This window comes from Microplitis demolitor, chromosome 10 (genome assembly GCF_026212275.2).
Source record: "Microplitis demolitor isolate Queensland-Clemson2020A chromosome 10, iyMicDemo2.1a, whole genome shotgun sequence".
Lineage (NCBI taxonomy): Eukaryota > Metazoa > Arthropoda > Insecta > Hymenoptera > Braconidae > Microplitis > Microplitis demolitor.
The window spans coordinates 14,095,247-14,383,604 of NC_068554.1; the positions used below are offsets into that span (position 1 = coordinate 14,095,247).

Consider the following 288,358-nt stretch of genomic DNA (forward strand, 5'->3'; position numbering starts at 1 on the left):
CTAAACAGACACTTCTGTTCAGTCTAAACAGAAACTTCCGTTTATTCTAAACACACACTTCTGTTCATTCCGAACAGACACTTTTGTTTATTCTAAACAGGCACTTCTGTTAAGTCTAAACAGCCACTCCTTTTGAGTCCAAACAGTCACTGCTGTTTAGTCCAAATAGACACTTTTGTTTCGTTTAAACAGAAATCGCTGCTCATTCTAAACAGACACTTTTGTTTATTTAAAACAGACATTTCTGTTCAGTCTAAACAGACACTTCTGTTTAGTCCGAACAGTCACTCCTGTTTAGTCCAAACCGACACTTTTGTTTTGTTGAAAAGGAAATCGCTGTCCATTCTAAACAGACACTTCTGTTTATTCTAGACAGAAACTTCTATTTAGTCCAAATAGACACTTTTGTTTCGTTTAAACAGAAATCGCTGCTCATTCTAAACAGACACTTCTGTTCATTTAAAACAGACACTTCTGTTTATTCTAAACAGGCACTTCTGTTTACTCCAAACAGTCATTCCTGTTTAGTCCAAACAGTCACTCCTGTTTAGTCCCAACAGACACTTTTGTTTCATTTAAACGGAAATCGCTGTTCATTCTAAACAGACACTTCTGTTTAGTCTAAACAGACACTCCTTTTTAGTCCAAACAGTCACTCCTGTTTAGTTCAAATAGACACTTTTGTTTTGTTTAAACGGAAATCGCTGTTCATTCTAAACAGACACTTCCGTTTATTCTAAACAGTCACTTCTGTTTAGTCCAAACAGTCACTCCTGTTTAGTCCAAATAGACACTGTTGTTTCGTTTAAACAGAAATTGCTGCTCATTCTAAACAGACACTTCCGATTATTCTAAACAGACACTTCCGATCATACTAAACAGACACTTTCAGTTACTCCAAACAGAAGTTCCTGTTTAGTCTAAATATAGACTCTTGTTTAGTCCAAACAGTCACTCCTGTTTCGTCCAAGCAGACACTTTTGTTTCGTTTAAACGCAAATTGCTGCTCATTCTAAACAGACACTTCCGTTTATTCTAAACAGACAATTCTGTTTAGTATAAAGAGACACTTCTGTTTAGTCTATACAGACACTTCTGTTTCGTTTAAACAGAAATTGCTGCTCATTCTAAACAGACACTCCCTTTTATTCTAAACAGACACGTCTGTTTATTTAAAACAGACACTTCTGTTTAGTCTAAATAGACACTTCTGTTTAGTCTAAACAGACACTTCTGTTTAGTCCGAAGAGTCACTCCTGTTTACTCAAAACAGACACTTTTGTGTCGTTTAAACGGAAATCGCTGTTAATTCTAAACAGACACTTCTGTTTAGTCTAAACAGACACTTCTGTTTAGTCTGAACAGACACTCCTAGTTAGTCAAAACAGACACTTTTGTTTCGTTTAAAAGGAAATCGCTGTCTATTCTAAACAGACACTTCCGTTTATTCTAGACAGACACTTCTGTTTAGTCCAAATAGACACTTTTGTTTCGTTTAAACAGAAATCGCTGCTTATTCTAAACAGACACTTCTGTTCATTTGAAACAGACACTTCTGTTTATTCTAAACAGGCGCTTCTGTTTAGTCCAAGCAGTCACTCCTGTTTAGTCCAAACAGTCACTCCTGTCTAGTCCAAACAGACACTTTTGTTTCGTTTAAACGGAAATCGCTGTTCATTCTAAACAGACACTTCTGTTTAGTCTAATCAGACACTCCTTTTTAGTCCAAACAGTCACTACTGTTTAGTCCAAATAGACACTTTTGCTTTGTTTGAACGGTAATAGCTGTTTATTCTAAACAGACACTTCTGTTTAGTCTAAACAGACACTTCTGGTTACTTTAAACAGAAGTTCCTGTTTAGTCTAAATATAGACTCTTGTTTAGTCCAAACAGTCACTCCTGTTAAGTCCAAACGGTCACTCCTGTTTCGTCCAAACAGACACCTTTGTTTTGTTTAAACGAAAATCGCTACTCATTCTAAACAGACACTTCTGTTCATTCTAAACAGACACTTTTGTTTATTCTAAACAGGCACTTCTGTTTAGTCCAAACAGTCACTCCTGTTTAGTCCAAACAGACACTTTTGTTTCGTTTAAACGGAAATCGCTGTTCATTCTAAACAGACACTTCCGTTTATTCTAGACAGACACTTCTGTTTAGTCCAAATAGACACTTTTTTTTCGTTTACACAGAAATCGCTGCTCATTCTAAACAGACACTTCTGTTCATTTAAAACAGACACTTCTGTTTATTCTAAACAGGCACTTCTGTTTAGACCAAACAGTCACTCCTGTTTAGTCCAAACAGTCACTCCTGTCTAGTCTAAACAGACACTTTCGTTTCGTTTAAACGGAAATAGCTGTTCATTCTAAACAGACACTTCCGTTTATTCTAAACAGACACTTCTGTTTAGTCCAAACAGTCATTCCTGTTTAGTCCAAACAGTCACTCCTGTTTAGTCCCAACAGACACTTTTGTTTCGTTTAAACGGAAATCGCTGTTCATTCTAAACAGACACTTCCGTTTATTCTAAACAGTCACTTCTGTTTAGTCCAAATAGACACTGTTGTTTCGTTTAAACAGAAATTGCTGCTCATTCTAAACAGACACTTCCGATTATTCTAAACAGACACTTCCGATCATTCTAAACAGACACTTTCGGTTACTCCAAACAGAAGTTCCTGTTTAGTCTAAATATAGACTCTTGTTTAGTCCAAACAGTCACTCCTGTTTAGTCCAAACAGTCACTCCTGTTCATTCTAAACAGACACTTCTATTTAGTCTAACCAGACACTCCTGTTTAGTCCAAACAGACCCTTCTGTTTAGTCTAAACACTTCTGTTTGGTCCAAACAGACACTTCTGTTTACCCTAAACAGCCTGACTATTAGCGTCAACAGTGATACCAATTCAAACTCAATGTCTCACTTAGGTTTTTTTTTTGCTTACATAGAAAATAATTTTTTAAACGTCTGTTTATTTGCTTTTCATTCTTAAAATGTTTTGCTACATGTTTATTGTAGCATGTGAATAATTTCTAGCTTTATTCAATATTTGCGTATTATTTAAACTATTCTCTCACCTTTTTTTTATATTTTTTTCGTCTTGCATTGTGCCAGCAATAGAGAAACCTTCAGCCTGCCCGTTTAGCCTAACGGACAGATCAATTTTTTGTGTTTCAATTAATAAATAATTTTCTTTTATTTTTATTAGTAGCATCTCGACTTTGATTTAAAAAAAGTCGTAATCGGAAAATGTTTATCATTTGAGTTATGTCTCGCAGTATTACAGCAGTACGGAATCTGTCAGTCTATTCGTTTGAGAAAGCAGTCAGATTTACTATTAAGTTTAAATTAATACATAATTTTTTTTTATTTTTATCTCGTAATGTAGTTACTTTAAGATTTAAAGAGCTGTAGCAGAATAATGTTTATTGAGTCCTGCCTTGTAGTATGCTAGCAATAAGAAAACTGTCAGTCTAGTCGATGAAGGAAACGGGCAGATTAAATTTTTCTGATTATTCTATCCAGTAAAAATGACAAGATGATTAATTTTTGTTAATTAATATTTTTTTCTATCAAAGACAGTTACCCGGGAAAAAATGAATTTGCCTAATTATATATAATCATATATAAACACTTATATATAATTAGATCTGAAAATTGGCCAGATCTAATCATATATAATTATATAAAGTATTTGCCTAATCATATATATTTATATATAACCACTTATATATAATTAGACCTGAAAATTGGCCAGGTCTAATCATATATAATCATATAAAATCATATAAGGTTTATATAATTATATATGGCCAATGATTATTTAATGAGACCTAATCATTGGCCTTATTTAATCAGTTAAATATAATCATATGTATTCATGTATAATTGAATCAAATATTTGGAGTCAAATTTTGATGAAATCATACATTTTGGAAGTTATTGTTGTCTTATAATTACAGTTGACTTATAATCTAATACAAATTAGAATCAATAATTTTTCCACTATGTCTTATTTTTATTCAATATTCATCAAATTTTTAAGAAAAATGACAATCTCATTTTAATAGAGCAACACAAAATATTCATAGACTTATTAAAAAATTACACGTAAATTTATATAATGATGACTACAAATCAACTTATTACCAAACGATGAATTTGTCATTAGAATATTATCAAATTGTAAGTACTTATAAACATAAATTATTTATTTTTTAAATCAATTATCGAGATATTCATCATATCTATTAATATATTTCATATCTATCTATAAAATTTTTTAATTTTAGTGTTACTTATTTTTAAATTTTTTAAAGAATCGTACGCAAACTTACATAATAATTATTGCAATTGAATTTAGTCACCAAAGAATTTTTCATTTGAATATTATTAAACTTTAAGTATATATTATTTTATTTTTTTAATCTAATAAGGTATCTATACATCAGAGATTTATAAAATGACGAAAACAAATAGTCACACTGTACAGATAGATACTGGTGAATCTGCTATCAATGGATCAATTAGGTACATTTTTAAATTTCAAGAGAATTTATATTTCATCGTAAATCGGTTCACTGTTGAACATACCAAAGTCTTCTATCACATAAAAACCAAAAGTATTATTGAACACGTTATTCCTATAAAAGAAAATAATGATACAGTGCTGATCAAGTATTCTGATGTTAAAAAAATGACACAGCTTATAAGAGTCGAAAATTGTGTATGCGAAAAACCAAATACTTTGAAAACTGTGTGGTAAAAATGACATTAACAAAGTATACTTTATTAAAATACTAATAAATATATCATGTAAAATTTAGGAAATATTACACATAATTTATAATAAATGTATTACTTCGATAAATGTAAGCAAAATGTATTATTAATTTAGTATTGATTTATAAATAATAATAATGGCAAAATAAAATAAAATATAATTTGGCTCTTCATCTGTAATAATTAATAAAAAAATTTAGATACTTATATTTATGTTAAAATCACTAAAGAACATAAAATCAACAATTATTAATAAAATTATAATTTACATTTGATTAGATATAATTATGTACACAGCTTTACGTTTAATTATATATATGGTCCTATATAAATTAGATCTGATTAGACATAATCATATATAGATTTATATATAATCATGTATGGACCTAGATAACTCTGGTCTGATTAAATTTGATTATACATAGATTTATATATAATCATATATAGCTCTAGATAATTCAGGTCTAATCAGATCTAATTATATAAAGATTTATATATAATCATATGTAGCCCTAGATAACTCCGGTCTAATCAGAACTAATTATATATAGACTTATATATAATCATATATAGACCTATATAAGTCAGATCTAATCATATATAGACTTACATAAAATATACATATAATACATTAGTCCATATATGATTATATATATTTTGTATAAAAATTTATATATAATCATATATAATTATATATATTTAATATATAATTATATATAAATATATATGGTTAGGCAAATTCATTTTTTCCCGGGTATTATTTCAATTTATTTCTAAGACAAAAATTATGTTCGACTAAAAAAAATCGTCGTTTTATTGTTTCACTTTTTCACATTACTATCATGTTTTCTTCAGCAATTTACTGTGTTCTTTTTCATTAAAAAATTTCTTTACTCCTGTAAGTTTTATTATATTTATCAAGTTGTTCTGGTCCTGGTTCCTATTTTGTACGTCGCTGAGTTTTCATTCTGGAGTTTTTAGTTTCCGCTTTTGACATATTTTTATCATTGACAATTTTTTTCAACATCTGCATTGGACACATTGCTGGTCGGAAAGTCCAGGAAATCATCTTCATCTGTCGAGTAGTCTATCGAATTCGTATTATTTTTTAACTTCCCGCTAAGAAAATCGACGATTTTCAAAAATTTCGGGAAGTTATTGTTTTCACCCCGATTTTCGAAAATCGAGTTTTCATCAGATGTCGACGTTTTGAGGTCCTAGGAAGCTATTCTGACTATTTTCAAAATGATGTCCGAGTGTGTGTATGTGTGTGTGTGTGTGTGTGTGTGTGTGTGTGTGTGTGTGTGTGTGTGTGTGTGTGTGTGTGTGTGTGTGTGTGTGTGTGTGTGTGTGTGTGTGTGTGTGTGTGTGTGTACGTAAACTCTTTGTAACTTTTGAACTAATGAATCGATTTGGATGGTTGATGTGGCAATCGAAAGAGCTTGTTAGCCATCAACTTTTCAGAAAATTTCAGATTATTTGATCGAATAGACTCGAAAATATTTGCGAATTACGAAAAAAAAAAAAAATTTTTTTTTTTAGTTTTTTATTGATTTCTCAAAAACGACTTATACGATCGACTTCAAAATCTAATCAGCTCTAGAATTCAATAAAACGCGCCGATTGCCACGTCAACTATCAAAATCGATTGATTAGTTCAAAAGATATCGGCGTTGAAATGTTAAAAAAATAACATTTTATGTTATTTTTTCCGGATAAATCATAATATAACGTACTAAAATGTGCCTGATATCATACCAACTCATCTTTTTTATGGTTTCTTTTGATGATATAATGTCATCGAACTTGGTTTTTAGTTTAAATCATATTATCAACAAAAAAATCGTTAAAACGTAGTTTTTAATATTTTTATCGGATATTTCATATTTTATTGTTTCTTACATGAGTCAAAACTTATTTAAATCTTGATTTTAATCCCTGACATTGATTTCTCCCTCAGTACACTTATTTTACTGAAAATAATCAGGAACTAAATTTTAAAAACCGCTTCATTGATGATTTTCGATTCTTAAATTTTCAAACTTCAGCATAACAGGTAACTTGTTAGAGCTTGAAAAGATCATAAAAAAACATTTGCATGTGATAGCATTTTCGAGCTCGAAGAGCTCGAAAATATATCTACACTAATGTTTTCAAGCTCTTTGAGGTCGAAAACAGCGGGAAGTTTTGGGGCTGGCCCGCAGGGTCAACCGACGCCCAGATTTTTTTTTTTTCATATTGTTGACTTCCGGATGATCGGCTATCATCTCTTCTGCTTCTTGGGATTTACTATTTTCACCTGTTCTTGGATTTTGTTCATCCTCATCTACATCTGATGTCTCCGAATGTGAATCACCGTCATCCATCATTTTTAATTTTCGATAACAAGCCTCCATTATATCAATTTTTTTTTTTTTTATTTTCTGGGTTTCTCAGTATTTCTAGTTTTATTTTTTTCAACAATTTATCCGTAGCTTCTTCCTCCAAACTCACATTGTTTTTTTTATTATTTGTTCTCTCTCTAGCCATTTTCTCGACCTATTTTTCTTCTTTCCGAAGATCCTGAAAAGAAATGAATGAAGCACATTGCATCCCTGTTTAGAAAATCTCATAGAGCCATTAGATTCTCATAAATTCTTATAGAAATTTTATAAGAATGAATGTGTTCTATGAGAAATGAGTTTTATAGTTAAGTAAAGGGCCTTATACATACAGCTATTAGTATCTTTCGAATTTTTTAAGCATGGATACAAACGTTGACTATTCTTTAGCATGCAAGAGTACTTCTTAATAAGGATTTTTTTTAATGTTCACCAATGTCTATCCTAATTTTTCGTAAATCACAATGGGCGTGAATGTAGCAGACGTTAGACAAATTTAAAGTTATAAATCAATAGAGCAAATAATGTTATAAAATAATATCAGTAAAAACGCACTTGTTAATTTTAAAATTTTTTAAATGAGCATTTTTTTTTTAAATTTCATTTTATTAATTTTTTAGTCTATTTATTAATAATTGTAATAATTGTAAATTTGCCGATGGTCTGCTACATTCACACTCACAAATCACAAGTTTATTTGTTTTTTTTTTTTTTACTATTCATATTTTAAGATATAAAAATACATTTAGTTTAGACTTGCTGTTGACTAAGTTATCTTACTTAGTATCGATTTACGCCAACCAAGTCTAATTAAAGTCACGTTGTCTTGGATTTTACTTAGTTGACTTAAATTTCTAAGTTGAAAAAAATCCTATTGAAGCCAAAAGAATTTTAGCCGTAAAAATTATGTTAATTGAGTCAAAAGCAAGTCTAATAAATTAGAAATCTCAAAATCAAGTTACTCTTTTGATCCAAGATAGCTAAGTATTCAAGAAAGATAAATGAAAACACTAAATTTTCGTTTTATCGAAAGGGATAACTTTTATATCTTTTTTGAGTATTTGAGCATAGCGACCTTGGGCTGTAGCTTAGTTATAAAATTTTATTATTCATAAAAAAGCGTTCTATCGTTCGGAATGTTGAACAAGCAACTACGACGTTATTAAGGACCACTCTGTTATTAACATATAAAGATACAAACAAGAAATCACGGATGATTCATCAGGATTTACTGATCTGTAGGGTTGCAAATAGCGTATTTAATTCGTAATTGGCTGAATTATTGAGCAAAGCGATTAGGAATAACTTACATTTTTAATTGGTTGATGATTATGCGTGTGAACCCACGTTTTTATACAGAATTGACTTGTTTTCAGATCGATTCTTCCAACTAACTGTACTGGACACGGTTCTTGCGATCTGTAAACAACAAAAATCATCAAAATGTTTATTGATTGTTCTTACTAAGACAATTTTATTATAACTAAATATTTCACAAAATTATCGAATTAGTTTTACGATTGATTGGAAGTCTAAATATAATTTATTTCAGTAAAAATATTAATGTGCTGTGTCGTAAAAAGCATTCGAGAATTTCAAAGATAATATATTTAATTCATTACTCACTTATCAGTATTTTTTCCTACGACATGAGTGATACAATTCCAATAGCACTTATAATATTTGATGACTTCAAATGTTTCAGTAATCCTTCTCCTTTTACAGAAGGTCTCAATTGTTCGAGACTCATAAATTTTCAAACTATAATTTGTCGTAGCTTCATACTCATCTAAATCTTTAGCCAAGCTATCAGTGTTGTCATATTTTTTATTTATAAACCAATGAGCCATGGGTTCGGCTGGAAAGTAAAAATTTAAGATTTAGAATAATGTAACTTTATGTATTACAAGTATGCTAGCACTACAAATATAGTTGGTTTGTTTTAAGAGGAGCAAAACATATTTGGGTAGTCGGAAGAATTAAAAATCATGATTAAGAGGAAAGAATTAAAAAAAAAAGCCATCAATGACACAGAAGAATTTGAAAGGAATAAAACAATTATTTTTTGAATACTACTGAATGCAATTTAATTGTTTAAAATCCAAAATAATACTAAATGTTTTTTATATAGTGAGATCTATATTCAATTTACATTTATTACGAATTTTGAGACAACAAGTACTATAGGCACAAAGAAAAATATTTTAACATTAAAAAATATAACGGAATAAAAAAATGAAATTGATGAAAATGAACCACGAATAAATGATTTATTTATTGGAAAATATTAAAAACCTCATAGACATGATAACATTAATTTTTAACTTCCCGCTAAGAAAATCGACGATTTTCAAAAATTTCGGGAAGTTATTGTTTTCACCCCGATTTTCGAAAATCGAGTATTCATCAGATGTCGACGTTTTGAGGTCCTAGGAAGCTATTCTGACTATTTTCAGAATGATGTCCGTGTCCGTGTCCGTGTGTGTGTGTGTGTGTGTGTGTGTGTGTCCGTGTCCGTGTCCGTGTCCGTGTCCGTGTGTGTGTGTGTGTGTGTGTGTGTGTGTGTGTGTGTGTGTGTGTGTGTGTGTACGTAAACTCTTTGTAACTTTTGAACTAATGAATCGATTTGGATGGTTGATATGGCAATCGAAAGAGCTTGTTAGCCATCAACTTTTCTGAAAATTTCAGATTATTTGATAGAATAGACTCGAAAATATTTGCGAATTACGACAAAAAAAAAAATTTTTTTTTTCAGTTTTTTTATTGATTTCTCAAAAACGACTTATACGATCGACTTCAAAATCTAATCAGCTCTAGTACTCAATAAAACGCGTCGATTGCCACGTCAACTATCAAAATCGATTGATTAGTTCAAAAGATATTGGCGTTGAAAAGTTAAAAAAATAACATTTTATGTTATTTTTTCCGGATAAATCATAATATAACGTACTAAAATATGCCTGATATCATACCAACTCATCTGGAGTTGGTATGATATCCGAACAACCATATGGAGTCTTATCACCGAGATTGGAATGCTGTACTAAGAAAGCATCCTCATCCAAACCAATTCCTCGGTAAGCTCTGCTCAAAACATCGGATAAATTCTTAAAGCTCTATGTGTAAGCCCTATACATTAACTATGGAATTTCTCATAGAACTCATTAATTCTTATAAAATCGCTATGAGAATTTATGAGAATCTATTGCATTCTATGAAAGTTTCTAAATAGAAAGTAGAACTTTTAACGATAAAAATAATACTGGATGATATAAGTAACTAAACAGTAAACTTCATTCGTCTAGAAAATTTGAAGGACGTTCACGTAAAGGCCAAGTCAGTGAAAGCCTCGATTGAAAAAGGCATTGATGTCACCGGCGACTCAAAAAAAATCACAAGAGAGTCAAACAACGAGATTAATAATTTCTGGAGAGATGTGGAGATACAACTAAGTTCCACGCGAGGAATAATGATTGAAGATATTATTAAAAAGCTAAATGATTTCAATGTGATTCAATAGCTGAGAAACAGAGAAGCTCTCTGTGAAATTGAAGAAGAAGAAAGCTCGATAAGAGAAGCTTGGGAAAGTGACATAATCTCGGAGGAAAAAACGGAATGATGTACGCATAAGTAAAAAGTACAGTCACCGCGTTCCAAAAAAAAGCTCAAGCCAAAACATTTTCAAAAGAAAAAAAAATATCTACTTGTATATAACTTGTAAATATTATTTAGCAATTAAGAAATAACACTAATTAATAAAATAGAAATGATTACTAAAATTAAGAGGACAGATATGTGATTTTTGATTACTAGCAAATGAGTAAATAGTTAATAGTTAAATGGCAGGATACAGTACAAAAAAAAATGTATCCAGGCAGAAATTCATTTACACACATGACTCAATGACAGCATTTTTGAACTCAGTCACTCCATTACAATTTAAAAGAAAAAAAAATTAAATATTTACTGAATCCTAAAAAGTAATCTGCCCGTTTCCGTAAACGAACAGGCTGATGGTTTCTCTATTGCTGGCATAGTGCAAGACGAAAGGAAAACATGGCATTTTAACCTGACAGCTATGTGAGACTCGGAGTCAGTTCGGTACTGATAAAAAAAAAAATTATTAATTAATTAAAACATAAAAATTAATCTACCCGTATCTTCAAACGGGCGGGCTGGTAGTTTCTCTATACGCTGGCATACTGCCAGGATGTACTTAAGTTATAGACATGATTCTCTTATAGTTAGTAAGACTTAAAGTCATTACGGTACTAATTAAAAAAAATTTAATTAGTTATTAATTAAAACATAAAAATTAAGCTACCCGTTTCTTCAAACGGGCGGGCTGGTGGTTTTTCTATACGCTGGCATACTGCCAGGATGTACTTAAGTTATGGACATGATTCTCTTATAGTGAGTAAGACTCAAACTCATTACGGCACTAATTTAAAAAAATTTAATTAGTTATTAATTAAAACATATAAATTAAGCTACCCGTTTCTTCAAACGGGCGGTCTGGTGGATTCTCTAGGCGCTGGCATATACTGCAAGACAATACGCGGATATGTGATTTTTCTCTTACAGCTATGTACGACTGGACGTCACTACGCCGTTAAATAAAAAAAAAAAAGATAATAATTATTAATTAAAACTTAAAATTTAATCTACCCGTTTTCTTGAACGGGTGGACTGACAGTTTCCTGTCTGCTGCACATTGCAAAGTAGTACTGTTCTTATAGACTCGTAGTGTCAGCGCCCTTTTGAACTTAAGTGATTGCGTTACTAATTTAATGAAAAAAAAAAAATTATGTTAATAAAGTAATATTATTCAAACAGCCGATTTTTCAAATGGATGACTTGCAGTATATTTTCAATGCTGTCTTTCAACTAACCGCGAAATATTCTAACCACATCATAATGTTTACTTTTCTCAAAGTAAACCAAGTTCATCAGTTATTAAATAAAATAAAAAAATTCTTAATTATAATTAAAAAATTAACTTGTCCGTCTTTTTAAACGGGCAAACTATAGCAGTATGAACAACAAAATCATCCTTTGCCCATTTTTCATGAACGAGCCTTTTTTCTGGCGTTCCGTGATTTCGTCATCGTATTTGATTTTATGACTCAATAAGTCCTTTACTCGCTCTCTATCGGAATTTACACACACTATGTTTTCATCATTCTTCGTTATCAACATTTCTTTTTGCTGCTTTAGGCGCTCTGTTTTACCACTCTAGTTTTTTGGCGAAACTATCCCTACCCTCATTCGGCATTTTGGCGATTCGGAATAATGCGATGCACCCTTTTATCAACATTCAATATTGGCCATAAATTCACGACGGGTGGCGTTCAAATCGGTAAAATAAACTAAAGATAAATAAACATTTAGAAAATTAAATTTAAATAGATAAAAACGTAGATAATATAAACAATATATAAAAAAAACAAACAGTAAAAAAATAGGGACCGATACAACACCATTCAAAACATCTCTACTCAAATGGTACGCAGCCATCTTTATTCGTCGACATGTAAATTCAACACAACTTACCCTGATAACACAAGTTGATCGAGAAAAAGTTGGTCATTCATTAGTTTTCGACCAACTTGACGACAAGTTATCGACAACTTCAGCTTTTGCAACTTTTGGCTACAAGTTACCGCCAACTTTCTCAGAAAGTTGGCGCCAGTATGGAGCCGCAACTGGAATGCAAGTTTCTGAGGAAATTGAAAGTAAACTTACCGTCAACTTATGATCACCAACTTTTGCAAGCAACTTTTGCCACCAACTTTCTCAGAAAGTGATCGTCAACTTTTTGGATTTACAACTTTTGCCACCAACTTTCTCAGAAAATGTCCATCAACTATTGGAGGTACCAACTGTTGGCGATCAACTTGGTTCCAGTTGCGGCTGCAAGTTTCTCGTCAGTTTCTCGCCAACTTGGCTATCAGGGTTTATTCATCAGTACATACTTATGGCGACATCTATGTTGATAAAAATATGAATTCACCTCATGCTTATTCAGAATCACCTGAATTCACAATCATCTTTATTCCATTATTTTGTATGGACGAAATAAAAAATGAACGAAATATGAAAATAAAATAAAATCAATAGCGATAACTTTAAAATTAAAGAATTAAATATACTTATTAAATGAAATGCTATTGTAAATTATATTAAATAAAATTGAATAAATAAAATATAATTGATTCAACCGAAATAAAATTTCTTTAATTAATTTATTACGATAAATATTATTTTAATATGATCGAATAGATAATAAATAACTATAAACGATAATTATAAATTTATTTTATTCATAATATGATGGCAGTAATACAAAATTTTTCAGAACAAATAATCTGCACAGAATATAAAATAGTTTACCAATTCAAATGAGTAAAAATACGATTAATTGATTGATTAACTCTAGTCTCTAGCAATTATCAAAATTACACCAGTACATGAACATATATGTATTCGAGTAACTTTACTTTTATAATAAATTGTATCTTAACATTAGAAAATGCTGGAGATTATTGTTAAATCAATTAATTGATCCTAACATATTATATATATATATATATATATATATATATATACATCAATTTCAAAGTTATCGCTATTGATTTTATTTTATTATCATATTTTGTTCATTTTTTATTTCGTCCATACAAAATAATGGAATAAAGATGATTATGAATTCAGGTGATTCTGAATAAGCATGAGGTGAATTCATATTTTTATCAACATAGATGTCGCTAGAAGTACATAATGATGAATAAAGTTGTTGTTGAATTTACATGTCGACGAATAAAGATGTCTGCGTACCATTTGAGTAGAGATGTTTAGAATGGTGTGTTGTATCTGTTCCAAAAAATAATTAGGTAATAATTTAAATGGATAAAAAAAAATATTCGGTAATAAAAATAACAGAAAAATGAAAACTACTCTAAAAAAAAAATTAGCCAATTAAAACTGAGGATAAAAAAATAGCGCGCATTTTTAAAATCGGCTAACAAAAAATTGGTATAATTATAAATATTGATATATAAAAAAAACAATATAAAAAATACATAATAAAAAAAAACATATGGTTAACAAAGAAACGGATAATTTAATTTAAGAAAAAAAAAAATTTACTAATAAAAAAAAAGATAAACATACATAAATCTATTCAATTAAGCTAATAATTATAAAAAATTGCAAAAACAAAAATTTATAATTATATAAATTGATAAAAAAAAATTCAGTATAATTAAAAATATAGATGAAAAAAAAAAAAAAAAAATAATTAATTTCCTGAGTAAAAAAAATTGCGGATAAATATAAATAAGAATAAATATAATATAGATAAATAAATAAAAGTATAAATATATAATTGTAAAAAAAAAAACACCAATTTTTAAACATTTGGATGAATATAATTATCTATATTTAAATAAACAATTGCACAAAAGATTTGATTTCAAAATAAATATTTATAAAATTAATCTGCTGGGCTTGGAATCTGTGTCCTTCCGATAACAAGTATACTTGTTCCGATAATAAGCCCAGCAGATTAATTTTATGAATATTTATTTTGAAATCAAATCTTCTGTGCAATTGTTTATTTATCTATATGTTTAAATATAGATAATTATATTCATCCAAATGTTTAAAAATTGGTGTTTTTTTTTTTTACAATTATATATTTATTCTTTTATTTATTTATCTACATTATATTTATTCTTATTTATATTCATCCGCAATTTTTTTACTCAGGAAATTAATTTTTTTTTTTTTTTCATCTATATTTTTAATTATACTGAATTTTTTTTATCAATTTATATAATTATAAAGTTTTTTTTTTGCAATTTTTTATAATTATTAGCTTAATCGAATAGATTAATGTATATTTATCTTTTTTTTTATTTTTAATTTTTTTTTTTTCTTAAATTAAATTATCCGTTTCTTTGTTTACCATATGTTTTTTTTTTATTATGTATTTTTTATATTCTTTTTTTCATATATCAATATTTATAATTATACCAATTTTTTGTTAGCCGATTTTAAAAATGCGCGCTATTTTTTTTATCCTCAGTTTTAATTGGCTAATTTTTTTTTAGAGTAGTTTTCATTTTTCTGTTATTTTTATTACCGATATATTTTTTTATCCATTTAAATTATTACCTAAGTATTTTTTTACTGTTTGTTTTTTTTATATATTGTTTATATTATCTACTTTTTTATCTATTTAAATTTAATTTTCTAAATGTTTATTTATCTTTAGTTTATTTTACCGATTTGAACGCCACCCGTTGTGAATTCATATATATGGCCAATATTGTAGATGTCGGCGATTAAAGATGTCTGTATACATTATCGAAATTGACTGACGGTATAAAATCACCCGTCGACATCAAAAATTTCAGTAGGTAATAGAGAAAATATGAAAATTAGAACATTCCCTGATAGCTATCCTATACCCTGACAGCCAAGTTGGCGAGAAACTGACGAGAAACTTGCAGCCGCAACTGGACACCGAGTTGACCGCCAACAGTTGGTACCTCCAATAGTTGATAGACATTTTCTGAGAAAGTTGGTGGCAAAAGTTGGAAATCCAAAAAGTTGATGGTCACTTTCTGAGAAAGTTGGTGGAAAAAGTTGCTTGCAAAAGTTGGCAATCATAAGTTGGCGGTAAGTTTACTTTAAATTTCCTCAGAAACTTGCATTCCAGTTGCGGCTCCATACTGGCGCCAACTTTCTGAGAAAGTTGGCGGTAACTTGTAGCCAAGAGTTGCAAAAGCTGAAGTTGTCGATAACTTGTCGTCAAATTGGTCGGAAACTAATGAATGACCAACTTTTTCACGATCAACTCGTGTTACCAGGGGCTACTGCAGTATTTTAAAGGTAACTTAAAGGAAAGTGTTGGAGAGCAAGCAATTACCTTTAAGTTGACATCAAATTGTCTGCAACTTTCTATTCAATTTGACTACAAGGATTAACGTCAGACAATGACGTTAAGTTGATTGAAGGTTTCACTTCAAATTGACTGCAAGTTTTTCTGTCAAGTTACATTCAAGCTACTGCAGTAGTCTGAAGCCAACTTAAAGAAAAGTATTATCCAGCCAAGTCTACCAGAAACTTTCTCGTTAAATTAGCTGTAAATGTTTCACTGCAACACATGTAGAGCAATGTCTGGTTATCAGGGCTGTAAAAACTTAAGCAAAGATCCCTGATAGCCAGAATTTCTGATCAGAATGTTGTTATACATGAGTTGAGACCAACTTAACGACAAGTTGTCGACAACTTTCAGTTTGTGTAACTGTTGACTACAAGTTGCTCAGAAACTTGTAGTCAAGTTGTCAGCTACAGTTACATAAGCTGAAAGTTGTCGACAAGTTTCTCGGAAAGTTGCCGTCAACTTATGGAAATGCTAACTTTTGTGTTCAACTTGGCAACAGGTTGTGGCAGTAGGTTGTCGACAATATGCGGTCAACTTTGCTATTAGGGCTTTTGCTGTCAAACTGTCAACAAATTCGGGCAGCAAATTTTAGGCAATTTCAATGTCATATCTAAGTTAATTTCTCAAGCTAAAGTGGCTATTAGGGGTGTCATATAAAAAAATATACATCTATATGATTCCTCCATTAAAAAATTTAAATTACGCGCAAATATATAAATGCGCGCGCAATAAATTTTTAACTAGATCGCGCTTGTGTTGCACAACAGCCGCGACCTCGAAAACAAAATTGGCGCAAAATGCCGGCTTAATCTTACACAATTTACTCATACTCGTGTGTTTTATTATTTTATACTATTCTTACGTTAAAGAAAATTATTTAAATACACAAATTAAATTTAATTGAAATAAATACTCGATTATTATTAAATAATTAAAATGGAAATAGAAGAACGTAATATACTAACACTAAGTAATTATTTAAAACAGACACTTAGTCCTGACGTAAATATTCGTCGTCCAGGTATGAGTAACCTCTAAATATGATATTTTAATAATTGTTTATATTTAAACACAATTATATATTATAATTATAATTCAGTTAATAGCACTAATAAATACAATACAATTTTTCTTCTATATTTTTTTCATTGACTGCAAAATTAAATATACCTATAAATAATAGTGACAGAATTATAATATTAATAAATACAATAAAGTTTATTCTCAACAATTAGTTCTGAATAATAAAAGAAAAAGGACATCATCAATAATGAAAATTTTATTTTTTTAAGCTGAAAAATTTTTAGAATCAATAGAAACAAATCAAAATTATCCAGCTCTGCTGTTACATTTAATTGGTAAACAAGATTATGATTCAACAATACGAGTTGCTGGTGCTGTTGCATTTAAAAATTACATAAAACGTAATTGGAAAGTTGTAAGTATTGCATTTTATTTTTATAAACAAATGCTTTGTAGCACTCAAAAAGCTTATGGTGCTAAAAGTATGATGCTAAAATTGTATACAAAAATGTATGTTTTCAAGACAAAATGTTTGATTTAAATATTTTAGTTATTTAAATATTGCTAAGCAATTATTTTCTTTAATCAAGTAAAAAAATTACTTCATCCTAGGGTTGCGAATTCTTTAATGAGGTTATTTGCAATTAAAAATTAAATTTTTAATCCGTAATTGAAATATCGATTAAAAATACGAAAGTAATTTTTAATTCAACAACTTGAATTGAAAAATTAATTTTAATTCAGAAACGTGAGATTAAATATTAAAAAATTAATTTTAATCCAGATGTGGGATTCAACATTTAAAAATTGATATTTAGTCCGGCACGAGAGATTCAAAATTTAAAAATTCATTTAAATTTACACACGTGGGAATAAAAATCGAAAAACTAATTTTTAATCAGACAAGTGAAATTAAAAATTAAAAAATTAGTTTTTAAATTGACACGTGGGTTTAAAATTTTAAAAGTTAATTCTAGTTCAGAAACGTGGGATCAAAAATTAAACAATCACTTATTAATTAAAACACGTGGGATCAAAAATTGGAAATTACTTTTTAATTTAGATACGGTACGCAATCAGATAAGTATTCAAGACAAAAAATTTGACGGCACTTATAACAGGAAATAATACTGTTTTACTTGACCTTCAAGTTTAAATATTTTTTTAAACTTACTCTTGATCGTCATATATGATAGAATTTGCAATAAAAAGATCATTCATAGTTGAGACATTCAAGAATAAATTTTTTGAATAATTTTCAGTATAAACAGTAAATTAAAAATCAAATAAACACTAATCCGATGTTCAGAATGAAAAATTTTTTATTTAATTTTGGTTACGAAAATAGAAAATTAAAAAAACGGAATGTAATTTTTTAATCCCCTTCAGTTATAGCTAATTAAAATTTCTGATTTACTTTTCAATTATTAAATATGGAATTTGAGATTAGAAAGAAATTTTTTAATCAGATTTTCCGAATTTAAATTGATCATTTAATGTTGTATTTTAAAACGTAGATTTAAAAATGAAGACATTACATTTTAACGCTACTTTGCGAATTAAAAATTTGAAATTTAATTTTTAGTTCAAAAATGCAGGATTAAAAATTAAAAAATTATTTTTAATTCAAAGATATTGAATTAAAAATAAAAAAATCATTTTTAATTTGTTGTTTTTGGATTATGAAATATAAAAAAAAAAATTAATTGAAGCACTAATGCAATTATAAATTTAATGCGCTATTTGCAATCCTGACTTCATCCAAGTCTTTTTCTTATTTAATACTAAAAAAAAAATTGCTTTTGTCAAGAAAACCTACCAAAAACAGATTCTCTGTATAAAGTCGCGCCAAGTACACGTTTAAAATTTTTTAAAAGTAAAAAAAAAATTATTTTTCACAAAAAAAAAAAAGTCCAATCGAAAAAATACCAAGTACCTAGTATGATGCAAAATCATAACAAACATTTTCATAAAATTTCAAAAAAAAATTGTATAACAAAATTTCAATATACTTGGTGTGCTTACAAAAGAGTAAAAAAAAACATATTTGATTTTATTAGAAATTTATTTTGCTTGAGTACATGTAGTAACGCACACCAAGTACATTGAAATTTTGTTATACAATTTTTTTTTTAATTTTATGAAAATGTTTGTTATGATTTTGCATCATACTAGGTACTTGGTATTTTTTCGATTGGACTTTTTTTTTTTTGTGAAAAATAATTTTTTTTTTCTTTTAAAAAATTTTAAACGTGTACTTGGCGCGACTTTATACAGAGAATCTGTTTTTGGTAGGATTTATTTTTTTTTTTTTTGTAGCGTTATTATATTTTTCAATTTTTAGTATTATTCAACGTATAATTCATTGTTTATCAATAATAAAATATTAATTAGAGATCTATACATATTTTCAACGCAATTATTAAATAAAAATGTTAATTTAATTGATCTGTAAATAGCACTAAATTATATATATCTACACTGTAGATCCCTTATTAAAGAGGTAATTTTTAAATATAGACATTGCGGGTAGCTAGATAGAACATAAGAAAGTTAATCACGGATTTTATTTTGAAAATTTTTAAAATTATCTGATGCATCATTAATTGTTAGTCAATAATAATTACTTAATTAGAGATAATTATACGTATTTTTGACTCAATTACTACGTAAACATACTTCAACTGATCGACATTTATATCTGTACATATATATATATATATATATATATATATATATATATATATATATATATATATATAGCACTAAGTTGCCCGATTTTGGTACTGTTTAGCGGATATAACTTTATATACAACAGAACGAAATTCAAAATTTTGACAAGTTGTTACCAACATTCCTAGAAAGTTGACAATAATCGAGTGCCGCAACCTGACGCCTACTTTCTGAAAAAATTGAAGTCAATTTTCTGTCAACCCTGCCAACTAAGAGAATGCCAGCTGTTGGCACACATTTTCTCAGAAAATAGGCGACTAATTGCCGTCAACTTATGGAAATGCCAACAATCTTTGCGGCCAACTTGATAACAAGTTGCTGCAGTTGGTTGCCACTAGCTCGCTTTCAACTTGATTATCAGAAATCGCTTATGACTGAAGTTGTATATCTCAGCTCCACTTACTTAACTCCTGATTATGAACCAACTCAATGTAAACCGATCTGATTTATTCTGATTGCAATCGTTTTTTGGTCGTTTGTCGATCAATGTCGGTCTATCAAAGTTGTTTGTGAGTTAATTGCTTAATTATGAAAAAGTAAATAAAAATTAGCCTTTAATTTTTTCCATTTAACCCCTCTACTTCGATATTTTATTAATTTTTCCATTTAAATCACTAGGAAATCGTTTGTCGATGATTGCCGGTTAAAATAAAGAAAACAGTAATTTTTTTATAATAAAAATGTAATTAAGAAACTAGATTTGTCATTAGTAGTCTTCAATAAAAATAATATTTTTTTTCTTTTGTATAACGATAATAAATCTTCCGATTAAAAATAATTATATGTTTCCATTCGTTAAAAATCCGATTTTCAAATTTTGCTAATAAGGTATTGACAGGTAGCGCCACAATGTTAGATGTACGAAATAACCCTAAAAGCCACCTTAGCTTGAAATTGATAGTAATTTGATAATTAAAATTATCGAAGTTTGCTGTCCGCATTGGCTGACAATTTGATATCAAAACTTGGAAAAAAAATTAGCGGTTGATTTTTCCTTAATTCAGAGGAAAAATCAGAACTTCTGATCAGAATAGTTTTGTACCTCAACAAACATTTTTTTTTTTTAAGTAAATAATTTAATTCTATCTAAGATTCGAAGGTAGACCGATCAAGCGAGGCTTAGGAGCTACGCTTTAGCATCCTCAACTACGGCGGCTTATTGGAAATCGTGTTTTTTAATAAACTCTTGAATTATTCATCAATGTTTGTCATCTTAAATATAGATTTATACAACTCAATAATAAAATTGAAATATCTAATAGTTTATAGAAGCTCTCGAAAAAATCAATATATATTATATTTTTATCAATACCAATGAAAAATTTCATTTCTCATAAAAACAAATTTTTTTTCTCAGCGCAAGAATTTTTTTCCTATTTTTATTTATATTTTTCTTCAATTCTTGTTATTTTTATTCAACCAAATAATTGCTTAATTGAAGTTTTTAATTGTAATAAAAATGAGAATGTATTAACTAAATTAAAGAAAAGTTTGCCTTGAGTAATTGATGCTTCCAGAAATTTATTATTGAAGTGAAGCAATATTTTTCATAAAATAAGAATTATTATATTTTACGAAAAAATGACTTTTTTTTAACTTCCTGCTAAGAAAATCGACGATTTTCAAAAATTTCGGGAAGTTATTCTTTTCACCCCGATTTTCGAAAATCGAGTTTTCATCAGATGTCGACGTTTTGAGGTCCTAGGAAGCTATTCTGACTATTTTCAGAATGATGTCCGAGTGTGTGTATGTATGTGTGTGTGTGTGTGTGTATGTATGTATGTAAACTCTTTGTAACTTTTGAACTAATGAATCGATTTGGATGGTTGAGGTGGCAATCGAAAGAGCTTGTTGGCCATCAACTTTCCTGAAAATTTCAGATTATTTGATGGAATAGACTCGAAAATACAGTCGAGTCTCGTTATGAACCCGCATAAAGGGGTGTAGGGGAATATAATTCTAAGAATTTGTGTACCCCCACTCTGTCAGCGCAGGCGACAGTCGTGAGTTGAACTTCCCCTACTTTTTAAGCGTGTGAGTGTGTACGTGATTGTTTCCAGTATCTCGTTATGAGTCCGTTTGACTTGAGTGTTATGTTTCTTATATGTAAATAGGACTAATATGATAAATAAACTCTTAATTTCTTTTCATGAATATACGGACTCATATCGAGACTCTGAAATTAATTTTTTTTTCACGTTGTGGAGGGGGAAGGTCTTCCGTGGAAATCCTGGTTCACGGACTCATAACGAGCGGACTCATAACGAGACTCGACTGTATTTGCGAATTACGAAAAAAAAAAAAAAAAAAATTTTAGTTTTTTATTGATTTCTCGAAAACGTCTTATACGATCGACTTCAAAATCTAATCAGCTCTAAAACTCAATAAAACGCGTCGACTGCCACCTCAAACATTAAAATCGGATAATTCGTTCGAGAGTTATCGCGGGAGAAAGAAATGGTGAAAAACGGTTTTTTTTAAATATTTTCGAAACGACTGACGCGATCGATTTCAAATTTTAATCAGCTCTAGAACTCAAAAAATCGCGCCGATTGCCACGTCAACTATCAAAATCGATTGATTAGTTCAAAAGATATCGGCGTTGAAAAGTTAAAAAAATAACATTTTATGTTATTTTTTCCGGATAAATCATAATATAACGTACTAAAATGTGCCTATCATACCAACTCATCTTTTTTATGGTTTCTTTCGATCATATAATGTCATCGAACTTGGTTTTTAGTTTAAATCATATTATCAACAAAAAAATCGATAAAACGTAGTTTTTAATATTTTTATCGGATATTTCATATTTTATTGTTTCTTACATGAGTCAAAACTTATTTAAATCTTGATTTTGATCCCTGACATTGATTTCTGCCTCCATACACTTATTTTACTGAACATAATCAGGAACTAAATTTTAAAAACCGCTTCATTGATGATTTTCGATTCTTAAATTTTCAAACTTCAGCATAACAGGTAACTTGTTAGAGCTTGAAAAGATCGTAAAAAAACACTTGCATGTGATAGCATTTTCGAGCTCGAAGAGCTTGAAAATATATCTACACTAATGTTTTCGAGCTCTTTGAGGTCGAAAACAGCGGGAAGTTTTGGGGCTGGCCCGCAGGGTCAACCGACGCCCAGATTTTTTTTTAAGTATTTATGGAAACAAGAGAAACAATTATTTCAATTTACTTTTCTTATCTCTGTGTAGCTGAGATCCAATAGTTTTTGATTTTCTCTAAACGATAAACTAAAATAATATTGAAAGAAATTGCACTTACAATTTTTTTAATTTTCCACAAGTGCATATCCTTTTTTTTTTATTTTTTTTTTTTTTTGATTTCTCGAAAAAATAGTCCGCAAATTTTTTATTGTCTACTAGGCTCGCGTTCGTGTGAAAGTAGTAGACATCAAACAGTTTTAATAATTTTGTTAACGAATCACTTGTCATTAGAATAAAGTGTTGAAAATGTACACGGAAAAATTATTTTAAGTGATGAAGATTCTTTACTATTCATTTTTATTTATCTTTTTGCCAGTATTTCATTTTTGAATGAAAAGAAAACAAATTTTTTAATATTTGCTACTGTCATTATCATATAAAATTTATTATTTTCAATTATTTATTAAAAATTTTTTTAAATATGTCAGACTTAAAAATTAAAGAAGTATTTTAATCAATTTATTTAAAAAAAAAAAAAAAAAAAAAAAAAAAATGTTTATTAAATACAGTTTTCATGATACTAGCATCGAAACTTGAAGTTTCAGTATCTCTACAGCCAGTCGAAACAAGCTAATTTCAAGCTGATGCTGCAAACAACTGCTAGCAAATTCGTAATTCACAAACCCCTTCACAGCGGGCAGAAACAATTGTGTTTCTGCCCTGTGCTAGTTATATTTAATGTTCATTTGCAGCCTTATTACTCTCATTTGTTTACTTGTCACTTCAGTTTACTCATTTCATTTTTTAAGTGACAGTTTTAATTAACCAAATTAAATTACTAAAAAATGAGTGAAAATAATATTTTTGTATTATTTACTATTTAATAAGTGACTGTAAATCACATATTTCTCATTCTCTAACAGTTCTCCGCATCATTGGCTTGAAATTAACTTGTTTCTTACTGGCTGCTGACACTGAATCTTCAAGTTCCGATGCAGGTAATCATGAAAAATATAGAGCGTGACTCAGGATAAAGCACGATTTCAGATTGCGGGTGATGTCAGCCCTCGCCTGCGGCTCGGGCAGCCAACTTCACCCTTGTCTGGAATCGTCTTGTTTTATTGCTTGTCACACAATATACTATTAATAAATCAAATGTCGTAGAGATTCAGTGAAACTAGCCATGAAATTTATCTAACTTGTGATAACTTTGATTACAAAATTGTAATTTTAAAAACCGCGCTCTATAAGAAGAAGTAATAAAAAAAATCGGAAACGATAAAATTTCAAGATTTTATTTTATGATTTTTCTATAACGACTAATATAATAAATCATTATTTTAATCATTCGTAGAAAATAATTGGTTTATTAATTTCAAAATTATTTAATATTTGATGATTAAAAACATATATTCTTTAAAAATCTTATTCGATGAACAATAAATACCAATTTTGAAAAGAATTGAACGTTAAATAAAGTTTCATTGCTGAGTGTTCAAAAAATTAGTTTTTATAAAACAAGAAATAGAAACTACTGTAAAATTTTCACTTTTCTCGTAAAATATTTTGAATTAGTAAAATATTTAGCACTTAGCTATTTGTTTATTATTTTTATTAGTTTTATCGGTAAATTGTCTAGAAAATATTTAATATTTTTTGAACACTTATTTTACTTAAAAAAGACATTGATTATTTTTGCTATTGAAAATATCAATTGAATAACATAAATATATTTCCGAGTGTAGTTTTAATTTGCATTAAAATTTTTAATTGAAAACTAAAAAATAATAATTCAAAAAATGATCATACTAAACGATTTAAAAAAATAAATTTTCTCCGATTTAAAGAAATAACAACTCTCCCTGAAGTCAAATTTTGCTACTCAATTTTTGATTCCATGGTCGAATAAAATCTCTGCTTTAATTTGACGTCAAATCTATGCTCAATTTGATTGTTGATTTTGCTCAACTGACTGTGGATTGATCGAAGAAAAGCTCAAACTCTTTTGTTTTCGACCGTCATATCAATTTTTTTTGCTTACTTATCCTTACTAACCCTCCCAAATAGCTCAACTTGTTAGCAGGGTATCCATTTCGTCCGTAACTTAACGTAAACTTGCGGGTGAGACTTGACGTTGCTGAACTTAGTTGCGGAGAAATTATGATTATCTAGGGTGATAGTCAAGTTGGCATCAATATATTGCTGCAACTTGTTGCCAAGTTTAATGTAATTAGTTAGCGATGTCATAAGTCGACGCCACCTTGATGAAAACTTTCATAGTCAACTTGGCAACAAGTTGAGACAATAGATTGACGTCAATCTTACTGAGTTTTCTGCGGACTTAGTTCGGTCATACACGCTCATAGGGTTTTGACGTTAAACTGCGACAGGAGATTGACGTCAACTTTGCGATCAGAGTAAAAATTTTTTGTTTCAAATGTAAATTTTTATTACAGTCCCCTGATAATTTGACTTAATCATGAAAAAAATCGGACTTGGCAGTTCTATTCTCTTTAACGTCAAATTTCTATCAATTTAATATTTCCGAAATATTACCCTAATATCACAGTTTGCTTTAGTGAAAGGAGCAAAAGTTTACCCTACAAAAGTTTCCTTAAATTTTTTTCGTCAAATGTCCGTCAACTTCGGACTTTTCCGTTTTTTACGACAGTTTGTGTACAACTCGCTATTCAATTTTACGTAAATTTACTACCCGAATTAAAATGCTAATTCACTTCAGAAGTTGACCAGAAAAAAAGTTGTTGTCAAGTTTCAGGCAAATTTTATGTCAATTTATTGTTAATTTGACTTGGAAAATTGTACAGTATTTTTTTACCGTCGAATTGTAGACATTTTTATGTATAAATATGCTTACCTTCTGAAATCGTAAGAATGAACATTACAAACTTTTTTTTTTTCGTGAAAAGTTTCCTCCCCTGATAGTCAAGTTGGCCGCAACCTGTTTCCAAGTTGGCATTTCCATAAGTTGACGGCAACTTTTCGAGAAACTCGTCGACAATTTTCAGCCCATGTAACTGTTGCCGACAATTTAACTACAAGTTGTTCAGAAACTTGGTTACAGGTTGTGGTAGTAGATTGTCGCCAAGTTTCTGAGCAACTTTTAGTCAACAGTTACACAAGCTGAAAATTGTTGTCAAGTTGGTCGCAACTCACGTACACCAACATTCTGATCAGAAACTCTGTCTATCAGGGTCTAAACTGAAGAAAAATTAACCGCAAATTTTCTTTTGAACTTTTGCTGTCAAATTGTCAGTAAATTCGGGCAGCAAATTTCAGGCAATTTCAAGCTAACTGAATGATACAAGTTGACGTCAATTTGCTGTCGCGATCAGAAGGCAAATTAATGCTAAAAATTGCCATCAACTTCTTGTTCATGCACGTAAAATATTTGACGTCCGGTTACGGCAATAAATTTCCGTTAAATTAAGGTCATTTAGCTATCAGGGTTTGATATTTTCTGTAAATTTATTAAGATCTGAGGGTAAAATCACATTTCCTTTTTTTAACAAATAACCCTAATAGCCAAATTGGCAGCAATCTGGCGATAAACTACTGCTGTAACCTGTCGCCAAGTTGGCCGCAAAAATTGGCTGCCATAAGTTAATGGCAACTTTCTGAGAAAGTTGGTAGCAAAAGTTGGCAATTCCATAAGTTGACCGAAAGTTGCCTTCAATTTTTTTAGAAACCTTTCTTAAACTTGCGTCTGCTCGCTGACGCCAATTTTCACAGAAAGTTGGTGGTAACTTGTAGCCAATTGTTACAAAAGCTAAAAGTTGTCGTCAAGTTGGTAATAACTCATGTACACCAACTTTTTGATCAGTCTCGCCATCAGGGAATATTTGCTCTAATAACTAGTTAAGCTCAATTTTACGTACTATGAAAAGCAAGCTGGCAGTACGCTAGCGACAAGCTACTGCAGCAACTTGTCAGTTGTCACCGAGTTGGTGGTAAAAGTTAACATTACATTAGTTGACGGAAAATTGCATTCAATTTTCTCAGAAAGTTAGTGATAGGTTGCCGTCAATTTTTGCGGCCAACGGTGACAAATTGCTGTAGAAAGTAGTCGCGAACCTGCTGCCAACTTGGCTCTCAGGGTACATAAAATTAAACTCAACTGGTTATCAGGGTAACAACTTTCTAGTCAAGCAACAAACAGTAATTTTTAGGTAAAGTTGAAAAATCAAAAATAGTATCAAAATTCTAATGAATAATTTTATTTTTATTCTATATTAAAACATCATGGAAATTTAAGTTCTTAATAATTCTGTTGGATTTATCAACTCTTAAAATTTTTCATTTTATTAATTATTGCAGGAAGAAGACATGCCAGATCGTATCCATGCAGCAGATCGTGATGCGATTAAAAAATTAATTGTAAATTTAATGTTACATTCGCCTGATTCAATACAAAAGCAATTATCAGACGCAGTATCAATAATTGGACGCCATGATTTCCCAGACAAGTGGCCTGATTTAATTGATCAGATGGTGGAAAAATTTAATACTGGAGATTTTCATATTATCAATGGTGTACTTCATACTGCACATTCACTATTCAAACGTTATCGTTATGAATTTAAAAGTCAGAGTTTATGGACAGAAATTAAATTTGTTCTTGACAAATTTGCTAAGCCTCTCACTGATTTATTTGTCGTACGTATAAATTAACAATTTACTAGAATCTTATGGTCTGATTTACTAGTAGTTAATAAATTTAATAATCATAATCAATGAGTCGCGCGTTGATTCTTCTAAGAAAAATTTGACAGTAACATATCCGGTTCTAGCTGTACGAGATCTATGTAAAGGCCAGCTGGGAATTAAAACCTAGCAAGAGAGAAAAAAAAATATAACAGATTCATAGAATCAATTAAAAGTCTTTTTGAAAATCATAAGAATTTAGGTTCATTAGAATTAATAATTACCATTATCAAGGTGGCTGAAGTATATAAAAGAAATTCGAAATCAAGAAACTCCTTGTTCTAGGGTTGGAAATGAAGAGTTACTTTCGGGAACAAAACGGGATTATTTATTTATTAATAACAAACGCTAATCGGCTATTTGAAACTGGTTACAAAAAATATGCAGAATTAAATATAAGGAAAACTATAATTTGAAAGGAGAAACATTCAATTATAATTCAACTTAGACTTTTAGACTGAGGATCGGAAAAACTTGATTAATTGCTCAGAAATTTTTTTTAATATTGGATTGAAAAACTGATAGAAATCCACCAAAAAAATCGATGTCTGAATTGAACTCGTTGACTTGATTAGCTATTCTATTGTACGGTCCATTAATTACGTAGTTTTTATTAGATCTTAGCGTGTTAATTATCCGATTGTTCCTAAGACACGGTTATAAAGGGATTATAATTTTTTTTTTCTAATTAATCCTGAAATTTTTATTACAAATTTCTTTTTTTAATCTGAAAATTTTCGTTATGAATCAATTTTTGCAATAATCCTCTAATGATCATTATCGAGTAATTTTTTTTATAATGATCTCGATAATTGCATTACAAAGTTTTTTTTTCTAAATTCTGTTCCAAAATTTGGATCATTAATTTTTTTAACAATCAAAAAATCTGCATTAGGGATTTTTTTATCGTTATTACGAAATTTTATTTTATGAATTTATTTATATTTTTTATATAAATATATTTATTATTCATTTATGTACAAAATTTCTATTATGGATTTTTTTTTTTTTTATATTCTTAAAATTTAAATTACTAATTTTTTTTTTTTTAAGAATCCCCAACTTTACATTATGGATTACTTTTTTTTTTTTTTTTTTTTTTTAATTAATATTCTTGGGGAGGGGGGGGGAGCAAAGGTTAGCATTTTTGAAAAATCGGATTTTTTTTTTGGTTTTCTTATAGTAAAACATTTCAGGAATATTGTCCTAAAATTTCAAGTCAATCAGAGCAATCCTTGCGTTACTCTCCCCTAAGTTAAAAAAAAAAAAACAAATTTTTTTTTCACTTTTGTCTTTTAAAACTTCAAACGCATTTTCCTCGAAATTACTTTTTCAAAGTCCATGAGCACTGCTATTTCAAAACTAAATTACCGATTCATTTCAAACTTGTTACACACTTTCTACGTATAAAATACCTTTCCCAGCGTTAAGTTTTAGAATTTTTTTTATTTCAAGGGAGTTTTCCACCTACAAGTTGGCGCGAATTTTCGTAAAAAATAGCAGTTTTACTTTAAATGGCCACAAAAAATTAAAAAATGAGAAAAAAAATAATCAGAGAACGTTGGAAGGAGGATTTAATAATGCTTTGAATAACTTTCAATGGTTTCTTATTTCGGACAATTTCCAGCTAAGATACAGTGCTCACCGCAAATCGTCTATTCCAAAAGACGTTCTCGGAAAAGCTTTGTCACCGGCTTCATTGTGGACATTTTCGCATGAAAACATTAATTAATGTTGTTGAATTCCTACTTAATAATGTTTAAAGGGTTTCAATAAATTTGCTCAACCCATAAGGTAAATGTCCCAATACCGGAACAAGACCCAATCATTATATTATATTTCAACTCGTACGCGATGAAACTAAATAAAACTTTCTTTATTTGAAACCTTAATCTTTCAGTTAAAAAATAAGATATAAAATAGATTTTAGAAAATGTTTAAAATATGAAAAAAAAATGTTAATTAGAGCAATAGTCTCGGATTTATGACTTTTTCATGTCTCTTAATGGTTTTGCTAAGAAATCAGTCAATGGTCTTAAGCTTATAGAAAATGCATAGAATTACTTTTCAATAATTTTTTTTTTTTGTATATGCATCTTGAATGACATAAAACTCAAGAAAACATATTAATAATATGAAAAAAATAGTATTATTATATTAATTTTACTGTTCGTCTATTAGTACACCAAAATGAACCCGTGCCCAGTACCGGAACAACCAATCATATTAATGTTATCGATAGACATTAGCGGTGAGTTTTATTGACCGGCTAAATCAAGTACAATATTAATTATTACTGGAGCCCTAATATTTAATGCAGTATGTATAATTGTTATAAAAAATAGATTAAGTATAGATAAACTCTAATTTAAATCATAAAGAATAAATTTTTGTTTTTAGTTTTTTTTTTAATTATTTTTCTAGTATAACCTCAAATGATTTATTTTGTTTCTATTCTTTAGATCAAAACATTTATTTTCATTGAATATTCAATAATTTTTTAATTTTAAATACATTTTACATTATAGGTGTGATATAGCAGACATCAGACAAATTTGAAATTATTGATAAATCGAGTAAATAATTAATAATATAAAATAAAAAAAAATGCGAATTCAAAAAATCTTGAAATTAATAGTGCTTTTTTTGTAAATATTATTTTTTTAATTATTTATCTTATTTATTTATAATTTTAAAGTTCTCTGATGTCTGCTACATTCATACTCGTTTTACATTAATATTATTTAATAATTATTAATATTTTCACCATGAATAAATGCAAAAAATAACTTATTTTATTTACTGTTTCGGTATTAGGACAACCGAATTCCCGTATTGGGACAAGGCTATTTCAGCGTTCCGGTATTGGGTCTTTTGGGTGTCATAGAAAAAAAATTTTTTTTTTTTATATTAAATTTTAAACAAATGAACTTATTTGATTATTTTTAAATTGGTAAATGTCTATTCTATATGATGTAATAAATTATTTTGGTTTATAATTTATTTGAATATTTTTAAAATTATAAAAATCGGTCATATACCCTTCGTCGTTCCGGTATTGGGATATTTACCTTACGCCTCAAAAAAATTCGTAAAAAAAAAAATCATTTTTTTTCACGCTATAACCTTTATCCCCCCCCCCCCCCTCTCCCTTAATAAGTTAAATTACTCATTGAAGAAACAATTCATATTGCATTATTTTTTATTTACACAGACAAAAAAAATTTCTTGGCGCAAAAAATTTTTTGCATTATTAATTGAAAACAAAAAACTTTCTTAACGCAAAAAAACTTTTCTCGGAACAAGAAAAAATTTTTTGGGGGAAAAAAAATTTTTAAATAATAAAATTTTTGATTTCTATTCATAATGCAAAATTTTTCTTGCGCCAAGAATTTCTTTTTTTCTGTGTATGGATTTTTGTACTCTGACCATGTTTTCAATAAGAAGAATAAATTCACAAAAATTTACTTATTTTTTACGGGCACAATAAAAATACACTTTTAGAATTAATAATTATATTTTTTTTATTATTATTATTAATATAACTATTGTTATTATTATTTAGGCAACAATGAATTTAACAGAAGTCCATGCAAATAATAACGAAGCCCTTAGAGTGATTTATAATTCATTAACTATATTGTCAAAAGTATTTTATTCACTAAATTTTCAAGATTTACCAGAATTTTTCGAAGATAATATGGATACTTGGATGAGTAATTTCCATCGTTTATTAACGGTTAATGTACCAGCATTACAAACAGATGATGATGATGAACCTGGTGTTATTGAGCAATTAAAGTCACAAGTTTGTGATAATATTGTTTTGTACGCACAAAAATACGATGAAGAGTTTCAAAAATACGTGCCACAATTTTTGGATGCTATTTGGAAATTACTAAATACTACTGGGCAACAAGCAAAAAATGATACGGTAAATTATTTTATTTAGATTTTTTTATAATTTCTCAATAACTTATTTATTGGCAAGGAACGCGACAAAAACGACATCTAATGGTTACAAAAAATCATGCTCGATAATTGTAAGAGATATATAAAATCAGTGTAAAAAATAAAAATTCGTTATAAAATCAAAATATAAAAATTGATATCGGGGAGGGAGGGGCAAAATGGGGTACTTAAGGAAATACGAAGTTTTCGAAGACTCAAATACACTGAATCTTTTTTTTTTTTTTTTTTTTAATGACATTCAAAGTAAATAGGAAAAATTTTCAGTTATCGTTAAAAAAAAAATTGTTCATTTTTGCGGGCAAAATGAGGTACTCCCTAAAAAAGATAGAAAACAAAAATTTCTGGATTTTAAATGAATTTGAGTAAGTCAAACTTTTTTGCAAGTAATTGACATAAAAAAAAATTATATTTTACATGATTATTGACTGCAAAAGTAGAAAAACAAATTTTTAATAATTTCTATCATAAAACAAAAGTCATTAATATTTTTCAACTGACAATTGATTTTTGAAAAAGTTTAACAAAAAAAATTCAAAATAACGCTCAAGTATATTAACAAAAGTGATTTTGGAATGTTTAAAAACCATTTAAAATATAAAATTTTTTTTTTCCAAAATTTTGGGGATACCCCATTTTGCCTACCCAAGCTCGTTTTGCCCCCCTTCCCCTAATGATATAAATAAAAAAGTGCAATTGTATTTTTGTCACAGAAATATTATATTATATTTTTACCATATATGTTATTTTCATACGGGAAGTCACTTAAAAATTTGGAATTTTTTTAATATCTCTTCATTTTCGTGACTAGTGTGCTATTGAAAAAGTTTTTAATTTTAAACTGCCGCAATTAAATTTCCGGATACTTTTCAAAATTCCTTGGCATTTCCATGATATTTCCCGGTTGCAGAAAATTCCCTGGTAATTCCCGACATTCCTGGTTTTCCCTGTTTGTGGCCACCTTGAAAAAAAAAAAAAAAAGAAATCAAATACCGAAAATTTTATTTCTCTAATTTCTAATTAGTTTATATTATTTACAGGTAATATCTAATTCATTGCAATTTCTCGTAACTGTTGCCGATCGTGCTCATTACCGTACTCTATTTGAAGATCCTGAAACACTTCGCAATATTTGTACGAACTTAATAACTCCAAACATTGAATTCCGTGAATCAGACAATGAATTATTCGAAGACAATCCCGAAGAATATATTCGTCGTGATGTTGAAGGAAGTGACGTCGATACAAGACGTCGTGCTGCTTGTGATTTAGTTAAAGTACTTGCCAAATATTTTGGCGCTAAAGTTATGGACATTTTCGGCGTTTATGTTATGCAAAGATTAGAAGAGTATGCCATAAAACCAGTTGAAAATTGGCGTAAAAAAGATGCTGTCATATATTTGGTTACCAGTTCTGCGAGTAAAGGCCAAACACAAAAACATGGTGTCACTCAAAGTAATGAATTCGTGCCGATTCCACAGTTTGCAAGTCAGCATATTTTAACGGAACTAGCCAAACCTAATGGTAATAATTGTTTTTTTTTTTTTTTAATTTCTAATTGCTGATATTTTATTAGCTAATCACATTGAGAGAAAAAACTGTGAGTTTTCAAGAAAAAATATTCGATTGAGGTATTTTCGTTACCTAAATATTACCAAGCAATTATTTTCTTTAATCAAGCAAAATAATTACTTTATTTACTAGCTTGATACTCAGAAAAAAATTTGATTTTGTCAAGAAAATATTATTAGTCATGCGTTTTTAACTTCCCGCGAAGAAAATCGACGATTTTCAAAAAATTCGGAAAGTTATTGATTTCACCCCGACTTTAAAAAATCGGGTTTTCATCATATGTCGACGTTTAAAAGTGCTAGGAAGCTATTCTGAGATTTTCAGAGATGTGTGTGTGGATGGAAACCTCTCATACTTTTTTAATGAATGAACCGATTTAGATGGTTCTTGTGGCATTCGAAAGATTTCTTCTGAGCTTAGATTTCCAGGAAATTTCAGATTATTTAGTCAAGTAGACTCGGAGATATTTAAGAAATACGATTAAAAAAAAATTTTTTTTTTGTTTCGTTTTTTTTGGATATTTTGAAAACTGTCCAATCGATCAATTTCAAAATCTAATCAGCTTAGAACTCAATGGAAGCTTTCCTTCGATCGCATACATTGATTTTTGCCTTAGTATCCTTTTTTTATTTTTTTTTATTCAACATAAATGTTAATAAATATATAAAAACGCTCATTCATTAATTATTTTCGATTCTAAAATTTCAAACTTTAACATAACCTTTTTGAGCTTGAAAAGCTTATAAAAAAAAAGGAAACAAAGGTATTTTCGAGCTCGAAGAGCTCGAAAATGTATTTACACTAAAGTATTCGAGCTCAAGGTGCTCAAAAACAGTGGGAAGTTTTGGGGCTGGTCCGCAGGGCCAGCCGGTGTCCAGATTTTTTTTCCCATGTTGATCAAAATAGTTTTGTACCTTAACAAACATTTTTTTTATGAATAAATAATTGAGTCCTACCTAAGATTCGAAGGTAGACCGGTCAAGCAAGACTTTGGACCGACGCTTTAGCATCCTCAGCTACGGTGGCTTATCGGAAATTATCTTTTAAATAAACTCTTAAGTTATTTATTGAAGTTTGTTATCTTGAATATAAATTTACACAACTTAATAATGAAATTTAAATATTTAATAGTCCACGCTTTAAACCCTGACCCCCCTCCCCCACTCTTAATTCTTAAAATTTTTGATCAATTGTTGTATTTTCATCGTATTTAAGATATTTTAGAAAATATATATATACATTATAGACGACTAATAAAAAAAATTTGATCGTGTGTATTTTTTTTCAATCCCAAGATTATATAACTATCGAAATCAATGAGTATGCGAATTTATTACAAGATTTGTAAAAATAAACAAAAATAATCTGACAGTTAACTGGTAGGGCTCTAATAAACAATTAAATTGATAATGACAATCAAGCAGTCACGTCACTGTAGGTTGCTTTATTCTATTGAATTATTTAACTTTAAATGTAAGTCGCAGTTATAAGGACATCTGCAGTAATACTCACACTTACCCGAAATGAAATTAAACAAAAAGTAAAAAATTAAAAATTGATTATTGATTTCAGTTAATGAATTGCCAGTAATTAAAGCGAGTTCGATTAAATTTATAATGACATTCCGTTCAATTTTACCCCGTGAAATTGTTGTCAGCTGTCTTCCGGATATTATTAGACATCTAGGAGCATCAAGTATCGTTGTGCATACTTACGCAGCGTGTGCAATTGATAAAATATTGTCACTCAAAAATCCTGATCATTCCTCACTGTAAGTTTTATTATTATAATCATTACGATTGAATAAATAATCAGAATTAATTAATAAATACTATTTGTTACAGAGTTAAAGTTGAAGAAGTACTGCCATTAGCGTCAAATTTATTGAATGGATTATTTAATATTTTGTCGATGCCAAATTCAGATGAAAATGAATACGCGATGAAAGCAATAATGCGTAGCTTTGGTGTTTTGAAAGACAATATATTACCTTATCTTGGTGAATTACTACCAAAATTGACTGAAAAATTGACAATTGTTGCGGGTAATCCAAGTCGTCCTAATTTCAATCACTTTTTATTTGAAACTCTCAGTTTATCTATAAGGTAACAATTTTTGTTTATTTTGAATTTTCGGATGCTACATTTAAGTTATTAAATACAAACTTTGAGGAATAATGACCACTTTTGCGTGTGTTAGCGACTCATTTTTTTAAATAAGGTTTCACGATTATTTGTCACTTCTTCAATTTCTGTTTATATTTGTAGATTATATCTTTTAAATTATCAATACTACGTTACTAAATTTCCGAGTCGAAAAATTTCAGCTTTATTTCAAACTGAATAAACTCCTAGGCAACAGTTGAAAAAAATAAAAAGTGGCTATTTAAAATACATTATAAAATGGGCCTGAACTCAGACTGAAAGGTCGTCATATTTCACTTTTTAGGGCCATCAAGCTGAAATTAAGCTTGAAAATAAAATTAATTAGTCAGGCTCTTCAGCTTAAAAATAGTTTGAAATTAAAGTTTTTCAGGTTGATATTAGGTTCCCCGCGTAAAAAAATAATAAATTTGTTTCCCGGCCGAAATTTGGCTGACATTAAGATAGAGACGAGGATTTATACTATTATTATTATTATATTTGATTAAATAGAATAGAAATGATTGGAATCATTTAATATTTTTTTAATTGCCCGGGAAAAATCAATTATATACAGTCACATGGAAATCAGCAATATATGGCCGCGTATGACTGAATATGACCATATTTAAATAAATTTAATAAAACAGATTGTTTTATTCTTTTTTTAATTTATTGTTCAACCATTTTAGTGATGCAGAGATTATTATATATGCGAATAATTTAATTTCTAATCGCATTAGAAATTTTTAATTCAGAGAAAAAACGTTACACTTATCAACGACCGCACACGCATTAGTGAGATTCGAACCCGGGGCCCTACAAACGAAAGACCGACGCTTTAACGACTAGGCTGCGCTACCGACAGTGACTACTGAGTTTAGTTGTACCCTACACAAGATCGAAAGAATACATTCACTTTTACAGTCATATCAAGCTGTTCAGCTTGAATTCATGCTTAAAAAGTTATTAAGTAGCAGGTTGTTCAGATTAAGAATAAATTCAAAGTGCAAGCTAGTTTCAAGCTGAACAGCCTTACAGCTTGTTCAGCTTGAATTCAGTGTCTTTTTAATGCTATGGTAGGCTGTTCAGTTTCAAAATAGCCTGAAAATTTTACGTCAGTTTGAAGCTTAAGCTTGTTCAGGTTGAATCCAGCTTCAATTTGATTCCAGTAGCAGGCTGAACAGTTTAATTTAAGGATCAATTAAGAGCAGCCAATTTCAATTAAGGTTCAATTCAGCGCAGTCGGCTTCATTTAAGGTCCAGTTCAGCTTAGTCAGTTTGAAATAATGCTGAAACTTTTCGACTCGGGATAGTTTCGAGATATTAGCGGATAGAATTTTAACTATGAATACTATGGAAACCGGTGTAGAGACCTCTCTATTCTCCATGATTTGGACAGCCAGCCGGGGGTATTTTAGAAACTAAGAGACTTATTTTCTTGAACTGAGTTTTTACTGCTCTTGATTTAAGTTGGTCATACTGTTTGAACAAGAGTTTGAAGTTCTTTAAGCAAAAATATTTTTTTTCAGCTTAAGAAAATTACACTTGAGTCAAGAATTAAAATTTATCAATTGATGAAATATTTTTTTGAACCAAGAACATAAACTTTCAGAAAGAAAATGTTTTTTGACCAAAAAAAAATTTTTTCTTGATAATGATATTTTTAACTCGAGTAACCATAAACATTACAGAAATGAATAAATAAAATTTAATATTCATTTAATTACCTTTTATAATTATAGAATTGTTTGTAAGTCAAATATGGCTGCTATAGAGTCATTTGAAGCTGTATTATTTCCAATATTTCAAGGAATACTTACTCAAGATATTCAAGAATTTATTCCATATGTTTTTCAAATACTTGCATTGTTACTGGAATTAAGAGCAGGCTCTGAAGTTCCTGAAAGTTACATGTCATTATTTCCCTGTCTTTTGGCACCGTCTTTGTTTGATCGTCAAGGAAATATACATCCGTTGAATCGTTTACTGCAAGCTTACGTTAATTTAGGGGCACATCAAATAATTACGCAGGATAAAACCAGTGGATTGTTGGGAGTTTTCCAGAAATTAATTGCATCTAAAGCAAATGACAATGAGGGATTTTTGTTAATGCAAGCAATCATACAGCATTTTCCACCGTAAGTTGATCATTTTTAAATAAAAAACATGAAAGTTTTCTATTTTTCATTAAAAATTAATTTTAAAAAGTTCTCCATTTATATCATCAATAAAATTATTTTGAGTCGTATTAAAAAATTAATATTACCAGGAGATTTTGGCAGAAAAAATTTTCGGTATTTAATTTTATTATTTTGTAAAACGACTGATGCATTAATGGTATCTTATACATATTGTAGAAAAGAATAGTTCTGATTCCTATGCTATAATTGTAACCATTACTATATTAGATGGTAATGAAGATTTTTGTGAAAATCCTGAATGAGTTTGCTGGGAAAAATCTTTAGAATTGTGGCAAAAATATGAGTTATATGTCATTCGATGCGAAATCAAATTTTAAGCAAAATGTGTTTTTTTTTATTATTAACTCGCTTTTATGTATGTCTGTTCGGGTGAAATTTTGTAACTGATTTTAAAGTAACTTCTCAATGAGCTAGAGACTTGAAATTTAGAACAAAGCTTAAAATTAGATGACAATGCAAGAAAATGAAAAAAATTTTTTTTAAAATGAGAAGGAGAAACACTAAAAGAGGAAGAAAAAAATTAAAAAAACAAAAACAAATGAAAAAAAAATCGAATGAAAAATTCATGTTCATTTGTTTGTCTGTTCCGTACGAATTTTTTATAATTAATTTAAAACTAATTTCTGGATGAGTTATATTCTTGAATATAGCTCACAACTGGATGACAAATAAACAAACACCGTGTAATGAAAATACATGAAGAAAATGGAAAGAATGTGACGACTACGACCTCCAGCACCATGAATAGAATCATATATTCAACATTTTTAACTAAAAAGAATCTGGATTTGATTTGTTTTAATTTTTTGAAGTATAATTCTTATAAAAAATGAGTTTGATATATTAGTCGGAAGAAATAGCGATTTTCTATTTCAGATTTGATTAAGTGAAAAGGAACTGAAATAAACCTGAAATTTGTCGCATGTCTCCGTCATTATCGTATCCAGGCCTTTAAAATCGATTTCAAAATTTCACTCATACAATACTAAAAAGCAGAAAATAATTATCGAAATAAAAAAAATTTTTTCTCGCCTCCGGGCGGAAAGCGTCAACTTTCGTCCCGCAGTGCAAAACGAAGTTACTGCTTTCCGCCTCCGTCGACGAGAAAAATAGTATACACTCCTCGGGAAATAAATAAGAAAGCCTCAGATCACATGTTTGTTGACAACAATTACATGTGATCTGAGACATTTCTTACTTTACTTCCCTAGGTGTGTAATATACTATTAATATACCACGTTTTTGAAACGAACTAAAAAGTATAAAATAATATTTCTCAATCTCATAAAGATTTAAAACCACATACAAATTCCGAACTTCTTACAGATTGTCCTGAAAATTTATAATTGTGAATTTTTAATAGTTATGAAAATACTTGTAAGATTTAAAACTAAGAACGTGGGGCGCATGCAACAGAAAATTGATGCATTAACAGTTCAACTAACAATTTTAATGCATTGCAAATAATATGGACTAATATGCAAGCTTTTTCATTGACAGCTCTTCTCTACACTTCTTATAGTTATATATTGCATGCGCCCCACGTTTTTCGTTTTAAATCTTACAAGTATTTTCATAACTATTAAAAATTCACAATTATAAATTTTCAGGACAATCTGTAAGAAGTTCGGAATTTGTATGTGGTTTTAAATCTTTATGAGATTGAGAAATATTACATATTTTATACTTTTTAGTTCGTTTCAAAAACGTGGTATATTAAAAATTTTTTTGATTTCGATAACTATTTATTTTTTTTATTCATCACAATTTCGATTTCTTATTAACAAAAAACAAAAACACAATACAGAATCTTAGCTTTTTGTTAATACCGCAATAACTATAAGCGATATCAAAAATCTAAATAAAGATCCTTAAAGAGGAGGAAATTTCTGAAAAAAAGTCTCGGCTCCCGGAATTCTAGCTCCATAAACAATAATTTTTATTTAATGTTGAAAATGGGGTTCCGCGCGGCTGCTCTCTTGCTCTAACCTCGACGCGCCATGTGACAGCTGCCGCGCGGAACCCCATTTTCAACATTAAATAAAAATAACACTAAGCGCACCAAATACACTCAAGCATTAATAAATATAAATAATTATAGAAATAACTTTTTTAGTCAGCGCATTCCGTTTGTGCCAAATTCTAAGCTTGAATACTTATTTTTGTAAAGAGAAAATATTTTTTTTTTTTTTAAATTTACTAAATATTTGAATAACCAGTAGTATATTTTTTGCTGACTATCAAATATCTATAAAATTAATAAACTTTGTTATTTAATTATTAACTATCGAAATGGTTAGGAATATCTCATTGCAAATTACTTATTGTTCAAATATTTAGTATTTGTTTCGAACTTATTAGAAAATGTATGAATATTTAAAAAATTTAGATACTTTTGATAAATTTTTTATGATATCTGCGATTTTTCTAAAGTGATTAGTTATTTAATAAATAATAAAAATAATTTTTGTTATTTAATTTAAGTTTTCAAAAAATTATACTTCAAAAAATGTAGGGAAGAGTGGGGTCAATTGAACCAAAAATAGTTTAACATTCTTTTTTTTTTAGATGAATAAAAGAAAAATGATATCTTTTTCTATTATGAAATTATAATTTATTATGGAGGCTATCATTTTTTATAAGCGCATAACTTAACAAATGATGAAAATTTTTAATAACTCGGGAAAAAAAATTTAGATCTATTCAGATCAAATTAGATCTGATGTTTCAGATCTGAACAGATCTGCATTTTGACCAGATCTGTTTAGATCAAATTAGATCTACTCTGATCAGAATAGATCTGCTTAGATCTGAACAGATCAAGGTAAATAAAAAACACTCTTAGATCTGCTCAGATCAAATTTGATTTAATTCGCTTAAAAACAGATCTAAATAGATCTGTTTTTTTATCTCTATCCTAATAAAAATTGATATGTCTGATTAAAAATATATTAAATATATCACAATAATATAAAATGTATAGGATTGAAGCCATTAAAATTAAAAGTAAACGTTTCATATTCCATATGAGATCAGCTTCATCTTTTCCTTTAAATGATACAATTGAAATTTAACTTAATGAAGATTTATAATGAAAATCACTCTTCTCCAAACAATACAAATTAACATATAATTAAGAAGATACTACTTCAAACAAAATAAAATATTCAATAGTTATTAATCTCGACAGTAATATAAAATGAGTATAAGTAATGAAATATTATCATAAATTAGACTGATTTTTTGTTAAATAAAAATGATTATAATCAATTCGAAACACTTCGCATAAATATAAAGGATCACTTTTTTATAAACAATAATGAAAGTAATCTCATTTTAAGATACATAAATAATTTTTCCTTAAAGTATTTTATACTTATTTACCCAAGAAAGCCATGTAACGATGTATATGAAGTACCTATACGAATATCAGATAATATCGATAGTAGATTATTAGCATGTTTATATTTTCTATAATAAAATAATTACTAGCTGAATAAACAAGAAAATATATTTATTTTAATTACAATAGACTTTTTACAATTATCAACATTTTGGTAAATGTGTCCAAATTCAGCTAGTTAATCTTATAATTATAATATAATTTGAAGAAATATTTCTTTATGATTTGTGCAGATCTAATCTGATCAGAGCAGATCTGAACTTTTTTTCCCGAGAAAAAGTTATATCAGCTCAGATCTGGTTTGATCCGTACAGGTCCAATTAGATCTATTTACATTTACTTCATAAATTGATCGTTTAATCAATGTTGATCTGTTTTTATCTGACTAGATCTAGGTTGATTTAGGTTGATCTGACTTCATTAAATTTGAGCAAGGTAGATTTGGACTATTTTTCCCCAAAGAAAAATGTCATATCTGATCAGATCTAGTTTGATCTAAACAGATTAAATCAGATCTACTCTGATCTGGGTTCAGTATAAATTATGATCAAATTTGATCTGAGCTGATCTAATTTGATCAGAACAAATCTAAATTTTTTTTCCCGGGAAATACGAAATTGTATGACTGCATCAAATGGTTCAATCGCCCCCTTCGCGGGAACAGTTGAACCAAGAGTATTAGAATTATAAACTAATAACTTTAATGAATAATTTACTATTTATTACAGCTTAAAACTAAAATTACAACACTTCTAATAATAGTTATTATTTTATACAACATTTTATGTTATAACAATCACTTTTAAAATTTCTGTCAATAAAATTATTTTTTTTCTTGGTTAGTTTAACTTGTTTTCACACTCTGTCAAGATGCGCGCGCATGTCTGATGCTCACAGTGTAATTCGTGTGGTTCAACCGTCCCCAAGAGTACTGATTCAATTCATCCCATATGATTTTATTGAAATAATTAGTTTAAAAAAAAATATTCAAGAACTATTTTACTAGAATTAAAGTTAGAAATTTATGACTAATATAGATATATGAAGGTATTACAAAAAAAATTTTAAGATTACATTTGAAAATTAAAAAATTATTAAACAATTTTTCAAGATCTGAAAAAAAAGTTTGGATGCCTAAAAACACAAAAACTTGAATTTTTTTAAATTAAATCATCATATTGGTTCCAAATTTTGGTCAGACTGAGGTTTAGTGTATTGAAATATAATTCCAAGAGGACGACTCATTTTTATATTTTTTTCGATTTTTTAAGCTTATTGGTTCAATTGCCCCCTGGTCCATTTGACCCCACTCTCCCCTATCCATATTATTTTAGTAATAATCACAAATAAATACTTAAATCACTAGTGAAAATATAGTTTGCGCCGATTACTGTTTACTGATATATATTTTAATTTTCCTGCAGTGAAACACTTCAACCATACGTAAAACAAATATTTGTCTTACTATTTCAACGGTTGTCATCCAGCAAAACAACAAAATTCGTAAAAAATTTAATTGTTTTCTTTGCATACTATATAATCAAATATGGAGCAACAAATTTCATCCAAATAATTGACGACATTCAGCCTCAAATGTTTGGTATGGTCGTCGAACGTGTAATTATAGCCGACTTACAAAAAGTATCCGGTGATATCGAACGTAAAATAGCAGCAGTCGGTATTTCAAATATATTAACTGATTGTCCAGCAATGATTGAAAGTTCATATAATATTTTTTATCCAAAATTACTGGCAAGTTTGATTGAATTTTTTGAATTACCACAAGACAATACTGTAAATGGTGATGATTTTCTACCAGAAGTTGACGATAATCCTGGTTATCAAGCTGCTTACAGCCAATTAATTTGTGCTAAAAATCCTAAGAAAGATCCATTGGAAGGTAAACAATTTTTTTTTTTTATTTAGCAATAATTTAATTATTTTTTGGCTTTTTGTGACTTAAAATATTATTCTAAATAACTACTGACAGCGAGTATTATATTTGACTTCGGGTTTTGAAAACCCAAGCGTCAGCGACTGCTACTAACCAATCGAGAGAATTATACTCGATGTCACTAGTTGTCTTCCGACTGTACAAAAGAAATATTAACGATTCAATAAAATTATTTTGTTGCAGCAATTGTTGATGTACGATTACATTTAGTCCAAGGACTCAGTAAATTACAACCAGCACAATTGAGCAGTATATTACAACAACTTCCCCCAGCTAATGCAATGCATCTGAAAAATTATCTCCAATCTGCCGGCATCAATATTTAAATTTTTAATAATTAATTGAAATAAAAAAAAAACAAATTTAGTTATTTATTATTTCTAATTTGTTCATATAAATTATTTTCGTCATTTTTTATCACTCAAATCTCCATTTTTCATCTGATCAAAATCAAATTTATAAAATTTAGTTAATTGCCATAAATAATTTTTTTTTAACTTCAAAAGTTATAACAATATTAAATAAATAAATTACGGTTTTTACTCTCATAAAAAAATAATTGTTTATTTATTAACATAATTTCTAAGCTATGGTAAGTGCAGACATTATTGCGACTCAATATGTAGGTCTAATTCGAAAAGCATACACGGAGAAAACGAGTCTCGAAAATATTATAATATTTAATATATTTTAGTAGGAAATACTTATGCAAATCAATAAGTGCATTATTTTTACTAAATGCATCAAATTTGCATTATTTCTTACTAAATGTATAGCCAAAAACATAAAATGGTAATTAGTAATATATGTTTAATGAATAGCGTAGTATTAAGTATATTATACAGCAAGTAAAATTTACTAAACAGTTTTTAAGCCAAGTAACACATGCTTAAGCAAGATTCTGGTGCCAGTGTCTTTTTCTACGTATGGGTCTTGCGCAAGATCATGTAGCAAGAAATTGTCATCAAGACTTGTGCATGATTTGCTCAAAGCATTGTACACAATAATATTAAAGATATCTTACAAGGAAATATTCCCAGGTTCTCCTCCGATTTCGATATAAATGAGATGTTATTCTCCGTGAAAATCTGAGAGACACGTATTTTTTTTATTAGCGGAAAAATATTTAGAAGGTGAAATCACCCATCGAAGTTTAGGCTTCAAAGGGGTATTTTGCAAGTTTCACATACTTACAGTTTAAATAATCGAATGGAGCCAACGGCATCATTTTCGGGATGAAAAATGATGAAAAGTGCCATTGGTGTTATAATAAAAAAATAAATAGAACAAAAGTTATAAGGGTTGAAATTCACAAAACTTCTATTAAAAAAAAAATATCCAATGGATTTTAACGAAACCAATGGTGATCGAAAAAGGAAAAAAAATAGAGGATACGTTTTTTTGGATTTTCCGAAAAATCAAGTTTAGGGGGTGAACATCCCCTAAGTCCATCTACATTGACCACCAAAAAAACATCAATACTTTTATTAGCTTTGGGTTTAATTCGTCGAGGATTATTTTTTATACATTTTTAGCACCGAGGAAATAATAATTATATTATTTTTTTATAATTTATTTACCTTTCTACTTTGAATTTCAGACTTGATTGTTTGCATCAGGATATCGAGTATTGTAAATAATAACATATTTTAATTTTAAGGTATATTTTCTTGGCAGTGGTTCAAATAGCTTCTTACTGACACTTAAAAAAAGAAGCAGTTGATTATATTTTAAATATATATGAATCAATAACGTAAAAAACATATAAATAAACCCATCTTTTTGAAAATAGTTCAGTTGCGATGTACTTCGTTCTTCACGATTGAGTGTTAAAGTCTTGTAACTTTTTTAAGTAAATAATTTAAAACTATACGAAAACTTCTATTTTGTGCATTCAGAAAAATGAAAGTCAATCCTATAAATGTTATAAGACTACTCTTAACAACATTTCAGCCATGAACATTCCGGAATCGCCTGTAAATAATGAAGAAATACAATTAAGGAAAGTATCCAAAATATTCTACTCAATGATAGGAATAAATGATCCGGAGTCGAAATGATCGAAGAAAATTTTCTCCATTTTCAAGAACTATTCAAAGATTGGATAATGGAAGTGCCGAAAGACAAAAAGTTGGCAAATGCACTAGTGAATCGAGAAACACCTTCCTATGTAAGTATAGAGAGTATCAAACAACAATTTAAAAGAGTGCAATTCGTGAATATACATTAGAAAATTTTAAAGCGGCTGTAGATTCAGGTTTAATAGTACATGACTGCGATTTAAAAAGATGGGCCTTACAAGTTCAGAAAAAAATTGGTGCCGAAGATTTTCGTTTCAAAGCATCACCAAATTGGATCCTATCATTCAAACGAGCACATCGCATTGTATTGAGGAAAGTAAATAAGTTTATCACGTCCAAAACAATTGAAAATGGAAAATTATTAAAAGAGCAGGCTAAAAAATTTCTCAATAATGTAAAACAAAAAATTGAAATTTATAAATTACCAAATGTATACAATTCAGATCAAAGTGGTTTTCAGTTGAAAATGCATTCCTGGTGAACTTTAGCCGTTGAAAGAGAAAAGCAGGTATAATGTTGGGTACAATCTGTTACTTCTACGACACATAGTTACACAGTTCAACCAACTGTATCCGCTGATGGAAAGCTTTTATCCCCACTATTTTTAGTTTTTAAAGAACCAAGTGGTAAATTTGAATCAATAGTTGACATGACGATTCTTAGACCACAAAATATACACCTCGAAGCATCAAAATCCGGGAAATTAACGTCAGGTATAAATTATTTTTTACTTTTTTGGTTTCAACTTAAATAATTGTTAATTTTCAGATCATTTTAAAATTTGGTTAAAGAGGATATTTTTTCCAAATGTTGGTTCAAAATCTTTATTACTAATTAATTCATGGACTGGACATTGTCCTGAAGCTGTACAAAGCGTTAAACCAGCAAATAAAGCTGTTGAAATAATGATCATACTCACCCAGTGAACACATCAACGTAACAGGGATGTCACATTTATAGAATGAAAACTTTCGGTTACGTAAAATCGTAAGGCACAAGCACATCACATCTTCATAACATGTATATCACAATTTCACACTCATTTACATAATATTGTTACGTAATATAGTAAACGTAAATGTGATATTAATGTGACGTACATGTTACATTGGTGATATAACGGTGATGTTATTTGAATATCATATTTACATAACATAGAAGTCATGAAGAAATATAAATTTTACGTTGAGGTTATAGAACAGTGACCTCTAATTGACATCATTTTCTATTAAATTGTACAAAGCACTTTTATGCGCTATAAATTATAATTGCAATATTAAAAAAATTAAAATCATAACGAATAATTATAAGAGATATTAATATTTGATTTATTGGCTAAAAAACATACATACATTTTTCTATACGGAAGTATATTTCTTTTTAATAAATATTTGAAAATCTCCAAGTTCTTATTTTTGTTTATTTTTTTTAATACTGAAATATTTTGTTTTTATTCAAGTATCGTCCTACATGGGCCGATACGACAAAAATGTATCCGTTGAACTGGTTACCTCGAATGTGCATTCGATTGGGGCATAAAAGGTGGATCGCATGTATTCTTGGAGGAACAATTTGGGCGCTCACAAATATCTTAGCGGTGGATTCCTAAACTACCAAATATTTATTGTGCAGCGACTGCATGCACTCACGTCAGACACTTTATTAATTTTTTCCGCCTGCTTGTAAATAATTATTTAAAAACTATTTTTATCGTTATTTATTTGTATTTAATTTAATCAATAAGAATAATAACAATAAAAATAAAAAAAATTAAAGAAAATGTCCAATAATAAAATAAATATATTTGTAAGCAAATGAAAATACAGATGTAAATTTATATAAATTAATAAAAACGCTTACTCCATAAATTCGACATAAACCTCAACGCGTTTCAATGTTAAATATTAGTTTTTACATAAATAAAATGCAAAAATATTAATTATTACAAATACATACTTTTTATGCATAACTCTTTCTATCACAATGCCGTCGAAATACTTACATCATTTTAAAGTAAAATTTTTTACATAAATGTGATGAAATTTTTCGATGTAAAATAAATATAACTATTTTTTATGTAAGAGTGATGTAACAGTATGAACATATCCGAAACATTACATTGTGAGGTAAATATGACGATAAAATAGAATCACCAAGATTATGTCACTTGTAAGTCGATTTTGTTACATAATTTTGAGGTAATATCTAGAATGTAAAGCTAATGTTAGTATGCGATATAAATATAACGTCACATTAAGGTCACCAATGTGATATCACTCGGTCAGTAATATGCATGTAATCTTAATGTCACATTTATCTCACAAATTTGACGTACCATTTACATTACAATTTATATAATCAGAATGTAAAATTTACGTTGAGTTTGTAACGTTACATGTTCTCTAGATGTGATATCACTGTTACGTTGATGTGTTCACTGGGCAAAAGTACATCTAGAAAAATTCAACCGCTTGATGTTTTTGGATTCCAAGTATGAAAAAATTTTGTTCGACATATCACGGATCGTACAATTTTGATGAATTTTAACATACGTTTGCACTTACAAAATAACATTATATAATTGTAATCGCTCACTCATATCTAGTTATCATAGTCTCGATATACATTACCGACAGAAAGTTTGGAAGCACTTGTAATACGCTGAATATTTTTTCAGATGCTTCCAAACTTTCTCTCGGTAGTGTACAAACAACGAGAATTGTGCTCATAAAAACTAAACAAGCAAGAACACCAACATATAATCCATTATACATAGTCACATTCGCATCTCCACACCAAGATGTGTTAAGTGCATTGAACCACATTTGACTGAAGACTGCAAAAAGCCAAAAGATGAGGCTTCAGACTGCGTAAACTACTTTGGTAGTCATTCAGCAAACTACAGACAATGTAAAGTATATATTGAACATCTTAATAAACTGCAAAATATTCAAAAGCTAAGACACAAAAAACATACAATGAATAAAAAGACATTTAATATACGTGTCCATCATTTTCCAACACCAACTATGCAACAAAGTCAGCAGCTGTCCTTGAGTACAAGGGTGAACTTTGACCAAAGTTGACAGCAAGTAACTCCTACGTATGCCAACGCCAGCAGGATGACATCATCAACTACGCTGAGTCATGTGGAAATACCTCAAACTATTAATGGTAATCATCCTATCCCAAAATTTTAATACCCAAAACTTGGATAATATAACTAAATTTAATGAGCTAGTCAATAAAATAAATATTTTGAACTCTTCATGCAATACAAATCAATTATTAGTGTTAGTAAAAACATGTAAAGATACAACGTCACAAATTTTAGTACTTAATAATTATCTATCTAACAATGGCTAAGCTGAGGTCATTAAACATTAAAAGATAGAGGCGGAGGTGTAATAATCTTTATTTAGAATAAAATACCCCATATGCAAGTGTGTTTAAACACAACAGCATTAGAGACGATTGCAATTAAACTAAATAATAATATGCTTATAGTTTCTTGCTACAATCCACCACAGGGAGAACTAAATAAACGCGATCTTCAAAAAATAATGAACCTTAATAATCAAGTAATTATCGCGGGCAATTTAAACGCCAAACATAATTTCTGAAATTGCGTAGGCGCAAACAAAAATGGTAATATATTGTTTGAATAAATACAACAAAGACCTTACAGTCTTGAGTATCCAAATCAACATACACTTATCCCGACCCATGGTGATACATCATCAATAGTAGACTTAGCATGAATAAAAAACATCAAAAAATGTAATGAACCAGTATGCATTAATGACCTCAACTCAGACCACTCGCCTATGTTATTAAAAATAAATACTATAAAAATATATGTAAATAGAATAAAAATATTATATTATAAGAATATCAATCATCAATGATCTGTTATATTTTACTAAACATAGTAATGGATTGACAATATATATTTTTAGCTGTAAAAGTCTTCGTGCTCATTTCATAGATCTCACCCATTCAATTATGAAAAAAACGAATGTTTACTTTTAAATGAAACTTGGTTACCCAATGAAGAGTCGTATACCAAATTTTAATTGTATAATACAATATAATCGATCGAACTTTCGAGGTAGAAGAATTGACATTAATCAAAATATTCACGATACTACCAATATCATTACACCGAATATTGATATGACTGTAAGACAGGCGGAACTGGCAAGTTCAACCGTAACATCACTTGTTGAGTTTTGTACAGCTAAATGTAAAATGGAAGATGGCACCAAAATTGTTTTGACTGCAATTGACATCACTGCGCCCCGTGAAAAAAGAATCATATATGACCATATATGAATGCTCCATATATGACCATGTATGGAAATTGGCCAGACATGGCTATTAGGCTGTCCGTTATTTACCAAATGAGATTTTTTTTCTCGGCTATGATATAAATCATTTATTTGTGATCCAAAAATAATAAAAAAGAAATAAAAAAGTTTATTCTAATGCCGTTTAACCTTGCCTAAGTAATGACACATTCCCATTGTCATACAATGAGCATAATTTTATTACTCGCTCAAAAATTAGTGTACAGCAACGACTAATACCTATTTTTGTAGAAAATTTACCGCCCTTCAAGAAAGGTTTCTTAGACTTTCTTCGTAAATCCAACTATTTAAGTGATATCGAAGTTCAAAGTTGATGGATTTAAAAAATAATGCTTCCGATTAAAATTCTATTACTCTCCAGCAAACAGATATATACTTATTATCAACTGTATTGACTATCTCTTTCCAGTCCTTTCATTATTTTATTGTAATTAATTATTTGCATGCAATTAGAAACTATTTTTTAATGATGCCAATAAAGTATAACTTCTCACGCACGTCTACAAGTACACGCACCTATTTTTTTTTAATTTGAATCAACCCAAGTAACACGTACTTAAGCAAGTACTCTTGTATAAGATCCTTGTGCAAGGCCTATAGTTACTAGTGTCTTCTTGTACATATGCGCCTTGCGCCAGATTGTGTAGCAAGGAACTGACTTAAAAATTGTGCATAATTCGCTAATGGTATTGTTGGCAGGAGGATTGAAGATATTTCTAACATGGTGCACCCAAAAGTTTCTGACGCGTTACTTGCCCAAGAAACTTGCAGCAGATACTTGCGCATGGCTTGCTCAAGATCTGCTCAAAACGCGCGATACTCCCCATGCTATTCCTTCCCCCACTAATTTTAACTCAAGCAGATCTTGAGCAAGGTATGCGCAAGGTTGATCGAACATGCTTCTCCCGCCGATTTTTCCCTAGAATTGATTCATAACTTCACCAAAAAGTGGGGGGGGGGGCATCCTTCTTCAGTCCTACAAATATATAAAGGCCTAGTGCGAGCCACTATTGATTGGGGACTCATCTTTTACCAGGACACAACAAGGTCAAATCATAAAAATTAAAAGAATTCAATATTCCGCATTAAGAGGGCTACAGGCAATCCGATTACTACACCACTGAATGTTTTATTACACTTGGCTGTAAAGCCGGATCTAAACAGCAGGGCAACATGTTTGTCCAGGAAATACTTGGCAAGAACAGTGGCAAAAGCACAGAACCAACTGGAACCTACATTTAACTTAATGAGGACAGCGCGAGCAAAACTCGTCAGTAAAAATCAAGAGAAAAAGGGGGAAAGATACCTCACATCACTCTTCAAACTGTGGGAATCGGAAACCGACACTATGAATAGAATCAATAAATATGACAAACCAGCAATGACAATGGTCAGCCATAAAAGTAGGTTCAGAAAAACACAAGCAGACCTTGAGATCAGAAGAAAAGCTACAAAGCAACAGGACGTGAAAGGGAAGTGGAATCAACTGGTGGAACGGGCATACCCGAACTACAGTTCAATATACACGGATGGGTCAAAAACTAAAAACGAAGTAGCAGCAGTGGCAATCTGTCTGGAAAAAGAATTGGATGTGAGTGTGGCTATGAACAAGGAAGTTACAATATTCTCAGCTGAAATTCATGCCATCAAAATGGCGATCAGAATGACGGCCAGAGAAAAAATTAATAGCGTGTTGATATGTACAGATTCCCAATCCACCCAGAAGGGGCTGGAGAGACCAGGTAGCCCCAAAGATTCCATCGGCATGATGGAAATCAGGCAAAGCTTAATGGAAGCTAAAGACATGGGAATAAATATAGTCATGGTATGGACACCGGCACACAAGGAAATTGAAGGCAACGAGGAGGCAGAAAAACTGGCGAAGCAAACTGCTAATGAAGATAACCCACAACACAGATTAGAAGGCTTGGAAGCAGAGTACTACAATGAAAGATTCAAGGCAAATCTATACCAGGAGGCATACGAGGACATGATCAAATACCCCAAGGGAAAGGAGTATTTCAAGCATATTAAAAAGTTTAACAGTAAACCGTGGTTCCATGGACTTGGGTTCACTAGAGATCAAATAACAGTTTTAAACAAACTTAGGAGTGGACATAACCAGGTCAAAGTCCACCTGCATAGAATGCAGATTGTGGAGGATGCGAACTGTGAATGCGGGAAGCATCCCCAAACTCTAGAACACGTTATTTGGGAATGTGAACTGGTTGATAAGAATGACAGAATAAAGTTAATTAACAGGTTTAGTAATCTAAAATGTTCTTATAATGCAGATTGTGCGGTCCAATCACTGGTCTTCTCATCTTCACCAACAGTGACTTACCCTTTACATAATTTCATTAAAACCATCTCATTCAACATTTGAGCTATCCTAATTGTATTTAACACCTCGCATTTACTAACAAATTCATATCACATAATCACTTAGTAGACTATACATAGATCCACTCATACTTTATAAACAATCACACATACACGGGGAAAAATAAATAAATAAAATCAACAATAAAACAAGAACAACAACAAAAACATATTAAACTAGTATCAACAACAAAAACGAAGCAACAACAAAGAAAAAGAAACTCAACAAGAAAACAGGGGAAAAATCATAATAAAAAAAAAAAACGATCACAGCAGTAAGTAGCACGTGGCTCAATAAGGACGATAGCCAAAAAGGAGAAAAAAAATCACCAAAATTCTTGAGTAAGACTAACACAAGACTTGCAATTCAAATCTGCTCCAAATATCTGGGGCAAGACCCATAGGTGAATGGTGGGGCTAGCAACTATCGAACTTGAGAGCAGACTTGTGCAGGCCTTGAAAAAAACTGCTATATGGGAATTGTTGTTTAAATAATAAGTTTAGTCGATTAAAGTAAATGATAAAGTTTATTAGTAATTATATACAGTTGCACGCGCTTCTACGATACATAAGTTTATATATAGTTTCACACAATGTCTAGTTGTCAAGGGTACGTGGTAAGGAATGAATTGTGGGTCATACTTGTACATACATTATTTTTTGGGACTTGTTTAGTTCTACGCATGCGTATCTTAGATCACCGCAAGGTTTGTGTGTGTCTTCTCAACGACAACATTGGAGTATTTCCAACATCCCCCCTCAATGTTGGCGTGTGTTGTTTATAACAGCCCCAAATTCTCGCAGTGTTTCACATGTTTTATAGCAGGCAGTGCTTTTGTGAATATGTCTGCTACCATATCATCTGTTGATATTGACTCCACCTTGATGAGCCCTTCTCGCACCTTTTCACGTATGAAATGATACCGAATATCGATGTGCTTCGTCCTTGAATGGAATGCTGGGTTTTCTGCCAACATTTTTGCACTCCTGTTGTCGCAGAATATTTCCCCACTTATTGATTGATCCATGCCTAGTTCTTCCATGAACCTGTTGAGATGAATTGATTCCTTTGCAGCTTCTGTCAGTGCCATGTATTCTGCCTCGGCAGTTGACAGTGCGACCGTTTTTTGTTTCTTGGATTGCCAGCTGACTGCTGCTCCTCCTAATAGGAATGTGTATCCTGTGTATGATCGTCTGTCCTTGGTGTCATTTGCCCAGCTTGCATCTGCGTATCCGATTAGCTTTCCTAACGGTTTGCTGTACTTCAATGAATAGTCTGCAGTGCCTTTTAAGTATCTTAGGAGCCTTTTTGCTGCTCCCCAGTGATGATCATTTGGCTTGTCATTGAATTGTGCCAATACGCTGACTGTGTGTGCAATATCGGGTCTAGTACACACCGCCAGGTACATTAGCGATCCCACTAGTTTCTTATAAGGATACTTTTTCGGTGGTTGCCCTCCTGTGTCTTTTGTCCCTCCTAAATTTGTGTTTGGACTTGCTGGAGTACTTGTTGCATTACTGTCTTCCATTTTGAACTTTTTCAAAATTTCGGTGACGTATTTCTTTTGTCATAGTTTTATGCCTTCACGTTGATCAATTTCTAACCCCAGACAGTATCTAGCTTCACCGAGATCCTTTATCTCAATTTCCTTGTTGATTTCTTGTTTCACATGGTTAGTTAATGCTTCATTGCTTGATACAATTAACATGTCATCTACCCAGATTGTAATAATAATTTTTTCTTCTTCATGGTGCCCAGTAAATACACACGGGTCCGCCGCTGTTGGTCTTAGTCCTATTTTTCTTAAAGTTGTTTGTAGGTGTTGGTACCACCTCTCTCCGGACTGCTTTAAGCCATATAGCGCCTTTTTCAGCTTGCATACCTTGTTTTCTTGTTTTAAGGCTTCTTGCATCTTCACAGCGGCTGTATGAATTTTTGAGTCACGTCTTTCCGTACGCACTATGTCATCTACTGCTTCTTTCACGCCTTCCGGAACTTCCATGAATATTTCTTCTTTTAATTCGCTATTTAAATAGGCCGTTTTCACATCCCACTGCTGAACTTTGGCGTTCATCTCAGCAGCCATGGCCATCACTAGCCTGATGGATTCTAGCCTCGTTACCGGAGCGTATGTTTCGTTGTAGTCTGATCCTGGTCGCTGGCTGAAACCTCGTGCGACTATACGAGCCTTTCTTCGCTCTGTGCCGCGATGTAGAAATCCTCCGTGGTATTTGCACTTGCACGTTGCCGTCTCACATCCCTTTTCCTTTCGGGACAATTTTTCGCAAAATGGCCTGGTTTTCCGCACTTGTAACAATTTCCGTAAATTCCTCCGTTTTTTCGAGTTTTTGACCTTGCCGCAAATGCTTTTGTCTCAGTATCATGTGAGTCACCTTTTCTAGCTAGGCACTCATTAAGAATTTTAATTTTTAATTCTTCCGGCTTCGGCAGATTATCTCGGCTTTCGATGACGCATCGAAAGTTTTCAAAGCTCAACGGTAATCTGTGTAGCAGCATAGTTGATAAGAGGTCGTCGTTAATCTCTATGTCCATTTCTGCCAGTTTATCTACAACGTCAAAGAAATTGTCTAGGTACTGATGAATGTCCTCACCTTCCTTCAACTTGTGTATGAACAACGATTTCAGTAATGTTGCCTTCCTCGCCGGTCCTTTTGATGCGTATATTTCTTCTAATTTCAGCCATAATTCCCTTGCCGTCTTACATGTCTTTATGCTCTTTAGTTCCGATGGTGCTATGGCCAGTATCATGCTTGCACGTGCTAATTGATCTCCCTCAGTCCACTTCGCAATGGCTTCTTCGTTTCCGCTGACTTCTGCGGGTTTTATAGATGTTCCATCAGCAAATCGCCATAGCTTCTTTTGGATCAGTAATGCTTCTATTTGTATCTTCCAAGTGTCGTGGATTTCCTTTGATAGCGCCTGTATACTACTACTCGTGCCCGCCATTTTTGTGTTACGTTACTAACTCACGTTTCACTATTTGTTAACTCGCGGTTTTTCGCACGCACTTTTATCTTTACATTTGCACAAAGCTTTTAAACGCACCAGACGTGTTCTGGGCCCATAACCTGTTGTTTAAATAATAAGTTTAGTCGATTAAAGTAAATGATAAAGTTTATTAGTAATTATATACAGTTGCACGCGCTTCTACGATACATAAGTTTATATATAGTTTCACACAATGTCTAGTTGTCAAGGGTACGTGGTAAGGAATGAATTGTGGGTCATACTTGTACATACATTATTTTTTGGGACTTGTTTAGTTCTACGCATGCGTATCTTAGATCACCGCAAGGTTTGTGTGTGTCTTCTCAACGACAACATTGGAGTATTTCCAACAGGAATATTATACATACCGATTAAAAAAAGTTTTGAGATAAAGTTAATTAATCATTAATAATTCATTTTTGTTTAGATATTAAAATAATAATAATAATGAATAAATAAAACACGTTTTTGGTCATGAAAATGTTAATTATTGAAGATACATTGATGTAATTATTGAGTATATTTTTATTTCAAACGTATAAAAAAAATTGAAAAGTAAAAAAATTTTTTCATTCAAACTTCTAAATCTTCTTCAAGTATTTTGACTTGTCCAATCAATTCAGCAATACTGTCACCCCTGAAATAAAATTTTTTAATTATTTTAAATGTCACATAAATTGAAAATCGATTTTTTTTATTTAATAAAGATTTTTTTTTTAAAGATGATTTAAATCTAAACGGAGTGGTTTTTTTTTTAAACTCCGGAACTCCAAGTGGCGGAGTTAATTTAGATTGAAAGAAGATTTGGATTCACTCTCGATTTTTTACAGTGTTCTACTATCTAAGATACTACTTATTATAAATGGGTCATTCCACCAAATAAAGTTATTTTTACGGGGCGACCCGCATCGATTTGATTCAAACCATGTGGAGTCTTTCCAAATATTAAAAAAAAAATTCTCTGAAAATTTGAGCCTTTAATATGCAGCAGTTTCAAAGTTATGATTTTTTGAATTTTTTAAAAATTTTTGTTTTCAACTTTTTAATTACTTTTTTTGAAGGAAACAATTTTTAAAAAAAAATGAGCACATAATAGTTTTTCGTAGGAAAAATTCTCAGCTTTCCAACGAAAATATCCATTTTTTATTTTAAGTTACAGAAGACCCCTTAAAAGTCGTTTAAAATAGGAAAAACTATTTTTATGACTGTGCGGCGCTTGATACATCTAATTTGATATTTTTTTCTGAAAGCTGAGACCTTTTCCGATAAAATATGTAATTTTCACAATGTGCATATTTTTTGTTTGAACAAAATCAATAATCATTTAAATACAAGTCATTGATTTTATCGTTTTATCAAACTATATTGGTTCATTGTGTGGCAAAAGATGAAACAAAACGATATCAGACAAGAGTGAACTAGGCTGCCCAAGCCGTAGGCAAAAGCTGACAATAACTGCAATCTGAAGTCGTGTTTCATCTCGTGTTACACACTATTTTTTTTATGATTACCTGCATTAAAAATTAGTTTCAGTGGCAGCAGCCAGTTAGAATTAAGTTAATTAAAGAACGATGGTGTGGTCAACCATAAGTCTATGCGTAGCTTATGATTTGCAATTTATAATTAAATAAAAACCATAAATGCTCTTTACTATTTACACAAATTTTTATAAAACTTGTTGACAAAGTTAGAACTGTCATTGAGGGAGATAACATCAATAGCCTGAAATCATTTTTGAACTAAACCCAAGAATTAAAGTTCAAGTCACTAATTCCTAAACTTGAAGCTTTGATGCTGGTATCATGAAAAATAATTTTATAATTTTTGTTGTCAGAGCTTTACTGCATATACATACTAGAAAACATATCCTCACACCGCAAGATTTATGCATCCAGGCTATTCAAAATTTTACCGGCGTTGATTTCACTTTTATGACCAACTCTTATTGAAAGAAACGATTTAAAACGATTGGAAAAAAAATTTTTAATACTTTTTAATGCTTTTGAATACTTTGAATACTTTTTAATCACCCTTTTTAGGAGCATTTAACATTACAAATCGTTTTGAATCGTTTCTTTTAATCAAGGAATAATGACTTTTTATAGAAAATAAATGTTTTAGACGTACGATACTTAGAGTCAAATACGCTGAAAGAAACACAAGCAGTACACCTTTTCTTACCTATTGTTAATAGCCAAGGATATATTTGTATTAAAAATGTATCAAGATCCTCAAAAAACCTAAGAATTAAAGTTTTTTAATCATTGGGAGTTTATATTTCATTTAATTTTGTTCAAATAAAAAATATGCACATCGTGAAAATTACATATTTTGTCGGAAAAGGTCTCAGCTTTCAGAAAAAAATATCAAATTAGATGTATCAAGCGCCGCACAGTCATAAAAATCGTTTTTCCTATTTTAAACGAAATTTAAAGGGTCTTCTGTAACTTAAAATAAAAAATGGATATTCTCGTTGGAAAGTTGAGAATTTTTCCTACGAAAAACTATTATGTGATCATTTTTTTTTAAATTGTTTCCTTCAAAAAAAGTAATGAAAAAGTTGAAAATAAAAATTTTTAAAAAATTCAAAAAATCATAACTTTGAAACTGCTGCATATTAAAGGCTCAAATTTTTAGAGAATTTTTTTTTAAATACATGGAAAGACTCCACAAAGTTTGAATCAAATCGTCGAGGGTCGCCCCATAAAAATAACTTTATTTGGTAGAATCACCCAAGTATAAAAGACTACTTACATTTTACGTAAACTATTTTTAATAACTTCCTCCTGTTTTTCCCCCAAAATCAACTGAGTTTTTTTATTAACACCAACATTACTAATATCTTGATTACTTTTGTCAATAGACAAGTCATTTTTGATCAATTGATTATCAACTTTATTCTTCAATCGGTCAAATTTTCCTGTAAATTCATCGACTTTGCGATTCAACTCTTTCAATTCTAACGCTTCTGTACGTTCAGCAGCTGTTAACTCTTTGTGATTAATTTGCCTCAAAACTTCTCTTGATCTAGAAAAAAAAAATTATTACAATAATCAATTACAGTATTCAAAAATTATGATTTTTCGGTTTGTTTATTAAATAAAAATGAAAAATTACCGTCGAGTTAATTCTTCTTGATGTTCTTTTATGTCTTCATAACGTTCAGCTAAATGTTGAGCTTTATCGTGTAATTCGGCTTTTATTTGCATCAAATTATTTAATTCATTTAATTGATGAATTTTTAAGGCTTTTAAAGCTCGTACTTTTTTACCAATCTCATTGCGAACATGATCATGTTTTACAAAATAATTTCCACGTAACACATTTGTTACACAATCGAGAAACTGTTGATTATTAAAATTATTATTAGTCTGATACTAGCTGCAAACACCCGCTTTGCTGGGTTTTTGTTTTTGGTAGGGTACTTATTTATGTATTCAATTTTTTGGACTGTTCAAAAAATTTCGAAAACGATTTGATGAGTACTAAAATATTTGAATGTCGCATATTACTCAAAATTAATTCATATCGTCCAAGAATATTTTCCGATCGAGTTGTTCGAATCAAATTCGTGTAGTTAACAACTTTTAAAGATATTGTAGAATTCATCATAATATTTAAAAATTTTTAAAACAATTCAGAGCGTTCTAGACAGATAAAATAATTTTGAACTTATTTAAAACATTTATATAGATAACAGAATTTTACAGAATCTTATCAAATTTCTAGAACAATCCAAAACATTTTAAACAAATTAAAATCATTTATATGAGATTTAAACAACTACACAGAAAAAAAGTATTTCTTAGCGCAAGAAATATTTTGTATTATGTCTTGAAGACAAAAATTTTTCTTGGCTCAAGAATTTTTTTCTCGCCTAAAAAAATTTTTTCTTCTTCCAAGAAAATTTTTGTTTTCACTTTATAATACAAAAAATTTCTTGGGTCAAGTAAAAATTTTCTTAGAAAAAGAAAAAATTTTTTGCGCCAATATAATTTGGAGCTTTCCAAATGATTTTCGAAATTTTTGGAACAATCCAGGAACATTCTAATGGATTGGAATAATTTTTGAATGAATTTGAAAATTTAAATGTATTTTGGAACTTTCCAGATGTTGGCGAAAATCTTCTGCCGCAACCTTTAGACAACGTTCAAAGAAGGCAACTTTCCTTCAAATAATGTAATATCAATTTTTGTGGCCAACTTGGCGACAGGTTGCGGCAGTAGATTGTCGCCAAGTTGCTTGCCTACTTGGCTATAAGGGATTACTACCCTGATAGCCAGAGTTTGTGATCAGAAAGTTGGTGTACATGATTTGCGACCAACTTGACAACTTTTAGCTCGTGTAACTGTTGACTACAAGTTGACTACAAGTTGCTCAAAAACTTGGCGACAATCTACTGTCTCAACCTGTCACCAAGTTTCTGAGTAACTTGTAGTCAACAGTTACACGAGCTAAAAGTTGTCAACAAGTTTCTCCGAAAGTTACCGTCAACTTATGGAAATGCCAACTTTTGTGGCCAACTTGGCAACAGGTTGCGGCAGCAGGTTATCGACAAGTTGCGGCAAACTTGGCCATTAGAGCTACAACGCGAACAGAAATTGAACCGTTGGTAAGGTAAATCTTATTATGTAACTAACTAAATAATGGAGCAAGCTTACCCAGATAGCCAAGTTGGCAGCAGGCTGACGAAAATCTACTGCCGCAACCTGTCGCCAAGTTGACCGCAAAAATTGGCATTTCCTTAAGTTGATGACAACTTTCTGAGAAAGTTGGTGGCAAAAGTTGACATTCCATTAATTGACGGAAATTCGCCTTTAATTTTCTCAGAAAGGTGTTGACAAGTTACGACAAGTAGATTGTCGCCAACTTTCTGGGAAAATTGGTAACAACTTGTCCTCAAGTTGGTCGCAACTAATGTACACCAACTTTCTGTTCAGAAAGTCTAGCTATCAGAGTGTTATAATTGGATTTAATCAATTTCGTTATATCTTCAAATTTTTGTAATATTTTTAAATGTTAATAAGTAATTGATATTAAATTTGTCTAAAGAAAACTAAGTTAAAAATGTTGCAAATACATAAATTTTTAAACTTTATTTTCTACTACACGGAAAAAATAGAATATTAAAAATTAATAAATAATAGTAAAAAGTGGAATCTGTTGTCAATAATTAGTACTATTATGTGTTTTTTGTAGATTAACGTAACTAAATATTATTACTTTTAGGTATCATACGTGACTATTAGTGAAAGTCAATTAATTTATGGCTTAATCTATTAAAAAGTAATGATGGGTGAAATTAAGAATTGGTATCTTAGATACTGATTTTTCCAGTCGAAAATTGCAAAAGTTACTAACTTTTATTTTATAAATTCGATATCACTGATCAATTATTAACTTAAAATATCATTTATTCATTATTATAAATTAATTGACAATATACATAAATCGAATAAGTGGTCAAAAATAAAATGAAACATTAATATACTAGATACTGATTTTGTTGCTCATAAAAATACCGAAAATTTTAACTCTTATTCTATAAATTCTATTCCATTGACTTATAATTAATATAAAATGTTATTTAATCGTTAGTATAAATTAATTTATTATACATGTATATCGAATAAGTGGTAAATAATAAAATAAAAAATTCATATACTAGATCTTTATATATTAATATGTACGTTTACTAATTTTTCGGTTCCTCGTTTTTAAAATTTTTCTATGTTTATTTGAATAGTAATAACTGTAGATAGCAATTTATCGATTCTTTTTTATATTAATTTTATTATACGAAATTACAAATTTTGCTCTTGTATGTGTATCAAATTTTAATATAAATAATAGCCTTTTTGGAATATATTTAATGATCCTGGTTTGATATAAGTATCGATTATACGAATTTTAAATCAAAAATAAACTACAAACGATTCAAATTTTGAGCATAATTTTTTTCCGTGTAGATTAATTTTTTTTTCCAGTATCCATATAACTGTTTTAATTATCTGATGATTAGTTATATATAGAATAAAAATACATAATTTTTTGACTTAATTAAGTTTAAATAATTTAATCGATTCATTCTGATTAAACTCAATCGAGTCCTAATCGGATTTCAATCAAGTGAATCGGATTTCTCAATCAGAATATTCCCATAAAAGTATATAATTAACTTTAAATTTTAAAAAATGGTCAAATTTTCATTACAATAATCAATATATATGTCGTTAAATTTTATGTATTGTTATTATAAATTTTGTTGAATATTTGTATGGTTTCTAGAAAATAAAGGAGATTTTTGTTAAGATGTCAATTTATTTAGAAAATTCTGATCTCGATTTTCTTTATACAAATTTATGATTAGTTACTTATTAAAACTTGAAAATATTACAATAATCTTATTGGTTTGTAAAGTATAGGTAGTTATAGATGTAAGAAAATCATTTTTAAATTCAATTACAACAATAGAGCTTGCTCCATTACTTAGCTAGTTACCTAACAAGATTTACCTTACCGACGGCTGAATTTCTTTTCGCGTCTTTTAGTATAATGTGAATTGTCCGTTTATTGCAAAATTAAAAGTAGATACTTTTAAGGAGTTTGTCAGCCATACTATTTGTTCTTTTCATCCTTTTAACTGGATTTTTGTTCAAATATAACATTTTACTATTAAGGTAAGAGACTAGTAGTCGGGTACGAGGTCTTTTACCTTATAGTGAGAGTGTTATATCAAATAAAAATTTTTATTTCAATTTGTACTTTATTTTATTATTGTCTAAGATTGTTTTAAGATTAGCTTGCATTTGTTGCGTTGGCTACACTTTCGTTTGGATCTCCTATGGTCCCAATAGTTGGTTTCTTTAGGCCACTCTCATATACATATAAATTAGACTGGGCCAAAAAAATCGACTTTTTTTTTCTTTTGATAGCGTGAAAATATTATTCCTGATGACCAAAAAAAATTATTGTGCAAGTTTGAGCCCTTAATATCAATATTAAGAGGTGTATCGTTACGACTATTAGTTTTTTGACAGAAATTTTATTTTTTATCCAAAACTCGTAAATGGTCTACCTGAAAAATTTGAGCAATACATATTCTTAAGAAAATTGAATTCCCTACAAAAAATCACCCTTAGTAAATTGACGTAAAACGAGCCATTTCCTTACAACGGTGCTTTAAATATTGATTTGTTTTTTAAATTCTTTGTTTCTATTTTGGATTTTTGTAACTACTAGAAATATTAAAATTTTTTGTAGTCACGATACATATTTTGAAATGAAATTTAATGCTCTACAAAAAAGGTCTCTTAATATTTTTTGCTAAATTCACTCCTTCAAAAGTTATTCAAGGTTGAAGTTGAGTTAAAACGACTTAAATAACCTGAATAACTTTCGGAGGAGTCACTTTAGCAAAAAATGTTAAGAGACCTTTTTTGTAGAGCATTAAATTTCCTTCAAAAATATGTATCTTGACTATAACAAATTTTAATATTTCTAGTAGTTACAAAAATCCAAAATATAAACAAAGAATTTAAAAAACAAATCAATATTTAAAGCACGGTTACAAGGAAACGGCTCGGTGTACGTCAATTTACTTGGAGAGATTTTTTGTAGGGAACCCAATTTCCTTTAAGAATATATATTGCTCACATTTTTCAGATAGATAACTTACGAGTTTTGGGTAAAAAATGAAATTTCTGTCAAAAAACGAATAGTCGTAACGATACACCTCTTAATATCAATTTTAAGAGGCCCAACTTGCACAATAATTTTTTTTGGTCATCAGGAATAATATTTTCACAGTATCGAAAAAAAAAAAAAAAGTTGATTTTTTAGTCCAGTCTAATATAAATATTGAATTGCTTAATAAATAATTTACCTCAAAACATTCTTTTCCATTTAAAGTTGATGTCATGCCCAATTTAGTGATAGGCTGTGATGTCGAATTATGTTTCAAAAGATTTTTAATATAATTCTCAAAAGATTCTCGTGTTACCTAAAAGTAAAAGTAGTTTATCATTTTATATACATTTACATCTCAATAAATTTCTTATAAACGGAATATCGTTTTCAGGTTCAGTTAATCGGCTCTTTAATTTCAATACCCACATAACTACTTTTTCGAAACTTTAAATTTTGTCAAAAATTCAGAAATTGAAGTTCAGATAAAATTATTAATTTCCCGCTAAGAAAATTGTGAGTTCTCAAAAAAAAGGAAGTTATCGGTTTCGTTCCGATTTTCGGAAACCGAGTTTTCAACAGATCTTGACGTTTTGAGGTCCATAGGAATCTATTCTGACTATTTTCAAGAGGATCTCCAAGTGTATGTATGCGATCTATTAGTTCAAAAGATATTGGCGATGAAATATTTCAATAATAACAATTGTTATCATTTTTCCAGAATAACTCACTATATAGGTTATCAAATGTACCTAAAATTAAACCAAGTCTGCCATTTTACAGTCTCTTTTGGGTACTTCAGATTTTATTGTAATAATTTCGTTAGCTTAATTAATATTATCCAAAAATAAGAAAAATCAATGGTTTTTACACTTTTCTCGGATATTTTATATATTGAAGTTCTGATCTGATCCAAAACTCATCGAATTCTCTATTTAAATTGCATCCATAAGTTTTTGTATAAATTCATTGATTTCATTAAGCACACTAAAAAAAAAACTTTTTCCAAGTGTAAATACTTCATTTAAACTAATATTTACTCGGGACTATACAAACAAATAATATTCTTAATCATACTAAATATATACTTCAAGCGGGTAATATTTTCTTGATATAAGAATTCCTATACTTATTTTAAGAAAATATACTCGTTTGGAGTACATTTTTACTAAGATTAAACGATTATTTACTCGGTACGATACAAACATTTATGTAAGGTACCCGCGGGTAATAAGGCCTAAGTAACAGAAATGATATTTAAAATAACCACCTCTGCTGAAGGCTACTCTAGTAGAAGGATCTTACATAGAGATGTTACGACAAGTTTGTAGAGTTCCGATCATCTCTAATACCAATTTTATTAAGTGCAGTAGGACCTCGTTATAAGACTAGCTCGGGGTTGTAGGCGAGAAAATTTTTGGAATTGAGGTACCCCCACTATTGTGCTTAACAGCTTTTGCGCCCAAACCTCGCTATAAGACTATCTCTGTTTTACGTTTTATTTATGTATTTGTTTCAACTCTATTACACAGTTAATCTATTTCATGTATAATTATATATAAACCGAATTTTGTCATTTTTTTTTTGTTAATTAATTATGTGATACCACGAGATTTTAAGTATTCTTTATGAAAATAAATTATTTCATCTAAAGTCTTCATGTATTTACATTTTATCTCGATTTTAGTCGTACTGATCGTTAGTCTTATAACGAGGTTTCGGCGCAAAACTTTTATTGAGTTGTTGGTGGTGGAAGTCTTCCAAGCGAGTTATAACAAATTGAAGAGAAGAGTCTTATAACGTTTAATCTTATAACGAGGTCCAACTGTATAGTTAAACTATTCCAGTTTGTTTAACCCGTAGGCCTTATTACCCTACCGTAGTAAAATAAGGCCTATTCGTATGGTTTTTGTAAAAGTATAATTTTTTGTTTGTTTATGGTAAAAATTATCATTACTTCATTACATTTTATGTCTAATGTATTGAAATAAAAATTAATGATACATTTCGATAATTACATGCAATATTTTCGATTCTATTCAAAATCTCCCTTAGCTAGGCCTTATTATCCGCCAGTACCTTACTTGAAAAAAGTTTTTTTTTTCAGTACAAAATCGTGAACAAAGCTTTAAAAACTGCTTATGAAACTCGAAGAGCTCAAAAATACAAATATATTAAGATATATTGCCGAGCTCGTCCAGCTCGAATAAGTATTTTGACAAAAATGCTTTCGACCTGTTTAAGTTCGAAAACAGCGGGAAATTTCGGGGCTGACCTGCAGGGTCAACCAGCTTACAGATTTTTTGAATTGCAATAAAAGTATGTGAGTATTTAAAAAAAAAAAGAACTTGACTACCGGAATACGAAAACATAGTGAAATGCTCATACATACCGTGTTATTTGAATTAATAACCGGTTCATCACTATCGACAGCAGACGGATAGTCAAAATCTATGACAGAAAAATTAACGACGACTCCAGAATACAGTAGAGCGATAACAATAGGAGTTGGTTGTTCTAGCAATCCAAATCCTAATACTGGTGTTGCTTCATCAGCTCCTGTATGTTTCGTACGTGTGCAGATTAAATACTGCGATATTGATGGTTTAATTGACGACGGTAAGTATAAATCAATATTATCTGTAATGAATTAATAATAACAAATAAAATATGAAGAATAAATTTACAAAATTGATATATATTTTTAACTTCCCGCTAAGAAAATTGAAAATTTTCAAAGAAAAAGGGTTATTGGTTTCGGTCCGATTTTCGAGAACCGAATTTCTAACAGATCTTATTGTTTCGAAGGTCACACACACATACACACACACACACACACACACACACACACACACACACACACACACACACGCGCGCGCGCGCGGGAAAAGATACGTGAAGAGTTCCAAAATTCTTGTATTAAGGAAGGAGAGACAGGATAGGAAAGAGTTGAGAAGGATAAGGAAGGGACTTTCTCAACGAATAGTTTATAAATAAATTGAGAAAAATAATCGGATAGTTCGAACTGTGAATCGAACCCAGACTATGTCCGTTACGTACCGAGTGTTCTAATAGTTGCTATCTATTTATTTGTACAGGAGGAATCTATCCTGGATTCCTAGACAACTATATTCGACATCCATAAACGACATGTGAAAATCTAAGCTGGGTTTTCTCATAGATTTTATTAATAGGGAAACGATTAAAATTCAACTGTGAAAATTATTCACAGAAAGAAATAAAAATATACTTGCCTTCAGAGCAATTTAAATAATCCGTCAATTGCGATGCCACAGGCAATGTTATCATGTGTACTCCAGCATTATGTGTGCAAAAATAACGACCCTTATTACCACGATCACGATGTAAATTAATAAAACAATTGTATTTTTTATCATTATCACTAAAGAGTAGTCCCAACTGCATTTCGATTGTTTCGAAAACAAACAAACCATCATCGGGAGTATGAAGACTGTAATTAGATCCATACTCGGACCAAGTTTTTTTTCTATCAAATTGTTTTTGGGAATCGTCATTTTGCTGATTCAAAGTTGAGTCCTCAGTTGATGAAGTATTTTTATTAAGATTGTCAACATTAGCGATACTGGAATTATCACACAATAAAATTGCGTGATGAATAAGACCTGTAGACGTGGCGATAGCTACTAATGGTGGAGTTGTTGGTAGACAGACTATTGAGCATGAATCGACTCCGTAATTGTCGAATGACGCAGGATAAATTGATAATGAGCCTTGCACCAATGGTTTTTGATTTCTGTTAACAAATAATTAACATTAGTGTTGTGTTCCTGTGATATTTTATTATTGAATAATTAAGGATGTTTTGGAGAGACAATCGAAGACAAAAGTATATGAAATTTTAATTTAACGAATATCTTTATAAATACTGCATATAAGAAAATGAATTTATCGTCATAAATTGATAGTCAATGTCAATTTCCTGAAGTAACACAAAATTTTCAATCTTTACTTAATTTTTTGAAAAAATTCTTAATATTTGTAATTATTATTCGAAAACTTTTGGCAGTGAATATGCCTTGAATCTAACATTAAATAAAAAAAATACATAACTTTTTTTTATCTGAAATAAATTATGTAAATTGTTTAAAAATATTTCATAAAAAACTATAAAACAATTTTGAACCGTTTAGTAAAAAAATTTCAAATTTTTTGAGGAGCCTTGGGAAACTTCACAGAATAATCGGTAGTTTTTTTAATAGATACTGAATATTTTAATATGTCTTCCAAACATCCTTAATATACGTTTGAGGTAGTAGGGGAGAGGCTGCAGTTGTAACAAGGAGCAGTTGTAACACTCAATAAAAAACTATTAAAAAAACTAAAAATTATTATTATTATTTTTTTAACTTGTTCAAAATAGTAAATTATTGATTAAATCAAAGTTTCACTTATTAATCTTGTTCCGATATTAAAATATTGAGAATTGTTGAAAATACGCGTGAAAACTTTTTTTTGTACGCTTCACAATTTTTCTAATAACAAACTTTTTTTTTAATGTTATGATGTAAGACTTGTATTCATACTTTAAGGGACATACCAAGAGTATTGTATGATCGAATTTTATATCAATTTACTGATTTTTGTTATTATAATTAGATTTTTATTAACGATTCTGCGTGAGGGTCAATTGTAACACTCAGAGCTGTGTATGGGATCTGCGCAAACTGGATGCGCCAAAGAATAATCAGACCTGATCAGACATGAACAGGCATGAGTTTCCAGGCCTGATCAGGCATGAAAAATAGCCATGCCTGGTCAGGCCTGCTCAGACATGTTCAGGTCTGATCAGGTATGTTCATGTCTGTTCATGTCCATCCGGGAAAAAAATTATATATAAAAAATGGCCCTATATACTTATATATAATTATGTATAACTATATTATATTATATATAATTATTGCTATAAAAATAAAAAACAAGTAAAACATTCGGGCGTGTGGAGGATTTGAACCGTGGACCTTGCGCTCGAAAGTTTAACACGCTACCCACTGACCCAAGAGACTTAGTTGACAATTAAGTTTCGTATGAACTTTAAATAATAAAAATCTTATATGTGATAGATTCTTGGTCAACAAAATTTTATATCTATGAGCAGACATGAACAGCCATGAACATACATGAACAGGCATGATCAGGCCTGAGCGTATTTAACGCTTCAGACATGAACAGACATGAACAAGCATGAACAGGTATGATCAGGCCTTAGCGTATTTAACGCTTCAGACATGAACAGACATGACCAGGCATGAACATGTATGATCAGGCCTGAGCGTATTTAACGCTTCAGACATGAACAGGCATGGACAGGCATGAACAAGCATGAACAGGTATGATCAGGCCTTAGCGTATTTAACGCTTCAGACATGAACAGGTATGAACAGCCATGAACAGGCATGATCAAGCCTGAGTATATTTAATGCTTCAGACATGAACAGGCATGGACAGGTATGATCAGGTCTGATCATTTTTTCCTGGGACAAATTTACTCTAGGATAGTGTAGTTTTAATATTTATAAATGTTTAATAATTTATATTAAAGATACAAATATATGTGCTACTTTAAGTTTAAATACTTGACTTTAAGAGTTAATTAAGTATAATAGTATGTATTAAGACTGAATAATAAAAGCAATTTGGTGAAAAATATCTATTTCGTTCCGTGTTACAACTACCCCTGCACTGTGTTACAACTGCAGCCAACGCGCGCCGTCATCGTGGTCCCTGACTTTAGTTCCATAAACTGATTTTTTAACAAGTTAACATTGACTTTTTACTAATTAACTAAGTCAGTCACATAAAAGATACTACCAACTAACTTTCTGACAGCACCTCTCCCCTACTATCGATATCACATGCGTCAAATGTGTGCTTTGTGTAATTTTACTTTCGTAGTATTTATAGTTTTCAACATTTTCTTGATTTAAATAAACAAAAAAAATCATTGATTCAAGTAAAACTTTTGTTCTTACACCCTTATGGTTCCTGGATGCCATGAGGGATGTAACTATAAGACATTATGGCATCTGGGATACGATATGTTTCTTGAAAACGACAAAATTTTAAGAACTGAACAAAAGAAACACTTACGAGTTTGATAGGATGTTTCCGTAAATCAAAAATACATTTCCATCGCCACGTAATACTAATATTGGCCATTCAATGTCACTCCAATGTGGGGTTTCTTTTGTAAAATTTCCAAACTTTCCGTATTTATTATAATTATAAGACGGAATTGTCGGAGTTGAAAAATCAAAATCAACTGCGGTCTCACCAAGTGATTCAATATTGGGAAGTGTTTTTGATGGAGATAGCATTGGGGTCGGTCCAACCTTCCAATTTTTTATCAATTTTGGTTTATTACCCAAAGGACATTCAAACAATCTATAAATAAATATTTTTAGTTTTGTAAATAATTGATAAAGAAATGAATTATTTAATTACTGGAATGAGTTTTCTGAAGTGAGAATAAGTAGATGTGAGTCATTTGGTGATCCTGGATGCCAACGGACACGACGTACTTCTGATGATGATAGTTGTGATGTAAGACGATTCAGATTGTGATTACTGTAAATAAAAATAAGTTTATTAATTTTTTTTCGATCATTTGTTTTATATTCTTAAATATTTTCGGGAAATAATCTTTGAGACTGATAAAGAATATAGAAGTGGATACTTATTCGAAGTACAGTACAACCCGGTTATAAGTTACTGTTAGGGGCTGTAGGAGAAAAATTTCTTGGAAATGGCTTTTCCCTACTCTTATCATTTACCCGGTGATCACTTAGTTTTCTGTATATCTATGCGTCGTGTTCGTGTTTGTGTCCGCAGTCCTTTTATAAATTAGCTGGCGTTTGTCATTTATATATACGCACATACTTTATTAACTTATAAAAAGATTGCAGAAGCAAACTCTTCACCACAACCTAAAAACTGCGTTAGTGGAACTGGAGTGGAGGTAATATTCCGAGACGAGCGAAAACAAATTGAGAGGAAGTAACTTATAACCGAGTAACTTATAACAAGGTTGTACTGTATTGAAAATCAAATACGGACAATCAATCAAATAATTTTAGAAATTCTCCATTGCCAGACGTCCATCTGGAAATAGAATACTTTCCTAGGACCTTAAAACGTCAAGGTCTGATGAAAACTCGATTTTCGAAAATCAGACCGAAACCAATAATTTCTGTTTTTTTTTTAATTTTCAATTTTTATAGCGGGAAGTTTAAAAATTAAATTCAAGTAATTATTTATCTTGTCTCGATAAATACTTAAAATAAGTAATTTTTTTCCAAAATCGAATCGATACCTCTCATTTTAAGAAAACTATTGCTTCAATTTAGTAATAAATTTCTAGAAGCATAAATTACTTAAGGCAAGCAAAATTCTTCGATTTAGTTGATACGTTTTCTCAAATTGAGTACAATTAGAAACTTCATTTACCTTATAATACACTTATCTAAAAAATTAAAGGAACAAGAAAATTTTATAAAATTTTTAGCGACTTTTGGAAGTCTATATTTCCTGAAAAATTGAAGCTTGAAATCTCTAGTTTAAAGATCTACCAGCAAAATAACTTTTCGAGCCATGGTTTTTTCGGAATCATAAGAAATACGTCGAGATAAAATTTTCCTAACTTTTTTGGTTTTGTTTTTTAGGTCTACGGGGCCGGGAAAATTTTTTTCAAAAAAAACCAAATCATGGCTCGTTTAGGAAATGTATTCAGCTACAATTTACTATTTTTTTGTTTTTCTGTACGACAATTTGCTGCTGAGATAGCAGCCTTCAAATGCAAAAGGATCCTTTTCTCTTTGATTATCGATATCTCAGCAACTAATGGTCGCACAGTAATTTAAAAGGCAGTTCGAGAAACTTACCTTACAAGCACCATTTTCGATTTTTTTGAAAAAAAATTTTTTTTCATCCTTAATATCAATTTGAAAAACCCACAAAAAATGGCCATTTTCTGGTTTTTTAGTCAACTCATCGCTACTTTGTAAATATCGATAAAAAAAAATAATTTTGCCAGGTGATTTTACAGCTTAATGTACCCCCAAAAACCTGTGAAATTTTCGGATTGATCCATTGAACCGTTTGTCCGGGCCGATTGCTCAAAGTTTTATAAAACAATTGAAAGAACAAGTTTTGTTCCTTAATTTGTGTAGTCATTACCAAAATGAAAAAAATAATTTTTTTCGGGTTTTTGTCCATTTTTAAGTTACTTATTCGGTAAATGTAAGGTAAAGAGAAAAAAAAACAATTATTGTATTGATATATTTATATATATTTCCTTTTATATTCAAAAAATATAAAATTGTTATTTGACATGAAATATTTGGTAGCATATAATTTATATTATATATGGCACCATATGTTTTCTTTGTTATATTTCAGCATATATTTTATTCGGTGTATGTATATGTATATGGGTATATCATATATTCGCATCAAATTAACTAATGATGAAAATTTTATCTGCAATTTAAAGAGTATATTAAAATTTAGATCTATACTTTAATTCGAGTTGGTCATACGAATAAGAAACTTTTTTTTTTCATACACAATATAAATATATGTTATTATATATGATCAAAGTATATTTTTTGCATATGATAGAAATATATTTTTTGTATATGATTGACACATATATTTTATATATGCTAAACATATACGGACTCGTATATGATGAATATTATATTTTTTAATATAAAAAATAATATATCAGAAAATATAATTAAATTGGTCACATATATTTTCTGATGTTTATCATATATTTTTACATATATTTTGACCATATATGTTATTTTCATACGGGCGTAACTAAAATACTTAAATCAAGCATTATTTCTCGAAAACATACTTTTTTTTCTCTCAGTGTACTTGAATTTTATCAATTAATATTTTACGAAATTTTTGTTAAATTCTTTAATAGAAGTACAAGAAAAGTATAAAAAGTCAGACTGAGTATAACGCAATAACTATAATCCAGTATCTTCAAGTAAGGATTTAGGTTGGATAGTGTTCTATGCTCGCCAGCGATGCAGTAGTTATATTCAGCTCGACTGGTAAGTGGCATCATCATACCAAGTGAAGCTACTTCACGCCTCTGATATCATAATCCTAATAATCGCCATTATTGCCACCATTTGGTTAATCCCTATAAAATCTTCATACCGCGACTCTGCATTTATACTTTAAATGTGTTTATATATACTCATTCATATAAATATTATTTTTTTAAAGTTGAGCAATAAGAAATAAAAATAAAGATTTTTTGATTTCTTTAAATAACTCCAGATATAAAGAAGAAATTAAATTACAAAGTAATAATATGTTATTACGTCATTTAGACGGTTATAAAATTAGCGAACGGCATAACGTCTGAAGAGATCGGAGGCTTTTAAGCAAAAGTTCTAAGTTACCAAAACGTACTGGTGTGAATACTAATTATCTCATCAACAACACATGCGACACTTAAGTCATTATATCTAATCTATTCTTACAGGTCTCTGTAGGACTTACACACTTTTTCCTGTAATCGTTATTACCTAATTATCTTTAATTATTATTAGACGATAAAATTTCGCGTTACTAAACATTTTAGGCCTTAGAAAAAATGGTTATTATTCATTGATTAATAAATTATTGGGCCTGAAAAAATAGACCAGAAGCAATAAAAAGTTCATGCTAACGAACTTCTAGAATAAAGTTAATTGAAAACTAATTTCTCAATCATTTTTTTCCGTAAATAAACCGAAAATTTTTTTTTTCACAATAAAAATCTCTTAACTATAATTTCTTCTGTGTTCAAAAGATTTTTGAAGGCCGACAAATATGAGCTAAATACTAGAGATATTTGAGTCGAATCGGATAGAAATATTCAATACAAAATTTGAATCGAGTCATTAGAAATAAAAAAATCGGTCTGTCGGTTGACCCTGCGAGCCAGCCCCAAAACTTCCCGCATATTTCTAGCTCCTTGAGCTCGAAAAATTGTTTCAGATACATTTTCGAGCTCGAAAATACTTTTGTATCTTTTTGTTTTCGAAAAAAAAAAAACGTTTTTTACGATTTTTTCTCAAATGATATCTCCCGAACAAATAAACCGATTAAGACGGTTAAGGTAACAATCGACGCGTTTTATTGAGTTTTACAACTGATCAGATTTTGAAATTGATTTATTGAGTCGTTTTTGAAAAATTTCGAGAATACTAAAAATTTTTTTTTTTTTTAATTCTTTCGACAACGGTTTCTCTTGAACGAATCAACCGATTTTGATGTTTGAAGTGACATTCGACGCGGCTTATGAAGCTTCAGAGCTCAGTTGGTTTTGGAATCAATCCATCGAGCACATAAAAAGTTATCCAAAAAAAACATTTTTGAAAAAAATTGATTTTTGGAATATCTCTGAACGAGCCCTGCCGATCAAACTCAATTTTTTTCAGCTTTTAGATATTGACAAGCCGCGTCGAATGACACCTTGAAAATCAAAATCGGTTCATCCGTTCAAAAGTTACAGATATTTACATACATACATACGTACGTACGTACATACTTACATACACTCGGACATCATCGTGAAATTAGTCAGGAGAGCTTCCTAGAATCTCAAAACGTCAAGATCTCTTAGAAATTCGATTTTCGAAAATCGGACTAAAACCAATAACTTCCCGAATTTTTGAAAATTTGCAATTTTCTTGGCAGGAAGTTAAAAGAATCAAATTATTTTAAAGTTTTCGAATCATTTTAAAACTTTTGCATTATTCGATTAAAATTTAAAATTCATTTTAAAATTCGGACATTAAATTTTTATCTTACTTGTGATAAATTATAAAAAAATTGTTACAATAATTGGAAAAAAACACAGATTTTTTTAGCAATTTGAAAATCCACTAATAATTTGGTTTTTTAATATAATTTGGAGGTTGGCGAATAAGTCAAAAATTCACAAATAATTCGAAAATTCGTATATAATTAAAAATTCATCGACTATTTTGAGTAAATCGAAAATTCAAGATTAATTCAAAAACTTACAAAGGATTCAGTAACAAATAATTCAAACTCAACAAGAACTTCAAATTTTTTAAATAATTTGGATATTCATGAATACTTCAAAAACCAACGAATTTAAAAATTTACGAATTATACAGAAACATTAAACATGCTCGATGAAAAAAGATTTTATACAATTGTATAAAATTGAATTAAAAAAAATGGCCCGATCCAATTGTATACAATCGTACATAATTATATCTAACTGTATACAATTGTACATATTTTGTATATAATTTGTATATAATTGTTTATATTTTGTACATAATTTGTATATAATTCATATGTAATTTGTATATGATTCTATATAATTGTATACAAATATATACATTTGTATAAAATCACATACTGTAGATATAGAGATGATGCATATTTATATAAAAATTTTACATAATTATATATAATCGTATATATTTCTATATAAAAATGCAAAAAAATAATAAAATTATATACAAATGTATATATTTGTATACAATTATATACGATTCTATACAATTAGATATAATTATGTACGATTGTATATAATTGGATCGGGCCATTTTTTCTATGCAATTTTATACAATTGTATAAAATCTTTTTTCATCGGGCATATAGAACTATTCAAAAATTTGAATTATAAGCACTCTCCTACTAAGTACTAACTTTATATTTTTTCATTTAAAATATTATCTCAAAGCGATTTATTCACGAAATCAAAAATTTAAAAAAAAATTCTTAATACAATAATTTCTCGATCCTATTTTTCAATTATTCTTCTGAAAAAAAAAAAAAAAAAAACAAGAAAAATAAATAATAGATAATTGTCTGTAAAAATAAATTGAATTAAAATTAAATTAGAAGAAATTGAAAAAAACATTTTTTTTTTCCATTAATTTTTTTTTTAATTAATTTTTTTTAATCATAAATAGTTGACAGTATTTATATAATATAAAAGCGAGTAAGTGAGTAAGGAATTATTCATAACCTTAGGCCGGCTTGAGGTGGATTTGGAACTCTCTGGCCACACAGCCAGCTGAATTTAAGCATCAGAGTAACAAATATTATACGTTGAAGCAAGAAGACCAGGAGAAGATAGAAACTGGGAGAGAGGAAACAGTCGCATAATAAACACATAAACGGTAATCCTTAAAACAATAATTAGCTCAGAGAATTTCCATTCCCTCGTTCTTTCTCTTTCTCTTCCACTGTCTCTGCATACCTCACTCTTCTTTTCTTCTTGTCGTCATATCTAAGCGTGAGAGACACGATCTTGCTGACTACGTTGTTGCTTTTATTTGCAATTCGTTGTCGAATTAATACACTAAAATCCCACACGCAGGAAAATATACAAACTTCCCGACGACAATTGTCTATGAATTTCATTCAAATGTTTTTGTTTAATTTTAACTATTCTCTGGATTAAGTTACAAGCTAATAAATGGTATTATAAATTTTATTAGCTTTACTGTAGTTTTCAGATTAATCAGCAAAGTGTGGTAAAAAAATATTTATTTTATACTATGAATTTTTTTTTTTTACTTTCTCGCTATGGAAATTGTATACTACCAAAAAAAGGTAAGTTGATGGTTTCGGTCCGATTTTCAAAAATCGAGTTTCTCGGCAACTATTCTGACTAATTTCTGATGGGTGTCCGTGTATTCGATCGACTACCCGTCATAAGCCTCTTCCTCCCAACCGGCAGTTACTGAGTCCGAACAAATTCTTTCATTTGACCTCTCTTCTGAGTTTTGTACTAGACAATCCGTTGTAAGCTTCCCCTATCAAAATAATATATGTGGGATGCATGTAGACCCGTAGGAATCTATGTAGGAAAATATGGATTTATGTAAAAATCCATAGGACTTAGGAGTGCATAGATTTATACAAGAATCCATGTAGGAAACAATGGGTACCTGGATACCCATATAGAAACGACATAGAATCTTGGATGTTCAGATTTCTTTGTGGAAAATTTATATAGAAATTCATCTGAACTTCTATATAAGTAATTTCTATAATATCCGGAGTATCATGATTTTTATGTCTATCGTTCATTGATACGCGTATATGAGCAAAAGCGCTGACGGTGCTTTGTGATCGATCTATTATTTACGGCTCATTCACTCATACTAAATTATCTCTACTCTTTTGATGACACTAAAATCGATTAAATTGTATACTTATACGAAGACAATTTATTGAGAATAATCCGACCCAATATTAAGTTGATTAATTATTCCATTAATTGAATATAAATTATCTTAATCTCAGAGACACGAGTTGTCAATTGTCGTGTATGAAGAAATATAGGGGTAGAGGTACTTAAAAAAGTACAGAGTTTTCAGAAACTTAAATACGTTTAATCTTTTTTTTTTTAATGATATTCAAAGTAGATAGAAAAAATTTTCAGATGCCGTTAAAAAAACATTTTTTATTTTTTGTGAGCCGTTATGTCTAAATAATTTTTTTTTATTTTAATAATTATATTGGTTTTGGTCCGATGTTCGAAAATCGAGTTTTCAATAGATCTCGACGTTTTGAGATTCTAGGAATCTATTCTGACTATTTTCAAGAGGGTGTCCGAGTGTATGTATGTACGTACTACATACCTATATCTGTATGTATAAATATTCTATAACTTTTGAACAGATTAACCGATTTGAACAAATTTTGAAAAAATTTCAAAAAAGTGTTTTTTTCGAATAAAATCAAATATACTTAAAATTGGATTAAATCTAAAATTTTATAGTCCCTTTTGATCACTACAGATTTTATTGCAATCGATTCGTTAGTTTAAGTAATATTATCGAAAAAACATAAGGAAAATCACTGTTTGTTTCTTTTCTTCCCTGTTTAAAAAATCTCATCAAATCCAATAGATTCTGATGCATTCCTATAGAGATTCTATAAGAATAAATGAGTTATATGAGAAGTACTATAGTTAGGGGGGGAGTTAGGAGGAGGATTAGGAGGGGGGTAAAGGTTAAAGCGTGAAAAAAACGCTTTTTTACAAATTTTTTTGAGGCGTATAAATTGAGCAAATTTATTAAAACCTTTTGGACATTATTAAGTATGGATTCAACAATATTAAGTGATTTTTTCATGTCAAAATATCCACAAATAAGCCGGTGACGGAGCTTTTCCAAGAACGTCTTTTGAAATAGACGATTTACGGTGAGCACTGTATCTTAGCTGGAAATTATCCAAAATAAAAAACCATTGAAATTTAGTCAAAGCATTATTAAATCCTCCCCCCAACCTTCTTTGATTATTTTTTTTTCTCATTTTTTAATTTTTCGGGTCATTTAAAGTAAAAACTGCTATTTTTTACGAAAATTCGCGCCAATTTGTAGGTGAAAAACTCCCTTGATATAAAAAAAAATTCTAAAACTTAACGTTGGGGGGAGGCATTTTATAGGTAGCAAGTGTGTAATAAGTTTGAAATGAATCGGTAATTTAGTTTTGAAATAGCAGTGCTCACGGACTTTAAAAAAGTAGTTTCGAGGAAAATGCGTTTGAAGTTTTAAAAAACAAAAGTGAAAAAAAAATTTGTTTTTTTTTAACTTAGGGGAGAGTAACGCAAGGATTGCTCTGATTGACTTGAAATTTTAGGACAATATTCTTGAAATGATTTAGTATAAGAAAACCAAAAAAAAATCCGATTTTTCAAATATGCTAACCTTTACCCCCCCCCCCTTAAGTATTGGGCCTTCAACATACAGCTATAAGAATCTATCGGATTTTTTAAGCAGAGCGAATATTTGATATATTAATATATTAACGCTAATTAATATATTAACGCTCTGATCTGATTCATAACTCATTGAACTTCCTATTTACATCGCATTCATTGATTTTTGCCCGAATTCATTGATTATATTAAACTAAATCGTGAACAAAATTTAAAAAACTGCTTATTGAAGTTCGAAGAGCTCAAGAATACGAATATATTAAAAGATATTGCCTAGCTCATCGAGTTCAAATAGGTATTATCACGAAAGTGTTATCGAGCTCAAGGAGCTCGGAAACAGCGGAAAGTTTCAGAACTGATCTGCAGGGTCAGCCGGTTTTCAGAATTGCTCTATAATGTTTTATAAAATTTTGGGGGTTCCCTATTTCACCTCTCCCCTCTCGTCTTCTATATAGTAAATTTATTATACTTAAAATTTTTTGATAAAATTTAAAATGATATATTTTTTATGTACACAAATTGATATATTTTAACAGAATAAAAAAAGGATTTATTAAATAAAATTACAAAAAAAAAAAAAATTTTTTTATTAAATCCCATCTATCGCAGCATCAAAACAACAACGAAGACAAATAAATAACAGGACTGTGGGATCATAAAAATAACCACGACAAATTCGATAATGCACCGTATGCACTGCGTAAATGCCGGGTCTTGTAGTAGTGATGGTAGATGGTAGTGGACATACAATATACAAGGGGATGGAAAAAAATTTACGATAGACTCGCGTTGTCACGCGCGCACATAAAAAAAAATAAAACAAAAGAGAACAGAAAGCCATTACACAAAAAGAAAGTAAAGCAAAAATAGGATAAAAAAAGACAAGACACGCGCAAACACGATCAAACAGTATTTTATAATACTTGGTGTTGACTGCTACAGAGTCCACTACACCCTTCGAATATATTTCGCTCACATCCTCTTCATTCCACTCGTTAACTCTAACCCTCGATTTTTTATCTTTTTTATTTATTTATTTGTTTTTTATTTTTACCAACGGGAAACAAAAACTCTTCTCTTTACTCGTTTTTCTTGCATTTATTAAACTCACGGACTACGGACATTTGAGACCGCATTCGTGGCAGTGTTTAATGAACGATATGTCAGTATATTGTGTGTAACGCACACAATATATCGAGAGAGGATTTATTATTAGTAAAGTGAAAAAAATGAGCATGAAAATATAATAACAAGGACACGAAGAAAAATCACGTTGTCAATCTCCATTTGTGGATATGGAAAACTATTTTTTTTATTTATTCGTCGTTTATTTTTGTAAGATAAATAAAATTATTTGAGATCGATAGTGGCGCTTTTTAATTAATTTTTATAATTCATATATATATTAGGGTGGCCAAAAAAAACCGACTATTTTTTTTTTTCCAGTCTCTTATGAAATTTTGTTGGTTTACGATGTTTTAAGAAGCCTGTTCAAAAATCAGCTCGATAAAAAATTTTCAAGGGATCGCGCACGAATTTTAAAAATATCAGAAATGATTGAAATTCGGATTTTTTACTTTTAAATTTTTTCTTTCTCGTGGCAGCAATAGTTTATATTTATAAAATTACGTCTATGTTGAAAATTTCAGCCCAAAATTTATATATTTCAATGGCGCTCAAGAATTTTGAATATTAACAGATAATATGTGACTAATACTTTGAATTGGTTATCGTATTTTTTTATAACTCAATTATTGTCATTTCACGAAAATATAACTTTTGCATAACCAAAAATATACAGGGCAGTTTTAAACAATAAAATTTGGTAAGTTTTGAATAAGCGAAAAACCCTAAAAATTGAATTAAAAAATAAAAAAGTATATACATAACTTATTATTTCTATTTCTCGGGTTATATTCATTGTGATGCAAATAGATGGTGAAAACATCGAGAAGCTTGATTATTAATATTTAAGGGTCGCTCGTAAACGTTTAAAAGACAGCACTCAGAAACATTCCAAATTTTTGAGCGAGGTTTCAATATTTACATTTTGGGCTTAAATTTTCAACGTAGTCATGATTTCACAAATATAAACTATTGCTGCCACGAGAAAGAAAAAAATTTTAAATAAAAAATTCAAATTTCGATCATTTTTGATACACGGAATAATTTGAATACGAGTGATTACTGTCAAATTGACGTTAAATTTACATGAGATGCCGTGACATTCCTATGATTTACATATGACGTCAAATTAAGGTCATTTGTTCACTGGGGTGGCTCAAAGGGAGGGATATATATGTATGAGGAGGTTCCAAAAAATATTTATTTTCTTTTTAAGTTGTACAGAGCTATAAGCTCGTCACACTGCGAAAAAAAATTTACGCTGCAAGCGATGCCGTTGTTGGCTGGACACCGGGAGGCATTTGGATACGGTGAACTAAACAAACAGTTATCTGAGACTTGCCATCATCGGAATTACGGTTTCTCGTCAATGACCCATGTCGTTGTGAAAACTAAGCTGTCTTCTATTCAAACCTATTGATAATCATTCACCAAATTGTCAGTAGTTCATCCAACATTGCAAAGAGTTGAGTCAACTCGTCAATATTTGAATCAACGGAGTAATTTAATTATTTCAACGTTTTATGAATTTCAATGGGACAGAAAAAATTATCGAATTAAATAACTTGATTATTTTAGAAAATTACAAACACAAACTGAATGAATTGAAATTTGTTTAAGTTGATGGTCTTATGATTATTTCAATGATTATATTTTTATTTTGATAGAATTTATTAATGAAATCAAAATATTTATTACTTTGAGTTGAATAAATATATACTTTGTGTAAAAAAAATGTATACTTTGTGAAACTACTCATCGTTATTTACACGAGGTCTGAATTTCCGTTTTAAGAACTAAATTTTTGAGCGGTAAATTTAAATTTCTTTGAATTTGAAAAGCAGAATTCATTTCGAATAACAGATACGTTCAAAGAACCCATTGTAATCCTCCTTAATTAAAAAAAAAATTATTAATTATAAACGATTAAATTAACAGTAAAAAACAAATCAGTAAAATTAATTTTTCTCTTGCACAGTTTGCAAATTATTTTTCTTCTGTTAAAAAAAAAAAAATAAATAAATAAAAAGTAATGCCTGTAGAACGGAAGTCTTGTGACTGTGTTGCCCATAAAATCGGGATGTTGCACAAAATATATATAGTAATAATAATAATGATAATAATAACAATAATAATAATGATAATAATAATAACAACAGCGAGGTACGGCGGTTGTGTTGATATCCCCGGATGCTTCAGTCGTAATTCATGGGTTGTGCACGCGAGCTTCTTCGTACTCACACTTCATCCCTTTTGCTCTTTACTCTTACTCTTCTTACTCACAACTTCACCCTACACCTTTTGATACCCACACACTTACTCATCCAGGCTGTTTACTCGTTGAGAAGACTTGGGACAACTTGTGTGTCGGCACAACTAAAACCGTTAATTCTCAGCCGGTGAGGTACGATGAGAGCGCCAAAGATATTTCGACGACGCTGAGAGATTCCCTAAATTAACGCTATGTCTTGGACTCATATTATGTCGGACCTAAGCAATATCACAACCACTCATTACTACAACTATACACTATACGAATTAATGATACAAAATAACAAACATTGACGACAGAGCTTATGAAGAAAGTTTATTTACTTTCTTTTGGTCCCATGACCAACTTCACGTATAAATTGCGTTATTAATGAAGTAATTACATCTCGCTATCGATGTTCAAAAAAGCGTGTATATTTGAATTATTATCTCAGACCTTATCTGGATTGCCGATGTGATCATTGACTGATCGATTAGTAATTTTGTACGATTTGCATTTTTTTAACGAATATTCGGATTGAGCTTGAAAAAAGACTCAGAGAATTTTACGGTATTTTTCACGTGAAAAATTTATAATCGAAACAGTGTGGCCGAACGGTCTAACCCTTACGGAAAAATACTAACCCGGGTCACAATATCTAGCCTTATCGAACCCAAGTAAGCCTCAATCCAGCCTCACTGAATGAAAAAAGCATTTTGAGCCTCAAATGATGCTCAAAGATCCTCAATAAGCCTCGATGAGCTCAAATGAACCTAGTCTCGACTAGGTAATTTAAATTCAATTAGTATTATTTGAGGCACTTTGATCACTATTTGAGGCTCACTGAGGTTCTGTAAGCATTATTTGAGACTCATTGAGGCTTTTTGAACATCATTTGAGTGATAAAACGTGATAAAAAGAAAATCCGGAAAACAATTGACCCTGCGGGCTAGCCCCGAAACTTCTCACTGTTTTCAAGCTCACGGAGCTCGAAAACATCATTGTCGATACATGTTCGAGTTCTTTAACCTTAAAAAACGTTGCGTTTCGTATTAATCTCCGAGAAAAATATATTTTCATGAAATTTTCTAAAATCTTATGGAATTCTATAAATTTCAAATCATAAAAGTCAATAAAATTCTATGGATTATTACAGAATTTTATATAATTTCCTTAAACTTTTCAAAACTATGGAATTTTATGAAAAAATTTGTTCACGGGCAGTAAAGAAAGCGGTAATAAAATGTGCTTAATCCTGCGAACGTTTGACAGTATCAGAATATATTGTTATTAAATAATATATAATTGTAACATTGATTTAGAATAAAATATTATTGCAATAATTGATAAAAAGTAACTAATGATGAAAATGAAAATTGGTGAAAATATATTCAGATAGTCAATAATTACTTACTTTCTATTTATTATTGCTAGAACCGTTATTACAGACTATCCAATGAAGAAAAAAAAAAAAAAACTAATTTTATTTTTTCAAATATCATAATAAAAACTTGTTTTTTTGTAAATTGTGTCCAACAAAAAACCACTCTTTAAATTGTCACTCTCATTAATTTTAAAAAACGACAATAAAAAAAGCATAAAATGATTTAACTTAATGGTTTTACATGTGTAATACCAATATAACTTTGCGGCTAATCTCTCGCGACCACGCACACTTGACTCATGATACCTACACACTCTTTTTCACATCCCCCTTTTTATTATTTATTCCATCTATAAAAAAAATCTACATGCATTAAATAAAATGTATAAAACAGAAATTAAAATTAATAATGGATAAATATATATATATATATATATATATATATATATATATATATATATATATATATATTTGGCGACGATACTTTAGGTTTAGATTGCAATAATCACTGCCTAAGTCGCCAACTACCAAAGAGTGAAACGTTGTGAGTATTTGTGGGGTGAGAGGCGTTTTGTCTAAATATACGATAGGTGAGACTCCTCAGTTAGGTGTGTCGATCGTATACCCCACCTAAGACGCCGTGTTGGAAGTTACATGTTGCGCAAACACACACACTCGCACACACACATTCGCAAACACTCAAATGTACATACACATGCACTGACGCACACACACAGTCGCACACGCATTCTCACGCACTTGAATGCACACACACATTCGCACGCACTCTGACGCACACACACTCATACGCACAAGCACACGTATGTGTACACACGGGCACGTAAGCACGCTGATACCAAAAAAAACGGTAACAGCTACCGAAAAAAAAATCGGCCCAAGTGTGTGCGAACGTGTGTGGACGTCCGAGTGTGTGCGAATGTGTGTGAGTATGAGTGCGTGTGTTTGTGTGCGCGTGTGTCCGTGTGTGCAAGAGTGCGCGTGTGTGTTCCCCTATGTACGGGTGTGTGAGGCTGTATACGCGTGTGTGAGCGAGTACTTGTGTGTATGTGTGTGTGTGTGTGTGTGTGTGTGTGTGTAACTGATACCGAAAAAATCGTTAATAACTACCGAAATAATCGGTAATGGCTACCGAAAATAAATCGGTAACGGCTATCGAAAAAAAATCGGTAACTGCTACCGATTTTTTCGGTAGCGGTTACCGCAAATTAATCGGCAGCGGCTACCGAAAAATAATCGTTAGCAGCTACCGATCGCCAATCGGTAGCTGCTACCGCTTATTTTTTTCCGTGTATCTCTTAGACGTTTTCAAGCGACTTTGAATATTCATATTAAGGCTTCTCGATTCTTTCAGCATCAATTTGTATCGTAATTTGAGATGTGCAATTACCGGTATCTTCAATATCTTCAATTATCGGTATCTCTATATTTCATGTTTATCGCTCAGGGCAGTAGTTAGCGCGTCAGACTTCGAATCTAAATGAATCAGGATCGAGCACAGCCAACGCCGCGATTTTTTATCGAAGAAAAAAAAAATTCGGAAAATCCAAAAGTGTACGACTCATAATACTCATTTATTATGAAATAATAAAATAATGATAAAAAAATGGCGGGAAGCACGAATAAATTTAAAATATTTAAAATTTGTTTTTTTTTTTTAAATTATATTAGTAATTTTTTATAATTATAAAAAAATTTTCTCAAAACATCTTGATTAATAACAAAAAAAAATATATATGTAAATAAAAACAAATAAAAAAAAAGAATTGAATTGAAAAAATTCAGGCTTACCAGTTAGCAATAACACAAAAAAAAACAGTTGTACTAGGACGGTAATGTGCAAGCGCCCCTGGTGGAATAAATGTACGTATAATGTATAGATATATCACCATCCATGTTGATTTTACATAGATATATATATATATATATATATATATATATATATATATATATATATGTATAGTTATACAACCTTTTTATTCTTTTATTAATTGTAATTAAACGACACTGAGTAACCTAGCCATTTTCAACAGGGGATTTACAAATCTTTCAAAGAATTTAAAAAAAAAAATTTAAATCAATTACTGGATTTTTTCGCAAATTATTGTGTCAACGGGTTTTATACTTGACGGACAGGAAATTTTTAAACTATTTTGATGTTTTTTCGATTTTTATTGAACTAAATAAATTTTTGAAAAGTATGAAATTAATCTCTATTAAATTATCTTCAAAATGGTGTGCAACATATCTTAATTCCGTGAATCAACAAAGGTATAATAATTGAAATAGTTGCCGAAGTGAGGAGGCGAAAAAAATTTTTCGATCGTAAAGCACTCTCTGATGCTTCACATCATGAGTCGTGCAATAATGACCTATTTCAGAGACTATTAGAATACATGGGACATCTGAGTGTCATGATTTTTGTTTTTTTTTTTTTTAAATAAACCGAAAAATTAGAGAAAAAAATGTAACAATATTAAAGTAATTATTGTTATTATTAAATAAAGTTGTAGCTATAAATTATTTGTTTCATCATATACATTCTAGATTTTACGATGAATGTCCTACAATACTTAGTTGAAATAAAAATTGAAAATACTTTTCGGAAATTATTATTTTATTATTTGACAATAATAACTTACATGTGTTTTGATCACGAAATTAATTATTTTATTTTCAAGATAAGCTGAGTAATAATTTAATGAACTAGGAATAACAGATACGTGGCAGTGATATTAATTATAAATAGATAGTATATCGAATAACGATTATACTTACATGCTCCAAGCCTTAAAAAACAAGAACAAATAAGCTGATAATACATACAATAATAAATAACAAGGAAGAGAAATACGAATGTAAAGGTTCCAGCAATTACCCGCTAATATATTTTTTTTAGTATTAATCCTTCGACACACGTATCATTTTTCCGTCTTTCGTCACTCGTGTGGTGCGCGCTACGCCGCCGTGTTAACCCTTCGTCACTCTTTCCATAAGCGCGACGCCGCCTTTTTTGCATTTTAATATTTTTCTTATAATTTTGACAATGAATAAATTTGAAAAAATTAGAATACCTTAATTAAACATATTAGAAAATTTTCATCAAATTTAAATGCAAAAAAACAAATATTTAAGTTGAATAAAAAAATTCTTTAATGGCAAAGAAATTGAAAAGCGGCACTACGCCGCCCGGTACGAGTGCGTAACCGGTTAATAACCATATTGCCAAGTTGTACTTAGTTATGTTCTTACATAATATATAGTTATAGAAATAAACATATGTAATTGTTGCTGTGAGTTGCTAGCATCGTCAGTAAGCAAGTTTATTCTTTATAAATAATTATTGTAACGTTCTCTTCTATTTTACGCGTCCCACGGTGGAGTGTGGTTGGCGCTCAATAGCCGTTATGGCTCTCCGTTGATTGAAAGACTGAAAATAAAAATAATAAAACAAAATGTCCCACCTGGAGATATCCTGAATCTCCCTGGACCCGCAGCTCTGCTCAGGCTGGGTTAGACAATCCTAGTTGGGCGCCAATTCGTGTGCCCACGAACAAAATCAACTCAAAATGAATACAACGGAGAAAAATGAAAATGAAAATAAAAATAACTGACAAGGTAACAGTTTCAGATTTAGAAAAAGGAAAGCAAGAAAAAGATAGCAGAATTGTAAATAAATAAAATTTAAATAACTACCGGGTTGATGACCACTTGTTTCAAATATATTTTAAATTATAAATTAAGTAATGGTATCGCATAACCAAATAAACAATATCAAAGATAAAATAATAATAGTTCACTTACAACAATAACACGGTATGCGTATACAAATTAAGAAAATGATAATACTGAATACACAATAAATATATTATCCACAAAATCGTTTATCGCATGCAAATAATACTATCACTCGCCCGTGATATTCAAAAACTACAACTATAATCTTAAAATAATCTTCAAATATTTTAAGTAAATATTTCGTACCATTAGACCACTGGTGAATGCTATACACTACTCACAAAATAATAATCGCAAAATAATAATATAATAATAATACTTAGAATTAGTAATATTTACGTAAAATAATATCTAGAAGCTCTTGTATCACTCACACGTGATAATAAAAACCATAATAATAACGCAGGAATATAATAAGGATAGCAGTGATAATTTACATTAATAATAAATGATAATGAAAAATAACCAAACATTTATCACAATCAATATTTGGTAAAATAATATTGAATATTTTCACTGATTGTATTCGTATTTACTGAGTATAATAGTCACGCATTCCATCATATGCTTATGACCAATTATTAATACTCAGAATTCACTATCTCTCTTACTCTTATGCTATAGACAAATGATCACCAACTCGGGAACCAAATTACACGTCAATGTATTAGCCAAAAAGTGCTTACAGTTTACGTATTATTCAACTCCCTTGGTTGCACACTAATACGGTATAGTATATTACACATCTAGGGAAGTAAAGTAAGAAATGTCTCAGATCACATGTAATTGTTGGCCGAGGCGGAGCTGAGGTCAACAAACATGTGGTCTGAGGCTTTCTTATTTACTTCCCGTGGTGTGTATACTATTTTTCTCATCGACGGAGGCGGAAAGCGGCAACTTCGTTTTGCACAGAGGGACGAAAGTTGATGCTTTCCGCCCGGATGCGAGAAAAATGTATTTTCCTTTATGCGGTTTACCAAAATACTCAAATAATGCCAATGGGTTTATATTATCTACTCAGAATACCAAATGGCGACAAATTTATAATTATTTAATGTAACAGAGCACACACGCTACTCTTACAGAGACTGTCCCACGTCTGACCATGGCAGCACGTGAATCTCATGCCGGCACCTAGGCCGACGCCATGTTGGCGTATATCTCACTTTGACCAAGGGAGATATATTACTGTCGCATGTTATTTCTTTACAGTACTACCAACGCACTACATAACCTTGACCGTGTAATTCATCAAGTTCCCGACGCTGAACGACCAGTTACCTCGTTCATAATTACCTATTAATATGATTTACCGATAAATCAACCAATGATTCATTCATAATCTAGTAAATTTATTTATAATAAATAAATTTACGAATGCCAACTGTTGCGTTGACGCGCATGCGCCAACCAATCAAAATCATCATAAGCACATAAATGAAATGCGCAACTATTTCTCCCAGCTCTATAAAATCCAAATATATGCTTAAATTAATCAGTGAAATCTCCTGATTCAAATAAAATTTATACCTAAGAAACCAATAAAGTATAACTGACGCAATAATTAAATAAAATCTTACATGTAAACAAACAATAATTATAATAACAATGTCGGATGAGACGTGTGAGCAGCGTGTGCTGCCCTCTGTTGCTCACCGATCTGATGCGAGACTGCCGCGATATCTAAATATCGTGACATTATCAATAAAAAAAAAATACTAATATGATTCATCATTAATAACAAAATATTTAATAATTTTTTTTTTGTTGTATAAATATAAATTTTTTTTATGTTAGAGTAGATCAATGAGTTAATAATTCTTTTGTAAAGACGAGTGCAATTTGTAGGTTAAATAAATACCAGGAACGTTGATTTCAATATAAAAGAGTACTTAGTTAATATAAAAGAGTACTTAGTACACGACGGCGTAGGACTCACTACACGAGTAACGAAGGATGGAAAAATAGTGCGAGTGACGAAGGGTTAAACTGAACACGATGTTGTCAAATCTATCCGATATTGATCATAAATAAAACAAATAGCTAATTTTGTTCAAAGATTCAAAATTAAAACAGATTATTATTTACTTAAAATTAATAAATAGTCTTTCATAGTGAAATCAACGTTCCTGCCCGGGAAGAAATCGTCATGTCTGAATTATTCTTGATCGTGCATAATTCATTCATGATCGTGCATGATTCAGGCATGGTCGTGCATGATCCATGTATGATTTAGACATGGTCGTGCATGATTCGTGCAATATTCATGCATGATCATGCATAATCAAGCTTAATCATTAATGATCATGCATGTTAAGTCATGTTTGATCACGCTTGAGTCATGTTAAGTCATACCCAATCATACATGACTATATACATGGTATAACGAGAAATTAATGATCATGCATTGGATTGCATGACTGAGTATGACTTTGCTGAGCATGCATGACCATGCCTGATTCATACAAAGTCATACTCAATCTTGTATGATCATGGATAAGAGTGTGTAATACATAGGGGAACCCATAGGAATCCATGTAGAAAAGTATGGATTTATGTAAGAATCCATCGAAATGAATATAAGAGTATATATACTTATACAAGAATTCGTGGAGGAAACCATGGATATCTGGATTCCCATATGGGAAATCTACATAGAAAACTGTGGGTTAGAGTGTTTCACAAAAGTCGACGTTTTTTTTTTTCTAGAAGAACATTAAAAAATCGACAGAGTATCCCTAGACAAAGACTATGTTAAAAGATGAGCTCTGAATATTAATATTTGAAGGTGGCACTTCTTGATTTTCTATTTCCCATTTAAATAACTTAGGAAAAAATTGTTTTCAACTTTGGAATGACTCATGATGCGAAGCATCAGAGTGTGCTTCATGATCGAAAATTTTACGTTAATTCTTTCATCAGTCACCCGGGGCCAGTTCAGAGGCCCCCTAGATCGAATTCTATTGAGACAAGAGTGGGGTAGTTCTAAGCCTCCAGGATTTTCTTTTAAAAGGGCCAGCAAACAGTTATTCGAAGACTTAGGCCCTGGCTACCACCCAGAGTGGACCAGTAGGATAGTGGACTGATGACACTTAGCGAGGTTCCTACCCTCCAACTAGAACTCATGTTAATTTACTTGAGCCGGCCTAACGAGAAGTCCAGTCGTATCTAATCATCTACTCCAGAAAACAGTTTTATTTAATTTATTGTATATACTTGAGTTTGGTCGTCCGATATTAATAGTCGCAGTGATTATTGTAAAATATTTATTTGAAGAACGTTTCAATTGACCACATTACGAGTCAAATTTCTATGAATGGTCATTTAGTAAAGTTATAATTAAAATTGAATTCTGCTGATAAAATTCGTGAGTATTACCACACCATTGCTGTTAATTTCCTGCGATTTTTTATCACCAAAGATTAGGCCTACACCGTTGCTGCCACGTTTGCTGCCTATGCTTATTGAGAGTCATCTTCCATCTACAACTGCGGGAATGGAGCATGTAGTAAGGTACAGCGTAAGTGGGATTCCGTCTACTCCAAATTAAAATCATACTGGGTCTCCTCCCGCGTAAAATTTGTTTAGTACTTAATTGCTATAAATCTACACTTAAAGTAGTTCTATTGGGGAAACTTTCATATTGTAAATGGGTATTTGGTTAAATGAAGATGATATTTCCTCATTGATAATGCAAAACAAAATCTTTTACTGAATAAATCACCAGGCATTCTTTTCCTTTTATAATTTATAAGCGTTGATTTCAAGGGAAGTGAAACGAGGCGAGCCCCCCCCCCCCCCAGCTCACAAAATAAATTAATAAAGTTAATTATAAGTAACCGTGGCCTGGACAAGAGCTAGTCAAGCCAGGCTCATCGGTTATACGACCTGTTCTGTTAGGAAATTGAATCACAAATATTGAAGTTACTTCGATATTTTTTGGTCGTTTGCTATCACACACGAAGCCAAAAAATATTTTTTGATAACGTCACTATAAGAACATTAAGGTATCTTTTTCAACAGCTGTATAGGACACACACGCCCACACACACAAACACATACAGACACTCGGACATCATTCTGAAAATAGTCAGAATAGCTTCCTAGGACCTCAAAACGTTGACATCTGACAAAAATTCGAATTTGAAAAATCGAGGTAAAAACAACAACTTTCTGAATTTTTTGAAAATCGTCGATTTTCAGGGCGGGGTGTTAAAAAAAATTATATACAATAATTTACTAAATACCATGCCCTCATGAGCTTTCAAGCGAATAAGAATTCCATTGAAAATCCAACAATACCAATGATAATATTATTAAACTTTGCATGTAACTAAAAGTTTGCAAATAGAAAAAAAAACTCAGTTACAAAAATTTCCATTGCAACGGTTTATAAGCTTTTATTGTAATTTTTGATATTTCATATTTATTTTGAGTTTTCGTTGTCACTTTGACGGACTCAGTGCGGCAATTAACCTTCGTTTTTCCACTCAAACCAATAATATGTCATCGTTTTCGTGGTTCCACATTCAATTTGAATAGGTTGAGCAACTTTGGTCCTAACTTTGATCTCACAATAATATCGTACTGGCCGGGCTTTATAATTACATGACTCATTATATTGTGCTTTAGGACAACTAGTCTGTCGGAATCCGGAGAATATTCTATACCGTCTCTCATTACGCGTGAATTTCAATTCTGTATTATAAATTTTATCAACCACAGATTCTCCGAAATGGTACTTGGTTGATAAATATTTTTTTATACCTTCTTTAGTAAAATATTGAACTTCTCAATTATCATTAGGAAGCTGAACAGTATATAAAACATCTTTTGACAATGCAGCGATAATTAGCACTTGTAATATTGTACACACACTGATAAAAAGAAACCTTTGAGTCAACTTGTTTTGAGTTGAGCCAAATATGCCACGACTTTAAATACGGCGAAACACACTACGACTTTGGCTGAAAAGCCACACGTATTTGGAGGGATTTATCTACTCAAATACATGGTGTACTTTTCTTTTTTCTTTTTACTTTTTTGGCAAAACTATCAGACCTATTATAAAATATTATGAGACCTTTTTTGTAAACAATTTCATCCCTAAAAGTTATTTCTGACAAAGTTTTTTCAAATTCCGCATTGTTTTCTGGGTATTTTTTTTTTTTTAATGTGAAACTCATAAAAAAATAGTCTTCTGATCGATTTTTAGAGGTTGACATTAAAATAAAAATAACTAGAAAACAATGCGTGTCTACGAAAAATGTCCTGTAATATTTGGTGATAAGTCTCATAGTTTCGACGAAAAAGTAAAAAGATCTCAAAATTTGATATAATATAATATAATTATAATATAAATCCAACTTCAATCTTAAATAACTTTTGAACAAATAGATTTATCAAAAAATGATATGAAAAGTTTTTTGTACAGCATTTAATTCTCTACAAAAGCATGCCTGCCAGTTATTCCTATGACGTATCGTTAGCTACTTATAAAATTCAGAAGACGCAAAAAAAATTTTTCCCATCCCATACAAAGTTTGGAAACCGGCCCTTGGATGGCCCATCGCCGGGCGAAGTATGATGATTAACGCCCGGTCATTGACAATTTTTAATGGCCCATGAACGGCTGAATATACAAATGATAACACCGGCCCATTAATGGCGCTCGACTATAGGCCGATTAATGGCAGCCGGCAATCAGCCAAGCATGTAAATGAATTTAATTAAAAAAAAAATATTTTTTTATTAACCTAATAGAATTTATGATCATTAACGTTTAAACTATTTAAGTAGGGTAAATGATGTGAAAATTCTGCTGAGCTCTGGGCGCGAACTGCCGTCCTTCTGATTACTAGGTCCGAACAATGGCTACTGGACGAAACTGCTAATTTTAAACTGACACTTCTGAATGATCTACATATTCATTCTACTACAACCGCTCGATTTTATAAAATATAAAGAGCAATTTAATTAATATTTTCAATTATTTAGAAAAAAAAAATAAGAAATTCGTACTATTTTATTATAATTACATAATTTTTAAAAATAAAACTTATTAAATTAAATTGATTATTTATCAAGAACCCAGTTGAAATATCTTGCTCTACGACCATTATTAAAAATGACATTTATTATAAAAATGTATGTATTATTTTTTTATTAAATTAATTTTTATAAATAAAGTTATAAAATTACGGTTGTTGGTTGCGAATAATAACGAACTAAAAAATATTTTAATTGTTAGTTGTCAATGTTATGTCCAAGTAATTTTTTTTTATTTTAATAATTATTTAAAATAATTATTACAGAGCTCTTCTTTTCAAAAGCGCGCGAAAACGCAGCGTCAGCTTCGTCCACCTTTTTATGCGACAAAAGAATAGTGGGAGGATGACTGCGATAAGTTTAACGAACAATTGATAAACTGTCGTCACTTTCCACCAATGACAATAATTAAATATTCCCCATCAGTCACCAAGTCAAAGTTTCTAAAAAGCCTGAGCACCTATAGCTCTGGGCTAGTCGGTTCTTCTAACTTACAGTCCGCGAAAATTCGAACGTCGAATTTTCGTGCACTCTTATGGCAGGATTCCGCCCCAGGCGTCGAAAAGTCAATAAGAGGATCTTTAATATTTTTCTATTTAAACCTTATTGCAGGAATCCGCTTCGGCGTTGAATAATCAATAAGGCATTCTAAATTGACATCTTTTAGCAGTCAATTATTGCAGGATTCCGCTTAGGCGTTGAAAAAGCAATAATCGACTTCTTTATCTATTAAAAATCCTCACAGATTAATAGAAACTTCCGGTCCGATTGAAATAGTGACGCATATCACGTGTATTTGCGATTCCATCTCGGTCTGAGTTACTTTGCGCATAAAATCACCTCTTGGGTGTGTAAAAAGGACGCATTAAATATAAAATAGAAATCTTATAAATTTCCGGGGATAATCAATAATCTTAACAATATCAATTGTTAAAAATTAGTGTAAAGGATTCAGTGTACAAGTGTATTGTAACTAAATCAGAAATAAAAAGCAGAAAAACCATAAGTTCAGCCTTCCGAGTTTCATTCGAGAGTAGCACATAAGTTTACATCCTACAACCCCAGCCGCGCCCATCCAACCAAATCCTACAGGAGGAAGCTGAGTGAGCTGCAACGTTCTGGAGGGATCTAACCTGCCGTGACTAGAAAGAAAGAAACATCGAAAGGTAGGTGAAAAATTTGAAATTCTATTCTTTCATAAGATAACTGGTTCAACACAATATCACCAGTCTCTTCGGAGACGTTTGGGTTCTTACTTCGAAGTAAAAGATCCACCATAAATAATAAATTATAGGAAGATACCTCTTCCCCGTATTCTTTAATGTTGTCCGCAACCTCCAAATCGCTCGTCTAAATTTTTCTATCGCTACCAAAGGGAGAAATCCCGGATAATCAATTTAAATTTAAGCGACGGACATAACATCAATAACTTTAATCGGAAAATTAAAATATATTATTGATTAAAAATTAGCTTAAATCCAAAAAAAAATAATTATTAATTAAAGAAAACTATAATAATAAGTTATTTGTATAATTAATAATTGATTAGTAGATTTTTGTATTTGACAAAGTCATGGACCACTGATTCACTAACAGTATCCCAACGTTGAGAAACGATAATCGGCCAGTTATAAGTAGCCATTCGTTGGCCAGCCATCGGCAGCGTCGTTTAAAATATTAAACGGCTGCTGGTAATTAACCATGCTTGGGCCATTACTAATTGCCAATGCTTGGCCAAGTGACGGCAGTCAGACATTGGCCGATCTACGGCATTTTTTCCATTAACGGCGACTTTGTATGGGATGTTATTCTTATGGAAAATAGAAAAGTGCAATGCGGAAACTCTTAATGTTAATATTAAGAGCTCTAATTTTCACAGGCGTCTTCTTTTAGCTAAATAAAACTTTTGAACCTATTTGTGAAAAAGTAAAAAAAAATTTGTTATTTTTTGAAACACCCTAGTCGTTATACACACATACGGGACTATACACGTGAAAATAATATTTTTTTCACTTTTCTGTACGTAAATATATATCTAGAAGCTAATAAAACAAAGCAAAAAAACAAAGCAAATTTTATGATCTGAAAGTTTTTTCATTTTTCCCTCTAGTAATTTTGCAAAATAAATATACCTTTCAAATGATCGGCGGATGCTATTATTTTTTATGGTAGTGGTATATGTTGTGCATACAATCCTAAAATTTTTGCCCTTAATGTTGGAGAATGGCGAAGTAATGAATTTTCCCTGATTAAAAACGCCAATTGAATCTAATTGAAACTCAATCAGAATTCTATCAGTTTCAATCGGAAACGAATTTTCAATCAGAAATGTTCGGGAGCGTTTGAGGCCTCCGATTAAATTTAAATCAGATTCAATCAGAAAATAATAATTTTAATTTTCGATTATTTTCTGATTGAATCTGATTATATCCGATTAAAATATCTCAATCAGTTTCAATCAGATTCAATCGGAAAATAATAATTTTTTAAAAATTATTTTCCGAATGAATCTGATTGAAACTGATAAAGAAAAATTCAATCAGTTTCAATCAGATTCAATCGGAAAATAATAATTTTTTAAAAATTACTGTCCGATTGACACCGATTCTAACTGATTGAGAAAAATTCAATCAGTTTCAATCAGATTCAATCGGAAAATAATAACTTATTTCTAGATTTTAACCCGATTGATCAATTTTTTATTTCTCCGTGTAGAATGTTCTAAATGATTTTAAACTGTCTTCCTGATGAGCTAGATATATATCTAAATTCCTTAGTAAAAATGAAACGAGGCACTGGCTAGCGTCTCACTAGCGTCGCTAGAATCAATGCTAACGGCAGATGACAAACGAGGCGGCCCTCGTTTATTTTTAATAGGGGTGTGCGTATTATTTATAAGATACGAGTAGTTTAATATTAGACAGTATAAAAATTGTAAGCTTAATATAGTATAAATCCTTTTCACTGTAGAATGTTCTATTGATTGTATCTAATAAACAGTGCACTTAAGCAATATCACCCTGTTTAGAAAATCTCATAGATTCTCATACATTCCCATAGAGATTTTATGAGAATGAATGAGTTCTATGAGAAGCGCTGTATGGTTAAGTATAGGGCCTTATGCATACAGCTATAAGAATCTCTCGGATTTTTTTAGCAGGGAAGTATAATAAACAATTCCGTAGAGGACGAAATTTTCTAAAAGATGAGTGCTATGCATCTTTTTCGTACGATGAGCCGTTTTTTTTTTCACTATTAACAAAATTATATGAAACAAGTGAAAAATAGAATTTCGGAGCAGATAGAATCGACATAGATCGAGTTAGTGCAATTTGTTTTATAGACTTTCAAATTCAACAAATTCTCTGCAAATTAAAACTGGTTTCAAAACGATAGCTTAAAATCCGGCCAAGTTATAGCAATTAAAAAAAAATGTTATTCAATTAACATACTTTTTAAATGGAAAAACTTGATACTCGAGAAAAAGTACTTTAAATTAAATTTAAGAGCTGAAATTTTCAGGGAATTTTTTTCTCAATATAAACAACAAAATTTTCTTGTGTCGGCTAGAAAAAAAAAATTTCGTTTCAAACGAAGCGGATTCAATTAGAAAATAATAATTCATTTATCGATTATTTTCTGATTAAATCCGATTAAATTCGACAGAAAATTTTCAATCAGTTTTAATCGGATTCAATCGGAAAATAACAATTCAGATAGTATTGATAATTATTCAAATTTGGGCAGATATGAATTTCATTTATCGTTAATTCAGCAATTTTTAAAATATCCGAGTATAGAATTTTATCTGTCTTCCTAATTTAATCAATTTTATAAAAAGTTAAAACAAGCATTTTTCAGGATTATATAAAAACTTTTTTTAAAAAACTGTATTGATTGAGTTTAAAACTATCACGAACATAAAAGGAAACATCAATAAAAAATTATATATATATTAAGTTGGTTAAAAAAAAAAAAATTTTTTTTTTTTGGTATCCAAAAATTGAAATGTGTACCTAAAAATAAAAATCTCGGTACCAATCCAAGCTCTTAATAATAATACTACGGTTTGCGTCAATCAATTTTTCTATTTTCTATTTAAATGTAACGGGGTAAAATTAAACTTATTCAAATAATTTAAATTTAAATTGTTCTGGAATTCCCCGCGGTTGGTTAGTTATCGAAAATCGATTAACCCCGTAATTTAGTTTATCGACTGGTCCCCGGAAAACGCCAATTTTGGAGACTCAGCCTCCCTCCTTACTTAGGAACTAATAAGAGTGGGAAAATTTACGAAAATAGCCGAAGGGTCTCGGACTTAGATATTAGTGAGTGCACGAGGTGAATTTAGACAGAGTCGGACGGACCGGCAAGGAGACCAGCTGAAACTGCACGTGAAATTAAAAAGTAACTACTTAAGCTCTGGAGAGGTTAGAGTGGAACCTTCCAGAAGCAATAATTATAATAATTTGACTGAATTTCTTGTATCCGGCAGGAAGCCGATACAAATTGAGATAAGAACTGATTTGTATTGAATTTTTCACAGATTTTCACAACAAATAATTAAATTTAAAAAGAGAGTTGGGAGATTGGAAGGAACGAGGAAATCGGCAGTGAAAAGACAGAGGGAAAGCAGGAACGCCACGAAAGAATAGTAAAGGTAAATAAATTGTCGGCAGTAGCCACAATTTATTAACAAATTAAATTTCGTAATTATTAAGAATTTGTTATTTGTGGGCAATCGCCATTTCTAAGCCATTCCGGGCGAAATAGAATTCTCGGCAGAAGCCAGAATTCTTTTGGTAATTAATTGCACGGTCCGTCGGACAAAATTCTCGGCAGAGAGGCCAGAATTTTGAATTATAAAGACTAAAAAAATTTCTCGGCGTGGAGCCAGAAATTAGAATAGTTTAAGTCAAAAATTTTTTATATAATTTCATCGGTAATAATTAATAAGCAAAATTTATATATATATATATATATATATATATATATATATATATATATATATATATATATATCTATAAGAATTAATAAGATTAAGAATATATTTCATAACCAAGTGCTGTGAAAAGTGATAAGGAAATATTGGGAAATTAATTAATTAAAAATTGAGTAGAACAAATTGATGTCAGTAAAATTAGTAAAAATTTGTAAATTGGTTAAAGAAAAATATAAAGTTAACGCGAAGAAAAGACACGAAATAGAGAGAGACAGACTGAGACGCGCGAATTAGTGAGAGATAGCGTCAGTTACTCGAGTCAGAAATTATATTACTGGAGAGATAAATTTTTACTGGAAAATATTATAAATTAATTAATTGATTGAATAAAAGAGGAAATAAAATTTAATTAAATTAAGAAAATTTAAAATATTAGTGAGAAAATTTTATATAAATTAAATTCTGTGTGTGTGTGAATTAAGTCCAGTGGACAGGAAATAGATTAATTAAACGTGTGTGTGTGTGATAGGAAATAATTCCAGGGGAATTTTATTAAATATTTTGGAAATAATTAGATCCAGGTATATCAGGGATAATCTAAAATAAATTGATTTTATTTGTAAATTAATATTTGAATTTGAATTTGATTCGACTGCGCTCTCGGCCCACGCATCTCCGTTGTCCCCACGCCGTCGATGATCGATAACCTGGGACTCTACTAATTTATCGATGCATTTCGCCGTGCGACAAATGGGTGCTTTACGAGGGCCCCGAGTCCCGCCATTTCTAGAAATTTAAATTTGGGGGATTTTGGATGGTACGAGCCTGACATGGGACTGAGAGTGGGGAGCTGCTGGCTTCGCGGTGCACCGAGAGGCACTCGAGCGTCATTTACTGCCCAGAGCTACTGAAGCCCAGTCGCTGCTGAAATGAGCTACCCTAGATAGAAGTAATTTTTAATCATTAACAAAGTCTGGTGAGTCTCACGACCCCATAAAATAAAAAAAAAAAATCCGAACTTCAAGGGAGCTACTGAGAAATTTAGTAAAAAAAATTATATACGGTGAGTTGAATAAACCCCGTACTCGGGTACACCTAAAAAAAGAAAAACCGGTGGGTCTAAGTTTGACCCCGGACGCCATTTTAAGGCTTTTGTTTAATTACGCTGAGTTTTGGCAACCGCGTAATTAATAAAATTATTTTATTTTATAATCGGCAGCCGTAACAAGAACGCAGAGAAAAGAAAAAAAAATACCAGCGTCAAGAACCAGAGCGGCGGACTTCCCACCACATGGCGTCTCTACATCCTCAGGCAACAACCTCGGTAAATTTATGAAGAATATTTTAAAAGAATAATTTTCTTAAAAACTTATAATTATTAATATTAAATTTGGAAAGATTATTGGTAAATTCATGAGCTAAAGTTTATCGGTATCGTGGCGTGGGTTCGAGAGCGTTTGGTCGCCATTTTTTATCAAGTGTCTGGGTTTGTCGTTATTAGGTAGCGTCGTAATCAAAATTTTTTCAGTTGAGTCTAGCGACCACGGATTAAATATTTGATAATTAACATTTAAATTTAGCAAACTCTAATTGGCATTTTTCTGGAGGTACTGAGTCCCAAAGACCGTTCTCTAGAAGGTGCCAGAAATTTAGTTAGAAAGTGACCGTGGTGCTGAGTCTCACCGACCGCATCACTGGGAACTTTATTAAGTAAAAGTTCGTTAAAATAAAATTTAACTATAATAAAATTTATGTTAAAAGACAACCCAGAACTTAAGGCGTTATTTGAGAACTTGAAGTTGCGGATAGACTGTGTGTGAATGTGAGTTAATTTATTTATTGCCTCGCCAGCAAAATTATTGTATATTAAGGAGAAAAATAATTGTTATTATGAATTAAGGAAATTTTATATTAAATTTAAAAACATTTTAAGATACGTAAATATTGTCGGGAAGTAAAAAATTTTATATTAACCAAAAGATATGTCCGTTGCCAAAGAAATATTGTAAATAAATTTTGAATATTTTATTAAAATCATATCTATTAAAATAATTATTCTCAATCGATTAATGACGCTAAGTCTCACCGACCGCTCATTAAGGGGTTGATAAGAACCTAACTCTGCAGCTGTGTGGTCCAGTCACGATAAGGAAATTTTCGAACTCGTCCTTGAGATTTTCGTTCCTCTCTGCTTTGTTTGCCTTGCACACGATACTGAGAGATCGTGCAACTTACTCTCAGTGGCGCCCTTAGAATTTTTAAATTCAAAAGGTGTCCAAATCGTGACCTCGTAAGCCTCATCGTCAAGACCACGGAAGACGAGAGGTACCCGGTTATACAGGGGATCTGGCAAGTTGCCTATTTTATTTTGTTAAAGTCAAGGGGACTAAATTTTATTTAAGATCCAGGGGATCAGGCCAGGGGCCAATTGAATATTTTGTTTAGTATAAAGTCCAGGGGACGAAATTTTAATTAAGATCCAGGGGATCAGGCCGGTGGCTAAATAATTTATATAAAGTCCAGGGGACTAAATTTTATTTATGATCCAGGGGATCTGGCCAGGGGCCGATTAATTAATTATTTTATAAGGTCCAGGGGACCAAGAAATTAATGTAATAAAGTCCGGTGGACTCAGGTGTAATAAATTAATTATAAGTGAAGTGAAACCCGGTGGGTATAATTTGTTGTGATAAATAAAATTGTGAATTATATTGATAAAATATTGTGTAATAAATTTAATTCTTCATCCTTTCTTACTCTCATAATATTCAACGACCCTGAAATTAATTTAATATAACATCTCCGGTTCTGGAAGGCCGAGTCTTATCTTTCAGTGGCGCCCTTATTAACAACAATTACTAAAGAGGCCAAGCTTGGCAAGGTTGAAAATTACCCTGTTACATAAATAACACGGGAAAAAAACTTTTTATTTTTTAGAATTTTCTAACTTACAAGCCAATCAACGAATTATTATGCACGATAAATATTTTTGTAGGATATTGAATGCTCTATAACAAAAGTCTCATCATTTTTTGATAAATCTAACTGTTCAAAAGTTATTTGAGCTTAAAGTCAAATTTATAGAAAATTTTGAGATCTTCTTACTTTTCCGGCGAAACTATCAGTTTTATCAGAAAATCTCATAGCAACTTTTTTGTAGGTAATTTCATTTCTCAAAAATTATTATAAACGAAGTTTTTCAAAATTTCGCTTTTTTTTTCTAGTTATTTTCATTTCAATGTCAAGCTCTTTAAAAAATAGTTTTCTGATTGATTTTTTATAAATTCTAAAATATATTTTTTGTATTTTAACTTATATTTTTCGAATAATTTTTTTTTCATGGAGGTGTTTAACGCAAGGATTTTCGTATGCTCTAACTAATAGAAAAAAAAGTTGCTTGAACCAAGAGAAAAATTTCGTAGGAGAAAAGATCTATGTAGAGAAGAGGAAATTCACGAGTCCTAGGCAATAGCAGTGGGAGAAGTTCGGTGCTCGCCACTAGATAGCGCCTACCACTTGTGAAGTGTCCCAGGTAAGAAACGTAGTTTAGACGTATTATATTCCAGACTTGGAAGCAATTCTGACACGAACACTCCTCTATTCTTTGACAGAGTGACAAGTGCCATTTTTGGTGGTAATATAGTATATCCTATATTACTTCATGACATGAAATCTAATTGTTAATATAAATTCAACGTAGATTTTGATATATTTGATTTTTTAATTTTTTACCATTTAATAATATATAAAATTATTTTTTCCCGGGAATCAGTAATTTTTGATTAATTTACAATCGAAACCTTCCGGAAATATCTAATTAAGTCCGATTGTAACTGATTGAAAGTCAATCAGAAATTTCCGATTGTCTTTTAATCAGTTTCAATCGGATTTAATCGGAAACTTTCGAATGATTCCGATTAAAACTAATCAAAAGTCAATCGGAAATTTCTGATTAAGTTTCAATCAGAATCATTCGGAAGTTTCCGATTGAATCCGATTGAAACTGATTAAATGTCAATCAGAAATTTCCGATTCAATCTGATAGGACGTTTTCAGTCAGTTTCAATCGGAGTTTTTAATCAGGGTTGTTCTAAAAAAGTTATTTTTGCTGAATTTTTACATATATGAACAGTTTTTAGAAAGCCATATATAAATTGATCGATAAAAATCATTAGAAATACTAAAGAACTCTTGAACAAACATGAAACAATCGGTTAGAAGTCTTAAAACATCCATATGTCATGTACAAATAAGTATTTCATCATGGTAATGAGTTACCTCATGTGGCCTGACTGAGGTGTGGCTGCGAAGGGTTAATCGTGATGATTAAACAAGTTATAAATTTTTAATATGTTTATGTAGAGATTAAATATAAAATTTTGAGGTTAGAGTCTTTTTTATTCAAAACATGCAGGCATGAATTAGGCAGGGTTAAACGGCATTGAATAAACTTTTTTATTATTTTTGGATCACAATGGATTTATATCATGGCCAATGTTACGTTCTGGCTCTGATTAAATTTAAATAAAATTTTTTTGGAAATTTTTTTTTGAAGTCTCGAATTATTTATTCGCCACGGTGGGCGAATAAACGGTTCGACACTTCTTAGAATTATAATTAAATAATAAATTAATAAATCGTTACTTTGTTGGCGATATTATTTTATTCATCACCAACAATGTAACGGAAATCTCTTGCGATAAGAGAGTCGCCGTGGCTCGCGGATAGTCTAAACAGATGACGACGCATGAGACCCGGGCCACGACGATTCTCTCATAGGAAACCTGAGATGCAACGTTAACACTTTTGATAATGTATAATACCAAGGAGGGACAGAATCAAGGCAGTCGATCACAAGATCTAGAAGAGCTAAGAACTCTACATAAAACTGCTGGCTTGATCCTGTCACTCGGACTTTAAGGCAAAAATATATATCCGTACTTTACCAAATACGCACTCCTTATTTTAAACTTTGGGCGCTGTCACCGGCAGCCTAATAATCTCATACCTCATATTGGGCGCTGATACCGGCAGCCTAAGCACTTCCCTTCCGCATCCCAAAAATTCATGCCGAGAAGCCGAAGGTCAGGCAAAAAGGCCCAGTTCCGCCGGATCATTCGAACGATCCACGAGGATCTCGGTCGTTCAGTTCACCAACGTTCCCGCCTAGAGATCGTTGCCGAGGAAGTCCTCCTCGATCCGGTAACGTTGGTCATTCCAAACCCGGTTAATAAGTTACCAAGTTCTGGTATCACGTCGAGTGAAGTTCGTGACCCGTCGGGTTCTGGTGGTATTATTCAGCAGCTGGAGTTAGTCGCCCTTAAGGAGGAACCGGGCCCTCCAGGCTCGTCTTGTCCAGAGGAAGCATCAAGGGAGAACACAGTCTTCTGGACTGGTATCAGTGAGGGTTGGCAGTTGATTCCAGTGGACGTTCCATCCGTCCGTCCGCCTAGTGGGAGCATCCCTTTCCACGACCCTCGTTACGGGTATTATTCTGAGGCCTATTTCAAGGCCACCGGCAAGGACGAGTACGCACCGGCGGAGGAGAAGAAACTACGTAAGAAAGGGATTATTTGGGCCGACTTATGGGGCCCATAATCTCCACCATGGTAAGTCATCAAAACATTTTCGCATAAAATAAAGAAAGGTCAACAGCTGACGCACCTGGGGTCTATTGACACCCTAACGACGTCAACCTGGTCAATTTAAAATTATTCTGTCTAATTAATAGATAAGCCAGAATGTAACACCAAGTAAAAAAATCGAATTTGGAAAATAACGAAAACCCTAGTACCGATGTATAAACACTCAGATACCTTTTTGAAAACAGCTAGAACATATTTTTACACGCTGAAAAAAAAGTGGTATTACTTGCCATCTTAACGAAGTAACTATTCCTATCCTTACATTTTAGTGGTTCTCATTAAATTATGTTAACTATTACTATCGAAGATGGTAAGCATTCGTATCTAGATAGTAACCATTCCTATCTGTGATGATAACCATTACTATCTTAGAAGGTAAAATTCAAAATTTTTCAGACATAAGAAATATTACGATCTAGATGGCAACTATTACTATCGGCAATAGTAATTATGGATATCCGAGAAAAGAATAGTTAACATAAACGCATGATAATGATTATCACATACATGATGGTAATCATTCCCCATCGCAAGATGGTAATAGTTAGCATTTTTTTTTCAGCGTGTAGGACCTTAAAATGTCGACTTTTGACGAAAACTTCCTGAGTTTTTCAAGAATTGTCGATTGTTATAACGGGAAGTTAAAATAATAATATACAATAATTAACAAAATATTATGCCCTCGAGCTTTTAGGCGAACAAGAATTTGATTAAAAATCCAACAAAACAAACCAAAATATCATCGAACTTTACATGTAGCAAAAACTTTGTAAACAGAAAAAAAAAACTCAGTTATTAAAATTTTCATCGCAACGATTTATAAAATTTTATTACTATCTTTTATATTACATATTGGATTGGTATTTATATTGACTTTTCGTTCTTGATTCCACGGATTCAGTTTGGTAATTTACCTTCATTTATCCACTCAAAATAATAATACGTATACACTTTCGTAGTTCCACATTTAACTTGAATAGGTTCAGCGGCTTTTGTCCAAGCATTGATCTCACAATAATATTTCCTTGGTCTATCCTTATGATCACATGACTCACTATATTGTCCTTTAGGACAATTAGTCATCCAATGTTCAGAGAATATTCTATACCGTCTCTCATCACGCGTGAGTTTTAATTCTGTATTATAAATTTTTTTAACCACAAATTCCTTAGAAAAGCGTTTGGTTGCTGTAAATTTTTTAAAACCTTCCTTTGCAAAATATTGAGCTTCTTGATTATCATTAGGAAGGCGAATAGTATATAAAATATCTTCTGATAATGCAGCGATAATTAACGCTTGTAATATTGAACACACGAACAATATGTTATATTTATTACACATATTGGACAAATATTATTTTTTTACTCTTGTGCTTCAGTAATTAAATGTAACTGAATTACCTCAAGTATAAACTGTACACAGATATTTGTAGCGATGACCATTACTTGAGAATGATTAGTAATATATGTCTAGCTTACTGATAAGAAAAATACATAAGTTACTTCGATTACATCAGTATTTTTAAAATCATGCTACTAATTAGTTTAAAACGTAAAAAAAACTCTACTGAGGACAAACCAAAACCGTTTGACGCAAGTACTCCATACACGGAAAAAAAGTAGTGCCAAATCTCTGAGATAGTACTGAGTACTTTCTAAAAATAAATAATTTCAGAAAGTACTGTATGCTATCTAGACTGTATCCACTACTCTCTGGATAGTACTAAGTACTATCCCAGACAGAAATCACCAATATCTCATATAGTACACTCTTAGAGAGTAGTCAGTCGCAATTGTAAAGTAACGAGTACTTTGCCGGAAAGTATAGGCGCGTCTCTAAGATATTACATGATACTATCTGCAGATAGCACCTGTGTCGATCTGTAAATGACAGTGGTTACTGCGCAAGACAGGACTCTATACTTTCTGAGATAGAAACCAGTACTTTCTCAAATAGTTTTCAGGAATATCCAAGACAATAAAAGTGAATTACGATTTTGAATTTTATTATTTCATCAAATTAAGCCGAATCAAAATTAATTAACTTTAATTCAAGAAATGAAGTTGTAATAGCTAATAATACCTATAAACAATTAAAAACTAATTGAGTCAAACAAATTTTTTTAACGTTCAATTTTATACAAAGGTATAAATAATAAAATAACTAAATGAATGAATTTTTTAACTTCCCGCTACACGGAAAAAAAGGAACTGCAATAAATAAATTTTGATGTCTAATAATTATAATATTTTTAGCGATTAATATTAATTCAAATAGAAATATCGTGATTTTAATATTTAATAAATAATAATTATAAATCGAATGCTGAAATGTACAATTCATTTAGATAAAATTATCATTCAAAACTATAAAAAAGATAAAGTAAACACTAAAAAAATTGAACTTCAAAGTTTAACAGCCAAAACTTAAATATCTATCGTTTGTAAAATAAGAAATTAAAGTTTCAAACAATAAAAATATAAAGGATACAAAAGAATAAATTTAGTTAAAACGTTATTTTGTAAAGTCCTCTAATTAAGAAACTTTACCAGGAGTTGTTTTTAAATTTTAATATTAGTCAACAGTCAAATTTAATGATTTAAACGGGAATAAATAAATTTTCACGGATATTTATCATTAAAGCAAATATTAAATATTCCTACTGAAATCAGTGAAGATTGACTGTATGAAAATGTATATTATACTTTGTCAATTTGTAAAAAGTATGTGTCAGCCTCAGCAAATTTTATTGTTTGATGCAGTAAAATCTCATGCACTACCTTCATGCATTTAAGTACAAAAATAACTTTCGATTCTCATAAGCATGCTGTGGCCGAGCGCTCTAAGTGCCAGGGACTGGACTCTGTTCGCGAAAAGTTGGCAGTTCGAGCCCGAGAGTCGGCTGAAATTTGTCTGATGATTTTTCATATAGAAATTCGAACAACTACATACTGTACCCGACTGAATCCAGTTATTCATAATACAAACAAGGATGCAATCAATTAGATGCACAACGATGAGAAAACAGATAATGGAAGAAGGTAGAAGGAGGAGGTGAAATCAAGAACCCGAATAGAACTTTGTACTACAAGAGCAAACGGTAAAAACCAGAAATAAATAATTCAAAATAAAAAAATATAAAATAGAAGAAAATATATATTTTTATTATTCGAAGCAATAAAAATTAGGGCTTAGAACAAAAATTACTACTACGGTAGCATAAGAAAAAGTAACGATCGACTATGAAATTATGTATATCGACTTGGAGATTTTTATTGTTTGAGACTTTAAAATTTATGGTTTAAGTTTTAATTTTTACTATCGTCAGTCTAAAACATATCATCCTGCCATAGAAACTATACAATTCAAAATAATAATTTTTACTATTTGAAATTTTAAAAACTATATCTTTACCCTATCTTTTTTTTTCGTTGAGCATAAGTATATTATAGCAGATCACTCATATATTTTAACCTTATACTTTGTAATAAACAACAAAATCGCACCCGGGCGCCATATTACTATTTGAAACAATAAAAAGTATTGATAATTCGGGTGAATTTTAACATTTTTTTTTCCGTGTAAGAAAATCGACGATTTTCAAAAAATTCGGGAAGTTATTGTTTTCACCCCGATTTGCGAAAATCGAAATTTCATCAGATGTCGACGTTTTGAGGTCCTAGGAAGCTATTCTAACTATTTTCAGAATGATGTCCGAGTGTGTGTATGTGTGTGTGTGTGTGTGTGTGTGTGTGTGTGTGTGTGTGTGTGTGTGTGTGTGTTATTTGGAAATATTTTATAAATGAAATATTTTTTTAACTATTTGTACAAGTTAGAATTATTTTACTCGGGTATAATTTATCAGGGAAAACCATCTCTAACTCCCGTAGAGCTCACACCGATACATTTCCATACACACTTTCGGGAAAGGGTTAAAGTATTTAGAGCCGCTCTCCGATTTACTGTGCGATCCAGGTATCCACAGTTTTCTATACGGATTTCCCATTTAGAAATCCGGATACCCATGATATAAATACTCATACACCTATATTAAGTCCTATGTATTTTTACATAAATCTATACCAGGGTGGCGAATTCTTTCATGAGAATATTTGCAATTAAACATTAAATTTTTGATCCGTAATTGGAATTATATCGATTAAAATTACGAAATTAATTTTTAATTCGACAACTTGAAATGAAAAATTAATTTTAATTCAGAAACGTGAGATTAAATATTAAAAAATTAATTTTAATCCAGAGACGTTGGATTCAAAATTGAAAAATTGATATTTAATTTGGCACGAGAGATTCAAAATTGAAAAATTAATTTAAATGTACACACGTGGGATTAAAAATCGAAAAACTAATTTTTAATCAGACAAGTGAAATTGAAAATTAAAAAATTACTTGTTAATTCAAATACGTGGGATCAAAAATTGGAAATTACTTTTTAATTTAGATACGGTACGCAATCAGATAAGTCATCAAGACAAAAAATTTAACGGCACTTATAACAGGAAATAATACTGTTTTACTTGACCTTCAAGTTTAAATATTTTTTTAAACTTACTCTTGATCGTCATATATGATAGAATTTGCAATAAAAAGATCATTCATAGTTGAGACATTTAGGATTTAAATTTTTTGAATAATTTTCAGTGTAAACAGAGAATTTAAAATTATAACAACACTAATCCGATGCTCGAAATTTAACATTTTTAACTTCCCGCTAAGAAAATCGACGATTTTCAAAAATTTCGGGAAGTTATTGTTTTCACCCCGATTTTCGAAAATCGAGTTTTCATCAGATGTCGACGTTTTGAGGTCCTAGGAAGCTATTCTGACTATTTTCAGAATGATGTCCGAGTGTGTGTGTGTGTGTGTGTGTGTGTGTGTGTGTGTGTGTGTGTGTGTGTGTGTGTGTGTGTGTGTGTGTGTGTGTGTGTGTGTGTGTGTGTGTGTAAACTTTTTGTAACTTTTTAACTAATAAATCGATTTGGATGGTTGAGGTGGCAATCGAAAGAGCTTGTTGGCCGTCAACTTTCCTGAAAATTTCAGATCATTTGATCGAATAGACTCGAAAATATTTGCGAATTACGAAAAAAAAAAAAATTTTTTTTTTAGTTTTTTATTGATTTCTCAGAAACGAATAATACGGTCGACTTCAAAATCTAATCAGCTCTAGTACTCAATAAAACGCGTCGATTGTCACCTCAAACATCAAAATCGGATAATTCGTTCGAGAGTTATCGCGGGAGAAAGAAATGGTGAAAAATGGTTTTTTCTAAATATTTTTGAAACGACCGACGCGATCGATTTCAAATTTTAATCAGCTTTAGAATTCAATAAAACGCGCCGATTGCCGCCTTAGACATTTCAATCGGTTGATTTGTTCGAGAGATATCGCAGGAGAAAGAAATGGTGGATAATGGTTTTTTCCAAATATTTTCGAAATGACTGACCCGATTAATTCCAAATTTTTTTTTTAGTATTTTGAAAGTATTTCAAAAACGACTTGATGAATCAATTCACAAATCTGATCAGTTATAGAACTCAATAAAACATGTCGATTGTCGCCTTGAACGTCTTAATCGGTTTATTCGTTCGAGAGATATCGTTTGAAAAAAAATCGTAAAAAACGTTTTCTTTCGAAAACAAAGGCATACAAAAGTATTTTCGAGCTCGAAGAGAAAATGTATCTACAAAAATTTTCTGAGCTCAAGGAGCTCGAAATAGGCGGGAAGTTTTGGGACTGGCCCGCAGGGTCAACCGACAGACTGATTTTTTATTTAATTTTTAATACGAAAATAGAAAATTAAAAAACGGAATTTAATTTTTTAATTCCCTTAAGCTATGGCTAATTAAAATTTTTGATTTACTTTTCAATTATTAAATATGGAATTTTAGATTAGAAATAAATTTTTTAATCTGGTTTTCCGAATTGAAATTGTTAATTTAATGTTTTATTTTAAAACGTAGATTTAAAAACTAAGCCATTACATTTTTACGCTACTTTACGAATTAAAAATTTGAAATTTAATTTTTTTATTAAAAAATGTAGGATTAAAAATTTAAAAATTATTTTGAATTTGAAGATATTGAATTAAAAATTTAAAAATCATCTTTAACTTGTTGTTTTTGGATTATGAAATATACAAAAAATTTAATTGAAGCACTAATACAATTATGAATTTAATGCGCTATTTGTAACCCTGATCTAGACTTTCCTACACGGATTCCTATAGGTTTCTATGAAATCCTATACGAATTATTTGGTAGGGATATTATTTTACTGCGAGAAAATAACACCACAATAAAATAATAACTAAGCTTCATTTTTATTTTAACGTGAGTGTTTGAGGTATGCACGTTTGAATTTTCGATCTTTCTTTTCTTTAAAATATCTTTTTTCTCTTAACGAAATTAATTAAATAAATTATTAATTTAAAAACAAAACATATCTTTTCACTTAATTCATCATTAAAGTCACGGCTAATCTGCAGTCTAGTATTATCATAATGAAGGTAATTTATATGTATAATAATTCCAGGAGAAAAGACATAATGTATTCAAAATAATGTAATATCCAAGATGGGGGTACACTAGGCCACTTTCTCGAGCAACTCGCGAGTTTACTTGGGACACCAAGACGAAGAAGCTAGTTTACTAACTGTCGTTTCTCTTTCCTGGCACGAACTTTAAACTTAACTCTGCGCTAAGTAAAAGGTCCGAGTGTAAAAACGTCATAAAATACAGGTGACGCGTGAATTTGTCTTTTTAACATAATAAATAATAAAAATTTATATTTGAATAATTTAAATAAATTAATTAATACTCACATGCATGAAATTGATTGCTTTCCACCTTGAAATAAATTATTTTTACCCCAACGACGAGGTAATTCGAGTATAACAATACCAAGGCTACCCCAGAGTACTAATTGAGTCGATGCTTCGTTAATTGATATGTTTGTTACTTCAAAAATTGGCGGGTCTGTGAGCTGCAGGGTCTGAAATAATTGGAGAAGTTTTTCTTTTTACTAAAAATAAAATACTTATCTTCATTACAGTTAAAAAAATTTTTATTACAACAAAAAATGTAATATATATGAGGATATTTGAGTAAATGTTTCTACACACTCACGATAAAATGAAAAGGCTATTGAATTTAAATAAACAAATCTAAAAACAACTATATATTTTTATCAACAAATCAATTATGAAAAAAAAAAAAAACATAAAAAAAAAAATATGAGCACGTAGAAAAGTGAAAAAGCCACAGATGGAATTTTTTAAATATTTTTGCACGACTCATGATGCATAGCATCAGAGAGTGCTTTACGATCGAAAAATTTTTTTCGCCTCCTCACTTCGGCAACCATTTCAATTATTATACCTTTGTTGATTCACGGAATTAAGATATGTTGCACACCATTTTGAAGATAATTTAATGGAGATTGATTCCATACTTTTCAAAAATTTATTTAGTTCAATAAAAATCGAAAAAACATCAAAATAGTTTAAAAAAATTTCCTGTCCGTCAAGTATAAAACCCGTTGACACAATAACTTGCGAAAAAATCCAGTAATTGATTTAAATTTTTTTTTTTAAATTCTTTGAAAGATTTGTAAATCCCCTGTTGAAAATGGCTAGGTTACTCAGTGTCGTTTAATTACAATTAATAAAAGAATAAAAAGGTTGTATAACTATACATATATATATATATATATATATATATATATATATATATATATATATATATATATATATATATATATATATATATATATATATCTATGTAAAATCAACATGGATGGTGATATATCTATACATTATACGTACATTTATTCCACCAGGGGCGCTTGCACATTACTGTCCTAGTACAACTGTTTTTTTTTGTGTTATTGCTAACTGGTAAGCCTGAATTTTTTCAATTCAATTCTTTTTTTTTATTTGTTTTTATTTACATATATTTTTTTTTTGTTATTTTGAGAAAATTTCAAGATATTTTGAGAAAATTTTTTTATAATTATAAAAAATTACTAATATAATTTAAAAAAAAAAAACAAATTTTAAATATTTTAAATTTATTCATGCTTCCCACAATTTTTTTTATTATTATTTCATAATTTCATAATGTATGAGCATTAAGATGCTTATTCATGATGACGCTTGACGCTGCTTTTTAGCGTCCAATTCGGTCATGTCATGAGAATTTAACATTTGCGCCACTCAGAGAAAATGTAGCGATAAAGCTAAATTTAGTTTAGCTTTTTTTGCCCCGTTATTAAGCGTTAAAGTCACTCAAACAATCGCATCGATAATAATCGATCTTTTCAAAACAACAATCTGTTACTTTATGAATTCATAGTTGTAGCGAGTCTCAAAATAAGTATTGAGAAATATCGGATAGGTTTTTGTTTTACGTTACCAGTTACAATATCGATTGTTACTTTGATTCTTTGACCCCTGATAGCCAAATTGACTGCAACCGTTGACTGCAAGTTGACGACAAGTTTCTCAAAAAGTTTTCGACAGATTGCAGTAGTAGATTATCGCCAAATTTCTGGAAGACTTGGAGACAATTTGCAGTCAACAGTTACAAAAGCTGAAAGTTGTCGACAACTTATCTTCAAGTTGGTCGAAACTCATGTACACTAACTTTCTGATCAGAAAATCCGGTTATCGGGGAAAATGCTTATAATGAGTCTTGAAGTAAATATCAATTATAAGGTACAAAGATAATACGTCAACTTTGTATGGATATGAAAGACTTGACAGCGATACATCGACTTTCGATACTCGTGTATTATTTGTCGCTTAAATTTGACGCTAAACGCTATAATTTATCGCTACATTTTTTCTGGGTGGCGTACATGTTAAATTCTCATCACGTGACCGAATTTGACGCTAAAAAGCAACATCAAGCGTCAGTATGAAAAAGCACCTTTATGAGTCGTGCACTTTTGGATTTTCCAATTTTTTTTTTTTTTTTAACTAGACGAATCATGAGGTTTGTAAACTTTATTTTTTTAAGTCTAATTGAAAATAAATCAAATCAATGTTACAAAAATAATAACTAACCAAGCAAAACTGATGACTAATGGCGCTTCTCGCGTGAATAGAAAAAAGACATTTTTTTAACACAATTCAACTGTCACTTCAACACTTTTTTTGTGTTGATTTCAAAGTAACACTTAATAAATGTTGATAATATCGATTTTTGTAATAGGTCACTTTTAGAGTACGTTGAATGGTAGATCGATTAAAAATTTTTAATTAACACAAAGAATTGTGTTGATTTGACACAAAATAATCAACACAAAAAATTTAACACGGACTGTTTTTAACACAGATACACAATATTTTTTACTGTGCGGCCCTCCTCTAAAAAATGATAAAAAAAAAGTTGTTTCTTTTTGGTTTTGTAAAATTGTTTTCAACGTTGAGAATGTATTTTTTTCTCTTGGCCACTTAGATGAGAGACCTAATACCCGATCAGGGAACTAGTATCCGGTCACTCATGTATTTGTATATCTATATTTATTGGATTTAACTAAATATATATATATATATATATATATATATATATATATATATATATATATATATATATATATATATATATATATATATATATATACAACTTTTTACTAAAGAAAAATTGATTGTAATGATTTTTTTCACAACTATCAGAATACAATTGAATTTGAATTCAAAATTGTCTCCAAAATAAAAGAAAAATCACCAGAATTTAGCAAAAATAAAATAGTCTAAAACACAAAAAAAAAAATGGTTCAAAAGTTAAAACTGATGATTATAACTGTCTTTATTGCAATGGACTTTATTTGGAAGCTAAGGAATCATGTATTCAACGTTCAAACTGTAAGAAATGGTCTCATGATTCCTGTGCAAGTGTAGATGAATATTATTCCGATGAGATTTGTGGATACTGTAAAAATTAATCGAATGGAAAGCTTTATCAGTTAAAAAAAAAAAATTATTATTTTCAAATATTTTTACGGGCCAAATTTGCTCCAAGCATAGAGATTCAGCCAAAAAATGAACGAGTATATTAAATTTTTTATAATTTGACGATATACGCAGAGAAATTTTTAGTAAAAATTACACGGCGAGAAAAATTTTGTTATTTTAGCAATTTAAAGTATGGTCAAACAGTTGATTGTGAAAATAACTATTCATTTGTTAATTATTGCAATACGTATAGTTAATTTAACACCATCCTTATTTATTTTAATGATCTGTAGTATCGTTGAATAAACTATTCAATATTTGTTCTTTGTCCTCCAATGAGAATTCATTTTTTTATTTGAGCCATATTTCGAAAAGTTGCCATCGAGATTCAGTTATTGTGACAAAATAGGTTATCGTTATATCATTATACGTATTCATATCGTTATATAAACGATACGATGGATCGTAACAGCGTTGATTAAGAATGTGGAACTTGCGCAGTTAGGCAAATTTCAAGCTAAACATCATAAAGCCTTTGTGAGCGTCGTGTCACATACTTCTTAATAGTAATTAATGAGCTTTTCTGTTATTGTAATTGAGATAATCTAATCAAAATGGATGTGTACCTATTGTATAATCATAATAGTTTTTATGGACTGATTTTAATAATTATTTTCCAATGTAAAAAAATTTTATTGCTTCCATATAATTTTTTTTGCTTTGTTATAATTATAAGATTTTTATCAAACGCAGATGGACATTTTTAGTTTTAAAAAATGTTTTATTATTTTTTTTTTAACCAGTAAAATTATTTGTTAGAAGTTATTATTTTTTTTAATTATTATAAATAACTGATTAATCAACAGAAGTCACTGAGCCTGAGTATTGAAACATATCATATTATGAAATAGTTTATGAGGCTGTATTCTTAACTTGAGATCTTTCAATTTACATTAATTTTTTTTTTATCCAAAACTATCTACAAGATTGTCTTATTAGCGTTTTTTCAGATACCTATAATGACAATATAGTATTGCCATTTTGACGTTACGCTGCGACGATACTTGGATCTTTAAAATGACTATACAGAATATCATAAAAAAAGTTGACTATAGATAGTATAGCTGTAGTAACAAAATGTTCAGTTGTTTTGACGAGATTTTTTTCGCCGTGTACCCAAAAAGTTTGATACTATGAGGACATGTGGTAAATATCTTAATTTTTCTCATGTACATTGTAAGATATACGACTCGATATCATGTAAATGAAGTGCAGCATCTACTAACAACATAGTTAAAATTTAGTTACTGGCTAGATGATCTTACAGTATCAAACTTTATGGGTAATTTTTATTCAAAAATTCTCTGTGTGTAAAAATATGAAAAAATGTTTTTTTTTTTTTTAATTTTGGACTGGTCTATTTTGCCTCAGGTATCATGCGTAGGGCTAAAAGTGCGCAAATATATCAAATTAATGGTAATTAGAAGGAAAACAAAAAAAAAATTTTATCAAATTTTTGGAGAGGGCTTTATTGCCCCACCCTCCCCAATGTTATTTTTCATGAATTTCATGTTATATGTATTTATTATAACGAAAATATGTAAATCATTATTAAGGTCACTTTCATCAGTTTTAAATTTCGAATTTTTTTTATATCTTCTAATTTTTGTGACTAGTGCAGTATGACCATTTCATATTTTTTTCATGATTATCATTCGAATTATTTTATCACGGCAAAGAAGCTGATCTGAATATCTATAATAACTTTTTTTTTATTGTTACAAAATTCACGTTATGAAAAGACATTGAAAATTACATAATATTTTTTTTTTCATCTTTAATTACAATTTAAAACTAACATTTTTGTTTCTGTAAAAAAATTTTAATATAAAAAAGAAAAAGTGCAGACGAATAATTAAAAAAAATTTTGATAAAAAAAAAAAGTATAATCATTCATGCGCCTTTTATAAATTTGAAAAATCCCGCGTTTTTGTTTTATTCAAATTTAAATAAGCCCGCCATTTTATGACGTCACAGAATCCAATACACTGCAGGAACAAAAGTCACCCAATAATTTAACATATTTGAGCTGAAACCCGAACGTTTACTAGACAGGCCGAAGATACCCGAATAACGTTTTCTCTGTAACTCGACGATATTTATCATTCCAGTCCCAACCTATGTTATTATTATTTTGTAGTATATGTTGAATACCGCACATGTCAAAGTTTTAAAATGAGTGTAGAAACAAAAAGTTGTTATTTCTACACAGATAATAATTTACATACACCTATTTTATTACCAAATAACAAATCGATAACTGTCGGTCGTAGTTGCGATACTAAAATAGTTGACACTAAATGTTCACGTGAACAAGGTTAGTATTTTTATGTTTACGTTACAAATAACTGGTAAAAACTAGAATAATATATATTTATAACCTTAAATTCAAAGCAAAATAAATAAACAGTATCATTAATTTATTTTTAATACTTTATAATAAATTATTACTAGAAAAATTATATATTTTTTTTTCTCATAAATAAAATGTGTTTTTCGTTTATTTAATTATTGTATTGTATATAAATATAGAGATTACGTTACTAAGCATTTGATATTCGGGTTTAGGCAAAAAAGTTACAGAAATTTTCGATAAAAATTTTTTTCTACTTCAATACTTTTGAAGACAGTGACAAAAAAAATTTCGATAGCAAATTTTATTTTTTTGTAAGACTACTGATGCATTAAATTATTATTTTAATTTCTTTTAAAAAAACAACTTATTTTTTTATTTATGAATTATTAAATATTTAATAATTTGAAATGTAGAAAATATGGATTTTATAAAAATTATTATTTGATGAAAACTAAGTTACAATTTTAAAAGAAATTGAAAGATAACTCAAATATGATTGCTGAGTATTAAAAGAATTCGATTTAAAAAAAAAAAAAAAACATAAAAATTATAAAATTTTCACTTTTCTCGTGAAATATTTCTAATTATAATAGTTTACAATTAGCTGTAATAAAATTTCTAATTATTTGGACATTTAGTAATAAGCAAAAATAATTTTTTTGAAAATATTAATATTTGGATAATTTTTGAAAATATATATATATATTAGGGTGGGTTGAAAAAAAACTTCTTTTTTTGTTTTTCTTAGCACGGGGGTGGAATTTGTACCTTATAAAAAAAAAAATTTTCAAGAACAAAAAAATTTTTTTACTTAACATTTGGAGGTAGCCCACTCGTTTTTAAAATAAGTAATTGATCAAACAGGGTAGTTCCAACGAAAAAAATTTTTTTTTGTCAAAAATCGTGGAAAACATCTAATAATTGTCGAATGTTATTTTTTTTTACTCCGCTTTCATTTTAATTTAAAAGAAAATGCTTTTTATTTTTGGATTTTTTATTTGAACTACAAAAATAATAGGAAAAAAATTTTCTAAACTTCTAACTCTCAATAAGCTTTCGGGGAGACACCCTGCGGATTCTAGAAAACCATTTTTATATTTTTTACTACCACCCGTTCTCATGTTATTGATAAGAGAGAAGATAATTAGTAACTTCGAAGTGTTTAATCGAAAATTTTATGAAAATTTGTAATAAAATTGAAGATTTTTGAATATTTTTTTATTTATAAGTAATCAACAACAACAAAATTAAGTTATGAACAATATTAACATTAATAAAAATTCAATAATATTAAATTGAAAGTACAAAACCCGACTTCTCTATAACTTGAGAATGGATGGTAGCAAAAAATATATAAATGATGTTCTAGAATCTGTAGGGTGTCTCCCCGAAAGCTAATTGAGAGTTAGAAGAGTAAAAAATTTTTTTTCTATTATTTTTGTAGTTTAAGTGGAAAATCCAAAAATAAAAAGCATTTTCTTTCGAATCAAAATGAAAGCAGAGTAAAAAAAAGAGCCATCCGGCCTTACCCGGAATGGAAAAATTAGATTTCTTATGTAAATACAATAAAGCGGCAATAGTGTAATTAATACTTATTTCGTAAGCTTAAACATGAATTTTAAGGAAAGGGGTTATGCCTTATCATTTAGAAGTTATTAGAAGATTAAGCTGCAAAAATAAGCTTTTTTTATTTTTTGTGAAATTTTCGATATCATCAAATTATTAGAAAAGATGTTTCAAAAAATCAAATATTACAGTGAAAATTAAAGCTAATCGTTCAAATTTTAAGATACTTTTTACAGAATTGAGTTACCATTTTCGGTTCAAAAGTTATTTTAGGATAAAGCCAGAAAATTAATTTTTATGAAAATAAAAAAAAATTTCAAGCACCCACAACTTCCAAACTAATCGACCGATTGGGCTCATCTTCGAACTTGTCTAAGGTAATCGTCCAATAAATAAGTGTAGAAAATTTCATTAAGATCCGTTAAGAATAGCGGGCGCTATCGTGATGACAAGGCGCGTTAGATATATATATATATATATATTTATATACATACATTTATAAACTTTTGAGTGGATGTTATTTTTTGACTCTACTAGGTAAAATAAGATATATGGTGGTAAAATTCTTTGATAATTCGATCATGAGACCCATTGCATGTAATAGGCCGATTTCTGAAGAAATCTACCTAAAAATCACATTCGACAATTGTTAGATGTTTTCCACGATTTTGGACAAAAAAAATTTTTTTCGGTGGAACTACCCCGTTTGATCAATTATTTCTTTTAAAAACAAGTGGGCCATCTCAAAATGTGAAGTAAAAAAAATTTTTTTTTCTCGAAAAATTTTTTTTTTTTATAAGGTACAAATTCTACTAAATAATAAAATATTTAGTAATAAAGAAAAATATAATTTTTTTAAATTCTAATGTTTGGAAAATATTTAAAAAACATTGTCAATTACTTAAAGATTCACAGTAAAAAATAATTATTTTAAAATATTATTTGTCTATTATTTTTATTATTTTCATCGACAAATTATCTGGGAAATATTTAATGATCCTGAAGTTGGAAGACAATTAAAAATTTTCGGATTTTTTTTTCAACAAATCAGTTAAAAAAAAAAAAACTAAAAATATGCACTTGTAAAAAATGAAAAAATACAATTGCGATTTTTAAAGCTATTTTTTTTTTTTTTTTTTATAATTTATCGTCTCTATGAAAAATTCAAAAATGATTAAACGTCGGCTGAGTATCATAATATTTAATATTTTTTTAACACGTTTATTAAAGATTTCAATTGAATAATAAATATATTTCTGAGTGCAGTTTTAATTTGTCTTTAAATTTTTAAATAAAAAATAAAATATACTGTTTAAAAAAAATTTATTTTGAATTAGATAAATATTTCCAATGTTTAAATATTAGTACATATAATCAAGAATTCTTCAAGTATTTGACTGGAATTCCTGAAAAAGTCAGGGAATTTCAGTTTCAAAAATCTGTGGTCACCATGTATTAGAATAAAATACATTTTTATGAAATTGATGCCTTGGTTATTTAAAGTTATGCAAAAAAAAAGTACATAAATAAATTAATTTATAATTGCATCGCGTTACAGTTGACATAAAAATGTATCGTAGCAAAAAATGCCGTAGCAAAAGCGTATAAAAAACTTTTTTTGTAGCCAAACGATGTACACAGAGAGAAAAATGTATGTTTTCAGATACAAATGCTTGATATCAGTACTTTAGTTCATTAAATAGTGCCAAGCAACTGTTTTCTTCTGTTTTTTTATCTCAGTGTATTTTTTATCTGCGAGTATTGAAATACAAATTTTCTATGATGAGTTTCGGGGAGTTGTATGAGCGTAAAAAAATGTTCAAAAAGAAAGAAAATTTGTATGAATTCATTTTCAAACTCTTAAATTGAGATCAAAATTATTTTTGAGCTAATTCACTCTCGTTAAATCATCCTCATGTTTTTTTGATTACACTAAAATAAAAAATCTGTTTATCAGTTGACCCTGCAGGTTAGCCTCAAAATTTCTCGCTCTTTTCGAGCTAGTTGAGTTATCTAAAAACACACATTTTTGAAAAATTTTTATTCATCCGTTTAAAAGTTACAGAATATTTACATAAACTTCCCTTTTTTTTTAAATTTTTAATTTTATCAGCGGAAAATTAAAATATAGATGAATCAGAAAACAAACTGTTAAAAAACCTAACTGTCGTGAATACTCAGAAAATGAAAAATAATTTTTGTTCAAGAATAATTAAAACTAAACACGTGAAAACATTTCCAAGTCGAAAAACTCGGTAAAATCAAATACAGTGTTTTTATTAATTAATTAAATTATTGGTGATGGGAATGATGGGCATAAAACAGTATATGTTCAAATAAATTAGATACAACATAAATAATTATTTAAATAAGATAAAATACCCAGTACTTGAACATCTCTGAAAATTGGACTAGTACTCGAAAAAATTTTTATAAGTTGAATTATTTAAAAATTTTAGCGTCAAATATAAGAAACCTTTGTATTGCAATATTCTTTGAAAATTTAGGATGTAATTGCAATAAATATTTTTTCATTTCATACCGAAATAATTATAATTTTATTGAATTTAACACTACCATATAATGAATGACCGATTGATGCTTCTTTTCTCATAAAAACGATTCAGAGTTATTGAATAAATAACTGGCAAAAAGTATGTTACATAGATTTTTTAGTAAAACAAATACTATCAGTACATAAAATAGACTGTTTTCAATACAATACATTTTTTACGAGGCAAAAAAATTATTTTTGAATATTAAATTTCATCATTCAACTATACCTCCTAGTTTTTTAAGTCGTACCCGATACTTGAACAACGATCACGTAAAATATTCAAGTATAGGTCCTATGTTTTTCGACATGCAGGAGTAGTTGAACAAGTTACTATAATTCCAGACAGCATTCAAGTCGAAATGACTGCTTTACGACGTCTTTTTGAAGGAGTCATCAAGAAGTCTTATGATAACTTCCGAAAGATGTCACTTTTAAGAACTCTTAATTAAGAGTTCTTGAAGAATCCATAAATAAGACGTCAGTTTTTTGATGTCTAAATGTATTATTTTTTAAACTTCTTTATGAAGTCAAAACTAAAAACTCCTTAAAGACGTCATGGTAAATTCATAATGAAGTCTTATTTACGAAGTCAGAAAAAAGAACTCTTTGAGAACTCTTTTTTTAAAGACGTCTTACTGAGCTCGCTAGGTGGCTCATTCGACATCTTGAGAACTTCTTAAAGACTTCTTTAAGATGTTGATGAGACGCCCAAATCATAAATAGTAACTCATTCAGAACTTATTAAGACGTCATTTTGCTATCAGGGATGTGATTTAATTGATTTTAAAAAATAAAAACAATCAATCGATTATTTTAATAACTTTTTTTATTCATAAATGTTATAAATAAAAGTTATTTGAAATGAAATGTTGCCTATTTTATGAATACAAACTATTTACAACAATCTAACTTAAGCATTCATGTAATAGGTACCATGAACATTTTAAATGACAGTCAAGTTAATGACATCTGATAATTTTAGTGTTCTATATTCAAGAAATCAAGTAAAATAGAAAAATAAACTGAGAAATTGCAAGTAAAAAATTTTGTCCACATTATTTAATAAATTTAATTGTTAATATTCATTGTGTTTGTCACAATAAATTATTAATTTTCTATTCATGGTTTAATGGATTTCACTTTGAAAACTGTTCAAGTACTGGGTACTGTACCTTAAGTACATAGCAAAATTGAAATTACCTCTAGATAATAGTCACTAAATTTTTATATTTTTTTTATATATAATAAATTTTTTAACTTCCCGTTAAGCAAATTGTAAATTTTCAAAATTTCGAGGTTATTGTTTTCACCCCAATTAAAAAAAAAAATAAAGTTTTCATCGAATGTCAACGTTTTGAAGTCCTAGGAAGCTATTCTGACTATCTTCAAAATGATGTCCGAGTGGCTGTATGTGTAAACCTTTCATAAATTTTAAACTAATTAACCGATTCGAATCGTTCTTGCGGCAATCAGAAGAGTTTGTTGGCCGTCAACTTTCATGAAAATTTCAGATCATTTGATCTAGTAGACCCGAAGATAATTGAGAATTACAAAAAAAAATTTTTTTTTTTTTTTTTTTTTTTTCAATTTTTTTTTAATTACTTAAAAACCACTCTGTCGATCAACTTTAAAATTTACTCAGCTCTAGAACACAATAAGACGTGCTGATCGCTATCTCGAAGATCACAACCGACTTATTTGTTCGAGAGATATCGTCGGAGAAAGAAATGTTAAAAAACGGTTTTTTTCGTAAACAATGGCATATAAATGGATTTTCGAGCTCGAAGAGCTCGCAAATGTATTCGCGACATAGTTTTTGAGCTCAAAGAGCTTTAAAATAGCGGGAAGTTTTAGGGTTGGCCCGCAGGGTCAACCGATAAAGATTTTTTTTTCTAATTTCTATATTAAGCGCCTAAGGCAGCTGTTCGGCACGCGCGTGGCTCGGGCGATCACCGAAGTTAAGTAGCATCGAGCATCATCACTACTTGGCTGGGTGACCGTTTAGCCATACGTCAGGTTCGAACGAAAGTCTTTGATCGCTAGGCGCGGTATGAAGATCCAGTGATCGGTAAAATGGGAATTTTATCGATCACTGGAGCTTCACCCAAACCGAACTGTACTGGCTAGGTTTTCTCTGTGGTTTCTCTAGCCACTGCACCTCCATTGTACAAGGGAGGTAGCAGGGCATCACCGCAATGATGCAGTACAGTATAAGCACAAGTCGGGCCACAGCCGCACAACGGAAGGCAGAGGAGAAGTAAAGCAGTTTGCGATATAAAGGCAAAAAGTGCAAAAGGTCGTAATTGCGGCTATACACTAGAAAACAATTAAAAATTAAAAAAAAAAATTCTAATTTCTATATTTATTTCATTTTAACAACGCACAGTGTTAAATTAAATCATTTTTTAACAACGCTCTTTTTACAGTGTAATAATACTATAATTTTTTTTGTCGTTATTTTTCATCCCATAAATCCTGAGATATTAAATTTTTAATTTTACCTCTAATGTTTTAAACAATTTTAAACTGTTATCTAAACGATAAATATAGCACTTGAAAATTAATAATCCGTGAGCAAAGTAATAAAAGAAGCATTTTAAATTATTAAAAAAATATTTTATCTCTAAAATTAATATTCGATTTTTTAAATATTTTTTCATAGTTTTTTGTTCTTGCTTGTTGAATAAGCTATTGCGACGTTGGACACTAGATAAAGAAATTCTTACATTCGGGTAAGGACTGTTATGAGAATAGATTAGGGAGCGTGGCAGTTGCTGATAACTATATGACGTTATTCAGCTTTATATATAACAGATATGAAGTAAAGACCTTCAAGTAAAAAAGTTTGGATTGATTTTGTTAAAATACTTTCCGTATTTTTTTTTTTTTTTTTTTTTTTTTTTCGGCAACGTGTTATTATAATTTCAAATATAGTTATAATTATGATTAAATTTTTTTATATTTGAGTGCCCGCGCTCGTATATTTAAATAAATTCTTGATTTAAATCGAAATGTAAAAACTCAATATTCTTAAACAATTAGTGAAGTCAATATTATATTTTTGTTTAGTTGGTAACATTCGCTGGCGCTCGGTTTGCAAGTTCTAAACTCGAGTATTTGATTCGATAGCACTAGTCATCTAAGATTCTATTTTTTTTATAAATAACACTATCAAAAAAATTTATAGTTTTAAATTAATTAACAGAATTAAGAAATAGAAATATTTTTTGTTTAAAGGATGACCCATCAACTTCTGTTATTAACAATATTTATTTTATCAATTGTAGTCCGTTTAACCGCAAACTACAATGACAAATACATAACCGTCGAACAATTAGGTAAAAAGTCATGCGGATTAAATGGCGTTAAAACCCAGAAAAATCATAAGTATGTAGCTAAACATGGCGATACATTAGAATTAATTTATGGTAATTATCCACATAAATTTGAGTTTATTCCACCACCATCTGACCTTGCCTCAATTGACACCCATCAGCCTACTGAAAATAATAATAAAAATGAAAAAAAAAATTCAATCCGTCAAAAACGTAGTTTTGATAGCGACAGTGACGATGATCTTACAATAAATACAAAAAAAATGAAGAATACTATTTCAAGTCATCAGGGTCAGAGCGCATCGAATGCCGATAAAAAGAATCAAGATACTGGCGAAAGTTCAAAACATACCGCTAAAAATTTAAATCAAACTCAAGTCACTGAAAACTCAAAATTCAAATGGAAATCAGTTAATGGCAGTTTGTTTATTATGACAAGTTCAAATTGTGAAGCTAAGTCAAAAATAGCGGCTTATGATTTGGATGGTACTTTAATTACAACAAAATCAGGATATGTTTTTCCGCAAAATGAAAGCGATTGGAAAATACTATACCCAAATATTTCAAGAAAATTAAAAGAGCTATTCGAGAATGATCATAAAATTGTTATATTTACCAATCAAAATGGTATTGAAAGTGGATACACCAATCTAACGGAATTTAAACGTAAAATTGAAGCGATTACAGAAAAATTGGATGTTCCATTCCAGGTGAGATTTGTACATTATTCATTTATTATAGTTATGTTAAAAATGATTTCTTTAATAATAATTCCTATATTAAATAGTGTGACTTTATGTTTTTAATATATTAAACAGTTTTCTGACAGAAATTGAGATTTTTTAGTTTGAACTAATGTCATCTGTGAATTTTTTTTGAACACGCGAAAAAAATGTTCCTTACTTTCAAAACAGAACCTTTTTTTTTAATTTAAAAACATAGAAAAGAGAAAAAAATTTAATTCTTAAAAAAAATCTCTTTCATTTGAAATTCTTACAGAAAATAAGTAAGATCTCAGAAATATTTTTAGAATTGGTGACTATTACACATAATATATAGATTCACCTATTTCGAGCTGCTCTTTTTGGAGGTTTTTTTTTATACCTAAGACTAATTTTTAAGACCATAAGACTTGAAAAAAAAATTTTTTTTTTTTAAACATCCTAATATATATATATATATATATATATATATATATATATATATATATTAGGGTGGACCAAAAAAAAGAACTAATATTTTTTTCTTTGGTTATCGTAAAAATATCGTTGAAGATGATGAAAAAAAAATTCTGGTGAAGTTTAAGCTCTTAATATTAATATTAAGAGGTGGCGCGTTGTGATTTTTGATTTCCCATTTGATTAACATGGAAAAAAATAATTTTTTAGTTTGGAATTTTTTACCTCGGCAATGGCTCATTGTACAAATAAGACCAGCATACGTTTTTGTAGGGATTTCAACGCTTTACAAAAAAACTCTCCTATCATTTTTCGATGAATCCATCTGTTCAAAAGTTATTGGAGCTCAGCAGAATACAAAAAAAAAAATTTATCAGAGATAATTTGTAGGAAATAAATCTGTTTACAAAAAAGATTCTATGATATTTTATGATAAGTCCGATAGTTTCTCCGAAAAAGTAAAAAGATCTCAAAATTTATTCTAACTTGATTACGAGCTCTAATAACTTTTGAACAGATGGATTTATCGAAAAATGATAGGAGAGTTTTTTTGTAAAGCGTTGAATTCCCTACAAAAACGTATGCTGGGCTTATTTGTACAATGAGCCATTGCCGAGGTAAAAAATTCCAAACTAAAAAATTATTTTTTTCCATGTTAATCAAATGGGAAATCCAAAATCACAACGCGCCACCTCTTAATATTAATATTAAAAGCTTAAAATTTACCAAAATTTTTTTTTTTCATCATCTTCAACGATATTTTCACGGTAACTATAGAAAAAAAATAAGTTTTTTTTTTGGCCCACCCTAATATATGTATATATATAATCAGATCCAACTATTTTTTTCCGGGTAAAATTACATGCAAATTAACTGCGAAGTGACAAATCAGACAGTCACGATTTTACGAAATTTACCTAATTATAAATCTTGTCACGCTTCTTTATAAAATCTTATGTCAGTTAACGCACTTGCCATCGTTTCGACAAACTTTTCTTTAGTTTTTATAAACATGCACCATGAGTCTTAGACTCATGTCACAACATCGAGACTCGGAAAATCGTCGCTTTACAGCCAAGTAACATAAATATTTATTACTGCGTCTGTATTTTTTATTGTTATTGAATAAAAGCCAGCTAAAATAATTAATTTTTTTTTTAAATTATCACTTTTAAAGGTTTTTGTAGCGGGTTTAAGAGATTTCAACCGAAAACCATTAATAGGAATGTGGCAACGTCTATCTGAGTACGAAAATGATGGTATCGAAATAAATAAAGACGCAAGTTTTTATGTCGGAGATGCTGCAGGTCGCCCAAAAAATTGGATGTTGAAAGCTAAAAAAGATCATTCATCTGCTGATCGTCTATTTGCCATAAATGTTGGGCTAAAATTTCTAACGCCTGAAGAACATTTTCTGGGTTATGGAAAAGCTAAATTTGATATGCCTAAATTTGATCCGAAACAATCTAAAAATCTAACGGTTTTTGAACCTTCAGACGCTCTCGAAACGGCAGCTGGACAAGAGGTACAAATCTTGGTTACTTTTCACGGATCCCTTTAAAATTAATTTCACGCGAACAATTCGTGTTTTTTATAGGTTATTATAATGGTAGGTGGGCCTGGAAGTGGAAAATCATTTGTGGTAGCTAATTATTTACAAAAATATGATCATATCAATCGAGATAAACTTGGAAGTTGGCAAAAATGCGTCACGATGATGGAAAAGTCATTAGATGAGGGAAAATCTGTCGTAATTGATAATACTAATCCAGATGTCGCTTCCAGAAAAAGATTTATCGACGTTGCAGTTAAAAAAAAGGTTACTGTAAGATGTTTCGTACTCACGACAACTCCTGAACATGCCAAACACAATAATAAGGTAAAATATTTTTTTTAAAATAATTCAAATATCAGATTATTTCAACAGCGCTGAAATTTTTCATGAAACCGCTATTACTTCTGAACTCTATAATCCTATAATAGCATCCACGCCGAGATAAACAGATTTTAAATGAGTAAGTTACTAAGGATAAGTTGATTCGAATAGACGTGTTCTTGCGCCGATAGTTATATCACTTGATTACCGTATATTTTATAGATCACTATGCAACACTGAAAAAAATGATCATCCAAGTATACACTTAAGAAAAATTAAGTCAGAATATACAGTTTAGAAAAGTAAAAATTTTCAAATTGAAAAAAAAAATCGGTCTGTCGGTTGACCCTGCGGGCCAGCCCCAAAACTTACCGCATATTTCGAGCTCCTTGAGCTCGAAAAATTGTTGTAGATACATTTTTGAGCTCTTAGAGCTCGAAAATACTTTTGTATCCTTTTGTTTTCGAAAAAAAAAACGTTTTTTACGATTTTTTCTCAAACGATATCTCCCGAACAAATAAACTGATTAAGACGGTTAAGGTGGCAATCGACGCGTTTTATTGAGTTCTAAAACTGATCAGATTTTGAAATTGATTTATTGAGTCGTTTTTGAAAAATTTCGAGAATACTAAAAAAAATTTTTTTTTTTAATTCTTTCGACAACGGTTTCTCTTGAACGAATCAATCGATTTTGATGTTTGAGGTGGAATTCGACGCGGCTTATGAAGCTTCAGAGCCCAGTTGGTTTTGGAATCAATTCATCGAGCACATAAAAAGTTATCAAAAAAAAACATTTTTGAAAAAAGTTTATTTTTGGAATATCTCTGAACGAGCGCTGCCGATCAAACTCAATTTTTTTCAGCTTTTAGATATTGACAAGCCGCGTCGAATGACACCTTGAAAATCGAAATCGGTTCATCCGTTCAAAAGTTACAGATATTTACATACATACGTACGTACATACATAAATACATACATACACTCGGACATTATCGTGAAATTAGTCAGGATAGCTTCCTAGAATCTCAATACGTCAAGATCTCTTAGAAATTTGATTTTCGAAAATCGGACTGAAACCAATAACTTCCCGAATTTTTGAAAATTTGCAATTTTCTTGGTGGGAAGTTTAAAAAAAGGAATTATTTTCCCGCGATTGGACTAGTTTTAAAAACTCATAATTATTGAAGTTTTTTTGTGAATGTTTTCAAAGAAATCCAAGTGGACAGACATTCAAAAAAAAATTTTTTTTACTTTAAACTCAAAATAAATAATAAAGGCGACAATTTAGATCTAAATCATATTTTTTTCTTGAGTAGTCAAAAATAAAAATTAAAAAAAAAGAAATAACGATTCGATTGGTGCACTTTTTGCGAAAATAGGGGCATTTAAAAAAAAGTTGGAAAATCCAAAAATGCACGTCTCGAACATTCATGTTCCAATAAAATATATAAATTATTAATTTTCATTTTTCATTACAAAATTTTTTAATAAATATCTAGCAAAAAATGGTTGTTTTTTTTTTAATTTAGTTAATTTTATGACAGTTGGCAATAAAAAAAATTATCTGATGGTAAAGTAGAACCTTGTGATATCAGCAAAATTCGATGATAAAAAAAAACATTCCCGATTAAATAAAAAAATGGCTGGAGTGTGTGTTTGTTTACGTGGTGCCGGTTTTAACAGAAATGATTTATTATAAAAAAAAACGAAAAGAACTACAGTAGTGATTTTCGAAAAGGACCTTCTTTGCATAATTCTAAAGACAGTGAAAAAAAAATAAAGTCATTTTATCAGACCGTTTACGAGATATCCGTGCCGCAGACTTTTTTTGGTCTACAAACTAACTGACGTCCACGATAGATATTTTTTATTGAACTTTTTTTTATTATAATAGGTATCGGACAACTTAATAAAAGTATCAGTCATATTAATTAGTACTTCCTCTTTGGATTCATGTGCTTTTTATAACGTGTAAGTGTGATATGAAAATAATATATACAGTTTAATGCGAAAAAATCGCTTGACCTTGACAAGTCCGTTATAAAGCACAACCTCTCTGCTTCGCGTTCGAGGCACGCAAAAAACCTTAATAAGGATAGGAGGTGTTTATATGAATCAACTGCTGTTTGTTCGATTGTAGCAATTTTAAATGGACGTGTGGGAATGTAGAGACATACAGAGAACGTCACATAACTTATCCAAACGAGTGCGAGGAACAGCGACTAAACTATAATTGGTCGAAAATCACATACTTTACCCCGGTAAAGTATAGCTCAAAAATCCAACTTCCGCAAGTGGTATTATAAAAAAATATAAAATACCATATATTTGTCTCATTTATTTTTTTGTCATGCAAGAAGACCATTTTCGATAAATTGTTCTCTTACAACCTTTGTCGGTTGCTTATAACCATGTTACTCTACATATTCAATAGATTATTTATTTCTGAGTATTCTAAATAGTCTATCGGTACTATATATAGTTGGGCTCGATTAAATGACAAAAAAAAAAAAAAAACCAAAAATGTTTTTTTTTTTTTTCAGTTTCGAGAACTGACTGATAAAAACCACACTACCATCAGCGACATCATTATCAATTCCTATTAGTAAGTATCAATCAATCAATGAATAAATAATTCTACTTGATTGTTTATAAACATTTTGTTCTCCACAGTAAGAATTACGTCCAGCCACAAAAGGATGAAGGGTATTCACAAATAGTTAAAGTTAATTTTGTACCGAAATTCAAATCCGAATCAGATCGTAAGCTCTACTCAATGTACTTACTTGACAAGTAGTCAAAAATTTGTATGAATTTAAATAAATAATATTTTTGAAAACTGTAAAATCCAACAAAATACATCTTGACCGTCCATTTTTTAAAATTATTAATTTTATTTTACAATATGATTTAATTGTTTTTTAAATGTGAATTTTTATTCAACTTTTAAATTGTTAATTTGATTCTTTTATTTCTTATTTTCAGTTTTATTTTTTTTTATTAAAGTTTTTTTTAAATATCCCGCCTTTTTGTCTTGGATGTCGCTCTTTTTTCAATCCTATTGTTATGCTAGTACTACTGCCAGTCGTTGATGGAGAGAAAAAAGGAAGAGAATAATAATAACCGTAAGATAAAAATGGCAGCATAATTTTTCGGGAATTACAAGTTTTTGAGTTTTTATTAATTACGATTAAATCAAAAAGAGCCAAATGGTGATTTATGAAAGGATTCTTGTAGTTACGAATTAACGCAATTGAAAAATCTCACCCTCGTTTGACTCTGTGGGCCAGCTCAAGGAGCTCGAAAATACTTTTGTATGTCATTGTTTTAGAAAAATGAACGTTTTCTACCATTTTTTTCTCCAACGATATCTCTCGAACGAAAGACCCGATTTTGATGGTTGGGGTAGCATTCGACGCGGCTTATAAAATTTTTGAGTTGATTAGATTTTGGAATCAATCCAACGAGCATTTACAAATTATCCAAGAAAATTATTTTTCAACAATTTTATTTTTTGAATATCTCCAAACGTACACTACCGATTAAGCTCAATTTTTAACAGTTTGTAGAAATTAACAAGCCGTGTTGAATGTCACCTTGGAGATTAAAATCGGTTCATCCGTTCAAAAGTTACAGAATGTTTACATGCATAAGTAAACTCGGACATCATCTTGAAAGTAGTCAGAATAACTCCTTAGAACGTCGATACATCAAGATCTGTTAGAAATTCGGTTTTCGAAAATCGGACCGAAACCATATGGTATCGCAATAACTTCGCTTTTTTTTTTGAAAATTTTTAATTTTCTTAGCGGGAAGTTGAAAATCTAAAAATCGGCTGACCCTGTAGGCCACTCCGTGAGCCTTTTTATTCAAGAGTTATCATGATCACAAGAAATTAGTTAATAAGTTGACATACGGCTGGATGGGTTATTTCAATGCCTTATTTAAGAACTAACTAACTAATTAGTTGACATCAGGGCTCTCTAAACTAAATTATTTATTTCAAAAGTAACATATGAAGGAATACTTTATGTTGTATTATACTTATTCCTTAATAAATTCTTTATATTATGTGTAACAATCGATACACATGAATTACTTTTAATCCCAAATAATTTAAAAATCTAACTCAATTAAATTATTTTTGAAATATTTTTGCTATTCAGAGCACATCCAATAAATTCCAGAAAAAGGAAGTGTTAGACTTGCTCTGAATCAATTGAAAGTATTCTGAAATGAACAATAATTATAATATCAAAATATAATAATATAACGCATGGAGAAAGAGAGAGTGAAATAGAAGTAAAACGAATGGATAGACAAATATCTGTCTTTCTTTCTCATAAGCGCATCTGCACCGCGATGGCCAGTTTACTAGGTGAAGTGCTCAACGGTAAACCTACATATAGAACTATTTTGATCTCTTTCTTAATACTCTTTACTTGAGCCTTAAGTAAATTTTAATATCTAAACTAAGTTAGCTTAAAAATTATCCCATAGATTTTAAATTTTATTACCCGAGCACTTAATTTAACATCATCTAACATCGATAAATATTACAGTTCCCACGAATTCTCCGTTGATATTATTTACCCGAAAAGTAGAGTAAAGAGATCCTGTCATTTAAATCAAAATTTTATTTCTTTCTGCTTCACTACTAATGGATTTAAAGAGTTCATATCCGCCCGCTAATGAATTCAACGGTTTCCCATGGACTCTGGTAGCCGATGATTTTCTGACTATATAATTTTCAGAGGCCCAAATTTGAGATAAATGTCACTTAAATTTACGATTTCCTGTTATTTTTTATCATCTCCATACTATTCTATAATACGGAGATCAGAGGTAAATTTTAAAATCTTTTCTTGAAAATTAAATTATTGCTCGTAAAAATATGTACTACTAATGGATTTAAGTAATTAATAGTAGGTCGCTAATGAATCAACCGCTTGTATCTCTGAGTCCCTTACAATTAGTAAATTTTCTAACATGATATAGATTTCCGAGAATGCAAATAAATGTCACTCAAAATTATGACCTAACCCCTTGATTCTCACGCTTTCAATATTCTTAGCCCCACTTTTCTCCCAAAATTTTCATATATAAACCCAGGAAAAATAATTAGAGTCAGTCATTACTTCAGCTACTAAAACCCTTGTCGGATCTATCCGCGAGTAAAGTTCCAAAATTCATTCTCATGATGCTCCACAGCCTAGGCAACCGGGGGTCTTAGATCGATAATCGGAATTTAATTTTAAATTAAACATCAAAAGGTTATTACCGTCGTAACCAAAACCTTTGTCGGATCTATCCACGAGTAAGACTCACTGAGTTGATTTCAAAATTCGTTATCGTGATGCTCCACGCCTAGGCAATCGGGGGTCCTAGATCGATAATCGCAACTCAATTCTTTTACTTAAAATATAAATTACGCGACTTAAATATTATTCTTAAAACCTTTCCTCGTGAGGTCTTATGCCTAGGCATCTGGAGTCCTAGGTTGGATACCTAGAGTAAAATCATGTGAGTTCGCAATAAAATTCACCAAACTCTTTCACGTGACGTCCACCGCCTAGGCAACCGGAGTCCTTGTTCGGGAATAGTTAATCCTGTTAATAAAAACCCTAAAAATCATCATAAATTCACCCGAAGGCAAAGCCGGCCTCTCGGTTCAGCGTGCAGTGCGTTCGTGTGAATAGATTCAACCTGTGAATCTCAGTAAAAAACTGTCATAAAACATTGTAAAATTCCTGTGTACACAAATTCAAATTGGTGAATCTGGAGTGAGTGTGTGTGCAGGTATATTAACCCACTGGGGTAAGTTCATTATTGTAATATTTTATAACATTTAACCTGTCAATATACTACACATGTTTTTGTATGCATCTGTCTCTTTATTTGCTGTCCTTTTTCTCCGGCATTCAAGTGCTGGTAATCTAAGTCATAGTAGCCTTAAAGTAAGACAGGGAAAGAACACGGTCTTCTCGAGGGCCCATATTCACCGACCCAACATCCCTCTCGCTCAGAAAATCTCTGACCTACCCTAACGCCACGCAGGTCATTGAACGGGACGGTCTATAGTACATCCGCTCAGTACGAATAGACACATAAGTTGTAGAACAACACGAAATTATGACATTATTAGCCACGTGATTAAAAATCCTTGGTTGGATGACAGAATAAAAATAATTTCACATTATTATTCATAAACTAATAATCGGTGCCTGATCCCTTATACGTTCTCACACTAACCACGTGACGTTCAATCGAACTCCCTGGCTGAGTTACCGAATAGGGAAAATCGGCATTATGATATTAAACAATAAATTAAATTACCCTTTCGCCCGTCGCCTTCACTCACTTCGATCGTGACATATGATATGTTTCACTCTATTTTAATATACTTTCAAAACATAGAGATGATTGACAGTGAGTGAGGTATCTGAAAAAAATCGAGTGCCAATAGAGCACACTCAGCGCTTCAGGTTGTAACAGTGCGCTTTGAATTTTCGACTCGAAAATCGGGCGCGAAAATTTAAGTCATCTGACAGCCATCTAACATGCTGATCATATACTATTTATACACTCTTTAGTTACTCGAGCCCTGTAAGGGGTCCGTAAGATCGAATTTGAATAAAATTATAAACGGCAGTTGAGTAGCTCCACGTCAGCAAAACTTTATCTATAAAAGGGCCAGCAAGCAACTGCTCGAGAGACTTAGGCCCTGGCTACCATCTGCAGTAGACCAGTAGGATAGTGATGACGCTTGGCGAGGTCCCTACTCGACCCCAGAGCTCAGTGCATATAACATGAGCTGACCTAAAGCTAGTCGAATATCTAGTTATTTAGTCCCAGTGATCAGTTTACTTTAATTGTGTATTTGATTTGAGTTTGGTCGTCCGGTATCGATGTAGTTGCAGTGACTATTATAAAATATTTAATCGAAGAACCTTTGTATCGGCCATACAAACCTATTTTGAGTTAAAAAGTTAAAATTTAATTTGAGTTGTGGCGATAACAAAAAAATAAGTGTAATAATAACAAAAAGAGAGTGTTGCCGCATCGTTGCTGGTCATGTCCTGGGGTTTCCTACCACCGAAGATAAGGTCTACGTTGTTGATGCCACGTTCTCCAATTTAAATATCTTGATCTTCTTCCACGTAAAACACAATATTAAACTTCAAATGCTATAATTATTCTAAATTAATTTGATAAAATAAAATTTGAGGAAAGTTTCATACTGTAATTGATTGGGTACTTGGTTAAATAAAAGTATTTCCTTTTGATGATGTGAAACCAAAATCTTTTACTTAATAAACCACCAGGCCCTTCTTTTCAAAATTGTTAGATTTAGCGAAAATTTCAGGAGAACGAGGCGAGCCCCCTAGCTCATAAAACAAATTAATCAAGTTAATTATAATTAACCGTGGCCAGCACAAGAGCCAGCCTAGCCAGGCCCATCGGTTATAAAATGTGCAAAACAATAAATCGAATCTAAATTTATTAAGCAATATAATATTATAATAAATATATATCTATGAGGGTATTCTGTATCCCATGACTTAACTTTGGCCGCTAAAGCAATAATAAAATGATATAGTGAGGCTAAAATATGCATTTAAATTATCGTACGGCGATAATAATTTGCATGCCGGCATTGCGGCACCTATACACTTTAATACTTACACTCTCTTACTTACTCTTATTTCATCCTTTATAACTACTATACGTAGGTACCGTCTATTACTACAACTAGTATATAGATATACAAGAAAATATAATTCTCAACCCACTTACTCTTATTCTACATTCCCACTTCGATGCTCTTCGTTCGCTTAGTTTAGTCTCGTTTAATTTAAATAATATTTCTCGGTTGTGCTGTGTATTATAGAGTAATGCTGGTGGCTGGTGGTACAGTATTGTAGTGGGAGGAGAACTGAGAGCGGATATATCAAGGAAAATCCAACAAATATACATAAAATTGCCATAACACTGAAAATTATTATTATTTAAATTATAGCAAAAATATTTTATATTTAAATATTTTATAAATCAAATACACTTATTTTGTGCATATTAATTTTTATAGAATAATTAATTGTTAAGTCACACTCGAAAGATTTAAATCTTTCTATGGAAAAAAGTTATTGGTCTAATTAATTGAATCAACAAATTTTTATACGTGTATCGAAAAAAAAAATTGCTAGTTTATTTGGGCTGTTCTAATGTGTGTTAGTGTTGGGGTCAATTTTAATATTTTAAAAAATCATTTCAATTGATCGAGATTCGAATGCTGATCTCCCGCGCGCGAATCCTGTCTTTAGTCTCTAGGTCCAATGTCTCTTTTGAAAGAATCTCTCTGAACTTGTAGCACAATGAGAAAAGAATGTATATTTTCAATAAAAAAATCTTGATTTAGTATGATCTACTAAACGATTGTAATTCGGGAATTAGTATACCATAACGGGTTCACTGCTAAGTTTTTAAGTAGGGGAGACAATCGGAGGCCGAAATATTATATTACTTTAATGTGACTGAAAAACATTCCAAATGATATTGGCTATGTACTTTTTCAGGTTCTGTGGTGGTTATGTTAAAAAGAGACCAACCCCTTCCTTTGCACCCCACATCTCGCGCCCGCGCAAGACCGGCAGCCAACGTGGTAACCACAGAAATGATTTATTACTGAAAGTTACCAGAGAGCTCGAAATCGTGATTATTGGTAAATTTTTGAGCTCTTCGATCTCAGATAATCGCTGGACCAAATAAATAAATAAATAAACAAATATATATATTACGCTGAAAAAAAAGTAATTTTTCTCCAAAGATATCTTTCGAACAAACTGACCGATTTACACGTGCTTTGTGGCAATTGAATCAGCTTGTTGAGGCTTAGATTTGATCAAACTAAGAAAGAAACCGGTCGAGCGATTTACGATTTATGCAACAAAAACTTGAAATAAAACCAAGTGTGTAGTCAAAATTAACACACTTCTCAAATAACATTGAAACGTCATAAGCAATTTATAAATATTTAATACACCGTGAAACTTGTTTTAAATGACTACAAAAGCTATAGTTTCGCTTATGGCTTTAAACATAGCACACATTTAATATGTGTTAAAATAATACACTTATAACACACTTGATTTTAGAGTGTACTCGACTAATTGACTTCAAAATCTAATCAGTTGTAAGTCTTGGTGAGCCGATTTCCTCTAAGTACGTTCGAATCGGTTGATTTTTTCAAGAGATATCGTCGTACAAAAAAAGTTTGCATACATATACGCATGGGCGGATGAATGAACAGACATGCATCTGAAAATGCTCTGAATAGATTCCTTAAATACCTCAAGACGCCGAGATCTAATGAAAACTTGAATTTTGAAAATCAGGCCGAAACCTATAATTTCTTTTTTTTTTTGAAAATTTTCACAACGAGAAGTTAAAAAACGATTTGTAACGTTCTATGAAATTCCACTTTTTTATTTATAGATAATTTCAAATTCTTAAATCCATCGTTAGCTTTCGGTTGGTTGTTGAAAGACTCCAGGTAGGGTCTGGTCGCAAATTATTAGTCTTGAAGGAAAGAAGTATCTTAGATGCTGAATTTCAGCGTTCAAGACAGAAGACCAGAGGGGTTCGCTATTACGCGCTCACCCCTGTTATAAATAAATTAACGATTATTGAAAATATCTATAATATTTAATTAAAATAAATCAGCAGTCAGGAGAAAAACCAGTCCTTGCTAGAACAGAGTACTTGACTTCTTTAGGTCTGGCCCTTGACTGATTTTTCTCTGTACGATTTTATAAAATATAATAGTAAAAATCGTTAACGTTGCATTTTAGGTTACCCCAGTGAGCGTCGCCCAGGATCATGTCTCACGCACCGTCATTGGTTTAAACTCTAGACCCACGATGGCATTCGCGGAAATTGCTTATTTGCTTTGGTTACTATGTTGACAAATTTAATTCCTCGACAGAACAAGCAAAGTCTTATTCATATGAAATAATATAATGATTTTACGAAAAAATTAATATAAGTACAATAGTAACGACATATAATCAATTTGGAAATTTCCATGTAATTAACGTGACCTATTTTTGTTTGCTTTATCAGTAAGCTAGGTGATGATAGCATTTATTGTCATCAAGTAACCGCAGCTGTTAATCTACAGTCAACGCCGGTTATAAGCAACCTCCTATCACGCTATTGGCTACGATTTTTAAGTTCTCCCACTCTTTTAGACGCTCAAATTTCATATTAACGCTCGTGATAAGCGTCACTTGTTTTTTAAAATAAATTTTCTAAAATAATGAATTTTATAAAAATATAGGTATTTCAAACATAATCGACTACCTGTCATAAGTTTACCCGTAATAAGCCAGCTACGAATTCCAAACAACTCCCCCCACTTAACCTCTCTACTAAGTTTCGCACCAGACAGTCCGTTATAAGTCATAATTATGATCATGAATTACATTTGAAGCTTCTGTCTGAACATTATAATTATTAGTGTAAAGAGATGTGTTTATTTTAGTACCATAAGCACTAGAAAAATCGGAATAGAGAAACGTAAATACAATGTTTAAAATTATATAGTATAAAACATGCTTATAACGGTAGTCAAGAGCAAAACTAAACGCACGGTAGTGGGGAGACTGAAATTCCAAGAAAAATTTCCCCTTCATCCCTTAAACTAGACTCATGACGGGTAATCGATTGTAAATATCATTTGCATATTATTTACTTCGATTTGTATAGAATTATCATTGATCACTGATTTTTTTATTGCAATTCCAACGATACTGATAACGAGCGACTCGAGATGAGTCAGATATCTAACGCACACATGTAGAACGTGCGCCGAGAATTGAGATGGAGGGGAGCCTAAATTTCCTAAGAATTTTTTCCCCCAGAACTACTAGCAGTCGGTTATAACAAACTTCGGCTGTAGATAGACAATCAATAATATTTCAGTTACATTGAATAACTCAAGCCCAAGAGTAAAAAAATAATCTTTTGTACAAAATGTCTAATAAATATGATATATTTCTCGTGTATGCAATATTACAAGTGTTAATTACCGCTGCATTATCAACAGATGTTTCGTATACTATTCGCCTTCCTAATGATAATCAAGAAGCTTACCATTTTTCTGAAGAAGGTATTAAAAAATATTTATCAAGGTTTCCACAAATGCGGATAGAATGGGTGGTTAAGAAAATTTACAACGCGGATTTGACAATTACGCATGATGAGAGACAATATGTGATTTATACTGAATATAGATGGACTTCTTGTCCTGAAGGACAATATAATAAGTCATGTGATTATTCTGAGAGGCAACATAGAATGTTTTGTGACCTCAATGTTCGAACAAAAGAAGTCGAACCTATTCAAGTTAAATGCCGTACACGGAAAACGTACGCGTATTATTGGTTCGAGTATACGAAAGAAGGTATATTACCATAACCTTACTAATGAAATTAAATATGTATTATTGAAAATTCAAATAAAATTTTATGAATTATTATAATGGACATTTCAATAACTCGGATTCTTTATTGATTTTTTCCTATGATTTACTTTCCCAGATAAAAAAATCTGGCCGTCGGTTGGCCCTGCGGGTCAGCCCCAAAACTTCCTGTTGTTTTCGAGCTCAAGGAGCTCGAGGAGCTCAAGGAACTTATAAATTAGTTTATATATTATTTATTCTTATGATAATATCGTAATTTAATAAATAACATAACTTTGAAAATTAAAATTTCACAATGGAGAAAAGACTTGATACTATTTTAGAACTCCGACTGTGGGCAGTTAAAATAAATATTGCGGTTTGTCACTTTACAGAGTTACTGAAGTAGTTCAATACGTTTGTCAAAAAACAAAATAATTCATCGAATTTTTACTTTGCAATCTGACATTATTAATTCATGAAATAAATTTATATAAATTTCTTCAAGTTATTTAGTTTTGATTTATTCAGTTTATTTATATTAATTTGAAGCACTAGTAAATTTATCATTATCAAGTTATTAGTTTAATTTTATCGTTCTAATCATCATTTTGAATATTCTAATGTATGACCTGAAGCTTTGAAATGGTTAATGATAATTAAAAAGTCGCCATTTTGGATTGAGACAATCTCTAGTGAAACTGGTCAGGCGCTATAGCTAGCACCTCGTTTTTTTTTCTACAAGAGTATAATATTTTTTTTTTTATTTTAGCGATCAATTCAGTGGATTCTCATATTTACATATTCATATATTCATACAGAGAATATTTACTAATTCTGCGTGGTACGGTTGTAACATTGACAAAAAGTATATATGCACTTGGAATTAGTGAAAAATCACTAATTTATGATTAAAGAGTATCACTTATAAGAATAAACAAAAAAGTTAATAAAATACATTGATATTTAAAATGCGTGAACTATTCGTAATGTTGATGACTCGTAAAAGAATAAAAACTGAAGTAGAAGTGGGAGAACAAAAGGGAGTGAAGAGGTAGGAGAAGAAGAGGATGGATGAGGGGGAGGGAGGTGAGAAATGAGAGTAACCAATAGTTTCTAGTGTCGCAGCAGAGGGTGTTATATCGGATAATTTAGTGGACAGTTTGATATACAAACAATCTTTAATGAAATTCTTGGTGTTCATTAATAAACGCATTATAGCCCACGTATACGACATTTAACTACTACCTTCGGTCGAGCCAACTATCCTCTACTAAATATTCAATTTAACCCTTTACAACCACCCCTCTCATTTCGCTTACTCCTTTTATCGTTTATTTTTATTATTTATTGATGTTCTTTAGTTTATGAAAATAAAAATAATGATAAGACAACAATAAATTTTAATTATTAGCTAAGGTAATTGAAAAAATTTGAAAAATCGGAAAATTTTCTTTTTCTTTCTATTTTCGAAAATCGAGTTTCCATCAGATGTCGATGTTTGGAGGTCTTAGAAAGTTATTTCGATTATTTTCAAAACAAGGTCCGAGCGTCCATATATGTCAAAATCAGTTGATTAGCTCAGAATATATCGACAGAGAAGTGTCTACATAACAACAATTATCCTAATTTTTCTAACTTTTTTTTATTTTTTCGATTCTTCGTAGACTACGACAAGACATAACACAACCAATACAAGGATGTATATTTTCGAGCTTGAAAATGTATCTAAAATACTGTTTTTGAGCTCCTTGAGCTCTTTGAGCTCGAACACAGCAAGAAGTTTTTGGGGCTGTCTTGCAGGGTAAACTATGTTCGAGATTTTTTTTCGAGTCTCATATGAAAATTTTTTGGTTTAACGTATTTTAAGAACCCTACACGGAAAAAAATATATAGGAATGGTTACTGTGCTACACAAGAATGATTGTAAAGTATGTAAAAATTAATCTTAGCAGATTGCTAGTTCTTGTTATAATAGGAATGAGTTGTCTTTACATACGACTGAGTATAATCCAAGCGAAAGATCCCCTGGACGAATGCGTTCTATTGTCGTTCAGCATAGTAACCATTACTTATACGATACGACATAAAAGAGTGGCAGTATCGATAATTTCTTACCCTACGATATAGGAACTTTTACCATAATCATAGTAGTAGGTTTCATAGTTATGGGAAGTATTCCCAGAAATTATGGGCGTATATCTCATAATTCCAATTAATTATTACTATAACGTTATGGGTTGACATTTCATAAGTGTAATAGGAACAGTTACCATAATTGTCTTTCAGTGGACATAGTTGAAAATTTTGTGTTCTTGTGTATAAAAATTCAATAGTTAAATATTCTGTCAATTATTCGTCACCATTAAGCCAACTTGTATTTTTGTTTGACACAAGTATAATGCGTTAAATGAACAAAAAAAATTGAATGGACCATTTGGGACATGTGATTTGTGTTAAATTTAACACAAATTTTTCAATCGTGTATGGGAACAACTCGACTTCATGTGGAATAACTTGCCTCCATGCCATAATAACTAGTCTTATATAAATTGACTATTTAGCTATTAAATAATTAATTACTTTCCAGAAATATTCAACATTTTCTTAAAACTGGAACTTTTAACTACGACCTCCCCTATTATATTGTTGCAGTAAAAAAATTCAAAAAAAAAAAAAATTCAATGATTTAATGACAATAAATACCAACTCTTAAAATTTTATTGTGCATTCCCGCGAGACAAAAAAAATTAAAAATAAGTACCCATGCATATTTTCATATATATACGTAGGTACGATGGATTATAGAGGGTCTTGAAAATGGCGTGAATGCCAAGTTCGAGTGAACAACTCTCATGTGCCACTTGTACGACCTTTATAATCCCTTATAGTGTAATTACTAAGTAAGACCACTAACCATTAACGCCATCATCAGCATCACTCGTTTGAATTTCGTTCGCTATTCGTCTTTTCACGTTTTATAATTTTTCTTTTATTGTTTCAAGGAATTAATTGTTATTAATTATATTTCATTCAAATTTCTTGCCGTTTAAACGTAATAAGTGACGGCTTTATATTCCATTGTATTAGAAGTGAAGACTTTAGTATAAAACCATGAAAAAATATGAAGTTTCAAAAAAAAATTTATTTAATTAAGTCAATATGTCATTGAAAGCATTTTTATTTTAACAATGTTGAAATGAATTTAATATTAGGATATTTGGATCAAACCCGCCCACAAGTAAAATTGATCTTACTGGTGAGTACCTTTTGTGTTGATTACCATCCATTATTTCCTTATCAAAGGCTTCTCGTAATACATCGGCACTAGTGTAAGAAACGCCACCGACTTTTCTCTTCGGTTGATGGAAACCAAAATCACAAGGACTGAAATTAGGGGAATATGATGACTGAATCTAACGTTCAATGTTATGTTGATGCAATCAGTCCTCGACGGATGAGTGTCAGTGAGGTCTCGTGTTTTCATTTAACAAACATAGCGTCATGAACACAACGAATGATAAGCAATCACTACATACTCTACATATTGACAGAATAATGTGACGCAATAACTTTCAGATGTTGCGCAATTGATTTTTGAAATCGGACAGGTTTGATCCAAATGACGGAATATTTATACTTAACATATTAATTAAACTTCTTATCGTTTTTGATTTAAATCGGATGTACAGTGCAATCTCGTTATAAGACTCCGCGTTATACTTTGTTGTGTCTATAGATAGACTGCGTCAATATTCTTAGGACGTTTATTTAAGATTTTCTTTCAAACGGCTCAGAAACTACAGATTGAAAATAATAATTCAATCGATATTATTAATTTAATAATATAATTAAATATAACGGGTACGTAACAACTCTATCTAAAAGTTCCTAACTGGGTGTCTTCTCAGGAGGGCAGGTCAAGAAACCATGCCCCCTCTTGACTAAAATGTGGTATGTCAACCAATACATGGAATTGGTACTATAGGCGAATCCTCTCCTAGCCGGCATAGGGAAACCCAAAAGCTTAGGATTCACTGGGTTCGAACTTGTAGTGGCTAATGGTTCGGCACCCACATGCAAAAGGATCTTTGATCTGATCAACAAACCGAGGGTAATGCCAATAATGAGCTTATGCTTTACATTTCGCTACAATAATATTTATGGTAGAAAAAACAGGATATTCGCAGCACGTGTGTGTTTGAAATAGGCGAGGAAACGGACTTCCGTGAAATGAAGGTGGACTTCGGTCCTGTTACATTAATTAATTCATCCAAAAGTTTCTATAGATCCAACTCAAATGGGTCAAAAGCTGCATAGAAACCATTACACTTCTATTGGTTCTTACGCGGTTTTTAACCCATTTAAGTGGATTTTATAGGATCTTTCGGATAGGGAGACTGTACAGAAAAAAACTGTACCCGAAGTGTAGAAAAAAAAGTTTTCGTCTACAACGGAACATCCGATTGAAAATGTTTTTGAGCGCGGAGACAGTGCGATTTCTTATAAATTTTTTATTTACCGAAGAAAATATATTTTTTCAATTTACCCATATTGTAATCAATACCTTATTTTAAAGTTTATCGGCTGTAAATTTTTTGTAGATTTGATCATTGAAGAATTCATTACTTAGACAAGAAAGAAAAAAAAATTAAATAAGAATACGGATAAAAAGAAAAATGATGATATAAAGGTATAAAACTAAAGAAGTTGACTTATTTATCTAGATAAATAATAGGAAATAAAAAGGTAGATGGATATATGGGTGAGTGTTGGTGATAACAAATGTCCGCCACTCGATCTAAATTGAGTTAGAGACTATCCTTATGTACCCCCTGCAAACCCTAACCCAACAGCTCTGGATCACTTCATTCCCTTCAAAGAGATCCTACGAGGATATTCCGAGACAACATCCATATTGCCAGGTTCTTGTTTTTTTTATTTTTTTTTATTTATTTCTTTTTTCTTTCGGGAGTTTACACACTGTCTAACGGACTATAGAGACTGGATAGATTTTTCTTTGGACTTAATCTAAGCCTCGAATAAAGCATTGAGTCCATCGTTTTCCTTTCGCGGGTGATGACTTTTTTTGCGACTGGGTGAAGAGGAAAAAAAACAACCAATGGAATTTTATATACGAGACGAGAAAGTTTTGTTAATGTTTTTTTTATTTTAATATTGTGAGGGTATTGATAAGTAGAGAATGATAAATAACAGACATAAATTTTTTTTCTCCTTAACTAGTAATCTAAGAGTCCAGTGCCCCCAGACGTTACTTAAGTAATAAATATTTTCTAAAGGACAAAACATGGGGCTTCGAGTAGTGTTTATGTGTGAACTGAATGCCAGCATACCTGTTAAGTTGTTTGAACGGCTGATTCTCAGATACCGGGTGAGAAAGGTGCTAAAAACAGGGCTAACTTCACTTTAATTCTAATGGTTCATTTTTATACGTGCTTCATAAAATATTACAACAAAATAATATTGAACATTGTTAGACACTTTCCGTCGTTCATAATATTCACCAGACACTCTAAAGCTCTTAACAAAATATCGCAACTTTACTTATATTCTAACGTCTAGTTTTTGTATATATTATTTAAGGGACTATTTTATACATATATTTGTTCAGCCAGACCAATTGTAAGGGCCAAAGATCCTCCAGACACCAAAAACGTTCAGCCGTGAGTATGAGCGCAACAATGCTATGCTCGTGCTTTGGAGCGAGTGAGATATCTATCCGAAGTGATTTCTCCCTTTTAAACTCTCAGTCCGTCAAAGTCTACTATGTATGTGTAATAAGGATTGCAATGACGCTAACAACGATGACCAGAATGATTGAGAGAGAAGCCTTAAAAAAATTAAATCCATTTTGCTATATGTGGGACATTCCACGCTAAATCGGATGGTTTCAAAAATTGTTGTTTTCGATTTTCTTGTTTTTTTGGTATTTTAGTACTCCTCAAAAGAGGATTTCTGGTAAATTTTAAGATATTCACGATCAATGGTTCAAATCATATTGAATTTCCAAAATAACCGCTCTTTTTATGGTTGTGTGATTATTACTTTTGTAATAGTGGTCGAAATTGAATAGTTTTTTTTTTTTTTTTTTTTTTTTTTTTTTTTTTTTTTCAGAATTTTCGTTTTTAGATGGCCTTTACAGAAAAAAATATTAACCAATTATTTGAAATATTTTTAACCGAGGCATTTGAATTTCTAATTTCTAATCGTGTTTTTAAAACTGTGTGTATTCTTCGATTTTCTTGAAAATTTTTTATCTTAAAAGTCTATCCATCCTGCAACTTTCAAGCCCGATCCGGTAGCAAGCCTTCCATAATTACTATTCTTTTTCGATTTTTGAAAATTGAAAAAAATTTTATAATGAATTTATATATATATATATATATATATATATATATATATATATATATATATATATATATATAAGACATTAACATGAATAGTCAACTAAATACAAATGAACTTAAATTAGCAGACTTAGAATGACTGTAAGAGGTTTTTTTCTACTTTAAGTAATTCTATGAGCAAAAAACGTGAAATTTCGTACAAGTAAGAGGTTGTACTGCGGACTTTAATGAATTGACTTGTACAAGAGACCGTCGTCGGGTTTAATAGAATAAGCTAATTGTGGGATATTGGCTAAGAGGTATAGAGTTGAGTACAAAAGAGGGTGTTAGACAAAATGGCGTACTCATAGTCTAGTAGTTACTACTAGTGTTAGTAGTACTTGGAGTAAGTTTTCGTGACTCGTGTCTTTAGTCACTCGTTTTATTCTGTATAAGAATAAAAATGAAGTCACCGAGTGCCGTTGGCTGTTGGGTCATTAGTACTGTTTGTAGACGACCAGAATCACAATGTCACTTCTTATACTATTATTCTATTTAACCTATTCTATTTATTCATTCATCTATAATAATTATTTTTATTTAATTACAATCAAGATATTTATCAATTCATTTATTTTATTTATTTCGTTTGACTCAGAGAATTTTGTGGCATTTTTTACGTAAAAATTTATGAAGAAATTATGACAGTAATGGCAACATGAGGACAATATGAAATTATATGATTAAGTGGGGCAAGCTGGTTGAACCTTAACTACCGATTGAGGGAAAGAGCCCCGGGTCGAAATATTTGGTCTGATTTTAGTCTAACTGCACTGCATTTGGACTAATTGGTCTGTATTTGAACTAGTTGAATGAAATATTAATTTTTTTTTTAAATTATTTTTTGAATTCAAATTTATTGCTTTCATATAACGCTTTTAATGAAGCAAAGAATTGAAAAAAAATTTTGCCACGTAATTTTTTTTTTTAAATTAAGATTACTCAGTGTCACACAATCTTTGAGTTTCTTAGAATAATTCATTTTTTAATGGCAAGGTTTTTCACCAATTATTCTTTAAATTAGGATTCTCTTTCATATTGAATGTAAACTTATAATGATAAATTTCTGTATTTATAAAAATATCTAACAGATGATGATAAGGAACTGAATGAGTTGGAGATAGAAGAAGTCAGAGGAAAATAGTTGATTTTTCTCAGAATGTATGTTCAAAGAAAGTCTGCGTTACTAGGATGCACTATCAGAAGAAAAGAAGGAGGATGAAGTTAAATTTTTGTCAAGTAATGTCTATATGTTAATTGAGGCTAGTTTATTTATTAAATAAATATTATTTTATATCAATGTGTAAAAAAATATCAAACTTTCATTAATTATGTTTTTATTATTTATCATTATAATTATAAAAAAAAAATTTTAATCTGTTTTTGATCGAATATAGATTAAAATCAGACTAAAAATAATAAACAGAAAAAGTCGGATTTTGATCTAGATTAGAATAAAAACTGACTAAAAATAATTGACAGAAAAAGTCTGATTTTGATCTAGATTAAAACAAAAAAAGACTAAAAATAATTGACAGAAAAAGTCTGATTTTGATCTAGATAAGAATAAAAACAGACTAAAAATTATTGAAAATAAGTCTGAAAATAGTCTAAATAAGGAATAGTAAGGGCAAAACTAGATTAAAATTCACATATTAATTAAATGTAAATAAAAAATAAAATTGAATAAAAATAACTTAAAATTTTTAGTTGATTAAAAACAGATCAAATTTTTCGACCCGGGAGGCTTATTGCGGGTAGGCTTATCACGGGTACTCAACTGTAATACAATTTATTAGAATATTGAATTTTCTCAGCATTACCTAAAATTTTTGGATAATTTTGACTACAAAATCATCTGTGTGAACCAAAATGTCTCTGAAATAATCAATACCAGAAACAAATACTACTCGACGTTACTGTTTTATTAAATCGCGCACTATATGTCATTTTGGATCAAAATTCATTATAAAATTAACAGTTTTATTTATCAAATATGAAAAAAAAAAGTTTAATAAATATAGTTACTAAATATTCAGATAAATAAATAAAATTCCACGTAAAAATATCTTCTTCTGAAGATGGATTTACCTTGATGTATCAGTATATAAAAGAGGGATTGACGCCTACGACACGAACTCTCATGGGATTACGCGGAAATGTCTCAGTAGTACGTGACGATCACTCGAAATAAATCGACTTCAGTTAATATTCCGCCGGCAAATGAACACAAAGCATCTAAAAAAAAGACTAAATAAATCTAAAGAAAAAAAGTATATACATAAACCCATAATATATGTCTCTCAAAAACTTATTCAAATCGACGTGGATAACAAAAAAAGTGCAGATTATGCTTACGTTGAATATTTCGTGTTCATTATTTCAAATCGTAACTTGAATAAATAAAGTTATTTTGAATTTTTAAACTTATGGCTACGAAAATTGAAAATTTTCGATGAATGGAAAGTTATTGCTTTCCGCCCGATTTTCCGAACTTGTGTTTTGAACAGATTTTTGCGATCGTATAGGATCATATATGCCTGTATGTAAATTATTTATTATCCCGTGTAAAAAATAATTTTTCCGTCGAATCTAAGGTACCCACGGGTAATAAGGCCTGAGTGACAAATTATATTTAAAATAACCGCCTCCGCTGAAGGCTACTCTAGTAGAAGGGTCTCACATAGAGATGTTACGACAAATTTATAGAGTTCCAATACCACGTTCTCTGTCTTCTATATTTCATCATCCGTCATATGCTGTCGTAGCGCAGAAGAAATTATAAAAAACAATCTAGTCTTCTGACTCTTAAAAAGAATATTGATAATTTCAAGTGCTGTTGAGCGAAACAATCTAGTCTTCTAATTCTTAAAAAGTATTGTTGCTAAATTTAAGTGATGATTCTTCTCTCATACCAATTTTATTAAGTATAGTTAAACTATTCCAGTTTGTTTAACCCGTAGGCCTTATTACCCTACCGTAGTAAAATAAGGCCTATTCGTATGATTTTTGTAAAAATATAATTTTTTGTTTGTTTATGGTAAAAATTATCGTTGCTTTATTACATTTTATGGCTAATCTATTGAAATAAAGATTAATGATACATTTCGATAATTGCAATATTTTCGATTCTAATCAAAATCTTCCTTAGATAGGCCTTATTACCCGCCGGTATCTCACATTGATTTCATTAAACATAAGTGTGAACAAAAATTTAAAAAACGCATATTTATTAATTACTTTCGATTTTTCAAATTTTCAAACTTTAAGATAAAACGTAACTTTTTCTAAGCTCTCAGAGCTCGAAAATATTAATGTACTTCAAGGAATTGTCAAACTTAAAAAGCTTGAAAACATTGACAACAATGTTTCGTTTCTCAAAAAATTTAAAAAACAGCTGGAAGTTTCGGGGCTGACACGCAGGGTCAACCGGTTTCCAGTTTTTTTTTTTTACGATGGTTTTGAATTCTATAATTTTATTTCAAGTTTTTTTTTGTTTTGAAGCCAATAATTAATGAGCTAATTACTCAAAGTTACAAATAAATTTCTTTTATCAAAGACATTTTTAATCTTCGATATTTCACAGGCTATTGAACTAGTGAAAGTAATGACCGAATCCTCTGTCGTAAAGAATTTTGAGCTATACATTTTTTCATTTCAACATTTTTGTCGTAAAGTTATTGAGCTAAAGTTATTGAGTTAATGACTAGAAAAATAAAAAAACGGAAGTTTTAAGTAAAAAGAGTTTGTTCAGCGAAATAAAAAATAATACAAGAAATAACCGGATCATCCAATATCGAGAACGAATCACCTGTTGCGTTTTAATAGGGTTGGGCAATAGGTTGTCAGGGTTTAGGGTCTGCTGGGTTGGCGAAGAGAGTTTAGTAAGGGATGAAACGATGAAACTGTAGACCATTTAGGAATTTCATGTTTCACAGTTGTACGTACCAACGGGTCATTTGATGTCTTTTAAGTGACTGTCATTCGGAAGTTTTAAACTAGAAACATATATTTTTAAAATTAATCAAAAGAAGAAAATCAATAATTGAAATCAATTAATGTAAGAAAAATTATCAAGTTTTTTCTGCTTTCTCTACTGCGGGAATTTGACAAATGATATATTGGCGAAAAAAATAAGATATATATGACGTAATAATATATTTTGAGACGTGATAGTAATCAAAATCATCGTATGCACTCACTGGGAAACAATATCAAGGAAAATATCACGATAGAAATAAATAACTATTATTACGATATAAGAAGCAGTAAAGTGATGATTGGGAGGGTGCTATCGATCTGACAATTATTAATGATAGCAATTTATTATTGAACATGTTATTGAAGGGTGAGTTGAAAGATAGTTATTAAAGTAGATAGAATCGAATTCAACAACATCGCATCATATGGGTTTCTCAATTATTGTTAAAACGTTCTTATTAAAAATTGTATATTAAGTGATAGTATTTCTTGTTTATGTTTAACTAATTTATGTAATAAAAAAATTCCCATTACAAGTCAAAAGTCCTAAACAATAAGAGAACGTCCATGAAAAGTTCCAAAATCATCACTTTTGAATCTTTCATGAACGCGATGAAAATTCATGTTCCAAAAATAGATTAACATTTTTTTTCGTACTCTAATACAAATTTCTTGTGAATTTGAATAACGTTCACGAAAAGTTCCAAATCCAAGATTTTTGGACTTTTTTGAAACAAGAGTAAACTACAGTAAAAATACGTTGAGAAATGTTTTTAAAAACATTCATTTTTTATTGAAAATTTGCTCACAAAAAAACTTAAATTAAATTAAGAAGTTCCATACGTCAAACTTTATTGGAATCTTTTCGGAACGAATTATTTTCACTCGGGAACTATTATATTCATTTACTATTATCTGACACGCTATTATGAAAATTTGCCCAAGTGTATTATCTTATTTTTTGAAATATTTTTCGGCCCGTTTTCCTTCATGTGTAATATTCAGTTACATTGACATAGCTTAAAATCAACTCAATAAATCAATTGGTTGAAGATAAAGCATCGAATCATAATTAAAATTGTTGATAACTAGCATAATAAAAAACTATTTACGGCATTAACGTTACTTATTTTTTTATTTTATCAGTAAGCTAGTTATTGACATCATTCGTTATCTTCAATTATCTATACTGTTGTTAACGTATATACTTTAACAGTTATAACTTAATTCCAATAATTATGACATATTATTCTCATTGACATTATAATAATGATTTCTTACTTTTATTCATCAACTCTACAATATAGTCATGAATATGTGATTTTAAAAATTGATTACAGATCTACAATTTACACATGATGAGAGACTGTAAAAAATGTATATTGAATGTAAAAGTAATAATTGTCTTTGAAAAAGAAGTGAGTGAATTCGAGCAAGTATATTTACTTACTTCAAAGTAATGTATTGTCTTTAGTTGTAAAATGAATATTCCTGGATCAAGAAATAAAACAACATTGGAATCAGTACAAGCCACTCTAAGTCTCATATAAGCTTTCCTGGTCTCATGTTGTTAATCTTGTGTTTAATTTCATAATATACTCTCACTTCAACCTCATGAGCCTCATCAATCGCTTTATAAAGATCTCAAGTCGAATTTTTCAGCCGCATTTGAACTTCTTAGACCTCATTCTTTTTATACTACAGTAGTATTATTGAAATAAATATAAGGTATATTAAACACATGGATTGACTAAGCGGTCTAAAATGCATTGCCAGTATTGTTCTCGATGATGGTCGGCGAACCAAGCCTACGTCTCGGCAAGAATTTCAAAGATAGGTTTTCAGGTACAATTTACTGGTAAAATAAGAGACCATGTACCTGATCAGGGAACTAGTATCCGATCACTTATCTATTTGTATATTTATATTTACTAAATTTTACTAAATATCAATATACAAATACATGGAATGATTGCCTACCAGTTCCCTGATCAGGTACATGGTCTTTTACCTTACATGCTGCGCAAAAATAAGTAAATGGGTTACAGACGCAAACCTAGTAGCATTCTTAAGAAAGTCTTACATAAATCTGTAGTTTCAGTCTTTAGTAAGTCTGCATTATCAATCTTAGACTAGTCTGAAGTAAGATACTTCCGTAAGAAAGGTTAAATAAACCTGTAGTAATACTTGCTCAAGATGCATTAGCTCAGACTTTTTGCAAAATCACTTAAGAAACTGGGACATAGCTACCCTCATCTTTACTTCGTAAGCCGTCTCTAAAGAATTAGTATAGTGAATTCAGGGGTGACCACTTAATGTTCGATATAATGTTATCGAGTGATACTTTATCAATTTGTAGTACTTTGAATTAAATGAGGGCCACTGGATTTGCTGTAGATACTACGTTTGAGATTGGAGTGACTAAGAGATAAATAAGCCCGATATCTTAGGAAATTCTGCAGCAACTTTGACGTAACATTGTTTTATTGTACGTATGTTGCTTGAGAATTGCAGTAGACTATTTCCACATATTTCCGTAGGCCTTTAAGAAGAATCTAAAGCAAGACTTGATGAAATCTTTGGCAAGTATACTTATCTAACAGAACTACATCGTCTTATTTAAATTTTCAGTAAAAAAAAACTTGCTGGACATTCGTCAAGTAACCAGCTTAGTACAATGCTACTAGGGATTGACTGAATAGAAAAAGAGAAAAAAACTCGGGAAGTTAGACAATAAACAACAGTTTATATCTAAATATACAGTTATAAAGAAAAGATCTATTACAGTCGAACATCCGTCGTAAGTTTGGTCTAGTGGACATAGGGGAAATATTTCTTGGAAATTCAGTCTCCCCATTACCGTGTGCTCAGTTTTGTTTTCAACTACTCGTGATGAGCTTGTTTTATTTTGTATGATTTTAAACGTTATATTTACGATTTGTTTCATTCTTGTAGTGTTAAAATAAATACGTATTTTTTATGCAGTTTGGACTTGGTAATTGCCGTTTGATGAGAAGAGACTTACTGAAGGCAAGCTTATGACGGAAAGTTAAGAACGTTAAATAAGATAATATTCAAGCTCATATGAACCTCTATAGTGAAGAAACGGAAACGAGCGCAGGTATTGAGGTTCAAAGAAGGATTTAGAATATTTTTGCGAGATACCTCATTGAGACTCAAATTTTTCAGCCTAAATTGGAAGTTGAAAAGAGGTTTAATTTTTCGAGTTGGGTTTGAATAAATCAATAGTAGAGTCAACAATAATATCATTTCTAGCCTAAAGGAATTGTATGCTTGTATTAATAGGAGTTACTTGTGCAACAAGTATATAGGCTAAATCGATCATTAGTCGTCAAGCATGGGTCGTAGGTACACACGGACGAGCGTCAATGATAATATAGTTATCTAAGAAATAGTCAAAGTAGCTTTTGATTAAATATAATAATTGAAGCGTTATTTCGAATCCAAAATCACTGATAGTTCACTTTATTTTTTCCAAATAATAAAAAAATGTATTCTTCAATGAATTCACATATTGAAAATTAGCCGAATGCTTACCCTTGTATTTGTCATGGTATCGTATTTTTCCATTTTACTGAATGACTCTATCATATTTTTAAACTTCAAAGATTATTCCTTGTTGTAAATAAATAAAAAAATTAAATCTACAACAAATATTATTTTCCTTAAAATTCTACAGTGTCTTGTTGATATAAAGAATATACACGTTCTTGTAGTTCATGTAACACAACCTACACATTTGTTGTTTTCTTGAAATAGGATTTAGTCTAATAATAAGATCCTCCTTGTTCTAAAGACGACCAGCCGCATATATATTTATGTATATATATAACCTTAAAGTAAATGTAGAAAGCACAGCAAGAGTAGTAAGATACGACATTCATGCTGTGGTTTTAACTCCTGGTTATATTCGTATAGTTATGAAACTACCGGATCTTTCTCTCGCCCTATAACTAACTCTCTTTCTCGTTCTCTTACTTACTTACCATTAACAACGTTGCTACTTCTACTCAGTATCTTTAGTAGTAAGTCGCGATTCTGGAGAATAAGGATAACAGGATAAGGCTATACTATGTCCACGACTAATGGTTTGCGTGATATTTTAAATTTATACGCCTCTAAATTTAACATTTTCTCGTTGTTATATTATTTTTTGAGTCGACTTTTGATAGTATTTTCATGATACCAGCATTGAAACTGAAAGTTTCAGTGTCTCTATACAGCTAGTCAAAACAAACCGATTTCAGAGCAATGCGACTCAACGGGCACAAACTGATCAGTTTCTGCACTAAGGAAAAAAACTCATTAGTTCTTGCCTGCACAATTAGTTCCTTACTTGATTTAACCCTTGTCATAATCGCATTTGTTTATTGTAGACCTCTTAATAATTTCTGACATTCTAATAACCAACGAAACTGACAGTGGTATTTCGAAAATTAAAAATACAATCGGAGTTCCAATAAAAAAACTAAAAAACGGTTGATCCAGCGAACAAGTCTCGAAACTTTTTTTTCCGTTTTTTTCGAGCTCAAGAAGCTCGAAAACAGTATTTTCGATACATGTTCAAGCTTTTTGAGCTCAACAATATTTTTAAAGACATTGTCGACTTCGACAAAAGTGACGTTCCGTATTAATTAGTTGATATATGAAACATCCGGTAAAAAATGTTAAAAACAGTGATTTTTCTAAATTTTGGCATTGTTTTCCATTCGTTGGTAATTTTTTAACTTAAATAAACGAATTGATAAAAATAAGTAATTTATTCTTAAGAAAATAAAAAAATTATTTCATATGAAGAACTATAATCTAATTTAGAGTATCGTATTTTGTGGTATCCATCCCTTAACTTACATTCCGTAACGATCCAAGAGGGTATAATGCACAGTAAGAGGGTCTTACCGAATTTAAGAGTATCTAGGGTGTATTAGTCGCGTTACCAACGACTTTGGTCAATTGTCAAGATCTTCAAGACGAAAAGTAAATTTACAACAATGTGTGTAACCTTCCAAATGTATATATCCATATGTACTACATCGTCATGACGTGACATAAAATTCTATTGTCTTACTGGTCCCTCTAGTACCTTAAATATATCATGGGGAAAATTTTGTACAGAATATGTGGTGGTCATAATGTCGGTAATCGGAGAACAAGTAAATAATACATGAGAAATAAATAGCGTTAAAATTTGTTTATATAGTTATTTTACATACTGAGAGATAAAAAATTCAAGTAATTACTTTTCTTATTTTATTTTTTTCTAAAATCAAATCGATAGTTCTTATTTTAAGAAAACTATTGCTTCACTTTGGTAATGAATTTCTAGAAGCATGGATTACTTAACACAAGCAAATATTTCTTCAATATCCGTTGATACGTTCTTAAATTAATGATAATTAATAACTTCAATAAAGTAATTATTTGATTAAAAAAAAAAGGAATTGAAGAAGCATATTAAGTAATTATTCTATTTAAGTAACTAAAATACTTAAGTCTAGTACTTTTTTCATAAAAATGTACAATTTTTTCTCTCAGTAGAGCTTATGGTCCAGCTTTCGGGAAATATTTCTATTTCTTAATTCATCGAGTGGATCAGTCTAGAAACCAATATCATATATATTAGACAGATAAAAAAAAACTTTTTTTTTTTTTTCATTTTTCAAAGACTTACTTCCTAAAATTTTGGCACGGCAAAAAAGAGGCCTGTTAAAATTTGAGCCCTTAATATCAATATTAAGCACTTCCTCATTGCAATTTTCCGTTTGAATAAAACCAAGAAAAAACCTTATTTAATTTTGGACTTTTATAACTCATCAATAAATAAGTATATCGAAAAGACCAATACAATATTGTATAGAAAATTGAATGCTCTATGAACGTGGTCTCTCAACAATTTTTTATGAATTTAATATTTCAACAGTTATTCGAGATCAAAGTTAATTTTATGGAATTTCTACTATTTTCCGACCTTTCCGAGACTGTTTTATTTCCAAGAAATAATCTCTAACGAATTTTCCAAAATTTTTAAACGCTTGTTAGTTAATTTATTTAAATTAAAATCAGCCATATTACCACTTGCGAAATTGATTGATTTTTAATGCAAAAGAGCAAAGAACTATAAAAAATTTCGGAAACTTTATGACAGATAATTCGAGGAAAATAAAATGATTTATAAAAAGGGCCTATAACATTTTATGCTGTCTGATAGTTCTCTTAGAAAAATCGAAAAATCGTAAGAATTTTATAGATTCAACTTTGTTCTCAGATAACTTTTGAAGTTCCGTCTTTTTTGTAGAGCAGTTGATTCTCTATAAAACAATTATTGACCTTTTCGGTATAGAGTTGTTGATGAGTTATCAAATTTCGAATGAAAACAAAAAAAAAATCTATTGTTATTTATATGGGAAATGAAAAATTGCATTTAGAAAGTAGTTAATGTTCATATTAAGAGCTCCGATTTTAACACGAGTTTTTTTTTTAATCCTACTGAAACTGTTGAAAGTGTGTCCTCGAAAAAGAACAAATTGTAAGCTACTCTTTCCGGAGTACCAAGCTTTTTGCTCGGAAGGCATCTTGAGGTCTGTAGCCTCTGACGTCAGGAGCTACCCCCAGCCTGTGACGAGGTTCTCCCCACTAGAGAAGGGCAAGGTGGACATTAAGGTGGACGAAGAAGAGGCATTCCGACGGAACCCTCCGAGAGGACCCAACGTGACGTCATCTTACTATTCTCACCGTTAGCCTTATTATATCACTTATACTAACTTTCCGTATTATACAATTAGTTGGCGGGTTCAACAATGTTTAATTGTTAAAAAAATATTTGGTTCTATCTACTAGCAAGTGAAATATGTTGAAGTGTCCTTCGTACAAAATACTTATTTATAGAAATTCATGAATCAACTTGTCTGATCATAATAGCGCACGTAAGATTGAACTAATTGAATTGATTTACATTTTGAGTTTTTTATATTTTGAATTCACTATTGAGACAACTAATATTTTTGTATCTCATTTTGGAGAATGAGGTTAAAAAAAAAAAAAAAAGAAAAAAAAAATATACAAGACTTAAATTAAAAAATAATTTATGAATCGGAAAATAATTATTAAAAAAATATGCTTACATAAAAAAAGAACGATCAAAATATAAATGCGTACATTAAATTGAGGTAGAAATAACCACATTCACGTGTAACCATGTACAAGAGGGTTTTCTAGGCGTCCAAGAGGGTGTGAGTGAGATAAGAGGGTGGTTTTTCCACATTCGTACGTTGGCCAGGAATGGAAAATACGACGAAGAACAACGACGAGTAGGTAGCCAAGCGAGGCTGTCCGCAATTAAAATAATTCCCTTTCTGAATGCAACCAAGTGGAAAGAAACTTACCAGTAGCTTCTATGTTTTACCTTTAACGGGGCGAGAGGTTGATGCAACCTCCAGCGATGTTCGAGGTGAATTTAAAGGGGTTGGGGCTGTTTCTGGAAGAGTTGGATAGAGAATTCTGGGGGTGTAAGGGGGAGTTTTCGGCTTGGGTTATACACCCAACAATTGGACAAGGGTTGCGCGTGGTAAACGTAGCTATTTTAATTGTGTCGTACTTGACCGGACACTTAAAATTACGTACACTCGAGATGAAATGGTTCACATGGGAATTTTTAAGTTATTGTTCTTTAACTGCTGTAAAGAATCAATAATAATTTAGAGAATTATTCGTAAATAGGTTTCATATGAAGAAGATGTGGTATCAAAATGGACCATCTAAGAATTTCATTAGCTCAGAATCAAACTGAATGTAATTTTTATCACGTTTGCTTCAAAAATACATTACTTTTGCTATGTATTGAACTGGTTTTAGAAAACAATAATTTGATTTTAGGCTAGACTACATCGAGAAAATTATAAAACATTATATAAAATGATTTTAAAACTGAAAATACCGATGAAAAAAAGTCTGAGGTGGCTGAATTTTGTTACATCTCAAGTTGAGGAGCATGAATCCTATCAATGAAGAAATTAATGCAATCGAAAGTTTAATCTCAATAATTTTTTTTTTTATTTATAAGTCATTTTTTAACTGTCGGAGTCATTCTCAACTATAAACTGTTGGGAGTGGTACGTTGAAACTTTTTGGTTTTTCGTTAAGTCGACAGTAGGATGAATCTCAGAGAACCGATTTTTCAGCTAATACTAGGAGTTGAACCCACGTCTGGCCAGTTACCAAGTTGGAGCTATAAGCCTACTTACCTCGCACCCATGGTGACTAGTTAATAAATTTTTCCGGACGTGGTAAAGAAACGTTCAAATCGATTGCTTAATTCAAGAAATATCGTTCAATAAAAATTATTTTTTTGTTGAATTTATTTTTTTTCTGATTCAATAAAAAAACCAAACATCTTTTGACCTCAAAAATAATAGAAAGTTTTAGGTTTAGCCTGTAAGCTTAACTATTTTGAAGCATTCTTTTTTTGTGTAGAAATAAGTGCATTATGACACTAAAGACACCGAAAATACTAAACAAACAAAAGACCACTATAGTAAGATTGTCTCAAGCAAGTTATTGACAAATGTCCTTCAGCAAGTTTTTATACCGAAGGTTTAAATAAAACTTGGAAATAATGTATTGCATAAGTATGCTTACCAAAGGTTTCATCAAATCTTGTTTAAGATTCTTCTTTAAGACTTACAGAAATCTGGAGAAACTGTTTGCAGCGATTCTTAAGAAATATACGTACTATATAACAATCTCAGATCAGAGTTACTGTGGAATTGCTCAAGAAATCAGGCTTATTTATCTCCGAGTCACTCCATATGTTTAATATTTCTTGCATTTGTTTCAATAATTCTTCTATAAAATAAAGAGAATGAGGTCCAAGAGGTTCCAATGAAGCTGCTTCTTGATTTGAGAATTTTGTAAACCGATGGATGAGGCTTATGTGGTTCGCGTAAGATTGCATTATGAGATCAAACACAAGATTAACAGCATGAGTTATAGATAAAATTGAACGGAATATAGTATAGTGCCGGATAGCTCAACTGGTAGAGCACTCGGCGCGATACCGACATGGTCTGGGTTCGATTCCCAGTTCGGGCTATCTATATTTTTCTCAATTTATCTATGAATTGTCTTATTGAGAAGGTTTGCATGTTTTAGGTTTCCACTATATTAAATTGGTGTTAATACCGTACGATGGACGGTGTGGCTCAATAAGTTATAGATAAAATTGAACGGAATATAGTATAGTGCCGGATAGCTCAACTGGTAGAGCACTCGGCGCGATACCGACATGGTCTGGGTTCGATTCCCAGTTCGGGCTATCTATATTTTTCTCAATTTATCTATGAATTGTCTTATTGAGAAGGTTTGCATGTTTTAGGTTTCCACTATATTAAATTGGTGTTAATACCGTACGATGGACGGTGTGGCTCAATAAGTTATAGATAAAATTGAACGGAATATAGTATAGTGCCGGATAGCTCAACTGGTAGAGCACTCGGCGCGATACCGACATGGTCTGGGTTCGATTCCCAGTTCGGGCTATCTATATTTTTCTCAATTTATCTATGAATTGTCTTATTGAGAAGGTTTGCATGTTTTAGGTTTCCACTATATTAAATTGGTGTTAATACCGTACGATGGACGGTGTGGCTCAATAAGTTATAGATAAAATTGAACGGAATATAGTATAGTGCCGGATAGCTCAACTGGTAGAGCACTCGGCGCGATACCGACATGGTCTGGGTTCGATTCCCAGTTCGGGCTATCTATATTTTTCTCAATTTATCTATAAATTGTCTTATTGACAAGGTTTGCATGTTTTAGGTTTCCACTATATTAAATTGGTGTTAATACCGTACGATGGACGGTGTGGCTCAATAAGTTATAGATAAAATTGAACGGAATATAGTATAGTGCCGGATAGCTCAACTGGTAGAGCACTCGGCGCGATACCGACATGGTCTGGGTTCGATTCCCAGTTCGGGCTATCTATGTTTTTCTCAATTTATCTATAAATTGTCTTATTGACAAGGTTTGCATGTTTTAGGTTTCCACTATATTAAATAACAACATGAGGCCAGGAAATTTTACATGAGACTTATTGTTAGAGCAGCTTATACTGGTTCGAATGTGGTTCTATTTTTCGACCCAGGAATATTTATTTTACAACTAAAAACAATATGTTACTTTGAAGTGAGTAAGTACACTGACTCGATCCCATTCACGTTTTTTTCAAAGACAATTATTGCTTTTACATTCAATATATGGGTCATTCCACCAAATAAAGTTATTTTTACGGGACGACCCTCATCGATTTGATTCAAACCATGTGGAGTCTTTCCAAATATTAAAAAAAAAATTTTCTGAAAATTTGAGCCTTTAATATACAGCAGTTTCAAAGTTATAATTTTTTGAATTTTTGAAAAATTTTTATTTTTAACTTTTTCATTACTATTTTTGAAGGAAACAATTTAAAAAAAAATGATCACATAATAGTTTTTCGTAGGAAAAATTCTCAGCTTTCCAACGAAAATATCCATTTTTTATTTTAAGTTACAGAAGACCCTTTAAATTTCGTTTAAAATAGGAAAAAAGATTTTTATGACTGTGCGGCGCTTGATACATCTAATTTGATATTTTTTTCTGAAAGCTGAGACCTTTTCCGACAAAATAAGTAATTTTCACGATGTGCATATTTTTTGTTTGAACAAAATCAATAATCATTTAAGTACAAGTCATTGATTTTATCGTTTTATCAAACTATATTGGTTCTTTGTGTGGCAAGAGATGAAACAAAACGATATCAGACAAGAGTGAAGTAGGCTGCCCAAGCCGTAGGCAAAAGCTGACAATAACTGCAATCTGAAGTCGTGTTTTATCTCGTGTTACACACTATTTTTTTCATGATTACCTGCATTAAAAATTAGTTTCAGTGGCAGCAGCCAGTTAGAATTAAGTTAATTAAAGATCGATGGTGTGTTCAACCATAAGTCTATGCGTAGCTTATGATTTGCAATTTATAATTAAATAAAAACCATAAATGCTTTATTATTTACACAAATTTTTATAAAACTTGTTGACAAAGTTAGAACTGTCATTGAGGGAGATAACATCAATAGCCTGAAACCATTTTTGAACTAAGCCCAAGAATTAAAGTTCAAATCACTAATTTCTAAACTTGAAGCTTTGATGCTGGTATCATGAAAAATAGTTTTATAATTTTTGTTGTCAGAGCTTTACTGCATATACATACTAGAAAACATATCCTCACACCGCAAGATTTATGCATCCAGGCTATTCAAAATTTTACCGGCGTTGATTTCACTTTTATAACCAACTCTTATTGAAAGAAACGATTTAAAACGATTGGAAAAAAAATTTTTAATACTTTTTAATGCTTTTGAAAACTTTGAATACTTTTTAATCACCCTTTTTATGAGCATTTAACATTACAAATCGTTTCGAATCGTTTCTTTTAATCATGGAATAATGACTTTTTATAGAAAATAAATGTTCTAGACGTACGATACTTAGAGTCAAATACGCTGAAAGAAACACAAGCAGTACACCTTTTCTTACCTATTGTTGATAGCCAAGGATATATTTGTATTAAAAATGTATCAAGATCCTCAAAAAACCTAAGAATTAAAGTTTTTTAATCATTGGGAGTTTATATTTAATTTAATTTTATTCAAACAAAAAATATGCACATCGTGAAAATTACTTATTTTGTCGGAAAAGGTCTCAGCTTTCAGAAAAAAATATCAAATTAGATGTATCAAGCGCCGCACAGTCATAAAAATCTTTTTTCCTATTTTAAACGAAATTTAAAGGGTCTTCTGTAACTTAAAATAAAAAATGGATATTTTCGTTGGAAAGCTGAGAATTTTTCCTACGAAAAACTATTATGTGATCATTTTTTTTTTAAATTGTTTCCTTCAAAAATAGTAATGAAAAAGTTGAAAATAAAAATTTTTCAAAAATTCGAAAAATTATAACTTTGAAACTGCTGCATATTAAAGGCTCAAATTTTCAGAGAATTTTCTTTTAAATACATGGAAAAACTCCACAAAGTTTAAATCAAATCGTCGAGGGTCGCCCCGTAAAAATAACTTTATTTGGTGGAATCACCCATATATTTTTTAATGTTTCTCATCACGTGTCAATTGTAGATCTGTAATAAATTTTTAAAATCACATGTTCATGACTATATTGTGGAGCTGATAAATATAATTTCGAAATAATCGTTATTGCACAACTCATTTGCGAAGCAATAAGATGTTTTCTGCTAACGCTTACTGGGGTCCAGCTCAACTAGAACAAAATCTGTTCTATTTGAAAGATAATTTATTAATGAACAAAACGAATACAATTTTTTCGGCACTTGTTTTAAAACTATGATTTAAAAAAAAATGTAAACAAAACCTGGTTGTCCGTCAGTATGTATCAATGCTAGTAATCACATAAACTCAAAAAATACAAAATCCACACTCTAAAACCAAGTGTGTTACAAGTATTTTATTTTGACACACATTAAATGTGTTCTATGTTTGAGGCCATAAACTTGATTGTGTTGATTTCGACTGCACACTTTGTTTTAGAATGCATTGATCTATTTTATTTCTAAATAAACTTCCTTAAGAATGCTACTGAAGTAAAGTATATGTACGCGAAAATACTAGAACATAAGTTTTTCATTAGTGTTTTCTTAGAGTATTCAATAGTATTTTTCCATATAGGTAGTGACCATTTTACCCATACAGATTTTCATACCAAAGCAAAAACCACTTTACAGAAAAAAAAAATATTTTAAAAGCCTACTATTTTATTTCCTTTGATCAATCCTCACAATAATATACCATAGTGTCACATAAAAGCCGCATAAGTACCACCAACAATAAAGCGTCATTAACTCATATTGAAATAAATAACTAAAGAGATTGAAAATACTTTTTTCCTTTACCTTTAACAATTTTATTCGACTTTATAAATCTCAAAAGTCTTAAAAAAAGAAGATACATTTATACATAACTTATATATTTATAACAGAGTTAGAGATGCGTATTACCTTTCAAATTGTCAACTGAAAGTCTCATCCCTTGTACGCGTAAAAAACAAAAAAAAACTGTAAGTGTCTTTTGCCATTTTGCTAAGAAAGAAAAGACGAAATATATTTTTTATTTTAGCAACCCTCGTAATAAAAGATAAAGGATATAAAATAAATAAAAGACTTGAAAGATAGTATAGTGAAGATATAAAGAGGCATTGAAATAAAATGCAAATGTTTTAACAACACTTATTTAAAATTAACTAAGTGTAAATACATTTTACATTCAAGCAATAGAACAAGATATACAGGAGAAAAGATATTTTTATTTATTTTTTTAAAAAACGTTTAGGGAATAACTTTTTTTTAATAGACATGTGATTTTTACAGTTTTTTGAGTATTTAAAATGATCTTTTTATCTTTCGTGTGTTACTTGTCGTTATTAATGGTTTTTAATTATTTTCCTTGTGAAAAAGAGTAATTTTTTAATGTTTAATGAGCATAAGATACCATGCCTCGCGACTCACGACTTTTCGTTAGTTATTAATTTTTTTTTAATTTTCAAAACAGCTATGCTTATGAAAAATTTTCATCAGATTTTTTTCATTCAGAATTTGATGCTCTGCAAAAAAAAATTCAAACACTTTTTCAGGAACGAAAATTTGAAAGCAAATTATAACAAAGTTGTCCGAGAAAAAATGATTATATTTGATTATATCTATTCATGTCTACAATTATAAAGAATCATATCCAATTATATATACTCTGATATGACACTTGAAACCAAAAAGATATGGTTATACATAATTATATATAATAGGGTATGACATATAACATCTCCTTGTGCAGGTGCGCACACATACTTGCAAAAAAAAAATTAATTCAAAAATTATCAAAAATACTTTACTGGATCTAAAAATATAAAAAAATATTGATAAAACGACATGAATCATATATGTGCACGCGGAGAAAAAAATATAGTAAAAATTACAATATCGTAGTAAAATTTACTAACAGACATGAATAAATACATTCTGTATTTTAAATATAACAAAACATTTAGTAAAACTTACTGGTTGGCAATTATTACATAAAAAGATAATTAAAAATTATTATTAAAAATTGTTAAAATTATTATAAAAACGGGATAGTAAAATTTACTAAATACAAATAAAAATTAATATGCGACATAGTTGATTTTCCATAACCATATAAGAAAATACTAAACGAGTTATAAAATATACTTATCTGTTTGTATTTTTTCATATAAGTCATACAAATATAATTATAGGTTATAAAATATAGTTTCATGCAAAAAAAAAAAAATAAATCAATATAGTATATTGTAAATTATACATTTGAAAATATAGAAATCATAATATTCGAATTAATATATAATATATTTTTATATGAAAAATGTATGAATTGATATAAAACAGCCCAAATACCTACATGGAGAAATACAAGATATTGCGTGTTTTTTTTTATATATTTTCATTTTATAAAAATATATTATGCCATAAATTTTTCCCATGTATTTTTTTTCAACTATTTTTGGAATTTTGGAATTTTTCAGCAATCTCTTGAAAATTTTTTATCGAGCTGATTTTTGGAGAGGGTTCTTAAATCATATGATATGTATACATAGAAAAAACATTTAACTCGAATCCAGAAAAATCCGGAAAATCAAAATTATCTTGGACCAAGTAAATAATTATTTTGATATTTTTATCTGAAATCAAAATTTTTTTTTTCAAATCGACATATTTTTATGCTTAAATTGAAAAATTTTTAATTGCTTAAAGTGTTTTTATTTCTTAGTACGAGAGATATTTTTTTACCGAAAGTTTTTCGTTAAAAGTGAATTGGATTTTTTAATCGAACAATTGAATTCAGAACATAGTAAAATAAAGAGTTATTTAAAAATTTAAGTTGTAGTAATACACATGTACCTATTATAGAATCTGGAGATTGCTTGTTAATTATATGTAATCATGTATAATTATGTAAAATTATACATAATCACCTGTGATTGATTCTCATATATAATTTTGTATAATTATATATAATTCTATATGAATCATATATAATTCTATATAAATAATGTATAATTATATTGAATTATATATAATTTTTTTTACCCGGGATGTTAAATAAAAAATTTTCATACGAGACTTGAAGAAAAATAAATAGTCGGTTTTTTGGGCCACCCGAGTGCCCACATTAATATAAAAGAAACTAATCAATGGAAAATTATAGAAATTTCTAAAAATAATTCAAAGTTCTCACAGTTGGAATTTTTTTTTAATTCTTATTGATAAGCCTTCCTTAAGATTCTCCATTGTTCTTCAATAGTGTACTTATGAATTACTAAAATTACTCAAATGTTACCAATAAAATCAATATAAATTATTGATTTCAATAAAAAATAAACAAAAATTAATTAAATTTATATTTTTAATCGATACTAATTATTTTTTGTGACTTAATTAAGGGGTGGATCCTAATCTGCAATTAAAATAGCGATGCAGTTGGGGTTGAGCATTCCAGAATACTTAAAAGCTTCCTGGTACCACCCACTATGTCTATCGCGCGTGTCCAACGGCGCGAACACAGAGTTTTACGATTTTACGTCACCAATGTGAATCCCAGGTCGAATGCACTTCTTGATTATGCGCATTCCGGATCTTTGATAATTTATTTTTTATCTAATTATCCTCGAATATTTTTTTCCGAAATCCGAAACTAAGCTTGGAAACGAAAAAAAAAAAAAAAAAAAAAAAAAAAACAAATGTTACAATTCGTAATTATTATATCAAAAGTAAAACTGATTGTTTCATCACAAATAAAGCGTATGAAGTAACAATTGAGAAAGAATAAGAAAAGTGTTATATCTTTAAATTAAAATTTTAACTATGAACTTGAATAAAGCATTTGAGATCTCATTTTGTTTTTTTTTTTTTTTTTTATTCTGTGCAGATAATATTTCCAATTTAATTGGGGAAGGAGAGAAAGAGACCATTCCTAGTCCTGTTCCTATCCTGAACCTGATCCCATTTCCATCGAAGGTCTACCTAACTGAGGAGGATGGTCACTTTTAAATTAAATTTATTTTGATTTCATTAATCAGGAAAATTAGAGTCACATACGTCAATTAACTTTTTAGCAAAATATTTGTTTTAAAATTATCAACTCAATTAAATCATAAATTTTTTTTTTCCATTATTTTTGCGTTAGCGTACAAGGTTATTTTTTTGGCTATGGTGTTTTTTTTCCCTGCACTGTAACACACAGGTGTATTGGCTAATGACGGAATCGAGCCAAATATTGAAAATAATTTAAATTTCAATTAAGTTCGACTTTTTGTACACAATTTTTATTGGGGCGATAATTTTATTGAGAAGGGGGTAGAATAACAAAGGGAAACTGATTTCAAAACATTTGAATATCTAGAAACAAATGCCTACTGCTTATTGAATAGAGACGACACTAGTGTCAGTCAAACAAATATTGACAACTAAACAGGGCATATATTGTACTTCGATGAAATATCTTTTTTTTCTTTTTCTATCACCACTATTATTGTGGCGTTATTATTTCTAATTTAACTATGTTGTTATTGTAATATAAGATATTAATTTATAAGTCGTTGAATATTGCATTATCTATATTAATTATGACACGAATGAAATACCTCCTCTTTGAAACGAATACTGTTTATTAAATTCAAATAATTTAAAATTTGCCGCTAAAAAATCTAATTTATAAAACGGAACTTCAGACGTCGTTAAAGTAACCACGAGTAGTTTTGACACGAGCGTACTTTTTTTACACTAAGTATTTTAACTCGAAGTTATAAAGATTTTGACTCGATTAAAAAATTCTATTGAAATAAAAACATAATTGTTAATTTAGTTATTTAACTCGATAATTTTTTCTTTCCGATTTAAATTCATACAACGTTGAAATGATTAAATCACTCTGTTGATTCTAATATTGACGAGTTGACCCAACTCTTAATAATGGATGAACCACTGACAATTCGGTGAATGATTATCGAAAGAGGTTAGAATCAAAGACAGCTTAGTTTTCACAATGACATAGGCGCCATGGATCATTGACAAAAAGTAATAATTCCAATAATGGTGATTCTTGTAGAGAACGGTTTTGTTTAGTTTGCTGTGTCCCAATTCCAACCAGCGTTCAACCAACGACGACATCGCTCCTAGTGCTAAATTTTTCTTTCAGTATACCGGAATAATTATTAAATACAATTTAATAAAACATTTAATTTCTAGAAAAAAAATTTTTATGTGAATTGAATAACATAGATGGAGTCTTAATGTAAACCTTAAATTTAATAGCTTCGACTTTAGATAGAAATTTCGTTTTTAATTGATGCATAGTTTGATAAAACAACTGAGTGGTTATCAAATGAAAGCTTATGATCAAAAGACTTGAGGCCACCCATAAATTAAGTAACCTCGAGGGGGAGGGGTGTAATTGGTTACGATCTATTACGGGATGGAAGAAGTTGGTCAAGTATAGTGTAATAGAATGCAAATCATTTTTGACATTCCGCATAAGTTATCTTTAACTTCCCGCTAAGAGAATTGACAATTTTCAAAGAAAGAAAATTATCGGTTTTAGGCCGATTTTCGAAAATCGATATTTTATCAGATATCGACGCTTTCAAATCCGAAGAAGCTATTCTGACTATTTTCAGAGTGATGTTTCTATAAGAAAGTATAAAAAATACGTTACGTAATTTATGGATAACGCTCTCTGAAAATATTTTTTATAAATAATTTTCATTAAATAAATTATTTTAAGAAATCTAAAGGCTTCTAACGGTCGATTCTTTTTTCCACAACTATTGACTAACAAATTGCTAACGATTATCATTATTTTTTCGTTCAAAAATATTTTGTTTTTCGCCAAATAAGTGAAATTCATTTGAGAGAACAAAAAAAAATAGTATTACAGCCAAAATGTCGCCGTAACTAAAAAATTAAAGTAACAAGTCACGATTTCCTAATTAAAGTGAGCTAAATACCGCTAGAATTTTTTAACATTACAATATTATGATATTTAGTATGCACACTTACCTTGCAAGCTTAAATAAAAGCTTTATCCTGTTTGTTTCTCATTTTATTGTCCAACTTTTAATATTTATTTATTTTAAAAAAATAGTTTATAAAATTTTTTATCACGTGATCAAGATGTATTTAAAAGTCTGACAGAAGTAAAAAATGAAAAAGAATAAAAAGCACTGAAATAAAATAAAAACGTGAGGATAAAAAAAAGACAGTATAATAAGAAAAGGGTAAAAATATTTAAGAGACGGTAATTTAACGAGACGTAAGGACTTTACTCTAAAACTGTAAGCTAACTGCTAATTTAAGGAGGTTAATTCCTTTGGAGACAAGTTGGCAGAGTTATGATGAAAATATTCATAGCATTATGCATTTATTACGCTTACCAAGAAAATACGGTAACTAATAAAAATTAAAAAGTATAATTTTTTTTATACTTAATATTTAACATTATTATTACTAATTTAAACACACACATTTTTTATTATTATCTTATTTCTTTAATTATTCAAAAAGTATGTGACGTAGGATAAAAAGTTTATTAAATGGTTTTTAGTAAATTTTACGCTCTACAATTTTATATCAGTACATTTTTATCGTAACTTTGATGGTTGATGAGATATTTTAGAAAGACTAGATAGAGTTCTGAGTTTACTTTTATAAAAAGTCAAATACACTTGACAAACTATAAAAACTTTGACAGTTTTTTTGTTATATTTGAGACAGGTTAAACAAGAGTAGACGAACAATTTGAAGGGTCTGCAAGATTCTTTTTTTGAATTAATAAAAATGTGTTGTTAAAAATATTTTCAAAATTTTTATTACTCAAGCGTTAGATTATCTTACAATTTTGGATTCAGCCATTTCCCAAAAACTGAAGGAGTGAAAGGGGGCTAAAAATGAAACAACAAACTTGCATTTTTTTTATTATTTTGAGTTACTGTTTTTGATTTCTCTAATTACTTGATAAACTGACAAGTGGGTGCCAAATTTTACTTGCTTTGAAAAATTGGAGTGCGTAAATCTCAAACAAGTAAGGTAAGGGGCCCAGTTTCTGACCTTTTAAGAGTGCCGGTTGAGGTTATAATATAATAGTTAATGTAAGATTTAACTTAATGAGAAAAAAAAATTTTTATCGACTCGTTTAGGATTTATCAAATAAAGTCATGGACGTAAGATAATTGTTCGAATTGAATTAATAATTTAAATTGACGTTTTAAAAATTGACTTTTAGGGACCCCGTTGTTGTCCGTCAGAATTCTTCAGGTCGCACTTTCTGACCCCCAAAGTACTTTTTTGATAAATCTAACTGTCCAAAAGTTATTTGAGCTTAAAGTCAAATTTATAGAAAATTCCGAGATCTTCTTACTTTCCTGGCGAAACTATCAGTTTTATCAGAAAATCTCATAGAAACTTTTTTGTAGGTAATTTCATTTTTCAAAAATTATTATAAACGAAGTTTTTCAAAATTTCGCTTTTTTTTTCTAGTTATTTTCATTTCAATGTCAAGCTCTTTAAAAAATAGTTTTCTGATTGATTTTTTATAAATTCTAAAATATATTTTTTGTATTTTAACTTATATTTTTTGAATAAATTTTTTTCATGGGGGTGTTTCACGCAATGATTTTCGTATGCTTCAACCAATAGAAAAAAAAGTTGCTTGAACCAAGAGAAAAATTTCTTAGGAGAAAAGATATATGTAAAGGAGAGGAAATTTACGAGTCCTAGGCAATAGCAGTGGGATTAGTTCAGTGCTCGCCACTAGATAGCGCCTACCACTTGTGAAGTGTCCCAGGTAAGAAACGTAGTTCAGACGTATTATATTCCAGACTTGGAAGCAATTCTGACACGAGCACTCCTCTATTCTTTGACAGAGTGACAAGTGCCATTTTTGGTGGTAATATAGTATATCCTATATTACTTCATGACATGAAATCTAATTGTTAATATAAATTCAACGTAGATTTTGATATATTTGATTTTTTAATTTTTTACCATTTAATAATATATAAAATTATTTTTCCCGGGAATCGGTAATTTTTGATTAATTTACAATTGAAACCTTCCGGAAATATCTGATTAAATCCGATTAAAACTGACTGAAAGTTAATCAGAAATTTCCGATTAAATTGAAAGGACGTTTTCAATCAGTTTCAATCGGAGTTTTTAATCAGGGTACTTTCAAGATCTAAGTATGATCTTTTATTTATAAAAATAAATATTAAATGTCAATTTATACCTGTATTATAAAAAAGAATGAAAAATAATTTAGGAAAACCATGTAAATATTGTTATTTTTACATTTTGTAAACATGTAATTAAATAGATAACCTCGTTCGTCGTAGGATAGAATTTGAGGCTCAACAACTTTATCACACCTTTAAAATTGAGCTTAGTCATCGACCCTCAATTTTGTCGCACCTTCCAACGTCAACTGTTTAGACTACACTGAAAAAATGGCTTCCTCAGCCATCTACGACTAAAACATTTTTTTTATTCAGTTAATAATTTCTATGTTTTTTAAATTGCCATTAATTAGGCTCAGAATAGCTAACTATAAATTAAGAAAAACTGGATTTTCTTATTAAAGTTATAGTTTTTTAAGTAAGTTAGAAAAAAGTTGAAAAGGTCAGAAACTGGGTCATGGTCAACAATAGGGTCTTTTACCTTAATCTATTACTTGAGGAGGAGATAGTTACATAACAACTAGTTCACAATTGAATGTGGCATAAGTGCAGAAAGACTTTCAATTGGGTTATAAGGCTGAGACGCGTCCTACTACTTCATGTCAAAGCCCGATTTTTAACTTCCCGCTAAGAAAATCGACGATTTTCAAAAATTTCGGGAAGTTAATGTTTTCACCCCGATTTTCGAAAATCGAGTTTTCATCAGATGTCGACGTTTTGAGGTCCTAGGAAGCTATTCTGACTATTTTCAGAATGATGTCCGAGTGTGTGTGTGTATATATATGTGTGTGTGTATGTGTGTGTGTGTGTATGTATGTAAACTCTTTGTAACTTTTGAACTAATGAATCGATTTGGATGGTTGAGGTGGCAATCAAAAGAGCTTGTTGGCCATCAACTTTCCTGAAAATTTCAAATTATTTGATCGAATAGACTCGAAAATATTTGCGAATTACGAAAAAAAAAAAATTTTTTTTTAGTTTTTTATTGATTTCTCAGAAGCGACTCATACGATCGACTTAGAAATCTAATCAGCTCTAGTACTCAATAGAACGCGTTGATTGCCACCTCAAACATCAAAATCGGATAATTCGTTCGAAAGTTATCGCGGGAGAAAGAAATGGTGAAAAACGGTTTTTTCTAAATATTTTCGAAACGACCGACGCGATAGATTTTAAATTTCAATCAGCTCTAGAATTTGATAAAACGCGCCGATTGCCACGTCAACTATCAAAATCGATTGATTAGTTCAAAAGATATCGGCGTTGAAAAGTTAAAGAAATAACATTTTATGTTATTTTTTCCGGATAAATCATAATATAACGTACTAAAATATGCCTGATATCATACCAACTCATCTTTTTATGGTTTCTTTTGATCATATAATGTCATCGAACTTGGTTTTTAGTTTAAATCATATTATCAACAAAAAAATCGATAAAACATAGTTTTTAATATTTTCATCGGATATTTCATATTTTATTGTTTCTTACATGAGTCAAAACTTATTTAAATCTTGATTTTGATCCCTGACATTGATTTCTGCCTCAATACATTTATTTTACTGAACATAATCAGGAACTAAATTTTAAAAACCGCTTCATTGATGATTTTCGATTCTTAAATTTTCAAACTTCAGCATAACAGGTAACTTGTTAGAGCTTGAAAAGATCGTAAAAAAACAATTGCATGTGATAGCATTTTCGAGCTCGAAGTGCTCGAAAATATATCTACACTAATGTTTTCGAGCTCTCTGAGGTCGAAAACAGCGGGAAGTTTTGGGGCTGGCCCGCAGGGTCAACCGACGCCCAGATTTTTTTTTGAGCTTACTGTCCGGAACTCGTTTATTTTCTGAGATGAAAGAAGCGTTAGGTCTACAGAGGTTGTGGTTAAACACCAAATGTCGATGCTGTGGTTTCTTTGAACTGACGGAGTCGTTTGAAGCGGGAGCTGGAAATGCAACACATGTATATTTGAAGAGGGCAAGGAAACGGCCCCCATAAAAAAACGTAAGCATCGAAAGTAACTGATCTCCTGTTATCTTAATTACATAAATCAATCATGAATGAAAGGTCCTTGAGTGGGCGCCATCTTTGTTTTGGCTTAAAAAATCAGAGTGCTAGAAAGCTCGAAAAGGGGTTTATCACTCGGGAACAAGACAAGTGGATAATGGCTAGTTTCCTATTTGAATCTGATAAAAATGGAGAGACTTTTAAGGGGGAATAAGACAGAGTCGCGTCTTGCCATTTTATTTCGTAGCAGCATTGTGGGGTCCGAGAAACTGGCACCAAAGGAAGGCTTTCCCAAGCCCACTTCGTCCAGACTATCTCTATTATTTGAGATGAAAAGAGTGTTAGGTCTACAGAGGTTCGAGTCGGAATGGTTCTGGTTAGACATCGCATGTCAATGGGATGGGTTCTATAAACTAATCTTCTGCTAACGTCTTCACGGAAAAATTGAAACCCGATTAGTTCTGGTGCGCTCACTAACCAGTCGTGTCTGTCACCGGACTCAGTCTGGTGCAGCACCCGAACGGCAGCACCGTAATCAGTTGGGTGCAGAACAATACTGATTCGTGTGTGCACATAAATCAGTATTGTTCTGCACACGACTGATTACGGCACTGCCGTTGTTGCCGTTCGGGTGGCGCACCAGACTGAGTACGGTGCTAGGCACGACTAGTTCGGGTGTAATACCGTAACTACTCATGTACTGCTCACGACTCATTCTGGTGCAACACCGTAACTACTCGTGTGATACTCGAACGGTTGCTGTTTATAACTTTCTAAGTGCTGTCAAAGAAAATGTCAACAAATTTCAAAAGCACAAAACCTCAATATTTTTAAATCTTTAAAATATTTCAAACATACTGTCTGGAAATAGCATTTAAATAGTAAGGTCAGTAACTAACAAATTTATAAATATATTTCATCATCGTTTGAGTGTGACAATATATTTTAAATATTGAGGTTTTGTGCTTTTGAAATTTGTTGACATTTTCTTTGACAGCACTTAGAAAGTTATAAACAGCAACCGTTCGAGTATAACACACGAGTAGTTACAGTGTTGCATGAAAATGATTCATGAGCAGCACATAAGTAGTTACAGTGTTGCACCCGAACCAGTCGTGTCTGGCACCGTACTCAGTCTGGTGCGCCACCCGAACGACAACAATGGCAGCACCATAATCAGTTGTGTGCAGAACAATATTGATTCATGTGCACAGACGAATCAGCATTGTTCTACATATGACTGATTAGCGTGCTGCCGTTCGGGTGTTGCACCAGACTGAGTCCGGTGACAGACACGATTGGTTAGTATGCGCACCAGAACTAGTCGTGATTTGCCCTTATTTTTTCTTGCATACGAACCAGTCGGGTTTCAATTTTTCCGTGTTTCCTGGATCACTTTATTATCTTTTTCGCAAAAGGGTGTTGTCTGGGACGAGATATGGGAATGTACACGTGTTCTAACCTGAAATAAGTGAGAAAACAGCCTCTGTATGTATTGAACCAGCCTCCAGTTAGCTTCGTTACATTAATAAACCACTAGATAAACTACTTGCGAATTTTTTTAGCAGACTAATTGAAATCTGCAGAAAGTTCCACAAGATTAACGTTTTGATAAGAAATGCACCCATTATCGAATTTATAAAAGGAATTTAGGTAATAAGTGAAAACTTGACAGACGATTGTGAAAGATATTCATTATCACTTGCACAGCAATATGGTGATTGTTTGATATACTGAATTTTACTAATCTAGCAATTACTGTATTTTCATCAAATACAGCCTTGGGAAAAAAATTCTTTAAAAATTTAATAGCTTTCGAATTTCAACAAGCTCTCGAAATTCTTCATCATCCTTTAACACTTAAGAATGCCTCCTTCTAAACTTTTTCTCCCACTCGTTTCAGTAATAAAAATTGTCAAGATCATTTAGTTACTTCTTAAACTTCTGGTTAATCACCGGTAAGACAACTAGAAAAATGAGCTGATGGGGATGAGTTAAATAGGGGAACGAGGAGAATAAGTAGGGATAAAAATACGTTTAAATGAGAGAAGAAGAAGATGAGAAAAAAAAAATTGTTAAGTGTGAAGGGAATGAAAGAAACGACAGTTGAATTTGAAGAAAAAGGTAGTGTCAAGTTGAATAAAAAAATGTATGAAATTAAAGATGAACCTTGAAAGTTTATAGGGGTGATTTTTTACACTCCCTGTCTCTATTATCAACCCTCTTGAGAGGTATATTAAATGTTAAATCACTTGGAAACGTTGGCTTAATTGTTCTGACTGTTATTAAGAGTACACACACCGTGTATTTTTATATTTACCTCTCAGCATTTTGTTCAATTTTTGTCAATAAGAAAATTCATTAGCCGATAAATAAATAAAAAAAATTGACACATAGATACTAGGGTGGTCCAAAACACCCAACTATTTTTTTTACCGTCACAAATCAACCCGATACAAAATTTTTAAGTGGTCACTCAAGAAACGTAAATTCTACTAACGATTGAAATTATCATTTTTAATTTCAAATTTTTTCTATTTTCGTAGCAGAAATACTGTCAATTTGTAAAATCAATGCTATGCTAGAGATTTTAGCTCAAAATATAGATTTTTAAACGTCACCGAAGAACTTTGAATATTATAATTCATAATGTGTAACTATTACTTTTAATTGATTATAGTATTTTTTCGCATAGCTGAAAGTATGCATAACCGAACTTTTGCATAACCGAAAGTATGCCAGATAATTTCTAATAATAAAATTAGGTAAGATTTGAATAATCCAAAAAATCCTTATTAAAAGAAACGATTTGAAAGAATTAAAAAAAAAATTTCTTTTAATACGGTTTAATGCTTTAGAATACTTTTGAAACACCTATTTTATGGGCATTTAACATTGCAAATCATGTCGAGTCGTTTCTTTTAATCAAAAAATATACAAATTGAATTAAAGAAGAAAAAGTATTTAAGTAATTCATTTTTACTATGTCTCGGGTTTTATTTTCATATATTTTGATAAAAACTGACGGTGACAAAATCAAAAAGCCTTAATATTAATATTCCAAGGGTGGCTCGAAAATGTCTAAAAGACAGTACTCGAAAACGTTCGAAATTATTGAGCGACGTTTGAATATCTAAGTTTTGGGCTGAAATTTTTAGCATGGTCATGATTTTACAGATATAAACTATTGCTGCCACGAAAAAGGAAAAATTAAAAAAAAATCGGTTTATCGGTTGACCCTGCAGGCCAGCCCCAAAACTTCCCGCTGTTTTCGACCTCAAAAAGCTCGAAAAAATCGTTGTAAATACATTTTCGAGCTCTTCGAGCTCGAAAATACTTTTTTACACCATTATTTTCGAAAAAAACTGTTTTTAGCTTTTTTTTCTCCCGCGATTACTCTCGAATTATCCGATTGAGATAGCTGAGGCGGCAATCGACGCGTTTTATTGAGTTTTAGAGCTGATTAGATTTTGAAGTCGATCGTACAAGTCGTTTCTGAGAAAACAATAAAAAACTAAAAAAAAAAAATTTTTTTTTTTGTAACTGGCCGATATCTTCGAATCTACTTGATTAAATGATCTGAAATTTTCAGGAAAGGTGATTAACCATCCAAATCGGTTTATTAGTTAAAAAGTTACAAAGAGTTTACATACATACACACACACACATACACACACATATATATACATACAGACACTCGAACATCATTCTGAAAATAGTCAGAATAGCTTTCTAGAGCCTCAAAACGTCGACATCTGATGAAATTTCGGTTTTTACAAATCGAGGTAAAAATAATAACTTCCCGAATTTTTCGAAAATCGTCGATTCTCTTAGCGGGAAGTTAAAAAAAAACAAAAAAAAAAAAGAACAAATTTCAATCACTATTGGAATTTTTTTAATTTTTGAGTGACCTCTTAAAAATTTAGTATCCAGCTGATTTTGGAAAAGGGTTCTTAAAAAATCTTAAACCTATAAATTTTCATAGAAAACATGTAAAAAAAATAGTCGATTTTTTTGGCAACCCTAGTCCCTATTTTAAAAAACTTTTTAATTTTCTGAATAGGTGGGAAAGTAAAAAATTATCACTGTGACAGATAGTGAACTGCTCATACAATTATCTGCTGGGAGTAACCGAATTCGAAAACTTCTATTGTTAAAAGATACATAATTTCTGATGAAGATAATAATAATAAAGTTTAAGATGCTGTGAGTATTATCATGGTAATTTGTTAGAAAGAAAGATTATAATTGTATGGTTGTTATGGTGGTGAGTTTATAAAGGGATAAGATAATAAACTAAGGGGTTGAAATCTTGGTACTAGTCTAAAGTCTCAAGTTAAAGGTATATAGTATTATACATAATCTACGTAGGTTTGTACAAGATCTTGTGTTTTGGACATTGTCCATTGTCTTAGGTATTATTTATGCATCTAAATATGTCAACATGGCGGATATACACTTGTTCACATAAGATTAAATTTATAAGCTATATACCACGAGGCTTTGGGTACTGACTATTGTTGAAATTCTTTAATTAAATACACGAAAAATAGAGCTTAATTTGTAGGTCATTTTTACTAGAAAATATCAGTTAAAATTATACTAAATCTAAAATGTGTACTAGAAAGGACATTGAAATTCAAGATTTTTAATATTTTGATAATTAAATTTATTATTTGTATTTAGTAATTTTTAAGAACAGAGAAAAAAAGAAAATATTAAGATGCGTTAGTAACTTCACAAACTATCGAGTAAATTTCATTATGTTTGGTATAATAAATTTTATTTTGGTGTTGGTGTACAGTTTTTTTTTATGAGCTTACGTTTAAAATAAAACTCGATTCAGGCTCGCTTCACCTTAATTTCGTTTAAAGATCGATTTGCCGAAGATTTTTTGATAAGATCTCAACTTTTTCGAGTCAAATTAAATTTTTTCCAACTTTTTTCATCTTAGTTTAAACTTATTCGTCTTTACTTCGTGCACTATAGTCATTCACCTTACTTTTGACTTGCTGAACCAAGTTGAAAAAATCGGTCTATCAGTTCACTGTGTGGGCCAGCCCCAAAACTTCTTGCTTTTTTCGCGCTTCCTGAGCTCAAAAACATTGCTGTGAATACATTTTCGAGCTCTTCATCACACGGAAAAAAATGAACTACATAGATTGAGAACGACAAGTAACATAAAGATAAAATGATCAATGAATACTATCATTCTAAATAGCCATTTTTTCGTTTATGATCGAAACATGAATAATTGTAAGATAAGTACAAAAATTTATTATCTATGCAAGAAAAATTACTATTTAAACTTTAAAAATCGTAACTGATACTTAGAAAATTGATGACACGTATTATAAAATTTATTATTTGGAATTTTAAAATTACTCATATTAATACCCGGGTTCCGAGTAATAATTTTAAACACTAATTTTTAAAGTTTATTTTTTTACGTCTATGTAATTAGTAATACATTATTGAAGTACAGTTGACTACCCGTCATTAGCCTTTTGAGTTTTGTACCAGATAGCCCCTTATAAACCTCTGTTAAAATTCTCAAATTTATAAACTAAGTAAGGTACCCGCGGGTAATAAGGCCTGTCGGGTAATAAGGCTTAAGTGACAGAAATAATATTTAAAATAACCGCCTCCGCTAAAGGCTACTCTAGTAGAAGGGTCTTACATAGAGATGTTACGACAAATTTATAGAGTCCCAATACCACGTTCTCTGTCTTGTATCATATCATATTATATTCATCATCCGTTATATGCTGTCGTAGCGTAGAAGATATTATAAAAAACAATCCAGTCTTCTGACTCTTAAAAAGAATACTGATAGCTTTAAGTGCTGTTGAGCAAAACAATCTAATCTTCTGATTCTTAAGAAGTATTGTTGCTAAATTTAAGTGATGATTCATCTCTAATACCAATTTTGTTAAGTATAATTAAATTATTCCAGTTTATTTAACCCGTAGGCCTTATTACCCTACTGTGGTGAAATAAGGCCTATTCGTACGGTTTTTGTAAAAGTATAATTTTTCGTTTGTTTTTGGTAAAAATTACTATTACTTGATTACATTTTATGGCTAATGTATTGAAATAAAGATTAATGATACATTTCGATAATTAAATGCAATATTTTCGATTCTATTCAAAATCTCCCTTGGCTAGGCCTTATTACCCGCCGGTACCTTATAGGGAAAAAGTAGACAAATTAATACAAATGTACTATCGATAGTTCACGGAGAATAATTTAATAAATATTGAGTTAAATAAAATTCATTGGATGGAAGTTCAATTATGCATTGTATTTGAAGTTTCTGTCACAATTGAAAAATTCAATTGAGCAATATGTTCACCAATAAAGTTATTATTATTATTATTATTATTATTATTATTATTATTATTATTATTATTATTATTATTATTATTATTATTATTATTATTATTATTATTATTATTATTATTATTATTATTATTATTATTATTATAACTGTAATTAGTACCATCACATAATCGTTTTTACATTATAATTATAATTAGTGTAAAAAGATAAGTATTTATTTTAGTAATCTTATTACTAAAAAAAATCGAAGTCGTTACGTATATAACAAAATTTAAATATAACGTTTAAGATGATACAAAATAAAACAGGCTGATTACGGGCAGTCGAGAACAAAACTAAACACACGGTAGTGGGAAGACTGAAATTTAAAAAAAAAATTCTCCTACACTGAGAAAAAAAAATACTTTTATTGAGAATATTTACTTGATATGAGAACATATATTCTTGATAATTTTCAAGAATATATAATTTTGTCTCAAGAATTCGTAGAATTGAAGGAAATAATTTTTATTTAATTCAAGTAAAGCTATTCTTTTGTTTACTCATAATATAATATCAAATTCATATATTAACAAAAATAAATTTGATGCTTTTTTCTCAAGAAATTGATAATTAATAATAATAAAATAAATATTTTCAACGGATTTCTTGAACCAAGAAATTATTGTTTGGAAAATAGTACTTTTTTTTCTCAGTGTACGTTCTCAAGACCAGACTTAAGACGGGTATTAGTATTTAACACTTATATATGGTAATTATTTATAAATTGTAAATTTTCAATATTCGTTATTTCTTTTAGCATACTTCTTAATGTAGTATTAGTCGTTTTTTTTTTTTTTTTTTTTTTTTTTTTTTTCAGAATTATTATTATCATTCATTAATATCGACGTTTACTAACCACGGCAATATAAAAAATAAATTGAATTTAATGCTCAAGAACTGATAACTAATTAGTAGCTTCATAAATTTTACGAGAACACGTGACGTTTAAGGAATTGTTCATTAAATTTATTTCATTATAAATGATGTATGTTATTGTTTCCAGTACTGGTATATGACGTAGAGATAAAAAAATCTGGGCGTCGGTTGACCCTGCGGGCCAGCCCCAAAACTTCCCGCTGTCTTCAAGCTCAAGGAGCTCGAAAACATGAGTGTTAATACACTTTCGAGCTCTTCGAGCTCGAAAATACCCTTGCTCCCCTGTTTTTATGAGCTTTTCGAGCTCAAAAGTGTTACGTTTTATATTAAAATTGGGAATTTTAGAATCGAAAATAATTTATGAATGAGCGTTTTTTAAATATTTATCCACGGTTATGCTCAATAAAGAAAAAAAGTATATTCAGGCAAAAATCAATATAAGTGATCACCGTAAGGATTTAAATAAGTTCTGACTCATATCAAAGCGTTAATACATGAAACATCCAAGAAATATATTGAAACCGGTGGTTTTTAAATTTTTTTGTTGACAATATTATTTAAACTGAAGAATGAGTTACATTGTACTACGTGGTGATCGAAAGAGACCATAAAGACAAAGAGTTGATATGATTTTGAATACATTTAAGTGCATTATATTATGATTTATTTGGGAAAAGTTACATATAATGTTTTTTTTTTTAACTTTTCGAAGCCGATATCTTTGGGAATAATGAACCGATTTTTATGTTCGAGGTGGAAATCAGCGCGTTTTATTGAATTTCAGAAATATTCGTAAAAAACAGTTTTTTAGCATTTTTCTCCGACGATATCTCTCGAAGGTATCAGTCGATTAAGATGGTTGAGACGGCAATCGACGCGTCTTATAAAGTTCTTGAGCTGATTAGATTTTGAAGTCGATTTTTCAACTCGTTTCTGAGAAATCGAAGAGCTCGAAAATATATTCACAGTGATATTTTCAAGGTCCTTGAGCTCGAAAATAGCGGGAAGTTTTGGGGCTGGCCTGCAGGGTCAACCGACGCCCGGATTTTTTTATTTGTTTATTTAACATTCTCAATTTTTTTACCAAAAAGTTAAAAAAATATCTATTACTTATAATATCTGTGTTCTAAAAAATTTCTGCTAACGAGAAATGTTTTTCTTGCTCTCCACAAGAGAATATTTTTTTCTAATTATAATAATAATAATAATTATGATTATTAATTAAACTTACCCTGTCTACTTTATATACTTATCCTTATTATGCAGAGTATTAAAAAAGACGCGGGCCAGCATAAGAAAAGTGTATATTCATACCAAAAAATAGTCAGGATGAAATAAAAAAAATACATATATACGTAGTCTAGGGCTAATTAAAATTAGAGAAAATATTATTTTAAATTAACTTACAAAAATATGATTATGTATATACGTACACACCGTTCTTTTTTCAAGGGTCTCACATCTTTTCTTTACTTCCAGCCCTTTTCTTTTCATAATGTAGTCTTACATTACTCATAAAGTGAAAAATGTAAACAGTAAATTAAATAAAAAAAAAATAATTTAATAATAATAACGGGATAAAAACTATGCTATGAAAAAAATAAAGGGGTGAAATGGCCAAAAGTATATGCAGATATTTATGTACTCGAGCTTTTAATTATACTCCAAGTCTGCGGATAAAAATAATACCGCGTGTCTAATTAACATCGTTGCAGTATTTTGAGTACGTTATTTTTTTTAATATTCCATTTTGCCTTTTCTTCTTTGAATATTTTTTTTCAAATTTCAGATTAATTTGAATGACGCTAGTAATCGAAATATTTTTGCGATAACTTTTTAGAAGAAGGTCTCCTTACGTTTTTCGAAAGTACAAATAGTAATTCAATCATCAGCCAACCAAGGTTACCTATTGATCGGCCAACCATTGACTGAATGACTGGCCAAATGTATCATTGGCGATTTCGATACAATATCCATGGGCTACTCATCAACCATTAATGGCCCAATACTGGTATTTTGATCATCGGCCAATGATTGCAAGCCATTTATAGCCCAGTCATCAGCATTGTTGTATGCCTGGCGGTTCCTACACGGGTTATTATGGCGCAGTATGTGTATTACTTAAGTTTGGGTGGTTGATAATCAATATATAGATAAATAAATAGATTACAGCAAGTAATGCGTGTTTGCAATGATCTCTGAACTTTTAGCTGGCATTGAAATTAAGCATATGTTATTCTTTGCGAATAAACTTGTGTTATTGATGCTTGAAAAAGACCTTATTTACCAAAAGTATCTTCAATCCATCGACACGTAGTCTAAGTTTGTTATAGACAACAGTCAGGGATTGGGGAAAAATTCTCAGAAAAATCCTATATGTTGGCTTCTTTTTAAACTTAGTTCTCGGCACACGTTCTATATGTGTGCGTTACGTAAGTAAATCGTCGCAAGTCACTCGTTATAAGCGGAGATTGAAATTACATTCAAAAGATCATTGATCAATGACATGTTCTGTACAGATCAAAGTTAATGACACGCAAATGTTATTGAATTGGAATTCAATATATTAACGAAGATTCATTATTGTGAATAATTTGTTTTAAACAAATAAGAGTGATGCTTATAACGAGCGTCAAGACATAAAATTTGAGCATCCAAAAAATTAAGGGAGCTTAAAAATAGTATCGAAAAGCGCGATAGGGGAAGTTGCTCATAACGGGATTGCTTAGAACGAACGGGTTGTATCTAATTGAAAAAAAAAAAAAAAAAAAAAAAATCCGGGCGTCGGTTGGCCCTGCGGGCCAGCCCCAAAACTTCCCACTGTTTTCGAGCTCAAAGAGCTCGAAAATCTTATTGCATGCGATTGTTTTTTGATGAGCTTTTCAAAATCTAACAAGTTACGTTTTATGCTAAAGTTTAAAAGTTCAAGAATCGAAAATCATTAATGAACAAGCGGTTTTTTAATTTAAATTTCCGATTATGTTCGATAAAATAAGTGTATTGAGGCAGAAATCAATGTCAGTGATCGAAATCAAGATTTAAATGAGTTTTGGCTTAGGTCAGAGCAATAATACATAAAATACCCGAGAAAATCATTAAAAACCGTGTTTTTGCGATTTTTTCGTTAATAATATGGTTTAAACTAAAGAACAAGTTTGATGGCATTATACGATGATCAAAAGAGACCATAAAGAGGAAAAGTTTGTATTGTTTCAGCCACATTTTAGTACAGTATATTTTGATTTATCTGGAAGAAATAACATAGAATGTTATTTTTTTTAACTTTTCAACGCTGATATCTTTTGAACTAATTAACCGATTTTGACGTTTGAGGTGGCAATAAGCGCGCTTTTTTGAATTCTAGAGTTGATTAGATTTAAAAGCGATCGATTCAGCCGTCTTTAAGATACTTGAAAAAAAACGTTTTTTACCATTTCTTTCTCCAACGATATCTCTAAAACGAATTATTCGATTGAGATGGCTAAGGGCGAAATCGACGCGTCTTATTTAGTCCGAGAGCTGATTAGATTTTGAAGTCGATCGTTAAACTCGTTCCTGAGAAATCGATAAAAAACTAAAAAAAAAAATTTTTTTTTCGTAATTCGCCAATATTTTCGAGTCTACTTGATCAAATGATCTGAAATTTTCAGGAAAGTTGATGGCCAACAATCTCTTTCGATTGCCCCCTTAACCATCCAAATCGGTTTATTAGTTAAAAAGATATAAAGAGTTTACATGCATACACACACACACACACACACACGCACGCACACACATATATACATACAGACACTCGGACATCATTCTGAAAATAGTCAGAATAGCTTCCTAGGACCTCAAAACGTCGACATCTGATGAAAACTCGATTTTCAAAAATCGGGGTAAAAACAATAACTTCCCGAAATTTTTGAAAATCATCGATTTTCTAAGCGGGAAGTTACAAAAAAAGTTTATTTGTTATTGAAAGTTTTCAATTGGCCGTACTGTTCGGGCTTATCAACTTGCTTCATTTTTTTCTACAAACCATAACTTAGTATTTTTTAACAAAAAAAATTTCGTTTGCCAAAAAAATACTGTCTTGTTGTGCCTCAGTGTTTTTTTTTTACCTTTCCTTATGACAACTAAAAATCGTGAAAGTATTATCTCAGTTAAAACAATTATAGTCTCTTGAGCTTTAAAAAAGTGATTTCTTCGCTAGGCATTTTGTAGTACAATACAACTCGTTATTAAATTCCACATCATAAAATTCGTCCCGTTAATTTGTTAAAAAATATCAAAAACGCTTCTCTCATCAATCATCTTGTTTACGTTTTGCACACATTCCTTTCATATATGAAAATTTTGTCAAGCACCCACATTAGTAATAAATTTATTCAAAACTTTATTTAATTACATAAAACAAATCTTTTTTTTACAAAAAAAAAACATCGATAGTCTTTAAGCGAGGTTCAGATGCAAAACTACCAAGTATGATAGTGCGAAAACCCAAATGACGAGCATTTTTCCCCTACTATCCCGAGTCGGTCTTATAACGAGGTTGGGCTGTAGTTGTTACATTGAATATGCGCGAAACACATAGCGTGTTTTATTTTGAGGCAAGGAACTAATTCTTTACTCAGGTAAAGGATCTCGTCGATGCGGTAAATAAATGAAGCATAAAATATTGTAAGGTGAATAATTAATAATAATTAATATTTACATTAAATTCTAGATTTTATGAAATAATTGGTATACACTGAATCAGTTAGATGGAAAAGTTGTTTTGACCGAATAGGTTCTGTGGATTGGAGAATCCGGCTAGTAGAGAAAAATATGTTGGATTCGGCGGGGCTTACGCGTTGATCTATTCGCGCCTAATTATGACGCCTTTGTTCTGATCGTTATAAATTTCAATTTCAGATGGGATTGACTTCCAACTTCAAATTCTGACATCTTACAATACAATGTCTAATTTTAACTGATTGTTACATTGTACTGTCTTCAAGCTTCTATTAATTTCAAGTTCAGACTCTCTTCTAGGCTCAAAATCTTGAGTTTATACAGATAGAAATTGAGGGGTAATACGTTCGAGTAGGAGGTCGTTATTCAACTTCTTTATGAAAAGAGTGAAGACGATAATAAAATTTTGCGTTTAAAGATTGTGCCCTTGACAAGCTTCTCTTAATTTGAACAGAAGAAATTTCGTCTTGCAGAAGTTGAATGGTAGTCAATAAGGAGGCAATAAGTTTGAGCGCATCCAGTATCATGCGGAAACAGACGAAAGGCATGAAATTTAATGGATTATTCAGTGTAGGGTAAAGGGAGAAGGGCAAAGGACGAAGGGTATAAGAAAATAATTGTATGTCCAGAATTAAAATGGTATATTCATGTATCATTTTTACTTGACCTCAAGGTTGAAGCCTGCTGGATTTATTTAACTGGGAATATACTTCTATGATTCCGTAAATGAATAATTCCCGTTTGGCGATACAGGGGAGCGGTGACTAGATGGGATCACATGTATCTGAGGCAGCGTGAGAAAAATAAAGTAATAAAAATAAACAAGGATTGAATAAAAAACGCGCATTAAGTGTATAACCAGTGGACGGACGTCCAAGTGATCGAGTAAGTTATTAATATTTAATGTCCCTTTAATAAATTTATAAATTGGCATGATGAACTTTAAGAGATGGATATTAATTTATGGATTTATTACTTGATCTCGATATGGAAATACCTTGCTCTTATTTACTCGGGGTGATCGTTAGGTGATTCAATAGATGAGTGGTTCATACTCGTATTCGGGTGCTAAAGAGACAGTTACTACGATAGAATGAAGTCAATGTATCCAGAATAGTAAAATGGTAAACATAAGAGAGATAAGATATTAAAAGACGTTTTTAGAAACTTTAAAAGATAGGATTAAGAACAAATAAAAATGCCACTGATAATAAAATAGGTAATTGTTAAGATTATGTGGTTATTAGAATAAATGAATTATGAGGTTTTTAATTAGGTTTTTAGAATGGATCGAGTTACTCGTGATTACCTGAGATGAAGATGCGGTGAAGCCCCAGGTAAGTGAATTTACGTAAGTAAATACCACCATGCAAAATTTAGAGTAGATAGGAATATATATATATATATATATATATATATATATATATATATATATATATATATATATATATATATATATATATATATATATATATTACTGAACGTAACGTAGGGCGGTCCAAAAAAATCGACGATTTTTTTTCGAGTCTCATATAAAAATTTGTTGGTTTAGTATGTTTTAACAACCCTCTCCACAAATCCTATAGACAAAGAATTTTTTAGGGCTCGCACACGAATTTCGAAAATTCCAATAAGGATTGAAATCCGGATTTTCATTTTCTAAATATTTATCTTTCTCGTGGCAGTGATATTTGTAGAATTGTGAATATGCTAAAAATTTCAGCCCGAAATTAAAAATATTAAATCGTCACTCAAGAATTTCGAATGTTTCCGAGTACTGCCTTTTGGACGTTTTTGAACAACCCTTGAATAATAATATTTTTCGGTAAATATTAATACCTCGATTTTTCCCCATCAATTGGTGTCATAATAAATAAAAATAGCCTACGAGGCATAGAAAAAGTTAGCAAGCTACATATTTTTTCTCATTTGTTTTAATTTTTAGGTTTTTTGGTTTTCAAATCTTATCCAATTTTATTGTTTAAGATTGTCTTATATATTTTGGGTTATGAAACGTTATATTTTAGTGAAATAATAAAATTAGTTTGATTAGTTACATATTATGAACTAATATTCAAAATTTTTGAGCAAAGTTTAAAAATCTGTATTTTGAGTTGAAATTTGCAGCATGATATCGATTTTACAGATAGAAAATATCGTTGCTACGAGAAAGAAAAAGTTAAATAAAAAATTCGAATTTCGGATATTTTTTTAATTTTCAAAATTTATACATTAGTTATTATTATTATTATTATTATTAATGTTGAAAAAAGATTATTCTACTTTTTAAATATTCACAAAGTCGGGTAACTTTAAATGATTTATTCTTCCCAATTTGTCGATTTTTTTTCTTTTTTTCTTTTTCTATAATTTTTTTGTTACAGACTATTTCTGGAGATACTTTATCGATTTTTTGTTCTTCAAAAAAACAAGAATAGTTCATTTTTTTTTTAACACTATTAAATATATTGCAATTGAGAAAAGTAAGTCCTCTTATTTACAGAGCGATAGAATTTTGTTGTCTATATATTACTTAATGATTTTTACAGCATATAAGTTGGAGGATGGTATTGTTCTCTTCTTTCGTTTAAATTTTGTTCATTAAAACTTTCGGAAGATGGCGTCACTAAATTTACTTTTTAGTCAATGCTTGTAAAACTAAATCGAGAGATGGCGCTATTTTGTCTGTTTTTGTAGAGCCTTCATAAGTATAAACTGAGAGATGGCGTTACTTTGTCTACTTTCAGTTGATCTTTATAAAGTGGACTATCCGTCGTAAGCCTACCCATAAGAAGCCTTTTCTACTCAATCAACAGTTACTAAAAAACTTCCACTTAATCACTATTTTGTTTCGTATTAGACAGTCCATTATGAGCCTCTGTTAAAATCGTCAAAATTATAAATTAAGAATAGAAAAAAATAAACAAATTATTGATTAAAATTTAATATCTTTGCTTCGCGGAGAATAATGGAATCAACATGAAGAGTAGTATAATTCATCGCTCATAATTATAATCATGTACTACATTTAAAACTTCTTTTACAACTGAAAAGTTTTATTGAGTATTATTTTCATCAATAAAATTATTATCATTACTGTAATTGACACCGTCAACATAATTTTGTGCATTATAATTATTATTAGCGTAAAAAAATAAATGTTTATTTCAGCACTATAAGCACCAAAAAAATTGGGATTGTGACGCATAGAACAGAATGTGAATATAATGTTTAAAATCATATAAAATAAAGCAGACTTATAACGGGTAGACGAGAACAAAACTAAACACGCGGTAGTGGGGAGACTGAAATTTCGAAAATTTCCCCTACGACCTCTCGACCAGGGACATAATTTGGAAAAATATTAGGTACTTTGAGTAGAATACTGAGCAAATCATATGAATCATTTATAAACAACTTCGATATAAAATTAAAAAAGTTTTTAATAAAAAATAATTCGGTTGCTAAAAAAAATTATTTGACATTATTTAATTACATTAAATAATTAAATTATTATAATAATATAATGTAATTAGTTAATTTTTAATTTATTTAAAATAAAAATGTGAGCTCAGTATCTATTTACTGTGCTAGTGCGAGAAAGAGAGAGTAAGTAGTATTCATTCCTTAGGGTGCGAAGGAGAGAGCACCTATAAGTGAATCCACGATAAAACTTTCTTGGCTTAAGACGTTAGTGATTTTGATTTGAGATTTTCCATGTAATTGGTCAGAGAAAGTAGTACTCAAACTAAGAGTTTCAATTTTTTAAACGAACTACCTTTATTTTTAGTTCAAGTTTGTACGGTTTATTGTTTCAAAACATCATAGTTCTTTAATTAAGTGTATAGTTTACTTTACCCAAGTATTTTTATTTCTTAGTTCAAGTAAGCACTATACTTAGATAAAGAAAAATTTTTACCATCACAAGAAAAGCAAATTTTGGAAACAAGTTAATTCTATTATTGGACCAAGTATAAAATGAGTATTGGCTTAAGGAAGTTGTTCCTAGTTTAAGATTTAAAATTGAGCCAAAATTTTTTTTTCTGCGCACTTTTTCTTTTTTAAGTTTAAAAGTTTTCGAAGTATCGAAAAAAAATTACGGTTAGAATTAATCAACTAATTAAACTGATAATTTGATATGTTAGTTCATATATATTTCATTATTAACAAATATTCTAGTATTTTATAAAAATTATTGACGCGAAAAGATTTAAGGAATCTGAAGAAAAGAGAAAATATAGACACGACCCTCAATAAAATTTACCGAGATAATACGCAATCATTGCGAAATGGAAATGAAAATCAGATGAATTCATAACGATGTCGTTTATTATTTTAATTTTACGGTAAAAGCATCTACCTTCATCATCAGCCAGCGTTATAAAATAACTCAACGTTCATAAGATTTCAAATTAGCTTTATATTAGTAAGAATAATTACAACATGCATTTTAGTAATTTAATAAGAAATAAAAAAAATTGCACTGAAAAAAAGGTTGACGGCTCAAGATAATTTTTGTCTTCATTTTTTTTATTCTTGGGCTGAGTAATTGCGTTTTTTTAATACGAGAACATTTTCTTTGACTAATAGTATAAAATATTGTATCAAAAATAATTAAATTCTAATTCAAGTTAAATAATCTCGCTTTAAGAATATTTATTTTAAATCAAGTGTATTTTGTTTCTAACCGAGTAAAATAAACTATGAAAACAAGATTCTTTTCTGTCTTAGTTGGTGAGTATAGTAAATTGTCACAATAGATACCAACATCTCAAACCAAGAACTTTTTTTGCGTACCAGAAGAATATTTACTCTCAGTTTAAGAAAACTACAATATCGACTCAAGATAACGGTCTATTGAACGATTTCAAGCGACCCTTGAATATTAATAATAAAGCTTTTCAATTTTTTCACCATCAATTTACATCACAATGATTAAAATATAACCCGAGAAATAGAAACAATAAGTTATTTACATACTTCTTTTATTTTTTAATTTAATTTTTAGGTTTTTTCGCTTATTCAAAACTTACAAAATTTTATTGTTTAAGACTGTTCTGTTTTTTTTTTTGGTTATGAAAAAGTTATATTTTAGTGAAATGACAATAATTGAGTTATAAAAAAGTACAAAAACCAATCTAAAGTATTAGTTACATAATATCAGCTAATATTCAAAATTCTTGAGCGCCGTTTAAATATTCAAGTTTCGGGCTGAAATTTTCCGCATATATATGATTTTACAAGTATAAACTATTGCTGCCGCGGGAAAAAAAAAATTAGTAGTAAAAAATCCGAATTTCAATCATTTTTGATATTTTAAAAATTCGTGAGTGACCTCTTAAAAATTCTTTATCGAGCTGATTTTTGGAGAGGCTTCTTAAAACATCGTAAGCCAACAAGTTTTCATATGAGACTCGAAAAAAAAAAATAGTCGGTTTTTTTGGGTTACCCTAATATATATCAACCTATATAATTATATCTGATTGTATAAAATTGTTTTTTCTTTCCTTTTCCATATGGATTTGAGATGATTCAGATTCTCATGGGTATCTAGAGCGGAAAGTACAACGGACCTAGGCTTGGCCCAAGTATATAGGAACTTGGGCCAAGCTTGTAAACCAGCCTCGGTAGAAGTCTAGAATGATTACACAGTACCAGTCCTGGTTGCTAGACCTGGCCCATGCTTCGTTGCCAGTCCTGGTCCAGGCTTCGTTGCCAGTTCTGGTCCAGGCTTCGTTGCCAAACTTGACCCATGTATCGAGGAAATAAATAAATTTAATTAAAAAAAAATTTTATTATTATTAACCTCGTAGAGTTCATGATCATTGACGTTTATACTATCTAAGGGAGGTAAATGATATAAAAAAAACGGTGAAATTTCTAATGGGCTCTGGGCGCAAATTGCCATCCTTCTGATTGCTGGGTCTGAACATTAGTTACTGAATGAACCTACTAATGTTGAACTGATACTTGAATGTGATCTACTTATTAAACCATAGGTATAGCAAACTTGGGTAATCCTACCTTGGTCTAAATCTGGGTTGCCATTGGACGGCCAAGGCTAGGGTACCTAGTCCTGGCCCAGATTCGGGTAAAGATTAGGATGGCCAGGAGTGAGTACCCAATCTCGAGCCAAGCATGGGCCAATATAAGTGAACCAAAGCTAGGTTCCCCAGTGCTGGACCAAGTAGGGCCCCGTCGTTCAACTCTGGCAGCTCCTGCATGGGGAATTACGTAGAAATTAGAGTAAGAATCTATGAAGGATTCCTATAGGAAACCATGAAGAAATCCATGAAAAAACGCCATACGGGAAACCACATGGCAATCTTAGCTAAATTCCCACGTCAATTATTTCGATTGAATAATAACATTAATATTCATAAATAAAGAAACACTATTTCATATAAAAAAAATTAATATAATAATTTATTACAATAGTCATTTTACAAAAAATAAATTAAATAACTAATAATTGATATTTTTACAGATTCCTGTTTAATAATTTAGTCTTAAATATTACATATCATGAATAATTTTTTGCATAACAATATTACTTTGGATAATAATTAGATTTTTATGAAACTACTGAACAAGAAAAATATTTGATTTTCGTACTATCTATTAGAATTTTTAAGTATTTCATTTTTCTGGGATAATCGATTGATCATGGAATAAAAATTTTGAAAACAGCTGATACAGCTTGTATTGGAAGTTAAATTTGATTATGTTATTAATATATCTTTTACTGCCTCCATTCAATAAAAATCAACATACTGTGCCTCATTAGCGAGGTCGGATACAAAACCTACAGCACTATCAACAACACTTGCTTGATGGTCCATAATATCCAATGGATCAACGATGGGTGAAAATTTTTCTTTCATGTCCTTGACAAATGATGAAAAACTAAATGGTGCAGCAAGTACCTGGACAATTACATTAGGTGATTTAAAAATACTGATAGTTAATTAAAATATTTGATAATTTATTGAGATTTTGTGATTAATGCACTCGAGTTACGTTACGAACTCGCCTAAAAGGCTGTAGGGAAATATAATTCTAAGAATTCCTATACCCCCACTTCTGCTCAGCAGTCGAATGCCATAACTCACACTTCCCCTATTTTACAAGCATGAAAGTGTGTACGTGATTATTTCCATAGTCATGGAGGGGGAATGTCCTCAATATAAATATGAGTCGTCGAACTCATAATGAGCGGACGGAATAAATTCCTAAAAATTTCGATAGTAATTAGGAAACAAATTTTATTAATTATATGGATATTTTATAGTTATCAAAAACAATATTCCTGGATATTACAATGTTAGGAAAATTGAAGAAAAAATTTTGGCTAAAAAAACAAGTTATGCTAGATTCGGAACAAACAAAATGCGCTGACTAAAAGTTATTTTTTCAAGTCGTTTAATTATGATAAATTTCTTTAATTAATATTTTTTATTTTTTAACTAAAAATTTAAACGCAAATTGAAACTACACTCAGAAATATATTTATATTGTTCAGTTAAATTCCTTAATAGCAAAAATAATCAATCTCTTGTTGAAATGAAATAAAAGTTTCAAAAAAATATTAAACATTTCGCAAATTGTCGATAAAAATAGTAAAAATAATAGACAAATAATGTTTCAAAATAATTAATTTTTTCTGTAAATGTTTGAGTAATTGACAATGTTTTTTAAATATTTTTCCAATATTCGAATTTTAAAAAATATTATTTTGCTAATTTCAAAATATCCAAATAATTAACAATTTTATTACAGCTAATTACTAAATGTTTGACTAATTAAAGATATTCTACGAGAAAAGTGTGAATTTTAGAATAACATTTCTGTATTGTCTTTTAAAATCTAATTATTTGAATGCTCAGTAATTGAACTTAATTTTACATTTTTTTTTTAATTGGTCTTTATTTTTCATTTAATAATAATTTTTATAGAATCTATTTTATATGTTTTTAATTATTTAATAATTGTCCATTTAAAAATTAAGAAACTCTATATTGTACTCTATATTCAGTAATTATTAATATAATTAATCGTGTATTTTAATAATAACTTACTTGTAAAATCAAACTTGCAAAAATAAAACACACGATGAAAATAGTCTTCATGCTTGTAAAAATACTTGATAAATTTTTAAAATAAATATTTGTTTAACTACTACACTGATTACTAGTTTGACCTTGCATTCACAAATGAACCTTCTAAACCAACGTATGCCCTTATCTATTTACTCTGTGACGTACTTAAATATCATACGTGATTTATATGTTATTAAGTTTAAAGTAATTTTAGTGTTTCTATAATTAATTATTAAGTATGTTAATTATACTATCTTTGACGAAAAGAAATTTATAATATTCCATAAAATTTTATATCGTAAATGAATTTATTATTTTAAAAATTTTATAGAAATTTATGAAATTTGATACAGGGATTGGAAAAAAAAATTCAGTATTTACGTATTTATTCATTTTTTTTTTTTTTTTTTTTTTTTTTAGCAAAACGACTGATATAGCAAATTATTATTTTAATTTTTTTTTAATTAACAATTTTTTTTTTCTTTTTGACTTCAATTATCAAGTATTGAATAATTTGAAATATAGAAAATATAGTCCATCTAAAGAGTATCAATTTTGTGAAGACTCATTTATATTATTTTGTTCGTATTAAAATTTTGCTCGTAATTTGATTTTCAAAAACAAAGATAAAGGGTAAAAAGTAAAGAATTACTTTAAATTTACCCTTTCTGTCATCTAATGGCTAACCTCGACGTCTTCTACGCTTTTCCCCATACCCTCGCCTACCCGAAGCGCGCTCGTTTTCAAGATAATACGAATGAAAGAACGTTTACACTCTTTTAGGTGCCCAAATGGAATAACTTCTTTAATTTGAAAATTTAGTGGATAAAAGCGGTTATCGTGGATGATAAAAAAGTTAAAGATATTTTAGGTTAAAAATCATCCGTTACGAAAAGGTCAGATGAAAGAAGAGTAAAGGGTGAATTCGAATTTATTCTAAGAAAGTCGACTAATGCTATAAACATTGATTGACACTAACGATATTTTTGTTATTCATTTAAATAATTATTACCGATTCTCTAGTAGAACTGAAATCGAGTTTCTGTCCAGATACTGGCTAGTTTGACTGAACTTAAACCAGAAACTGACCCGTATAATATCGAGATTCTGTCAAGTGACCGACCACTTTGACTAGAGAACCAATAAAACATAGCAGCTTTGAAAAACTGTTTCTTTTAAATTTTAGATTTTGAGGTTATCGGAATTATCAATTACCCAAAAAAATAAAAAGATCTGTTAAAACAATATTCAGTCAAATATAGATTATTTCAAAATAAAGTAATGTTTGCTCACGCTATTATCAATGAAATTTTTTCATCATATTTTATTATATGTATTTTTTTGTGTTATTTAAGTCTTTGGGAATTTCCAAAATGTTTTTAAATTTCTTTCTCCACAAACCTTTCTTAAATATTTGTACTTTTAAATAACAATTTGTCATAAGTTCAACAGTTGCTTTTATACATTTAAAATAAAATTCCAATAGCTATAAGTCGAAATACGGATAGTAACCAAAAAAACTTAAATAAACCGACAATTAATCACTTATTCTTAAGAGATCAGTCCTAAGTTTTTTCCAAAAATATTCATTTTTTGCGATTATCTCGCCAGCTGAACTAAATTACCTTATTACTCCTTCAGTTCCAAATACTTTCCCATTCTTTTCTCAAGCCCATGTGTTTCTTGTATTATTCTATCGTCTTACAGCGCTTCGAGAGTTCTATCCTTTTCTATTTTCTATTGGTCTTTTTCTTATTTTCTCTCGTTTGTTCTACCATTCTTCCTTCGCCTATTTGCCACTTTCTATCTGTTTTCCGCTTGCCAATCAGATGTTCAAATTTTCCGAAGATACCCCCAACTAATTTTTTTCCCACCCATCCTTGGAGACTCTGATGTCACGGCCAGGGACTTACTATCTGGTCATAAAGTATTGACCCTAAACTTAAAACATGAATACCTTGTATTTAAAAAAATCGCAATAGAACGTGAAACATATAGATGGATAGATTGAAATCTCTTCTACTCCTATCCGAAATTTCATAAGCCTAAAAAATTTTTTACCCGAGATATGAACAATTGAAGGTTGAAAAACGTGGTTTTTGAGGGGTATAAATTCAAGCACCAACTTTCATTGTTTATAACTTGATAAATAATTGTTCTGCTGCTACGCTGATTTTTTTTATGTAAAGTGGATCCTTTCCGAATAGAATTCGAGAAAAAATTTTTTTTTTTTTTTTATAAATTATTGCTATAATTTATAGTTTATGGTCACGGACTACTTTAAGATCTAATTAAGATACGAATTTGATTCAAATTTGTATCTACGCAGAAAGCAATATTGAGTATTTTATGTGTGATAACTGATGTCGATCGCGATTCTTCTGAACTATAAGCTTTTTTAGTTTTCACGCAGGTGTTTATGACCGCAGTTAACCCGTGGAGCTTACCATAATGATATATTGTCATCATTTTTGTTAAAAGCGTCCAAGCCATAAAAGTTTGGTTTCTATACCTGCGAGACTCAGAGCTTTTACATTTTTTTGTTTGTTTACCATACGCGTCTATACCAAAAATACAAATTTCATAAATTAAAGTTTCTAATAAATAACTTGTTTAAAAATTTCTAATTTTTATTTTTATGTGCTCTATAATATATTTTTTTAAGCTTTATCGATTTATAAAATTTTTCATGAACTCGGTGTTTTAATATATTATATATTTAATTAAATAAATTTTTTAGATTTATTATAATCACCTTAAATTTTACTTTTATCATAAAACCATTATCAATACAAATATATTTTTTAAATGTATTGAGAGCAAAATTTTAAATACAAAACTAACGTAAATTTTACTTATATTAAAAAAAGTTTTGTTTTACTTGTTGTTGTTTTGTGTTAGAACAAAAAATTTATTTTTTATATTAATTAATACATCTCAAAAGTTATTATTATAAAAGAAAGTTTTCTTAAAATTTCAATTCGATATCTCAAAAATTGAGCTGGCGCACGGGGGGCGGGTCCCCTTTCCTATTTAAAATATTACATTGAAAAAAATTTGTTTTTCCTATTTTGTAGAGAGCTATTTCAAAAAAGTTTTTTTCGATTTTTGAAATCAGCAATCTGTAGGAAATTAAATTCTCTCCAAAAAAGGTCACGTGCTATACGCTTGAAGTTGATAGAAAAAAAATTGTGGGAGATGAAACACAGAGAGAAAAAATCGAATTTTTTAGGATGAAAAAATTTTTGTTTATTTGTTAATTGGCAGGATTGTTCTTTTAATATTTCGCCATTAAAGTTTTTATAGAGAATTTCATTATCTATAAAAATGGTACTTTGAATCCTTTTTACTAGAGCTCATAGAAAGAAAGTTAGAGCTGAGCTCTAAAGTTGAGAAAAATTTAATTATTTAGAAAAAATTTTGTAGTCTGATATTATTTTGAAGAACTATAAACCTAAACAACTAAATACCAGAAGCATTAATTTTCAATTTCAATTACAATATAATTTTGTAGAATTAAAAAAGGAATGAAAAAAATTTTCCTTTTCCCATCCTCGAAAATTCGACTTTTTTCCCCGAAGTTCCGACCTTCATAACTTTTTTTTCTATTAATTTTCAGTGTGTGACACAAGAGATAGTCTTTATAGAGAATTTAATTTCCTACAAGACTGCTTAATTTAAAAATCGGAAATATGTTTTTTTTGACATAGTTACTTACAAAATAGAAAAAATAAATTTTTTTTAATGTATTTTAAATGAGAAAGGGGACCTTCCCGTGCGCCAGTTCATTTTTCGAGATATAGAGCTGAAATTTTAGGAGAATTTTTTTTTTTTATTAAAGTAACTTTTGAGATGTATTTAATTAAAATAAAAAATAAATTTTTTTTCTGACACAGTCTAAAGAACACATTATATTATCACACTAAAACTTTTTTATTCATAATGAGTACAGAAAAAATTTTTTTTTTTCTTACTCAATAAATCATTTTGAATTGTCGAAATCTATAATTTAATAAATGGGTAGAACATTTTAAAATATCCAAACTGCATTGTTCTATAAAAAATATAAAATAATTTTTAATCATATTATAACAATATTTTATTTCAAAAAATTCTCAAACTATTTGCTAAATTTTCTGACCATTAATTCCAATACTGAACAATACAACGAAATAGTTTCTCAGGTATATTTTAATGACTACGCCGATGGGCTATGTATCAGTTACAGAAGGTTTTTAAGCCTACGACCGTCATAAATACTTGCGTGAAAACTAAAAAAGTTTATAATTCAGAAGAATCGCGATCGACATCAGTTATCACTCACATAAAATACTCAATATTGCTTTCTGCGTAGATACAAATTTAAATCAAATTCGTATCTTAATTAGATCCTAAAGTAGTCCGTGACCATAAACTATAAATTATAGCAATAATTTATAAAAAAAAAAAATTTTTTTTTCGAATTCTATTCGGAAAGGATCCACTATATAAATGAAATTTTTTTTCATGTTCGAATATTTTACAATATTCCTGCCGGATATAATACACCAACAGTTAACAGGCAGAGCGATCAGGCAACGTCACATTCTCAAAAGCATTGCAGCGATTTCCTCATCACTTAACCAAAGTTGTTGGGTCGCGTTTGTTGACCAGTCTAGGGTTAATCTGTAGAAAACTACGCCAAGTATATAGCACGGAAAAATAATCTGGAAAACGGTAGACACCGCAGGCTAGCCTCAAAACTTCTCCCTATTTTCGAGCTGTAGCTACTCGAAAACATTATTGTCCATACACTTTTTTGCTCTTTGAGCTCGGCAAAAATTATGTTTTACCTTGCATTAAGACAATTAGAAAAAATCAAAAATAATTTAGAAAAACAAGTAACTCTTAAATTTTCATTTACGATTATTTTTAATGAAACGTATAGTTTCGAGAACAACTAAATGTAAGTATAAGTAATTTAAATGGAAAGTAAAAGAGTTTGGACTTGGATTATAACGTTGAAATATTAAATATCTAATGAAAATTAGCAAAACAGTAATTTCTTTAACGTATTGGTGATGAAATTTTGTAAATCAACAAATCGATTGCAACAAAGTACACTGTAAAAAAAATTGTTTGAATTTTCAAAACATTGCATATAACGCAATAAACACATACATTTGTGCTTGAAATTTCATTACTAATTTCAAATATAATTTAAATTACATGTTTTTGAATTTTCAAATCAACACTTTGGATTTTCAATTACTTCGCTTTGACTTTTGAAATACAATTTTTTCAATATTCAAATACTTTGTCTTTAATTTTCAAACACTTTCTTTTGAATTTTCAAATAGATGTATTTGAAAATCTGAACTGTTTATTTGAAAATTCAAAAGCGTGTATTTTAAATTCTATACGATCGATACAAAGAAATTTCAAACACAATTGTATGTGTTTATTGCGTTATATACAATGTTTTAAGAATTCAAACACTTATTTTAACAGTGTATGGTTACATGGAAATTAAAGACTATTAAGTATGTAAAGTAACAAAATGTTTATTGATAAAACTTCAAAATTCTGTAAACTGTCATCAATTCCTTATAAACAACAGTATAATTTTTTTTTTTTTTTATTAACTATTGTAATAATATAATATAATATAGCGGGTAGTTATATTTTTCTTTCTTAAACGTTTAAAAAAGTAGAAGTTAAATAAATATTTTAAAGTTAAATCACATTTTAATATTTAAATCACTATACAACTATATTATGTTTATTAGCATTGTGCAATATTACATTTAATACTGTATACTGTCAATGATGTTCAGTTTAGTCACAAGTTTTATTTACTTTATGTTATCGAGGAAATAAAAACTTAACAACAATAAAGTCTGATGTACACCGCTCACATTACTCAAATATATTATGTATTTAACTACTTAGTATTGATACACAATCCTTAATTACTGAACGCGCAGCACGTCACGCGCAGAAATTTCATATACAAGCATTTTAATTTTCGAATAAGTATTATGAAATTTCAAATGGAATTATTAAAATTCAATGTGTCTTAGAATTTTCAATACTTGCTTTGAAAATTTAAAAAAAAAGTATAAATTTTAAGTACGTTTATAAAAATTCATATTCTTTTTCTTAATTTTAAATACCAGTTTGATTATTAAATTACGTACATTAAATTTGAAGCTTTATTTATTGTAAATACAATTCAAATATCTACACTGTGAAAAATTTCCAACAAATTTTACTATGGGTGCATTGTAACACCGGACCATAAGAAAACGGGTACAAAATTTCCAAGTGTCTCATAGTAAACGGTATGCGCAGACAACACGATTGGGACCTATGCGCATACCTTTACTATGGGACACTTGTAAATTTTGTACCAGTTTTCTTATAGTCCGGGGTTACAATGCACCCATAGTAAAATTTAATGGGAATTTTTCACAGTGTAGTTATGAAAATTCAATTCCTTTTGTATTGTAATTTTCGAATTATTTTTTACAGTGTATGCGGTAATTACCAGAGACTGTGACAATCGAAAATTAAGAATAATTTAAGAAACATTTGGTCAATTACATTAAGCAACTGTTTCGTAAACAATATTTCTCGAACGGAAAACAAATTAAGATTACCTTTCGCACAGTCAAATTTTAATTTATGTTAAATAATCTTAATTTAAGAATATTTATTTAAAATCGAGTTTATTTTGTTTCTAACCATGTAAAAAGACTATCAAAACAAGATGCTTTACTGTCTCAGTTGGTGAGTACAGTAAATTGTCCCGATATAAGATACCGGCGGGTAATCAGGCCTAGCTAAAAGAGATTTTGAATAGGATCGAAAATATTGCATTTAATTGTCGAAATGTATCATTAATTTTTACTTCAATACAATAGCCATAAAATATAATGAGTAATGGTAATTTTTACCATGAACAAACAAGAAATTATACTTTCACAAAAACTATACGCATAGGCCTCATTCTACTACGGAAGAGTAATAAGGCCTACGGGGTAAACAAACTGGAATAGTTTAACTATACCTAACAAAATTGGTATAAGAAATGAATCATCACTTAAGTTTAGCAACAATACTTTTTAAGAATCAGAAGACTAGATTGTTTTGCTCAACAACACTTAAAACTATCAGTATTCTTTTTAAGAGTCAGAAGACCAGATTGTTTTTTAAGATTTCTTCTGCGCTATGACAGCATATGACGGATGACGAAATATAGAAGACAGGGAACGTGATATCGGGACTCAATAAACTTGTCGTAGCTTCTCTACACGGAAAGAAAATTATAGGAAGTATTCCTATGCATTATGGGAATGGTTCCCATAATGGTATTGGGATGGTTCCTATAATTTATAGGAATCGTTCCTATATATTATGGGAATGATTCTCATAATATCATAAGAAGTAATCCCTTAAATTATAGGAACCATTCCTATAATTATAGGAACCATTCCCATAATGGTATGGGTATCATTCCGATAATTATAGGAACTATTCCTATAATTATGGGTAACATTCCTATAATTATAGGAACTATTTTTATAATTATGGGTAACATTCCTATAATTATAGGAACTGCTCCCATAATTTATGGTCGTCATTCCTATACTGGTATAGGATGAAATTCCACAAAATTATAAGAACCATTCCCATCATTTTCTTTCTATGTATGCAAGACTCTTCTTCTATAGCTTTTAGCGGAGGCGGTTATTTTAAATATCATTTCTGTCACTTAGCCCTTATTACCTGCGGGTGCCTTATACCAACATCTCAAACCAAGTACTTTTTTGCGTGGCAGAAGAATAATTACTTTCTCATTTAATGGTTTATGAAAAATTTGAGAAAAATAAATGTTTTGCTCATGTCAGGATTCGAACCCAGACCGATTCAGGATCCTGTGAGAGCTTTACCAGTTATGCTATGAGATCATTCCTGAGCGTTCGTTTACTTTACCTATATCCATTTATACGGTACAATATAGAGTCTACCCTACCATCATTCAAGTATTGTACAGTTAGCTTTCCCAAGAAAATTTTTGCGTTGAGCCTGAATAATAATAATGAAATTAAAAAATTAAAAATAAAAAAGAAAAAAATTTTTTTTTGAACTAATTATTGATAAAATAACGAAAGGCAATATTTACTTGATTCAAATTACTGTTTTTTTTTTTTTTAATCAATGCAATACAGCAATTTGAAATAATTTGATTTTTCATTGAATCAATTGCACGGACAGTTTTAAAAAACCTATAAAAATATTACTTCCAACACTAAAATTCATTTGCTTTAATAAAATTTTAACTTAACCGAAAACTCATACTTTCAATCACCTTACAATTTACCATGAGTGAAATTTTTAACTTATTTGTATGAAATAAAAATCATTATTGCATCAACCGCAAAAATGACCAACTAATTTCTATTTTTTTTTAACTGAAAAAAGGTATTGAGTTATATCAAATACCATAGAGTTAGTTCAAACGACTCGGTACCTTCCCTCAAGAAACTTCCAGTTGGAGCAAAATATACTGTAAAACGTAGAGGGCGGTAGACTTAATCGCTTGACGCGCTTGGTTGTATCCAGACGCATGAAGTACTTGAGCCAAACAAATCTGGTTTGATGTCAGGAATTTTTTTGTACAGTGTATTGCAATCGATTTTTTGATTGACGAAATTTTTTCAACATATTGAAAAAAATTACTGTTTTCCGAATTTTCATCAGATATTTAATATTTCAACATTATGATCCAATTCAAAACTCTGTTTACTTTGCATTTAAATTAATTATATTTATTCGTTCCCGAAACTATGAGTTTCATAAAAAATTATCGTAAGTAAAAATTTAAAAGTTCTTCGTTTTTCGAAATTATTGTTGATTTTTTTGCCTTACTGCAAGGTAAGACATAATTTTTTCCCAACTCAAAGAGCAAAAAAGTGAAGACAACCGTAAGTTTTAAAGCTATCCTGAAGAGTCTACCGTTTTCCAGATTTTCTTTCCGTTTAATATTTATGGCGTATTTTTCTACAGATTAAATATATATTTTTCGCCGATAATTATACTGACTAAGTTATCCACAAGAATAATATGATTTAAGCTGACATTATGCAAAAGATCAATGTTTGTCAGGGTTCATCGCATGCAGATATTATGTTTTTTTTTAGTTATCTAGCATAATATTGAGACAACAATTAAGCAATAACAGCGTAATATTTCCCAATAAAGGCATTACAACAATCGCGATTTATCATAATTCATGGTTAGTTTTTCAAACTACCAACGTATAAGTACTCCAATCTGTATTTAAAACTAAGCCAATTTATCTTAAATTTGAAAGTTTTTATAAAAAAAAGTTAAACCATCAATAATTTGGTAAATATATAATTGATTTTCAAATCAGATGAATATTTTGGTCAATTTTTTATAATAATGTGCCACTTGCAATATATTTTTTGCCGAGACTTTGATAGTGTGGATCAAAAAAACTGATTAAAAACGATTGAAAATTTGCAGTGGGATTCAATTCAGTACTTTTGACTGAATCCAATTGAAAAATTTCGATCGGAAAATAATCTAAAATATAAATTAATATTTGACCAAGAATCGAAAAGATAAATTTTTGCGCACTTATCGAATAATTTTATAGTTTATAGTTATATGCGTCTAAAAGTATGTATTTTTGATTGTGTGAGTCTTGGTACTTAACATAAAATTTGACAAAATATTGAAAAGAAGATTTTTACGAATTCTTTGTATAATAATTTTTGAAAGACGGTTTATAACTCGATTTTGTAAAATATATTATCGCACTTATCACATACTTTTACTCATATACTAATCAAAATTTTTTTTTTTTTTTTTTTTTCATTCTATTGTTTTTATGTGATTATGAAAATATATGGACCAATATACTTTTCATAAAATCATAATTACACCTGACGGATTATTATCTAAATTTAAATATTACTTTAGAATTTCTTTCTATAATAAAATGAGAAATTTATGTTGACATCCTACAGCTTGACATTTTTTTTTTTTTTTTTTTAATAATTAATTTTTTATGTAGACTTGATAGATTAGCGTTTTCAAAAATTTAATCTATATATTATTTATATTTGTCAGAGACAAAAAACTAAAATGTCAAAAATAATTTTATTATTGGCAATATTCGCTTTATGTAGTTTCTATGCTTATGGAGCCAATGAATGTCGCGGCGTTTGGGTAAGTGATTATTATTAATTCTAAATAAACAGCTTTCTGAAAAAGTTAAGCAATGTGTTAGTGACAAGCGGTAATATTTATAAAATGTTTATGTTTATTTGTTTTTAGTGTCATCCTTCTGAAGGCTTTTCTTGCGAATGCCCGGGTTATGAATGTAATAACCGCTGGGGGAAAGGAATTTGCCTGACCCACGATGAAATACTAAAAGAGAAAGATTAATAAAAATCGATTGAATAATAACTAAAATTTTACTATGACTAAATGGCACTCTATGGATTTTGTAATATGACCTTATAATTGCGCTAATAAATATCATAATAATAGCAATAAATCGTTGGAATCATTATTTTTCAAATTAAGAAAAAAAAACCAAAAATTATTACTCTGGCGAATACACTCTCTAAACATGAATTAATGAAAATTTCATTAAGTGCGTTAGTAAAGCAGTGTTCACTTCATAATCAGTGTATTTCAACAACAAATTAGTGAATTTTCACTAATGAATTTAGATTTATTATTTTCGCTAGAAAATTAATGATTTTCACTAATGATCTAGCGACATTTTCATAATTTCCACAAGTGAAGCTGTTATACACTTCTTAATTTGTGAATTTCACTAATTCACTAGTAACTTTAACTAGCAAATAATTAAATATTTTATTAGATATAAATATAATTAATAATTATGGTGCTATTTTTAAAAATTTTAATAAAAAACTTTCAAAATAAAAGAAAATAGAAGTACAGGACAATAATATATTTATTTGAAGTGTACGTCAATCATAACATCACGGATTTTTTATTTCTTCATCAATTATTGTTTGGAATCATAACGAATATACTATTTAAACTCACGCGATCACATGCGTAGGTCAGCGCAGTGGAGAGCATCAAAGATTTTGAATCGGAAGAATGCAGGTTCGAGCCCAGCAGTCACCGAGATTTTTCCATCAATCAAAATCATGTATACTTCCTCTAAGTAATGATTCTAATACAATCTTCACATTTCGGATCTAAATACAAGTGTCTTATATTTATTTTCGCAATATATTTTTTTTCATCGATGAAATCAGTGGATTCCCATATTCACTTTTCAATTTAATGGATTCTCATATTCACTTATCTCTAAGTCTACTCCTTTAAGAGTTATTCGAGTTTAAAGTTCAGCATGTAATTAATTTAAAATTTTTTTCGTAATTTTTCTTAAATATTTCATAATTATTATTAAAAAAAAATTTGTCTTAAAATATTAAATTATTAAATTTAACGTCGTTGACAAAGTAGATCTTTATTGTTCTACTATGAGGAATAAATGACTTTTCAACTTAAAAAATCTGAAATTAATTCTCTCTTTAAAGTTTAAACATTTTTTCTTCTAGAGTTTCTTCTAAATATAGGGAAACCTAAAGAGTAAACCAAAAAAGTAAGTTGATAATGCGGCACATCTGTATTTGACCGGTAAACAAGTGCACTACATTTCCTACCAACACATAGTTGGTCGTTTTCCGAAAAATTATGTACATACAATTCGAATTTTTTTTAAACTTCAAAGAGAGAATTAATTTCAGATTTTTCAAGTTGAAAAGTCATTTATTCCTCATAGTAGAACAATAAAGATCTACATTGTCAACGACTTTGGACTTAATAATTTAATATTTTAAGACATTTTTTTTTTTTTTTTCAATAATAATTATGAAATATTTAAGAAAAATTAAGAAAAAAAGGTTACATAAATTGCATGTTGAGCTATAAACTCGAATAACTCTTAAAGGAGTAGATTTTGAGAAAAAAAACACGCTTGATTTGAGCTAGGAGGTGTTGTCAAATTCACGGCGAGATGGAAAAGCGCGCGCAGCGATTCACGTTTGAATCGCTACGTGACACTTCTTAAGAATCAGAAGACTAGATTGTTTTGCTCAACAGCACTTAAAACTATCAGTATCCTTTTTAAGAGTCAGAAGACTAGATTGTTTTTTATAATTTCTTCTGCGCTACGACATCATATGACAGATGATGAAATATAGAAGACCGGAAACGTGTTATCGGGAAACTCTAAATTTGTTGTAACATCTCTATGCAAAACCCTTCTACTAGAGAAGCCATTAGCGGAGGCGATTATTTCAAATATTATTTCTGGCCGCATCGATATTCTCATTTTATTTAGAAGTTTGTATAGATACGCGTTTCCGTCTCAAATATCCCGGTAACTTTTTTGTAGTTACGAGTTTATGAATAAAAAAAATGTTTTTTAACTCCCCGCTAAGAAAATTATTAATTTTCAAAAACTCGGGAAGTTATTGGTTTCACCCCGATTTTCGAAAATCGAGTTTTTATCAGATGTCGACGTTTTGAGGTCCTAGGAAACTATTCTGACTATTTTCAGAAGGATGTCCGTGTGTGTGTGTGTGTGTGTGTGTGTGTGTGTGTGTGTGTGTGTGTGTGTGTGTGTGTGTAAGCTCTTAATATCTTTTTAATGAACTGACCTCTAAGATACGGAAAAAAAACAAAAAAAAAAAATTTTTTTTTCAGTTTTTTTCAAAAATGGCTTTATCGATCAATTCCAAAATCTAATAAGCACAAGATATCAATAAAACGCGTCGATTGCCGCCTCAACCATCTCAATCGGTTTATTCGTTTGAGAGAAATCCATCGAGAAAGAAATGGTGTAATACGGTTTTCTTCGATTATCTTCGAAGCGACTCATTCGATCAATTCCAAAATTCGATCAGCTCTAGAACTCAATAAAACGCGTCGATTGCCGCTTTAAGCATCTCAATCGGTTAATTCATTCGTAAGATATCATGGGAGAAAGAAATGCTAAAAAACGGTTTTTTCCGAAAACAATGGCATACAATAGTATTTTCGAGCTCGAAGAGCTTGAAAATGTATTCGCAGCAATGTTTTCGGACTCAAAGAGCTCGAAAACAGCGGGAAGTTTTAGGGCTGGCCCGCAGGGTCAACCGATAGACAGATTTTTTCCCATAAGATCACTGAAAAAAATTTTTTTGCGCCAGATTCTCAATTAATTGTTATTTTATATGGAGGACGAGGGCAAAATGGGCCCCTGAAAATTTCGAATGCCTTCAAATATTTGGGGGCAAAATGGGCTCCTAAAATTTTGGATGCCTTGAAATATTTCGGGGCAAAGTAGGCCCCGTAAATTAAAAAAAATAGGTTTCAGATTGATTTTTAGAGCTTGACATTGAAATGCAAATAACTTGTGAACAATGCGGAATATTGAAAAACTTCATTTGTTAAAATTTTTAAGTAATAAAATTATCTACAAAAAGTTCCAGTGACATTTTTCGATGAGACTGATAGTGTCTTTCACCCCACCAATACCTTTTTCCACCTCTCCTCTTCTCATTATCACTCACAACGTTTCACTCTTTGGTAGTTGGCGACTTAGGCAGTGATTATTCCAACCTAAACCTAACGTAGCGTCGCCAAATATATATAGATACAATAAGGTGGGAACACTGAAGACAAGTGCTTTGTGGGAAGAGGAACGTATTGATGTCCTTCTTTTGCAAGAGCTATACGCAGCATCGAGTGACAAATGTTTTAAAATACCTGGTTTTGGCAGGGGTGTCCAAATTGCTGCCACAACTGAAGAAAGGCCGTTTGCCGCCATTTGCTTAAAAAATCCAAAATTCAAGATGATTCAAATTTCTCAGCTGAGCAATTTGCGTATACTTCCAGTGTCGTGACAAGATTGCAATTTACATCGCGCAACTAGAAAAAGTGGTTCAAGCAATAAGGGCAAAAAGGATTTTTTTCTAAATGGACGCAAATGCGAAGTCTATAAGATGGGGTACAGAAGCAAATGAGAAGAAAGAGAAATTGTAAAACTTTAGAGATGATTAAGGGTTGGAATTTTAAACTTCAAAAGGGAGGGCCCGACTTATTGTTCGATAGCAGGGGAATCATATACAAATGTCACACTTGTCACCTCAAATCTTGCACGGTAATTTTAAACTGGTTCATCAAACGCGAGTAGGAGCAAAGTACTGTCCACAATGTGATCGATATCAGCCTTGAAATTCCAAAAAATCGGGAGGGTCTCGATGGGGCTGACCCCATGCGATTCAACCTTGCGTTGGCCGATTGAGAGAAGTTCCATGAGAAACTACCGGAGCTCGCAAGAGTGAATCTTGAAGGCCTAGCGCTGGAAACGGTCAAGGACATAGAAAGGTATGTCGATACACTCACTAAAGCCATAATAAAGTCATGGGAGTTTGCTATCCCGCGGAAAAAGCCGCACATTGAATCGCACGCATAGCTTCATCAGCGTCATTTAAAATAAAAAAATTTACAGCATTTATATTCTGGCATCTTACGTAGTTTTAATTTTAAATTTCAAGTCTGTAGCTCTCTTGGCTAGAAAACGTAAAAATTTCCAGTTCTCAGGACCCAACAAAGCCATACTAAAGTCGATTGATTATAAGAAATTTGCAACATTTATTTTCTGGTATGTTATATTCATTTCAAATTACAAATCTGTGGGCGAAAATTTTTAATTCTCACGCCCCCATAAATTCCCATCATAATTGATTTAAAAAAAAAAATTAACACTATTTACTCTCTTAAACTGAATCAGTAAAAATCTTACTGATTTTTCCAGTAGTTACAAAATTTACTGAAAGATCAGTAGCTTTGAATCAATTTACTGACTAATCAGTGAATTTAACTTCACGGCAGTAAAGAGTGCCATTTATACTTGGGAGATTGTTCGTTAGACAGAGGTTGTTTGCAAGTTACAATCAAAGATTATTATTTATATTACACTATTATTACGGTAAGTTTAAAATATTTTAACAAACAAAAGTTAATTCATAATTTATATACTATAATGAAACTTATTTATTTGTATCAATTGAATATGAGTAAAATAATTCTGAAATGTTTTTGTGTATGCAGTTGATTTAAATTTTAGTTTATAAATAAATATCATTATTGTTTTCAGATAAATGTTTATAATCATTTTTAATGGAAAATTATTATAATTTAACAGGCAATAACTTGATGATATTGAAATAGAAGACTTATTAAATAAATTTGACTTTCACAACCCATTTGATGGATTGAAGAATTTAAATCAACAAATCGATGTATCAAAAGAATGCAGTGAATATGTAGAGCCTGAAGAAATACAACTTGGTCACAGAATGGAGAACGTATTTGATCGAAGAACTTGTATATGTTGATTTTATTTTCATCAACGGCTTAATACATGATCATGATATGAATTTTGCATTTTTTAATATGTATTAATCAATAAATGTTGACTTTTCGCCGCATTAAAAACTGAATCAGTAGTTATAAATAATTACATCTGTTACGATCACTATTTTATTCAGTAACAACTCGATCGGCTTCGCCTCGGCCAACAATTACATGAGATCTGAGACATTTCTTACTTTCCTACCCGAGGTGTAAAATATACTATTTTTCATCTTTAATATCAAAATCGGTTAATTCGTTCAAGAGAAACCGTTGACGAAAGAATTAACAAAAAAATTTTTTAGTATTCTCGAAATTTTTCAAAAATGATTCAACAAATCAATTTCAAAATCTGATCAGTTGTTAAACTCAATAAAATGCGTCGATTGCCACCTTAACCGTCTTAATCGGTTTATTTGTTCGGAAGATATTGTTTGAGAAAAAATCCTGAAAAAACGTTTTTTTCTCGAAAACAAAAGGATACAAAAGTATTTTCGAGCTCGAAAATGTATCTACAACAATTTTTCGAGCTCAAGGAGCTCGAAATATGCGGGAAGTTTTGGGGCTGGCCCGCAGGGTCAACCGACAGACCGATTTTTTTTTCTTACGTTTTACTCGCGTTTTTTTTTTTTTTGCTGATCGGTATCACAACATGAATAATCAGTTAATATTAGAGGAGAAGCAGAAACAAATATTTAGCAAAACTATAAAAACAGCATTGCTCTCTTCATGGGCCTACACCCGCAACTTATTGTGTATAAATAAATAAAATACATATTTTTTCGACATTAACAAAGATAATTCCTCGTGAAGATAGTGCAATAAAAATGATTCAAAGTTTCCCGCGTTATAGCAACGGATGCAAGTTCCGATGGTGTTGGGTAATAGCGGTAGTTGACGACAATAGAGTGTCTTTGTCTTCATACCCCCTTTCCGTTACTACTCTCTTTGAACATAAAATACTCTATTCCCCGTTACATAGTAGTCGTATCTATCTCTACTACTATTACTAGCCGAAGAGTATATTCTCCGACCCCTTGTGACACTTTTAAATCCCCGTACGTCCTCTCTAACACTCAACATCCACTGCGATCTCTCAAAACCCCTCCTCTTTCACCCCTTACCTTTGCCATGTCGCCGCTAATTCAACCCCCACAAAAGCGACGCCATTCTTCGCAGCCAACAAGATCGCGACACCTATCTTCCGGTTTTAAGAGAATGCCCAAGCAAACTTTTATTATTTATGACTGATATTTCACTTGAAGTATGAGCTTCAGTTATTTTATTACAATTAAAATGGCTTGCACTTGGAAAAAAAAAAAAAAATATTAGAAAGGAATATACTTTGATAAAATTTCTTCTTTTATGACGACAGGATGGCTTAATACATAAAATAATTTTTAAGAACCAAGTTAAGTATCTCATATTTATCGGGCAAAGTAGCTTTTGTAACATAAACTTCGCGTAAAAACTATTAAACATTTCATAATTAAATTTTCTGCATCGATCGATTACTTAGAGGTGAATTCAATCTACAGTTTTTTTCATTATTGCTGATATATGTTATATCATCAGATGTCTTTATTTTCTCATACTTTTAATTCACAACTTTTACTCAAATATGTATCAATTTTTTTCAACTTCCCACTATGAAAATTAAAAAATTTCGAAAAAAAGTGAGTTATGGGTTTCGGTCCAATTTTCGGAAATGAAGTTTTTATCAGATCTTTTGAGGTCCGAGGAAGCTATTCCGACCACTTTCAAATAGATGCGCCTGTGCGTGAGAATTAACCGATTTGAATGTATTTTATGGCAATCGCAAGGGTTCACTAGGACTGATAAGATTTTGAAGTCGATCGGTCAAGTAGTTTACGATTTATACAAAAAATTAAAATAAAAAAAAAAATGTTTTTTTTGGTTTCTGTTGCAGAACTCGAAATTCGTTCGACCGATTTGTTTCAAAGTTTAATCAAATATAAATCTCAAAAAGCTCTATCGATTTTCGAAAAGAACGTTTAAATCGGTTGATTCATTCCAGAGATATTGTCGAATAAAAATTTTTTTTTCAGTGGAATGTATTTTCTGTCGGCCTAAGAGTTTTTTAAGCTCAAAGCATATCTGATCGCTAGTCACATTGCTCTGAAATTGGCTTATTTAGACTGGCAAAACAAGTATTAAAACTCGAAGTTTTAATGCAGATGATATAATTTCTCCATTTTCTTTTTTCAAATAAGTTATCGTGTAATTTTGACGGAACAAGATTATTGGCTGAACAGTTTCCTCTAGTTTCCTTTACTCAAAAAATCTATTCGGCCATGGAGAAAACTAATAAATATCAAAGAATGATTTCCTTATCAACTTAAAACGCTCGACTAATTCCTGGTATATATAGATTCATTATTTTTTTTCCATACTTTACACACAACTTTTGTCCACGTTTCTCATCTCCCCGAAACCCTTGAATAAAGTCTACCTACCCCTTATGATCATTTGCTAGAGGGTCTGAATTTGCATTTTATTCGTGTGGTCCAGGCAGTTTTCGTTTCTCCATTTGGATTCGCCGAATGCAAGAACATTTATTTTAATTAAATTACTATGTAGTAGCGTCGAACAACCCATTTCCTATAAATTATTCCTTTACCACACTCTTTTACTTTCAACCAACCGACGGTATTAATGTAACCCGTTGACCTTTTCTGCTTTATATGTTTCTTCTTTATTTCATATGATTTTATTTTAATTATCCTATTTTTATTTTATTATCGCAATTATATTCATTTTTTTTTCTACAATAGCGTACTCATTCATTATTATTTTCATAATTGTACAGAATATATATTAGGATGCTCTGTTTGAAACGGACATTTTATTTTTTTTTCGTTCCCCATGGGAAATTTTGTTCTACACGCTTAAATAAAAATTCAGTACAATTTTGAGCTCTTAACATCAATTTTAAGAACTGATACAACGTCGTTGAAGTTTTTCCGGACTAAAAGCATACAAAGCTCGATTTTTTTTTCATTTTGTTAAACAACACTCTCAGCCCCAGATTAACGTATCTTATTGGTTCAAAGTTTTATTTAAAGAGAGCTGTATGCTCTTTAAAAAAGTCTGTATGGACTAGGGGTGTGCGAATACTCGAAACTTCGAATTATTCGAGACGAATCGAATCGAACAATTCGATTCGAAATTCTCCTCGAATATTCGAGATGTTCGAATAGTTCGAAAGGTCCGAATAGCTCGGAAGAACTCCCTAATAACATATAGAAAAAAACATTTTTTTTTATTTTCCTTCAAGTTATGACCGCTATAATGTTTTTATCATATTTTAGGCCAATATGTGGGATAAAATGGACCACTTAAAAAAATTGTAACGAAAAAATTAACTAAACAGAAAATTGAAAAAAAATTATTTCGTTGCAATTTTTTTTGAGTGGTCCATTTTACCCCACATATTAGTCTAAAATATGATAAAAACATTAGAGGTCATAACTTGACGGAAGATGAAAAAAAAAATTTTACCTAATTTTTGAAGGGGGCCCTCGTGCCCCAGGTTCCCTATTAGTTTTTTGATTTAATAAAGCCATAAATACTAAATTTCTTAGATGCAATAATATTATTGACCGAAGATTCGAAAAAATTTTGAACTATTCGAATCTTCTGAACTATTCGAATCTTTCGAACTATTCGAATCTTTCGAACTATTCGAATCTTTCGAATTATTCGAATCTTTCGAACTATTCGAATCTTTCGAACTATTCAAATCTTTCGAACTATTCGATATTCGACTCGAATATCGAATCGAATCTAACTATTCGACTCGATTCGATTCAAACAAGATTCAAAATTAGGGTATTTTTGATGTTAATTTGTAAACGGTTAGCTATCAGGAAAAAAAAAGTATAGAACATTGTTTGTGAGAAATTTATCTTTCTATAAAAAAGTTTAAATAAGTCGAATCTCTCAAATCAATTTTCAAAGAGATATATGAACTTTAAGTAATTAAACTTCCAAATTTTAGGGAAGTGTCAAAATTCAATACGACAAATTATTTTCAGTTATTAACTTATGGTAAGTACTGATTGATATATGTTTGTATAAAATCTAAATCACCCGTGATTATTCATCCAAATTATTTCGAAGTACCTACCGCAATTGCAATTCTTTTCAAAAAATAAATTATTATGAATATGTTCAAAAAAATTCGTTCGAATTTTTAACTTCTTCGGGATGTAACAAATGAATTCTGTTTGGAAAACATGATTAATATGAATATTATTTAATTATGAAACGTTGAATCTTGAGATTCAGCTAAATTTTGTAATCTAATTACTTAAAGTTTGTATATCTCTTTAAATATTGATTTTAGAAACTCGAATTATATTAACTTTTTTGTACAAGTCAATATTTCCTAAAAAAATTGTCATACTTTTTTTTCTGAATGTCAACTAGCAGATATAAATATTTCCGAAAATAAATTATTACACATTGGTAGTATTATATCTGTTTACATTTAACTATACAGATTAAGGTGGATAAAATATATTTAGTCCCATGTAATAGATAGAAGTTTACGAAAATATTTCTAATTTGTGTGTGTGTGTGTGTGGGGGGGCGGGGGTGTAAACTCTTCATATCTTTTTAATGAATGAACAGATTGAGATAGTTCTTGCAGCAATTGAAAAAGTTTGTTGGCCGCCAACTTTCCTGAAAATTTTATAACAATCGATTCGAGTTACTCTAAGATATAGAAATAATACAAAAAAAAAAAAAAAAAAAAATCGCTCTGTCGGTCGACCCTGTGGGCCAGCCCCAAAACTTCTCGCCCATTTCGAGCTCCTCTAGCTCGAAAAATTGTTGTGGATACATTTTCGAGCTCTTCGAGCTTGAAAATACTTTCGTATACCTTTGGTTTCGAAAAAAAAAAACGTTTTTTACCATTTTTTTCTCCAACGATATCTCTCGAACAAATTGACCGATTGAGACGGATTTTGAAATTGATATGTCTACTCGTTTTTGAGAAATTTCGAAAATACTAAAAAAAAATTTTTTTTAATTCTTTCGACAACGGTTTCTCTTGAAAGAATGAACTGATTTTTCTGTGTAGTCATTATTAAATTATATATAATTAAATTTATAAAATTAAAAAAGTTTGATGAGTTTATATGGATTTTCGAATTGTAATCTGCATCTTATACTTACACTGTACCTTACACTTGTATCTTACACTGTATCTTATACTTGTTCAAGTATTGGTCTCAGAGTATTTAACTACTGCGGCTTGTCTAAATAGATAGTTCAAGTACTACTGCTTCTTTTGTAAATTTTAAAAACCGTGCAAAAATATGAAAACTTGATAATTTATCAATTTTTTTTTTTTTTTAATAAATTGAAAAATGTCCTTGTTTTATAAGTAACACTTACTTTGTCGATTTAACTAATTTTTGTTTGCCAAAATCATGGTTAAATGAATTTCACTTTGAAAACTGTTCAAGTACTGGGTACTTTACCTTATTAATATTTCAATAAAATGTAGATATTTGACAATAAATCCTAAAAATTTCATTAATTTTTCTTCAACGGTTGTTTTGAAATCTATTTTTTAATTAAAATTTTCATTATTAAAAAAATTGCTGTTAGAAAGAAAATTTCGAAAAGTCGTTGACGGATTAATTTTTCATGAGTGACTACTTAAGAAAAAAATTCATAAACTTAATTTTTATGATCAAGTGGAAAATGGGGGATTCACTTAACTTGATCTCCCGCATGGAAAAGCTATATATTGTTAAAAGTATATAGAAAAATATTTGGTCCATATGTGATAAATATATAGCGGCAAAAATATCTATACTGAAAAATATATGTTTTTTAGATGTATTGGATTATATATTTATAATAATATATTTACTCATATATAATGTTTTGTGTTTTTCTATATATATTATCTCATATAATGCTCAATATATTCTTGCCATATATGGATAGTATATATATAATTTATAAGTATAATATAATAAACTTGATACATACTTCCATATATTTTAACCCATATAATGGTATATGGTCTCTATATAATTAATTATATATGAAAGAATTTACATGTTTAAATATATGGTTCGCAGTATATTGGAATTATATTTTTCCAATTTATTAAAACTTATATTTTTCGCTATATATTGAAAATTTTATTTTTTCAATATAATTTTTCAATTTCTACACAATTCCAGAAAAAAAAGTCAAGTTTATCATTATTATTATTATTATTTTTTTTTTTTTTCATTGATCTTGCATTTACTGAATAACCAACGCAATAACATAAGAAAAGTAAAAAAAGTGCCATATATTTTACAATATACTGGAAAGCATATATTTTGCAATATACTGGAAAACATATACAGAAAATACTATATATTAATTAATATACTACTTTCAATATAATATATCAATATAAAAAAAGATATATTAATATATATATGTAAAACATACATAAAAAGTCATATATTAATATTAATTAAAAAAAAATGGAAGCGTTCATTGAAAAAAAGACAACATCGAAGTAATTTTGCCGAGAAATAGATATAGAATTTTAAAAAAATTACTTAAAATTGATATCAATTAAGAGCTAAGCAAAATTTGTTAAAGAAATTTTAGTAAAATCATGAGGTCAATTTTATAATTAGAATTTTCGAATTTTAAAGGCTAAAATTTACTCAAAAAATTTCGTTGAACTTCTCATTGATAACAACAGTAAAAATTTTTTTTTTACTTCTATCTCGGCGAAATTATGACTTCGTTTACCTTTTTTCAATTAATGCTTTAATTTTTTTTCAACTGATTAATAAAATTCATATTTTTAAAAAGTGAGGGCAGGGTTGCAAATGTCGCGTTAAAATTATAATTGCATTAGTGCTTCAATTAAATTTTTTTTCATATTCCATAATCCAAAAACAACAAATTAAAAATGATTTTTTTATGTTTAATTCAATATCTTTGAATTAAAAATAATTTCTTAATTTTTAATCCTACATTTTTGAATTAAAAATTAAATTTCAAATTTTTAATTCGTAAAGTAGTGTTAAAATATAATGGCTTAGTTTTTAAATCTACGTTTCAAAATAAAACATTAAATAAACAATTTCAATTTGGAAAATCTGATTAAAAAATTTCTTTCTAATCTCAAATTCCATATTTAATAATTGAAAAGTAAATCAAAAATTTTAATTAGCCATGGCTAAAGGGGATTAAAAAATTATATTCCGTTTTTTAATTTTTTATTTTCGTATCAAAAATTAAATAAAAACTTTAAAATTCCGAACATCGCATTAGTGTTGTTTTAATTTTAAATTTTCTGTTAACACTGGAAATTATTGAAAAAATTTAATTCTTGAATGTATCAACTAAGAATGATCTTTTTATTGCAAATTCTATTAGATCTGACGATTAATAAGTTTAAAAATATTCAAACTTGAAGGTCAAGTAAAACAGTATTCTTTCCTGTTATAAGTGCTGTCAAATTTTTTGTCTCGATTACTTATCTGATTGCGTACCGTATCTAAAATAAAAAGTAATTTTCAATTTTTGATCCCACGTGTTTGAATTAACAAGTCATTGTTTAATTTTTAATCCTACGTTTCTGAATTAGAACTAATTTCTGAAATTTAAAACCCACGTGTCAATTAAAAACTAATTTTTCAATTTTTAATTTCACTTGACTGATTAAAAATTAGTTTTTCGATTTTTAATCCCACGTGTGTACATTTAAATTAATTTTTCAATTTTGAATCTCTCTTGCCGGACTAAATATCAATTTTTAAATTTTAAATCCCACGTCTTTGGATTAAAATTAATTTTTTAATATTCAGCCTCACGTTTCTGAATTAAAATTAATTTTTCAACTTTTCAATTTAAGTTGTTGAATTAAAAATTAATTTCGTAATTTTAATCGATATAATTTCAATTACGGATTCAAAATTTAATTGTTAATTGCAAATATTCTCATTAAAGAATTCGCAACCCTGAGTGAGGGGTGCTGTCTGAGAATGGTCCTAAAGTTGTCAGATATCGAATACTTTCACCATCATTTTTAACACAGATAAAAATTATTTTTTATTGTGTATATTAGGGTGTTTCAAAAAAAACAACAAATTCTTTTTTTATGGTGTCCAAAAATTGAAAGAATAACTAAAAATAAAAATTTTGGTAGTGATCCGGGCTCTTAATAGTAATATTAAGGTTTGGCTCAATCCATTTTTCTATTTTCCATTTAAATAACACGGGAAAAAAATTTTTTTTTTATAATTGTCTAACTCACAAACCAATCAACGGATTTTTATGCATAATGAATTGTTTGTTGGAAATTGAACGCTTTACAAAAAAAATCTATTATCATTATTTGATGAATCTCACTGTTTAAAAGTTATTTAAGCTTCAAGTCAAATTTATAGTAAATTTTGAGTCTTTTTTACTTTTCCGGCGAAACTATCAGTCTTATCAAAAAATTTCATGAAAACTTTTTGTAGATAATTTTATTCCTTACAAATTATTATGAATAAAGTTTTTCAAAATTCCACATTGTTTACAAGTTATTTGCATTTCAATGTCAAGCTCTTAAAAAAATAAATTTCTGATTGATTTTAAGAGCTTGACATTGAAATGCGAATAACTTGTAAACAATGTGAAATTTCGAAAAACTTTTTTCGTAATAATTTGTAAGGAATAAAATTCTCTACAAAAATGTTTTTACATTTTTTGATAAGACTGATAGTTTCGCCGGAAAAGTAAAAAAATCTCAAAACTTACTATAAATTTGACTTGAAGCTTAAATAACTTTTGAACAGTGGGATTTATCGAAAAATGATAAGAGACTTTTTTTGTAGAGCGTTCAATTTTCTACAAAAACATTTACTGAGCATAAAAATCCGTCGATTGGTTTGTGAGCTAGACAATTATAAAAAAAAAAAAAATTTTCCCGTGTTATTTAAATGGAAAATAGAAAAATGGATTGAGCCAAACCTTAATATTACTATTAAGAGCCCGGATCGGTACCAAAATTTTTATTTTTAGTTATTCTTTCAATTTTTGGACACCATAAAAAAAAGAATTTGTTGTTTTTTTTGAAACACCCTAGTGTACATATGATATCCAACAGGTGATTTCCGACAAATAATTTCGCTGTATCTGAAATAAATCTCAATAAAAACAATAATTTTTTTTGCATACAACGGATAATTTTCTAGGCTTTAAAAAATAAAGTGAATTTGTTTCTTAGCCAAGTTAATAAATAATTGTGTATAATTTAAAAAATATCAAACTTTTATTAAAAATAAAAAGATATTTGAATATTAAATTAAAATTTCATTATCCTCACTGAAAAAAAAAAAAATAATAAATTCTCTCGAAAAATTTAATTACTTACCAATTAAATTTAAATAAATACCTAAAATTGAGTAAATTTTACCAAAAATAAAATATATGTAGTTGCTATAATTATTTAAAAAAAAAATATAAAATAATAAAAATTTATAATTAATCAACAATAATAGTAGCAGTGAAATAAATAATTATTGACTTACTTGGTAAGGAGCTGATGGATTAAAATTATCTCCAAGAATTAATACAAACAAACAGCATTTGTCGGTATTCCAAGCATACAAAATATCATCACGTATTTCAATAATATTACGCGTTTCTTTATCACTTTTAGGCATATCATTTTTTAATAATTTAAATAGTTCATGATCATTTAATTTTAGTCGATCAGTACAAGATGCCATTGTAATTATTTATTTTTATTTTGGTTTATTTATTCTTGAGTGATCACCTAACCAAGAAAAAATGTAAACACTTCCACGTGCACACGGAAAATAAATAGCATTCGATAAAAAAAAGTTATGAAATATATGAGTTTTTATTATAGAAATTAATTTTTATTAATTTTAAATAATGAATGAGTAATTTATAGATATTTAAATTTAATAGCAGTTAGTAAATGTTTGTCTTAGTGAAATTACAGAACACGTTTTTTTTATCGAGTGTTCACAACAATGAAGTTAGCGACTGTGAAAATGCGCAAGCATTGTGGGAATCTTATTTCCTGCGCAACTCTCGCGCGTAAATTGAAATATTTAGCGCGGGAATTTCAAATTATTTGAAAAAAATTTGGATACGCCCCAAATGGTCAGGTTCACTGTTAGTTAGCTTTTAATTTCCTATTTCAAGTCAACTTTCTGCTATTTAAAACTGTTAATAAAATAATGACAAATGAAATTTTTAAAGTCATCCTTAAAAGTTATCTTAAAGTTACAAAAAAAAAAATATTAAAATTTGAAAAATCCAAAAGTGCACGCCTCGAACGCTTATATTACAATAAAATAAATTATTAATTTTTGTTTTAATTACAAAATTCTTTGTCAAACATTTAGACATTCGTTACTTTTTTTCAATTTAGTTAATTGGATAATAGTTGACAAGTCAATTTCTCGCGACATAATAGAAAAAAAAAAAAACACACACACACAATTATCTGATGGTAAAGTGGAGCATTATTATATCAGCAAAGTTTGATGATAATCATATCTTATAATGATATTAGTAATAAATCTTTATGCCTACTTATATTTGTGGGGGAAAAATGGCGGATTAAGCAGAAGTAAACATAATCAGTTTTCAGTTTTTAATTGATAATAAATGAACGAGAAGGACTACAGTAGTGATATTTAAAAGGCTTTTATTCTAATAAAATCTGAAGCTATTGAAAAAAAATTGGACTGATTAACTGAGTTTTTCGAGAGATATCTTGCTCACACACGGACATCCCAATTGACGTCCGACTAGTCTTATTTTAAAATAATTTTTTTCTTATTATAGTGTAGCTAAATAAATTTTTTAATTAAATCCAATTTATTCTTTAGAATTTTCTCAAGACATAGGAATACTTTTTTTCCATAGAGGTGATTTATAAAACCAGTAGAAATCATTAAAGCTAGGAAAATCCGGTTTTCCCGACAAACCGATTATAGAGCACAACCTCTCCCGCTATCGCGTCCGAAGCGTGCAAAAATTAACAAAACGTTATAAGGTAAGGGGCTCAGTTTCTAACCTTTTCAAAGTGCCGGTTAAAGTTATACCTATATAATAATCAATGTAAGATTTAACTCAATGAGAAAAATAATAATTTTATCAACTACTGTAGGATTTTCTAAATAAAGATATACGCGTAAAATAATTATTCAAATTGAATTAATAATTTAAATTGACGTTTTAAAAACTGACATTCAGAGACCCAGTTTCTGACCCTCAAAATTCTTAAGGTTACAGTTTCTGACTCTCACAGTGGCCTAGTTTCTGAATCTCAAATTACATAAACCATGATTAGGTTATGAAATACACAATAAAAGACGAATCGCCAAAGTGTAAAAAAAAGCGTATGTTAAAATTCTGAGTGTTGAATTTTCAACACTTTTGTGTGTCAATTTAACATACAATATTTATCTTGTTTCAACTGTCACAATCGATTGAATTTTTAACACACAAAAATGTTATTTTATACGAAAGTAACACTTTTTATATGTTACTGTGGAATCAACACACAAAATATGTTAAAAATAATTTCAACTGAAATAAAAGAATTCTTGGACAATTTCAAGTAAAAAGTTAAAACTATTGCCTCGGTTGTTTTTTCTGGGGGGAAAGTACGACGTACTACTCATCGTGTAAACACACTTTTGTAATGATCGGCTGGCATTTTTCATTATTCATTTAATTTTATAATTTTATTGGATTAATTTTAAGAACATTTTTAGAAAATAATAATAAATGATTGTATATGTCACATTCGTTACAATATATACATATATATTAAAACAATACATGATATTATTATTATTATCATTATTATTATTATTATTATTATTATTATTATTTTTCTATTATTTTTACTAATATTATCGTTATTTTTGATATTTCACTGCTGAAGAATCAATTATCTACAGTTGTTTCATTGATTTTAACTTTACATTAAATAATGTAAAAAATATTTTTGAGAAGTGTCCAAGTAACACAAAAGCGTATGTCAAATTCAACACTCTTCAAGTGTTGCAAAATAACATATGAGTGTGTTAAAACTGAAGGTTACGTTTTCGAGAATTTTGACATTCATGACGTGTTACTTTTAACATACACAAGTGTAACTTTTTCAAAAAAAACGACGTACGTTGAAACAACATATAAATAAGAGTCAATCGATCGTTTGACACACGAAAGTGTCAATTTTGATGAATCCTTTTTTACTGTGTAACGTAAACTGTTTAGACCTTGCTTAAAAAATGGCTTCCTCAGCCAGTTATGGCTAAAATACTTTTTTTTATTCAGTTAATATTTTCTATGTTTTTTAAATTGCCTTTAATTAGGCTCGGAATAAATGACTGTAAATTAAGAAAAAATTAATTTTCTTATTAAAGTTATAGTTTTTTTAGTAAGTTAGAAAAAATTTGAAAAGGTCAGAAACTGGGCTAGGAACAATAACTGGGTCTTTACCTTATAAAAAATATTATCAATAGTTATAAAATGGTGTAATAAATGATGAATATTTGAAAATAGATAACAATTACCATTTTAATGCTGACAATTTTTTATTTGAAAATGTTAACTTTTTTCTGTTATTTAAAAGATAACATTATTATTAACGTTTTGTGAATTGTTTTAGATGAATATTTTGTTATATTTTTTTGCAAGCTTTATTCTGACAAATGGAAACTGAAAAATGCTGCCATTGTTTATATCATTCTAAGCTACCGTTTCGATGACTTTATCTTATTTACGCAGTTATTTCTTTAACGATGTCAACCGTGTGTTTAACAAGTCGATCGTTATATATCAAAGTGTGCTCAAGAAAATAAGAAATGCCTTAAAATAGTTTTTTGATAATATGTAAATTATATACTAAATCATTAAAAATAAATTTAAATATTAAAATTGTATAATGTATATTAGACTATTTCAAATTACGGGACTATTTTTTTTTCTTTTTTTTTTTTAATGAACATTGAAAAATCATAAGGGTATCTTAAAATATGGTGACAGTGAAAATTTGAGCTCTTAATATTGATATTTAGAGGTGGCTATTGATAATTTACGGTTTTTCATTTAGTAACATGGTAAAAGATACATAACTTCCGAAAAAATCAAGATACAAAATATCATTCTTTAAACATTTTGTAGCAAATTTACTGAATGAATTTGAAAAAAATACTGTTTTAAGTTGATGGAAATTATTGATTTCTTTCAATCAATTTTTCAAATATTGTTGATCAAAAGTTTTATGCAATTATCTTAACTTACTTTTTATTTTCCTCAATATATTATAGTGGTGAGTCAATCATATGATTTACTCAATAATAATACAAATGACTTAAAAATAATTGGATACTTTCTGGCCACAAGATACTTGTACCACTGACTAAATTTTATTTCATTTTTATGTGACTACTAATTTAGTGACTACTAATTTACTATCTTCATTGTACTTTTGTAATTGAAGAAGTTAAATATATCATTGATTGTGTGTACCCAAAGTAAATGAATACACTGAAAAACAAATTTTACAGGAATTAATTATTTTTAGAATATTCAAGAGCATGAATGGAATACAAAATCACTTTTTCTTTTATCTAAAACAACCCTCGTGAAAAACGTTTATAAAAAAAAATATATTAAAATACATGAAAATTATATAAATATATAGAAAATAAAATATGTAAAATAAAATATGTAAAAAATACATTTCTAATAGCTAACTTTTGGCCGATTTTCATATACATTTAACGTATTTTAAATGTAACTCAAATATATTAAAAAAGGATGGAAGGAGCAAAACGGGGTACTTAAGGAAATACTAAGTTATTGAGAATTCGAATACTGTAAATTTTTTTTTTCAATGATATCCAAAGTAAATATTAAAAAAAATTTTCAGAGGCCATTAAAAAAAAAATTTCCATTTTTGCGCGCAAAATAGGGTACCTTCTAAAAAAAGTAAAAAAAAAAAATTTCTGGATATTAAATAAATTCGATTACATTAAATTTTCTTGGAAGTAATTTACATAAAGAAAAATTACATTTTACATAATTATTAGATGCAAGGAAAAATTGACGATTTTTCAATGGTTTTTATCATAAAACAAAAGTCATTAACATTTTTTGACTCACACTTTCGATTTTCGAAAAAATTTAACAACAAAATTTCAAAACAATGGACAATAACATTTACAAAAGTGAATTTCGAAGATTCAATGAAATATAATTTTTGTTTTTTTACACAGAAAAAAAGGTTGACTTGGCCTAAGATAATTTTCGCCTTCATTTTTTTATTTTTGGGCTGAGTAATTGGGTTTTTTTAATCCGAGAACATTTTCTTCGACTAATATTATAAATATATTGTATCAAGAATAATTAAATTTTAATTCAAGTTAAATAATCTTGGTTTAAGAATATTTATTTCAAGTCAAATATATTTTGTTTCTAACCAAGTAAAAAAAACTATCAAAACAAGATACTTTTCTGTCTTGGTTGGTGAGTATAGTAAATTGTCACAATATATATCAACATCTCAAACCAAGAACTTTTTTGCCTGGCAGAAGAACATTTACTCTCAGTTTGAGAAAACTACATTATCGACTCAAGACAACGGTCTATTGTAATGAGAAAATTTTAATTTTGATTTAAATAAATTATAATATTAGCTTAATAAAATAACTTTTTTTGAATCATGCAAATATTTACTTAACGGAAGACATAAAATTCTCCCATTGATGATTTTTTTTTCTTAACTTAAAAAAATTCTAGTCTCGATTCAAGAAAATAAATGACTCTACTTAAAAAAATATATCGACCTACATTTTTCAGTGAATCTAACCTAATAGAAATATTAAATATTGTCAAGCAGGAAAGTGTATGCGTATATTTAGAACACGGAAATACAGCAGTAGAGAGGATAAGGAATATACTCTCTCGATTAAATGGCTTATGAACAAATTGAGAAAAATAAATTGTTTGCTCATGGTAGGAATCGAACCTAGACCGATTCGGCATCACGCGAGAGCTTTACCAGTTATGCTACCCGACCATTTCCTGAACATTCGTTCACTTTACCTATATCTAGTTAGCATACTGTACAATGTAGAGTCTAAACTACCGCCACTTTAGTATAGTACAGTTAGCTTTCCCAAGAGAATTTTTGCGTTGAGCCGTGAGCGCAATTGCTGTTGGTTCAAACGTCTACGCTTACTTGCCGCAACACAACAAATACTTAAGCCAAGATATTTCTTATCATTGAATCGAGTACTTTTAATTCTTGACTCGAGTCACAAATCATCTCGATTCAAAATAAATTATTCTTCAAGAAAGAATATTTTACTTTTCGGACAATTGATTATATATTGGGGCAAAATATTTATTTTTCTCACTTTAAGAAAATATTTTTCACTTCAAGAAACATATATTATATTGGTTGAATAAAAAAAAAATCTTATGCCAAGATGACTAAATTTAAGAAAATTTTGCTCTTGAACCAAGAAAATTTTCGTTTTCATTCAAAATTGCAAAAAATATTCTTGCTGCAAGAAAAAATTTCTTACGCCAAGATATCCTTTTTTTCTGTGTACCTTCCGTTCTGGCTGCCAGATATCATTTTTAGATCTTAATGAAGTATTCGCTGCCAGAGTTACTCATTCAAGAACTTCTAGGCACTTTTAATTAAAGTTGGACTTGATATAAAAGTACTAACCCAGTAGCATTATTAAGGAACTCTTACATAAATCTATATTTTCAGTGATTCAGTCTTCAACGAGTCTGTATTATCAGTCTTGGATATGTCTGAGGCAAGATACTTCCGTCAGACATGTTAAGTAAATCTGTATTACTTTTTTGAGACAAGATACTTGCTTAGGATGCATTAGCTCAGACTTGCTGCAGAATTGCTTTAGATACCTGGGCATGGCTTCTCTCTTCGTTACTTAGTGAACCATCTATTCAGCATTAGTATAGAAAATTCAATGGTGCCCACTCAAAAATCAATAGAATTTTATCCAGTGATGTTATTAAATTTGTAGCACTTTAAACTTAAATGAAGACTACTGGGTTTGCAACAGGTATTGCGTTGAGCTTTGAGTGGCTCGGAGATGATGAAACACGATATCTTAAGCAATTCTGCAGAAACTTTGACAGCATCGATACATAGAATGTATATAACTTAAGAATTGCTGCAGACTGTTTCTGCAGATTTCCGTAAGTCTTTGAAAAGAATTTGAAGCAAGACCTGAATATGCAATTTATTAAAAGTATACTTGTCATTATCTTGTGTTTTAAATTTATTTTGTCTCTCTTACTAGTTTAAGTTTCTGATAAACTCATCAAAGCTCTATATTTAAATATATTCCAAGTATATTCTCTACTTTATAAAATCGATTTATGATTAAAATTTTTAGTAGTCAACAATTGATCAATTCTGGCATAGAGTAACCAGGCTTTATTAAAAGTCAGACCATAGAGTAATCCTTTAAAATCAATTCATTGATTCAAAACAAATGAATTCTTTAACTAAATTTTCGAGGAACCCCTTCATCCCCACCCCTTTTCAATTAACTGTTAAAAATACTGAAGTTGAAGCATCATCCAAACGTAGCGTCAAACAAAACGTATAAGTGAAATAAAGAAAGCGATAGAGAGTAAAATGATACGTGGAAGGGATAAAAGAGGATAAAGGGGTAGTGGCGTCTCGAGTAGGGGTCTGAGGAGGTCGGGGTAGGTTTTTGAACGCCCGGTCCACGGTTGATTTCGATTGAATAATTAATGTTTCATTACGGGGGAGCTCGGGCTTATAAGCGCCTTGCAAACGTTATTCCGTACATTTAGAAAGACCGTTATATATACACAAGGGTAATAGGGGGGTTTGTTCCACCCTCTCAGTATAGAAATATAGAATCCAGTGAATCTCACAGTCTTTCACCTCCATATACCTATTTCCTATACGTATTCAAGTTTAACGATGAAAAGAATTTTGTATCGAGGGTATTGAAGGTGCACCGATACCGCTAGTTTTTACCGCCTCCCATACACCTTACCAACCCTTACTACTTTCAACATATTTTCAACCCCTCCAAAGATTCGACTACGACCCTCTTTTTACCAGTATTTTTACTTTTTACATCGTCTCAACCGCAAAAAATAGCCGGCTTTAATCTCACTATTTAAGGGTTGAAAGTGATAAAAAAAATATTCGCTTTTGCATAACTAATTTTTTTATTTTTGTTAGTAAATAATTTATTCAGATGATTTTAATTATTAAGAAAAATTTACCGTTGAGTAGCTTTCAACCCCTCTTTTTCTCACACGGCTAAATATAAACGGTTGGAGTATTGTCATTTGAGATTTGAATTTATTTTAAGGCTTCCAACAAAACAATTTTGAGCTTAAAGGTTTCATTAGATCTAATTCACAAAAAAAAAATCCCTTGTCCTGTACAGTAGCCCTCCATCGCGTATTTCATAATCGATTTTACTTGCTACTAAATTCAGCCCCCGAGAGACGATAGCATTTGAACATCGAGAAAAAAAACTCGAAAATCGAGGGTTGCATTATTAAAATGCCACCCCCTGGCATCTTTTTTAAATGGCTGGGGATAAGTTGGTTGAGTTGGAGTAAAACGTCGGGGGGGGGGGGAAGAGGTAAGGTGGCGGGGAGTTCAAACGGGCTCATGTCACCTGGAAAGTCTGTAGGAAAGTAATGTCGGAGTACGTCAATAATTTAGAAAACGAGTTTTTTTTCCTCATCTCTATTGCAAGGAAATTGATAGGGAAACTGTGGTCTGGAGCGCGTAAGAATGAGGCAGAGGAAAATTACGTAAGAAGAGCTTTTGACTTGGAAGTTTTTTAATTTGATGCCATTCAATAATTTAACGTGCTTCTTTTGATTTACTGATCTATCTCATGAGGGTGCATTAAACATTATTTATTATTATTATTATTGTTATTATTATTATTATTATTATCATCATTCTATCTCATTGCTATTTTTTTATCCCCTACAATGTCATGTCACTCATTTAAGTCTCTTCAAACTTATTTTTCATGTATCTAAATTGATAAATAATCACAAATGTCGTCGTTTTTATCTTCTATTACACTCCAGCCTCACCCTCTACTTTGAGAGTGTACGAAATAAATAATAAAAATTATCTGAAGTACGGTAATGTTGGTTTTAAAATAAAATAGTGGCATAAGTATAACTATTATAAGTTCGCGAGAAACACTGAAGCGGGTATGAGTTTTAGAGGATTCAGGAGTTGGGGGTGTTTGGAAGGGGGAGGGGGTGAAAAAAAATGACCAAACGTACGAGAACGTCCGTATCAAAATCGTTGCCTGTGTAGGTGCTCATGGAGATTAAAGCGGGCGTGACGTTTAGAAATAACATCCGGTAGAGTTGGGGAAAGTGGGTGACATGAGTACGTAGCTTACAGTATCGTTATCATGTATCGCGGGCCGAGAACACAAGTTGTCTGTATATCCCGTAACCCTGTTACACGTATTTTCTCACAGCGCAACCCCTGGGGGGTTGGCACCCAAAGAGGGATGACCGCAGTGTGAGCTAATGTACGTATATTATTTATTTTAATTGTTGACGTTGAAATATGTTTATATATGAATAGATATTGTGTTGTTTTGTATACAATTTAAAAAAAAGTAAAATTTCATGAGTTTTTTCACAAAATATTTTTACCTTAATTCGAGATGATTCCAAATTGTTGACTTTGATTTGAAATTCACAAGTTTAAATTCTTCTGAATCATTTATATGACACGAGCTTTATTGATTTGTTTCAAAATTTGATAAATCGGGAAATAAAAATGGATAAAAAAATCGATTTGAAATTCTGCACGGCTTTCGGTGAAACATTGAATGAATACTATGTTCATTTATGTCTAATTCAAATTGATTCCATTCGGTATCTATGTCAGAAAGGCATCATTATGGTATCTGAAAAAAGATATCTTTTAGAGGCCAGACAAATAATCATTTATCGAGAAAATATACCCTGAAAAACATATGCACTGATAAAAAGAAACCTTTGAGTCAACTTGGTTTGAGTTGAGCCAAATACGCCATGACTTTAAATACGGCGAAACTCGCTACGACTGGCTGAAAAGCCACACGTATTTGGAGGGAATTATCTACTCAAATAAATGGTGTACTTGTAAACATATCATTTGTATTTGTGACGACTTTTACGTACTCAATTAAAAAATTTATGCAATTGAGTCAACATACTAGAGACTTTATTCCGCCTACTTTTGCTTTTGTTTCTACAATACTTAAGTTTGATGTTAAAAATGATGATATTCTATTTATTTTTTTTTAATCTGAGTAAACTTACATTTAGTCGTAAGAATTTAATGTTTTTTCAACTCGTTTGCTTTATATCTTTCTTCTAAAACAACGTAAATTGTACGAATGTCATATAACGTTACTGCAATTTATTCAAGTTGTCGGGTCATTAATGATCGATCTTGCATCAAAATAATACTTTGTAGAATAGAATGGAACCAGAGTATATCCAGAAATAATGAATATTGAAAAAAAAAAAATTTACCGAAATTTATTATTTTTAGATTATTCAAGAGCATTTATTGGACACAGAATTTTTTTTTTTTTATTACCTGAAACATACTTTATATTTCTGGATTATAAAAAAAAATTATCCAAGGAAACAAAAATAGACATTGTTGTCACAATGTAATATAGGATATACTATATTACCATCAAAAGAGGCACACGCACTAGGTCGGACGACAGAGGAGTAGCCGTGCCAGAATTGTTTTCTAGTATAGAATATGAGAACTCTGAAATATATATCTAACCAGGAACAGCACAAGAGGTTGCGTCCAATCTAGTGGTGAGCACTGAACTACTTCTACCGCTGCTTATTCGAATTCGGTGCCTTATGAAAAACATTTATTAAAAAAATATATTAAAAATACAAAAAGAATACATAAATAAATATATATATATATATATATATATATATATATATATATATATATATATATATATATATATATATTGTAACATGATGGAAAATTCGACATCGACTCGTGGTTTGAATTTATTTCAAATAAGAAATAGTTACCGGATGAGCAAATGCTAGTGACATCTAGAATAAAAAATTTTGACTTTAACTGAGCCATCGATCGACCGCATGGATTGAAACGGGAGATCCGGACTAGACGCCGTACTGAACGGTCACGTTGTACGATTCGAGAAATTCGACCCGACCAAACGAACAATTTTGATTACGACTCTTGAACAACGTGAATTTTGTTCTATAAGAACAGTCCGAGTGATTAACGAACAAGTCATTGCGATAAGTAAGTTTTTTTTTAACAAATAACCGCCGTCGTGAACAAGCGAATAAGCCGAAGCCTCGGCACGAGAACTGATCAAGTGTACGACCGATTGATTTGGTTTTATGAACAAGTGCAACGCGATTTGTGAAAATAATAATTAAATTAATGATTGATTGTACGTCCTAACTGTATGATAGTGAAATTACGCGTTACTGAAATAAAATATTATTTTATATTTTATTTTATTCCAATCGAGCAATTCCGAGAATTACGGATTATCTCCTTCTCATTCGTTGCGGCAGCCGAGTCTTGCCATGTAAAATACTCTGACGTCACCGGTTGAGTATTTCGTTAAGAACTACGTCGAGTGTGTTGATGAAATAAACGACGAGTTTTTTTTTCTTTCGACAACTGACTGTTATTTTTTTTTTTTTACCAAAACTGACTGTTTCCGATCAACTACGTTTTGTTGTACTTTGGTTTATATCGAGTCAAGCCGACAACGGCATTTATTATGTTTGTGTAACCGACAATTTGTGTGAAACCGATCAGTTATTTTGTCTATTGAATATACGACTAATTTGTTTAATTCTGATCACTTATTTTATCGTAATCTTAACTGCCTGACCTTTCCCCGATCCGCCACCCTGAGCCGACATTTGGTTGTTTTGATAATTATTTAGTTGGTGATTATAAAATCACCTGGCGCCCAACTTTAAAATTTTGAACAAGGTTGTCAAATAGTAAGTGTACTCGGACTTCACTCCGGTAGATCCCCGGTGGTGAAAAACCCGTTATAATATATATATATATATATATATATATATATATAATGTGTATCAAAAATAAATTTTTAATAGCTAACTTTTGGCCGATTTTTGAATATATTTTGAATGTAATTTAAATATTTTTAAAATAGATTTTAAGGCGTATAAAAAATGAATGCTTGAAAAAATATAAAAATTATATTAATAATATATTTTAAATATATAAAAAAATATAATTATGAAAATATGAAAAAAATATTTTCAATTTAACCAACAACATAAGAAAAAAAAAAATAATAAAATTAGATATTTTTTATGTATTTGAAATACATTTTCTTTATATTTTCATGTAAGTACTTGTTAAATATTCTAAGATACAGAGAAAGAGGAAGCAAAATAGAGCACCCCCAAAATCTCATACACAGAAAAAAAGGATATCTTGGCGTAAGAAATTTTTTCTTGCCGCAAGAATATTTTTTGCAATTTTAAATGAAAACGAAAATTTTCTTGGTTCAAGAGCAAAATTTTCTTAAATTTAGTCATCTTGGCATAAGATTTTTTTTTATTCAACCAATATAATATATGTTTCTTGAAGTGAAAAATATTTTCTTAAAGTGAGAAAAATAAATATTTTGCCCCAATATATAATCAATTGTCCGAAAAGTAAAATATTCTTTCTTGAAGAATAATTTATTTTGAATCGAGATGATTTGTGACTCGAGTCAAGAATTAAAAGTACTCGATTCAGTGATAAGAAATATCTTGGCTTAAGTATTTGTTGTGTTGCGGCAAGTAAGAGTAGACGGTTGAACCAACAGCAACTGCGCTCACGGCTCAACGCAAAAATTTTCTTGGGAAAGCTAACTGTACTATACTAAAGTGACGGTAGTTTAGACTCTACATTGTACAGTATGCTAACTAGATATAGGTAAAGTGAACGAATGTTCAGGAAATGGTCGGGTAGCATAACTGGTAAAGCTCTCGCGTGATGCCGAATCGGTCTAGGTTCGATTCCTACCATGAGCAAACAATTTATTTTTCTCAATTTGTTCATAAGCCATTTAATCGAGAGAGTATATTCCTTATCCTCTCTACTGCTGTATTTCCGTGTTCTAAATATACGCATACACTTTCCTGCTTGACAATATTTAATATTTCTATTAGGTTAGATTCACTGAAAAATGTAGGTCGATATATTTTTTTAAGTAGAGTCATTTATTTTCTTGAATCGAGACTAGAATTTTTTTAAGTTAAGAAAAAAAAATCATCAATGGGAGAATTTTATGTCTTCCGTTAAGTAAATATTTGCATGATTCAAAAAAAGTTATTTTATTAAGCTAAGATTATAATTTATTTAAATCAAAATTAAAATTTTCTCATTACAATAGACCGTTGTCTTGAGTCGATAATGTAGTTTTCTCAAACTGAGAGTAAATGTTCTTCTGCCAGGCAAAAAAGTTCTTGGTTTGAGATGTTGATATATATTGTGACAATTTACTATACTCACCAACCAAGACAGAAAAGTATCTTGTTTTGATAGTTTTTTTTACTTGGTTAGAAACAAAATATATTTGACTTGAAATAAATATTCTTAAACCAAGATTATTTAACTTGAATTAAAATTTAATTATTCTTGATACAATATTTTTATAATATTAGTCGAAGAAAATGTTCTCGGATTAAAAAAACCCAATTACTCAGCCCAAGAATAAAAAAATGAAGGCAAAAATTATCTTGGGCCAAGTCAACCTTTTTTTCTGTGTAGATTTTTCGAAAATTTTCAGTACCCTGACTTTTTTCTAGCTCGCGTTTAGTTCAAAATATAGATGGCCCTTGTTTATTTTTACTAAGGTTAAAGCCAATTTGTGAAGATCAGTTTTTCAATCCGAGATTCTTAATCCACGATTCAAATATTGTAAATATACTTCTATATTATATATAAATTTCTCATAATCGAAAAATCTAAAAAAAATTGAAAGTGTACAAAAATCGGTAAATTGGAAATTTTGTTATTAATAAAAAACTAAAAAAAAATAAATACCGCGTATCTTGAAATAATTGTTAAATCGATTAAATGCATTAAAATGCAATATACAAACTGCTTGTATAGTAAAAAAATCCCAGCAATCGGAATCGCATTGGAAGGCAATGCGATTCAATACTATTTTTTAAAACTCAGTGTATTGCATTGGAAAGTATTGAATCATACAGGATTTTCAAAGCCCTGTAGAGCATGCAGCTAACAGGTTAAACTGAATAACCAAATAAGATTTCTATGTACTATGAGCCGTTAAAGTAGTAATAATTGAAATGAAATATCAAATCGAATTACTATTTAATTATCGCGGTCATTTATTTAAAGGAAAAGCTTCTCATAAAATGAAAAATAATAACTTATCATTTAAATTTTATAATAAAATTGAATAATATCGTCAATCCAACAATTATTTCGCAATAAATTGAAAAAAAAATATTAGATTACAAGTAAAAAATAAATTTTTTCCAATAATTTGATTTAAAATAAACATTCATTTATCGCTTGGTAATTTTTCAATTAAACTTAACCACGTAATTTAAAAGAAGACAATTTTAAAAATATTAAAATTTTATGACAGCATTAGACATATTATTGTAACTTTGTTACATTTGTAATTATGATTTTTTATAATTTTAAAATAAAAAATATTTATGTGCTGCTCACGACTCATTCTGGTGCAATACCGTAACTACTCGCGCGCTACACTCGAACGGTTGCTGTTTATAACTTTCTAAGTGCAGTTAATGAAAATGTCAACAAATTTCAAAAGCACAAAACCTCAATATTTTAAAATATTTCAAATATATTCTCACACTCAAGTGTAAACGATGATGAAATATATTTGTAAATTTTTTACTTACTTACCTTAATATTTGAATGCTATTTCCCAACAGAATATTTGAAATATTTTAAAATATTGAGGTTTTGTGCTTTTGAAATTTGTTGACATTTTCATTAACTGCACTTAGAAAGTTATGAACAGCAATCGTTCGAGTGTAGCATACGAGTAGTTACGGTGTTGCACCCGAACCAGTCGGGTGCTTCCCCATATTTTTTCTTGCACACGACTCAGTCGTGTGCTGCACAGGAACCAGTCGGGTTTCAATTTTTTCGTGTGGAGATTTTTGGCAAAATCGATAAATTTAAAACTTCGGGACACTAAGAAAGAAAAATCGCAGCGCTTCGAAATTTTTAGGTTTTTTTCAGGACACTTGGAGGTTGAAAAAAAACGACGATATCCTTTGTTCATTCGTTATATCCAAAGTTATAGCAAGATTTCCGAATATCCTTAAATATGCGAATTTTGACTTGTTTTTTAAGCAATTATTATCGCTTAAAAAAAGTTTTTTCTATTAAAAGCCACTAATTTTGTCTTATAGAGAATGTTTTCCAGTTTTCAAAACCCTACTTCCATTTTCTGTACGATCAATCCGTCTCCCTGGTTAAAAATACTAATTGGAAATAATTGAGAAGCGTTCACTTCATGCGAACTGTATATTTATGTATAGAAACAAAAGAATTGAAATAATTGAAAAGAATTTGAATTTCATCATTTTTAATTCTTTTTAATAAATATTTTTAAACAGGGTCGGAGTTATTGATTATCAAAGCTCAAATGGACTCGTTTGCTTTGATCAATAATAACTCGGCGCTTAATCGTCGTAAAGACTTTTTGAGGCCACCAAATTCAAGGGCATAAAATTTCCTAAAAGATTCATGAGGTCAGATTATCCAAAAAAGTTTATTGAAGTCCATAGACAATTTTGAAAATTTTTTTTTCGTCGGTTTTCTTAAGATTACTGCGGAACGGTACATGACAAAAAAATTTGAGGTCCAGATCTAAATACTAGAAACTTGAAGCTACAATTTGCTTCTTTTTTTTTTTCTACGACCATTTTTTATCGAGTTACAGCATGTTGAAAATTACCAAAAAATTTCCAATTTTTTTTCTATACCTTAATTTTTGGGACCAATGTAATATACATTTGCTAGTATTTACTCCGAAAAATCATCATTCTACTTAAAATAATTTTTTTTTTTATATAATTTTATGCTAACGAAATTCGTTTCAAATTAGTTTGCTTTGTCTATCTAACATTTTTAATGTTAATATTTGAACGAAGTTTAATAGTTTGTATTTTTTACATAAATAAATGCATGCCTTTAAAATTAATTACTTTCACAGTGATTCAATTTTTATTTCTTAGTGGATTGTTTGACTAAAAAAATTTGATATTATTAAAATGATTGCAAAAGCTATAATTTTACTAGATGTTTTCTATTTACACTGTGTAATGAATCATTGTTTTTCTCTTAATTATTTTCAAGCCATAGATAATGGTATTGAAATTTTAAATGTTCGGTTATCGGTAATCAAGAATTTCGGGTTAATTGGTAAAAAAATTTTCCTACGTACCCTATATCAACGTGTCGCATTGAATCGCATTGATACAGATTGACAAGACAACCATTCCAAAAATAGGATTGAATCCAATTGAATCGGATAAAAAACTGAATACGATTAAATGCGATCCCGATTGCTGGGAAATATCACAGATAATATAGAAAGATAACAATTTACCCTGAATATTTTTATTTACTTTATAAAAATGTTTTTTTATAAAATTTAATAAAACTAAGACGAGACATTTACCGGCACAGTCTATAACGTCAAAGTGGCGCTACTTTCGCCTGGAAGGCGTGGCTTAAATTCAAATCGCTGAAAACTCCGAGACTAAATTCATCAAAAGAAAATTAATTTCTTAACTTTTTAATACTATTGAATAAATATTTACAAATTTAAATAAGTGAGTAAATAAATACAAATATATATTATGCACATTTATTATGATATTATGATATTTATCTTAATAAATATTAATAAATACTTAATAGAGATAAAAATTTTTCAAGTTTTATTGCTTAAAGTAAACAAATAAATAAAAAATATCAACTAATTTACAATAAAATAAAAATGAAGTATAATTATAATTAAAGCAGAAATTAATTTTAATTATAATGAATTTCTGTTTTATTGTAATCTTTGTTTTGTTATCAATTCGAAAATTTTTGATGAATAATAAAGTGAATTGAGTTAATTAATTGATAAGTTAACCCAGTCAACAAATTGAACTTACGTTCAAGTTACGTTAACTTATGGAACTTACATTGAACTTACATAAGCTTAATGAACTTGAATCAAACTTAAATGACTTCTTGGGCTTAGTCATAACTTGAATCGACTTAAATAAAAATATTGACTTAATTATAACTTACTTGGAATAAAATTAACTCAAAGTGAGCTTGGATATACTTCCGAGTCGAAATTTGAATCGTAAGTCGGACGATGAAATCATCATCAAGTTCTATATTAGAAATGATGGACAAAAATAATTACCTTCGGATTTTCCTTGGGGGGATTTAAGTGGGTTGTACGATAAAAGTACTCCCGTTTTTGCATTATCCGGCTTACAGACTTAATTTTTGGCACAAATATTCCCAACTATCTTATGAACCCCTCACCGTCGGTATTTTTTCCGATAACTAACTCCGAAGGGGGTTTCCGTGGGGTCAAATATAAAAGTACTCGCGTTTTTGCAACATCCTTACGAATTTTCCGTCATCGGTATTTTTTCTGAAAACTGACTCCGAGGGGGGTTTCACTAGGATGAAAGATAGAAATACTTTCGTTTTTGCACTATTCGGCTTACCGACTTGAACTTTGGTACAAATATTCCCAACAATCTTAGAAATTCCTTACGACATGTATCTTTTCCGAAAATTTCGAGAGGAGATTCAGCGAAGTAACCCTGCTTAAAAAATCCGATAGATTCTCATAAAAAAATTTTTATGAGAATGAATCGGTAAAGTGTCCCATCGAAAAATGATAGTTCATATTAGAACCTATGAGAATATTCAAACCCGAGCATAATCCGATAGAAACTTACCAAATCCTTCAACTTATGTCTCATTCATTCTTATATAAAATTTGTTGTAGATGTTCACATTTTTATCGGAATGATTAGGAATGCGTCGTACTTATACATTTCGTAAAAGAATCAATTGGAAATATAGACGTCTTGTTTCTTCTTGTTGTAAAAGAATGAATGGGAAAATAGTTTCATTTTTTCACGTGAATTCGTAAGCGACATCCCATGTAGGAACTTACTAGCTCTGACAACGGGGCTAAGCACGGACCAGGACTGGGTAACCCAGCTCTGGCTCCCCAGTGTCGGCCCTAGCTAAGGCCCAGGACTGGGCAACCTAGCTCTGGCTTCCCAATGTCGGCCCTAGCTTAGGTCCAGTCGTGGGCAACCTAGCGCTGGCTTTCCATCCTTGGCCCGAGATTAAACCAGAACTAGTAAGCCCAGCTCTGGCTTCCTAGTGTCGGCCCTAGCTAAGGCCCAGTCGTGGGCAACCTAGCGCTGGCTTTCCGCTGTTGGCCCCAAACGAGACCCAGTCATGGGTAACCCTGCTCTAGCTCTTCAATATTGGCCCAAGCTTGAACCAGAACTAGTTCATCGAGCTCTGGGTTTCCACGGTAGACCCTAGCTAGGACCCAGCTATGAATAACTTCTACCCATACAGGAAGCCCCCGAGTTGAACGACGGGGCCATGCCTGGGACATTATTGGGAAGCCCGTCTTGGCAAACCTATACTGTCCCATGCCTGGGCCATAACTGGGTAATTAGTATTGGCCATTCCAATGATTACCCAGGCTTGGGCCAAGACTGAATACCCTAGCTTTGGCCAACCCTAGAGTCACCCTAACATGGGCCAAGATTGAATAACCTAGCCTCGGCCGTTGGATGGTTACCCTAACATCGGCCAACACTAGATAACCTAGCCTTGGCCAAGCCGAGAGTAACCCTAACTTGGGAATTATGGTGGTAGAGTAAGATAATTAAGCTGGGTTCTTGATAAATAATCAATTAAATTTAATAAATTTTATTCTAAAAAATTATGTAATTATAATATAAATAATACGAAATTATTTTTTTCTTTCTTAATCGAAAATATAAATTAAATTGCTCTTTATATTTCATAAAACCGAGTGGTTGTAGTAAAATGAACAAGTAGAACATATAAAAGTTTCAATTGAACGTTAGTAGGTTCGTCCAGTAGCCAGCGTTCAAACCCAGCAATCAGAAGGACGGCGGTTCGCGCCCAGAGCCCAGCAGAATTTTCACCGAGTTTTTTTCACGTTATTTACTTCACTTAAATAGTTTAAACGTTAATGATCACAAACTCTAGTACTTTAATAATAATAAATTTTTTTTTTTAATTGAATTTATGTGTTTTTTCGATGCATGGGCCAAGTCTGGCAACCAAGCATGGGCCAGGTCTGGCAAGCAAGCATGGGTCAGGTCTGACAACCAGGCTTGGCACCCAGTTATCATTCCAGACTTCTACCAAGGCTGGAACAAGGCTGGCTTACAAGCTTGGTCCAGAGTTCAACATAGTTGAACCAAGCCTGAGCCAAGCCTGGGCCCGTCGTACTTTCCTATCTGGGATTCTTATGGGAATCTATGAGATAATAATTTGCAATGCGTCAATTTCTTATAAGATTCTATGGGTACACGTTTATACCACTCTTACCGCTGTATCAGAATGAATGGGAAAATAGTTTTATTATTTTTACGTTAATTCGTAGGCGACATACTTATGGGGTTCTATGAGATAATAATAAAAAAATATGAGAAATATCGTATATTTCTGTTTCCTAAGATAATTAAAAATTATTTGGAGTAGTTTAAATTTTTAAATTATTTTCAGTTGAATTGAATAAGAAAACAAAATCATTTATTTCTTTGTTTAAAAAATAATTTAATTACTAGTTGACAACTCATTTTAACCCACTGAGAGTTATACAGTAGACTCTGGCTATAAGTTACATCGGACGCTCTACTTACTCTCACGTCAATTTCATTTTTTCTTGTAAGTAAGAGTATAGACAGAAATATAACTTATAACCAGAGTCTACTGTATATTATTTTTCAACTTCGGTAAAGAAGAAATCTTTAATTATTTTCGAACATGAGATAGGACTCGAACTGACGACCCTTCGATTGAAGCTCTGAAAAAAGTTCAAAGTCAAGTGCTTTAGCCCGCTCGACCACCACATGCATTTGGAAATCGAAATTTATTCTTTTACTTAAAGCTATCCAGTACTATATATGGCCAAGACTAAGCTTTAAAAAAATTATTTTTATTTATTATTGAAATTTTGATAATATGATGTTCTCTTTATTTTTTTTAATAGTTTTAAATTCATTTAATGCATTTTTTTTAAGAAAGTTACTCAATTGTTTCTTTTCTTTTTTCATAATCTTGAAAAATGTCAGTTTTAAACTTTATTAAATTGATTAAATTACATGAAAAAACAGATAAAATTCGATTCGAATATTCCTAAAATGTTTTCCGATAAAAAAAAACACATGGTTGTTTTCAGTATTTAAAAAAAATGTAGCGTAAAAATTCATTTGTTTACAACAAATTGTTTGTTTAATAAACAAATGAAAAATTATTAAAAAATTATTTTTTTATAAAACAAGAGAACATGATAAATTATGAATTAAAAAAAAAATAGTTCATTAATATTAATACTAAGCAACAAAAAAAAATCGTTAATTAGCAAATACGCTTTTTAACAATAAAAAAATTTTTTTAAGGGACAATTTTTTTCTTAAAAATCATTATCTTCATCAAGCATCTTATTCCCAAAAAAAAAATTTTTTTAATCTTATTAACAATGCATTTGTTTTTAATAATTGTTTGAACGATGAAAGTAAAAATTTTTTTAAAATTATTGTTCAGTAGCTTTTAGCAATAAAAAAACAAAATAATCAAAAAAATAAAATTCCTTGATTGCTTTATTTACATTTTTAATTTTTCAATTCCTTAGATCGTAAATAAAAAAGTGAAAAATCGAAATTTTTTAATTTTTCCAACGGCGATTTTTTCTAAACCCTTTCAAGAACAGCTCTACGAAGTGAAAAAAATCTTGGATTCTTAGTTTAGAAATAATCAGGGTTTTTACATAAACTTTGAACGAGTAAAAATGAACTAAATAACAAAAGCATAGTTAATTGAAAATTGAGGTAAAATTTTTTTTTCGGTGGATTATTATTAATCCATGTGTTTAGAAAGAACCAAATTTTTTTTATTTCTTAATATTTATATTTAATCGGTTAAAATAATTTTTTTCGATTATGCTATTGACTCTATTAACGCGCGTGCATGCGCTGCTACCCGTTTTTAGTCCCATTTTCACCGCTAAATTAAAATTATAAATATTGTTGGGTACAGTTCGGGGAGACAGGACTTCTTTTGGAAATTTCCTGCTCTTTGAGGATTTTTTTTATAGATTTTGGATATCGTAAATAGTTGTTGAACTATTTGTAAAAAACCAAACCACTTTTTTTTTTACTAAATTGTTAATGACTTACAATTTTTGCCAGGCCCAAATTTCCACTTTGATTTTTTTTTAAAGATGCTATTTCGAATCAAATCAGACCTCAATCATAATTTTCGGTGGTCTTGGACAGATTTTCGTCAAAAAGGCACTTGTTGACTAGACTAATATGTTTTTGTAGGAAAAAAAACATGACAATGGAGATAGTCTTGGCATAATACTGGGCTGCCGAGGCTCGGCCTCCCAAGGTTGGTCCAAGATCTGACCAACGTTCAAGTGACGAGTCTCGATTCGCCAACCTTGGGCCAAGGTTCAGCCAATAATCAAGTGACAAATCTTGGTTTACCAGTCGAAATAACAAATGGTGCCTAAAAAATTCTGGCTTCTGTGAATAGCGTAGCAGTCTAGTGGATAAGACGCTTGTCTACCAGTCTTGAAGGACCAGGGTTGAGACCCAGCAAAGCAAAAAAAAAATAAATAATTCCATCGATCCACCTGATTTCTCTGTGTACAAATTTATTTCCGTATGTTACCGACACGCACATGTCTACTAATATTTTTTTGTTTTTTAAATTTATTTTTAACAAGCATAGGTGCTTATTTAGCAACAGTCGTGACACAATACTGGTTCTCGATATTGAGCCAATACTAAGATGCAGTCTTGGCACAGCTCTGTCACTCAAACTTGACTCAGTGTTATCATTTCATTGCTTAGACAGACTTAGGCCAAGTTTGGATTTCAAGCTTTCCCCAGAGTTAATAAGTCTTGCGCCAAGCTTCGGCCAAGCTTGGGCTTATTGTTTCTTCCTATGAGGATATTTTCATTTTTGACCTCATTGAAACCTCCATCAGAGTTAGTTGCCAGAAAAAATGCCGATGGTGAGGGATTCGTAAGATTGTTGGGAATATTTGTGCCAAAGATCAAGTCTGTAAGCCGGATAATGTAAAAACGGGAGTATTTTTATCGTTCATCCCACTTAAATCCCCACGGAAAAGACGAAGGTAATTAAGTTTGTCCATCTTTTTTAACATTGAACATGATGACAATTTCAACGTCCGACTTACGATCCAAATTTCGACTCGGTAGTACATCCAAATTCATTTTGGGTTAATTTTATTCCAGGTAAGTTATAATTAAGTCAATATTTTTACTTAAGTCAATTCAAGTTATAATCAAGCCCAATAAGTCATTTAATTTTGATTTAAGTTCATTAAGCCCATATAAGTTCAATGTGAGTTTTATAAGTTAGCGTAAATTAAATGTAAATTCAATATTTTGACTCGGGAAAATAATAAATTTTTCTGTTATTAATTCATTAACTATTTTTTCCCTCCTGTTCGGCTCTCTGTAACCTTGTTTCTGTTGAGTTTAGAAAAAAAATGGGTATAGACAATTTTGTAGAGAATTAAATTTCCTATAGAATAATTGAGAGCAAAATTTTACAAAAAATTTCTTCGTGTAGTTATTTTAAAAATAAAAAAAAAAAATTTACAATGTTATTTAAATGGGAAAGGAGACCCCCCTTTACGCCAGCTCAATTTTTGAGATATTGAGCTCGAACTTTGAGGGAATTTTTTTTTCGTATTAAAGAAACTTTTAAGATACGTTTAATCGAAAAAAAAAAAACTTATTTTGACACAGTCTAATATATATATATATATATATCTATATATATATATATATATATATATATATATCTATATATATATATATATATATATATATATATATATATATATATATATATATATATATATATATATATAGATATATATATAGATATATACATATATAAATTTTTCTACGAATGGTATTTTTGAACTGTATTCAACCAATTATGATAGGTTATGACAAAATTTTTTTTAAAAATCGACCATGAGGACAAATACAATACCGAGATTTTTTTAAAAATATACCTAAAAATCCGTTACAAATATGTTCAGTTTTTGACTAAAATATCATATACGAGTCATCCATACATTATTGTGAAAAAAACCCGTCAACTTATTCAAAATGATAGAAAAATCTTGCTCATCGTCGTCACTAGTAAGTCTTATAATATTATGGTTATCACAAAAGCTTAACGTGATTTTTAGCGAAATATATATAGTATGCATTAGCAGGTGTCATAAAAGATTCGCCGATTTCGTGAAGTGTTATATTAAGTTTCACCACTCATTATATAACAAAACTTTGTATTTAACAGATAAAAAAGTATCATTCAATATTTAACACGTTTATTTTTTGATGGGATATTAAATTAACTGGCATGCAAATTTCTCTCTCTCTCTCTCTCTCTCTCTCTCTCTCTCTCTTTCCAGGTATACATATCAACGATAAATCGATCAATCGCCACATTCCATTTGTTTCTGTCACGGTAACACAGACTCACAACGACTATTAATGATGTGTATTCCCGTAAGAACCACCTCTACCCCGAATAATATCTAACCCCGGGGACATCACTCTGTATTCATTTATATGAGCCTACACACTCGTATGAAGGGTAAAAAAATTTTATCAGGGGTGACTTGTGTGTACTTTAGGGTATTTATTCGGTGCACCATGTACTATATAGTAGTCATAGACTGGAGACTATACTCTGTAGTCCCATGTCAATAGCTAATCGAACATCCTGATCGTTTATTATTACTCTCCATTCTCTTTTTGCCCCTCCAACGTTATTTTTCTTTATTATATATATGACATTTAGTAAATATTCACTAAATTATTTATACGCACAAACATTTATTTCTCTAGTCATCATTTCAGAAAGTATATATTTGAACGAGTTATAAAGTTTATAAGACTGAAAAAAAATAATATATGTTGGCCAAAACTGAAAAAAAGTTTTGAAAGCTTGGGGGATTGAAAGTTGACAAGACGATATTTTTCGTATATTGTCATACATAAATACCGGAGCGAATGATGTCGTACTATTGAATTCTAGTATCAAAATTTGTTTCCGTCCCTAACAACCAAGTTTTACTTTGTCCTTTCTCTTGAGAGGCTTCGATAAAAACTTTAACTGTTTGATACAAAATGCTTTTTTTTGTCACTGTAATAGTAAAACCTCTGGCTCGTCAGCAAAATTTCAGCATGCTTTTAAAAAATAATATTTTGAATAATAATTTCAATTTCATTGATAACTTTTCATTAAAAGATTCTTCAGCATGAAATCAATGCAAAAACTACATCAAGATTTATGGTAGAATATTTCTGTTCGGTAATATCATTATAGTTATTAGATACAAAAAATTTAGTTGATACGTATGTTATTTTATTTAGATATAAATTACATGAATTCCTCGACCACAACGATCAGTAGTACAAGGCATAGCACTTCATCTCAGGTTAACAAACGTATGTAAACCAACCCCCGGAAATATCCTTACCGACCACTTGGTAACCCCAACTCTAGTATCTTACCCCTTTCTTCGGCCAAGCAACCTCTTCCTTAGTCTACTCACTTCGGAAACGACCCCCAAGTTACTCTCCCTTTCTTAGTACTATCTGCTCTTTCTCAAGACAAACAGTAGTGGTGTCTTAACAAGTGGGCAAGCGGTGCCTAAGACAAAGGGTAATTGAGAATAGGGATTAATACCCCTATACACTAGAAATTCACAAGCCACCCAAACAAACCCCCCACGAACTCGAACCACTGGCCCGACGCTCGAAACACGTTACTCCGACTCAGGAAGACAGAAGAACTAAAAGGACACCCGGATGAAGACGAGAAATTTGTCCTGTCATACCCGAGCCACCTTAGAATCTGCTTCCTATTCTTCCCAGGCGTAACAAACATAAGAAGTATAGCTTGGATGTCTAATTCATTGTGCACCAGATCTTTGGTATAATATCTGAGATAATTAATTAATGTAACGGAGCCGCATCCCCTTTTTTTTTTTTACAGAAGGCCATTTGTTTACCGCACGCACTGCAAATGCCCTGTGTTTTTTACTATAATATAATCATGAGCATAGGCTTATTATTGGCGTTTCTCTAGGATCGATGATCAGATCAAGAATCATTTTCAAACATCCGATTTCTCTTATGTCGGCTTAGAGAGGATTCTTCCATAGCACCAACTCAATGTATTGGTCGATATACGGCTTGCTCAAGGGGGGACGTAGTTTCTCTCCCTTCGTTCTTGAGAAAACACCTAGTAAAATATCTGAGATATTAGTAGTGACTTTAAATGACTATTTGAAAGTATGTTAATAATATCTTCTCAGTAGTCTTTGAAGATTTTCTGATTTTATTTTTTTGGCCAATCAATAAAGTTCCAGAATTTATTTTAACCCTCAAATTTAAAACGTCTTTAAAAACTCTCACTGTCACGTATTCTCTATACGACATTGTAGACTGAATTTTTTTATACCGGTATCCCAAGAGAAATTCAAAGGTCATCTTACTAATTAAACAATCAAATACGGGTACGCCAGTATAAGAGACCAAATGCACAGAATCTGGGTTCATTCTCACGGGATTACGAAATTATTTCTTCACCCTCTACACCCCTTGCCATCACTTTGCTAACCCTCCGATGCCAGACGAGTGTCCATGAGCGATTGATTAACTTTGTCGGATTAACTTTGTTCGATTATCTACTGCTTCTGTTACCGCTACTGTGTCCAATTGAGTAACAATCTTTAACGTTTGTGTACACGAACTTCGATCGACTGTTAGAAGTTCTAAAGTAATTATCCTCTCTAACTAGCTATTTAACGATTTTCGGAAGCAAACAAGAATTGAAACAGAAAATTTTTAGTTTTGACATACATTTCTAGAAGAATCAAAATATTTTCGTCAATAACAAATGTATTTGAACGAAAAATATTACACGATAACTATTAGTCTCGAGAACTCTTAAAGTAACATGCAATTATTGGATACAAACGCGATCTCACTCCCTCACTTTCTTTCAACTCTCAAACCTATTCCTGATGAATCTTGAAATCATTCTTAACAAAACACTTTTTTTTTTTATCTAAGGTATCACGTGAACAAAGGTAATTAACGAATGTATATCGGAAAAATATTACTTTTCTATTTGATATTGTGAGGAGTGCTGTATATTGGGAACTTATTACATCACGCTATGCATCGATCAAGAAAATAATTGATTTGGTTTCTATTTTGCTCTGTAAGAGATTTTTTCTTTTTTCAGTTTCATTGATATCTCTACGGCTGATTTTCAGTAGATTTCAGTGTTCTCACACTGAGAAAAAATTTCTCTTCGGCCAATTAAATTGGTTTCGTTGAATTCTATGAAACTAAAATTTATTTGGGACAACTAAATTTTATTACGTCAACATAATCTATTTTCTCATTTTTAACAAATGGTTTAATAGAATCAACTTGGTTGATATTAATAATTCACTTTCTAAGATAATAAAACTATTTGGTAAAGTTACGAAAATATTTATTTAATAGACAACTAAATTATTTTTAATGCCAACAAACCCAGATATAAAAGCAAAATATTATTATATTAACTCTAATAAATATGACTTAGACACAATAAAATATATTCATTCAGAATAAATATACATATTTGTTCGAGATTAATAAATATGGGGCATTTCACACCAAATCGACAACTTTTGACCCCGACCCCTTTAAATTTGGCTGAAAATTTTTCCTCTTTTTCAACCCGATCAAAAACGTTTCTCATAATTTTTTTAAATATTTTTCACCCAACCTAATAAAGGTTATGAATTTTTTAAAAAAAATGACTTGTTTTATTTTAAATAGCTATAACTTTTTCAAAATTTGACTGATTGGAAAGTTTTTTTTTTTTTTGAAATTTTTGTTTTTAAATTTACTTTTTGAAACAAAATACAAAAAAATTATAGCAACCTATCTTCATTGTTTTCTTGTAGATATTTGGAAAATATCAAAAATTTTTCGATGTTTACCATTTTTTATTTTTTATTTTTTTTTTTTTTTTTATATAAAACTGACATTTTTTGAAAATCCTCAAATTTTTTCAGAGTGGTGTTTTTTTGATTTACATTTTTTTTTCCAATTGAAAAAAAAAAAAAAATTTTATAACTAGCCTTATTTCTCATTACACCATGCTTTAAATTTTTGAGAGTGCTCAGAGAACTTTTAAATTTGGAAAAAAAAAATATAAACAATAAATTTAAATGGTAATCATTGAAATAATTCAATTTTGTTCGAAAAATCAAGTTAAAAAATAGAAGGACCTTCTCACTAATTTTTTGTTTTTTTTTCTGAAAACTAGATTCAAAAATAAAAAAAATGTAAAAAAAAAGTTTTCGTTTGGCCCATTTTTGAACAGATGCTGGCAATTCAAAAAAAAATTCTTTTAACTATAAATCAATAAGTGTAGAAGGAATATTTTTGAATTGCCAGCATCTATCCTAAAATGGAACAAACGAAAACTTTTTGTTTCCATTTTCTTCATTTTTGAATGTAGTGTAGTGGAAAAAAAAATATAAATCGAAAAATCACCACTCTGAAAAAATTTGAGGATTTGCCATCATATTGATATTCCAATTTTCTCGATACCTAGTTCCCATTTTAATTGTGTTTTGATGGAATCGTTCTCCCTTTTCTTTACTGTAGTCTCCAAGATTTTTAGGAAAGTGGTCGACGTAAGAATCCTCGAAGTGTAGTTTGAGATTCATTAGGCAACCTAAATTTTTGTAATTTGTCATCAATTCTTCTACTAACGTCCTGTAGTTTTTGCTTTTTTTATTTCCTAAAAAGTTTTGAGACACATTTTTGATATTTTCCCAAGCTGCTTTCTCCGTCTTGTTCATTTTTCCTATAAAATTTGCATCCTGAAATAGAGTTCGAATTTAGGGTCCATCAAAAATTCCATCTTTTAATTTTGCATCACATCGCAGGAAACTTTTCTCTCAAGTACTGAAAACAATCACCACTTTTGTCCAAAGCTTTGACATACTGTTTTATGAGAGCTAGCTTGATGTGAAGTGGTGGTAGCAGATATTTTGAAGGCGGAATCAATGGTGTTCGTATAACATTATGAGTGCTTCGATTGAATTTCGTTCTTGTTGGCGATTCTTTCTTCACATAGTGATTTTTTCTATCTCTGCTATCCCATAAACATAGATAGCAGAGATATTTTGTAAATCCCGATTATTGACCTAAAAGAAACGTTGCAATTTTCAGGTCTCCACAAATTCTCCATTGATGTTTCTTTTTAACTTTTGTCGAATGAGCTATTGGGATCGACGCTAATTCATTCCCAATAAAGAGTCTCCACTCATCGTCTTTATAGATATTAGGTTTAAATTCAACAACTAAGCCTTTAACATTGAAGTATACCATCGAGTTCTCATAGACTTGTTAAAAATTTCCAGAACTCCGTTTCTCTAGTACTCTAAAAGGAAGACGATACTCCGTGAACTAACAAATTTTTTCTTTTCAGTCTTGATACCAGTAATTCAGCTTCATAAGCTCGTATAAGATCGGTGAGTTCTGCTCGATTAAATGTTTCAGGGTCTTTTGTTTTTCCACGTGGCATCTTCATCCTCAGAATTTTCATCTTCAGAATTTGAATCTTCAGAGATTTTTTTTTGCAGTTTTTCTTCCATTTGCACGTCTTCTTTTTCTACTTCTACTCTTCGAGAGCCTCGACTTTATCTACGACTATTGTTTTCTGTGGTTTAATAACTGACGAAACATTGGCGTATTGTATTTTATTTCTATTAGTCAAGGAAAAACCAGCGATTTCAGCCATACAAAAGTAACAGTTTAGCGAACTTATAGGTGAAGTCCAGATCATGGGGACTGTAAATTTCAAGTTTATCTTTTTTTGACTTTTTCCGATCGTATCAACATGATATGACTTATCGTTATTTATAATTATAATTAATATTTTATTTCAATTATAATAATTACGAAAATTATAACTAATAACCATTACATTAACCATATATTTTTCGAACTGAATTGATCTGTAAGATCCCAAGAAAATTAAAAATTCGAACGAGATTCTTCAAACCTATTTTTAAATTATTTAATTTTTGAAAAGAATTGCAAATGAACTAGATATTTAAAAATAATTCCGATGAATAATTATAGATATCTCATATTTTATATAAATATATATTAATCAATACTTACCAGAAGTTACTAACTGGAAATATTTTATTGTATTGAATATTGACATTCGGCTACAATTTCGAATTTTAATTCGAATCTCCAGTTCTTAAAATTGATGTTGAGAGCCCAAAATTGTATTGAATTTTTATTTTTACATGTAGAAAAAGATTTTCGATGGAGAACGAAAAAAAAAATCTTTGTTTAAAACGGATCACCCTAATATATATATACATATATAAACATAAAAGTGCTTTTTTTTCGAACATTATTTTTCTCTTAGCCTACATGAAAATTTTATTGTGGACGATAAAAAAAGTATTTCCTGAAAATTTGAGCATTTAATTTAGAAATTAAGAGGTCTCGATCGATTTTTAACATTTAAAAAGCATGGTACCGACATCATTTTTTTCTGTTCGCAATTAAAGTTAATATTTTTTCGAAAATAATTACTAATAAGGCAACCCTGATAAGGATTTGATGAGGATATTCTGGTAAGGACCTGAAACGGTAATTCTAATAAGGACCTCATGGGTTTTAAGCGTTACATTCATATCAGTTCCTCGTCAGGATATCCTGATCTGGACCTTATTTTAAATAAGGTTAACCTGATGAGGACCTTGTCAGGACCTTATGAAAAATTCTAGTCGGGAATAAGAGTTGTTCACATAGTATTATGATTAGTTAAAACATTAAAGCAAAAAAATGAATATGGTTGTCTTAAAATCCTAAACAACGCATCAAGTACATTGTATGTAGTTGTTTGAAATCAAAATTTAGAAAATGCACTCAGGTATTTTCACTGACGTATAACAATTTATAAACGTAAACAATGCAAGATATGTTGACTGTTGTGAAGTACGGACTCTTTGAAATATTTTTTATAATAAATGGGTGAAAAATTGAAAATGAGGCACAATAGGTTATTGGCTAAAATGAACATGATCTGATTATTGTTGAAAGTGTAAAAAACTCACATTAAATATAACATGTAAAACACATAAAAAAAATATGACTTTGTTAATAATTCGACACAGAAAAAAAATTGGACTTCTCGATTGTTCATTTTTACTCATAACGAAACCAATTAGCCTCTTTCTTCACCGCGAGACTTCGATAAAGTATCAATTGATACCTTAAAATTATGAAAATGATGATCAAATTCCGGAAAACATCATATGAAGTGGAAAATTCTACAGTTTTAAAAATTCATAGCTCCGAAGCCAGGTCAAAACCAAAGTTGAAATTTGAAGGACTATTTGGGAAAAGAACGATGTGTAATTTCTGAAATTTTTGAAAGGTTTCGAGTTGATAGAAAAAAGTGGTGGATATAAAAAAGTATCGATTTTTAAAAAATGATATGTTTTCATTCAAATTGGTTCAGAATGATTCGAGAGCTTAAATCATTTAAAATAATTTTGAATCGTCTGAGGAACCAGCATTGCAATATTATTCTCTCATTTGATTCAATTCAACATGATTCATGAATTTAAATGTTTCCAAATACTGTTAAATTATTTTTTGGAAAGAGTTTCAAGCTAATTTCAGGTTTCAAAGCTTCGGCAATGTAGGGATACAAACCGTTCAAACAACGCTATGTTTAACCTCAGCTCGGAAAAAAATTTTTTTAATTGGATCTCATAGATCATGATGCACGTTCCGTGAAAGGAGAGATCTGTATAATTCTAGTAACGATCTGAGTAGCTACTATCACAATCTATTCTAGTCCCGGTCAGGAAATCGTACTGTGCTGTTCAGAAGAGTTCTTTTTCTATGTATATTGAAGAAGTGGAAATAAGCGCAGTATTGAGGTACAAATGAAGCTTTGGAATACATTTGGAAGATACTTTGTAGAGCTACATTTCAACTTTTTCAACCTACGTTGGAGGCTAAAATGAAGTTTAATTTTTCGACTCAGGAAGATTTGAATTGCAGAGCTCAAATGGGTGCATGAATATAATTATAATTTGTAATGCTTGAAAGCAATGAAAATTGTTTCGATCGTTTAATCTAATCATACTCTTAAAGGATAAATTTTTGTGGACAAAATAATTAAAACATCATAGTAGGATTTTAAATAAGAAATTTGAAATTGATCGTATAAGCTTGTGTATTCGTTTGCGACTTTCTCATTAGAGCGCAGCACTGTCTAGAAGTTATGTAATAAAGGTACTATTTCTAGGTAACCGACGCTGTCTTTACTAAGGGTAATTGAATTTTAAATTATTAGGAAAAGAAAACTTTTAAAATATTATAAATAATATATTTTTAAAATTGATGTAGAAATTACATGAAATTAATTAAAGAAAAGGCATAAGCCATATTTTTATAATAAATATAGTTATTTTTTTTAAGATTATTTAGTAATAAGAGGTTGTTTTTATCAGATAACAATAATGTCATAAAAATTACTTAGTAAATAGCTCATAGAACCTTGTGATTCATACGATTTGATTAGAACATTTGTAAAACAAAGTTTAATGTCTTCGTTAATAATATTCAAGCTAAATAGACAAAATTATTAGCTGCCGTTCAAAAAGAAAAGTTTTATTTTTGGCAGGCAAAATGGGGTACCCTTTAAAAAAGTTGAAAAAAAATAAATTTCTGAAAGTTGATTAAATTTCATTAAATTACATTTTTATATGCAATGTACATAAAGAAAAATTACATTTCACATCATTGGTGGATACGAAGGCAGAAAAAATTTTTTTTGTGGGTTAGAGAGGCCTCCCCTCCAAAAAATGATAAATTTTTTTTTTAATTTGTTGATACATTCGTCATTATCAATGTAGTTCTTTCTGTTGACAACTATTTTTGGCTGTATACTACTCAAAAAAAATTTTTTTAGGTGTGATCAAGCATTCCCCTTTGATTAGCTAAAAACGCACAAATATATCGGATTTATAGTAATTAGACGAAAAAAAAAAAAAATTTTATTTATAAAATTTTGGGGGTACCCCGTTTTGCCTACCCTATCCCGTTTTGCCCCTTCCTCCTCTACAATATCTGAGAAAAATATGAAAAACTGTGTTGTTTTTTTGTTACTAATAAAATTCAAACTAAAGAACGAGTTAGATGGCATTAGTTGGTGATCGAAAGAGACCATAAAGTCAAAAAATTGGTATGATTTTGGACACATTTTATTATGATTTATCCGAAAAAAATAACATAAAATATGACTTTTGTAACGTTTCGAGGCCGATCTTTTGAACTAATTATCCGATTTTGACGATATTTGATCGATCGATCTGAAATTATTAAGAAAGTTGACGGCTTATAAACTCTTTTGATTGCTGCGACAACCATTTCAATCGGTTTATTAGTTAAAAAGTTATAGCGAGTTTACAACACACACACACACACACATACACACACACACACACACACTCGCGTATCATTCTGAAAATAGTCATAATAATTTTCTAGGATCTCAAAACGTTGACATCTGATGAAAACTCGGTTTTCGAAACGCTTTAAAGCTCCACAAAAAATATATGAACTTTATTTATTTTTACATGTCTGATTTTTAAATATGTTAGTAAGGAAACTATTGCAAAGTTATATTTCATTAGTCAGACAAATTGTAGTGACCAAAAGTCCTCTAAACATAAAAATCATTCAGCCGGGAGAATGAGCGTCAGAACAATCTGCGCATGCGTCTCAGAGTAAAATATTAAAATATTTTTAAAGTACTTACTGCTTTCGATTCAATATTTTCGCATCTGTATTTAAATAAGACGAACTTCAACATTAACCATTTCAATGTTAATTAAAGTAACGTATCACAGTTCAATTGATCTACAGTAGTATCTACCTAGTAGTAGTTGGAGAACCTATTTACGCGTAGTGAAAAACGGTGACTACATTATCAGAGTAGTTGCGTTGACTATTAAAAGTAGTTACAGGAACTTTTGGATGATAAACTAAAATAGTCACTGCCCATGCATAGGAGCTTCTAGAGTTAAACTATGGGGGCCCTTCTTGGCCCAGCACTGGGGAACCTAGTTTTGGCATACCTATATTGGCCCATACTTGGCTTAAGATTAGGTACTCACTCCTGGCCGTTACAATGATTACCCGGGCTTGGGCCAAGACTGGGTTCCTCTAAAACGATTTGCAATGTTAAATGCCCATAAGAAGATTGATGATTTAAAAATATTCAAACTATTCAAAAGTATTTGAAATTTTTTTCTTTTAACCGTTTTAAATCATTTTTTTTTAATAAGGTTACTCATCCCTTTCTAGTTACCACAACCATGCACTTTTTTCTCAGTGTAATAGTTACTAATAAAACGCTATTCAACCGTAATCGTTTCCAATAGTGCTGTCAAACTCAGTATTTGGAGTACTAATGATCACAAATACAACATTAATCACTTCCAACAATGTTGCAAGATTCATTAGCCAGAGTACTAATGAACACAAATAGAACATTATTTAAAACGAATCTCATTCAATAGTATTGTAAGATTCATTAGTCAGAGTACTAATAGTCACTAATGATCAGTAATAAATTACTTATTAACACTACTGAATTTTCTTTTCAATAGTGTTTATAAGTGTTCATTAGTATTTTTTCGTAAGGTAAGTAAACTTCCGTTACAATATATATTTTTTAGATTTATATGAACCGCAAATAGTAAGCTGGCAGCCCGAACCGACTAGGCTAAGATCTGTTGTTTTAGTTATTTCTACGGCTTCAATCAGCTCAAAGTTCTGCTGACATATAACTCACAGTTTAAGTCAGAAATCAAAATTGAATTCGAATAAACATTTTGCTCAGCACCCCTCGAATAGCTATTAATATCGATTAATAACTTGCAAGTTGGTGTTTGTATAAAAATATTTTTTTTTATTTTTATGAATGAGTTTGTATTCAATTTTACTATCTCATTGCAGATACCCTTATAAAAAAAATATTGCAAGAATATAAAGAAGTAAAAAAAATTAGTTGCAAAGCAATTATCAATGCCTACAAACATGCAATACAATATACTGCATCGAACTTTTTGGCTGCACGCAAGTAAGCCATATTCAAATATTTTTTTATATTTTTATTTTAATACTATTTACCTTCTACTTATTTCTTTGAATGCCTTATTTGAAAAATATTGACAATAATTATGATAAAAAAAAGAAAAAAATATTAAACAGTTTATGACGTGAAGCAAGGATGGGTTGAACGGAAGGTAGAAAAGGGAGTTGAAAGTTGAGTATTTGTTCAAGCGAGGGATGAAATCTGTTTCTTTACAGAGTAAAGAATATCAATTGTTAGAAATACAAAAGCTCGAATTTCCGTCTTAGAATAAGAAAAATAAGAATAAGAATACGAAGGGGTGAGAGAGTTTAAGAGGTAGAGGTGAAAAGGAAGTAGAAGGGGTTTGCGATCCCTGGTTGTGCAAACGAAATTCTTAAGAGAATTTAACCATTTGAATAGCTCGCAAATCCATTGCAAATGTTTACACGGTATTTTCACCATAGCCGTTACACCATTGACTTCTTATTCTTACTCCTCAGGGAGAGATGATTTTCTTACTTGACTTATCATCTTTTCATCTCTTCTAAGTATTTTATTTTATTTACTTTTTATTTTGACAAAATATCTGATTTTTTTTTTTTTTTAATTAATTACACGGCTAAAATTTTATTTTTACCATCAAGTTAAGCGAACAAAATTGTAGTAATTTTATAATACAATCCCTTAAGAAATAAAATCTGTAAACCAGTTGACACTGCGGACCAGCCCCGAAACTCCCTGCTGTTTTCAAGTTCAAGGACCCCTGTAGGAAAAAAATATTGACAACGGGACCAGATTGGCCCAATACTGGGCTATCTAGGCTCGGCCCCCAAAGGTTGGTCCAAGATCCGACCAACGTTCAAGTGACGAGCCTCGGTTTACCAATCTTGGACTAAGATTCAACAGGCATTTAATTGACAAGTCTTGGTTTGCTAGTTTTTGCGCAAGATTTAGCCAATACTCAAGCCCTGGTTTACCGGTCTAAATAACAAATGGCACCTAAAAACCTCTGGCTTCTATGTATAGCGTAATAGCCTGGTGCATAAGACACTTGCCTAATGAAGGACCAGGTTCAAGACCCAACAATTGCAAAAAAAAGTAGTTCCATTGGTCTACCCGATTTCTCTTTTGTACAAATTTATTTCCATATGTTACCATCACGCACATGTCTACTGGTATTTTTTTTTAATTATTTTTAATAAGTGTAGGCGCTTCTTTAGCTACAGTCTTGATACAATACTGGCTCTCGATATTGGACCAATACTAAGATGCAGTCTTGACACTACTGGCTTTCAAGCTTGGTTCGGTGTTATCATTTCAATGCTTAGATAGATTTGGGCGAAGCTTGAATTTTAAGCTTCCCCCAGAGTTGATAAATCTTTCGCCAAGCCTCCGCCAAGCTTGAATCTATCGTTTTTTCCTATAAATGGAGTTTAAGAACACTAGTGCCAATATATGTTCGAACTTTTTGAACACAAAAGTACCTTTGATTATTCTGATATTTTCAAGCGCTTCGAAAAAAACGAAAAAAAATAAAAGCATTTTTCTTGTATTATTTCGTCGACGATATCTCTCAAACGAAGTATCTGATTAAGACGTTCATGGAAATAATTTATAGCTTTTATCAAGTTCTAGGGATGCAAAGATTTTTAAATCGACCAGGTGGATAGTTTCTAAAATATTTGAGACAAACGAAAACAAAATTGTTTAACTTCTCGCTAAGAAAATTGAAAATTTTCAAAAAAATGGAAGTTAGTGGTTTCGTTCTGATTTTCGAAAATTAAATTTCTAACAGATCGTGACGTTTTGAGGTTCTAGGAAAATATTCTGACTCATTTCAAGCTGATGACCGACTGTATGTGTGTGTGTCTGTACGTACACACGTATGTACGTATGTGAATATCTGTAACTTTTGAACAGATGCACCGATTCCGATCTCCAAGAAAGTATTTGACATGGCTTGTTAATTCCTACAAGCTGTGAAAAATTGAGATTGATCGATACGGTGCGTTCGGAAATATTCCAAAAATAAAATTTTCAACAATGTGTTTTTTGGATAACTTCTAATGTACTCGATGGATTGATTCGGAAATCTAATCAGCTCTAAAACTTCATAAGCACCGTCGGATGCCACCCAACTATCAAAATCGGCTTATTCGTCCAAGCGAAACCGTTGTCGAAAAAATTACAAAATAAATTTTTTTTTAGTTTTTTTGAAATTTCTTAAAAACGACTACATTAATCAATCCCAAAATCTGATCAGCTCTAGGACTCAATAAAACGCATGAATTTCTACTTCAACCGTCTTAATAGGTCCATCCGTTCGAGAGATATCGTTCGAGAAAAAAATTGTAAAAAACGTTTTTATTATTATTATTTTTAAGCTATTTCATAGCTTCTATCGCGGGCCTTGAGCGCGGGGACCGAATCCAGAAAATCCGTAACGAAAAAACCTCACGCTCCCCACTCCGACGGGCACGGAGGTGTGGCTTGAAGGCCGTGCATCGTCTAACGTCGTTTCAGTTCGGCAGTCTTCGACACGGCGTTGTGTGCGTGCGATTAGACGTATTGTACGACTCTACGAAACTCGCACGAATCGAGACGAGCTGCTCCGAAATCGGACGAATACATAAGCAGCTGTTTATGAGAAAATATATAGGTGTATAGGTATTTATGTACAACAGTGAATAGCTGTACTTGTAAAATTTGTGTATAAAGTGTTTTGAATATGAATGAACAAAGTGCATTTATTATTAATGAAGAAAGTCATAAAAAAATAGTGAAAGAAAATGAGTGAGTACTCTATATGCATAAATTTTATTATTATCACAAATGCAGTATTAATTTTGAATTGAAAATATAATACTGCTATAAAGATAACCTAAATTTTTGATATTAAAATGAGCGATATTAAAAGTAGCCCTCTTTTATACACACAAACACACACACGCGTATAGTTTAAATTCTCAATTTCGATTCTCAATATGTATATATATATATATATATATATATATATATATATATACATGAATTCATTCTTCATTATGTATATAACAGAAACCATCAAACCAAGCACGTGTACTATTCAGTACCTTTGTTTTTGGTGTATAGATAATGCACATGAATGCCGCGCAGAGAAAGTATATATGATATTATATCTATATAATTGTACATCGCGCGAAATTCGATAATCACTTCTTAATATTGTTATTTTTTTATAAATGAATAATTTTGTTTTGGTGTGTCATTACACTATTTATACCTAATTATTTATACCTATTATTTATACCTAGATATTTTCGTTTTATAGAGAAGAAAAGCGTATAGAGCTAAAAAGAAAAAAAAACTAATGCACGTCAAAGGGCATATTATCAGCGTCAGAAAGATTTGAAGAAAAATGGAGAAATAATAAAAACAGTACCAAAATCAAATGCTGAACGTCAAAGGAAATTTCGTCAACTTCAAAAATTTCGTCGATTTCAACATTAACTTCGCTAATAAAAAATCAGAGCGGTTGACAACTTTTCTATCAAAAACATTGAATTTGAAAATGAATAATGATCCACAAGAGTCCACAACAAAATATGGGACCACCATTGACGCGGTATTTTCTAGGTATTTAGAGGATATTAAATCGCAAACTTATGTTTCTTATTTCAGTTATCATAAGCCTATAGTTTCAATGATAAATATTCCTGAATAACCAACAGCTACTGTAAGATAATAAAACCCACATGTATTGTAAAATAATAAAAATATTTTAAACAATATTAACTTTTTATTTATTTAATAAAAGAAAAATTTGTTTTCTTATTGGTCACCACGCTCAAAAAGTGTAACTTGAATTAATATCAAAGAAAAAGAAATACTGCATAAATAAAATAAATAAATAATTATAATTGCATAAGTTGATACGAAATGCTATGCAATAGCTTTACCGCGGCAGTCCCCAAGTGCCACACGTCTTTTTTTTTTTAAATCTTCCAAAAAATTGAATCGATCGATTTCAAATTTTAATTAGCTGTAGAAATCAATAAACCTCGCTGATATTGCTATACTGAACATCGAAATCCGTCAATTTATTCAAAAGATATCGACAACGAAGAATGAAAAAAATAACATTTTATAATATTATCCCTGGATAAATCATGACATAATGTACTATAATGTGTTTGAGTTCGAAAAGCCCATAAAAAATCAATGACAGCTAAAAAGAGCTCAAAAACAATGGGAAATTTTAGGGCTGGCCCGAAGGGCCAACCGATGCCCAGATTTTTTAAATTATTTTGTTGATGATATCTCTCGAACGGATGATTCGATCGACACGTTCTTGGTAGTCAACGAAAGCTTTCATTGAGTTCTAGAGCTGATGTCATTTAGGACCCGTTCGATTAAAAAGTTTTTGAAACATCCAAGAATAACGAAAAAAAAAATCTGAGCGTCAGTCAGCCCTGCGGACCAGCCCAAAAATTTCTCGCTGTTTTCGAGCTATTTGAGCTCGAAAATGCTATTACAATGCTTTTTTATGAACTTTTCAATTTCTAACAAGTTATTGAGTAGTTAAGAATCGAAAATCATTAATAACGAAGCGGCTTTTAAATTTTTACTCCAGATTATGTTCTATGAAATAAATGTACATAAATGTGATACATACACTTAGACATCATCTTTAATTTAGTCAGAATAGCTTCCTAGAACCTTAAAACGTCGACATCTGTTGGAATTTCGATTTTCACAAATCGGAGTAAAACCAATAACTTCCCGAATTTTTGAAAATTTGCAATTTTTTTAGTGGGAAGTGAAAAAAATTGTAACTTTAGTCTAGTACTAATCTTTTTTGCTGTAAAATGTTAAAATGCATGTATCTCATGAACAGTGCACTTTAGTAATATAAATGTAATGAGCAATTTTGTAGAAAAAAAAATTTTCTAAAAGATTATTCACATGCATATTTTTCGTAAGATGTGCCGTTTCTTCACTATTATCAAAAATAAATGAAAAAAGTGAAAAATTGAATTTCGGAGCTGATGCAATCGACATGGATCGAATTAGACCAAACCCGTTTTGTACACATTTGAAAATAAACAATTACTCTACAAATGAAAACTGGTTTCAAAACGATAGCTCAAAACCGTGCTAAGTTATAGTAATTTAAAAGAAAAGTTATTCAATTTACATGCTTTTTAAATGGGAAAACTATGATGCTCGAGAGGATGTACTTAAAATAGAAATTAAGAGCCGAAATTTTCAGGGAATTTTTCTCTCAACATGAATAACAAAATTTCCTGGTGTCTGCTAAAAGAAAAAAAATGTTCGTTTCCAATGAAGCACCGTAATGGTCATATATGGCCTTATATGATTCATACATGACCATGCATGACTGTATTAAAAAGTTGGTATGCCCACGTATGGCCATTACATTCATATGCTTCATATATGAACTATATACGGCCATACATGGCCATATGTGTTGCATTTGTCACGAGTAGTTTATTAATGAGCATATTTAGAGCATGCATGGTCATATATAGTCATACGTATATTTTTTTTATATAGTTATAGGTTATAACTATGTATTAGGGTGTCCGTTATTTACTAAATTAGATTTCTTTACTTGGCCATGATATACATCATCTATTTTTGATCCAAAAATAATAAAAAAAAATAAAAAATTTATTCTAATGCCGTTTAATCCTTCCTAAGTAATGATACATTACCATTTCAGTACAATGTGCATAATTTTAGTACTTGCTTGAAATAAGTGTACAGCAATGAATCATATCTAGTTTTGTAAGAAATTCACCGCTCTTCAAAAAAGGTGTCTTATGTTTTTTTCGTGAATTTAACCATTCGAGAGATATTGAAGGTCAAAGTTTGATTTGTTTAAAAACATTGGCGTTTTTGTTTGAAATTTTCTGACTCTCTAACACATAGACATAAAATAGCAGAAATTTTTCATCTCATCAGAGAGAATTTTTGAGTTGTTTTGTGAAATTTGTCTTTCAACTTCGAGCTTAAATATCTCTCAAATGGTTGGGTTTATCAAAAAAATCTAATAGAGCTTTTTGTATAGCGGTAAATTTCCGACGAATAATTGTTTAAAGCCTAAGTATATATCTGTTTGCCGAAGAGTTATAGGATTTCAATCGTAAAACATTTTTCAAATCTATCAATTTTGAGCTTTGATATCACTTAATCTTTAAATTTACGAAAAAAGTGTAGTTAACCTTTTTTGAAGAGCGATAAATTTCCTACAAGAACGATTATAGCGCTTTTTTTTTATATTATAAGCTACGAAATATCTGACACACAATCAGATCGGAAAACAGCATTGTTGATTATTTGTTTTGTCATTTTCCCCTTATTTCATATAAAGAATGTATAACTCCGTAACATGATCCCATCTCATCAACTTTTCGTTCTCATTCTTTCGGATGTAAATTTTCTAGGTTTGTCAAAGCTCAAAGTCTGTCGCACACACTGCAGAATGGTTAGAATTCTGAGGGGTGGTCGAAATCGTCGGTACTCTAGGCTCGACGGCCGCAGTGGGTTCACCGTCATCGAGTCTTTGTGACATAGGAAGGGGCCAAGTAGAGAGAGAGCAAAGTGCGAGGGTGGGTGGCATGAGAAAAGGAGTGAGAAAAGAGTTAAAAAAACTAAAGAGATGAAATGTCTGGGTCCAGCAGTTGATTGCTTTCTCTTTCCCTTGTGCCTTAAAATTGATGTCATATTTGTTATCCTTTTGACCCTTCTTTAAATGGTTTCTCCACTCCTCCAGCTCTAATGCCTTCTGCAATACCTCCATATACTATCTCCATCCTATTTTACATCCCGGGGTATCTCCACTCAAGCTTTTTATACGCAAACTTATATTATTGATGTACCTGAGTACGTTTTATATCTATCTCCGTTTTATTCTATTTTTTTTCTACTTCCAGTTTTAACGCCGCTGACTCTTATCCTCTTTATTGAATTGTAGGAGAGCTTGTCTATTGTTTTTGTTGTATTCTCCTTTTTATTGTAGATCGTCAGACGCTCTTTTGAATAAAATTCGGCATTCTTGCCTTTTTAAATATTCGACCCTTTTAGAAAAAAAAAATGTCATAACGTCAGCTCATTTCATCAACATTAATAGATTACTTGCTTTTGTTACAACACTAAAAATGGTTTCATACTTTTGTTATAATTAAATTGAATTTATAATGTTGGAAATAATTTTTTGAGTGACATGGGATAAAGGTGAAAAGGGTTGAAGGGAAAAGAGGACGAAAAAGGATAGTTGAGAGTATGAAAGTCGAGATAGTCTGGGATTCGCATAGATTAATAAGTGTAGAAGCTACTTAATCAGAGTACAAATTTAAATGAGAAAGCATTGAGACTGGATCAGTTGGAGAATAAGACCTAGTAAAACGATATAGAAAGGTATAAAGATATAGTTGATTTCAACCAATCAAAGATTAAATTTGGAATTAAATTAAGTTTTCGCAAAAGTTGGAATGGTGATCTCGAAAGATCTCTACTGGTCTCAGAAGATCTTCGAAGATTCCACATCCAAAACTTGGAATAGATTTCAGAAGACCTCTGATGATTTAGGCAGATAGTCAATGATTTCAGACCTATGACGAGCTTTAATGATCTCTACTGATCTTAGTAGATCTTCGAAGATTTCACAATGATATCAATGAAGATCTGTGTAAATTTATGTAGATCTAAGCAGATTGACAAGTCATAAATACCAATTTTTCTTATTAGGGCTGCTGTAGGATATCGCAGATCTCTGATGATTAAATAAATTTCCATAAATCGTCAGAGATCTCTCGAAAAAAAGACTTGACAACTAAAAAATTTACCGTGATCTTTGGAGATCTGCTATAGGTAAGGTTTATCTAAATTTAGGAAAAATCAGATCTCCATAGACCCACTTCAGATCAACGTAGATCTAAATTATTTTCTCTTATTTATTTCTTATCGTCTATGATTTATTTCCAATAATGTTCACTGAATTAATACGACAATAAGTTCGTGAAATTATTATCTAAACAGGATTTTTTTTATTTTCATTGCATTGGCTTCAAAGATGGAATCCCATTATCACAAGTCGAACTGCAAAAAGACAGAGAAAAAAAATAAAAACAAAAATTATTGATAAAATCAACTAAAAGCTCATGGCGCGTTATATCTCTGAGGATGAGACGCAATGAATGAAATGAGGGTTTGAGAATTGAGAGGTATAGAACTTTTGAGGTTAACACAAAAAGAGATATAGTGGTATGACTAAAGCATTTTAGATGAAGATAAAAGTGTAGTAGTGTGAGCTTTATAATAAGTGGGGGAACGTTGGAGATACCCACAAATACGAATATGAGAATTAAATCCGTCGAAGGAATTAAAGCATAAAACCATAGGCACGTATATATATATATATATATATATATATATATATATAGAGTTGTTCGTGAGAGTAAGCTTACTCAGACTCGTCCACTCTTTTCTCTAGATATGCTGGTACTCGTTGAGTACCGTGAGTGGCCTGGCGCAAATATCGGGGATCGGATCTACCCACCGGGCTCATCTCGTCCTCAATCCCCCGTCCTACAGGTCTCCCTCTTCATCATCTATCCCAGCTAACCTTTAATACTACCTTTAGACTCTTTCACACACACATATATATATATATATATATATATATACTTCTACGGTGGTCATCCGCTTGAAGCTAAAGTCAGACGCTCGTTCGTTTGAAACCGTTTCACTATCTATGGCTTCGCGTATCTCATTACCATGGAGAGTTTTTTTCATAGAAAAAATTGCTGGACAGTATCAATGAGATTTTTTGTGATGAATGTAGATTAAACCGAATATTTTTACGCGAATAATCATATCTAATAAAATTTTTTTTTTTTTTTTTTTTTTTTCAAGCAACAAATACTCAGAGCAAATAATAATTATTTTACATCTTAAATTAAACTTACGAAAATATAAGTACTCAAGTCTCCAACTTTTGGCAAAGATGTCTAAGATCTTGACCGTTAAGATACTATGAATGATAACATCTAAGACAAAAGTTATAATTTTAGATGCTCAGCTCTCGAACTCGGAAACTTATAATTAAAATTCTAGATTTTTATACTTTAAATAATGAGTTCGAGATAAATATAGGGTAATCCGATAACAGCTTGATGATTTGAGCATAAGATATCATTGTTTCAGAAGTACTAGCCTGAGTCACAGATTTTCAGGGTAGTAATTTTTCCCAACACAGAGAGAAAAAAAAATTAAATCCAAGTAATTATTTTTCTCCTTTCCAGAAATACTCAAAAAAATTTGGAAAATCCAAAAGTGCACGGCTCATAATGCTCATTTATTATGAAATAATAAAATAATTATAAAAAAATGGCAGAAAACACGGATAAATTTAAAACATCTACAATGTTCTTTTATCAAAATTTATTGTTTTTTTTTTTTTAATTATATCAGTTTTTTTAATAATTACAAAAGAACCTATTAATAATATCTCGATTAATAACAAAAAACAATTATATGTAAATAAAAAAAAAAAAATTGAATTGAAAAAGTTCAGGCTGACCAGTTAGCAAAAAAAAAAAAATCAGCTGTACTAAGATGCGCAAGCGTCCTTGGTGGAGTAAACATACGTATAATGTATAGGTATAGGTATATCACCATCCATGTTAATTTTACATAGATATATATAGATATAGTTATGCAGCCTTTTTTATTTTTTATCAATTGTAATTAAACGACACTGAGTTACCTAGCCATTCGCAATAGGAGACCTACAAATCGTTCAAAGAATTTAAAAAAAAAAAATTTGATTCAATTATTGGATTTTATCGCGAGTTATTATGTATACGGAATTTGTACATGACGGACAGGAAATTTTTTTAAACTATTTTGATGTTTTTTTCGTTTTTATTGAACTAAGTAAATTTTTGAAAAGTATGGAATTAATCTCCATTAAATTATCTTCAAAATAGTATGCAACATACCTTAATTCCGTAAACTAACAAAGGTATAATAATTGTAATAGTTGTCGAAGTGAGGCGAAAAAAATTTTTCGATCGTAAAGCACACTCTGATGCTTCGCAACATAAGTTGTGCAATAAGTAATTTTTATTAAAATGAAAATGATAGCTTTTATTTTAAGTAACTATTAGTCTACTTTGGTAATAAATTTTTTGAAGCGTGAATGGTTTAAAGTAAGCAAATATTTCTTCTATATTTGATACATTCTCAAATTCATTAGAATTAAAAAACTTCAATAAAGGAATTTCTTCCTTAGTTAAAAGAAAAGCAATTGAAGAAAGACATAATTAAAAATTAGAAAAAAATTCATGCATTAACAAAAAAATTTTCTATGAAAAAATAAAATTTCTTATTGGTATTAATAAAAATATTTCAATTTTTTCGAAAGCTATTTCTATAAACTATTAAATATTTAAATTTTATTATTTAGTTTTCCACATGGAAAGAGATATATTCGGGAATATATGCCAGCAAAATAGCATACATACGATAATACTATAAAGATATAAGCCGGATATATACTATTTTGCCGGGATATATATTTTTTTGTGCGGGTGTGTAAATTAATATTAAAGATGACAAACATTGATGAATAACGTAAGAGTTTATTACAAACATAATTTCCAATAGGCCATTGTGGCTAAGCGTGCTAAAGCGTAAGTCATAAGTTTTTCCGTGATTAGTTTAGGTTCAAATCTTAGGTAGTATAAAATTATTTATTAATAAAAAAAGGCATGTCTAATAATATTTTGTTGATTAAATAAAATTTATTTCTTAGTTTTGAACATGTAAATAAAATACTTGGATAAAGTAATCATTTTACTTCATGGAATAAAATAATTGTTTGGTACTATTTTAAAAACTGAAATACTGAAATCAAACATTTCTTTTTGAAAATATACATTTTTTTTATCTCAGTGTACTTGAAATCTAAGTATTCTTCTTGAGGTTATTCACTTTGGTAATTATGATCATCATAATCATAATTTATATAGTAGAGCAATGGATCGAGAAGGATAAATTATATGAATTCAAATCTCCAAATTATAAATCAATATAATCTTAAATTACCGTCTAAAAATCAAAATTACAAAATACGTCATTGTCATTTGTTGAAAATCACAGTGAGACATATCTATATGACAGAGTCAGCAATATACCAGTTGGCACTCTGTGGCGTGTCTGTATATCAATCACTTCATACCCCATACTATCCTTGTTTTACTACTGAACCCTTCTAACAACGTTCAAACCCCTCCATTCACTATCGCTCTCTGTTCTACATTTAACTCTCACATATTTTCTAATAAGGTAATTTGTATTTAAGTGGCCACATCTAACTGAAAATTTTTTTTAAGTACACATCTATCACTTTTTTCAATCATGGTCCAGTTTTTTCACTTCAACCTCCAAAAACCACTCAATCATGATTTAGCCAACAAAACATACTGAAATTTCTACGGTTATTCTACTCGTTGATTGGCTAATGCTGAAACTGATGATTTATACCTAATATTTGGGTACTACTCTATGCTCCACGCCCTTTATAAATAAAGTTGCCTGGTGAAAAATACTTAGATCTCCATTGGTCTGCAGTAGATCTATGGAGATTTGCAGTAGATCAACAAATATCTGATTTTTCCGAAAATTAGATCTACGTTACTTCTAGCAGATCTACGAAGATCAAGGAAGATCTCATAGTTGCCGGAATTTTTTTTTTTTTGAGATCTACAAAGATTTGTGAAAATTCACTAAAATTATCGAAGATTGACAAGCTCTGTGACTCTAATAAAGAAAATTGATGTTTGTAACTTGTCAATTTGCGTAGATCCGCAGGAATTTATATACATAATTGATATTATTGTGAAATCTTTGAAGATCATCAAAGGTCTTTTAACATAGATCTATTATAAATTTTGGATCTAAGTCGGTCTACAATAGTATATCTAAATTATTTCTTTCTTGGAAAAGAACTTTTCAACATCTCTCCAGATAAATATTTCAAATTACTCAATGATTTAGATGAATAAATCCAACTCAATATAAAAAAAAAATGAATAATAGTATTCCTATTTTTTTCACTTCTTTTCTATTTACACATTTCTTTTATATTTAACTTTCATTTTTTTTTATTTCAATGAAAGAATGCCGAGACGATAATAATCAGAGTGTGAAATACATGGCTTTTAAAAAAATCACTATTGCAGAGGTGATTATTATTTGTCGGAGTGATAATGACGCGAGTACAGGATTTTTTTTTCTAATCATGAGTGATATAAAAAACATAATATATATATAAATATACAAGGAATGAGATGTATTATGTATTATGTATCATTAAGCATCATACTTTTGTCTAGATTCAGTAGAAAAAAATTCATCCATTCATTACAAAAAATTTTTTTTTCTATTGCATTATCTACATACCTACGTTAATATATTTGTACATAAATATATGACTGTATATTTTTCATTTTAATAAGAATAAATATCATCTTATTGAACGGAATATTTAGTAGTTTAAAATCGTCCGGTCTGTTTTATAAGAATAAAAAAAACTTTTGGGAGATGACGAATAGTCAGTTGCTTTTACAGTCCAATGGAATATAAGATGGGGGTGGATTTCAAAGCTGGATACTATGGGACGAAATACTTAAGTTATCGTTGTTTTTTTCTTATCCTTGTATATGTATACATTGGAGGTAGTAAGTAGAGATGAACGATTTCTATGTATACCGCGAGCCAATCTTTTGGAAAACCACCCTCTGTATTACGATGGAGCTCCAAAGGAGCGTAATATTTATAGGGCAGATTTAAAGTATAAAGTCGTGGATAACATTTGCTTTTGCTAAATTTTTGTCGTGTATTTACTACAAAAAATAAACGGACCTGTATTTAGTATTTTATTACTTTTGAACGTTTCAACTTTTTTAGTTCTTATTTTTTTTGTTTTTAACTTCTTGCTAAAAAAATTGAGAATTTTCAAAAATTCGGTTATTGTGTTCACCCCGATTTTCCAAAATCGAGTTAACATCGGATGTCAACGTTTTGAGGTCTTAGGAGGTTATTCTTTTAGGTCAAAAATTTAATCTATTTCAAAATAAATCATAAATTTAAATATTTTTTACAATTTGGGTTTTAGAATCGTATTTATTTTGTATGAGAATTTCATCGGTTTTTGTCCATTTATATTGTGTAACAATGCATATTGAGTACAGAAATAATTACGGCATTTTGAAGAAATAAATTTTTAATTCTTTATTATTAATATAGTTCCATTGTGTCACAACACTCTAAAACCAAGTGTTTAGTCAAAATTAATACACTTGCCAAATAACAATGAAACGTCATGAGAAATTCATAGATATTTAACACCTCGTGAAATGTGTTTTAAATGATTACAAAAAACTATAGTTTTGCTTATGGCCTTAAACATCAAACACAATTAATGTGTATTAAAATAATACACTTGTGACACATTTGGTTTTAATGTGAAACTGTTATATGACAAATCAACCTCACCATAAGGTAATATTTTATATTTACTGAAGTGTCATATATCCTTATTAAAACTTTGTCACTATAATTATTAAATAATTTAATGTTTTTACTATGTATTGTATGAAATTATAATTTTGTAAATTACTAAAACATTTTGTAAATTAAAAACATAATATATTATGTTTAATTATTAATTAATACCTAAAACAATTATTAATTGAAATAATTCTATTTATCACAAAAAATTTATTTCTAGTAAATATAAATTTATTCAAGTGTTAAAACTCGAGACCAAAATGAATACGGCCTAAAATAAAATTCGAGTCCAAGATTACTTCGCTCAAAAAAAAATTCCTATTTACTCCCCATGCGAAGTGATTCATTTTTGAAACTCCAGAGCTCTGAGTAACGGAGTAAATTCAGATTGGAATTAAATCCGTATTCACTCCAACTTTTGAAGCCTGTGTTATCAATATTTATCGTATGTCATTTTATCAAATATTTACTTCTTTCCATCTCGCTCAGCCCAATTGATAATCTCTTTTTTCAACAGTAACATTTCGTAATAGTAAATCAAATAATTCAAATTGTAGTGGGAACAAAAAATCCACTTGTGATTTAAAGAAGTTTTTTTCAAAGAAATCAACAAAAAGTTTAAATGAGTGGTGCGAGTTGTGAATTTCAATGATAATTCTTATCATTCCTTTGATTTGTAGGTATGTGTTTTGAATCATCACATTCACATACTGGATTATGTGAATGCCTTGGTACAGTACAATATCATTTCCAATCCACTCAAGTGTAGGTGCTTTAGCGTCGATATATTACGAGCGACAACTCGACACTTTTCCCAACGGGCTTTCCCTGAAAATCCCATTACAAACTATACTCTTGATTCGAGCGTAAGAGTGTGTGTGTGGATGTGTGTGTGTGTGTGTGTGTGAGAGAGAGAGAGAGAGAGAGAGAGAGACAGAGCAAGAGAGTTAGTTCTATATCAGTGTGTATCTAACGGAAATGCCAATAGGTTGATGTCTCTTTCATCCTCATCCCACCCACTTGTGCCTAAAATGTAACCCCCAAACCTGTACAACCTCCTAAAACCCCCAACAATCCTTCAACCCCTTATTTTCTATATCCGAAGCATCACGTTGAGTTGCCTCATACCAACCACATTTGACTTCCCCATACTTCCTAGAAACCCTGAAACCCCTAAAACCACTTCACTATTCGACTTTGCCTCCATACTCTCTGTATCCAACGAATGAGAGAGCCTTGCATGAATATGTAAATCCTTATTTTCAGATCGAATGCACCCGCAACCAAAAACCAAACTCAACCTCCCTACTACCACACTTATATTGTACCCATTGATTCAGCCCTGCCATTTCATTGGAATTGATTTATTAGCTAGGTGATATAAATATCAAGGGTGAGTACTTTCAAGCTGTTATCGGATTTCTTCCTTGTTTTTTATTACTATGTTATGTAACGGCAGAAGAAAAAACAAATCTTGTCAACGACAAAATAGTTGTGAATGTGACGATACAATCAGTTGAAGCTTGTACCACTCCACCAAACCATGGACTTAATGCTTAAGATTAGTTTGAAGGTCGATATATTTATCATAGGAATCTCAATAATCTTGACACTGCAAATAATATGAATCGTGATGATTAAACAATTTATGAATTTTTACTGTGTTGGTATAGAGATTAAATAAGAAATTTTGAGGATTGAGTTTTTTTTATCTTAAACATGATAGATACTGATACCACTTTCAATCGTGAAGTAGACTTACTAATCGTAATATTGATGATTATTAATGATCACTAATAATTACTTATTAATACTAATGAATTTTTAGTTGCGTTTATTAATTTTTTTTCCATAACAGTAGACATGAAATTTTTGATATTTATTATAATTTAATTTATTATAATCGCAAATTTTGAATATTGAAATATTAAAAATTTGCAATTACTTGCCAGTAAAAGTATTCAACTTCGGAAAATAAGTAAGAATTTATATGGGATCGTCTCACGCCAAACGTGGGGTTTCATTAAAAAAGAACACATTTTTTTTATTTTTGTCAACGAATTTTAGCATGATATGAAGAAAGTTTATTGTTAAAAATTGAAATTTTCAAGTATCTAAATAAATTGTCAACCCTGAACAAAATTTCTGAATGGATTGAATGCTTCGAAAAATATTAAATTAATAAAAAAGTAATTAAAAATAACTTTTTTTAAGTTTTTTGGCGTTTCTGAAAAGCTTATACTAGACATTGATTTTATTTTAGGAAAAAAATGTGATAGTTTAAAAAAATATTCATTCAAGTTAATCTACTGCTACCCAACACATGCTGCACCCTCGTGAAAATTCCAGGAACTAATTTATACGATTTCATGTAATCAAACTCTATTTTAAAACTTTATTATGAACTAATTTCTTCTATACTAATTTTGGAAACTTACATTTTCAACAAACAAGAATGTACCAATAAATAATATATATTTATTTGTAATTACATCTAGTATAATTTCAACGCAATTTTCATAATCACTTAATGAATTGATAATTATTCATTTAATACATTTTGACTATTCAGCTCTCTCAAGAAGGAACAATTAAAATTGATATCGTTCTATATTTGGACTGTAACATAATTTTTCCAAAAATCTTTGATGCCCTGATAAGGGTAAGTGAAGTTTATAAGTAGTCAATTTGCGTGGTAATTATGAAGCCTTCAAAGATCTTCTGAGATCTGTAGAAATCTTTTGAGATCACTATAGCTCTAAATAATTTATTATCGGACTGCTTTTCATTGCTTAGCAAGTTTTAAATTGAATCCAATTTTTCATAATTACAGAATTTTTTTTTAATTATTATATCCTTGCTTTTTTGAAATAGGAAAATTTGTGAGTATTATTTATGTTCTCTATGGACATTATACTGATTACTAATATAAAAAAAACTTGCGATCATATTAAAGAAAAAAAATGATATTGTATTTTAAACTTTATCTTATTAAGGAGTGTCATTTTTTTAACCCTTAAAAAAAGCTAGATAAATACATTGTTCTCTTTCTTAAACTCTATATATGAAACCGTGTGGCAATGGCATTGCAGACGCGCCAGTGTTTCATAGATCAATAATTTATGTAAATGTGCACGCGGTAAGGGTGCTACGTGTGGCGGTGAGTTACAGCCTGTGGCACCGAAGCGGCTGTAACTTTGGGGGTGGTTTTTTGGGGTGAGGGGCTTTGGGTGAATATATACACACATTTCTGTATTAAGGTAGAATGAAATAAGAAAAAGAATGCAGCATCGAGTGAGTAAGAATGAGAAAAATATTAAACATCCTTTATTTTTTCACCTTTTTTCATCAGTTCTATTCCAATTATTAATTTCTAATGAATAATTTTATTTTATAAAAAAATTCGATAGAGGTCGAATGAAAAGAAATTCTCTAAAGTATTTGGGGGAGAGGAGGGGTGAAATATTAGTGAATAAATTATGAATCAAAACATAGTATTATATTTTCATATCAATGATTTTATGACCACGTTTTTTCATCCGTTAGATACATTTGAACTCCAGGCTTTTCACCCTTCCCCTTAATTTCTATAAAAAAAAAAAAAAAAAAAAACTGAAAAAACTACCAACGGAAATCTATACTTTATTGCGCGTAAAATTTTTGCCATTTATTCGCGTATAAGAATTTAAATGTCCCTCAAAATACGGCGGAGAAAGCTTCACCATAATCCCGTGCATGATTTAGAATCAAGGGGTAGTTTTTAGTCGCACAGAGCGGTTGGGGGCTTGAGGTTACCGAGGTAAAGAGGAAACAAAAAAAATAAGAGGGTAACTTTGGTAGGACAAAGCACGGCTTAGATTAAGTTCGATTCGCTCGCCATATTCTTATCCCCGTCTCCCTGAAACCCCAATACCCCATCCACGCCACGCCTCATACTCCGCGCGGTTCTATCCAAGCCCGCGGAAAAATATGAACGCGGTATTTTAAAATAACGACGCCATTAGTGAAACTCGTACAAGATGAGCGAAGTAATGTCTCATTTTTTTGCCTACCCCCGACTGTTTACCTTACCCCCTTTTGCCCTTTACTGTTTTAATAATAAAATATTTGAATGTAAAATAAAATTGTGTTTTGATTAATTAAAAATTATAAACCATGACAGTGATCGGTGGATTCAGAGCAAGGTGCGAGTTTGAAAGGGTGTCATTGGGGATGATGGAAGAAGGAGGTAGCTTGTCGGAAATCGAAGATGGAATGCTAAATAGCCAAAAGGGTTGAATACCATCTTAGTCGGTTCACCGATCGAACCAAACTCCATGTACAAGTTTCACCTCCTACTACCCCGTACTACGACAGCTACTGCTACAGCTATTGCACTGACTTAAACCACTCTTCCTTTCAACCCCTTTATCCATCTTCCTATTTGCAACCCCTTTACCCATCAACCCTTACCGCGAGCGCTGTTCGCATTTAGATAAGTTAAACTATAAATTAGACGGATCACTGGTACCGTTACTCTCAGATATGTTGTCGACTGAATATGTATGATTTATCCAACGTGCTCTACTTGTTTCTACTATTTGAAAGATTATGAAAAATAATTTTATAGTGATTCATTTAATATACTTAGTTATGTGGGTCATGGCCATCTATAATATTGAAATAATATCCTTAGAATTATTTATCATTTTTGTGTTGGGTAAAATATATTGCGAAAAATGAGTGCAATAAGAATTTAGACAAGGTTGAAATTGAATTGCCACAATAAGGGCTAAAAAAATAGCTACACATATAAAGCCCTTGGAAGCGCTTCATTCCCTTTTGAATGCCCATGGTCTCAAGCGATAGTGCAGGTATAAAGGCGATATGTTCTTGAAGATTGTTTTCTCTCGTCAGGTAGCCACATACGTCACGTTAAATCCCCGAGGACTTTAACTCGAGGTGGGTGAGAGTGACGTGGTAAGGCAGGGAAGGGAGAGCATTGTACATCACGCATATACACATGACTAAAACGTGTACACGTGGTCCAGAAGAAATATGTGCTCTATACCACTTGGGTATTCTGGCAAATCAACTTTCGTTATTGCACGCTATCTTCGCGTTAATGTGAGACATTCCTTATAGGGTTGATTGATAGTGGGGATAGAACAGATAAATTGGTTCCGTAGATTTTTGATGATGGTAATTACATTATTGATGATGGATTACTTGTCACGAAGTAGTTGATATTTCACTGACAGTCGAAGCGAGATAATTCAGGTGATTAAAAATTAATAGCCGATGATTATAAACTGAGTACTTTTACATATCTATTTTTAAGTATTGATTTTTTAATTTTAAAAAGGGGTGCTGATTGAATCACAGTCACGATTCTTAGGTACTTAGATAGTTGAAGAAAACCTTTTGTGAAGATCGATCGTATTACGATACTATGAGTATTCGGCTTAGAATACTATCTTTTTGTTCCGATCTTAAAAAAATTCATTCTGTTGTTTTAAGTCGATGAGCAAAAACCTTCGTGCTCAATCAGACTAACGAAAAGGTGTGAGTGTAAGGTTGTGAATTTTTTCCCGATCATATTATGACTTGAACTAAACGAAATACTTACGTTAGGCATAACTCAAAACAACCTTTGAATTAAACGTCTGAAAAAAACTTCGTGAATGAAACGTTTACTTCACAGCGTTTGAATCATTAAACTGCACGAGACAGTGTTTCGCTAGATGGTGCTAATAATAACATCTACACAAATTGTGTTATTAAAAAGATGACCATTTAATAAACTATGCTTATGAATATTATTGAATGAGGGGTATTAGTAGAAGGAGCTTATGATGAGAGGAAGGGGCAGTAATTTAAGCTATTTACAAAGTTAAAGTGACGAATTAGTTCAAACTGTCCGTAAGAAAATTATTGTATAAAATTTTATGAAATTTTAGTAAAATGTTATTTTACCTCAGTACAAGTAGTTGAGTATAATTTTCAAAAATACATAATTAATTTTTGAATAGGGTTCAATAATATATTAAACTAAGAATATTTGTGAACATAAATATTAGGGTGTTCCCGTACAAAAAAATAAAAAATCTGCAATAAATTGGCGGTGGATCTATCCGAGATCAATGAGAATACCATTGATCTGTCATAGATCTATAAGAGATCTATAATCAGCTTTTCTGAAGAAACAATTGTATTTTTTTATTTTTGATAAACTGAAAGCATGATAATAGTTCGAATTAATTCAAACAAATTATTCTGGTAAATTTTCATAAAAAAATAGGTTATTCAAAATAATGATCCGATAATTAAACTCTTTATAAAAACATAAATTAACCGCGAATCTGACAGAAATTTATAATGGATCAGTTGCAATATCTTAGGACGTATAAAATTTTACTTTCTCTTCTCGAATCAACCTATTTACGTTTAAAAAAAGTGATGTTGAGAATTTTTTTCTCAGACATGTTATGTCCGGATTTAATTAATTAATAATAATTAATTTATTGGGAATGGTCGCGTGGGCCTCAAGTGGGAGGCACCGGGCAAACAGGATGATTTTCCTAGAGGATTAGCTCTAGGTTTTATTTTTATTATGGGAACTCGAACGATAAACCCCGTGGGGGCCTCTCAATAGTTTCGATGCAGAATTTGGATGCAATAAGTTAGTGAAATTGATAATTCCAATTACCTTTCGTTGTTCGCTGCTTACTGGCAGTTGGGTTTTGGACTGCAACTCTCGTGAACGGCTTCTGTTGGTCTCTGGTCGAAAGATGATTTGGTCCAGGAAAAAGGGATGTGGTTCTTAATATTAGAAATAATCTAATATGCCGGTTTTTCCAATGATAGATGTTTATTGAAATATTTCCCTATGGGCTCGCCGTACTCAGTTCACAAGATGTTATATTGTTCTTAACACTAAAGTTCTTTCTTTAACTTAAATCGCTTGGATTTACACTTAACTATTAAACTTAATTGTGGCTTTTACACTTTGAATTTGTTGAGTCTTTAGCTCATATGAGTACGGTCTAAATCTCCGACTCCAGCAATTCACTCGGACGAGAATCGTTATTTTCACACTTAACAATTATTATAAAAATCACTTCCCGTGAGGTGATTTTGGAATAAGAAAGTATATTTTTGAAAAGACAATTTTGAATAGAAATTTTAACGGTAACAAGCAACTTGCCACGCCTCCTCGAGTGCAATATCGAGACGATCTTCCCGTGAGATTTTATAGTATACTTGACTGGTTAGATTTCATGAATGACAATGAAACTAATCGGTTTAAGAGAAATAGAAAATAGAAAAAGGGTTGCCTAAATGTAACACGGTTTAGAACTCACGCGGGCCAGCAAGGAAGATACATTAACTTCTCAAGCGTAATAGGCTGCCGCACCTTGGTGTTCGTTGTTTTTATCACCTCAGTTCGCGGTTCTGGAGGGAATAATTTAGAATGCATAATTGGATGAATTTAGAATACAGACAAGTGTAATTTCCTGATTGGAGGAAACGTTGACGACGTGCAACGAGGTGTTGGCCGAGGTTGCTATCCTTAAAATTGTTAACGCTGCACTTTACAGCGAGCGCGGCAAAGAGGCCCCTTTAAATATACGGCAAGCCGGATATAACAGCATCCCCCCCCCCAAAGGAAGGGTACTTTCAGTGACCTTTCTTTGTACACTGGGGTCTCTTGCATTCGCCCGCTGGAGAGTTCAGCGCCAATTTTTGACTTCAGTTAAATTTCTATGATATTTGTTGAGTACTGCGTCCCTGTATAATAAATGCTAAGACTATTCTATAAACTCGTTTGCTTTGAGCAATATTCTTAAGTTTGTACGTACTATAATCTAAATAATAAACTTAATGTTCAAGCTACATAGTTTCATAGTGTTCTACAAGTATATTCAGTTTAATCTTATAATTGTGGTGGTTTTTATGGTTTTTACGACAGTTTACACATTCTTGTTTTTTTTTTTCCTTTTTTTTTTTTTAGAAGTATGGAATTTTTTGATTCATTTGAAAAATTTTTTGTTTTCACGAAAAATTTTCAAATTTTCGAGATTTTTTTTTTCCCTTCTCTGGAAAAAAAAAATTTGTTTTTCAAATTTTGTAAATTTTCTGAAACATTTCCGATTTTTACGAAAATTTTCAAAATTTTGAGTTATTCGAAAAAATTTTTTGAGTTTTTTTTTTCCTTTTTTTTTTTTTTTTGTCTTTTGAAAAAATTTTTGATTTTTTTTTTGATTTGTTGAAGAGGAAATTAATTAACTATATCTTTGAAATTTTTATTATTTTGGTTTTGCAAAGGTTTTCGAAATCTAGTTGCCGAAAAGGAAGAGAAAAAAAAAAAGAAAAAATTTTTAAATATTTAGACTTCGTGGAATGATAAGTTGTACTTGATTCTGACATTTATTCAATCTTGGATCCTCCGTGCCAAAACCCACGTTGTAATGAGAATTCTGAATTTTTATAAGTGTGTGTTACCTGTAAATTTCGTTTTATTATTTTATAATTTGAATGTGTTAATCCTCTATTCGCCGGGGTTTCTTTATTATGCTTTTTATTCTCATTGGAATAATATTATTTTTCCTCTCGCTCACTCTAATGTGTGGAAAAAAGTTGCTCTTAAATCGTGGACACATTGTAGCTTTACGATCTTATCACACATTCTTATGGATCCAATTACTCCTTTCGACAGAATAAGTCATTCGTCTTGGAGATTTTAGTGAGTGAAGGTACATTTATATTTTTTTTTCTTTGCATAAACCCCTTTTTCCAAGGATTAAAATCCGCGAAAGGAAAATTTGTTATTTATTAAGTAAAATTAAAGTGTTTAGTGTGAAGTTTAATTGTTTTCTTTTTTTTTTTTTTTTTTTTTTTTTGTGATTCTAAAACAGACTGTAAGTGAAATTACTCTCTTCAGTGTGATGTTAAGTTATTAGTGTTGTGTATAATAAAAATTTAATAATAGTTTCCTTGAGTTTAGTTTGAACTTGTATCATGGAACGTGGTGCACTTTTGGAGTTACTCCGTCCAATACCTGGGTTTTGGGTGACCCCTAAAGATCCTATTTGGCATTTTTGCAGCTGGAGGATCCACGGTTATTGGGTGTGGGAGGTAGTTCCCGCTGTGCCACCGCTTGATTATTGGGGCAACACCTGTCATAATTTTTTGGAGGTAAGATTTTCTATAATTTTTTTTCTTTTAGTTCTTATCATTACCTCGTTATTTCTCTTTTTTTTTTTCCTTTGTGAAACATTTTTTTTTTTTTTTTTTTTTAAAAACAAAAATTTTTACTTTTTGAAACTCAACCTAAATTCTTTTATGCAAATTTTCAAAATTTTGATATTTGAAATTTATATCGAAAATTCTTTTAGGACAATTCTATAAAATTTCTTTTTTGAATTAAAATTTGTTTCATGGGATTTTTTTTTTTTTTTTTTTTTTTTTTGGAACTTGAATTAAAATTCTTTTTATGAAAATTTTCTAAAATTTTCTTTTTAAATAAAAATTCTTTCTATGAAAACTTTATCAAATTTTCCTTTTTGAAACTTAAATTAAAATTCTTCCTAAAAAAAAATTTTCAAAAAAACTTTCAAAATTTTTTTTTTTAGTATCTTCTTTGTTGTTTCAACGAAGAATTTCCCGACATCGTTGATACTTGTCCCTCGGACTTGTTGTTGAAGATCGTGCCGCTTCGACAAAGGATTCTTCGCAGACGTGCTCTCCGGTTCCTCAATGGCCGTTTACAAACCAATGATGCCCTTTTTTTAATCCGGCGATTGTTCGACCCCAAGCCGCTACGGACGGAGAACCATATTCTTCAGGAGTGTGGAGTATTTCGCATCCGGAACTTGTTTTTCCGTGCTAATTTCTACCTCCCCTAATTAAGTTTTCTTCAAGTATTTCTTATTTGTTTTATTTCTCTCCATTTTCTTCCCCCCCCTTCCTTTTTTTTTTTTGAAGGTTGACTCACGAGGCTTTCGTCTTTTAATTTTGTACTACCTGATGGGTAGCTATAATATTAAGATCAGGTTTCAGGAGTTGACAAGGAGTAAGTATGCCACTGTTATTGTTATTATTTGATTTCTTATTGTTGTTGTTTTTCCTTTTCTTTTTTTTTTTTTTTTTTTTTTTTTTCTTTTTATCGTTATCAGATTTCATAGGCAGCTAAACGGATTCCTCTCTTTGGCGGTGTACGTGCTAATGTGGTCCGTTGTGGGGACGTCTGTTTCCCAAGTATGTTATCGGTCGAGAACGTCACCCTTTTTGATTTTGGATTTCCCAGGCTCTGTGCGATTGTTTGATCTATCGGGGCAGGTGAAGCCTGTTGGGGCAGTGCGCTCGTCTGAATCCCAACGCTCGTTTTGTAGCTGGTCGAGAGCGACGCACCGCTCTCCTTTGGATTATGGGAGACATCTTTAAATTCTGGTGGAGGTTCGACTATAGCGGAGGTAAGTTCGAATCCAATGTTATCCTCTCCGAGGTCGTTTTTCTCATTTTGTTTTTTCTTGTATATTTTGTTTATATCGAAGGATGTCCGCCAAGGGTTTGACTTTGAAAACCCGTGTTGCCTACAGGTATGGATTACCAAGGCTATACACCCTAGTGTGAGTAAAATTATTAAACTTGTGTTTAGCTTCATCCGCCTCTTTCAGATAGCAAATTTGAGCGACTAGGCGACGTTTTCTTTCTTCTGAAAGCTTCATCAGGTGTTGACGAAATTCCATTTTCCTTTCCATCTGTTGACCGGCTCTAGCAAATTCATTAACTCTGTCGTTCAATAGTTTCACCGTGAGGTCTGTTTTCTGCTCATGTGACAGGATCTTGTTTATCTCGGCCTTGATTATATGCGTGTTCTCACCTATTAAGTGTGTTATATCCGCTTGATCTTTAAATAATCTATCTATTTCTTTTGAGATGTGTTCTTGATCATCCATATCCATGAGGCCGAAAACTTCTCTTGATGCTTTGCCAATGAACCCAAACCAAGGAGCCCTGGACATTCGCTGATCTACTTGTGAACTTTTTGTGCTTTGAAGATTTTTTTCAATCTGTTGACGATATCTATTTTATCTTGGCTTAACAGAGACAAGGTCTCATATTTCATGTATGTTAGACATTCTGGCCCGGTCAAAAATTTCATCCAACTGTCTCGGATTTGCATGTTGTCTTCTATTCGATGTGAAGCTAGGTTAACCAGAGTGCCGATGTCGATAGCTGATATTACTTTCCATTCTCGTTCCACCATATGTATTTTTTTGAATTTATCGAACGTTAATCCTGGATTGAATTTGCTTGGTGATATGGTCAGGAACTCTGCTACTGCGCCATCAATAAGCCACTGCAGTAGGAGGCCTTTGAGGAACCACATGGTCTTTCGAGTTACCTGAAACATAATCTTCGACAAAATTATTTCTATTACTCTAATGCAGGTTTTAATTTGCTTGGGTGTTTGATTATTTGTTTCCCGTTATGGAGCTCAATAACGAGGTTACCCTTATCGGTGATCTCAATGACTTCGAAGGAGCCCGCGTAATAGTTGTCTAGTTTATTCTTTCTCGCTTCGTTAAGCGAGTAGACAAAATCGCCAACTTTGAAATTTACGGGGTGTAAAGATTTATCATATCTTTCCTTCGAGTCGACCTTGGCCTTGACCAAGTTGTTGCGAGCAATATCTCTTGAGGTACTTAATCTGTTAATTAAGTCCACGAAATATTCTGGGTACGTATCGATTTTTCCATAGTCAGGAAATTCTGTTGGTGCACGAGCTCTTTTACCGAAGAGTGACTCGTAAGGTGTAAATTTTGTACCTACATGAACTGAGGTTTTGTAATTGAACATTGCCATTGGCAAGCACACATCCCAGTCGTGGAATGAGTCGATGAAAACTCTTAGATATTCCACGAGAGATTGATGGCTTCTTTCTAAAGAACCATTAGACTGAGGATAGTATCCCGAAGTCGTTACTCTACGAATTTTCATAATGCTTGCCAGTTTTGCCAGCAGCTTGCTCGTAAACGAGGTACCACGGTCTGATAATATGACTCGGGGGCACCCGTAGAGAGATATGTAGTTTTGTACTAACGCTTCTGCGATAGTTTGGGCCCGTATATCGGGTAAGGCTACTGCTGCGCAGTGTTTCGTGAAATTGTCTTGTATCGTTAAGATGTGTATGTTACCATTCGGTGTCATGGGTAAAGGGCCCACGGTGTCGATCGAGATTTCGTCAAAGGGGTCAAACGGCGTGTCAGTGATGACCATCGGCTGACGTGTTTTGATGCGTGATAGTTTCTCCTTTTGACAAACAGCACATCTTTTGATGAATTGATAGATCTGTTCTTTCATTCCAGGCCAGAAAAATTTTTCGCAGATGCGCTAGTAAGTCTTGAGGACACCCTTGTTACCTCCAACTAAACTTTCGTGTTTTTCTTTAATTATGTCTAGTCGAGAACTTCCTGGAGGTATTTCAATTTCACCTTCGCAGAGAGTAACTTGAACTGGGCAATCGCTAAGTTCTTTTAATAATAGGGGGCGGATGTTTATGTCACCGCACCCATCACCGTTTTCGGCCATTTGTAGCGAGTGGATATCGTATTTAGCTAAGGCAAGGCGGAAACTCTGAAAGGCAAAAGAAAGTCGTTCGTTCTCGATTTTCTCACGAGCGAATTTCCCGACGAAAATGGAAAATACGTAGTTCTTACCAATTTTGGTAACCAGTACATCGCCTTCTTCTGGTTTAGCAGCCTTAAGATTTTCCGGGTTGATAAATTTCAAGTCTCTCAGCAACTTTGCAACAGGAGTCGTTATCTCACAGTCGATGGAGAGAAAGTGTGCTATGTGGTCCCGTGTATAAGTGAGGCCGTCTCTACTGCATGAGATCTTTATGGCATATTCGGGGTTGTCAGTCAGCCGGATTTTTCGAGGGATTGGTGTCGGTAACGACTCGTTTTCCGGAAGGTCGTTAGGGTCGATTATCGCAATACCCGGTTTCTGAGGTGTTATGGACCCGAGCGGCAGGTACTACTGTGCCTTCTATATTGGTCGGCTTATCCTTACTAGCCTCAGTACGACCTGGTAGAGTTGATCTTTTGTCAGCAATGACAGTGACTGGCTCAGGTGACCGAGTTGTTATTGTGGTTTGTTGAGAATCAGAGAAGGGGTCGTTTTCAACCAATATGGTGTCTCTCTTGTTTTCAGGTTCAGCAAACGTCACTATTTTTCTGCTGATATTTGATTTTTCAGTAGATTTCTTTGACTGAGTTCGATTGGATGATTTAGGTGTTTCGAAAACTTTGCTAGAGCTGGCACCTGGGCTACCATCTAAATTTAGAGTGGGACAACCTGACACACGTTGACGCATTTGAGACAGGATGGTCTCGTCTGCAATTGGTCGAAAAGGCGTTGACCCTTGATGATTGTTAGTATCGATAAGTTTTTTTGTTGATGGGTCCCACTTTAAGCCTCGAGTGTTGAGGTTTTCTAGCATCGATCTCAACAATGTTGGTGTTTCCGGTGCTAGACGAATTTCTTGATCTCTTGAAGATGGGGTTGATGCAGCTGTCGGAGTATTGGCCTTTTCTGTTTCCAACTGTTCGATATTTTCTTCGGTCTCACTTATGACGCTGGAGGTGTCCGTTTCTACTTCAACTTCTTCTGCAACGAATTCCTCAATCACCTCCTCATCCTCTACTTCGTTATCGTCCGGGTCTCCCTGTTCGCCTTCTTCTCTGATTGTATTTTGGAACAAGTCTAATGATCGTTCAACCTCCCTAATAGTTTCGTCGCTAAGTGGCAACTTGGAAAGGGGTGGTATTTTCTTGGGTCGTGTTCAGTCGTAACTAAATCTTTTTCCAACTTTTTTGATTTTTCATTACACCATTGGTCGAATTTCTGAATAGATTTCCTGATGCTGGTTCTTGGTGAGTCTTCTTCAGAGATATCTTCATCACAAAGGAGGTCTTCATCAACCCCCCCCCCCCTCCTGGGAGTTCTTGCGAAGTCTTCATTTCCTTCCTCAATAGCATTATTTCCTTCCTCACTTTCGGCGCTAGAGCTGTAGCAGCTAGCCGGACTTAACTCTCGAATTGTATCTTTTCTTCTTACGGTGATGTTCCGTGCTTGAGGTAAAAACACGTCTTCATCGTCAGAAGTCAGTTGAACATCTGGTAGGTTTGTTTAATCCTCGTCAGAATCGACAGATTCTGGTTCTTTGCAGTTCAGCAAAGGCTTGTGTGAACCGCGGCGTAATTCTGCTCTTAGTCTGGACGCGATGGTTCTTCTTATCTCTGGGGCGCTTTTGACCCTGGGTTTATTCTTTACTCCCGGAGGTCTACCTCTTTTCTTTGGAGGTGGGTTTTGTTCGACCGTAGGTTCTGTATTCATTTTGCCTACTGCCGGGAGAAGATATGAGTCCGGCGCAGAATTATCTTGTGAAACGGTAGGGGCTGGGTCTGGACGCCCAACAGGATTATATGACAGAGCATCAGCATATTGGTCACCAACGTTTGTACGAATGGCAACCTTAAATTGGAATTCGTTCAATTTGGAACGCCATTTGCGTTGACGTTCTGTGAGGTCTTGGGTATCTCTTAGCCACGAGACACACGCTTTTTTCGTGTAAACTGTGAACGGTCTTCCGTACAGATAAGGGCGGAACTGCTGGATGGCGTATACAACGGCGAGGCACTCTTTTTCATCTAGAGTGTATCTAGTTTCGGCGTCATGCAGGACCCTAGATGCGCAGGATACGATTTTATCGTTTCTTAAAATTTTGGTTCTGTTTTATTCGGAGTTTCGTTCGTTGACTCCACTTCTTGGCTAAGGATACCCGATATTCCCACATCAGAAGAGCTGATGGCCAGGATAAAGGGTTTATTTCCAACTGGATATGCTAGGGTCGAATTTTCGCATAAGGCTGTCTTTATGTCAGTAAAAGCTTTTTGAGCCTCTTGGAACCAGACGAAGGTCTTGGTTTTGCGGGTTAAATCCGTTAAGGGCTTTGCCCTGACGGCGTAATTATCGATAAATCGACGATAATAGTTTGCAAGGCCAAGAAATTTTCTCATTTCGGTCTGGTTCCGAGGTCTAGAGGCGTCTCTCAGAGCCTGTATTTTTTTCGGGTCGGGTTTTACCCCTTCCCTTGATATGACATGGCCCAGGTAATCCACCTCTGTACACAGAAATTTGCATTTTTCCGGTTGCAGGGTCAACCCGGCATCACGTAATACCTGGAATAGTCTACGAATACGTACACCATGCTCCTCTAGTGTTTTAGCGTGTAAAATAATGTCATCTAAATAGATAAGAATCCACTTCAGTGCACCCAGAGTATTGTGCACCATCCGCTGGAAAGTAGCGGGGGCACCCTCCAACCCGAAAGGCATTCGAGCATACTCAAAGTGCCCGTTTGGGGTGGAGAAAGCCGTTTTGTGAGCATCTGCCGGATCCATCGGTATTTGATGAAACCCGCTTGCTAGGTCAAATACGCTGAAGAACATCGCGTCACCTAGTTCGTCTAGTAAACCAATTATCGGGGGGAGTGGATATGCATCCTCGAAAGACAACTTATTCAAGTTTCGAAAGTCGATCACCATACGCCACTTCTTGTTACCGTGTGCATCTGCCTTTTTAGGCACGATCCATACCGGATAATTATACGGCGATTTTGAATTGCGTATGATGCCCTGTTTTAGCAAGTTTTCTACTTGTGTTTTAATTTCATCTTGGTGTTGTTTTGGAAAACGATATTGTTTTATGTTTACCGGTTTGTCAGTGGTTGTCGGAATTTTGCAAGTTGCTCTGTTAGAGCAACCAAGATTATCGCCTGGTAGATGGAAAATGTCAGGATCCCCGCCGCTCTCTCCGCGAACGATCTTGCGACTGGTGAAGTATCGTCGGTTGCGTCGCTGCTGCTGGAGGGAGGGTCATCAACCTTGCAGTCGAATTCTTCTATGGTTTGAGGTTCGACTTGCGTAGTTATGGATTCGTCAGATGTATTGACGACCATACAGGTTGCACTTCCTTTTGACACAGTAACCAATGCCTCTCCCAAAAGAAGCCCTTCAGTTGACTGTATGCGGGGTAGATAGCCTTGAGTAAGGTTCGTGTTTACGATCGGGATGGGTATTACCATTCTCGCTCTCGGAGGCACCGTGAACAAAGGTGGTTTGACTATATCCAAGCTTAACTGGATTAGTTGGGAAGATCGTGAGAGTACCGTAAGGGTTTGCTCGAAATATGAAATTTCGGCTTTCTCTCTGTCCAACCAATCATTTCCCAAAATACCGACACCCGGGACCGGCAGATCTTCTTGAGAAACTTGACATTGGATAATGGTGTTCAAGATTTTTAGTTCAATCGTGCCCATAGTTTCTACCGGGGTATTATTTATTCCTGCCACTCAGATTTTATTGTGAGGATTTATGTAAGCATTCGGCTCAAGGGCTGAATGATTTACGATTGTGACGTCCCCCCCGGTATCAACGACGAAGCGCTGATATTTGCCCAGTAAAGTTGGAAACGTCAATCTTAGGGCCGGCAACAACCGCTAGAACCTGTGGTTGACACGAACCTCTTTTGAGGACAAATGGGATGGGTCGTGTAGGGCGACTTCTAAGCACTAGGGTGTACCAATAATAGGAGATATTGGCCTTTTCTTGTGCTAGGAAGTCGTTACCTAAGATCGCTAGGTAACCACCCAATGGTCGAGGCACTACCTTGAAGTTTGTAATTTTATAAAAAACTTCTAAGATGACAACGCCAATTATTGGTAACTTATTTGAATTGATCCCCCCCACGTGTCCCATATCTTTTTGCAGGAAGACAGTTTCTGGTGCTAACGCTGTTACACTGATGAAGTTATAATTTGCACCAGAATCGATTAAAACATCACATTGGCCACCGAGGAGCTTGGTTGATTTTAAAGTTACCACAGGCCCTTTTCCGGTAACCAACGCTATGCCATCTACTGCTTGTTCTTGCAGTAGTCTGCTGCAGTCATTGGTTGAGGCTTGCTGGGCTGGCTCACAGTCGCCTCTGGCTGGCGAGCGCCCGTCGAGTTTAAAGCCTGTTCCAGGGGATCTTTATCTTTAGCTACAGCTCTCCTGGGGCAACCTGGACAGTTGCAAGGAGCTTTACTTTTATTATGGCGCTCTAATTGAATAGAAGCCAAAGCTTGTGAATTTACTTGAGGAGCCTGTAATGGTTGTACCGGTGTTGGCGTAAGTTGGACTGGCGCCGGTTGGAGTGTAGAATGCTGGGTTGGTGCTGGGGCGTATTGTTGATATTGACGGTAAGGCCGTTGATAGCTTGAATTGTAATTTTGTTGATAGGTCTTACGATATGGAAACCGAGGCGGGTAGTTGAATTGACTTTGGAAAGGCACCGCCGAAAAAGCTAGTGCTTGGTCCGGTTCGTATTCAGGATCCAAGAACTCCTCAGCCTCCGAGTGAGGTTGTTGGTATGGATAGCCAGGGAGGTTTTGGGAATCTCCAAACTGTCCATAGTAGTCCATGGGTTCAGGCAACACTCTGTATGCCAGAACCCTGGGTTCTACGTAGAGTTCAGATTGAGGCTGTGTCGCCCAGCTGGGGCCTTGGACAGGTCCTCGGTTCTGACCCTGAAAATACGATTGATACCTATTCTGCTGGGCCGGAGGATCGGGTTGGTAAGCTTGAGCTCTCGGTTTCGTTTGTTGTTGGCGCAATTGCGCATCATACTTTTTTGTTTGTTCTTTAATAGTTTCGAAGAGATCTGAGAGATTCTGATATTCTCGAGTGGACACCAAACATTTTAGATAGTCTGGGAGAGAGTCGAAAAACGTGTCGACTGCCAAGCGTTGTGCTTGGTTGGTTATTGCTGCACGATCTGCTTCCGGGACGGAGGATTCAATTTTCCGAAGAATCGCTCTCAATCTATAGAAGAAACTTTCTACTGTTTCGTAAGTACCCTTCTGGATGGTGGCTAATTTGTGGAGGTAGATTTTCAGTGGGTCTCCTGTCCGGAAATTACTTCGGAGAACATTAAGTAACTCCTGTAGGGAGTGTATTTCCATCTCTTGAAGGAATTGACGAGCCTGACCTTTCAATTTCATAAGCGCTCGAGCCACAAAAGGCCTCTGATGTTCCTCTGGGACCATGTGGAGCCATTCTCTTAGTTTGTAATCAAACTCTTCATAGCTCACTCCACCATCACCAGAGAATTCAGGAAGGATCTCAAACAACTCCTGGAACCTGGGCCGGTGGTGGATCGTGATTACCGTCTTGACCATCAGCCCTAGCTCCATTTAGAATACCTTCTTGATTATGAATCCCTTCTCCATTTCCAACACTGCCCCCTGGTCCATTTTGACCATCTCTAGGCAAAACCATTTTTTTTTCTACCAGGGTCTAGCGTGGACTTTTAAGAAGTAAGAGAAAACGATGAAATTGGGATTTCCGTTGTATTTGGATTTTTAATGAGATAATTTTGCTTTGAGCTTCGAATACAAATCGGGTGGGGCTCGTACGTCGGAAATTATTTTTGGCTTAGGACTTTCGTTGGGGATTTTCTTCGAGTTAACGTCATCGGGAGTGTAAACCGGCGAATCTTCTTCCCAATAACGCGTTTCTATAAGAGGTTGGTGGTAAACTCTGCCCTCTAAATAGTCGAGGTACAATTTTTGCAATTGGAAACGGCGACCCGCACGTCTATTTTTTCCCACCATGAGTTGGGTTCACCAAATGAGAATTGGTGCTGGTTAAGCACCCAACTTCCACGCGGTAATACCTCAATTCACTGCCGAGATGTGCTAGTCAAAGCACCAACTTATCTGGTCAAATTATAGGAGAAGGAGTCGATCGTAGCCAGTTTATTCGTTGTACCTTACTCAATTTCGAGAATAAATTTAGAAAACATAAAAATATTGATAATGCAAAAAAAAAATAATAACTATAAAAAGATACAAAATTTTAAATATAATCCGAAATGAAAATGTATAAATTTATAGATGAGGTCAGATAGTTTAGTGCCAACGCCCAATTTCAACGAAGAAGTTGAAGGAGGATACTCCAATTACAAATTGGAAGTAGCTGCACAGCAACGTGAGTGCATAAGCACCTGTGCAGGTAAATATAATTCAATAGTTACCGACGGGGCAAGGTGGTTTAACGACGTGGATATCGGTGGCTTAATCAGCAGAAAAGGTACAAGGTCACTTTCAATTTAATTTATAATGAAATTTATTATAATAAAATATTGAAGAATAATAATTTTTATTTTTAGTGACGGCCGTGAAGAAAAATGAAGCGGGGTCTGATTACCGCAGCAAAAAGAAGTCAAATGACTTCTTAATAAAATAAAAAAAAAATTTCTTTTTTTTTTTTTTTGAAAAAATTTTTTTTTGTTACTTCCAATTTCTGGATCGAAGGAGAGAGAATCGTTCTTATCCCACCGCTGCCACCAAAAATCAGCTCTGTTATGTCCAGATTTAATTAATTAATAATAATTAATTTATTGGGAATGGTCGCGTGGGCCTCAAGTGGGAGGCACCGGGCAAACAGGATGATTTTCCTAGAGGATTAGCTCTAGGTTTTATTTTTATTGTGGGAACTCGAACGATAAACCCCGTGGGGGCCTCTCAATAGTTTCGATGCAGAATTTGGATGCAATAAGTTAGTGAAATTGATAATTCCAATTACCTTTCGTTGTTCGCTGCTTACTGGCAGTTGGGTTTTGGACTGCAACTCTCGTGAACGGCTTCTGTTGGTCTCTGGTCGAAAGATGATTTGGTCCAGGAAAAAAGGATGTGGTTCTTAATATTAGAAATAATCTAATATGCCGGTTTTTCCAATGATGTTTATTGAAATATTTCCCTATGGGCTCGCCGTACTCAGTTCACAAGATGTTATATTGTTCTTAACACTAAAGTTCTTTCTTTAACTTAAATCGCTTGGATTTACACTTAACTATTAAACTTAATTGTGGCTTTTACACTTTGAATTTGTTGAGTCTTTAGCTCATATGAGTACGGTCTAAATCTCCGACTCCAGCAATTCACTCGGACGAGAATCGTTATTTTCACACTTAACAATTATTATAAAAATCACTTCCCGTGAGGTGATTTTGGAATAAGAAAGTATATTTTTGAAAAGACAATTTTGAATAGAAATTTTAACGGTAACAAGCAACTTGCCACGCCTCCTCGAGTGCAATATCGAGACGATCTTCCCGTGAGATTTTATAGTATACTTGACTGGTTAGATTTCATGAATGACAATGAAACTAATCGGTTTAAGAGAAATAGAAAATAGAAAAAGGGTTGCCTAAATGTAACACGGTTTAGAACTCACGCGGGCCAGCAAGGAAGATACATTAACTTCTCAAGCGTAATAGGCTGCCGCACCTTGGTGTTCGTTGTTTTTATCACCTCAGTTCGCGGTTCTGGAGGGAATAATTTAGAATGCATAATTGGATGAATTTAGAATACAGACAAGTGTAATTTCCTGATTGGAGGAAACGTTGACGACGTGCAACGAGGTGTTGGCCGAGGTTGCTATCCTTAAAATTGTTAACGCTGCACTTTACAGCGAGCGCGGCAAAGAGGCCCCTTTAAATATACGGCAAGCCGGATATAACAGACAAAATAAATGTATGTTACTTATCGCCCTACTCTTATTATAGTATTGCAGCAAGTTCCATTAGTATGGCGTTTTCTACTATACTGTAAAGTACAAAAGTCTTTGCATAGTTTACATGTTCTGTATAGCAGAATAGACTAGATCAGTATGAGTCCATACTACATTAAAGAAATTCCAATACCACTAGGCTGAGTCACAATAGATTTTTGTGGAGTTGTCAATACACTATCGGATTACCATTAATACTGCGTAAATGTAGTTGCTAATTTTTTTATATAATCTTTATCAAGATCAATAATGCGTACAGAACTCAAATTAAAAAAGAAATCATAAATAAATAAATTTGACAAAGAAATTAATAGCTCATTTTCTAATGCATCTTTCACATTTTATAAAAAATAAAGCCTCATAATTTAAAAATAAATTTTTCTAAAGGATATATTTTTATTATTTAAGGGGGAGGGGTTTTAGTTTAGCATTTTTGAAAAATCAGATTCTTTTTTTTTTTGGTTTTCTTATACTGTATACATGATGTAGTTAAACATTACAAGAATATTGTCCTAAAATTTAAAGCCTATAAAAGCAACCCTGGCTTTTCCCTCTCCTAAGTTAAAAAAAAATTTTTTTTTTATTTAATTTTCAGAAAGGCCTTCTTGCCTCAACGATTTTTCGCCCCCTCCTCAACTAAGTCAAAAAAAAAAATTTTTCAAGGAGGTTTCCCACCTAAAAAATGGCGCGAATTTTCGTAAAAAATAGAGATTTTTTCTTTAAATGACCACAAAAACTTAAAAAATGGAAAAAAAAAATTTGGGAGTCGGTTGGCCCTGCGGGCCAGCCCCAAAACTTCCCGCTGGTTTTGAGCTCAAGGAGCTCGGAATTGCTATAATATGCAATAGTTTTTCAATGATCTTTTCAAGCTCTAACAAGTTACGTTTTGTGTTGAAGTTTGGAAGTTTATTAACTGGAAATCGTTAATGAAGAAGCGATTTCACAATTAAATTCCCGATTATGTTCAATAAAATAAGTGTATTGAGGCAGCATTCAATGTCAGGGATCAAAATCAAGATTTACATAAGTTTTGACTTATGTCAGAGCAATAATATAGAACTATCCGAGAAAAATATTAAAAACTGCGTTTTTTCAATTTTTTTGTTCATATGATCTAAACTAAAAAACAAGTTAGATGACATTACATGATGACCGGAAGAAACTGTCACGATATTTAAATATCGCGGCAGTCTCACATCAGGTCGGTGAGCAACAGATGGCAGCACTCGCTGCTCACACGTCTCTCCGTACGTTACTATTATGATTATTTTGTTTACATGTATCATTTTATGTTAATTATTTTATACGTTTTTTTGATTAACTTAATATCTTATGCATAAATTGTATGGTAATCGGGAAAATTCACTGAGTAATACACGTATATAATTGAATTTTTAGGATGCTGGGAAAATAATCCGGCATTTAATTTATATGCTTGTATTTATTTTGATTGGTCGGCGCATGCGCGTCGACGCAACAGTTGGCGTCGATAAATTTATCAGATTATAATTAAATTTAGGGTGTTATGCATAAATCATTGATTGATTTTGCATTTTATGGCAATTCTAATTAATAATGCGGGGAGACGTGGGATAGTCTCTGTAAGAGTAACGTGTGTGCTTTGTTACATTAAGATAATTATAAATTTGACACCATTTGGTATTTTAAGTAGATAATATAAACCCATTGGCATTATTTGAGTATTTTGGTAAACCGCATGAAGGAAAATACATTTACCGTATCAGCGTGCAACCACGGGAGTTGAATAATACGTAAACTGTAAGTACTTTTTGGCTGATATATTGGCGTGTAATTTGGTTCCCGAGTTGGTGATCATTTGTAGTCTCATATGAGTGAGAGTGAGATAGTACATTCTGAGTATTAATATTTTTAATAAGCATTTGATGGAATGCGTGACTATATTGTGCCCAGTAAATACTAATACAATAAGTAAAATTATTGAGTATTATTTTATCATTACTAATTATTGATTGTGATAAATGTTTGTTTATTTTTCTTTATTATTTACTGCTATAATTATTATTTCTTGCGTTAGTATTAGTTTTAAACTATTACGTGTGAGTGATACAAGAGTTTATAATTATTATTGATTCTAATAATTATTGTTATATCTATTATTTTCTGATAATACTATTATTGTGAATGCTGCGGAATATTCACCAGTGGAAATTTATTAAAGTATTAACTGGAAATATTTAAAGATTAGTTTGAGATTATTTTTATTTTAAGTTTGAATTATCACATGCGAGTGATACATTAATTTACAATTATTAAATTATAATTTGCGACTATTATTATTTAATCATATTTACATTTTTCTAATATCATATGCGAGTAATATTAGTAATTACATGCAGCAAACTATTTTTCTTTGCGTTCAAGATATTTATTGTTTATTCATTATTATTATTTTCTTAATTTGTATACGCATACCGTATTATTTTTGTAAGTGATTTATTATTATTTTGTTTTTGATATTGTCTATTTGGTTATGCGATACCATTAATTAATTAATTTATTATTTAAAATATAGTTGAAGCGAATGGTCATCAACCCGGTAGTTATTTAGATTTTATTTATTAAAATTACTGCCATCTCTTTTTTGCTTCCTTTTCCTAAAATCTGAAACTGCTATCCTGTATTTTAATTTTATTTTCATTTTCATTTTCTCCGTTGTATTTCATTTTGAGTTTAATTTTGTTCGTGGGACACACGAACTGGCGCCCAACCAGGATTGTCTAACCCAGCCTGCGCAGAGCTGAATGTGCAGGGAGATTCGGGACATCTTCAAGTGAGATTTTTGGTTTGTTATTTTCATTATTTTCAGTTTTTTATCAACGGAGGGCCATAACGGCTATTGAGCACCAACCACACTCCGCCGTGGGACGTGCGAAATACGGGAGAACGTTATAAAACCATAAAGAGGAAGAGTCGATATGATTTCAGACACGTTTTAGTACATTATATTATGATTTATCCGGAAAAAATAACATAAAATACTATTTTTTTGTTTTCAACGCCGATATCTTTTGAACTAATCAACTGATTTTGACGTTTGATATAACGATCGACGCGTTTCATTGAACTCTAGAGGTAATCGTGATTCAAAACCGATCGGCTCAGCCCTTTCGAAGATATTTGGAAAAACCTGTTTATCACCATTTCTTTTTCCAACGATATCTCGCGAACGAATGAACCGATTTTGATGGTTGAGGTAGTAATCGACGTATTTTATCAAGTTCGAAAGCTGATCAGATTTTGGGATTGTTTGGCTAAGTTATTTCAAAGATATTCGCAAATAACTGTTTTTTACCATTTCTTTCTCCCGCGATATCTCTCTAACAAATTAATCGATTGAGTCGGCTAAGGCGGCAATCGATGCATTTTATCAAATTCTAGAGCTGATTAGATTATGAAGTCGATCGTTTAAGTCGTTTCTGAGAAATCACTAAAAAACTAAAAAAAAATTTTTTTTTTTCGTAATTCGCAAATAGTTTCGAGTCTACTAGATCAAATGATCTGAAATTTTCAGAAAAGGTGATCGCTAACACGCTCTTTTGATCGCCACCTTAACCACCAAAATCGATTCATTAGTTACAAAGTTACAAAGAGATTGCATACATACACACACACACACACACACACGCATACACACACTCGGACATCATTCCGAAAATAGTCAGAATAGCTTCTTAGGACCTCAAAACGTCGACATCTGATGAAATTTCGATTTTTGCAAGTCGGGGTAAAAACAAGAACTTCTCGAATTTTTTGAAAATCGTCGTTTTTCTTAGCCGGAAGTTGAAAACATAATCAGTGAACGTTGGGGGAGGATTTAATAATGCTTTGACTGAATTTTAATGGTTTTTTATTTTGGGTAATTTCCAGCTAAAATACAGTGCTCACCACAAATGGTCTATTTCAAAAGATGTTCTTGAATAGCTCTGTCACCGGTTTGTTTGTGGATATTTTCACATGAAAAAATTACTTAATGTTGTTGAATTCATACTCAATAATGTTCAAAAGAATTTAATGAATTAGCTCAATCCATACGCCTCAAATAAATTCGTAGACAAAACCATTTTTCTTATGATTTAGCCTATACCCCCCTTTCCCTAACCTTTTAAAACAATCAATATATTTCAGAACATTTTTATCATATTTCAATTTCCACTAAATTCCATGAAGAATTGGTAATTAGTATGAATTGATTTCAATCAGGAATAAAAAAAAATTATATATCTTATACTAAAGATGATCAATATTGATAATACCATAGATTTATCATTAATATTATGTTCTTATACATTTCTCTACTTATGAATATTGGGTTTAATCTTATAATATTCATGGATAGTATATTTAAAACTATAAACAAACATAACCTATGTTTTGACTTCAATAAATTTTGGTACTACTGCAATATAACCATACGTAATTTCACAATATTAAATTGAGTTATCTGCCAAAAGCATGGTGGATACCACCAAGCAGTATAAGCCTGATGCCCATACTGACTTAGACTCAGACGCCATGAGTATTGTGAATGTTTCTATTACCGTATGGTTGAATCATCTATAGATACATTTTTTTAACGAATGAAGAAATCCTTACTACCATAAAGTGCGGTTGATTCGACCATACAGTGTAGTAGTATCCGCGAAAAATTTCTTTCCGTGGTTTTGAATATTTCTTTATGTTATAACGGTGGGCCCTTGGCTACTTCGTGTCCAGTAGCCACGAACCAATATTAAAAAATTTCCTGGTTAAATAATTAATTATTAAATATAAATATAAATTATAATTATTATATTGCTGGTTATTTTTTATACTGCTGGTCGACTCGTTTTGACCGGACCCGCCGCTGAAATTAAACTTATTCTATAAGACACTGGTGATGAAAGTAATTTTTTTTTAGACTTAATTCAGTTATTATATATAATCAATTTTATTTAACCAAATCCCCAAATATGTACAAAATTTCCCTTTACATATTTTAATTTCTTTTCGAAATAAATTAAGTGTCCAGTAACGATAAGGTAAATTTATTTAACACGTAATTATTTAATGGACACGGGGAAAAAATAAAATCTAATAATTATTCACGCTAAATTCGCGTTGAAGAGAGAAATATAAATAGTAATAAATTTATTATAAATCTTATCTGGATTTTATTGAGTACGACGTACTGGTGGTATCGGGCGTCGCTGCATGGCGAATCCTCAGCGGAGCTTCTCTTCAGGTTCCTGGGCTGTTTG

At 30.7% G+C, this 288,358-nt stretch overlaps 5 protein-coding genes and 2 long non-coding RNA genes across 12 annotated transcripts; 5 read left to right on the forward strand and 2 right to left on the reverse strand.

Moving 5' to 3' along the window:
* Nucleotides 1–16,894: 16,894 nt before the first annotated feature.
* Nucleotides 16,895–43,543, forward strand: LOC103568994 (exportin-2). The gene is made up of 10 exons (XM_014441374.2): nucleotides 16,895–17,142; nucleotides 17,414–17,559; nucleotides 27,382–27,720; nucleotides 31,334–31,702; nucleotides 32,778–33,261; nucleotides 34,882–35,080; nucleotides 35,154–35,414; nucleotides 37,196–37,591; nucleotides 42,482–42,957; nucleotides 43,195–43,543. Exons 1-10 carry the CDS (start codon nucleotides 17,058–17,060, stop codon nucleotides 43,335–43,337), a joined length of 2,898 nt encoding a protein of 965 aa, XP_014296860.1. The 5' UTR covers nucleotides 16,895–17,057; the 3' UTR covers nucleotides 43,338–43,543.
* Nucleotides 43,544–50,708: 7,165 nt separating this feature from the next.
* On the forward strand, nucleotides 50,709–51,817 carry LOC106693484 (uncharacterized). The gene is made up of 2 exons (XM_014441366.1): nucleotides 50,709–51,712; nucleotides 51,757–51,817. Exons 1-2 carry the CDS (start codon nucleotides 50,709–50,711, stop codon nucleotides 51,815–51,817), a joined length of 1,065 nt encoding a protein of 354 aa, XP_014296852.1.
* Nucleotides 51,818–52,599: 782 nt separating this feature from the next.
* LOC128668762 (uncharacterized) lies at nucleotides 52,600–53,460 on the reverse strand. Its single transcript, XM_053742364.1, has one exon. The coding sequence runs from the start codon at nucleotides 53,371–53,373 to the stop codon at nucleotides 52,624–52,626; it is 750 nt and encodes a 249-aa protein (XP_053598339.1). The 5' UTR covers nucleotides 53,374–53,460; the 3' UTR covers nucleotides 52,600–52,623.
* A 1,901-nt stretch (nucleotides 53,461–55,361) lies between these two features.
* On the reverse strand, nucleotides 55,362–215,149 carry LOC103568995 (nuclear pore complex protein Nup88). Its single transcript, XM_014441367.2, has 10 exons — nucleotides 214,679–215,149; nucleotides 109,298–109,467; nucleotides 69,024–69,146; nucleotides 68,670–68,963; nucleotides 65,795–66,315; nucleotides 64,933–65,180; nucleotides 62,740–62,856; nucleotides 57,972–58,198; nucleotides 57,609–57,881; nucleotides 55,362–55,491 (listed from the first exon to the last, which is right to left on the reverse strand). Exons 1-10 carry the CDS (start codon nucleotides 214,877–214,879, stop codon nucleotides 55,428–55,430), a joined length of 2,238 nt encoding a protein of 745 aa, XP_014296853.1. The 5' UTR covers nucleotides 214,880–215,149; the 3' UTR covers nucleotides 55,362–55,427.
* Nucleotides 114,625–128,219, forward strand: LOC103572481 (uncharacterized protein F21D5.5). 6 transcript variants are annotated; one of them, XM_014441369.1, is made up of 6 exons: nucleotides 114,625–114,809; nucleotides 122,259–123,016; nucleotides 124,662–125,009; nucleotides 125,082–125,363; nucleotides 127,904–127,965; nucleotides 128,034–128,219. In XM_014441369.1, the coding sequence occupies exons 1-6, from the start codon at nucleotides 114,668–114,670 to the stop codon at nucleotides 128,155–128,157; spliced, it is 1,716 nt and encodes a 571-aa protein (XP_014296855.1). In that variant the 5' UTR covers nucleotides 114,625–114,667; the 3' UTR covers nucleotides 128,158–128,219. The 6 variants fall into 6 exon arrangements, with proteins under 6 accessions (XP_014296855.1, XP_014296859.1, XP_053598414.1 ...); XM_014441373.2 differs by having other exon boundaries at nucleotides 114,719–114,809; nucleotides 122,209–123,016; XM_053742439.1 differs by lacking the exon at nucleotides 114,625–114,809 and adding an exon at nucleotides 120,347–120,378 and having other exon boundaries at nucleotides 122,209–123,016.
* LOC128668773 (uncharacterized) lies at nucleotides 198,935–200,200 on the forward strand. Its single transcript, XR_008404421.1, has 3 exons — nucleotides 198,935–199,034; nucleotides 199,785–199,883; nucleotides 199,992–200,200. It is a non-coding gene; the product is annotated as an uncharacterized LOC128668773 (long non-coding RNA).
* Nucleotides 215,150–251,526: 36,377 nt separating the features above from the next.
* LOC106693485 (uncharacterized) lies at nucleotides 251,527–252,602 on the forward strand. Its single transcript, XR_001345160.2, has 2 exons — nucleotides 251,527–251,625; nucleotides 252,143–252,602. It is a non-coding gene; the product is annotated as an uncharacterized LOC106693485 (long non-coding RNA).
* The last annotated feature ends 35,756 nt before the right edge of the window (nucleotides 252,603–288,358 follow it).

What these genes read in the sequence shown, in the direction of transcription:
- LOC103568994 (XM_014441374.2), top strand. Translation starts at nt 17,058, where the DNA reads ATGGAAATAGAAGAACGTAATATACTAACACTAAGTAATTATTTAAAA. An exon ending in AACAAGCAAAAAATGATACG is followed by an intron (nt 31,703 to 32,777) that starts GTAAATTATTTT and finishes TATTATTTACAG; the next exon opens with GTAATATCTAATTCATTGCA. An exon ending in GGAACTAGCCAAACCTAATG is followed by an intron (nt 33,262 to 34,881) that starts GTAATAATTGTT and finishes TATTGATTTCAG; the next exon opens with TTAATGAATTGCCAGTAATT.
- LOC106693484 (XM_014441366.1), top strand. Translation starts at nt 50,709, where the DNA reads ATGAGGACAGCGCGAGCAAAACTCGTCAGTAAAAATCAAGAGAAAAAG. An exon ending in GATAAGAATGACAGAATAAA is followed by an intron (nt 51,713 to 51,756) that starts GTTAATTAACAG and finishes CTTATAATGCAG; the next exon opens with ATTGTGCGGTCCAATCACTG.
- LOC128668762 (XM_053742364.1), bottom strand. Translation starts at nt 53,373, where the DNA reads ATGGAAGACAGTAATGCAACAAGTACTCCAGCAAGTCCAAACACAAAT.
- LOC103572481 (XM_014441369.1), top strand. Translation starts at nt 114,668, where the DNA reads ATGAGTGTAGAAACAAAAAGTTGTTATTTCTACACAGATAATAATTTA. An exon ending in TAAATGTTCACGTGAACAAG is followed by an intron (nt 114,810 to 122,258) that starts GTTAGTATTTTT and finishes TATCAATTGTAG; the next exon opens with TCCGTTTAACCGCAAACTAC. An exon ending in ATCATTATCAATTCCTATTA is followed by an intron (nt 127,966 to 128,033) that starts GTAAGTATCAAT and finishes TGTTCTCCACAG; the next exon opens with TAAGAATTACGTCCAGCCAC.
- LOC103568995 (XM_014441367.2), bottom strand. Translation starts at nt 214,879, where the DNA reads ATGGCATCTTGTACTGATCGACTAAAATTAAATGATCATGAACTATTT. An exon ending in ACTTCAGAAAACTCATTCCA is followed by an intron (nt 68,964 to 69,023) that starts GTAATTAAATAA and finishes ATTTATTTATAG; the next exon opens with ATTGTTTGAATGTCCTTTGG. An exon ending in AAAAATAGTTTACGTAAAAT is followed by an intron (nt 55,492 to 57,608) that starts GTAAGTAGTCTT and finishes ATTTTATTTCAG; the next exon opens with GGGTGACAGTATTGCTGAAT.